The sequence below is a fragment of the Capra hircus genome, chromosome 1 (genome assembly GCF_001704415.2).
Source record: "Capra hircus breed San Clemente chromosome 1, ASM170441v1, whole genome shotgun sequence".
Taxonomy (NCBI): domain Eukaryota; kingdom Metazoa; phylum Chordata; class Mammalia; order Artiodactyla; family Bovidae; genus Capra; species Capra hircus.
In genome coordinates, this window is record NC_030808.1 from 142,469,299 (window position 1) to 142,703,239 (window position 233,941).

Consider the following 233,941-nt stretch of genomic DNA (forward strand, 5'->3'; position numbering starts at 1 on the left):
AGGGAGGCGAGGAGCCGCCATAAAGACCAGACCACAGCCTTGGTCCCCGGGCAGAGGTCTGAGCAAGAACCGCCCAAGGTCCCAGTGGGCCAGGCTTGTCCTCCTGGCTGGGCTGCCAGCTGCCTCTCCTGGGGATGTTCCTTGCTGCCCAGAGAGCCTCTTTCTCATGCCCGTCTGCCCACCAATGCCTCCACTTACTTTTCCTTGTTCCCGTGTCTCAGGTCCTCTGCTCCCTGCCTTAGCTCTGCTCAGCTGGCCCATTCCTTCCCCATCACCCATAAATTCCAGCCCCTGCTCACCTTGAGGGTGCTTCTCCGTCCACACAGAACAGAGGACCAGGTGGGTTCAAAGCTCTACCATGGAGAGAATTTTCCCTCTTCACTCTCTTTATTTTTTATTTTTACTTTTTCTGTTTTCCGGCCACATGTGGAATGGGAGATCTTAGTTCCCTGACCAAGAATCAAACCTGTGACCTCTGCAGAGGAAGTGCACTGTCTTAAACACTGGACCACCAGGGAAATCCCCTTCCTCACTCTCTTAAAGCAACCTGAGTGAGGCTGTAGGGTTGTGGCTGTGCCATCTGGGCTGGAGTGAACCCATCCCTGAATCAGAAAGGCCTTCCCCTCCTGCATGGGCCCACCGAGAGGGAACCTCCCTACAGCTGAGGGTGTAAGCTGGGCCTAGGGGTGCTGGGTGACACGCCACCTGCAGGCCCTCTGCCCAGTTCTGCTGGTCTCAGATGCTCGTTTCCATCTGAGATGGGTGATTTCTGAGCCCCACAACCTTATGATTTGTGGGGGTGACAGGGCCCAGCTCACCCCGGATGAGTGGCCAGATATCCCATCTCCGCTGGCCCTCTTAGCACATCAGCATTTGTGTCTCAAAGGCACGGGATCCTTTGCTGCAGATGGCGCATCTTTCCTCCAGAGTCTCTGGGACCGGAGCTGTGGCTCTGCCATGAGGCTGGCCGCAAAGGCCACGTAGCATTGTCCCACCGGTGACTTCTCTGATGGCACACAGTGGGCCTGGTTGTATGGCTGGAGTCTCAGGGCTGCTCGCTCTCAGCCCAGCCGGGCTGCAGAGCCCTTTCCTGCTCTGGGCTGACTCGCAGCTGGTGCCGTCTTCCCAGGGGTGGAACATGCTGCCTCCAGAGTCCACAGGGGCCTGGCCAAGCATCGTCTGGGGGCTGATGCAAGATGCAGGAACTGGTGGGAGGTCCAGGTCAGTTCCTGGTTAGGGGCTCCTAACCAGGATTAGAATTGTATTCGGGCTTCCCTGTTGGCTCAGCTGTTAAGAATCCGTCTGCCAATGCAGGAGACTCAAGTTCGATCCCTGGGTCGGGAAGATCCCCAGAAGGAATAAATGGCAACCCACTCCAGTATTCTTGCCTGGAGAATCCCATGGACATAGGAGCCTTGTGGGCTCTAGTCCGTGGAGTTACAAAGAGTCGAGCAAGACCTAGCAACTAACCAACAGTAACAAGAATTGTATTGCTGTGGTGGTTCTGAGTCTCCTTAGAGTTTCTCTTCCACCTACCAGAGCTCAAGTACCTCCCCGAGACTCCCAGGGTGCAAACCTCTTCTTGTTGCTTATCACCCAGGTAGCATGACGTCATCAGTGTAGTAGAGCAAGGTGATGTCCTTTGTGATGTCCAGTCACCTGGTTCTCTTGGGACATAGAGGGCATGAAGTGACAAGGACATAGACCTCAGACTGTTTCCTCACCAGCAAAGAAAAGCCAACTTCGGGGGTAACCACATACCTGAGGCTATGCTCACCCCTTTGGCAAAGAGCCACACCTGGAGGGAAGCTGCCACTGAGGCTGCTTCCTGGTCACTTCAGGATTATCCTGCTTCTGCAGGGGCCAGATTGGCCAATCAAATGTAAGCTACGTGGAGCTGAGATGGAGCCCTCTACCCCTGCGTCCCTCAGATCCTTGGGTGTAGAACTAATCCCAGCCCCACCCCCATCTGGGGTGGAAGAGTGGTTTTTTTTTTTTTTAATGTACTGTCTTGACCAGGGTTGGGGGCATTTCCAAAGACTTCTACCTGTCATGTCCCATTTGTTCCTACCCCACAGACTGAAGACCCAAAGCCAGATTGCATCAAGTTTATCTCTCCTAATTATAATCTGGGGTCTGGGGACATGACCATAGTGGGTCAGGGTCCCAGTGTACCTACTGTAAGCCAGTCCTTGGCTACAACGACCTGGAAGACTACCTGGCTGTATCTATACCCACCTCAAGAGGGGGCTGCCGTGAAGCTTGGGATCCTCAGTTGCCAACATAAACTCTTAACTTATATCTGAAAGTAAAGATGAAAGTGTTAGCCGCTCAGTCATGTCTGACTCTTTGTGACATCATGGACTGGAGCCCACTAGGCTCCTCTGTCCATGGGATTCTCCAGGCACGAATACTGGAGTGGGCAGCCATTCCCTTCTCCAGAGGCTCTTCCCAACCCAGGGATCGGACCTGACTCTCCTACATTGCTTATGTCTAGTGATCATTAAAATGTTTGGATCCTCCCGCAGTGTATCACCACCCAAGGGAGTGGCTCAAGTCATTGTAAGAAGCTCACGTGTGGCACGTTCAGTTTCCAGGGGACCCAGGCTTCTCAGATCCAGAAAGAGGACAAAGCGTTGTGACTCTCGAATGGGGCAGCTGTCTTCACCCTTCAGATGTCCATCCTTGCTTCCGTCTCATGATCTGCATCCTTGTCGGCTGCAGGTACATTTTGCTCCTGAGGATGCTACGCTGTATTAACCATGGAGCCCTGCAAGTTGCCACATTGACCTTTCTGTTCGCCGCAGTGAGAAAGGAAACGCTGCAAAGAAATGCTGCAAAGGACAGCTGCAATGAAACACTGTCTGCATGCGTTCTGACTGGTCTGCACCCACACCGGCCCCTGTGGTTTTTATGTCTTCGTCTCTGTTGCTCTCGATGATTCTGTTTTCCGTGGTCCCTCTTACAGTGAGTCTTGTCCACAGATGAGGCCGCCACTGACTTCTTCCTGAAGTGCTCACCTCATCACTGCATTTCATGTGCCTTTGGTCAGCGGCAAGACCTGTAGCACTCCCCATGCAATAGAGCCATCTCGTGGGTTTGGAGCTTACACGGTTCATCCATTCCAGCAAGCTATGTTGCATCGCCCACCAAGGTATCCCATTGTATTCGTAGACCTTTCTACTTATTTTCATTCCATCCATTTTTAAAATATGTTTTGGGATTATGTTACCTGATGCTGGGAAAGATTGAGGGCAGGAGGAGAAGAGGGAGACAGAGGATGAGATGGTTGGGTGACATCATCGACTCAATGAACACAAGTTTGAGCAAACTCCAAGAGATGGTGAAGGACAGGGAAGCCTGACGTGCTGCAATCCACGGGGTCACAAAGAGTCAGGCACGACTGAGTGACTGAGCGACAACAATTATGTTATTAAGTGCATATGAATTTAGAATTGTTATAACTTCCTGGTGCATCATGGCACCAAATGGCAATCCTCTCCAGTATTCTTGCCTGGAGAATCCCATGGACAGAGGAGTCTGGCCAGCTGCAGTCAATGGGGACACAAAGAGTCGGACATGACTGAGCGACTAACATTCCTGGTGAATCAAAGTATCCCTCACTCTCATTAATAAATGTGCTTCTAGTGATTTGAAGCTTGAAGTCAATTTTGTCTGTTAGTATATGTACACTAGGTTTCTTTTCTGTGAGTATTTGCATGGCATGTTTTCTTTGTCCATTATTTTATTTTAAGCTGTTTTTATCCTTTGTTATTTAGTCGCTAAGTCATGTCTGACTCTTTTGTGACAAAATCGACTGTAGCCCGCCAGGCTCCTCCGTCCATGGGCTTTCCCAGGCAAGGATACTAAAGTGGGTTGCCATTTCCTTCTCCAGAGGATCTTCCCAACCCAAGGACTGATCCTGGGTCTCTAAGATTGGTAGGCAGATTCTTTACCATTGATCCAGTTGGGAAATACCTTTCCGATACTGTGGGATGCAACAAAGCTGTGTCTAGAGAAACATCTTGGGTCTTAAATGCTTTTCTTCAATGAAAAGAATTCTTAGCCAATTTTTTTCAAATATTGCTCCTGCCAAGTCTTTTGTTCCCTTTTCCTTTTCAGACTCCTATAATTATTTATGAAATCTTCTCACAGTAACCTTTGTGTATTTATGCCCTATTTTGTATGTTCAGTTCGTGCTTTATTCTGGGTGTTTGCTTTGAACCTGTTTCAAATTCATTCTTTTTCTCATCAGCTAATCTCACATTCTGTTAAACGAATCCACTGAGTTTTCATTTCAATAATTGTATATTGTAATTCTCAAATTTGTATGTGGATATTTTCATTTGTATTATGTCATTTTTATAGTTTTTAATTCTCACTGATTTTAGCATTTTGCCTGGCTCATTCCAGTATCTAGAGTTCCTGAGGGTCTGTCTGATTTTATTGCCCTTTGTTTCTGCTGGTTCTTACTAACACTGTCCTTTCTCTTAGAGAGTTCAGTTGTTTTAGATGGTGTGCTAGACACTGCACCTGGGGAAAATATTTTGTAGAAATAACTGATGCTAACGTTTTTCTCTGAGAATTTTTGTGACTGCCAGGCACCTGGCTGGCTATATTAGCAAGCTGGAATCATTTTCATCTAATTGTATAAATTGAGATTCTCTGAGACACCATAATGTCTGAAAACTGGATTGAAATTTTTATGATGGTTTCTTTATTTTCAGTTCACTTTTTTCCTTGGGGACTTCCCTGGTGGCTCAGATGGTGAAGAATCCACCTGCAATGTGGGAAACCTGGGTTGGGAAGAGCCCCTGGAGGAGGGCATGGCAACCCATTCAAATATTTTTGTCTAGAGAACTCCATGGGCAGGCAAAGGAGCTTGGTGGGCTAGAGTTCATAGGATCACATTTCCTTAGATGCAACACTTTGGGGTCCTAACCCAAGGAAGAAGGCTTGCTAAGACCCCCAAACTTGGAGGCTCTTGATCTCCAGATGTTGTCCCCTTTTGCTGTGGGATGGCAAAGGCACTTCCGTGCTGAGATGGCAAAGGCCTCTCAGCGGCCTCTTCGGTGATCAGCAAGCTCTCTTAGTGGAACTGTTGCCCCAGATGCTGGGCTCATCTTTCCAAATTTTGATCTCTCTTTGTTGGCCTTGTGGATCAGTATTTAAGAATACTCTTTTTCAGATATTTTGTTAAAATATATCTTGTCCTCAGAAGGAGGGTTGATTCAAATTGCTTAGGTCACTCTTACTGGAAGCAGAAGTATTTATGCTGTTCTCACCGTAAATTTAGCAATTCTTTCTTTTGACACCAAGAGATCAAAGCTTCAAACGAGCTCACTTTGGCAGCCTGACTTCGTCATTCTATATTCTGAATACAAATGGGAAAAAACACAGTCAAACTTTCTGCAAAGTTCAGAAGCCTGAGTACAAGCTGACCCAGAACCCTGAATAGGTTGCTTTTCAAACTCGTCTGTCAGTGGGTTGTCTAGAGGTCAGAGAGTGTGTTCCCACAAGGACAGCCCACCCACAAGAGCCCCGTCACGGGGATGGATGAGCCACTGAGACCACGTGAATTCTGTGTCACAGGCTCAGAGGTGGGGATGGGAGGAAAATGACAGGAGGCAGAGACAGGACTCCATCCCTCTGCTGAGCACGAGGAGGGCCCAGGAGAACATGTGTAATGCAGAGCTTCTCCATGTTCGGAGCACTCCGCTTCCAAGCACCCTGTGCCTTCCCAGGTCCCCAGTGCCCTGCATCTTCCCAGGGGCCCCAGTGCCCCACGTCTCCTGGGTCCCAGTATCCTGCGTCTCCCTGGGTCCCAAGTGCCCTGTACCTTCCCAGGTGCCCAATGCCCTCTGTCTTCCTGGGTGCCCAGTGCCCAGTACCTTCCTGCGTCCCCATCACCTTGTGCCTTCCTGGGGTCCCCTGCCCACTGGAGAACCTCACCCACCCTGTCACCCACCCAATCTGCTCCATCTTCCCACTTCATCTCATCGTTGTCCCTCAAACTCCTCCTCTGTAGGCTATCTCAGCTCATAGCTGACGGAGGGAGGAATCTGCTCAGACTAATTTCATGTTTTTAAAGAGGCACCTGTTGGAACAGGCAGCTTTATCATTTCGGGGAGCGGAGGTAACAGAGCAGACAGAACGCTTGCCGAGAAATTTGGTGACGGAATCCCGGGGGGAGGGCACAACGGGAGAGACCATCTCCGAGGCGCCTCCACTGTAACTAGTGTGTGTGCATGCCTGCAGAGTTGCTTCCCTCGATAGACTTTGTGACTGCTGGACTGCAGCCCGCCAGGCTTCTCTGTCCATGGGATTCTCCAGGCAAGGGTACTGGAGCGAGTTGCCATGCCCTCCTCCAGAGGATCTTCCAGACGGGGACTGAACTTGCATCCCTTGCATCTCCTGCCTTGCAGGCAGATTCTTTACTGCTGAGCCACTGAGGAAGCCCACGGTAACTATTTCATTCCCTTAATTAGGTCCTGCTTCTCCAGCTCTTTCTCTCCCTCCTGTTCTGAACCCTGGGATCTCTCAAAGTTCCAGGTCTCGGTATTTTTTCAGTGGCTCCGGGCAGAATGGTGTCTGTGTTGTATCAAGGGGACGAGTGACAGACGAGGGAGGGGAGAGGGCAGGGCCAGCCCCGAGGCTTCTAGACCTTCTTGTCCTAATAAACCAGGGCATCCATCAGGCTGGGATTATTTACAGTCACATTTTTTAGGTTTGTGTCTTGACTGAATCAAATTTGGTTTACATGCTACAGTGTTGTCACTCTATTTTTTTTGTTTGGTTTTTGCTTTTATTATCAGTTTAAAAACAAATCAAAGTCAAGCTTCCATTCCTGGGCAGGTCTCAGTTGCCTGTGCTTTACTTTAATGGACAGTTTGGTTGTGCTCAATTTTTCTAGAAACAGAAAACCTTCCTAGTTTTGTTGAAGCCACAAGAGGAGCCCACACTGTGAGCCGGTGGAAGGTCATTGGAGGACCCGAGAGTTTTATAGTCCTTGGTCTGTTGGCCAAGCTTGGTCCCCCACCCCGCATATCAGCTTGGCCTTTCCTATTTACAGGTGAAGGAGTGAGGCTACCTGAAGGTCATCCCTGCCGCTCACGGCCGCCCCAGGCCTCCACCAACGGCTGTATGACACTGTGCATTTCTCTGCAAACCCCGTTCTCATGGTCTGTGGGGGTCTGATCAAACTGCCTGTGGTAGAAAACCACTTCACCAAGGGGCTATTTTTGGACCACAAAACTTTGAAATTTTTTTTCCCTCGAGGGACCTCTCTGGGCTTCTCAGGAATGAAAGGACATTTGACACCCATGACCCACTGCAGGTCTGGCAGTTTACTCCCTGACGGTGTGGTTTTTTAATACAACCTGCCAAACTCCAGGGGAGAGGACAATGTCTTGTGGACAGAGGCCATATTCCCAGTGACCGTTCCTGCGTTTCCTGATGGGCATGGCCTCAGGCCTGGGCCTCGTCTGAGGTCTGCCCGGCCAGCATGAGCTACAGGGTCCCACAAGGGGGCAGGCTCTGTAGGTACCCCGGCTCCGTATGTATCAGCCCTTCCATAGCAAAGCTTGTCCCAGCACTGACCCATCCCTGAGGGTCACAGAACCTAAGACCTGAACTGAAGAGGATTTTAAGGGCTTCAGATACAGATGCTTAAATGATCTTCCCAGGATCCCAAGGATGCTGATTTGCCCAGAACCCCAAGGACTTCCCTCTACCCATTCCTGTCTCCCCTCCAGCCCCCACAGCCACCTTGCCATCCCAAGGTGGCCCGGATCTCCCTCACGGACACACGGATACACACACTTCTGTGCGTGCACACTCAGTCCTTGGCCAAGTCCAGCTTTGCACTGGTCAGTAAAGTTCTCTCCAGCTCCACCAACAGGTGTCATTCTGACCAGGAACATCGTCTTGCGCCTCCCAGGTATGACATCCCAGTCAGCAGCATAACAGGGGGTGAAATCCTGGTCACCACGCATCGTGAGTGCACAGGTGAGATGTTTGTGAACGAGAAGCAGCAAAGCTCCTCTGATGATGCAGTTGCAGTAACAGAGGGACGACTCAGAAGTGCAGCTGGGAGAAACAGATCTGAAGCCTTCCAAGCCACACACCAACATCTTTTTTCTTTTTTTAAAGATTTATTTGGCTGCATCAGGTCTTAGTTGTGGCACGCAGGATCTTTAGTTACAGCATCTGGGATTTAGTTCCCTGACCAGGGATTGAACCCCAGCTCCCTGCATTGGGAGTAAAGAGTTTTAGCCACTAGACCATCAGGGAAGTCCCCCGACTTCTCCTTAATCCTTGAGTGTCTGATAGGTAAAGGATGGGACATGTAAAGCGGAAGGTATCTTTACATGTCCCTCAGAACCTGCATATTTCAGTGGATTCCTCCTTCCTGCCGTAACCCTCTCTGTACAGCTTGTCTGCTGATCTGCAAAGCTTTTGACATTAACTCCATTGCAATCCATAGATGGAGGAGCCTGGTGGACTGCAGTCCATGGGGTCATTAAGAGTCGGACACGACTGAGCGACTTCACTTTCACTTTTCACTTTCATGCATTGGAGAAGGAAATGGCAACCCATTCCAGTGTTCTTGCCTGGAGAATCCCAGGGACAGGGGAGCCTGGCAGGCTGCCGTCTATGGGGTCACACAGAGTCGGACACGACTGAAGCGACTTAGCAGCAGCAGCCATTGCAATCACTGATAAGCTTTGCCATAGCTGTTGGTGATTTTTTTCTAGGTATCCTAAAAATGTAACCGAGAGAGGGATACTCATGGTGAGCAGTGGCTGGCCTCTATTGGATGGGGTGGATGGTGAGTTGGGCTTTCAGCCCCAGGCTCCCTGGTGATCATAGGAAAGAAGGTCCTGGAAGAACAGGCCAGGTGGCAACAGACCAATGGGCAGAGAAACGTGTCACCATGTGGTCAGGGATAACGGACCCTGAGTGCCAGGGGCTGTAGGGCTGCTGACACGCAAGCCTGTGTCTGGCCCCCATCTGATCCCTTGGGGGTATCTTGAGTCCTCCTGTGTCCAGTTTGGTCAACAGACACACACAGCAGACAGCCTGCAAGAGTACAGTGACCTCAAAGAAGGCTCTGGCTGACTCCACGGAGCCAGTGACCTATACCCGGGCACTGAAGGGGAGAGAGGGGTGTCCAGAGGCAGCTGTGCCATCATGGCCCATGTCTGAAGGCAGCGGTGTCATAACAGACTCTCCCCAGGGAGTACACCATCGGGCTGCAGGGTCCCCACCCCCTTCCACACCATTCTTCCAGCTTCTCTTAGATTCTGTGCATGTTAGTTATTCAGGGAGGGTTGGTTTCTACTGTTTTAAAGCAAGAATCCAGGCTGGTAGCCACCATTGCAACCCCAGGCATATTCCCCGATGGCACACACCCTTTACAACCACAGTGCTCTTGCTGACGTCCTGAAGTGACTGGCTCTCTCTTTCTTTTCAGCCTGCAGCCCAACCAGAAGACCTTGGTCAATATCTTTGACCCTGCAGTGCATTTATTAAAAAGATTTTTGTCACACAGGTGCCTTCTTGTGGGGGATTATTTTTCTCATCAGAAGAAGGGAAGTTGCCACTGTCTGTTTAAAGGTGAGGCTCAGACCACCTCCCAAACTGCTTTCTACCCAGAAACCATCACTCCGCTCGTGACCCACTGCAGTACCCCACCCGCTGACTGGGGCTGAGGCTTGCATCTTTGCCATGGGCATTACCTCTTGAAAACCTTTCACGAAGGAGGCTTAAGGACTTGGTGGCTAATTTAGGTGGGTTTCACCCCTTGAGTGTCTCTGCAGGGTCCCTGAGCCGCCGACCCCTCCTGCAGGGACCCGGCTGTCCTGTGCATCTGACAGCAGCCTCCTCGTGTTTTCAGTCCCCTCCTTGTCACGGTGGGTCCATAAAAAGAAACACTTTGGGTTATTTTAAGTGGTTGCCTTCAAACAGCAAGACCACGTACCCAGACAGGATCTTGTGGAGAGCTCAGACAGGCACAGAAGCAGAAATCTTGAATAGGTCTTTTCTCTCTCAGAGTCTGAAACTAGAAAGTCCTGGCCCTTGTACACGAGGAGTGACCCTGCCTGGTCCCCATGCCAGCAGGATGCTCCGTCCACTGCTCTCTTAGCATCCCTGCTGAGACTTGACTTGTCCCGGGGCACCTATGGTGGAAATGCCCAACGTGAGTGGGATTCATGCAAAGCTGGTATTCCAGAAAGCCCCCACATTTGTCCACAGGTGCCTAAAGGTGAGGATGGACTATGCCATGCTCACTGGAGTAACTGCCAACTTGAGTTAACAAGAGTTCATTCACAACCTCCCAGGAAATGGCGCCCTAGCGCACATCTGGGCCCTGTGAGCCAAACCCTCATTTCTCATTCCAAAACTTTCATGTTCTATGTAACACTAATGAAAAATCAGATCTCCATCCCTACTTCAGAAAGATTATGAGGCACCGGTTCTGGCAGCAGAGAGCGGGTAGAAACAGCAGAGCTCAGGCATGAATGTAAACATCTGCCCCGAAGCACACCATCTTCCAGATGGTGGAGCGAAAGCACGTCCAGAAATGTAAACCAGCTCTTTTGTATCAGCATCGCGATGAACGCAATTAAAAGCTAAAAATAGGAAGACATCTACCATGAAGACACAAAGACATTGAAAAAGGAGATGCGTCAGTCCATGTGCAGGGTGGGCAGGTGGTGGGCATTAAGCTCACATATTTATTGCTCTCCAGCAATTTATTGGGAACTTCATGTAAACAAGACATAGGTTAGGAAGCAGAGATGACTAAACTGGTTGTGAAAGACCCACTAAACATCCCTAGCTTTCTCTACACTTGACCGTCAGGAACTAGGAAAGCCCACTTGTTCTTGTCACCGAAGATGAGTGACTTAGGGGCATTCTGAGTAGTTCTGTGAAAGGTACACATTTATCCTACTTCTTCATAAACTCAGAGTCCAGCACTCTCATTTGACAATTCTATGAGTCAGGGTTCTGCATAGATGCTCTAAAGCTTTACACACACACACACACACACACACACATACACACACACACACACATCACCCCAGGCCTGCTTCCCACTATCATAAAACCATGACCATTAGCCCGGAATGTTAAGTAGTCAGAAAGCTAGAGAACAGAAAGCCCTCTCGATCTTTGCCCCAGCTCCTCTGGATCAAAAGTGCAGCAGGATGTGGGTGTGCCTGTTGCAGGGGCCCCAGAGCTCCTGTGGTCCCCACCAACAGTCTCCATCCCCTGAATGGAATTAGAATTGCTCGTGGCAGATCTGTCTCCACACTGGATGGTGACTCTATGAGGGCAAGTTGTGGCCCCTCAGCCTGGGTCACTGGGGTCCAGCTCAGCATCCAGAACATCCTGATGCTCAAAACAATGCTGGAAGATGAAGGCATGGGTGCACAGATGGTGCCCTGGCCTGTTTGCCATCAGCCTTCATGAGGGTGTTGCACAGATGTCTCAGCTGCAGGATTCAGTCACCAGGATGCGCCTGCTCCTGATGAACTCAAAGAACTGACTCCCCTCCACATGCTCTCCTGTTGCCCTCCAACACCTGGACTCAGAGCGGGATGGGTCACCACCCTGCTGGAAACACCAGGGGGCATCTGTCTGTCTCCCTGTCCATCCTGAGGCAACAGGAGCCTCAGTCCCCAGTAAGATGGACCTCCCATCACCTTGTGGAGGCTGGTTTCATCTTCTACCTCCCAGACATCACTGCTTTTATCCACTCATTTCTCAAAAAAATAAAAAGAGAAATATTCCCATTGTGTGTCTGACATCACACTGGCTGCCATGGAGATGACCGAGGTGAATAAGACATCCTCCCGGCCCTGAGGGAGTGCGCAGTCCACTGGGGGTGGGACATGATCAGTCAGGCACACTGCCAAGAGAAGTCCCAAAGCTCCAAGCCACCCCCTTGGCCCCGCTGAGTCACATCCCCCCGGCTCAGCTCACTGACTCAAGGCCACGCCGACGGCGTCCCCAGTGCCAGCCCTGCCTCAGCGTAGGGGGTCTTAAAAGTGCTGCCTCTTCTATTTTGATAGAGTGTCTGTCACCTGCATTTCCATTTCGGGACAGGCTGTCAGTCTCTGCTTCCCTGCAGTGCACGTGGAGATGCGTGACTCACGCAGAAGAAGAGCTGAGGAAGGCTGGTCTGTTAGAGCAGCGGTCGAGATGGGAGTGCTGCCCTCTCACAACTCCCTGTTCACGCATCACACGACCTTTCAGGGTGCTCAGCCCCCCAGGGAACCCCAGTCACCAGGCAAAGAGGATGGGGGCTTCCCACTGAGCCAGGCTGGGAGGCTGACCCACATTTCCTCACCAGTCATGCCCACCCAGCCCCCACCACAAAACTCCTGGCACCAAAACAGTTGGATTCTGACTTTGCAGCAGTCAGGAAGCTACATAAGGCTTCCCAGCACCCACCCAGGTGCTGTTTTAGAGATACATGTGTCAGGCCTCCCCTCAGAGATTCTGATTCCTGTGGTCTTGGGGGAGTGGAGTCAGGCATCAGCATTTTTAAAACTCTCCAGGAGACATCTAGAGTTGAGAACCCCACTCTGCAGAAAGAACTTCTCTACACTGAGGACTCAAAGCCCTAACAGAGGGTCTTCTTTCTCCTGGACTCAGCTTGTACCTAGCCCGGGAGCACCTCCTGCAAAACATCTTTGTTTGAATTAAAACTGTGACTTCAGAAATTCTGAGATGACTTCAGCCTATTTCACGTGAGAAGTTTCTTTTCCAAAACTATAGAGTAAAATATCTGTTCTTCTCATCTACCAATTTACAAGGTGATATTTTGCAGGAGACAGAAACCCATGTGTGTGTGTTAAGTCACTTCAGTCATGTCCAACTGTTTGCAACCCTATGGACCAGAGCCTACCAGGCTCCTCTGTCCATGGGATTCTCCAGGCAAGAATACTGGAGTGGATTGCCATGCCCTCCTCCAGGGGATCTTCCCAACCCAGGGATGGAGCTGAGTCTCTTACATCTCCTGCATTTGCAGGTGAGTTCTTTACCACTAGTGCCACCTGGGAAGCCCAACAGACACCTGTTCTAGTTATAGGATTAGCCTGAAACTATACTCTTCCCTGGAGCTGGGGTTGAGTACATGGTCATGGTCAGACCTGCCCTCCATGACCCCTGCCACATCAGAAGGTTCTGGTTTGTCCCCACTGTGCTCTAAGCTCCCACAGACCCTACCAACATCTGGTCCAGGGATCAGGCCTCCCGGTTCTGCAAGGAGACAAGACACAGGCCAACATGGCCTCAGCCACACAGCGAAGAAAGCGTTGTGATGTTCACATCTTCTAAACACATATGCTGTGAGGCCTTCAGGAGGAAAGGAGCTGGGAGCTGAGTTCTGCTGTGTCTTCAACCTGGAAGGTTGCGGAGGCTGCCGGTAGGGCCACTTCTGGTGCTAAGACTGCGATATTCTCTTATGTCCCAGGAAAAGGCTTCCCCGAGCCCCGAACTATTTGTTTCTGTCCTTTCTTTTATTGGCTGATGCTGTTCATGTATGATGAACAGCCTTCGTGTCCATCGTGGTGGTGATCACAGACTGACCCAGAGAGAAGGGAGAAGCCAACCACGTGGCCTATGGACAGGTCCCCAGCACAGACACCCAGTGCTCCCGACCACCCAAGACCACCCACACCTCCCTTCCCCATCAGCCTCCCCAGACAGAACTTGGGGCTTCCCTGGTGGCTCAGAGGATAAAGAATCCGCCTGCAATGCAGGAGACACGGGTTTGATCCCTGGGTGGGGAAGATTCCCCGGAGAAAGGAAATGGCAACCCACTCTAGTATTCTTGCCTGGAGAATCCCACGGACAGAGGAGCCTGGTGGGCTACAGTCCACGGGGTCACAAAGAGTCGGACGCGACTGAGTGACTAACACATTGACACCGTCAGAGCACTTGGCCTGGAAGGAAGAGGGTGGACGGTGCTGTTGCCGCCGTCCCGTGGGTGGGCTGCCACCGTCCTGACGCCGGACACGGCTTCTGTCCCCTCTGGCCCCGCTTTGTGCTCTCGGACAGATATTGGGGTTCTGACAGCCCGACCTCTTCCCTTCACGGTCGAAGCTTTCTCACCTTACAAGCAGTGGAGGGAACTCCCATAACGCCTTCATCTTCCAAACGTGCCTCCTCAAGCTCCTGCTTCACACAACACACTCCAGGAGCTGCCCCAACCCACTCACACTCCCCTCGTCCGCACTAATACAACTAGATCTGCCCCATAGACCCAGGAGGCTGTACCCCCCACCACGGTGCCGCCAGAAGGCCAAGTGGGGCTAAAACCAGGCTAATCTCTGGGCAAGTCAGCCGGGAGCTCCTCCCACCCTCTCTCCCCAGAACACGGTGAAGTCTTCCTTGACCTCTGTGGATTGAAGCTGAGCCGGTTGAATAGAATCAGAGGTGGGGACTCAGCCTGACTGCGGAGCTGGGGCCTTGGTCTCCTCCTGCCCCTGGGCTGGGGTTTGCACCATCGGCTTCTCCAGTTCTCAAACCTTAGAGTTCAGACAGGAGTGCCTGCCAGCCATCCTGGGCCTCTGGTTTGCAAAACGGCAGATCCTGGGACTTCTCAGCCTCCCTCACTGTAGAAGCCAGCTCCTTAGAATAAATATTCAGGCACCTGATTCTCTGGAGAACCCTGACATATCTGGCCATCCCACCCGGATTCCAGGCAGTGGTGACAATGCCTCAAGCCTGTCCTGCACGCCCTGAGAAGACGCTCTTTAGAGACCAGCATCCAGTAGCAAAGGAGGCTGACGAGACTCTGCTCAGAACCTGGGGTCTGACGGTTCACGTGGAAGAGATGCGGGACAACCAGCAGTGAAGGATGGTCTTCCGAAAGAGACCTTTTCAGCCTCTGCAGTTGTTGTTCAGCCACTTAGTCATGCCCAGCTCTTTGTGAACCCATGGACAGCAGCACGCCAGGCTCCTCTATTCTCCACTATCTCCTGGAGCCTGCTCAAACTCATGTCCACTGAGTCAGTGATGCCATGCAACCATCTCATCCTCTGTCATCCTCTTCTATTCCTGCCTTCAATCTTTCCCAGCATCAGGATCTTTTCTAATGAGTCGGCTCTTCAAACCATGTGGCCAAAGTATTGGGGTTTCAGCTTCAGCATCAGTCCTTACAATGTTGATTTCCTTTAGGATTGACTGGTTTGATCTCCTTGCAGTCCAAGGGACTCTCGAGAGTCTTCTCCAGCACCACAGTTCAAAGCATCAATTCTTCAGCTCTCAGTCTCTACAGGGTTTGATCAAAAGTGAGTGATTTATCTTTATGTAGGTGGCAGGCCTACCTCTTGTCTTCCTGAAAGACTGACAGTCAAATTTCTCACCTTATTTAAAAGGTCCCTGCAATAAAATGTGAGCCTTGAAAGCCAAGGTCTAGAGGCAGGTGTTGCTGAGAATCTATGAAACCCAAGACTTCTTCCAAAAAGGAGACATGGGAAAAAGGGTCCCTATCAGGCCCCCATGAGTGGGTTGGAGGACATCGCTGCCATGGCCTCGGGGGGAGGGTCAGCGAGGAGTCCTCACTTGGCCCCCTCTAGCTTTCCCCTGAAGCTGATCACAGATGTGAGCCCGGCTCTTTCCAGCTCTCCTGGCTCATCTTCAGTGCCACATGATCAGACAGGTGTCAGCAGGAAGAATAGACGTGTAGATACATTTTCCGCACTGATGCTCTTCTCTTCCTAACACTCCAAGCAAAGGGCTCCACGCCCCACACCTGCCCCACTGGTATGTGGAGCCATGCTGTGTCTGCCTTACTCAGGCATTCCCCAGCTGAGTCTTGTCCAGGCTGGCCTCTGAGGGGAACTGATGCTCCCCTTCCCACCCTCCCCAGTTTGCAAAGAGGAAGGACCTACCTGAAGCTGAGGGGCAGGCTGCCTGGGAGCAGGAAGCAGAAACTCTCTTTACATTTTCATCATGCCCATAGGAGGTATCTTTTTTCCTAAGTTTTTAGACTTTATTTTTTTCGACTAATCCAACAAATTCTAATTTATCTGGGCTTGTGACAACCATCTCACTATTTGTTTTCCATGTGTCCACTATTTGTATACCATTTCATCTCCTTTATTATCTTCTTTAAGATTTTGAAAGTATTTTCTGTGAGCATTTCCTCCTCTCATTGTTGGAGTTGTAATCAAATAGGAAAGGAAAAAAACAGGGGGGAAAATCAGAATTGACTCATAATCTCTTTAAGAGGGAAAAAAGAAAGATTGTGAAAAACTGCAGGATTCTATAATGGTAAAGGTCAGTAGAAATAGAGGAAAAATGTTTAAATAGCTTTGTTGTTGTTCAGTCGATAAGTCATGCCTGACTCTGCAACCAGATGAGCTGCAGCACACCAAGCTCCTCTGTCCTCCACTATCTCTCGGTGTGTGTGCTTAGCCACCCAGGTGCATCTGACTCTTTGTGACCCCATGGCCTGTAGCCCACCAGGCTCCTCTGTCCAAGGGTATTCTCCAGGCAAGAAAACTGAAGTGGGTTGCCATGCTCTCCTCCAGGGGATCTTCCCAACCCAGGGATCAAACCCAGGTCTCCCAAATTGCAGGCAGATCCTTTACCATCTGAGTCATCAAGGGAGCCCACGACCTCTCAGTGTTTGCTCAGATTCATATCCATTGAGTCGGTGTTGCTATCATTCTCTGCCACTCCCTTCTCCTCCTGCCCTCAATCTTTCCCAACATCAGGGTCTTTTCCAATGAGTCAGTTCTTCACATCAGGTGGTCAAAGTATTGGAGCTTTAGCTTCAGCATCACTCCTTCCAATGAATATTCAAGGTTGATTTCTTTTAGGATTGATTGGTTTGATCTCCTTGAAGTCCAAGAGAGTCTTCTCCAGCACCACAGCTCAAAAGAAACAATTCTTTGGCACTCAGTCTTTTTTATGGTCCAACTCTCACATCTGTACATGACTACTGTAAAAATCATAGCCTTGACTAGACAGACCTTTGTCAGCAAAATGATGTGTCTGCTTTTTAATACACTGTGTAGGCTTGTCATAGCTTTCCTTCCTTTTAATTTCATGGCTTAAATGAATAGAAATTAAAGATGGAGACAGGAGGTTCATTGTTCTCTCTACTTTGTGCATATTTGGAAATTTTCAAAATTATAATATCCTGAGCACCAAACAGAGGCAAGTCCCTCTGAAACCTGGAGGGGGTCCAACAGCCATGGTGGAAATTGACCATTCTGTAAATGGACAGAAAACTTGGGTCATACACAGTTTCAATCTTTGGGGCGTGAAGACAAGATTTAAAAGAAGAATTTCTATTACAAAACCACCCCCTCTATAGACTAAGTAGGGTTCTACATGTCCAAATGTGCTGTCAAAATGAATTCACTTAGAGTCCTGGCCAGTGTAGACAGTGGCACACAAGTGCAGCAGGATAAGACTCTACTCTCCCAGGTGTTTGGGGGACAAATCACTGTTTCCATAGTGACCTTTATCAGTCAACATTTTACGACCTTCCAACATCAGAAATATTTGAAATTACATACCAAAATTTTAGGGCTTCCCTGGTAGCTCAGTTGGTAAAGAATCTGCCTGCAATGCAGGAGACCTGGGTTTGATCCTGGGTTGGGAAGATCCCCTGGAGGAGGGAATGGCAACCCGCTCCACTATGCTTGCCTGGAGAATCCCCGTGGAAAAACGATCCTGGTGGAGTGCAGTCCACAGAATTGCAAAGAGTCAGACACAACTGAGCAACTAAGCGCAGCACACAAAATTTTAAGAAAATCAAACTCATAACCTAAATGTTTTCAAGTTAAGGGATTAATGGACAGTTGAAGTTTTATCTATTCATAATTTGGTCCATTGCAATAAAAGTCCTGCCTGGTTTTTTCTTTCAATTAATACAGGAGTAATTTATTGGGACTTGGGAGATTAAATAGAAATTTTACTAAATTTATTATCAAAATTGAACCATGTTTAGCAAGTTAATTTCTTTGGTGATGAGATCAATGGCAAAGTTTGGTTTGTTAACTGAAAAACTGAAGCCCTTACCAAGAAAATTAGTTTTGCTAAATTTACACCCAGTTTAAAATATCCCAAAGGGTTTGACATTTCCTTCTATTGATCAAAGTCTATTAAAAGGAACTGCTTCCAGTTACCAAACTTATAAGTAAGACCTCTTATACAAGGAAGAACTAGCTATTCAGGTTCTCAACTTTTATAATATGAAGATTATTTTTTAAAACCAAAGCCAATTTCTGAGTTGTGTTTTCTGTGCCAAAGCCAACCTTGAGAGTGCCAAAACTCTCACATTTAACACAAGAGGGAAGAACGCAGACAGAAGCCAGCCGTCTACAACAGTTGTAAGTTGCGAGTGTGCTCTAACCACAGAGCTTTGTGAAGTTCCTTCTGGCCTGGAGCAGGGCTTTGCAAGGGACTCAACCTTAGAGACTGGGAACTCAGGAAGTCAACTCTGTGCATCTCTCTGCCGCCTCCTCATCCACCCCTTCCTGCCTCAGCTCCACGTGGAGCTGCCCAGCTTGCACTCAACAGTATCTGGCTGCCCTCTGTTCCTCTGCCCCTGACACCCTGCCCCCGCCATTGCTCACTCCACACTAAGCCCCCACCCCACTCCAGCCCACCACGTGCTTCTTCCTGGGGCCCCGTGAATCACACACTTTATCTCCAGTCCTCAGGATGGCCAAGCACAGAGTACGGCTGGGCCGGCTGAGGCCACCTTCCTGTTCCATTCAGCTCGCAGACACTGAACCTGCCCTTGAGCCCCACTCTCCCAGGGAGGGGGTGAGCTTGCAGGGGACATAAGTCCACCAGAAATCTAGCCTTCTCTCCAGAGTCAGGGAGCCTCAGGGGTGGGGTCCCCAGCCCCACCTGCACAATTGCATGTTCCAGCATCTTTTCATGCTGACACCTGGGGCCCAGTTTCTAAAGTCAGAACAGAGGCTCACCCAGCCTTCACAAGTCCAGCAGAGAGGCAGCTCAGAGTTGAAAACTGTTCAGGTGTCATCGCCCTGGCATGTCTTTGTGTAGAATTCCCCATGTTCCTTCCCCACCGAGGACTGTGAGGAGCTCCCTCATCTGTGTGATGCTCTAGGACCTGTGCCCAGGGAGCCCTGGCCCTTGTCTGTCTGGGAGCACAGCTGGGCCTCACCGTGTGTTCAGTGTGGGATCTGCCCGGGCATCCGTCAGGTGACTGCCCCTGTTCCTACAGCCCTGGAAGCCCTGGGCTGTGTTAAGGGCCTGACTCCATCTCCATGTTTGAGCTAGGAGTCTATCAGCTGCCCCCACTGCAGTGTAGCTGCCAACACGGTGAGGTGCCTGCACAAAAGCAGCAGGGGGGGAAGCGCTCATCTAAGTGCAGCTCTGGGGTCACGGACAGATGTGTTCCATGCCAGTCTACCCATCCGGCTATTGGCATAACTGACACCATCTTGGGTCCATTCAGACCCTCCTATCCTTCTGCCCACCCTACTCAGGACTGCACTGTGCAATAAACACCTCTCTGCCATCAAAGGCTCTGGGGTTGGGACTTTTCTGGTGATTCAGTGGCTAAGACTCAGTGCTCCAAACTGCAAGGGTTTAGTCCTTGCATCAGGGAACTAGATCCCACATGCCACAATGAAGACCCAGCACAGCCAAACAAATTAACTAATAAAAACAGATTAAAAAAAGACTCTGAAGTGAACATGTATGGTTTGATAAAGACCTTTGCTGGTGTCTTCCTGGCTCCACGAGACTAGTGACCAATCATCGTAACTTAGGAAAGCACACCCTATTTCCAAGCATATACCCCACACCTTGAGTTAACTGTAAAATTGTCACAGACCCCTCGGGGGCAGAATAGAGCGGAATGTTTCTGCTCATCGTCTGCCTGATGCCACCCTGCCAGTTGCTTTTTTTCCGTCACTAAGTGGTGTCCGACTCTTCGGGGCCCCATGGACTGCAGCACGCCAGGCTTCCCTGTCCTAGCTGAGCAAACTGTCTCCCCAGGTTTGCTCAAATTCATGTCCCTTGAGTCGGTGATGCCATCCAACCATCTGATCCTCTGCCACCCCCTTCTCCTTTTGCCTTCAGTCTTTCCCAACAACAGGGGCTTTTCCAATGAGCCAGCTCTTTGCATCAGGTGGCCAAAGTACTGGAGCTTCAGCTTCAGCATCAGTCCTTCCAATGAATATCCTGAGTTGATTTCCTTTAGGGATTGACTGTAATTTGATCTCCTTTGTGTCCCAGGGATTCTCAAGAGTCCTTCACCCTGCCAGTAAATTAGCTAATAATAAACTGATCCGCTGATTAGATGGAGCTGCCTACCTCATTTTTCATCTTAAGATGCCTTCTCAGTTGAGTGGGCACTTTTCCTCCCCTTTGTCCTCCAACACCATCTCCCTTTGCCCCCTCGGGGAATCCATCAGAGGTAGGGGGCCAGCCTGACTTTCTGCGGCCCTACCTGCATTTTGATAGCTGAGCAGTGCTGCACCAACCAAAGTGGAGCCTAAGGCAAAAGGAAAAACATACACCCCAATTCACATGTTTTATGTAGTATCATATGGTCTGTTTTTCTTTTTTTTTGCTAAAGCATTAAAATAGTTGCAAAGACAAAAAGTCAAAAGTCAATATATTAAAACTCACAACACTATTTTATTTATATCAAAACAGAATTACTCATAATTTTTTACTTCAATTTAGTTCATTTAGAATTATGGAAGATAATTACTTGGGTAAGAAAAGTTGTCAAACATGGAAAATCTCAAGTAGAAAAAAGAATAGTCTGAACCAAAGAATGGGCCACACCAAAAATGAGCTGTGGGGTAAATTACAGACTTAAGTGTGACACGTGGACCACTCAGGTAGGGGGTGTCGTTAATGAAGGGAGGGGGCTGTGCTTGTGTAGGAGTGGGGGATGCGTAAAATCTCTTTTCCCTCAATTTTGCTATGAACGTTAAACTTCTCTAGAAAAACTGTCTTAATGACAATAATATCTGAGAAAACCATAATACAAAAGATACATGCACCCCAGTGTTCACTGCAGCACTATTTACAACAGCCAAGACATGGAAGCCACCTAAATGTCCATCCACAGATGAAGATGTGGTACACTTATACAATGGAATATTTCTCAGCCATAAAGAAGAACGAAACAGAGTCATTTGTAGAGATGCGGATGGACCTAGAATCTGTCATTACAGAGTGAAGTTGTCAGAAAGAGACATACAGATATTGTATGTTAACATATACGTAGTCAAAGCTATGGTTTTTCCAGTACTCATGTGCATATGTGAGAGTTGGACCATAAAGAAGGCTGAGCACCGAAGAACTGATGCTTTTGAATTGTGGTGCTGGAGAAGATTCTTGAGAGTCCCTTGGACTGCAAGGAGATCCAACCAGTCACTCCTAAAGGAAATCAGTCCTGAATATTCACTGGAAGGACTGATGCTGAAGCTGAAGCTCCAACACTTTGGCCACCTCATGCAAAGAGCCAACTCATTGGAAAAGACTGTGATGCTGGGAAAGATTGAGGGCAAGAAGAGAAGGGGGCAACAGAGGATGAGATGGTTGGATGGCATCACTGATTCGATGCATGTGAATTTGAGCAAGCTCTGGGAGATGGTGATGGACAGGAAAGCCTGGCATGCTGCACTCCATGGGGTTGAAAAGAGTTGGACACGACTTGGCAATTGAACAACACATCTATATGGAATATAGAAAAATGGTATTGATGTACCTATTTGCAGGGCAGGAGTGGAGACGTAGAGGTAGCGAAGAGACTTGTGGACACCGAGCCGGAAGGAGAGGGTGTGATGAACTGAGAGTGTGGCACTGACATACATATACTTCCGTGTGCAAGACAGCAAGCTGGCAGGAAGCCGCTGTAGAGTGGAGGGGCTCAGCCCGCTGCTCTGTGATGACCCAGAGTGGTGGGATGGCATGGGGATGAGGCCCAAGAGGGAGCGAGTGTGTGTATGCACATAGCATACACATAGTGTGTGTATGCACGTTGTTGTACAGCAGAAACTAACACGATGTTGTAAGGCAATTACACTCCAATAAAATAAATAAGTATTTTTTTAAAAAACAGGCATAAAAGAATAATACACCTAAAAAGATAAGATTAGCGAACAAGTAGATTTTGAAAATACTATTGATAAGTCTGCCTCCAGGTGAAGCGCGTTGAATGGTGCCCCCACTCACCCGAAAGGCATGTCCATCTGGAATCCATAAATGTGACCCTGTTTAGACTAAACGCCTCTGGAGATGTAACAGACTTAAGGAGCTTAGTATGGGGACTAGGACTAGGGTGAGCCCTGAATCCAATGACAAGTGTCCTTATAAAACACCAGGGCGGGAGGAGACACTCAAGGGAAGATGATGTGAACACGGAGACAGAGACCCGAGTGATTCTGAACATCGAGCTGAGGACGCCAAGAACTGCCAGCCGCCGGCTGAAAGCTGGAAGAGACACAGACAGACCCCCTGCTGAGAGAGCCTGCAGAAGGACCAGCCCTGCGTACACCTTGACTTCAGTTTCCTGCCCTTCAGACCAGGAGACAAACGCTTTCTCTTGTTCTAAGCACTGTCCCCTAAACCCCGCCCCCGCCCACCCCCTCCCCGCAGTTTGTGGTCATTTGTTACAATAACCCAGGGCACTTGACAAACCAAGGCCTCACTTTTCCCTAGACTCAATTAGATTTGGTTCTGCACTGGGTTTCATTTTAAATTTTGATATTTTGTTGATGGTGCGTTTTTTAAAATTTAATTTTGATTTTTAGAAATGTTGCTTCTTCTATATGGCTCCAGCGAGCAGACACTGGGCTAATGGAATTAACAGGCTGGTATGAGTAAGATGGGCTGCCCTAGGTGCCTTGAAATATGCAGACACCCCCACAGCCCCAGTGGGTATGGACAGGGGCCACAAACATGTTCCCATGTGCCCAGCCACGAGATCCACTAATGCCTCCCTACGACCCACCTGGCCACCAGGTCTCCATCCGTGCTCCTTCCATGTCTCTGGCCAAAAGGCTAACCCAAAGCCTTTGACTGCGTGGATCACAATAAACTGTGGAAAATTCTGAAAGAGATGGGAATACCAGACCACCTAACCTGCTTCTTGAGAAATCTGTGTGCAGGTCAGGAAGCAACAGTTAGAACTGGACATGGAACAACAGACTGGTTCCAAATAGGAAAAGGAGTACGTCAAGGCTGTATATTGTCACCCTGCTTATTTAACTTACAGGCAGAGTACATCATGAGAAATGCTGGGCTGGAGGAAGCACAAGCTGGAATCAAGATTGCTGGGAGAAATATCAATAACCTCAGATATGCAGATGGCAGAAAGCGAAGAGGAGCTAAAAAGCCTCTTGATGAAAGTGAAAGAGGAGAGTGAAAAAGCTGGCTTAAAGCTCAACATTCAGAAAATGAAGATCATGGCATCCGGTCCCATCACTTCATGGGAAATAGATGGGGAAACAGTGGAGACAGTGTCAGACTTAATTTTTTGGGGCTCCAAAATCACTGCAGATGGTGATGGCAGCCATGAAGTTAAAAGACGTTTACTCCTTGGAAGAAAAGTATGACCAACCTAGATAGTATATTCAAAAGCAGAGACATTACTTTGCCGACTAAGGTCCGTCTAGTCAAGGCTATGGTTTTTCCTATGGTCATGTATGGATGTGAGAGTTGGACTGTGAAGAAGGCTGAGCACCAAAGAACTGATGCTTTTGAACTGTGGTGTTGGAGAAGACTCTTGAGAGTCCCTTGGACTGCAAGGAGATGCAACCAGTCCATCCTGAAGGAGATCAACCCTGGGATTTCTTTGGAAGGAATGATGCTAAAGCTGAAGCTCCAGTACTTTGGCCACCTCATGCGAAGAGTTGACTCATTGGAAAAGACTCTGATGCTGGGAGGGATTGTGGGCAGGAGGAGAAGGGGACGACAGAGGATGAGATGGCTGGATGGCATCACGGACTCGGTGGACGTGAGTCTGAGTGAACTCCGGGAGATGGTGATGGACAGGGATGCCTGGCGTGCTGCGATTCATGGGGTCGCAAAGAGTCGGACATGACTGAGCGACTGAACTGAACTGAACTTGCCTCCCACCCCAAATCACCTAAGATCAGCTCCTCAGTCAGCTGCATTCTCAGGAAGTGGATGAAGACCAGCTGCACCTCGCAGAGTCCTGGTCCCCCACCCCGCCCCCCCTGCAGGGTCCCTTCATCAGTGTCCCCCGGGCCATACTGTGAAGACAGCCCACCTACTGGGACTCCCAGCTCGCAGCAAATAGCGAGACCCTTCTCTTCACCATTAATTGCTCACAGGCGTGCTGGGGGTAGGGGAGATGCAGATGGAGTAGACAGGCCTGAAGGGTCCCTGTTCCCCACTCAGGAGGGTTTCTGGTGCCCTCCAGGCTGCTCCAGCCTGGTTATTCTATGAGAACTTCCATCTGCCATGGGATTCCACTGCAAATCTTCAGTTTCATGGTTGGGGCCACGTGGTCCTGGTGACCTCTTTCAGGAGCGGTGGCACTTCTTGTTATGAAATGTCTTGGCTGTTGGGGATGATGCAGTGTGAAGACTGTGATGATGAAGATCCTGCAAGTCCAAGAGGATGGTGCTGGCTGCAGACCGAGGGCAGGAAAGGAAGCCTGTTGTCCACACGAGGACAGCAAGCTGTGCCTCTGAGAAGGACAGTCAGTCCATTCAGTCACTCAGTCCTGTCTGACTCTTTACGACCCAATAGATTGCCGCATACCAGGCTTCCCTGTCCATCACCAACTCCCCGAGCATACTCAAACTCATGTCCATTGAGCTGATGATGCCATCCAACCATCGCATCCTCTGTCGCCCCCTTCTCCTCCCACCTTCAATCTTTCCCAGCATCAGGGTCTTTTCCATTCAGTCAGCTCTTCACATCAGGTGGCCAAACTATTGGAGCTTCAACTTCAGCATCAGTCCTTGCAATGAATATTCAGGGTTGATTTCCTTTAGGATTGACTGGTTTGATCCCCTTTGCCATCCAAGGGACTCTCAAGAGTCTTCTCCAACATCACAGTTCAAAAGCATAAATTCTTCTGTGCCGAGAGCGACAGGACTAGTGTTATTCACCAGCCATCAGGAAGTCAGCCTGTCCCCCTGGGGGACACGGGTGACGTAGCATTGGTCCAGGACTGCACCCAGCAGTGGGCGAGCCCGGCTGGCTTTAGTGGAAGGAAGACCACGTGGTTAAACGTGCAGACCCTCCACTTGTACCAGCAGACGGCTTATGCTGCTCCTTCCTGTTCAGGATGGAGAAGAGGCTTTCTCCAGGCAATGGCCACGTAGCTGTTGCCGGGGCTTACACTGACCCGCACCAGTAAGGATACAACCTCTGGACCACTGATCACGTTTGTGAAAATCCACTGTCATGCACTGGGATCCTTTGGACACCTGCACCTGCTCAACAGGTGAGTTACCTGGGCATGCCCCAACCTCTGTCTGGTCTCCACTGCTTTCTCCTGCGTGCGCTGTGGGGCTTGGCTCATTATTTCCCGGGTCTGTGGTGTGGAGGGCAGCTCCAGGTCTTCCTCAGTCCCTTCCGCTGAGTGTGTGTTTAGCCTGTTGTTCAGCACCTTCATCCCCCTCTACACCCTGCGTCTGGGAAAGAATCAGGGCCGGAGACCTCTCTGCAGGTGGAGGAGGCTCAGGGAAACTGGAAGCTCAGAATGCTCTGCTCACTTAGCCCCAGGCCTTGTCTCAGAAGCCCTCTCTTTACCTCATTCTTTGCTGTGGAGCTGCCCAGCACTGCTTCCCTGGTCTTCACCCTCTAGAATCCAGCAATACCCTTCTTGCTGTGACAACCCCGACTATCCCTGGACTGTGTCCACTGTCCCTGGGGGTGAACTGGCCCTGGCTGAGGACGCAGGCTCAGCTTCAGAGACCCGGCCACGCTCAAGAACACTCACTTGCTGGCCTCAAAGCCAGACGCCAAGTCCTGGTCCTAAGACTTCAGGAGCCACGAGGCTCCTTCACAGCTGTCCCTCTGGGTCTTCACTGTTGACCAATAATCTCAATGTCCCTTGTTTGCTGTGTAGGTGAGAGGAAGCCTAGAGATTAAACTGTCTTCAGTCACCACTAGGAAACCATAACCACCTGCAGTGCCTTGCCTGCCTGCCCACCCACCGCTGCCCCGTAATTATGGGGATCATCGAGGAGCCACCACGCCCATGTTTACCTGTGTCCTTCTTCCCCCTCCAGGGGGTTACCTTGAATCTATGACCAACCCAACCCCAGCCTCAGAAGATCTGCTTCCTGGGTCCCTCCTTGTGCTAACTACCTTATTGGTCAGGGTTGGGGGGCTGTTTGTAAAGGTGTAGGCAGGGCACAGGGAAGCCTCAGAGATGGAGATCTGTAGGTCATCATGATGGAGCAGTTCCCATCGGACCGTGGGATTGGGGGGTGACCCCTTACCAGGAAACTGAAAGAAACCCACAAACAGCAGGCTGCCATGAGAAGAGAGGTTACCTCCAATGAAGGGAGACACTGGCCAGAGGCTGTCTCCCTCTCCCCCAAGCTTCTGCCAGGGCTCCCCATTGGCTGAACCCAACCAGAAGCCAGAAGACAGGGGCCTGGTGGTGCGTCCATGTGGGTCAGCCCCAGGACAGGCAAAGAGAAGGATTGAGGGGCCCTGCAGGGGTGGGCCCCAAAGCACATAGCTGCAGCCTGCTGCAGCCCCACAGGCCCGTGTAGTGTCCTTCACAGTCATCAGACTGGTCCCTGTGCTGGAAGGCCTGGCCCCGCCTGCTCAGGGCTGGCCCCTCTTCATTCAGGCCCAGGTCAGAGCCACTTTCTCCGAAGCCTTTCTAAGTCTCTAAGATCCCAGTGGACCCTACTCCCTAGAAGGTAAGCCACTTGCAGGCAGGAATTGTGTGCTCCCAACACCCAAATCTTTATCCATGGGCATTGGAAACCCCTTGGTTTCTGCATTGAAGCCGTCCCAGTTTTGCCAATGGCACCCCACTCCAGTACTCTTGCCTGGAAAATCCCATGGACGGAGGAGCCTGGAAGGCTGCAGTCCATGGCGTCGCTAAGAGTCAGACATGACTGAGCGACTTCACTTTCACTTTTCACTTTCATGCACTGGAGAAGGAAATGGCAACCCACTCCAGTACTCTTGCCTGGAGAATCCCATGGACACAGGAGTCTGGTGGGCTGCTGTCCATGGGGTCGCTAAGGGTCGGACACGACTGAGTGTCTTCACTTTACTTTCACTTTCAACATCCAGAGCAGCGTCTGTCACAAAACAAGTACTCAACGAATGTGTGTCTACCTGCCTGCTAGACTTGTGAGTGAATGACATTTGCTCAGCCCAAATCAAACATCTTTCTTTTATTAATTCATTCGTACATACTTCTAAGCTTCCATGTGTCTATCCAATCAGTCATCCACCATATAAACATACATCTAAGCATCCATGCATATAGACAGGCACCAATCCATCCATCCATCCATAAATATATACATCTAAACATGCATGTATGCATCCGTCCATATGTACATACATCTAAGCTTCCAGTCATCCATCCCATCAGCCATTCACCAAATATACATACATCTAAGCATCCACTCATCCGTTATCTACCATCCATCCACATACACATTCATCTAAGCGTTCATTCATGCATGCATCCATCTGTATATATGCTTATATATGTAGTATTTATATATGCATATATATATATAAGCTCCCATGCACCCATTCAGTCATCCATCTATCCATCCATGTACACATTCATCTAAGCATCTGTGCATGCATGCATCATTCACACACCCATTCGTACCTATATCCCACCATCCATCCATGCACCCATCCATCCATGCACCCATCCATCCCCTCCATGCATTCATCCAAACAGCTGTGAGTCACACATACGTCCGAACATCCATCTGCCCATTCATCCATTTAAGACATGTTCTCCTATCCCTTTCAGCACCAATCTCTCTCCATCCAGTGCCTGTGGCTTAGGACAGTCACCTCATCTTAAATTCCCACCCCCGCCCCCGGGTTTCTTTTCCCCGAGATTACGTGTGGAAACACACACAGTGACCCTGAAATGTAAGTGCCACGGCAGGAGGGAGCGCTGCTTGCTAGAAGGCCGCCATAGCTCACCTCCTCGCTAACGCAGGAGGAGCGGTCACACAGAGGGAGGCTCCCAGGGGGGACATTTTCACAACCATCGGGGTGGGCAGGGAACCCTGACTGACTGCAGCCGTGTTTCTTATTTGCTCCCCATTTAAAGCAAAGAATGGAATGCGGAGAACCCTGGATTTGTTTACTCAAAGACAGTGCTTTTCCTTTCTCTGTGAGGCAGCTAAACACATGTAGCAATGATTCATTAAAGTTCTGTCACAGAACATCCGATTAGTCATGGGAGGGGTTTACATGAACTCAGATAACTGCATATTTATTCCACACCGTGATAAACCCTCAACCTGACTAACTCCTCCACAAGGCAAACGCAAGAAGCCCCGGCAGACACCATGGCTCAGCTGAGGAGCCCAAAGAGGTCTACCTGTTCCATTTTTCTGCTATTTTGTACACCATTTTGTGTTCTCTTTTTAAAGCTAGAGAGTGGCTGGAAGGCCAGTGTGGAAAGGAAAGCCTGCTGACAAGGAGGATGACAGCATTTGAGAAGCTCCTGGTTAGGAGTCGGTTTTTTTTTTTTTTTTTTAATACCACGAACACAATTACATCAAACCCACCTGCCTGAGAACAGCATCTCTTCAGGGAATCCATCCGGACTGCAGCATTAGAAAAATGATTATTTCTAGAAAATTGAAAGATGGTGTATTTTCATTGGCTGCTATGAAAAGGGTTTCATGGAATTGGCCTTGGAGGCTGTTTGTGTCTTGTGGGGAGGGTTAGATTAACCAGCACACACCTGAGAGGGATTTGTGTGGACTTCGCACTGGTGCTTAATGGCTGGAATAGGATTTTACAGAGCATACGCTCACACACGCAGGCAGACACACACACACCCAGGCAAGACACACACACACCCAAGGAAAGCTGCCTCTGGCAGCCCACACCTGCTTCCCACAGCCAGCAAGCTCTGAGCTCTGTGACCTCGCTGGCAAATTCTGAGGAGAGGCAGCGTCTCAGAGGTGGAGAGAGGAACACGTGAAACTGAAGTGATGCAAGGTCCTGGCTACATCTGGGCTGGGGTAGGGGGACACAGAAGATGGAATCTTCTTCATTTTCTTGGAAACCTACAAGTGTCCACAGAAAACCCATCCTATGGGGGCCGGGTTATAGGGGACTTCTTGTGTCTACTACCAGTGTTGAACTACTGTAAACATTTTGTTTTAATAAATTTTAATTTTAGAACAGTTTTAAATCCACAGAATTACTTCAAGTTAATACAGAAATTCCCATATACCCAACATCTCGTTCTCCCCTTTTTTTTTTTTTTTGGCCATGCTGCATAGCTGGCAGGATCTTAGTTCCCTGACCAGGGATCAAACCCATGGCCCCTACAGTGGAAGTGCAGAGTCTTAACCACTGGACCACCAGGAAGACCTGAGTGTTGAGCTATTCTTGAGAAAAATATTCAAGCCAGCTCTGCTGATCCACAAAACACAGACACAGGGGCTCGTGGCTGTAGTGTGGGATGACCAAAGCCAGCAGGTAGCCTGCCCCAAACTCAGATTCCCTCCAGGAAGGGCAAAGTGACAAGAGGGCTTCAACCCTGGCTACCGGGAGCCCTGTACCAGGGGCAGATTCCAGGCTGAACACGTAAGAAGCCACTGGTCTCATCAGCTAGGGTCCTGGGGGCCCTGCCCACGCTACCAGGGTCTGGCTGGGGGACTTTCCAAAGGGGAAGTCACTTTGGATGAAGATCAAGACAAGGGCTACCTTTCAACATTTTTCAGTCACTGGTTCAACCTCAGGCTGCTCATCAAGAGATTCAGTGCTTAGTTTGAAATTAACTCCTTCCTCTTCTAGCACGTGGACAGTTTTTTTTAATTTATTTTTATGTTTTGAAGCATGGTTGATTCACAACGTCACATTAGTTTCAAGTTTGCAGCACAGTGATTCACTTATAGGTATATATAAATCTATTCTTTTTCAGAATCTTTCCCCTTACAGGGTTTCACAAAGCATTGACTACAGTTCCACATGCTATACGGTAGGCCTTTTTTTCTGAGACTCTTTATTCCTTATACATCCTTCCTGGTTTAAGATGGTCTCCGGCTGGTCTGATACAGGTCCCTTCCTGCATCTTTATTTACTCTCTCCAGCCTTGGATGGTTTGCCAAGCTGTGCATGTCTCCTGCCTCCGCACGCAACGTCTCATCAAAACTTTCTTCTTATCACTTCGCTTTTTCGGCAGCCACCACATTCTGCTCGGGCAGGAGGAAGAAATGAGCATCTGTCCAGGTCTCTTATCAAGCTCTCTGCAGAGAAGCAGCTCCATCGTCTGCGAATCCACAGCAGACGATAAACTCCTCCAACATTGCTGGGCCTCAGCCTCCAGGTTGGGGAGCCTGGATTGCTCGGCAGCCGCAGTCCTGGAATGGGCGGCTCACAGAGTCTACTGGTTGCCCGGCCAAACTGCCCAGCTGGAAGCCCCCTCTGGCCCTTCCTCACCTCTGAATCCAGATGGCTAGGCTCTGAGAGCAGCCCCCCAACCCTGATCGACCCTCCAAACAGGGTACACATGGATTCTGGAGTGGAGCAAGCAGTGGGTGGTGGGTGGTGGCTTTCTCACTGGGGGAGTAAAAGGTAACAGACAAGCAAGAGGCAGGAAAGGTCCAAGCGGAAAGGACCAGAGCTGGAGATATAAACATGGACACACGTGCCTTCACAAGGATACCAAGGTTGTATGAAATATTTACAGATATCTGTACATAGATGGTTCATCACCGACTCAATGGACGTGAATCTAAGCAAACTCTGGGAAATAGCGGGGGACAGAGGAGCCTGGCGTGCTGCAGTCCATGGTGTCGCAAAGAGTCGGACTCAGCTTAGTGACTGAACAACAACATATAGGAGTCAGTATATCACATGTACTTCCTCACTTGGTCAGCTTCGAGGAGGGCCTAGAAGCCACGCCCCCACTAGCAATGAGCACACTCAGTACCAGATACAGGTTCTTAATACCATTCTCCTGTAAAAGGAACCAGGGCCCCTAGGAGAGACGGCTGATTAGGAACAGAGTGAGAAATACACGAGGTGAGCTGGAGCACCTTCTGGCTTCAGAAAGTAAAGAAGTGCTTACAAGAAAGAAAGAAAATCACGCGGGGGAACATGGACGGCACACAGGAGCTCACTGAAGGAGCTCTCAGTGGTGAAAGTGGGAACACTCCGAGCAAAAAAAAAAAAGAGGGGGGAGTATTGGACTATAACCCAAAGACTAAAATAAATATCCATGAGTCCGTACAGGTAGAAATGAATGGCTGAATGAACACATACCCAGGATAAGAAGATTTCCCTGCAGCAGAACTCAGAAGGATTTATGCGGATCCTCTGCCCCGGAGGAAGGAGCCCACCTCCCCTCTCCTCAGGGACGGGCTGCGCACGGCCGCGTCCTCCAGAAGACGACAGTGCGGGGAGGAGGAAACAGAATAACTTCCCAGGTAGCGCAGCGGTAAAGGATCTGCCTGCCAGCGCAGGAGGCACAAGAGACAGGCTTGATCCCTGAGTCAGGAAGATCCCCTGGAGGAGGAAACGGCAGCCCACTCCAGTATTTTTGCTTGGAGAATCCCCATGGACAGAGGAGCCCGGCGGGCTACAATCCATGGGGTCACAAAGAGTCAGACACAACTGATCACACATGCATACATATCCATACGCACACACTCAACGGAGGCACCCCACAGACCCGCCTCCACCAGGGTCACAGTCAATACCCGCAGTGACGCACTAAGTGGACGCGTGGATGCTGGGTAGGAGGTGATGCACACGGCCTTTCACCTCTGCGGTCTCCCTCCCGGAATGCACGCCCAGTCCAATTATGAGAAACACATTACACAGACCCCAAGGGGGGGATATTCTGCAAAATAGCTGACCGGTCCTCCTCAAAACTCTCAAGGGCATCAAAACCCGGGAAAGTCTGAGAAGCTCTCACAGCAAAAGGATCCCCAGGAGACAGGATGACTGGCGTTATGCAGTTTCCTGGTTGGGATCTTCAAAGGGGAAAAAAGAAAACATGAAAATCGGAATAAAGTATGATCTTTTGGTGAGAATATGTATCAATAACTACTGGTGGGGGTGTCAACTGGCACAGTCACTATGGAAAACCGTCTGGAGGTTCCTCAAAAAACCAAAGCTAGAACTGCCTTGTGCTGTGCTAAGTCACGTCAGTAGCGTCTGACTCTTTGCAACCCTATGGACTGTAGCCAACCTGGCTCCTCTGTCCATGGGATTCTCCAGGCAAGAATACTGGAGTGGGTTGCCCTGGCCTCCTCCAGGGGATCCTCTCAACCCAGGGATCATACCTCATGTCTTATTTCTCCTGTATTGGCAGGCAAGTTCTTTACCACTAGCACCCCCTGCATAGCCCCAGAACTACCATATGACCCAGCAATCCCACTCCTGAGCATATACCCAGACAAAACTGCAATTTGAAGAGATATATACACCCCTATGTTCATTGCAGCGCTATTTACAATAGCCAAGACATGGAAGCAACTTAGATGTCCATTGGCAGAGGAACAAATAACGAAGACATGGTACATTTGTACAATGGAATAGTACTCAGCCATAAAAAAGAATGAAGTAACGCCATTTGCAGCAACACAGATGGGTCTAGAGATTGTCATACTAAGCAAAGTAAGTCAGAAAGAAAAAGACAAATACCATATGATATCACTTATACATGATACAGGATACAACACAATACGACACAAAGGAACAGATCTATGAAATACAGAGCCACAGACATAGTGAGCGAATAGACGTGTAGTTGCCAAGGGTAGAGGGGAGGAAAGGATTGTGAGTTCAGGGTTAGCAGAAGCAAACTATTATACATAGGATGGATAGGCAACCAGATCCTACTGTATAGCCCAGGGAAGTGTATTCAAAATCCTGTGATAAACCATAATGGAAAAGAAAATGAGAAAGAATGTATATATATGGATAATTGAGTCACTTTGCTGCATAGGGGACATTAAACGCAACATTGTAAATGAACTATACTTCAATAAAAATTTTTCTAAAAACAAGAATGTGTTCACATCTGTTCGTTAATTGTGACAAGTGTAACCCGTCCCTTGGACTGCAAGGAGATCCAACCAGTCCATCCTAAAGGAGATCAGTCCTGGGTGTTCTTTGGAAGGACTAATGCTAAAGCTGAAACTCCAGTACTTTGGCCACCTCATGCAAAGAGTTGACTCATTGGAAAAGACTGATGCTGGGAGGGATTGGGGGCAGGAGGAGAAGGGGACGACAGAGGATGAGATGGCTGGATGGCATCACCGACTTGATGGACGTGAGTTTGAGTGAACTCTGGGAGTTGGTGATGAACAGGGAGGCCTGGCATGCTGCAATTCAAGGGGTCACAAAGAGTTGGACACGACTGAACAACTGAACTGAGCTGAACTGAACCCACTAATGTAGGATGGTGATCACAGGGGAAATCAGTGCTGGGTCCATAAGAACTCTGTGTACTACGCCTGTCATCTCTCTGTAAATCTAAAACAGATCTAAAGTAAAATTTTATTTAAGAACATATAATGAGCATATTAAGCCTGTGACTCATAGATGTTATGAAGCTACCAGGGTACCGCAATCAAAGCACCGGGCTCCTGCTGAAATGACTCATGATGGACCCAGGGTGGCCCCATGGGGTTCTCTCTCCAGCTCATTTCCCACCAAGATCTCGTTCTACGTGGGTGACAGGACTGGTAGGATATGAGCTCTTGGCTGCCAGGCAACCACAACACCAGCCACATGGGAAAAGGCCACTGGAGAAGGGGACTGGCAGAGACAGACAGACAGACGTGTATGGAGACCCTGGATCCGCGGGTGCCTCTAACGCCATAACAGCTCCCAGAAGTTTTATTTATGATTAAAGCAACACCTTGGCTTATATTCGAGTTGAGATTCTGTCACTTGCAAATGAAGCATCTAATGAGCCCTGGACAGGACCCATATTTTGCTGGTCTTATGTTTTAGAAAGAAAAGAAATTTGGGGAACCATGTCTTTGCTCTTGTTCAGTCGTTCAGTCATTTCCAACTCTTTGCGACCCCATGGACTGCGGCACACCAGGCTTCCCTGTCCTTCATCATCCCCCAGAGCTTGCTCAAACTCATGTCCATCAAGTCAGTGAGGTGATCCAACCATCTCGTCCTCTGTCATCCCCTTCTCCTCCTGCCTTCAATCTTTCCCAGCATCAGGGTCTTTTCTAAGGAGTTGACTCTTAGCATCAGGTCACCAAAGTATTGGAGCTTCAGCTTCATCATCAGTCCTTGCAATGAATATTCAGGTTGATTTCCTTTAGGATTGACTGGTTTGATCTCCTTGCAGTCCAAGGGACTCTTAAAGAGTCTTCTCCAACACCACAGTTCAAAAGCATCAATTCTTTTGTGCTCAGCCTTCTTTATGGTTGAACTCTCGCATCCATACATGACTACTGGAAAAACTATAGCTTAGAGTATACGGACCTTTGTCAGGAACCACATCTTACGTCATCAAAAAATTAACATTTTTATGGGACACCTCACAGATCAAAAGCTCAAATCTATTTTCTTCTGAAGCAGCAAAGTTCCCGTACACAAGGGCTCAGCACCTGTGTTCCCTCACCCTGTTTAGGATGTGGGGAGCAGCAGCTTGCCTAAGATGAAGACAATTTGAAATTTGGCTGGCAGGCTGTTAGGCTCTCTTCTACCTTTGCGCTTAAAAGAAGGGGGGGCAGCAAATTTATGTTGAAAGAGCAATAGCAGTGACACCCTGGGCGTGTTTCATCACCCAGTGCAGAGCTGCTGCTGTACAAATGTCGCGTGAATGTGGACGGCTGGTCGCCAAGGAGATAGCCTTGAAGCGGATGGCTCTGGGCACACACAGAGTCCCACACGTGCTCTGGCTGATGGTCAGCAGGACCGGCTCCTTGCTGGAAGGCAGGAAGGAGAGATACAGGGGAGGTCAGGTGACTCCCATGAGAGATGGAAGCTGGCCCGGACCCCCAGCCCCAAAGCTGGATGATGTGACCATCTCAGGGAGGAAAAGCATTGCCAACCACCCCAACACAGGAGCGGAAATTTTCTTGAGAGTATTCAATGCTCTGAAGGGGCTTCTTCAGCAGTTCTTAAATCTACACTCCCAAAGGGGAAGAAAAACTGACAACTGCCATAGCAACAGTGATCTAATGCTTGTTTTATAGAAAGCAGAACAGAGAGGTAAGAAGAAGAAGGCATGGATGAAGTCATGCTACGCGGGGCCGAGGGCTTCTCACGTATTACACCTCTGATACCTGCAAATGCCCTACACGCCCATTTCACAGAGAAGAAAACTAAGGCTCAGGAAGGGTGAGTAATCTATCCAAGGTTGCCCAGCAAGAAAGAGCTGGACTCTAACCCCAGCTGACCACATCCAGCTGACCCAGCCTTCTCACACACATGTCTCCTGCATCTAAGTCAGCTCAGGTCACTTCACAGCTGTCTATCCTTCCGTGGCTCTGGTTACACCTAGATTAAACCCCAAACCCTGCAAGGCCATCTATTCTGATCTCCGTCTGTCCGTCTGTCCTTCTGTCCCTGCTCCACCAACTCTCCCCCGCAGCTGCCTCCAGCCTTTCCTCCCTCCTCCTGTACAGTCTCCCTTCGAACCAGTCTTCTCCTTCATTTGATTTATGTCTCTGCTGAAAGGTCATCTCCTCCGTGGTGCCTTCCCTGCTCACAACATCTAAACTATCAGCCTAAGGAATCCTCTATCCTCCTTCTTGGTTTTATTTTTTCCTTTATAGGTCTTATCTTTGTCCATAATATATTTATTATTCACTTATTGTCTATCTCCCCACCAGAATATAAGTCCCAGGTAAGTGTTTGTTGTCTGTCTTCCCACTAGAATTAAAGTCCCAGATCGATAGAATTTTGCCTGTCTTATACACTGATAGATATTTTGGCAAACATCTACTAGAAATGGCATTTATCATACTGTTTGTATGTCCAGGGTAGGAATGAGGGGAGATGTGTACTAGCTCTTGCTTACGAATCTTCCTTTTCTGTCTTCCTGTGAGTTTGTCAGAGAGCAGGACGCAGCCACACATATCTTTGCCCCGATCCCTGCTCCCGGCTCCCAGAGCCTCGCTCCTGGCCCGGTGTTTCAGCCTGATCTGTGCTCAGTGAGCATCTGTTTGCAACCATCTAAATTTGGGTCAGGTTCAGAGGTAGGGAGACCTGACGAGTCCTGCCCGTCCACCCGCTTCAAGGTTGGCCTTCACAAAGTTCTGATCAGAAACAGGCCACTGTAGTTTCCAGTCTCTGGCAAATTCTTTTTTCTTCGCAGTTTCTTTTCAAAACTCCAGCCTCTTCTGTCGTTAAGAAAAGCATTTTCCCTCATATAAGGGTGTCACGGTGGTACGAACAGGCTCACCCTGAGGGCCAGGGCACTGGAGCTCTGGGTCTGAATCCACAGCCTTTCCCTGGGGCAGCAGGCAGGGCAGGGGCACAAAAGGTGAAGCCCCGGGTTAGATGGAGTTTACAGAACTGAATCAAAAGAGAGCAGAGGGTAAGACGGGTGGAGTCATAGAGCTGTGGGCTGAAGGATGCATAGACAAGGAACCCCTACGGAGGGGACATGGCTGACAGCTGGTCTCCCAGAAGCTGCCATCAGGAAGATGCTCAGAGGATCATCCACGTGGCATGGCTCTCAGACCCAAAATATTTAAATGAGAAAATGTCAGTCACGGCTCAACTGCTAAGAAAGAAAAACCACCACCACCAACAGGAATTCTCTACTGTTAAGGTCTCTGTCTACCATTCTGTAACTTTCCAAATCTAACCTCTCTCACGTGCTAGAGGAGGGGCACTCTTGGTCTGTTCGCTGGCTTCAGCAGGAGGCAACAGAAGAAGTGGGTTGATGACGCCCTGCCCTCTCCCTTAGGGAAAGACAGAGGCCCTTCCCTTCGACCTTGGTAAACCCTTGAGGTTTGGGACACTGGGGAGGGAGAAGGACACTCTCGGGACACAGGACAGGGACTTCCTGCTGATTGGACAGGTGGCTGCTTAGGAAATTAGTCACAGATTTACAAGAGGCATGGCCCCCATCCAACTCTGAGTTTACAGAAAAGTCTCTTCCCCTGAAGGATACACCAGCTCTGGCCCCTAAACTAGCATTTTGAATAATTTTAAAGCTTTCCTAGGCACTCTGGAAGCCACCCAAAATAAATGGGAGTGTCCTCCTTGCAAAGGGCTTGCAATGAAGTCAGAACAGTGGGATCTACATGTGTTTGCTGCTACAGGTCTGCATACGAATTAGGCTGTTGTGTCCTATTTCTGGAACTGAGATCATCAGTTTGCAGGGGAATCTACTCACAAAGGCAGACTTACTACTGAGTCAAGCCAAGCCAGGAGGTCATTTGAGTGCATAAATCAGCTCAGTATTGACTTAGGTTCCCGATGTTACCAGGGCAGTCACCTTGAGACCCCTGGATGAGAACACACTCTGATACCCACCCAGAGGCCCACACAAAAAGAAACCAACTGGCGGGCAGCCATACCCATTCACCAAAGAACTGGGGTGATGATAGAATGAGATTCTCACAGGAGTGAGGTGGTAAGCAGCCTCTCCCAGTGGCAGGTCTTAGCATCGTCACGAGTGAAAGTGAAAGTCGGTCAGTTTCTCCAACTTTTTGCAACCCCATGGACCATACAGTTCATGGAATTCTCCAGGCCAGAACACTGGAGTGGGTAGTCTTTCCCTTCTCCAGGGGATCTTCCTGACCCAGGAATCAAACCAGGGTCTGCTGCATTGCAGGCGGATTCTTTCCCAGCCAAGCTACATGGGAAGCCCCATCATCGCAGGTGGCTGGACCTAAAGCACGCAAACCCCCACCTCACCCCGCACTGTCCTACTCAGAGCATCCTCAGCTCTGATGACATCACTCCATTCCTCTTCCAACTGGGCCTGTGCACCAGGACGAGCTCTGAGAACGAGGAACGCGTGGTCTAGACAGAGCCAGGGTCCTGGTGCAGCAAAAGGGCCCGAGTCCCCCAGGGCACGTGTCAGTCACTGGGAGCCCTTACCAGGTGAGTGACCTTGAGGGGCCAGCCCGGGTCACTCAAAACCTTGTAAGTGGAAGATGGGTTAGAGGACAGGAAGTTTGACAGCAGCCACGGTCCTGCAGGAGAGACAGGTTAGAGGTGGCAAGAGGTCTGTCCCCTTGAGAGGGGACAGGAAGGGCCCAGCCTCAGAGCCCCGGTCGCTCCAGTTCCTGGGGTGGGTCTGGCCTCCAGCGCTGAGCCAGATCCCCAGGGCTGCAGAGCCGACTGCTGGGGTCACCCCCTGCCCACATGGGCTGCATGGGGCAGAGGCCTCCTAGGGTCAGCCAGAGGCAGCCCTTGCCTCAGCAAAACCGTTTCAGCAGCCTGGCAGGACTCTTAGTACCTCTTTTCATGCTAATTAAGCCAAGGTCAAAATTTCAATACAGGCCACCAGCTTTTTAAAGGAGAATGGGACTGCCAGGTCACAGAAAAGCATTCACCCCCTAAAGACTGTTGAATGTCCTCTCGGCTCCAGGGGGAGGGGCACCCTGCTGAAGGTCCCCACAATCCCCTCTTTCCCCCAAAACGGCATCATATAGTGGGCAGACGGCAGCAGCAACAGGGCACAGGGGAGCGAGGGTCACAGCAGCGCTGCTGCTCCTCAGGGAACAACGAGACAGCCCCGAGCTCTGACGATGGGCCAGACCCCGGAGGACTCGCCAGGCCTGGGCTAACCGCTGCTCTCGCGTTCTCATATGCTCCCGTCAGTCTTCAGAATGTCTCGGACCAGGGGTTGCCACTCTTTTTGATCAACAAGGAGGCAGGCTCGGGAGGACATGCAAATCACCCAGGTCTGCTCAGCAGGAATCACAGAGGATCCGGGGGTTCCAGGACTCTGGGGAGGAGCTCCCCACCCCTGGTCCAGAGATCCAGGGATTCAGGAAGAAGCTGTAAGTGACACCTGAATGGATGGGATGTAAGAGCTGATCTGGGGAGGACAGAGGGAGGGACGTTCTTGGCTGAAACGAGGAGCAAAGTCACAGCAGAGTGTCTGGTGTCTTTGGGGGATGTGGGTGGAGAAGGACAGGCCAGATGGTAGATGCCCGGTGTGCCACCCTGGAGGTGGCGGGAAGTCCCCAAGGAGGCCAGCCAGGGAACAGATGGGGGCAGATGGGCCTGATAGAAAGATCCAGAAACCCACACTCAGGAAGGATCGGGAAGAGAAGGGAGGCAGGGGACCAAGTAGGAGGCCACTAAAATGGACAAGAGAGGACGGAAGAACAGCTTGACCCACCAAGGCAGTCAGTGTCCATGAGAAGGTGACAGGGGAGGCCAGCTGAGGACCCTGGAGAGCAGGGTGACTCCGCACCACCGAGGAAGCAGACCTGAGTGTCTGTCTGGGCCCCGAGGGCACCCGGCACCACACCCAGGAGGAAGACCCGCTCCTCCCCATCCAGCCACTTCGAAAGCAGGAGAATTGCTGTCCCTTGCACACGACTTACCATTTAACTCTTCCTCTGTTCCCCATTTTATGGCAAAAATACCATCACAGCATTTGAAAAACACTTTTAAAAAAATGCTTAGAACCCTACCACCCTAAGCAAACCATTTCGCCTTCTCTTCCTGAATCGGTTCAACCCTCTGCTAGGTTTCACAGAGCTTAACATGGCATGTAAACCCTGCAGAGCAGGAGCCGGTTCCGTCCACAGCCAGGCCTGCAGCACTGGGTATGCGATTCATGCCGACAAACAGGTCGGGCCTGGAACGAAGGGCCAGTGTGTCCTGACCCACCGCCTCTGCAGATCCTGCTCTGACACTGGTGGGCTCGTAACTTCCCTCGGCCTCTACAAACTCGTCATCACTGTCGGCCTGGATATTCCCTCTGGCAAATGTGCCACAATCTAATTAGCTGTCCCGATCTTTGGAAATTCAGGTCACATCTTTATTTCTTTTTTTAATCTTTCTATTATAATACATACCTCCTTTCTAAGCCGACAAGAAATCCAGACAGCTGGCGGGAAAAGCAGAAGAGTTTTGATTACTTAAACGTGTAAAACCACATTAGGAAGATATTACAAATGAAGAGAAAAGCTTGTAGAAAATATCTGTAAAATATACGATAGTCAAAGGGTTACTATCCTTTGTATATAAGGAGCCAGTGGAAATCGATGATGAGGAAAATCTCAGCGCCCAGCTCGTAGGCAACAAGATAACAGGTAAGAGCAGATGAGCGCACCTGTGTCTCCACAACCCCCCTGGGATGGCCATTGCGAAGGGGTGGATCTCCACCTTCTGACCTGGTGGGGCTGCGCCTTCTCTCCTGTGCCACTTGAAATATTGACAACTAGTAATAATTTTGTAATTAACAAAACCATAAAAAGAAGTAAGTCAATATGTGCATAAATCAAATATTGTACCACCAAAACTGACACTGCCTGTGCATGAAAGCTTCAGACAGGCTAAAGGGCATATCCTTTCTCTCACTCTAGGTGCCTCCTGGCAGATGGCTTTCCCAGAAGGTGAGAGCAATTATGGGGGGGGGGTCCATTTGTTATACAGGCAGAAAGCAGGCTGATTCCTCCAAGAGCATCCTCTGTGTGTGTGTGTGTGTGTGTGTGTGTGTGTGTGTGTGTGTGTGCACTTGCTCAGTTGTGTTTGACTCTTTGTGATCCCCTGGACTGTAACCTGCCAAGCTCCTCTGTTCATGGAATTCTCCAGGCAAGAATACTGGAGTGGGTTGCCATTTCCTTCTCCAAGGGATCTTCCCAACCCAGGGATCGAAACCGAGTCTCCTTCGTCTCGTGCATTGGGAGGTGGATTCTTTACCATGGCGCCACCTGGGAAGTAAAGCATCTTACCCTTGACCTGTTGGTTGATGTTAGTCCTCTGCCATAGTGCTTCCAGACCCCTTTTAACATGCTCCAATCCCTTGAACAAGGCCTGCCCGATGCCTTGTATGCAGTAATCACTAATGCATGTTGCTTGTTTGACAAATTCACTTTGTGGTCCCTACACGCCCGGATCAGAAGAATCAGCACAGGAAGTGGTTGGATTATTTTCAGAATAGTCATTAAAAACACCAGTTAGAGCCAAGAGAGAACAGGCAGAGGCTGCCCTTGGAGCTTGTTCCAGCAACAGCCCGCTGACCCACCCAGTCCGGGGGCACTGCTTGATCTGGCCTGGCCACACTAGACAGACGCCTCCTCCCACTGACATCTACCCGCTCTGGACTTTTCCTGAGGATTCCGAATTTCCTTCTCCATCTGTCCATCCTTCTTGAAGGTCACCTTCCCTGGGGGGACAGGGCAGGCCCTCCACTTTCTCCTCACTGTGGCTCAGCTCCCTCTCACCAGGGATGAAGGGCTGGTGTGGGACCCCGAGACCAGCATTCAGCTCCTCAGGCCACAGTCTTGGCCCTTCTAATCTGTAGTGAGTCTCTGATACCTTAACTTGAAGTTCTTTTTTTTGATGAGGTTCTTATGACAATTAGGGGTGAGCTCTGCATACAATGACAACCCACTCCAGTATTCTTGCCTAGGAAATCCTACGGACAGAGGAGCCTGGCAGGCCACAGTCCATGGGGTCACAAAGAGTTGGACATGACTGAGTGACTAATACTTTCTGCATACAAGGATGGGTCCTGTGCAAGCTGGATGACACTACAAGATGTTTCAGCACACTTGGGGGCCAGAGATGGAGGCTAGACCTCCCGAGGGGCTGGCTTTTCACCTGCATGAGCTCCCTGACTTCTGCGCCGTCCCTGGGAGATTCAGGCATAATCTGACACTGCAGACAGTTGGAAATGTCCCTCCCTGTGGCTCCCCCAGGACTCTGAACTCAGTGGCCAAGTTCCCACAAGACCCCCCAGGCCTCCAGCTCCACCCCGGCTCCTCATCCCAGCCCCCGGACCACCTGGCAGAAGCAGACGCTTCCTTGGGCTCTACCTTGATTCTGGGAACTTTCATTTACTACAATTTTGGTGGCCACGCCAGGATCAGGAATAGAGGTCAAGAATACCCCGGGACAGATGTGGTGCATGCAGAGGGGAGGGCTAGCTCCTGGACCCTTACACCAGGGGCCATGCAGGGTGAAAGAGTATGAATTTAGGTAGAATCCCATTTTTACCGAAGGAAAGGGAGACAAAACACAGATATAATGTCACTGTAAGCACTGATCCTTAATGAAAGAGTGAAAAGATCTCCAAACTGAATGCAGAACCCAACCACTTCTTGGGACTTCTCTGGTGGCTCAGCAGATTAAAATCCAGCTGCCAGTGCAGGGGACATGAGTGCAATTCCTGGTCCGGAAAGATTGTACATGCTGTGGAGCAACTAAGCTCGTGTACCACAACTATTGAGCCTACACCCCCGAGCTGGGCTTCACAACAAGGGAAGCCACTGCAATGAAAACCCCACACACGGCAAAAGGAGTGGCCCCAGCTAGCTGCAACTAGAGGAAAACTAGAGGAAGCCTGTGTGCAGCAATGAAGACCCAGTACAACCAAAAATAAATAAATAAAAATAAATAAATATCCAACCACTTTTCATCCCCGTGGCCCAAACCACTGCCACTCTTCCAAAGATTATGGTCTACCCTTGGTCCTTCCCATCAGGGCATCTCCACCCAGCAGCGGCTAAACCCAAGAGGACCACCTCCCTCCTCTGCTCAGCCTCCTGCACGGCTCTGTCCAAGAGAGTGGAACCACGCCCCTGGTATGGCCCAGCCAGAGGCCTGCCACTTCCTGGCTCTCTGACCCCACACCCCCTGCGGGCCCCACTCCACCACCCCCACCCTTCACTCCTACGGGACAGGCCTCTGCCTGGGTCTGCTCCCTTTGCTGAAAGCCTCTTTCCTCTGGTGGAAATGGACCCCCTGCTCCCTCTCTAAGCCTGTGTGCTCCTGCCCAGCCACCCTCCCAGTGTCAGCTCTGCACACCCCACAGCACACCCCTTCCCCACGTGACGTTCCCCTTTGTACTAGTTATTATCCAACATGCTACATGTTGCATTTATTTACACTGTCTCCTCTGTTTCCCACTAAGACGCCAGCTACTCCAGGCCTGGGATTTCTGTTTATTCTCCACTGAATGCCCAGGGCCTCAATCAGCGCCCACACACAGCAAGGGCACCACTGATAGATGAAGGAACCTTGGTTCCCAGGGGGCTCAGGGATGGAGTAACTGGACACAGCCTAGTCAGTCAGATACTTATGGGGCAATTACTATTCTGAATATAGAATCAGCCAGGCAGTATAAGGACCCCACCACCACCAGTGGTGTCACAGGACCTCAATCTCTGATCAGTGCTTGTGACCCTACAGAGCTGTATCCAGCCTTTGGGCTCTAGAATAATATTGTCTGGGTGAGCAAGGTCAGATGACAGTAAGACATGGAGGATAGATAAGTACCGGGCTAATGAGCCATCTGCCGGGCGATAAGGTTTCCATGCCAGGCAGCACAATAGCTCTGCAGATCAGTCTCCAGATAAACCCAGAGAACATCAGAACGTTTGACAACAAAACTAAGCTGTAATAACAGCACTCACTCCAATCTTTGGGGATGCTCATGTGTATGCTAAGTCACTCAGTCGTGTCTGACTTTGTGCGACTCCATGGACTGCAGCCCACCAGGCTCCTCTGTCCAGGGGATTCTCCAGGCAAGAACACTGGACAGGGTTACCGTACCATCCTCCAGGGGATCTGATACATTTCATAACTGTGAGTCAAGTGGCCAGCTGTGACCACCCAGGGGGTTTGATCCTCCAACTTAAAGTCCTCCTAGTTCCTCCTCTCGGCCTCAGCCACGTCTAAAGCAAACCATGTGGTGCCCAGGCTCTGACATGGTCCCGTCACTGCACTGGAGACAAGAGCAAAACCATCATCATTCCTTGAGAGCCAATCGGCCCTCCCACCTCACCCCAGAGCAGGCAGGGGACATGAAGTGACATATGCTGGACCATCCAAATCTGAAGATGATGATCCCCACGCTGCTCAGGGCTCCAGTCTGGCCAACTCCCCAGACCGCCAGGAGGAGTCTGGAAAGCCAGTGACCATCCACTAGGTGAGGGCCAAATGGTCAGGAAAGGAAAAGCAAAGGCCACTGGTTGTGGCCATGGTCAGCCTAGCCCAGGCAGACAGGCAGGGAGGAAGGAGACCATGTGCCCCAGACACTCTCTCAGTAAGCAAACCCCAGACATTCAACAGATGGAAAGCAGTGGCTTGGAATTCTCTTAAAATGAAACAATAATTGCATTCTCTGTCTGGTTTTTACACTGGCTTCCAAAAGCAACAGGCGCTGAAAGCCCTTCAGCATCACCGCCCTCCCCCAAACTTGTTCCCACCCCCAAGAGAACTGGGGAGCCGCAGAGGCAGTCCGCACTGGGATCTGCAGGTCAAGAGCTGCCTGTAATCCCTCCCTTTTTCCCCCCACACTCCCTGTAGCAATTAACAAGGGGGGGTGGGGACCAGAACAGTGCTGAAGCCAGCAAATAGCGGGTGGCTACAGGAGGACAGAAATAAAATTGCCATTTCAGCTCTGGGTGCAGCTGGAAGAGGCGATCACTCTCGAGGGTGTACACAAACTTAGGGGAAGGAGGTACCTGAAGGAGAAGGAACTTTTCCCATCTCCTACTGAAATTAAATAAGGATGGCTCTCACAGCAGAGAAAGATGGACCCAGGGGATTCCCCCAGGCTTAAGTGGTCCTTGGGTCACAAATAGCTTAGGGACCCATGCCAGCCAGGTGCCTGCTGATGGATGATGGAGCATCCACTGGCAGCAAAAGGGTCCTAATGCAGCACTGTCTTTGCAGGGAGGTGACCAGCCCTGCAGCCAGAGGGGGTCGCTATGGGAATCTGGTCACCTGAGAGGTGACCAGCCCTGCAGCCAGAGGGGGTCGCTATGGGAATCTGGTCACGTGGGCAAGCGACTAGCTTTGCAGTCAGAGGGAGTCACTCACTATGAACACCTGTCCAGAGGGCAGTCGGAGACTGGCTACCCACTTGGCCCTGATTCCCAAGGCGGCTGGAGTCAAAGGGACGATGAGGGGGCGTACCTTAAAGTGGGAGGAGAGGAGAACGGAGTGTAAACCCGGGAGAGAGGAGAGAGGGGGCGGGAAGGAAAAGGAGGGGAGGCGGAGGAGGAGGAGCCGAGCCCGCGGCCCCGCCCGGCGGCGCGCTGGTTGGCTGGCCCCCGCGTCCGCCCGCCGCCCGCCCCCTCCTCCCACGCCCCGCCCTCCCCGCGGCGGCTGGCGTCGAGAAAGTACAGTAAAAAGTCCAAGTGCAGCGCTAGGCAAGATGGGAACCGGCTCCTCCAGCTACCGGCCCAAGGCCATCTACTTGGACATCGATGGACGCATTCAGAAGGTAGCCCCCTCCCCAGCCTCCCGCGCCGGGCTGCGAGCGCCCTCCCCGCGCGCCCCTCGCCGTGCCCGCCCGCAGGCAGCTCCTCCCCGGTGACCGCGCGGGGTCGCGGTGGCGGGTGGGGGCCGGCCAGGGGGCGCCGGCGGGGGAGGGGTCCGCGGTCCAGCGCCCGCGCATCCGCGGAGGCGGCTGCGGCCTCCGACAACTTGGGCGGGGGGCGGCGGGGCTCCGCGGGGCAGGTGTCCCCACGCGCGGCCCGGTGGAAAGGGGCGACCGCAAGGGAAGTATTTTTTCCTTTCCTTGGGCAGAGCTTTCTTTGTAACAAATCTGATTAGGCTGAGTTCCGACGTTCCGAGGCTGGCCCATTAAGCCTTTCATTTCCGGTGGAAGGACCCTGGAACAGTCGCCCCAGGAGCCGGTGGGCAGACCCGCGGGACCGACACCCCGGACGGGGGGGCGGGTGGTGCCTGGAGCTCGAAGCCCCTGCGGGGGCCGGGCACCGCTTCCTGCCTAGCGGGGAGCAGGTTGGGGCGGGTGTCGCTGGAGGCTGGCACGGCAGGGGCTGTCATCTCCCACCCCTTCGGTTCCCCATCCCAGCAGGTGGGCAGCCCTGAGCCTGGAGGGGGTGACCCGGGCTGCTTCACCTCCTGGGGACTGCGGAGAGACCTGATGACCCTCCGGATGAGCTCTGCATTCAGACCATCTCCTGCTTCTGATTGGCAGAGAGGGACAAAAAGAGAGCTGGCTTGGAGGACGCTTCCCTAAGCCCCCTCTGAGGTCCTGGGGGGTGGGGGAGAGGAAGGCCACAGTGAGGGAAATGCTCCAGCTGGACGCCAGGGAAGCCGTGCATCCGCCACGGCTCACTTTGCTCTTCTCAAGGTGCACCCAGAGCCGGGAACCAGGAGGAGATGCCCCAGCCGGGCACAGAGCAGGCGCCAGGGCTTGGGTGTCTGGGGTTCTCAGACACCCTCTGCCAGCAGCCTCGCTCTCGCCCCATCCCCTGCTTGATCCCAAGAAAGGAGAAGTATGGGCTCCCCTTCCCCCCCGTAGCCCGCTTCATTGGAACCAGATAATGGGGAGCAGGGGCTCTGAAGCGAGGGCAAGTGGTCACCAGGCGCAGGACTCCCCCAGGTCCCCTGGCTTCCAGGACTGGACATCTGTGACTGCACAGGCATTTAACAGCCTCCCCAGAGGGAGAAAGGGCCCTCTGCTGAGTACTCCCATGCTCCAGCATGGGCACGTATGCACAGACATGCACATGTGGACACACACGTGTGCACATGCATCCACACAGTGTGCACATAAAATGTGTCCACACACGTACACACAGGCGCACACATGTGCACACACCACATATAGACACACAAGCGCACACAGGCAAACATACACACATGCACACACGCACACACAGGCGTGCACCACATATAGACACACACATACACACAGACACACACACAGGCACACACACGAGCACAAACACGCACGCATGCACACACAGGCAAAGATGCACACATACACACAAGCACACACATGCACACACCACATATAGACACACATACATATACACACAGGCAAATATACACACAAGCGCACACACAAGCACAAACACGCACGCATGCACACACACAGGCAAAGATGCACACATACACACACACTCATGTACACACACAGGCAAAGACACACACATACACACAAGCACACACAATTTTTCTATCCCAAGAGGAAAATTATCAAAGCTCGACCCCTTTTATCTTTTGAAAGAGGTGAGATGAGATGCTGTCAGCATCAGAAGTGACAGTTCCCTCCCAAGAATGTCCTGAAGGTTTCCTGGAGAAGTCCAATGGGATGTGGGTGCCAAGTGGAAGACAGGCTCCTGAGGGAGGGGAGCGCTGAGTGGTGGGCTTGACTCGGCTGTCCTTGGGGACATTTTGCTGCTGAGATACTCGAGGTTCTGGTGATCTCCACAAAAGCAGCTGGGCAGGCAGTCCTGGGAGACAGTGAGCACCTGTGTTCAGGAGCGGCCAGATCTGATATGGAGTGCCAACTCTACCGCTTTCTGTTATCCTGGACACCTAACCCTGAGCTCTCCTGAGCTGGCCTCCAGGCCAGTAAGGTGGGACAAGAGCATTGTCTTTGTAGACTGTTGTGAACAGTGAAGGAGGCCATGTAGACTGAGTGCCTGGAACCCTCTGGAACACAGCAGGTGTGATGTTCTCTGTGGTTGGTCCATGCCCTTTGATTCAAACGAGAGGAGGCAGACTGTGGTCCTCAGACCTCAGCCATCACTTTCACTGCTTCTTGACCTTGCTCTGTGTCCTCTGCCTTTGCTGCTGGTGCTAGGGGCCTGGGGTGGGGAGGGCTCCTGGCTGCACCTTTAGCCCTGGGGAGAGCTGGATCATCTGGGGTTCCAAGGGTGTGCTAGAAGTCCTAACCCACAGCCTACCTCACACTGACACCCAGCAGCTCAGTTGGGACTTTAAATCCTGGGCTGAGAGCTCCTACAGAAACGTTTTCAGTGGCCGCGGTTTCTTAAAGTCCCCGGTGCTGGATTAATTCCCAAAGTTCCCGGCATGCCATCATTCTCTGTCTTCCTTTCATCCATCCCTTCTCCTCTCTGAGGAAGTCACTCTTGAGGGGAGAGCCTGGGGAGGCGGGGCGGGGGAACCGTCGGCCCTCGGCGGCTCCCACGTTGTTTCTGCACTCCGTCCCTCCAGTTCTCCCGCTCCTGGTCCTTCCTGTTCCCCCCAGGGAGGGCCCCAAAGGGGAGGAAGAAGGTAACATTCAGAGCAGCGGCTTCTCAGACAGTATCTGCTCCAGTATCTGCCTGGGGGGCAGATCTAAAGTTGTCGGAAGGGATGGCCTGCCAGCGTCCCCTCTGAGGATGTACCCTAGGGATAATGCTGTAGGTGTTCCAGATTCTTAGAGAAACTGGTGGCTCCCCGGTGACTGGCTCCCTGCTTCCTTGGTATGAAGGAGACTCGAGCACACATGTCGCATCACCCGCCCAGGTACCCAGTGTGGGGCCGCCACAGGGGTCTGGGGTTCCCTAGAAGGATCCATATTCCATCTGCGGGCTTTTCCTGCAGAGATTGTGCATAGGTGGCTTGGGGGCGGGGTGGGCAGATGGGGCTAATCTTCCTGGGTCTGGGTCCTTCCTGGGTATACCCGAAAGTGGCCTCCAAGGGGACGGAGAGGCATGCAGGGAGCCAGTCCCTCCTCGGGGCCTCCACTTCCAGCCCCTCAGATCTGGATTAGTTCCCTAACCTCCCTCAGTCACGTTTCTCCACTGCCGCGTGGGGGTGCTCCTCGTCCTGCTTGTTGCAGGAATCAGAGTGGACAGGGCAAATCACTCAGTTATCCCAAGTGTTCACTGAGCAGCTGCTCCTTGCTGAGGGCTGGGGTCCAGGGTGAATGGGGCATTCATGGCGCTCAGTGAGACCCACCAAGCCATGGCCCCTTTGCATACCCTCCCCCATCCTGCTCCCCCCGGGAGGGACAGACTGAACTGCTGCTGTTGCAGGGCGCCCGGTGAGGGACGGGACACAGCAGGACCCAGCTGGTGGAATGGGCTGATGCTGGCTATGTGTGGGTTTCCATGAAGAGGCTTCCTTCCTTAGGGAAGACCAGCCTGGTTGGGAAGGGGCCCTTTTCCCAGGCCAGGCAGCCTCAGGAGGACCCGGCCTGCGACTGCCGAAAGGCCAGGGCGGCAACCTCGCGCAGCCAGCTGCATCTCCGCACGCCCGTCCACGTCTCCTGGTCCACCACTTGTTGGGGGCACGGGTGGGACCTGGTACCGCTCGGCACCAGCTGAAGGAGGAGGGAGTGGGAGCCGGGAACCCTCCTGTCAGGACTCCCCTCTGGAGCTGATGCATCTTACCCCCACCCAGAGGGCTTGCTGTTTCTCTCCAAGGTTTCCCCCACCTCAGAATCTGCTCCTTTCTCCCACCCGCCTCCGGAGGAGGGCTGGGCTTGGCCGGGTGGCCTGGGGCAAGACAGATGATGCCACTGGCATCAGGGAGCTTGAGGGACTCCTGCCTGGTGGCACGTCTGGGTGTGGGTTTGCCCACCTTCTGAGGGAGGCCGAGTGAGGCCTTTGTGGGATCCCTGGCCCTGGGCTTGGGCTTAGTGAGAAGCCTTGTCTGGGCAAGAGCAGTCATTCTGGGGACCATCATAAGTGGCGCTGAAAGGGACCTGTTGGTGCATTGCCTGTCTAGCGATGGCCCCCCACCCCACCGCCGCCGCGGGAGAGCCCCTCACCAGGCACTCTCGGCCGCTCTGAGCTGCATCCCTGCCTCGCTCTGTAGCTGGAATCCAGGTCTCAATGGGCATCGGCCGCTTGAGTTCTGCTTGGTTGTTTCTGCCCTGAAACATGGAACAAATGAGAAAAACCCGGAAGGAAGAGCTGACAGATCCCTGGGAAGTTGTTGAAATGTCAGCAGAAGGCTGTTCCCAGTTCCCAACGGTTGGTTGTGGTTGGGTCCCCCCACCTCCGTACTGGGACTGCTCCCCCTCTTGCCCCTGGAGCTAAGCCCTCCTCTGCCGAGGCTCCTCCCCACGTGGTGCCTTCCTCTCAACCTGGCTCTGTTGCCACTTGGGGCCCCGGGCCCTGCCCTGGATTCCGCGGGAGCCAGCGGTTAGCCCCTGTGGGCCTTCAGGGCCAGGCCGCCGTCCCCTCCCCAGCGGCTTCCCTGGGGCTCAGGCCCTCCTCCCTGCTCTGGGGGGCCTGGCTCTGCCTGCCCTGCTACAGGCTCCCCATGTACCCCGTCCTACTCCAGCCCTGCTCCCTCCAAGGACGTCAGCCTCGCCGGCCTTTGGCACAGACACAGGCTTTGGCCTTTCAGGCTGGCTGCTCATCTTCAGGGCAGTCCTGTCCTCTGTTTGTTGAAGGGTGCCCCTGCCACAGTCTTGTCCAGTGTGGTCAGCGTGGCGAGGCCTGGAGTCCTTCCCTGGCTCATGAAATGTCTCCCCTCCTGGGATGTCTGTCCAGCCACCTGGCCAAGCCCAGTGGAGGGTCCCTTTCAACCTCAGATGTGTGCTTGGCTCGCCTCTCACTCAGACCCTCCCTTCCCTGCCTATCGTCAGGGTCTTGGCTCATCTGTGCAGGGATCGTCCAAAAAACCCTCCATAGTTCTCTGGGCTTTGCTGCTGTCTGGGTCCTCACATAACCACCAGGTGGACGGCGGCTCCCCTTGGTCGCCCTCCAAAGGAAGTCCCAGCAAAGTCATTTCAGTTCAGTTCAGTTCAGTCGCTCAGTCGTGTCCAACTCTGCAACCCCATGCAGCACACCAGGCCTCCCTGTCCATCACCAGCTCCCGGAGTTCACTCAGACTCACGTCCATCGAGTCAGTGATGCCATCCAGCCATCTCATCCTCTGTCGTCCCCTTCTCCTCCTGCCCACAATCCCTCCCAGCATCAGAGTCTTTTCCAATGAGTCAACTCTTCGCATGAGGTGGCCAAAGTACTGGAGTTTCAGCTTTAGCATCATTCCTTCCAAAGAAATCTCAGGGCTGATCTCCTTCAGAATGGATTGGTTGGATCTCCTTGCAGTCCAAGGACTCTCAAGAGTCTTCTCCAACAGCACAGTTCAAAAGCATCAATTCTTCGGTGCTCTGCCTTCTTCACAGTCCAACTCTCACATCCATACATGACCACAGGAAAAACCATAGCCTTGACTAGATGGACCTTTGTTGACAAAGTCATTTATCTTCTTTTAAATGTTCATAATGTAAGAGCTTTAAAAGGATATTTTGAAATGGTAACACAAGCTATGGAGAAGGCAATGGCACTCCACTCCAGTACTCTTGCCTGGAAAATCCCATGGATGGAGGAGCCTGGTAGGCTGCAGTCCATGGGGTCGCTGAGAGTTGGACACGACTCAGTGACTTCACTTTCACTTTTCACTTTTGTGCATTGGAGAAGGAAATGGCAACCCACTCCAGTGTTCTTGCCTGGAGAATCCCAGGGACAGCAGAGCCTGGTGGGCTGCCGTCTATGGGGTCGCACAGAGTCGGACACGACTGAAGCGACTTAGCAGCAGCAGCAGCAACAGCAGCAACACAAGCTAGTTGCAGCCAAGGAAGCTGGAGAAAGGGGGTCATTCCACACCGTCTGGGGGTTTCAGTGTAAATGGAGGCGGCCCCAGTCATCATGGGGCAGAGACCTTGCCCCTCGCCCGCGATGACCCTGTCTCCAGCTGGGCTGTGAACATTGACACGTCTCCATTTTCAGTCTCTCTTCACCACATAGATCAGCCGCTAGAGTGCAGCCACCTGACTCCAGAGGGAACATACCAGTGCTCCCCAATATGGCCTCTCAGGCCCAGGGTCTCACGCGTTCTAGCCCGAGGCCACAGGGAACCCAGGAGGCTGCAGATCTCCCTCCTTCCCATGGGCTATGGTTGGAGGCCTCTTAAGCCAGACACTTCCTGACACCTGGAGGCCCTGGGAGGGGGTTGGCTGGGGGCCCGAACCCCACTAATGCCATTGGGGTTGACGGATAATGATGTGGAGACCTTGTAGGCCGAGTGCAGGGGGCAGGGCTGCTGTCTGCAGTCACCTACGTGGTGGGCGGAGGCCCTGGTGCTGGACACAGCATCTCAGTGCCCGGCTCTGCCAGGGGAAGCCCCCAGGGAAGTCACCTTCTCCTTGATGAGGTGGGTGTGATGCTGGAGCCCCGCCCCTCATGAGGTGATGCAGATGGCTCTGAACACCACCCACATGGAGCCCAGGGCAGAGCTGGTCCCCTGCAGAGGCTCAGTGAGTGCATCTTGTCCCCTGGCCCCCCTCCCTGTGCCCGGGACCTATCCCCTCGCAGACTGGAAGGAGCCTGTCAGTGCCTCGGTGTCAGTTCTGTATCTGTGAGCCCACTACGACAGATAATCTCAAAGAGGGGGCAGTGCCAAGGCCCTGAGGCCCCGGGGCCCACTGCCCAGGCAGCTCCTTCTCCAGCAGGGCTACCTCATGCCCTGAGTGAAGGCACCAGTGGTCTCGCGAGAGCCCTTATGGGCTGAGGGGCTGCTTGGCCTCAGAAACATGCAGAATACAGCCCCGGGCATCAGGGAAGAGGAGCACGGGCAGAGCGCCCCGTCAGAACCAACGTGCAGATAAGGGGTGAAAGGGATGCCTCCAGGATGCTGAGCCCTGTGCCAGCCATAGGGGCCCAGACACCAGCCCGGCTGTGGGCAGTGGGAGCTGAGTGGACAGGTAGCCTCGAGTCACTACAGGCTGGGACCCTGCACCTCTGTCTTGGGTTTACTGTCTATGATTGACAGGCTGCACTCCTGGGGTCTGGGGGGGGCAGACTTTGGCAAAAAGGTCTACGAGGGTCCCCAGAGGACTCAGAGGGACCTCAGATCTCCTTGTGACAAGTAGCCCAGTCCACCCCACTGAAGGATTTCTCCATGCTCCATCTCCACCCCTCCCCACTCGGGACAGACAGGCCATGAGATGGAAGAGGGGCCCCACAGCCCTTGCCTGGGTGGGACAGAGGCCTGGGCTCCAAGTGGGGATGGCTCACAGCCAATGGAAGGGGCACGTCAGTGGCCCAGCTCGAAAGGCGTTGACATGGAGCCTCTTGCTCGGCTCACCGGGCTGTTTCCTCATGCTTTTGTGGCTATTTGCATTTCCAGGGTTGTGAATCTTTCTGAAAAAAGTGTATTCTAAGACCATGCACACCTGAAGATACAGCTGCAGGAGTCTAAAAAGTGCGTGCACGTCTCCCTGGGCACCGGTTTACAGCTGCGCTGTGGGTCACTGCACAGTGCGTTCAGCTGCCTTGGAGATGGCACCGAGCATTTTCAGTCTCAGAAAAGTAATGTCTGCAGTCGATGGTGTGGTCGCGTGCCTTGGCCCTGCTCCTGCCTGCCTGTCCCCTGCACCGGCTCCATCACCTCCACCAGGTGCCACATCTCCTTCTTGATTCCCAGAGCTCTTCACCCAGTGGGAACTTTTGCCCAAACAGAAACTTTCAGCACCTGACTCTGTCTGTTGGTGCTCAGTTGCCAAGTCCTGCCTGACTCTTTGTGACCCCATGGATTGCAGCACGCCAGGCTTCCCTGTGCATCCCCAACTCGCAGAGCTTGCTCAAACTCATGTCCATTGAGTTGGTGATGCCATCCAACCATCTCATCCCCTGTCACCCTCTTCTCCTGCCCTCAATCTTTCCCAGCATCGGGGTCTTTTCCGGTGAGTCAGCTCTTAGCATCAGGTGGCCAAAGTATTGGAGCTTCACCTTCAGCAGCCGACCTTCCAATGAATGTTCACAGTTGATTTCCTTTAGGATTGACTGGTTTGATCTCCTTGCAGTCCAAGGGCCTCTCAAGAGTCTTCTCCAACACCAGAGTTTGAAAGCATCAGTTCTTCAGCGCTCAGCCCTCTTTATGGTCCAACTCTCACATCCATATATGACTATTGGAAAAACCATAGCTTTGACTGTATAGACCTTTGTCGGAAGAGTGATGTGTCTGCTTTTTAACTCAGTCTAGACACGATTAAAGAAGACCCTGAATGTTCTGTTCATTTGGGTTCAGATTCCCTGCCTAATTTTTTTTTTTTAATTTTTAAAAATTGTAGTAAAATACGCATAACATACAATGTTACCATCTTCACCATTTGTGTACAGTTCAGAGGCGTTAATTCATTCACACTGTTGTGCAACCATCCCCACCATCCATCTCCAGAACTTCCGCATTTCCCCAAATGAAACTCTGTCCCCACTAAACACTGCCTTTCTGTCCCCATCCACAGACCCTGGCACCAGTGACTCTGTCTACTGTCTCTGTAAATCTGACTTCTCTGGGGACCCGCTGTAGAGGGGGGGTGTCATATAGTATTTGTCCTTTTATGGCTGGCTTCTTTCCCTGCGCATCACATCCTTAAGGCTAATCCAAGTTGTGGCAGGTGTCAGAATGCCCTTCCTCTTTAAGGCTGAGTCAGATTGCCCTGTGTGGATGGACCACATCTTGCTGACCCATTTATTCATCAGTGAATCTGCCTGCTATCTTGTAAACCTGAATCATTTCCCCTCTTCTCTCCTCAGTTTGCAAAGAGTAGGTCTGTTGCAGTGGTGCATTATTGTGTCTTCTGGAAAACATTGTGTTCCCAGAGTCCTCCCGTTTTCCAGACCTGGTTGTGTTCATCTCGGGCGGGTGTTTGCAGCGTGGTCCATGAAGTGTGACGTATTGCAGGCGGGGATGAGAGTAAACTGTTCAGGGAAGACAGATGCTTTTCCGATTGCAATTACACTCAGTCCGTTTACCGGCAGCATGACGTCAGCGTCAAGAGCATCAATTCAGGGAGGGGTGCAGTTTGTGTGCGTTTGTACCCGTGAGTGTGCAGGCAGGTTACGTGCCTCAGTGTCTTCATCTGTGTGCTGGGGGGAAGCAAGTGTCCACCTTGCAGGGTGGCTGTGATGAAATTCAAGTGTGTATGCCCTGTGCTGAAATGGGGTGGCGCATGGTGTGTGCTCTGTAAGGTCATGTTGTTTTTATTTTTATTCATCTGTGTCACGGATTTGAGTTGCCAGATCTCTGTGTCTTGTTGGGGGGGCCTTCCCGAGACCCCTGGCCTTGTGCGTCTCCCCATCATTCCAGGCCCAGGGCCGTGTCCAGGCATGCCCTGTGGAATGAAGGGCCGGGCCAGCCCCACGGGTGCGTCCTGCTCAATGACACTGGTGACTGTGTTCCCCAGATTGGCCCCCAGGCCACACTCCTTCCCCCATTCTTTCCAGGAAAGACGAGACCGGGAATGCCTTTCATTTATCCTCCGACTGTTTGAGGCGGCGCTCTGTGGGGACTGCAGTGAGGAGAGAGGGTGGGAAGAGGGGACATGACCCCCCAGTGCAGGCTCTCGGCTTGGATACACCGGGACCACCAGTCCGGGTAGTGACGCGGGGCAGCCTGCGTGTCTGCACACGCTCCAGCTGCATTAGCGTTTCTAGGCCTCTGGTTCATTTATTCTGCTGGAAGGAGTTGTAGAGATACTCACAAACACTTAACAGTAATTTTATAGGCGGAAGAAGCCTTTTTGTGGAAGTGAGCCGTGTGTGGAGCATGCTTGGCCAGTCACTGGCCCCTGTAGCCTGGGGGGACTCGCTGTCTTCCTTTGTCCACTGACTATACCCCCCAAACCCAGGCCCTCTGCCCCTCGAGTGCAGCCTGGGAGAGCTGCCTGGTCCTATGGGGGTTCGGGGTAGGGGAGCTTCAGGGAGACAAAGTCAGAGCCCGCCCGTGGATGGTGGGAGTTAGGACCGTTTGTCACAGGCAGATCCTCCTCAGTTTAGCCCAGAGAGAACACAGCCGCAAGGCAAGCGGCCACCATCCTCCCATCACCACGCCCAGCCCTGCAGGCTCCGGGTACCCGGCTGCTGTCCAGGGGACTCAGGCATCCCTGAGGCCGGCTGCACATCATATTGATTCATTCTGTAAGCAGAACAGTTAGCGGAACCCAGTGACTCAGGCTGCCTTTATCCTCACAGCTTCTGCCTTGGGGATTTTTTGTTGTTGTTTTTAGTTTCACAGCGTTACAAATCACAGAAAAAGAGGCCATGCATTTGACATGATCATCTAGAGATCTTCAACAATCTCTCCACCTGCAGTTGACATTTGCAAAAGCAGCTCACGCTGAGCACCGTTCCTTGTTACGTAAAGGCTGACTGTCAGCCGCAGCAGCCGGGTGTGGCTGGTGGCTTGTCTGGAGCCTGTCTGTTGCACGCCCCAGTTCCAGAGTGCTTTGGGGAGCAGCCCCCAAGATGTTTTTGCTCAGAGTTGTGTTATGTAAGCTTCACAGGGGGAAAAGTTGAGATATGGACAGTGCTTAAAGACTCAAAATTAATGGTCATACATACTCTAAAAAAAAATCTCTCAATGAAGCTTCTTATGTAAGCCTCAAATGTCTTACCGTCGCTGTTAATAACAGAAAAATCGAAAGCTGGGAGCAAATACAAGGAGCACTGAAACGCGTGACTCCAGGGATGGCCCAGGACGCCCCCTGGAGCCGCCAGGATGTGCAGCCGTGGCCCAGCATGCATGGGAGGCCGATTCTGCGTGTGGTGTTTTGAAGGCTGAGCCACAAAGAGCAGAGATGAGAGATGGCATCTGTGCCCTCTGGGCAGAGACGCACAGAATGTTCCAAGGAATGAGGGTGTGGAGGGCACTTCTGGTGGCCAAGTTATAATGCGGAAACGTGTAGAAGCAGTGAATTCCCTCCAGGAATGTTTCTTGAAGCAGTGCTGGTGGCACTGATGGAAAAGGTGGATGAGACGGGTCACAGCCTCGGGGAGTGGAGAGCACACACCTGTGCGGGTGACGCCTGGGTGGCGGAGGAGCAGCAGCCTTGTGGGTGGGTGGAGGCCGAGGGCGGCCCTTCTCAGCGCGAGACTCAGGTGCCCATCCCAGGCGCCTAGGGTGTTAAGCTCTGATCATTGGGATCCGAGTCTGTGGGCTTCGGTAAACAAGTCTGGAGGGTGTGGGCTTCATGAACTGCCAGACGCAGCTGATGTTCTGAAGTACGGACATGTCGAGACCTCCTTCCACCTGACTCCTGCTCCCTGCGCCCCCATATTTCCCCCCCGGAACGTGACGGAGTGTGGAGCTCCACACCCTGGTTTTCCCGACTCATCTTATGCCCAGTCGCTCTCCTTCCAGTCCCTTCCCCGAAGCCCAGGGCCTCTCTTGGGATGGAGGACCCTGGGTCTCTCGTGTTGGTGCTGTAGCCGGGGCCCTCTCTGGGTCTGGGGTCTCTGACTCCGTCTCCAGCCCTGCGGTGACCCCTCCAGCTCCCACCCTCCTCTGCAACACCAGGCTTGGCTTCTGGAAGAAGGAGCCATGGGGGTATCAGCTTTCAACCAAGTGCCGTGAGCCCCAGGCATTAGACTTTAGGAGCAGTGTACCCGAGAGGAACTGTTTGGCTTGGTGCAGAGGCTCCTCGGGTCACACGGCCTCCACATGCTGGTTGACATGGGTGCCGTGCAACCTGGGACAATGTGGGTCTCAGTGTGGCCCGGGAGACACTGCCCAGCCGATGTTACCTCGAGGACAAGCACCCCTGAAAGTCCAGCAGCACCGAGCAGAAACCCTGATCTTTGGAGGCACTTATAGCACCTGTAGGGGGGCCCTTTGGGGTTTTCTCTGGGTGGTGGACACTGGCCTCTGGCTGGGTAAGAAGCTGGACAGTGGGGTTGGAGGCTACCATTGCCCATGCCCAGAGACGTTTGTTTTCTCGCACGAAAACTATTTTTTCTTTTCCTTTCTTTTTATTTTGTATTGGAGGCTAGCTGATTAACAATGTTGTGATAGTTTCAGATGAACAGCCAAGGGACTCAGTCATGCACATACGTGTATCCATTCTCCTCCCCACTCCCGTCCCATCCAGGCGGCACATATCGTTGCATGCTCAATTTTTCTAATGAAATTTCAAACAATAAAAAGAAAAGGAAATACAGCAGGGGATGGAGGGAAGAAGGAAGGCCTCTCTCCACTGCACTTGGAAGCTTGTCGGCTCCCCCATGCCCCACGGCCAGCTCTGTTCAGCAGCCTTCCTTCCCCGCCTCCCATCTCGATGTGATCACCATTACTCACCAGGGTGTCTGTGTGATGGCCCAGGTTCCTCTGGCCAGTTCCTGTCCACCCACGTTGTCACCTCATCTTGCCTTGTTCCTGGGGGTTCCCAATGTTTTGGTGAATTGTGTCAAAAGATCGGCCATGTTCTGACTGCACCCGCCCCCCCAACAACCAGTGAATGGACTGTGTTTGGAAATAGGTTATTTGCTGATGTAAGCAAGATGAGATGAGATGGGGCTGGACTTGACTGTCCTTGAAGAAGAGGGAGGTGTGCCTGTTCAGAGAACAGATGGTGGAGGCAAAGCCTGGGCTGATGCGTCCACAAGCCAAGGAGCCCCGGGGGTGCTGGCCACTGTCCAAACTGCAGAGAGACAGCATGGATCCTCCCTGAGAGTTTTCAGAAGGACCCAAACCCACCGCCACCTCTACTGCAGACTTCAGCCTCCAGAGCTGAGGATGAACTTCTGTGGGTTTAAGCTGCCCTTTTGTGGTATCTTGTTATTGGGTTGACCAAAGATTTCCTCCTGGTTTTTCACATCATTGTACAAAAAACCCCAAAAGATCTTGGCCAATGAATACAGCAGTCCCAGGAAACTCATACAGTTGCCTAATTTTAACTTAATTACCTCCTTAAAGACTTTTCTCCAAATACAGCCCGGAAAGCCTGGACCCTTCTCTGGAAAAGGCTGAAAGGCACAGCTTCCCTAGACACCCCAGATCCCCGGATCCCCGATTCATTCCTGCCAGGAAGTGATGATGGAACCGGATGCCTGCTTCCCAGGTCTGCTGAGGTCTGACCTGAGCTGGAGGGAGGGGTCCTTCCCGCCTTCCGGTCCTAGGTCTCACTTTCACGTGGTTTCTTCTTGTCTTTTGCCCTTGCCCAACCCCCGCCTTCTTCATCTGCTTTGAGACAGGGTGAGAGAGGCTGCGTGTTGGGACCAGGCTCCCCGTGGATGGTCCCCAGGGCCCCAGGTCCTCCCCGGCACCTTCCCTTTTGCACTCTTCCCTGCCCTGGGACACCCAGGAGCCCTGAGCCTGGAGTGGACCCCCGGGACCACATTCAGAGTTCTGCTGCAGCAGAGCACTGGGCTCTGGGTCACGAGCTGCCTCTCACTGGGGTTAGGGCTCGAGAAGGAGAGCAGATTCGAAACCCTGGGAAACGTCCTCACCTCCAGCCCTGTCTCAGCACATTTCTTATTCTTTTAGTTCGTCGCTTTCTGCATTTTCAGTCGCCTGTGATCCATTATTTATAACAATGAAGACACCAGAAGTGAAAAAAAAAACACAGAGTAACCCAGAGAGATGGCAAGAGTGCTGAGTGGCTCAGCCGTGACAAATGGGTTTCGTGGGGAGAAGGCGGCTGCCGACTGGGTGGGAAATGGGCCCTGAGATCCCACTGAGCCCGAGGAGGCGGGGGTTTATAGCGTCTGGGTGGCTGAGTCCTGCTGGTGAACATCCCTAACCAGGACGGAATTCCTCCAACTGGGCACTGTTCCCTCCAGCCTCTCCACCTCCCTGCCCCACACCCACAGCAGCTCTTACGGAAGGTGGGGAAATCGCAGCCTTTGACCCTCCAAGCCATCAGTGTCTCCTCTCTTCAACCTGTCCTTCCCTGGTCCAGTCCTGAAGCTTTATCCCAGTCCTGTATGCACTCCACATTTCACATAGCATCAAGGACTCCTCACTGTTGTTCAATCGCTCAGTCGTGTCCCACTCTTTGCAACCCCATGGACTACAGCACACCAGCGTTCCCTGTCCTTCACCATCTCCTGGAGTTTGCTCAGACTCATATCCATTGAGTCGATGATGCCATCCAGCCACCTCATCCTCTTGCCTTCAGTCTTTCCCAGCATCAGGATCTTTTCCATTGAGTCAGCTCTTTGCATCAGGTGGCCAAAGTATTGGAGCTTCGGCTTCAGCATCAGTCCTTCCAATGAACACTCAGGGTTGATTTCCTTTAGGATTGACTGACTTGATCTCCTTGCAGTCCAAGGGACTCTCAAGAGGCATCAGTTCGGCACTCAGCCTTCTTTATGGTCCAGCTCTCTAAAGAACTCCTATCACCTGCAAAAGAGATTCCAGCCATCCCAGAATGAAGGTCAGGGGTGCCAGATCCCTGAGGCGTCTGTAGCAAATCGCCACAAACAGAATAACCAAGAAGAACAGAAATGTATTCTTTCTCAGTGCTAGAGGCTGAAAGTCCTAAATGAGCTTCACTGGGGTCAGAGTCAAGGTGTTGGCAGAGGCCCTGGGGGAGCATCCGTTCCCTGCCTCTTCCCGCATCTGGGGCTGCCGGCAGATCTCCGCTTGTGGCCATAGCCCTCCAGTCTTCAAGGCCAGTATTCTCCAGGTCGTGTCTGCCTCACACTCTTCACATCACCGTCTCCTCTGTGTGTTGTTAGCTCTCACCCCGCCTCCCTGGTGACTGTGATTTCACTTAGGCCCACCGACATCATCCAGCGGAGAAGGCAGTGGCACCCCACTCCAGTACTCTTGCCTGGAAAATCCCATGGACGGAGGAGCCTGGTAGGCTGCGGTCCGTGGGGTCGCCAAGAGTCGGACACGACTGAGCGACTTCACTTTCACTTTTCACTTTCATGCATTGGAGAAGGAGATGGCAACCCACTCCAGTGTTCTTGCCTGGAGAATCCCAGGGACGGTGGAGCCTGGTGGGCTGCTGTCTATGGGGTCGCACAGAGTTGGACACGACTGAAGCGACTTAGCAACAGCAGCAGCACGTCATCCAGGATTGTCTCAGGAGCCTTGATCTAAGCACACCTGCAGAGACTATAGGGCAGTATTCACAGGTTCCCGGGGTTGGGGGGAGGGTAACTCTCAGGGGCATGGGCTTCCCAGGTGGCTCAGCAATAAAGACTCCGCCTGCCAATGTCGTAAAGTCAGCTTTGATCCCTGGGTCAGGAAGATCTCCTGGAGAAGGAAATGGCTACCCATTCCGGCGTTCTTGCCTGGAGAATCCCATGGATAGAGGAGCCTGGCAGGCCACAGTCCACGGGATGATAAAGACTCGACTTAGCAACTAAACAACAACAATCTGTGGGGTGTGTTCAGTTGCTCAGTCATGTCCGATTCTTTGCGACCCTATGGACTATAGCCTGCCAGGCTCCTCTGTCCATGGGATTCTCTAGGCAGAAATACTGGAGGGAGTGGGCCATTATTCAGGGACTGCAGGGATGTCAGCTACATGGTTGTAAACACATTCCAGCTTCAGCTGGCCCCACGTTTCCTGGGCTCCGCAGGCTCTCTGCATGTGGTCGCTGTGCCCTAAACCCCACGGGATCGCTGGTTTGGAGTGTGCATGGGGCAGAGCGAGGGGGTCGCATCTTCCCTGCAGCCCCAGCCCGTGCCCGTGCTCCTGTGGTCCACCCGACCCTCCCGGCCGACCCTCTTTCACAGACATGTCCTGTCTGCCCTTAGTTTCATGTGTGATGTGAACATCACCGCATCCCCTGCCCCCGGCAACAGGTGACAGGAGGGGCTTAGATGTCTCTCTGCTTCCCCAGCAGATCTTGCTCTGCATTTGATTGTATTAACTCATGCCATGCGAGACCAATGTGCCTCTCAAATGCTCTTGCCTAACAGACGTTTATTGAAGGCCTCCTGTGTGTTGGACCCCAGAGAAGGGGATGCTAGAGAGGTGATGTGCTTCAGAACATCAGCCTCAAGTCACCCTCCCACCCCCTGGGTTGCTTTTCCCATGGCCCAGGTTTCAGCAGAATGGAGTTTGCCTCCACCAGTGTCCCATGCTGCTTGTATGATCTTGGGCCTCAATTTTCACATCTGTAAATGGGGCTGGTACCTGCCCGGCACACGTTTGGATCACGCTTAACACATCCCAGAAGTCTTGGGAAGTGTTCTATAGAGGCTGTGTATCTTCCCTACATAGCAGATGAGGAAGGTATGCATTGAAGAGGGTAAGGCGTTTGCCCATGACCCTAGAGTCCATGAGAAGCAGAGCCGGTAAACCAGGAGGGCTGGCTTCAGGCCCGTGTGGCGACTGTGCCTCTCGGGGAGAAGGAATCTCACCCGTGGGGTGAGGTGGTCATCCCAGCATGTGGGGCTTGGGGCAGAAGCTGCCAAAGGGGGCCCCCCAACACCCTGAAGCAGGTGGAGCTGGTGTTGTCCACTCTGAGGATGAGATGTCGGAGACTAGAGATGTTGGGAGACTTGCCTGCAGTACACAGTTTATTCGAGAAGGAACAGAGTCAGGTCCCGATGCCCAGCCTGGAGGCTTTTCCTCGGCGGGTTCCTCCCGGCCTTGCAGGCTCTGCAGCGAGATTGGGGTTTGGGGCCTATCTCTGCATTCACCCCAGGCTCACCCTGTCACAGCTCCAGGAGGCTTTGCACGGCGTATGCTGCCTCCCAAGCGCATCCATGATTCCTGGCCTCACCCACCGCTGGTCTCCGTCATCTGAGATGGTTTATCACACTGAGCCGCCAGCTCCTCCCCACTCCCTCGCTCTGACCATCACCTGCCGCTGGACTGGCAGCCGCCCTTCCTTTTCAACCCTGCTTACTTGCTATGTGACCTCGGAAGAAGGGCTCCTCCCCTCTCTGAACCTTAGTATCTGCAAGATAGGAATAACAGTCCCCACCATTAAAGCTTGCTTTATGAATTGAAGACAAATAAGTGGCAAGAAAAGGGGACCATTCTCTCTTTCTTACACACACACACACACACGTATATACACACACTTGTTTTCAAGTCAGGATCCACAGGGTGCATTTACTTGCCGTCACCCTTGGCCTCTTTCTATCCATTTTTTTCATCCCCTTTGCGTTCCTTGTCATTTATTTGTCAGGGAAGACATATTACTTATGGTCCTCAAAACATGCCCTAAAGATAGATCTCTGACATCTGAGAAATAATAAGGGAAATTGTTGTCAGTTTTCTTTGCATCTGACAGTAGTACTGTGGCTTATCTTAAATCCTAAGAAAGAGATCTTATATTTTAGAGACCCACGCTGAAACACGAGCACGAAATAATATGTCTAAAATGAGCTTTCAGATAACCCTGATGGAGGGAGAAGCTGGGGGACAGAGGAGGCAGGATGGATCTCGTGTTGCTAATTGTGGAAGTTGGGAGGTGGGCACTGAGGTTCCGCTATGCCAGGCCTTTGGCTTTTGTAGTAACAGAGCATTTCCATTATGAATAAAAGTTCTCTTTTTTTTTTTCTTTTCAGGGAACGTACGTAATGTGTCTGGTTCATAGTAATAAACAGTAGTTTTTTGTTTTTATTTGATATGTTTTCAAATGACAGGGCCGGAAAAATACCTCTTAAATTGGAAAGAGAAATGAGGCCTAATTCAGATTTTATCTTAGACAAAGAAGCTGTGATTGCCTGCCTGGCGGTTAGCAGTGATCCATTCTGAATGTGACACTATTGTAACATGTTCTAGAAACAAGGGGCAGGATGGAATGAACATTATATTCACCTTTATGTATGTAATTTATAATTTGAGGTAGACGGCAGAGGAATCGCAGATATACATGGATGGATGGGGAGATAGCCTACAGTCTTTCCTCTGGTGAAAATGTGTATTTCTTGAGGGAAGGTAAAAAGAAAGTTAAATGTGGGATTTGGATCTTGGTCTCTTTGTAGCTTGTTTTATATATTAAACACTCATAATTCCCAGGTGCTGAAAAAGCAATAGAAATTCAGCTTTCAATTCCCCCAAAGATAGCAAAACCACCACTGAGTTGGCGTTCAGCTCTCCTGACAGCTGGCTTGGTGAGTTCTAACTCGTGGAGCTGGAGCATGGGCATCGGGGCCAGACTGAAATACTCTGGTTTGCTTTGAGGGAAGACGGAGCCCTATAAAAGCTTAATAGTTTATAAAAGCTATAAAAATGAATCATGGTCTGATAGACAAAGGAAAGGAGTTTGGATTGGTTTGTCTTCTTCCAAGAGTGGGGTCCAAATCAGTATTCACTCCAAGTAGGTGATTAGAAATATCAGTAATTTAAGAACAAGGAAGACAGAATATAGACACCGCTAAGGGGGAGTGACAGCAGAAAAGAGGCCAAGTGACCACCTCTACTTCCCATTAGGACCAACGTTAAAGTCTCATTTCAGCACTGCACGCGTCTCTGGACTTGGAGCCAGGTGGCCAAGTTTATATCCAGGACCACACAGGCCTGGCCAGGCCAGGTTCTCTCTGTGTCAGAGCTCTCATGTGAGAGCTGAGGGGATGGTGATGCTCCAAGCTTAGGAGGTCCCTCCAAGGACCCAGGGTCACAGGATGTAAGACGCTTGGCTCAGGTTTTGGCCAGAGCGTGAACTCAACCACGTTAGATGTTGTTGTTGGTGTTGGTGGTGATGATGATGGAATACGGGATGGTGGTGGTGATGGTGGAGGCAGAGGAGGAGGTGGTGGCGATGACGATGGAGTAAGGGATGGTGGTGGTCACGGTGGGGAAGGTGGTGGTCACAGTGGAGGCAGAGGAGGAGGTGGTGGTGATGACGACGGAGTAAGTGATGGTGATGGTCACGGTGGGGATGGTGGTGGTGACGGTGGAGGCAGAGGAGGAGGTGGTGGTGATGATGATGGAGTAAGGGATGGTAGTGGTCACGGTGGGGATGGTCTTGGTGACATGGAGGCAGAGGAGGAGGTGTTGGTGGTGATGATGATGGAGTACAGGATGGTGGTGGTGACGGTGGAGGCAGAGGAGGAGGTGGTGGTGATGATGATGGAGTAAGTGATGGTGATGGTCACAGTGGGGATGGTGGTGGTAACGGTGGAGGTGGGGGTTGGTGATGATTCAGGTGATTGCAGTGGTGGTGTTTAACCTAAAACCAGCAGGTGCAGAGTTTGTTCTCAGCATGTTGACACAGGCAGATGCTTGGGCACCGATATCCCGACATAGGAAACCACCCAGAGATGCTGACATGTTGACGTGAAGGCTGTGTGTCCTCGGCGCCTCTTGCTTGGGAAAGTGGCCTTGGCACGGTCAAGGGGGTGCCTCTCCATCTCCAGGGAAGATATCTGTGAATTTCAAGGGGCCCTCCTGTAATCACAGCTGCCACTTAGCTGAGCACTTACTGTGTACCGGGCCCTCTGTATGTCATGATGAAGCCTTCACCCTGGTATGACAATGCTCACTCTGCAGGGGAAGAGTCAGAGCCTCAAGGTTAAGAATCCTGCCCTGGGCCAAGCTGGAAAAGGAGAAGCTGGGCCTGTAGTCACTCCTCTGACTCCTCCCCATCCACCCCTCTGCTCTGCATGTGTCTGGAGCAGTACGCGACCCTGGCACCAGCTCAGGGTCATCCTGGGATGTGAGACTCTGGGAAACTCAGGGGCTGCAGCCAATCCAGGGCCTACTCCGTCAGAGGGAGCCAGCTAAGGGCAGTCGCTCACTTACTGTCCTCGCTCTCAGGTGCCCCCTCTGCCCTGAGGGCCAACAGTCAGTGCAGTGATTTGTATAACTTTAGCAACAGAACTGTTTTTTTTCTCAAAAACTTTACATATAGTCCTAAATATAAAGCTTATACAAACAGTTAACTGACTGTATTCAGTTCAGTTCAGTCGCTCAGTCGTGTCCGACTCTGCGACCCCATGTATCGCAGCACACCAGGCCTCCCTGTCCATCACCAACTCCCAGAGTTCACTCAGACTCGCGTCCATCGAGTCAGTGATGCCATCCAGCCATCTCATCCTCTGTTGTCCCCTTCTCCTCCTGCCCAAACCCTCCCAGCATCAGAGTCTTTTCCAATGAGTCAACTCTTCGCATGAGGTGGCCAAAGTACTGGAGTTTCAGCTTTAGCATCATTCCTTCCAAAGAAATCCCAGGGCTGATCTCCTTCAGAATGGACTGGTTGGATCTCCTTGCAGTCCAAGGGACTCTCAAGAGTCTTCTCCAACACCACAGTTCAAAAGCATCAATTCTTCGGCGCTCAGCCTTCTTCACAGTCCAACTCTCACATCCATACATGACTACTGGAGAAACCATAGCCTTGACTAGACGGACCTTAGTCAGCAAAGTAATGTCTCTGCTTTTGAATATACCATCTAGGTGGTCATAACTTTTCTTCCAAGGAGTAAGCGTCTTTTAACTTCATGGCTGCAGTCACCATCTGCGGTGATTTTGGAGCCCCAAAAAATAAAGTCTGACACTGTTTCCACTGTTTCCCCATCTATTTCCCATGAAGTGATGGGACCGGATGCCATGATCTTCGTTTTCTGAATGTTGAGCTCTAAGCCAACTTTTTCACTCTCCTCTTTCACTTTCATCAAGAGGCTTTTTAGTTCCTCTTCACTCTCTGCCATAAGGGTGGTGTCATCTGTATATCTGAGGTGATTGATATTTCTCCCGGCAGTCTTGATTCCAGCTTGTGCTTCTTCCAGTCCAGCGTTTCTCATGATGTACTCTGCATAGAAGTTAAATAAGCAGGGTGACAATATACAGCCTTGACGTACTCCTTTTCCTATTTGGAACCAGTCTGTTGTTCCATGTCCAGTTCTAACTGTTGCTTCCTGGCCTGCATACAGATTTCTCAAGAGGCAGGTCAGGTGGTCTGGTATTCCCATCTCTTTCAGAATTTTCCACAGTTTATTGTGATCCACACAGTCAAAGGCTTTGACATAGTCAATAAAGCCGAAATAGATGTTTTTCTGGAACTGTAAAAAGCAGAAATAGATGTTTTTCTGGAACTGTATTAGTACTCATTTATTCTATAAATTCAAATGTATAGCCCCCACTGGTGAATTACTGGGAACAGAAAGGTTCCTTGTGTGAGCACTGAGTTTGGAATTGGGGTTTAGGCTGGCAGCCACAGGCTTACATTGGCATCAGCACCAGTGAGCTTCACCTCATTTCACTGACCCCCAGAAGTCTGCATGAGGAGGGCCCTGGCCTGACCATCCTGCAGCCATGGACAGGCCTGAAAACCCCAGCAGGGCGGCCCTACAACTCTCTGGCCAGGAGGCATGTAGATCCGAGCCACTAGGGTCTCAGGACAGCAGTCGTGGGCAGCCTCGTGGGTGCTGACTGTGTGGACCTGACACCTAGGGTGACATCTCCCTCCCCAGATGTGTTGTTATTTAAGTTATTACAGCTGCGTAACTTGCTTTAGAGGGGCTTCCCTAATGGCTCAAATGGTAAAGAATCCATCACAATGCAGGAGACCAGGGTCCCTGGGCAGGAAGATCTGCTGCAGAAGGGAATGGCAATCCATTCCAGTATTCTTGCCTACAAAATCCCGTGGACAGAGGAGGATGTGGGCTACATCCATGGGATTGCAAAGAGCTGAGCATGACTGAGTGACTAATACACACGCGCGCACACACACACGCACACACGCGCACACGCGCACACACGCACATACACACACAGTTCAGTTCAGTTCAGTTCAGTTCAGTCTCTCAGTCATGTCTGACTCTTTGCAACCCCATGGACTGCAGCACACCAGGGTTCCCTGTCCATCACCAACTCCAGGAGCTTGCTCAAACTCATGTCCATTGCGTCGGTGATGCCATCCAACCATCTCATTCTCTGTCGTCCCCTTCTCCTCCCACCTTCAATCTATCCCAGCATCAGGGTCTTTTCCAATGAGTCAGTTCTTCACATCAGGTGGCCAAAGTATTGGAGCTTCAGCTTCAGCATCAGTCCTTCCTATGAGTATTCAGGACTGATTTCCTTTAGGATTGATTGGTTGGATCTCCTTGCAGTTCAAGGGACTCTCAAGAGTCTTCTCCAACACCACAATTCAAAAGCATCAATTCTTCAGTGCTCAGCTTTCTTTATGGTCCAACTCTCACATCCATACGTGACTACTGGAAAAACCATAGCTTTGACTAGATGGACCTTTGTTGGTAAAGTAATGTCTCTGCTTTTTAATATGCTGTCTAGGTTGGTCATAGCTTTTCTTCCAAGGAGCAAGCGTCTTTTAATTTCGTGGCTGCAGTCACCATCTGCAGTGATTTTGGAGCCCAAAAAATAGTCTGTCACTGTTTCCATCGCTTCCCCATCTATTTGCCATGAAGTGATGGGACCAGATGCCATGATCTTACTTTTCTGAATGTTGAGTTTTAAGCCAACTTTTTCACTCTCCTCTCTCTCTTTCATCAAGAGGCTTTTTAGTTCCTCCTCACTTTCTGTCTTCAGGGTGGTGTCATCTGCATATCTGAGGTTATTGACATTTCTCCCGGCAATCTTGATTCCAGCTTGTGCTTCATCCAGCCCAGCGTTTTGCGTGATGTTCTCTGCATATAAGGCTTCCCTTGTGGCTCAGCTGGTACAGAATCTGCCTGCAATGCTGGAGACCTGAGTTCAATCCCTGGGTTGGGAAGATTCCCTGGAGAAGGGAAAGGCTACCCACTCCAGTATTCTGGCCTGGAGAATTTCATGAACTGCACAGTCCATGGGGTCGCAAAGAGTCAGACACGACTGCGCGACTTTCACTTTCGCTCACTCTGCATATAAGTTAAGTAAGCAGGGTGACACTCTACAGCCTTGACATACTCCTTTCCCTTTTTGGAACCAGTCTGTTGTTCCATGTCCAGTTCTAACTGTTGCTTCTTGATCTGCATACAGATAGGTCAGGTGGTCTGGGATTCCCATCTCTTAAAGAATTTTACACAGTTTGTTGTGATCCACACCATCGAAGGCTTTGGCGTAGTCAATAAAGCAAAAGTAGATGTTTTTCTGGAACTCCGTTGCTTTTTCGATGATCCAGCGGATGTTGGCAATTTGATCTCTGGTTCCTCTGCCTTTTCGAAATCCAGCCTGAACATCTGGAAGTTCACGGTTCACACACACACAGTTGCTTTATAATTAGTGTCTAAAGGAGTTTACATAGACCTACTTAAAGAAAGGAAACCTGTCACAGCGCTGGCAGACCAACGCCCCCTGTCCTCACTCCAGAGCAGTGCTGCTCAATCAGCCCCCTTCCCAAATTTGGGACATAGCTCCCGGGAGATGGTCTTGCCCCACCTGCTGATCTGGACCCCTGGGGGACCCGCCCAGGCTCCCTGCAACCCCCTAGGAGGACTCTACCTACACCCATCCTGGTCACTGAAAACCTCACTTGGGTGGGGTCTGGAAGATGCATGGGTGTGACGGGCATTAGGTTAGGGTCTGACGCTGTAGAGATTCTTCACCAGGAAGTCCCGCTGTGTGGGCGGTGAGTCTTAACTGGAACTGGTGGGGAGTGGTGGTGAGGGTGGTGGGAACCACCTTCTCTGCAGCCCCTTCTGTCTGCATGGCCTCGGGTCCCCCAGGGGCCATGGCCAGTCCCTCCAGCCCCATCTCAGCCTGAGTCCCTGCAGCTGGCGCAGAACCCTGGGACCTGCTTCTTTGTCCATCCCGGGAGGTGCCCGGCTTCATCCTCCCCACCCTGTCCCGCCCCCCCCCCCCCCCCCCCCCCCCCGCACAGGGTCCCTGCCTCTCCCTCCCTTCTGGTTTTCTCCGGTGCTTCCGGCTCACACAGCAGCTCCCCCCATTCCTCTCCAAATGCTATTTAAATTCTGAATTTTGTCCTCTGGCTAACTGTCATTTAATTTTCTCATCCTCTTGGCTTAAAGCCAGAGTATTCTTTCCAAATAAAAATGGTAAAGACCTTTTTTTTCCCCTCTCCCAAGATTCTTATGTAAATGCAGCGCAGCCTGCTGTTAGGAGGGAATATTCATAAGTCAGGTCTGTCATTGATTATTAACGTCAGCTTCTAGATGTAGGTCCCTTTTGGTTACAAAAACCCCACGTATTCATTGTAGAGTATTTGAGAACTACAGAGCAGTATAAAAAAGAAAAGAGAAGAACCCTTTCGCTCACCAGAGAGGAGAAACTGCTGCGAACATTTCAGGACCTCTCCTGCTGGTGTTGTCAGCAAGATGGAGAGGGACAGGGTCATCTTCTTTAACATAATTTTTTCTTTTGATCATTGTCACTCAGCATGACAGAAGCAGCAGTGTTCAAAATCATGATTTTAATGTCTGTATAATGTTCCATCGTGGAGACTTAGTTAAGATGCAATTGTTTTGTTGTTTCGAGACATTTAGCTTAATTCCATTTCTTAGCAGTAGTGAACACGAAAGGAACACCTCCACTAGCTCTTCGCTTGTGAAGGGCCCGTGCAAGGCAGTGGTTTGGACCCAAGCCTGGGAAGTGACTAGAACACTGTCTAGCACTTCATAAATGTGTGGATTTTTTTTTTTTTTTTTTTTGGCCACACAGCACAGCATGTGGGATCTTAGTTCCCTGACTAGGGATCGAACCCATGGCCCCAGCATTGGAAGTGTGGAGTCTTAACTACCAGACCACCAGGGATGTCCCCATAAATGCTCTTATTATTATTAAAGTTTGCTGTTAGTTTTAGTTTTAGATTAAAATTAAAATTTAGATTAAAATCTGTTTCTGGAAACGAGATTCTGGGTCAGAGGGCACACATGTGGCCACAGTTCTTCCCAGCAGGGCCACCTGGGCACGTATTCCTCAAAGGGTGTCCCTCTCTCCACTCCCAGCCAGAGCTGGTGTCTTCACTTTATTCGGATAAGCCCTTGGGGAAATGTGGAGATTAGCGTGTAGCTGTAAGCGATACCACGGAGGGATCTGTGTGCCCTTCGCCCCGTTTCCCCCCAGTGTGACATCCTGCACAGTTACAGTCTGGCGTCATGGCCAGGATATTACAGTGGGACAGTCCCCCGCCTTATTCAGACTTCCTCATTTCCTTGTGCTCATTTGAGGGCGTCTATGGAGTTGTACAATTTAATCACATGCGTAGGGTCTGGTATCCTCCACCAAAGTTATGGCAGAAGACAGTCCAGCCCTTGCACGACCACACCCACCTCCTTCCTCCACCCCGACCCCTACCCAACCCCAGCGCTGTCTGTTCTCTCTAACTTTGTCATAGCAGAAATGTCATATGAGTGGAGCCATCCAGTATGTAAGCTTTGGGGGTTAACTTTTATTCACATAGCGTACATCCCTTGGGATCCATCTCAGCCGTCTAGATCAATAATTCATCCACGGTGCGGATGGACCAGAGTTTGTTTAACATTCACCCGTTGAAGGGCATCTAGGTTGCTTCCAGATTTGGGCTCTCCGTCCCTTTGTCGTTCTTGCCAGTGTGATGATTTTCCTTCCATTTCTTGGAGGCCAGTGTGGCTATTTTTAGAAGTCAGTACCCTCCTTTGGTTGGGTGGAGATTTCTGATGTCAGTGGGACATGCATAATTCGTCTTCATCAAGATACAAGAGTAAATACAGCTGTGGTGAAGTGTTAAATTTAAGATGCTGGGGGCTGAGATCCATAGTCCACGTGGATGGAGCAAGGAGGGGACCAGAGCCTCCAGGTCTGATCAACAGAGGAGGAAACAGAGCTGGGAACCACCTGGAGCAGCAGAGCTCGCCATGTGCCCTCGGGAAGGACAACCTGCCTTTCCCCCCTCCCTCCTTCAGGACCTCACATCCTGGTGTCTGCAGACTCCCCACCCCAACCACTCTCTTCTTCAGCTGTAGCCGTTTAAAATCACTTCAGAAAAAAAAAAAAACTGCACAAGAATTATAATTAGGAAGATTTTGCTCAAGATTCGTTACTCCAAGTTCAAAGATGCTCTGTGAAATTTGTTGCTAAGGCAGTTGATAAAAAATTTCACATTCAGCATGAGCATCACAGCAAGACAATGAACGTAATTGCATGTTTTACAACCAACCCCAAAAGCACAACTTACCTGACACAGATAATGTTTAATGACTTTGAAAGGGAAGTAATGCCATCCTAGTTTATGAGCCCTGTGAGATGTCTCTCTCAAGAAAAAAACTGTAGCCGGCCTCGCAGAGAGAATTCCCAGGGACACACTACTCTCTCGGGAGGTCTCCGACCAGCCCTCGTCCTGCCTGGTGCCTGGTCCCTGCCCAGCATCCACACACTGAACTTCTCTTTAGTGATTGCAGTGGGTTTTGGCTTTCCCAGACTGCAAAACTCAGCCCAAACCTAAATTGCCACTTGGTTATCTCATTTGTCCAGGACTGGGAGCATTTCATAGCATGGAGCCACAAATGTCGAGTGAGAAACCCACAGCTTCCAGTGGTCACTGACTTTAAGCCAACCCAAACTAGAGTTTGACAAACCCAGCAAGAAATGTTCTCAGCAGCTGCAAGAAAGTGTCTCAGATAGAGTTAGGAAACTGAGCTCAGGGCACCAGGATGTGGAAGGGTGATCATCGCAGCCCCTGAGGGTGCTCAGAGGTTGTCTTAGCTCTCTCTCAGCTTTCTAAGTTGCTCTGCTCTCTTAACCACTGCCCCTCGCATGTGGGCTCCCAGTTACTCAGCAGGGAAATAGTGTCCTCGGCAGCCACATTTGGGCCGAGTAGATGCTGAAATGGCCAGAGTAAATGGGGCATGGACCATGACAAGTCATTTTCACCTGTGGAGCCCAAAGGGAAGGATGCTTTCTTGTGTTTGAACGCCCCAGCCACTGCCTCCAGGCTCGTTCTGTGCCTGGACTGCCGGGAGCCAGCCCTGGACTCCTCCATCCGCCACCTTAAAGAGGGGGAAGCAAAAAGACAGAGGAGAGCAGGTAATGGACATTAATACTAGCATTTTGGGAAACTTTCTTTTTTTTTTTTTTGAAGAAAATGCATTTTTTTTAAATAATTTTTTTTAAATATTCACAATAGTCATTTTATTTTATTTTATTTTATTTTTTAAATCTTTAATTCTTACATGCGTTCCCAAACATGAACCCCCCTCCCACCTCCCTCCCCACAACATCTCTCTGGGTCATCCCCATGCACCAGCCCCAAGCAAGCTGCACCCTGGGAAACTTTCTTTTAAGAAGTTCCCCTGTGTGAGTTTCACATGTGGGTTTCAGGTTGTGTGTGTCAGGGCCATAACCCTCAAGTGCGTACTGCAAAAATCAGAGCTGACACTGGTGAAGACGGAACACAGCATCTTTTCACAGCAGCCAAGACTGTCATGGGGCTGGCCAGCCATGTACCGACAGACAGGGGCAGGGAGTGGAGTCGGAGACCCAGCGGACAGCGTCTGAGCTGCATAAAACCCTCTGTGTCACAGTCCAGGAGGCTTCCCCACAGCAGAGTCCATTGCTGAACTGATGACCTGGTCACTGCACCAGCCACTCCAAACTGGAAGATAGGACTGCTGCTGCCGCTGCTGTTTAGTCACTCAGTCACGTCTGACTCTTTGTGGCCCCATGGACTGTAGCCCACCAGGCTCTTCTGTTCATGGGATTCCCCAGGCAAGAATACTGGAGTGGGTGGCCGTTCCTTTCTCTGGGAGATCTTCCTGATCCAGGGGTCGAACCCAGGTCTCCTATGTCTCCTGCACTGACAGGCAGATTCTTTACCACTGAGCCACCAGGGGAACCCGAAAAATAGTACACTTTGGGCTTAATTCTGCACCCTTCAGATTCATACACATGTACGCACACGCACGCACACGCACGCACACGCACACACACACGCAAACACGGCAGGTGAGCCAGATCACAGCCTGAATGGAGAGGCAGACTCAGGGGAGCCCTGGAGGGGTCCATAAGCCAAGGTGGGGAAGTGGACGCAGGGCCCTCTCAGGAGGTGGAAGACCCTCCCTGTTGGGACAGGTCCAGCACGCATGGGTGGGGCTGCCCCCGTCTGTGGGTGAACCTCAGGGCCTGTGCAGCTCCCTCTGAGGCCTAGAGTCCCACCCCTCCCCATTGCTGGGTGACCTGTGTCCTGCTTCCTGCCCACCCCATCAGAATCGGTTTCCACTCCGGGTCATCTCAGCCACTTTGTATTCACGCAGGTCCCCTCTCCCGTACAGTGTCCCAGTGCTGAAACACGTAGCGGTGTCTCCTGGCAAGAAGTCCTGGTTGGAACCTCTCCCGAGGAACGTGAAACCCCTCCTTTCTGGCTTGTTTGCAGGAAGACCACAGAGTGCCCGCCAGGAGCTCCGCTGGGCAATGATCAAATCTCCATCCTCCTAACCTCGAAACCAGAAACTCGATTATCTAAGCTTCCTGGGGGCTTGGACACCATCCGTCCACCTGCTTTTCAACACACGGACAGCAATGTGTGGCTGGAACATGGGAACTTGGGGGCTGCTTTCTGCATCCTCCCCTCCATGAACCTCTGAAGGGGGTCTCCCAGGGGACAGAGAGGAAAACACAATAGGATCCCATCCCTGAAGGAGACCTCCAGACTCAGAATGAACAAAAAGTCACCCCCAAGCCTTTAGAAACTGCCGTCCTGTCTCTCTAGCCCCGAGGCCACCTGGACACGGTTTGGCAGCGCTCTGACCATCTGTCGCACAGTTGCCAGTGCTGGTTTCTAAGTGTGTTGGTGAAGGTGCTGTCGGTACCAAGAAACAGAGCCGTGCTGGTGCCAACTCGAGACACTGGGCTCTCCGGCCGCTCCCCCTGCCCCCTGTGATCTGGCCTCCCTCCCCTCTCTTCTCCAGGGCCATTCCCGCAGTGATCTCATGGGTGGCCGGTGTGGTCGGCCTGGGTCCCTTACCCTGGGACTCACCCCAATTGCCACCAGCTCCAAATTGCTTAGTAAAGTCGGAAAGATCCCCTGGAGGAGGCAATGGTAACCCACTCCAGTATTCTTGCCTGGAGAATCCCATGGACAGAGGAGCCTGGCGGGCTACAGTCTGTGAGTTGCAAAGAGTTGAATACGACTGAGCAACTAAACACACACACACACACACAAAGAGCCTGTGTTTGGGTCACATGTGTGCACTGACCAGAGGGAGGCCTGGGCTGTGGTCCTGGCTCCCTGACCGCTTGCCGGCTGGACCCAAGAGACCCTTGTCCACCTCTGTGTGTTGCTTCCCATGGGGATCCCTTGGAATGGGGCTTGGCAGGTGGTTGGCGCTCCCTGAGTGCCCATTTCGTGACTCTGCAGGCAACCAGTAGGTTCCAGCACCAGAGTTCCCTGTGACCTTCACAGGTCCCAGCTGAATACACAGAACGATCAGCGTTCTGCAGACAAGAGGCCTCTGGGTTCTCATTTGTTTCTCTTGTCTTGTGTTCATATTGCGGAGCTGCCAGTCAAACCCCATGGAAGGGTTGGGGTGATCCGTTGTGCTTACTGATGAACGGCAGCCGGTTCTGCCTCTAGTCGGATGGCAATATAAAATCTTTATTCCTCTGTTAATCTTGCTGTCTCCACATCTCACTTACAAGTTTCATTTCACCAACACTTTTTTTTTTTTAACTGCTGTTTATTTCTGGATCGAGGATAAAGGATTTGCAGTATGATTCAGCGTGGGAACAGAGAGCCTTGTGCCCCGCTGACCAGGCTGCCTGGGGGATCTTCCCACGACAACCACTCATTTGTGGGGCACGGGCTGCTTTCCCACGCCAGGAACAATCCTTCTAGGCCAGAAGCTTCTCCTGGCACCTGGCAAAGAGTTGGGCTGTCCGGGCGTGTCCCACGTTAGATTCGCCTGATGCTGATGTTAGGGTTCATGTGATGTTCCACCCCTAGCTTCTTACCGGTGTTGTCCCCACTAAAGGCTTCTCAACTCTTAATAATAAGGTGAAAGCCTGATCAAACAATGTAAAGTGGCCACACATCAAAGAATTTTACCCTAACAATGTCTTAGCTGAAGGAGGAAACTGGTAAGATGTCACAACTGGTTCAAAAGAGAAATCAAAGAACCGGGCGTTTCTGTACAGTAGAGGCATGCTGAAATGGATTTACAAGTGGACATAGCATGGTTTCCCACTGCAGTGGAAGACACCCAATGCAGTCTTTTCTGCTTATTCCTGATTTCCTTCCAGCCCCCCACCCCCCATCCCGGTGTAAAAAATAATCTCTAAGCCTGTTCTGGACACAGGAGAAGGCTGGTCTCCTCCCTGAGTTGAGCTGAATTGGTCACAAGGGGCAGCAAGAAAGGCAGTGTGCCCTGTGGGCGCTCCTGGACCTGTTTTGCTGGAAGCCTTCATAATTGGGCTTTTTACAGCTTCTATTATTTGCTATCCCGAGGCTAGGAAACCATCACAAGACTCTCGCCTCTAGATTTCAACAACGGTGCTTATAAAGTTGGGCAAACTCACTTCTTGCCGAGGTCCCCCGGATAGTCCAGGCTCTGGGTCTGTCTTCCCTGGGGAGGGCCTGCTCAGCCATGACTTCCTGGAGCCACACTACACTCCTGACCAGCAGCTGGTCATGACCTGCAAGCCGCCTCGCCCCTTTCTGGAATCTTTGAGCAAATCGGATGTTCACAGGCAAAGCTGCCCTACCCTCCACCCCTGCCCACCCCTGCCCTTTACTGGGGTCTGGAGAAAACCCACAAAGTCAGTCTGCACCAGACGGACATGAACTTCAGAAAGGTTCAAACGGGAAAGTCAGAAATGGCCCCTTGTCAGTAGTGGGGTGGCCGGACTCCATACCTCACCCAGCACGGGCGCAGCCCTAAAGCCAAGGCGTGAATGAAAGCCTGTGCCGGGGGCCCTGGAGGTGTGCTGTCCTGAGAACACGGTGGATGAGGCAAGACCCTGCTGGCAGTGGAGCTGGGAGGCCCCATGGAGAAGCTGCGCCAAGTCCTGATGGCAGGGAGGAAGAGAGGGGAGGAGAGCCGCCGGGAAGCGGGCCCCTGGAACCAGAGAGGGCGGTGGGGTGGGGGGGGTGCCCGTGGACTAGAGTGAAGCGGGGCTGAGAGCTTGGCCAGGACACAGGCTCCAGGGACCCACTCCAGAACCTCAGGAGCCCAGCGGGGAGGTGGACCTTCCTTCTACCGTGGATGCACAGGGCAGCAAAGGCTTCTGCCCAGAAAGGCAGCACCACCAGGCCTGAGATCTAGAAACTGAGGCAGGGTGCTGGGGCGGGAGCCTGCAGGGCCAATGCAGGGGTGCTGCGGGGGTCCTGGTGGACCTGCTCTGAGCCAGGACAGTGGCCGCTGGGTGGACAGTGCCCATCAGTGGCCCCGTCACTGGGGAGTGCAAACACCGCCTGGGGTGGGGGGTGGAGTGGGCAGCCTGGATGGCGGTGCTGGCTGTGTCTCAGCGTTGCCAGGCCAGTGGCACACAGGAGCTGTGGTAGTCAGGGAACGGCCACGTTTGTGGGGAAAATATCTGCTTGCTCTATTTCACTCTTTCCAATTAAAAAAAGATGCAGGCTGATCTGGCTAAAAAAAAAAAAAAAAAAAAAAAAAAAAAAAACCGGTGCTCTGGGCACTGAAAAATCCCCACTCTGTTCAGCGTGGCTCTGCCCACGTTCAGTGGAGTGGCTCTGCCCGCTCCTTTTGGTGAGCAGAGGGGCCTTACAGCCATTCCCAGGGAGAACACTGAAGGAAAACAGCTATTGTGATGAAAACAGGAGCTTTGGCAGGGACTGTCCGTGCACCATCCAGCCTTGGAGAGCAACTGCAGACTGTACTTGAAGCCCCCTCTCCCAGGGAGCGATTCTGGAGCCCACACTCACAGTCGAGACCCCTCGGACAAAAGGTGCAGGTGTGAACGTGTTTCTCTCCTGTCCAGCGGGGACTGGACACCCAGGCCGGGCACAGATTTAATTGAATTGCGTGAAATTTGTTCCCTGTGTGGACCCACAGTTCCAACCACATCCTTTCTCGTTGTGATTCCCTGTCTGATTTAGTCCTGCAGCCCCAGTCCCCAAATCCTAAAAGGCAATCTTTTATTTTTAAGCTAATGACCTTAAAATTGTTTTTTAACATGATGGCCCCAGAGGTCATTGGAGCTCCCCGCACCCACCCTGCAAGATGGGGTATCATTAAGCCGAGGTTGTGATGGTCCATCAAACGTCACCAGTGGGGCGCAGGGCAGCATGTCACCTGCAAGTGAGTTTACCTGGGTGACAGCATTGTTTCTCACAGTTCTGCAACGACCAAGAGAGTCATGTTTTTCTCAACTTGTATAAGTCAACTCAATGAGATGTGCATGTAGCATTCCAGAGCCCACGGTGATTCTGGTTTTTCTTTGTAAGATTAACCTGCAGGTCGGGAGCAGAGAGGACCCCCTGGAATCTAACATCACTGTGGAAACCAGCTGCCCACTCTGCCCACCCCTCACAGCCGTGTGCTTCTGTTTTTGCAGGTGGTCTTTAGCAAGTATTGCAACTCCAGTGATATTATGGACCTGTTCTGCATCGCTACCGGCCTGCCTCGGTGAGTGACTCAGAGTCACCCCACCAGAGGGTTGCCTTTAAATTCACCTGGAGGGGCAGGTACCTGGGAGGCCGAGTGGCCGAGTGTAGGGGATGGGAGGCCTGGAAAGGTTGATGGACTCACCTTGCACCTTGCACATGGGACCTTTCAAATCAATGGATGAGTCCCTGGAGGTTTCGGCCACCGCTGCTGGCTGCCCACCAGCAACCATAGCTGTGTTAGCGGAGTGAACCATTGGGCAGGATTAGGCAGAAACTGCTATTTTAAAAGTTTCTTTTTTTCTTTCTTTCGTTTATTCTTTTGTTTTGGGAGAAAGGATAAAGAAGAGTGGTAGTGTTTAGGCTGTGGTCCCCCAGATCAACGTTTAAGAAAAAAGCTGATGTCAGAAATAAGTTGAAAAGACCAGAAACCTACCCTTGAGAACCACAGTCAGCTATTTGTTCTAGCAAGTGAATTTTCTGTCCTAACTTCTTGACTATAGAAAGTAATCAGGAACAACTTTGGCCTGCAATTAACTTTAAAGTTACGACTCAGGTCAAGGAGGGTGAGAAGGAAGGACAGTCAGGACCTTTCAGAGTCAGGTGAGAAAAGAAGAGTCAGGTGATAGGTTACATGCCTGAAATTACAGCAAGTGGCAGCTTGGAGCAGCAAGAAATGGCCCACAGTTTGGGGCATCTTTTGATAAGCAGTGTGCTAAGAAATAAATATATATTTCTTTTTAGAACAATCCTGGGATTCAGGGGTCACTGCCACAGCACAAATTTTAAAAATACACAACTGAAAACCAGAGTTAAGTCATGTGATTAAGCCAACACCTTGGGTGAGAGGCCCCCCAGAGATGGAGGTTAGAGGAAGATTCAACTTATCCTCTTAAAACTGTTTAGTAGGAGAGCTTTTTGCCTGTTTAGATGGACTCCCCCAGGAAAGAAAAGGGAAAAGGAAACCCTGAATTCATCACCAGCTGATATAAATGTTCATTTCTACTTTACCACAGTTTTATTGAGCCTCCTAACTCAACAAATTAGACTCTCTCCAATTCCCATTTCAAATGACTTACACATCTGCTGAGCACTTAAAACTGCACGCGCAAACCATAATTCTGTTACCCAGCTGAGGGCCAGAGTCTTGGGGCTGAGCACTCAGAGTGCCTTGGGCAGGACCGCCTGGTGCTCAGGTTCCTACCTCAAGGGAAGCCCAGATTCAAGTGTGCACCTAGGAGACAACATTGGGGTGAAGACAACGGCTTCTCCTGTCTTCCAGGAACACCACCATCTCCCTCCTGACCACGGATGATGCCATGGTCTCCATTGACCCCACCATGCCCGCCAATTCAGAACGGTAAGTGGCTGGCAGGCTTCATCAGCTCTTTCTCGCCATGACTGACAGCTCTCTGCAGGCACGGCAGGGTCTCCAGGGTTGTTTTCTTAATGTGCGGATGCAGGGAAATCCACGTTTAAACCGAAGATGGGAGAGTCTGGGTAGGAGACTTCTGGTTACTGAGCAGAACTTGTCACTTTCCAGGAAAGCAGCAGCTCTAAGCGTGGCCAGGGACCTTGCTGAGGGTCCACAGGCGCCCTCTGAGGGGGTAGCTACACGTGGGGAAGCCGAGAACTAAGTGACAGTGTCAGAGCTGGCCCCTGTCCACCAGAGCAGGAGATTCCCTGACCAGAGCTCCTGGTGACACTGGCATTGACCCCTTGAGCAAGTCCTGGAGTTGTCAAGTGCTGCCCACCGACTACTCTGCCCAGTGAGGGGAGGAAGCCTGGGCGCTGGAGGAACAGAACCAGGAGACGCTGGAGAGGTAGAGGCTCGGGCAGTAAACACATCTGTGAACATCAGTAGAACAGCCTGGCCGCTTGTGGCCAGAGGGAAGATGAGGACTGAGCAGGGCCACCCACTCGCGCCCCGCCCTCTGCCCAGCAACCGGAGTCCCCGGTGGTCCCCACTTTATATTTTCAGTGGGGCCAGGCAGAATCCAAACTGTGTTCCATGCGAGGCTGGGAGCGGGAGCGAGATTGGCCATGGGATACCCCTGGGGACCCCTGCCTGTTGCTCCTGCTGCTCACTGCATCCCCCTCTGAGCGACACAGGTCAACCGAGCCATCTGGGTGGACTGATACAGCTGCTCCAGCCTGCAGGAGGGGGCGTACCCAGGCAGACCTTCTCACGTCCCAGCCACCGGAGGGCCCCTGGCTGCCTAATGGCAGTCTGGAAATATTTAGGCTCCAGGGATACAGTCCCTGGGACCTCGGATGTAAGTGCCCTAAAGTTTCCCCCGACCCAAGGTGTGTGCACATCTGAGCTAAGCCAACGTCAGTTATCATCATTCAGGCCTGGGTGCAGGGCGCCCAGTGGCCGGCAAGGACTGCCAGTGAGAACTGCCAGGCTTTGGTGCAGAAAGCCGAGGCAGGAACAAACCCCGGGAAGTACAAAGTCCTGTAACGTTCGAACCACCTCCACTGTCCTTTGAGCTCAGGGGTGGGCGGCCAATACTGTCCTGCCCTGAGCACTGGGTGCTTCTGCCAGGCCTCCCCTCCCCGTCCTGCTGTGTCCATCAGTCTCCTGAATTTTTAATTGCATCATCAGGAGTTTCTGCTCCCACGTGCTCTGGCGCTGATTACGCTCTGATTATCGGCTCCGGGCTCCCCAGAAGGAAGAATGCTAATTGAATCCCCAAAGACTCCAAGGACATTGTTGTAAATTGCAGCACCAGCTCCAGCCTGACCCAGATCTGTATTCATGAGGAAAGGCACGAGTGATCTGTCACCCCGACGTCCACAAGATAAAATGATGTCATCAGAGGGGAAGTGTCCTGTCCGTGCGCTCTGGTCTCTGATGGAGCAAAACTGCATGTTTCCTGAGTTAGTTAAAGCAGTTTGTAGGTTGTCTATTCTGTTTTGTCACTTCATCGTATCTTGTTTGGCACTTTATTCTGTGCCAGCCCTTGTCAACGGGGTGCAGTTTTGTTCCCCAGGAGACGCTGGGGGAAGTCTAATGTTTTGGCTGCCACAGCGGGGACAGGTGTCTAGTACCCAGAGGGCAGAGACCAGGGCTGCTGCTCCATGTCCCCGAGCCCAGGGCCAGGCCCACCCCCCACCCCAGACTCACCTGCCTGAAGGTTAATGGCGCAGAGCCTGGGAACTGGTATTAGTGGTCCCCACAGCTTACTCTTTGCAGACCTATGCATTGCCCCCAGGCCACCCGCCTCATGTGCATCCCCAGGAGCTGGTTGAAGCAGAGCCCCTTCCCTCCTGCTCCCCAACCCCTCCATCTGGTTCCCCAGGTCTGGGGTGGGGCCCCAGAGCTGGCATTTCCGCAGGTTCCCAGGTGGTGGTGATGTTGGCCGGGACCCCTTTGATCACCATTCTGACCACTGAGCATCTCTGTCTACTGCCTTCACCCACTCCCTGCAAGTGGGGTTGTGGACCTTTTCCATTTTTGGAGCTTCCCCCTCGAGCTTTTCCCTGTCTGTGCTTGTTTTCTTGCTCTCAGCCCTGAAGAGGCAGTATTCCCAAGGTTTCACACCCGAGCCCCTACCCAGGCCTCCCATCTGCTCCTTTGCCTCCTGCTCTCCAGTCCCACCGTTCCAGCTGCCCCTGGGCTGTCCTGCCCATTTTATATATGCGTAGTGTGATCTAGCCCAACAGAACAGTGACCATCAGCCCTGCCTAAAGGTTTAAACCACCAGGGATCTTCAAAAAGGTGCTGATGACCAGTCCCCTACTAGGACCTAGTGAATTCAGATTTGTGAGGGATTTATTTTTAAAGCTCACCTGGTGATTCCAGGGTTTCCCCGGTGGCTCAGTGGTCAAGAATCCACCTACAGTGTAGGAGGCCCAGGTTCGATCCCTTTGGGAAGACCTTCTGGAGAAGGAAATGGCAACCCACTCCCGTATTCTTGCTTGGAGAATCCCATGGACAGAGGAGCCTGGCGGGGTACAGTCCCTGGGGTCGCAAAGAGTCAGACAGGACTGAGGGACTAAACCACAACCACAAAGGTGATTCGAACATGCAACACCAGAATCATGGATGTACAGTGTGGGAAACCTAAGGAACTACCCTTGACCCCAGGCAGGGGCTTAGTCCAGCAGTGACCAGAAGGTCATGTCCAGACACAGGGTTTCCCTTTTTGGAAAGTGCTGGATGAATTTTGCTCCTTCCCAGAAGATAGTCACATCAGGTTGTGTCCCTCCAGCTTCCTCCATCTCTGAAGACCCTGCAGCCCCTCGGCCTTGCCAGCCTGGTCAGTGCCTGTCCACCCCCCACCCCCACCCCCGCCAGCCTCAAGACTCAGGAACCATCTTGCAAGAGGGGCTCGCTGGGGGCACCAGATGACCCACCTCACCTGCCTTCTGTCCAGTTCATGCTCTCATGGGGCGCTTTCACAGCCTTTTCTCCGAATTCCAAGGACTCTTGACGGTGATCAGCTGGAACCAATCAGGAATCAGGGTCCCAGTTGCCCCGTCTCTTATACTAATCTTTTCAGCTCGTTTCAAGCCAAATTTCATGACCTTCTGACTCTCTCTTCAAAATACTTCTGGCCTTAATGATCAGCAAATGTTCCAGACTAGCAATTTAAATAATCTGGCATATATTCACCTAAGTCTGAGGGGCTCGTATCAAATAGTGGGCTGAGTGGCTTCCTCTTTCTTTCAGAAATGGTAAGAAAGCTGATTGCTAACCACCCGATTCCTGAAAACCAGCAAACGCAAGTAGACACGTCCCAACTTTGCTCAGATCCTGCTGAGAGGGACCAAGCATCTGGTCCTTGCTGGACTGGGGACATTCTGGGTCCCATGATGTCCCACTGACAGGCACGTTGCCTCCTGAGAACACCTTCTGTTTCTGCCACTAATGCTTCAAGACCCTCATCAAAGGAGAGAAACAGGCGCTTAAATAGTTCAGGGAAAGATGGGGTGCAGGGCAGGGCATGTGGAGGAGGGCACAGCACGCGTGTGACACAATCGCTCCTTTAGGTCCAGTTTTAGCCAAGCTGTGATGCGCAAGGCGTCCACTGCATGGAATGGCTGAGCACTTGCATGGGTGGCGTGTGTGACCACCTACGCCAGCTGGGAAAACGCCTCCTGGATTCCATCCTGGCTCCCACTAAACGTGTTTGAAAAGATACAGTTACATTTCAGAAAAAGACAAATAGAAGTTCAAGGCAAGTGGAAAGTGGTTTATGTTGAGGGAGAAATAATGAAGCTGCAACTCATTTTCGGGCCGAGGCAGGAGTTTATTCAGTTGTGGAAGCGCCGTGACTGGTTCTGAGAACATCCTGCCATTGAGAATCAAGAGGATTAAGGATGGAGGAGCCAAGTGTCACTTTGCAAGGCCCAGCTGTGGTCAGCGTGTGCTGGGATGCACAGCTCTGCCTCTCCCCCTCACCCACCTCCCTCACCTGTTCTGCTGGTTCACCACCACTTCCTGCACCCGCATCAGGCCTGTGGGGAGGAAGGGAGGAGAGACAGTCTTGTGGCCACAGAGGAGGGGGAGAAAAGAGAAACCAGGATGAGGGGGAGGGAGGGAAAGTGCCAGGCTCCCTCTGTCCCCACGGCCCAGCGTCAGTGCTGCTTATTGGGGAGGGATGCAGAGGGAGGAGGAGAGGGGGGTGGTGACAGTCACCTCACCATGGCTCTCCAGCCTCTCACTTGGTTACCCAGACCCCAGACCCTCACTCCTCTCCTGGATGGGGCCAACACATGGCCCGGAGCACGCCACAACTGGTTCACAGTCAGCTCCATGCACATCCGTGGGGTTTCAGCGAGCCCCCCTCCTGGAGCTCCGTCTCCCAGAGTCTGCAAGCTGATGAAGCTGATGCCTGCTAGGGTGGGGGGAACCAGGGAAGATGGAGTCACCCTGTTCAGCCTGTCGGTGTGAGGACCAAGACTGCTGGTACTACCTTGGCCAGCCCCTCCCCACCACGGGCTCAGCAGGTGGGACCACACTTCACACTGCACGGGTTCTGAGGAGGGTGCTCTGTGATCTGCCAGGACCCAGATGCCATTACTGTGAAGCCTCTGTAGTGAAGGTATCCACATCCCAAATAACCAGCTTCCAGGGGTCTTTGGAAGAGGCCCTTTCTCTAGGCAAGGTGCTTCCATGAGGAGGTCTGGGGGCCTTGCCCCTCCATACGCTTTTCCAGGAGGAATCCCTCATTGGGAGGCCAAGATTTGAGACCCTCGTGGAGATGTCTGTCCATCAGCCATAGTGCCACGCAGCTGTTATTTTTGTACTTTATCGGCATTTTACATTGCAGACAATTTTTTTCTGTGGCCTGGAAACTGTTAAACCACAGGTATGACCCCAATTAACGCTGGTGGCAAAGGACCCACCTGCCAATGCAGGTTAGACGTAAGAGATGTGGATTCAATCCCTTGGTCAGAAAGATCCCCTGGAGGAGGGCACGGCAACCCACTCCAGTATTCCTGCCTGGAGAATCCCGTGGACACAGGAGCCTGGTGGGCTGAAGTCCGTGGGGCCACACAGAGCCAGGCGTGCCTGAACGGGCTTAGCTCACACCCAGGCTCGGTGTTTGGTGCGCATCCTCCCAGCACCTGCCCTTTCTTCCTCCAGGGCTTAGCTGGCTGTCTGCCTGTGACCCTGTCTCTTGCTTCATCTCCCTAATGAGGTGTCGTGGGCATCCCTCCACCTCGGTACTTGTACACTGTCTCCATCTTTTTAACAACCTTGTGACCTTCCACAGTTCAGCTGATGCATCTTCCACCCCCAGTGGAGAGGGGCCTGAGTATTTCTTATTCATTCGAAAGGCAGCAGCCATGTCCTTTCAAGGTGTACTCGACCGTGGAACGTCGGGTCCGTGAGGGCAAAGCCTTTTTGTCTGGTTCGCTGTTATGTCACCAGAACCCAACCACACTGAGCACTCAGTGAAAACCTGTGCTGAATGAATGAACAATTGGCATATGAAGATACCTTGGTAGGATAGGGGTGCCCAGACTCCAGGGCCTAATACCTGGTGATCTGAGGTGGAGCAGATGTAATAATACTAGAAGTAAAGTGCACAATAAGTGTCATGCACTTGAATCATCCCAGAGTCCCCCCCTCACCTCCCCCGTCCGTGGAAAACTGTCTTCCATGAAACCAGTCCCTGGTGCCAAAAGGTTGGGGGCCGCTGCCATAAGAATCAAAAGAGTCAATGCTTTGATTCCTAGATTCACCTGATGAGACAGTGGATTTTAAACTTGACTCCATGCAGCTCAGTTGCTCTCCCCAGGGTGCTGGTGGTCCATACTCCCACCAGCAATACCTGTTGGAATCTGATTCCCTATGCCCTGTAGCACTCTTGGCATCAGGTTCTAGAATTTTGCTAAACCGCTGGGTAAATAGCCTCTTTGTTGAGGTGCCTCTCTTTATTTTTGTTAACTGTTGTCAACCATTGCCTGTTCCTATTCTTTGCCTGTTTCCCATTGACTTAATCATCTCCCCCCACCCCCTGGGGGGTCCTTGTATGTCAGAGACCATGACGTTCAATCTGTGGTAACATCACCAGTATTCTCTCCCCACCCCCGTGGGTCTCTTGATTACTGGTGATGACATCACCAAGGTGCCAGTGCATTTTCGCCTGAGTTATTGACACCATCCTCTCTTGTGTGCATGGGGGATGCCGTCACCAGGAGCTCAAACCAAGCCAAAGTGGGAGAGCCTCCTGCATCAGCCAGGTGTCAAGGCAGACCAAGGCATCTCTGCCACCCCCGCTGCATTCAAAGTGCTTGTTTTATTAGCCAAAGATGAACATAACAGAGGGGGTCCATTGTTGAAATAATATATTTAAAGTGTTGAGAATTTCTCTGAATGAAGAAGCTCAGAACCACCAAAGAAGCTCATTTTTTTAAAGGACGTAATTCACTGATGAATTCTAATTCAGCCCAAGTGCTTATCTTTTGGGCCAGATGCGCGTGGACATCTTTGACGGCGTCTTACAGTGGAACTGCCTTCTCTCTTGCAGAACTCCCTACAAAGTGAGACCCGTGGCCATCAAGCAACTCTCTGGTAAGGACTTGCTATCATTTTTTAAATTAAAAAGACATAGGAAGCTGTAGGCTGCCCCTGGATTGAATATGTATGAGTTAAGTGTTGAATTGAAGCCCGGTGCCATCACAGAATGTAAAGTCACATACTGCTGTTAAGGCAGCCATGCTGAGTCCCCCCCAGGTGCCCAGCCCCCCAGAATGCCCTGTCCTGACAACCTAGCAGACACAGTTGACACCCCACTCCTGTCTTCCTGGGCCCAATACCTGTGCTGTCCATTCAGACTGTAACGCGAGAAGTCCTGCCCTCAGGATGCCTCATAGACTCAGTGGTGTTGGTTTGTTAAAGTCCCATTGCCTTCTGGATCTTGGATCACTCCTATTTATGTATGACATGTGTAATAATATGCTCCTATTTAAGTGTATCTTTTGATAAGGCTTTGAAAGTTTTATCCATCCTTGTCAACTGTCACCAAAACCAAGACCAGGAATGTTTTCATCACCTAAAAATGTTCTCTTGTGCCTCTTCCTGCTTAACCCCAGTGCCTCTGTTACAGGTCTGTGTCAGCCACACCCTCTCACTGAGACCACAGGTTAGATGTGTCTTTCTGAGACTTTCATAGAGAAGAAATTACGCAAAATGTACCCTTTTTTGACCCAAAGTTGTTTTTGAGGCTTGTATGTATCCTTCTTTCCTTTTTATTGGCGAGTACCATTCCAGGTGTGGCTGGTCCACAGTTTATTTATCCATTCACCTGTTGAAGGACATCTGGGTTATTTCAGGTTGGGAGCTTTTATGAATAAGGTGACTATGAGTATCAGAGAACAAGCATTTACAGGGACATAACATTTTTATTCCCCTTGGAGTCAGTGGGACTGAATGGATTACCGGGTCATGTGGTTTAGTACACTTTTCATTTTATTAAAAAAATTATATATATATGCTTCCATGTAGTTCCTTTCCTTCTGATGATCCAGATCTAATGTGCTCTCCTTCTTCTAGCTACTGAAGGAGGAAGCTTGGCTCATTGATTTTAGATCTTTCTTTTTTTATATGATAACATAAAGCTAGAGATTTCCCTCAGAGCATGCGTTAGCTATATCTCACAAATTTTGATGGGTTTCATTTTCTTTTTATTCAGCTTAAAATATTTTCTAATTTACCTTGTAGTTCTTTTTCTGATCCGTTTGTTATTTAGAAGTATATTATTTAATTTTCAAATATTTGGGTATTTTCCAGTCATCTTTCTGGTACTGATTTCTTTTTTTAAAATTTCTCTTTGGTGGTGCTGGGTCTTCGTTGCTGCGTGAGGGCTATTCTCTAGTTGCAGCATGGACTTAAGGCAGTGCCTTCTCTTGTTGCAGAGCGGGGGTTCTAGGTGCACGGTCTTCAGTAGTTGCAGCTTGTGGACTTAGTTGTCCTGTGGCATGTTGAATCCTCCTGGACCAGTGATGGAACTCATTGCCCCTGCATTGGCAGACAGATTCTTAACCACTGGACCACCAGGAAAGTCCCTGGTATTGATTTCTGGTCAATCCTTTATGACCGTATAGCTTCAGTCTTTTTTTATTTACTGAGATTCATGGTGTATCTTGGGACTTCCCTGTAGCTCAGATGGTAAAGAATCTGCCTGCAAAGCAGGAGACCTGGGTTTGATCCCTGGGTTGGGAAGATCCTCTGGAGAAGGGAATGGCAACCCACTCCAGTATTCTTGCCTGGAGAATCCCAAGGACAGAGGAGCCTGGCAGGCTACAGTCCATGGCATCGCAGAGTCAGACACGACTGAACAGCTAATGCCACCACCTTGGTGACTGTTCCATGTCCGCTTAAAAAACAGTGTGTACTGTTGTTACTGGGTGAAAGATTCTATAAATGTCAGTTCAAGTTGGTTGATAGCGTGTAGTTCAAATTTTCTGCATCTTTACTTAGTTTCTGTCTACTTGGCCTGTCCATTACTGAAGGATAAGAATTGCAACATCCAACCCTGTTGTGGATATGTGGTTTCATTTCTTAGTTCTCTTGGGTTTTGCTTCATGCTTTTTCTGTTTCTATTATTGGGTACATCCTTGGGATTGTTGTGTCTTCTTGATGAATCAACCCTTTTATTCTTATAAAAATGTGTGCTTTATCTCTGGTGCTTTTTGGTGACGTCTTCTTTACCTCATGTTACTATCACCACTCTAGCTTTCCTATACTGAGTGCTCCTAGTTATGTCCCGTTCCCTCTTTTTGACTTTTAACATGTTTATATTTGAAGTGGATTTCTTATTAGTTCTGGCAATTTCAGCTTTTTGGTTACGTTTTTGAGCCCTTTACAGTAAATGTAATTATCCATATGTGTGTGTGTGTGTTAGTGGCTTAGTCGTGTCCAACTCTTTGTGACCACATGGACTGTAGCCCTCCAGGCTCCTCTTCCTCTGTCCATGGAATTCTCCAAGCAAGAATACATGCCCTCCTCCAGGGGTCAAACCCGGGTCTCCCACATTGCAGGCAGATTGTTTACCGATCGAGCTACCCAGGAAGCCCAGTTATCCATATAGTTGGGTTTAAATCTACTGAAAGTTTTTAAGCTTTACATTTATATTATATTACATTTACATTAAATGTGATTATCCATATAGTTGGTTTAAATCTACTTTCTTGTTGTTCATTTTCTATTGGTCTCATTTTTCTTTTTTTTATATTTTCCTCTCTTTCTACGCTTTTTGATGCTGAACATTTCTTAATTCCATTTTTTTTTTTCTTCCACTCTTATGAGCTGTGCTTCTTTGTTTTATCCCTTTGTGGCTGTTCTTGGTGTTCAATATGTAGCATCAGCTCATCACAGTCTGCCTTTAATTATATTACTCCACTCCACAGAATACAAGGTTCTCAAAACAGTGAGCGTCCGTTTCTCCTGCCTCATTCTTTGTGCTTTATGTCATACTTTTTACTCCTACTCATGTTCTAAACCCCATAATACATGGTTATCATTTTTTGCTTTCAATAGTCAATTATATTTTCTTTCATGTCTTTGTATATCCATGTTTGCATTTTTTGTTTTGTTGTGGGTCAGCTGGATTTTGTTTTGTCCCATTAGAGAGCATGGGCTTTGTCATGGCAGATAGTTGAGTTACTTACAAGTGGGTTTGATGCCTTTGAGACTTGTCTTTTAGCTTTGCCAGGTCAGTTCTGGAGAACCCTTGCTCCAGAGAGAGTTCCATCTGGTGGCTGAGGTGCCATCCCTGTGGGGTCTCCACTGACCTCCTCTGACCACCGCACATTCTGCATTCCAGCTCCTTGGAGCTCAGATATTTGGAGATGAGGCTGGGGACACTGGATGAAGGTCATGGGGGCCTTGGAGGCCCATGAGGAGTTGCTGCCCTGATTCCTGTGTTGGGAGGGCAACAGAGGTGGTGAGGAGTGACCAGACTCTGACATGTCCTGAGGGAAGAGTCATGCTTATCTCCTGGCTGGGTGGAAGTGGGATACAAAAGAACGAATTGTCAGAGAAGCCTTGAGTTCTGGCCTGAGCCATGGAGAGGGTGGCACTGTGGTGCTGGAGGAGACGCCTGAGAGTCCCTTGGACAGCAAGGAGATCAAACCAATAAATCCTAAAGGAAATCACCCCTGAATATTCATTGGAAAGATTGATGCTGAAGCAGAAGCTCAACTACTCTGGCCACCAAATGTGAAGAGTCGACTTATTGGAAAAGACCCCGATGCTGGGAAAGATTGAGGGCAAGAGGAAAAGAGGGTGGCAGAGGATGAGATGGTTAGATAGCATCACTGACTCTATGAACATGAGTTTGTGCTAACTCCAGGAGCTAGTGAAGGACAAGGAAGCCTGGCATGCTGCAGTCCACGGGGGTCACAAGGAACTGGATACGACTTAGCAACTGAACAGCAACAACATGGTGAGGGTGGAACGGCAGCCTCATTCTGGGCAGGGGGAACATGGTTTAGCCTCTTGGACCTCAGTGTCTGGTAGACAGGCCTGGAAGAGCTGGCACATCTGAGCTGGGTGTGATGCCACGGCACTGGACCTTCAGCGTGGCGGGTGTTCTGCAGCCACGGGCCCAATGAGCTCCTCCGTGGGTGGCGCTCCGCAGCCACGGGCCCAATGAGCTCCCTTGGGAGGAGAGGACTGCGAACTGAGCCCTGAGGCCCCACCCTGGGGACTGGATTCCCTGGGAAGGATACTCGCGACTTGACACCACCAGAAGAGGGGCCTTTTAAGAAAAAAGAGGAGAAAAAAAACAAGAGCAGGTGGATGAGATAGGGATGAGCTTCAGGAAGGGAAGACAGGGCCTGACAGTGTAATCAGGTATTTGCAGGACTATCTCTAGGGGAAGAAGGCAGAAGGATTTCTGTGTGACTCTCTGCCCTTTGGAGCTTGCTTGTGGGAGTTTTGACTCTGTGGCTCTCTTGTGCAAACAGCCTCCACCTCCCATCCAGTACCACCCAAACCGGCTGCCCATGGCCTCCAGCCTTCACCCTGGCTCGGTGACTGGTCCTGGCCACACAGCCCTGAGTCAGGACCTGTCAGGAGTCTCACTTGCCCTTTAGTCATCAGGCCACATACACAATGGTGGGAAAAAGAACCCCGGGAGAGGACATGGGAGCCTTGTGCCCAGACTCACAGGCAGCTACCAGGCCTCTGGGCCTGTCCTGTCCAGAGACCCCCGCCATCTTTGCTGAGTCACATGTTTCCATAAATGCTCCTGACAGTCCTGGTGGGGCAAGCAGTGTAAAAATGCCCCCCAAGTCTTGCTGCCCTGCGATCCATGGAATTCTCCAGGCAAGAATCCTGGGGTACACAGCCATTTTCTTCTCCAAGGGCTCTTTCTGACCCAGGGATCGAACCTGGGTCTCCTGCACTGAAAGCAGATTCTTTACCATCTAAGCCACCAGGGAAGCCCATTTGGATATTAGGAAACAGTGCAGAGAAGAGTATTGTGCAAAACATGGCTTTTCATAAAAGAGACAGGGGCTGCAGGGCCTGTCTTAGGAGCAGGAAACAGCCCCCACCCCACGAGGAAGGGCCGTGGAACAGCCACGTCCTCCAAAACAGAGGACCCACACGACCCGCTCCCCCGCCACCACCGTACACTGGGAAGGTCTGTGTTTACCAAACTCCGTTTCAGAAAAATGTTCCCTTTGCCGCATCCTGGGAGACAGTCACACAGAGGGACTGTTTTTCCCTTTTATGAGTAAAATAAAAGCTAACGGCAGCTACAAAACTTCCATGCATCTTTTTTTATGATGACAGCACTGTTTCTTTTGAAAACCGTCAGATTATTTGTCATTTTTATATGATGTGAGCAGATTAAACAGTGGGCTTCTCCTAATTCTGGAATACATGACTTTAGCCTCCAACCCGTGCACCGCACCCACTGTGTACCCCCACCTGCTGGTGGGGAGCGAAGAGGGCAGATAACCGTCGGAGTAGGGCCACTGCATTCTAAACCCCGTGATCAGAGCTCCCATGGGGAGGAAGGGTCCCTGGAGAGGAGGGACCTCTTCCCTTGTTGACTGAAGGCTGCCAGAGCCCCTTGCCGAAGTCAGGACTGAACGGGAAGCTGAAAGGGTTTCAGGGAGGGGCCCCGGTGCTGCCCCTAGGATGCATGGGCCGCGGGGAGAGGAACGCACATATCAGAAGGCGAGCCACCAACCAGAGGCGGATGTGCTGTAAAGGCAAAATACACAGAATTTCGCAGGCCCAGTATGGAGAAAAGGGATATAAAATGTGTCGTGGATGATGTTTATGTTTCATGTTTTCTTATCAAGATGTAATTCACGTAGCATGAAGTCCTCCATTTTCAAGTGCACAAATTCTGTAGTTTGTAGCGGTTTCACTCTTGTCCCAGAATCACTGCCCACTGATGCCAGAATGTTTCCATCGCCCCCAGCAGAAGCCCCATAGCCAGCAGAAGCCCCATAGCCTCCAGCAGCTCCTCCTGTCCCCTCACCCTGGCAACCGCTCGTCTGCCTGCCATCTCCACAGACAGGCCTGTTGTGGACGCGTCATATCATGAAGTATGGGGTCCTTCCTGCCTTCTTTCACTTGGCCTGATGTTGGCAGGGTTTTTCTGTGTTGCAGTGAAGGTCAGCGTTCATCCCATCTTGTGGAAGGGCCACGGGGTATTTATTACTCACCAGCTCATGGATGTTGGGATGCTTCCACTTTTTGGCTACCGTGAATGATGCAACTGTGAACTTTTGTGGGCAAACTTTCCAGGGGATGGTACATGTTGAAATGAGATATTTTTGAGATAAGTTGTGTTACGTAAAGTATATCAATTAAAAAAGCAAAAGAGCCTAGCCACCTTGGAGGAAGGGTCTGAGATAAGAGCGTGTGTGAACTAAGAACTCCCTTCTCCGAGTTGAGCCCCCTAACTTCAGACTTTCTCTGCAAAGGGGGCAGGCTATAGTCTCTGAGGACTGACACCCCAAGAAGGGTCCTCCTGGTAAGAGAGGGAGTGATGGACCGCCCCTCGGGGGGACGGATACCCACCGAATACACAGTTGCCCAAAGGGATGCAAAGCGATGAGCTCAGCGCTCTCCTGTACCTGCTCCTCCACTCACATTTCCCAGCTTAGCCTTTGCTCCTCACTTCCCCCTCCCCCAGCTTTCCTGGGATCACCTCCAAGTGCCCTGCTGGCGCCCGAGTCTGTCTCCAAGTCAGCTTTGGAGGATCCCAGTCTAAGAAACAGGGACTGCCCACCTACCCTCGTTCAGTGGTCAGTTGGGTGAAGTGGCCTCAGGAAAAGCGAGCCGACCACACTGCACTGCCGTTTCCCTGCAAAGCAGATGTCAGGATGCACAGTTCTGAGGATAAATGAAGTAATTCACGCAAACTGCTCAGCACGCTGCCTGCCACTCGGGGAGCACTTGCTAAATGGTGCTATCATTTAAAATGCCCTAAAGGGCATGTTTGCATGGCTGACTGCATCTCTCTGGAATTGTTGAATTTTAATAGAGCAGGAGTGCTTCCTAAGGCCTGAAACTACACACGGAGGTCTGGCTCGCTTTTCCCTTGCCAGTCAAGTTAACGCTTGACATTTGAGCACAAGCATGTTGCTTAGAAGCAATAATAATGGTTCTTAATAATATTTTCTATTTTCAGTGCAATTTCATGGCCCACAGCTCGGTCATCCTAGCCTTAGTCATCTTTACTTGCATTCTTTTGAAAACAAAAAGGGTTCAGCGTATGAAATGAAATGCTCCCACTCTCCTGTGAGGTTTCTGAGCTTAGTCCACTTCTGTTTTCCGCTAACTTTATGGAATCGCATGTTCACGCAATCTGTGGGGTGGTCTAGCCAGCTTCAGGAACACTGAGGACATCACTGTCAGCAGTGTGGCAGCAAACAGGGATACTGAACACAGAATCCGCACGTGATGGCAACAGAATCTGGTCCAGTTGGCGGGTGGTGTCCACGGGCTCCACATCCACAGATGCTGAGGACTGACTCAGGATACCAAAATCTTTGGTATCCTTTGGTATCCTTGTGGGGCGGGGTCTTGGAACCCATCCCCTGCGAATACCGAGGAACCACTGTGTAGTACCTCCGGGAGGCAAACCGTTCTCTCTGCCTCCAGGCGTCTGTGACAGCCACACACCCCACGCATACGTCCGTGTCTCCCTAACTGTGCGCTGAGATGCACACATGTGAAGGGTCCTCTGTGATGAACTTTGATGAAAGTGCATAGCCACCAACCCAGCCAAGATAAAGAATGTTTCCATCGCCCCAGAAAAGATTCCTTTGTGCTTCTTTTCAAGTCAGTTCCCACACACCGTGAGAAGCCTCTGTGTGACTTCTTTCACCACCGGCAGATTGCTCTTTCCTGTTCTTAAATTTCACGAGAATGTGCTCTTTTATGCCTGCATTCTCTCCTTCAGGATTGTGTTTTTAAGATTCACACATGTAATTTATTTACTTTGTATCTCTGTTGTTGTTCAGTCCCTAAGTCAATGTCCATCTCTTTGCAACCCTATGGACTGCAGTATGCCAGGCTTCCCTGTCCTTCACTGTCTCCCAGAGTTGGCTCAAACTCATGTCCATTGATGATATCCAAGCCTCTCATCCTCTGTCACAACCTTCTCCCCTGCCTTCAGTCTTTCCCAGCATCAGGGTCTTTTCCAGTGAGTCGGTTCTTCGAATCTGGTGGCCAAAATATTGGAGCTTCAGCCTCAGTCCTTCCAGTGAGTATTCAGGGTTGATTTCCTTTAGGATGGACTGGTTTGATCTCCTCGTGTCGCTGAGTAGTATTCTATTTCATGAGCGTGCCATAGCTGGTCAGTAATTCTCCTGTGGATGGACATTTCCAGCCTGGGGTTTAGCTGTGGTGAGCATTGTAATGTCTTCTTATACACACATTCCTCAGTTACCTTGGGTAATACCTAGAAGTGATGCTAGTCCATATGGCTAACTGTTTTCCCAGGTGGCAGTACTATTTCATGTTCCCACCAGTAGTGTATGTGTGATCCGGCTGTCATATCCAACCTAACACCAGGCATTCTGAGTGTTTTTAATTTTAGACATTCAAGTAGGCGTAAAATCTTATTTCTTTATGGTTTAAATTTATATTTCTCAGATGAGTTAATAATTGCTGAGCATGTTTTCCTGTGCTTGTTGAGTACTTGAATATCTTACTTTGTGAAGTGTCTATTCCAGGCATTTTGTGCATTTTTTAGGCTGTTGTACTAGTTTTTATCACTTGTTGTTTAGTCGCACAGTAGTGTCTGACTCTTTTGGGACCCTGTGGACTGTAACCCACAAGGCTGCTCTGTCCATGAGATTTCCCAGGCAAGATTACTGGAGTGGGTTGCCATGTCCTTCTCCAGGGGATTTTCCCAACCCAGGGATCGAACTTGGATCTCCTGCATTGCAGGCATTCTTTACCACTGAGCCACCTGGGAAGCCCCAGTGTTTACCACTGGTTTATGGAAAACCATATATTCTGGATGCATTCATTTGTGAGATGTATATAGCAAATATCTTTTCCCAATTTGTGACTTACCTTTTTCATTTTCTTGAAGAGGTCATTTGATGAGCAGAAGTTTCTAAGGTGATGAAGTCAATCACGCAAGTTTTCTTGATATATAGTACTTTCTGTGTCTTCTTTAAGAATCCTTTCTCTACCCCAAGTCATGAAGATACATTTTCTGGAAATTTAGGGTTATAGTTGGTATATTTTAATTTGTGACCCCTTTCAAATTAATCTTGTGTATGGTGTGAAGTAAGGGGTTGACAGTATTTTTTTTTTCCATACATGTATCCAGTTGTCATAGCACCCCGTTTTAAAAAAGAGTTTCCTTTTCCTTTGAACCACTTTGGCATGTTTGTTGAAAATTAATCGAGTCATGTGTGGGTCCCTTTCTGGGCTCTGTTCTGTTTCGCGCATCTGTTTGTCCTGACACCAAGACGACACAGCTTCAATTGCTAGAGCTTGGAATCCAGTAATCTTCCACATCTGTACTTCTTTGGGGATTATTTTGGTTCTCTGGGTCATTTTCTTTTCCCTACAAATTTTAGAATAAAGAATCAACTTGTCAGTTTCTTTCAAAAAGTCTTCTCTGAGTTAGACTTGGATTGCATTCAATATATAGATTAATTTGGGAACAATAACATCTAAGCAATATTAAATCTTCCAGCCATGAGCATGGTACATCCCTCCACTCAGCAAGACTTAGAGTTTTCAGGATGAAGGTCCTGCATACTTCTTGTTAAATCTGTTTCTCAGCATTCTCTGTTTTCTAGCATAAGTGAGATCTTATTTAATTTCCCATTTGTTTGTTTCTCTTTTATAAAAACTACAGGAGATATTTGTATATTTTTAAAATGTATATTTTAGTGGAGTATACTTGCTTTACAATGTTGTGTGTGTTAGTTCCTAGTGCACAGCAAAGGGAACCAGCTCTATGTACACATATATCCCCTCTTTTTTGGATTCTTTCCCATTTAGGTCACCACAGAGCACTGAGTAGAGTTCCTGGAGCTACATAGTAGGTTCTCATTAGTTATCTATTTTGTGTATAGTATCAAAGGGAAAAGGGGAAAGATATACCCAACTGAATGCTAAGTTCCAGAGGACAGCAAGGAAAGATAAGAAGGCCTCCTTAAATGAACAGTGCAAAGACATAGAGAAAAACAATAGAATGGGAAAGACTAGAGATCTCTTCAAGAAAACTGAAGCTGTCAAAGGAACATTCCATGAAGGGATGGGCACAATGAAGGACAGAAACAGAAGCAGGTAAGGACCTAACAGAAGCAGAAGAGACTGAGAAGAGGCAGCAAGGATACCCAGAAGAACTATGCCAAAAAAGGTATGACCTTTTGACCTGGATAACAATAATGCGGTCACCTAGAGCTGGACATCCTGGACTGTGAAGTCAAGTGGGCCTTAAGAAGCATTACTACTAACAAAGCTAGTGGAGGTGATGGAATTCCAGCTGAGCCATTTAAAGCCCTAAAACATGATGCTGTTCAAGTGCTACTCTCAGTGTGCGAAGGAATTTGAAAACTCAGCAGTGGCCACTGAACTAGAAAGGGTCAGTTTTCATTCCAACCCCAAAGAAGGGCAATGCCAAGGAATGTTCAAGCTACTGCACAATTGCACTCCTTTCACATTCCAGCAAGGTGATGCTCTAAATCCTTCAAGTTAGGCTTCAACAATATGTGAACCTAGAACTTCCAGATGTACAAGCTGGATTTAGAAAAGGCAAGGAACCAGAGATCAAGGTGCAAAAATTTGTTGGATCATGGAGAAAGCAAAGGAGTTCCAGAAAAACACCTGCTTCTGCTTCATTGACTACACTAAAGTCTTTGACTGTGTGGATCACAACAAACTGTGGAAAATTCTTAAAGAGATGGGAATACCAGACCACCTTATCTGTCTCCTGAGAAACCTGTGTGCAGGTCAAGGAGCAACACTTAGAATTGGACATGGAACAACTGACTGGTTCACAATTGGGAAAGGAATACACAAGGCTATGTATTGTCCCCTTGCTTATTTAACTTCTATGCAGAGTACATCATGCGAAATGCTAAGCTGGATGAATCACAAGCTGGAATCAAGGTTGCTGAGAGAAGTACCAACAACCTCAGATATGCAGATGATACCACTCCAGTGGCAGAAAGTGAGAGGAACTAAAGACCCTCTTGATGAAGGTGAAAGAGGAGAGTGAAAGGTTGACTTTAAACTCAGCTTTCAAGAAACGAAGGTCATGGCATCTGTCCCATCACTTCATGGCAAATAGATGGGGAAAAAATTGATACAGTGACAGACTTTATTTTCTCGGGCTCCACAATCACTGTGGATGGTGACTGCAGCCATGGAATTAAAAGATGCCTGTTCCTTAGAAGGAATGCTATGACAAACCTAGACAGCATACTGAAAAGCAGAGACATCACTTTGCCAACAAAGGTCCATCTAGTCAAAGCTATGGTTTTTCAGTAGTCATGTACGGATGTGAGAGTTGGATCATAAAGAAGGCTGAGCACCAAAGAATTGATGCTTTTGAACTGTGGTGCTAGAGAAGACTTTTGAGAGTTCCTTGGACTGCATGGAGATCAAGCCAGTCAATCCTGAAGGAAATCAACCTTGAATATTCATTGGAATGACTGATGCTGAGGCTCCAATATTTGGCCACCTCATTTGAAGAGCCAACTCATTGGAAAAGACCTTGATGCTAGGAAAGATTGAAGGCCAAAGGATAGGGGTCAGCAGAGGATGAGATGATTAGATAGCATCATCAACTCAATGGACATGAATTTGAACAAACTCCGGGAGACAGTGGAGAACAAAGGAGCATGGTGTGCTGCAATTCATAGGGTTGCAAAGAGTCGGACACAACTTAGAGACTGAACAGCAACGATCAATACTGTGTATGTGTCAGTTCCAGTCTCCCAATTCATCCCCCACACACACCCCTTCCTCCTCGGTAGATATTTGTGTATCGACATAGGATCTTGTGACATTGCTTATTAGTTCATGTTTTATTTCTGGTTATTTTACAGAATGGTAGGATTTTTCCATAGAAACAATCATATCTTCTAATAATAAAGACAGTGTTACTTCCTACATTCCAGTCTTTTGGGGTTTTCTTTCTTTTACTTGTCTTATTGCATTGGTTGAAACTGCAATACAAGAGAGGAGACATCCTTATCTCATTCCAACCATAAGGAATATGCATCCACTTTTTTACCATTGGGTGTGACGTGAGATATAGATTTTTCGTAGATGTCCTTTATCAGATTGAGGATGTCCTGTTCTAGTTTGCCAAGAGTGTTTTTTGTCAAATGGTCTTTGACAAAATTCTCTGTTAAATTTTGCCAGATGTTCTTTGTGTACCTACTGAGATGGGTTGAGGAAGTTTCTTTTTATTCTTAGTTTTCTAAAGGTTGTTTTCTCAATATAAAGTGAAAAGTGAAAGTGAAGTCACTCAATCATGTCCGATTCTTTGCGACCCCATGGACAGTAGCCTGCACCAGGCTCCTCCGTCCATGGGATTTTCTAGGCAAGAGTACTGGAGTGGGTTACCATTTCCTTCTCCATATATAAACAGGTGTTAAGTTTTGTTACGTGTTCTTTCTGCATCTACTGGGATGACATGATTTTTTTTTTCTCCTTTATTCTGTTAAGATAGTGAATTATAGTGACTGATTTTCAAATGCTAAAACAGCTTTGCTTTTCTGGGATAATTCCACTTTTATTCTCAGGAAGTATTCCTAGGAAAATATTTGGGAAGAAATTTAACAAGAGGTATACAGATCCTCTACTCTGATATAAGATGTATTCTCCTTTTATATATTGCTCTATTTTATTTGTAATCATATGTCAAGGAGTTTTTGTATCCATGCTTATATGGGATGTTGGCTTATGCCATTTTTCTTGTGATGTCTTTGTCAAGTTTTTATAAAATATATTGGGAGGTTTGCTTTTTTCTCTATTTTCTAAAAGGTTTTATGTAATTTGGGTATTGCTACTGCTGCTGCTAAGTCACTTCAGTCATGTCTGACCCTGTGCGACCCCATAGACAGCAGCCCACCAGGCTCCTCTGTCCCTGGGATTCTCCAGGCAAGAGTACCTATATTCATTTGTGTGTAATGTATTTCTTGATATGCTCAAGGTTAAGTTTACCATGTTACCTTTTTTCTTGATCTTGGGTTTGGTTTCCTGTTCCTTCTCTTGGATTTATTGGATAAATTTTGTATTCTATTTTATTTTTTCTATTGACTCTTTACCTCTACTTTTTAGCATAACTTTTAGTTGTTTGTTATATTTCACTATGTATCCTTAACCTTTTTTTTTTTTAATTACAAGCTTTCTTTTTTTGGAGATCCAATAAAAAAGCAAAGTTGTGTGAAAAGCACCAAGAGTTCCCCCATATTCCCTCCCTATACACTCACACAGCCTCCCCCACCATCAACATCCTGCCTTAGAGCTTTACATACATTGTAATCAGTGAGCAACATTGACGCGTCATTGTCAACCAAAGTCCATAGTTAATATCAGGGTTCAATCTTTGTGGTGTACAGTCTGGGTTTTCAGATGCATAATGACCTGCATCCACCACTACAGAGTCATACAGAGTAGTTTCTCTGCCCTAAAAGTTCTCTGTGCTTCACCTGTTCATCTGTCCCTTCCCCTGGACCCCTGGCAACTACGAATCTTTTTAATGTCTTCATGGTGTTCTTGCCTGGAGAATCCAAGGGACAGGGGAGCCTGGTGGGTTGCCCTCCATGGGGTCGCACAGAGTCGGACATGACTGAAGTGACTTAGCAGTGGTGCCTTTTCCAGAATATCTGTAGTTGGTATCATACAGTCTGCAGCCTTTTCAGATTGATTTCCTTCACTGAGGAAGTTTCCTTTATACCTTGTCATAGCGTCATAGCTCATGTCTTCTTAGTGTTGATTAACGTTCCATGAATATCCTGTAGTTTGTTTATTCCTTCACCTACTGAAGGATGTCTTGAGTGAGTCAAAGTTTGGGCCACAATGAACAGAGCTGCTGTAAACATTTGGGTGAATGTTGCCATTGGTTTTCTCCTGTATTTATTTCCTTCTTGGGTGCACTGGCTCTTCTTTGCTGTGTGAGTGAGAGAGGGCTGCTCTCTGGCTGTGGTGTGTGGGCTTCTTATTGCAGTGACTTCTCTTCTTGCAGAGCCACAGGCTCTGGGGTGCTCTGGCTTCGGTAGTTGGGGTGCATGGGCTTAGTTGCATCAAGGCATGTGGAATCATCCCAGGGATTGAACCTGTGTTCCCTGTACTGGCGGGTGGATTCTTAATCACTGGACCACCAGGGAAGCCCAGTCATTTGTCTTTTATTGATCTTGGATCCAGGATTCTTCTTCTTCTGCCTTCTCGTGGGTTTCAATTGTTTGGGGTAAATACCCAGGAGTGCAGTTGCTCAATCGTGCGTTTAATTTTTTAAGAAACCACCAAACTACCTTCCAAAGTGACTGTACTATTTTGCATTTCCACCAGCAATGAATGAGAGTTCCTGTTGCCCCGCATCCTCACTAGTATTTGGTGGTGTTGGTGTTTTTGATGTGGTTTTTTTTTTTGCTATTTTTCAATTCTAATAGGTGTGAGTGGTATCTCATTATGGTTTCAATTTGCACTTCCCTGATGCTATTGAGCATCTTTTCATATGTTTACTTGCGACATGGATATCTTTTGCTCTCAAACTGTCTTTTCAGATCTTTGCCCATTTTTAAATCATCCTTCACTTTTTAGTCTATTTAAAATTAACGTTGTACCACTTCACATAAAAAGTAAGGACTTTGCAACATAGAATTCCTCCCCACAACCTTTGAGCTATTGCCACAGTTCACTTTCAGTTCAGTTCAGTTCAGTTCAGTTCAGTCGCTCAGTCGTGTCCAACTCTGCGACGCCATGAATCGCAGCACACCAGGCCTCCCTGTCATCACCAACTCCCGGAGTTCACTCAGACTCACGTCCATCGAGTCAGTGATGCCGTCCAGCCATCTCATCCTCTGTCGTCCTCTTCTCCTCCTGCCCCCAATCCCTCCCAGCATCAGAGTCTTTTCCAATGAGTCAACTCTTTGCATGAGGTGGCCAAAGTACTGGAGTTTCAGCTTTAGCATCATTCCCTCCAAAGAAATCCCAGGGCTGATCTCCTTCAGAATGGACTGGTTGGATCTCCTTGCAGTGCAAGGGACTCTCAGGAGTCTTCTCCAATGCCACAGTTCAAAAGCATCAATTCTTCGGTGCTCAGCTTTCTTCACAGTCCAACTCTCACATCCGTACATGACATCTATGCTATACACTGAATGCTTGTGTCCCCCCAAAATTCACACGTTGAGATCCTAACCACCAGTGTGATAGCATTTGGGGGGGGCGCCTTTGGATGCTGGGTAGGTCATGAGAGTGGAGCCCTTATGAATAGGATTCAGTTCGGTTCAGTTCAGTCACTCAGTCGTGTCCGACTCTTTGCGACCCCATGAATCGCAGCACGCCAGGCCTCCCTGTCCATCACCAACTCCTGGAGTTCACTCAGACTCACGTCCATCAAGTCAGTGATGCCATCCAGCCATCCTCTGTCGTCCCCTTTTCCTCCTGCCCCCAATCCCTCCCAGCATCAGAGTCTTTTCCAATGAGTCAACTCTTCGCATGAGGTGGCCCAAGTACTGGAGTTTCAATGAACAGGATTAGTGCCCTTATAAAGGAGATCCAGTATTCTTGCCTGGGAAATCCCATGGACAGAGGATCCTGGTGGGCTGCAGTCCACGGGGCCACAAAAAGTCTGACATGACTTAGCGACTAAACAACGAAAGAGACCTCAGAGAGCTCCCTCGTCCCTTCTGCCCTGTGAGGACAGTGGAGCAGTGGCCATCTCTGTGCCTGGCAGTGGGCCCTCCCCAGACACTGACTCTACTGATGCCGTGATCTTGGACTTCAGCCCCAACACTGTGAGAAGCAAATGTCTGTTGTTTACAACCCACTGAGTCTCTGGGCGTCTGTTCCAGCAGACGGAGCAACTAAGACAATTTACATCCATTATAAACTCCATAATACAGTATTGAGATTTTTAAACAGCCAGCTGTCTTTTGAAGAAATGATTAAAAGAAACTTAAAGATAATTTTTTTGCCAATTCTGCTGCTTTTTTCCTTTTCCTGTAGATTTCAACTCCTGAGTAGTGTTACAGCCCTTCAGCCTGAAATCTTTCTTTTTTCTTTTAACATTTCCTGAAGTACAAACTGCTAGTGACTAATTCTCTCAGCTTTTGCCTCTCTGAATTTGCCTCTGTTTTGCCCTCATTTTGAAATCTTTTTCAGGGTATAGGTTGCTGCAATCAGGGTTTTGTTTTGTTTTTCTATTTAGAAGGAATCTAAAGATGTCCATTTTTTTTTTTTTCTGGCTTCCTCTGTTTCTGATGAGAAGTCAGCTTTTATTGTTTCATTTTGTTGTTATTGTTCAGTTGCTCAGTTGTGTTCAGCTCTTTGCGATCCCAGGGACTGCAGCATGCTTCCATGGGGGCAGGACAGCCAGCTTCCCTGTCCTTCACCGTCTCCCTGAGTTTGCTCAGACTCGTGTCCATTGAATCCATGATGCCATCCGGCCGTCTCATCTTCCGTCATTGTTCCCCTGCAAAGGTGTCCCGTTTCTCTGGACACTTTGAAGGTGTTTTTCCTTTATCCGTGGGCTTCAGCACTTAGACCCTGCTTTGCCCTCATTTTCTTCTGGCTTATCCTGCTTGGTGTTCTTTGTTGAGCTTCCATGGTGTGTAAATTTGTTTTCATTAAATTTGTAAACATTGCCACAATTATTTCATTAAGCGTATTTTATGCTCCATTCTCTCCCCTTTCTTTCTGAGACTAGTTACATGTAGTTAGAACATTTGTTCTTATCCCTCAAGTGACTGGCTCTGTTATTTTTTTAATGTTCTTTTCTTTCCGCTCTTCAGATTGGAGAGTTCCTGATGATGGATCCTCAATTTCCCTGACTGTTCTTCTTCAAACTGCTATAAGCCCATCCATGATTTTTTAATGTCAGATATATTTTTAAATTCAACAATGTCATGTTCTCGTTTGTAGATTCTCCTCTTAAGATCCCCTATCTGTTTACCACTCACTAGCATCTTTGCGTTTAGTTTTTGGGTGTACTGCATGCTCAGTCACGCAGTCCTGTCTGACTCTTTGTGACCGCATGGACTTAGCCCACCAGAGTCCTCTGTCCATGGAATTTTTCAGGCAAGAATATTGGAGCTGATTTCCATTTTCTCCTCCTGGGGATCTTCCCAACCCAAGGATCAAACCCCCACCTCCCATGTTGGCACGCAAATTCTTTACCACTGAGCCACCTAGTTGGCCAAAAAGTTCTTTTGGATTTTCCCATAAGATGTTATGGAAAAACCTCCATGAACTTTCTGACTAACCCAAATGAAAGGCAATTATAAGTACACGTTCATTTCAACCTCTGTGTCATCTGGGGTTTTTTTATTTTTAATTTATCTTGTGCAGCCTCTACAATTATGCAGCAGATGGGGGAGAACCTTTGGTTCTGCTCAGTTTCTGATAGAGTTTTGCAAGAGTCCTCCTGTCAGTCCTCCTGTCAGATGAGGCCTCCATCATCCATCACCTTCTTCGATCAGAGTTGACCCTAAGAGACTTCTTACTGACACCCATCTTCTGGGGTCATTTTGCACACCGTCAAAGCCCGGACACAGTGGTCCAGGGTGGACTCCCTGTGGCCTCACCGTAATGCTACTTTCCCACAGGGTGTCCTATCACCAAGACACATGAGGTTATCACATAATGGACAAAGTCCCGCCAGCGTGTACCGTCAGTCAGCGGCTACTTCTCAGCTTCAGATTCCTCTGAGGGTGTCCTTCTCCCTCAAAAGTCCACCCCCCTCATCACACCATGGTGGCAGAGGGCGGGGGTCTGTTCTCAGAGAGGAGGTCAGTATGCAGAATGTCTTTACCCTCATGGGTCAGCGAGACACTGCCCATCTTCATTTTTTTTATGTTGATGCCTTTTAATTTTTATTGTTCATTTATTTTATTGGCGTATAGTTGCTTTACAGTGCTGTGCTAGTTTCTTCTGTATATCAAAGTGAATCAGTCACGTGTGTACGTATATCCCCGTTTTTTGGATTTCCTTCCTATTTAGGTCACCGCAGAGCACTGAGTAAAGTTCCCTGTGCTCTACAGTAGGCTCTCATTAGTTACGTTTTTTCTGCATAGTAGTGTGTATATGCCAATCTCAGTCTCCCGCTTCATCCCACACCACCTTCCACCCTCGCTGCGTTGCAAATAAGTTCATCTATTTTTATAGATTCCACACATATGCATTAATAGACAATATTTGTTTTTCTCTTTTTGAATTTTTTAAAATGAAACAGATGAACATTTTTAATGACAAAAGGTACAATTCACAAAGAAGATAGACATCATAAACCATTAGACACCTGACAACAGAGAAACAAAGATACATAAAGCAAAAATCAGAAGCAATATAAGGGAAAAGAAAAAGATATATAATCACAGGCGACACTGCCCGTCTTTGCAGCCCATGTGGGAACATGCCTGGGGTGCACCAGGGGGTCTGGCCGAGTCACACCGAGGCTTTCTCGCGACATCAGCAGCCGCTTCAGGCTCTTAGGAGCCTTGCATGATCAGCATGTACAAACCATTCAGAACAGTGCCTGGAATCTAGGAAGTGCTCCATAAAGACTGCCGTGGTTGTTGCAATCATGAAACAATAAAGTTGCATTGCTGTCTGTCCCAGGAGCTACTCCCTCTGAGACATTTTTCTCAAAAACTGAGCCTAAAGGGAGAGGAGGGCAAAGGGAGGAATTGTGCCCAGACATCTGAGGTCAGACTCAGCTATGCAGAGCTCAAATCCCAGCTCCAGAACGGAAGGGGACACAGTCCAGTTCCTGCCGCCGAGGGCTGGCGGGTCTGCAGCGAGCCTGCAAGGGCTCAGCCAAGACAGCTATGTAGGAGACACTCTCCCCACATCAGATACGGTCGCCAGGGCCCCAGGGTCCCCTTTGCTTTCTTTGTCTCATCAGAACGGCTACCAGGAAGTGAAAGCATCTAGTTGAAGCCACACTGAGCATCGCCTGGAACATCCCTTTGGCCGCCAATAGCCGAGGGTGATTTCTTGGCAGGACAGACAGAGGAAACGGTGCTTGTCCCTTTAAGGAGGGAGGCCAGGCCACTGTTCATCATCCCACTTTATTGTGCTCCTGGGCTGTAAAGGAAGCGCCCTCCTTCTGCTCTTTGTTTTATGACCTCCATAAACAGCGAATTGCCATGACTGTGCCCGGGGCTAGAATGGCCTCGCTGGCTGGAGGGGCCAGGAGAGCAAAAGTGGAGCAGAGGTGAGTCCCCCCCTTCTTCCCTGGAGAGGGGCAATGCCACCCTCAGAAGGAGGGGTGGGAGGGGACAGACAGGAAGTCCCCTCCCAGCCCTACCTATGCACAGCTCTGGAAATAAATGCACCCCCAATATTCAGGGTCTCAGATGGGGGTGATTTTCTCTAATGCAAAAGCAAGACATGCCCTTATGAAGGAATATCCATGTTTTTAGAAAAAGCTTTGGGAGGGAGTCAGTTAAGTATATTTTTTGAAGGGTGCTCAGGGCTTTGGGTGAGACGGATAAAGTCAGACAGTTTGTGCATCATACTGGCAGCATGGAGACACAGTAAAAATATTGTGCAACACTTATACAGACATATCAGGAGAGACTGGGACTCACGGTGGACTCCAGGCAGCACACACGTGCCCACAGGTGTTACTCATGACGCTGTTGGGGGTTGAGTTTCCAGAACCCGTGCCGATGTCCCCAGGCTGCCTCCCTGCAGACACAGGTGTGGGGCCAGAGTGTTATTAGGGCTGTGGTTGTCTCCCATTTGCCCTCAGGTAGGATGGTACATGTGCCAACCAGCCTGGGTGTGCGGAGGATGGAGGAATGGCCGTGGACAGTCCAGCATTCTGTCCACTGTTCTGTGCCGCCCAGCACGGCATGGAGAGAGCAGTACCTGTCCGCTGACTGGCCTAGCTGGCCAGGGCATCGCCTTCAGCTGACCTCTGAAGTAGGAATTGGAGGGTTTGGCTGTCTTGTCAATCAGTTAAACCTGACTTTTATGTCACTCTGCGCTGCAGATTTGTCTGAAACAACAAACAATTCCTGGAAGGGCTGGGAGAGGCGGAGGCGGGTTCCTTGAAGCGTGCACAGCAGCAGAGTCGGGCAGCAGCCTCTGGCACCGGGGGCAGGCAGGCATGGATGCTGTTCTGGCCACTCACGGGGGCAGCTGAAGAAACACCATGGGGAAGGGTACCCATCCTGCCAGCCCACAGGCAGAGTCCTGCCCACAACCCCTGCTGGGCAACTCTGCACCAGTCTCCAGGGGGTGGGCTGCTCCTGATCCCTTAGTTCTGGCCCAAGTCAAGTTGAGGGCCACCCTGATAGAAGCCACAGTCCAGAAATATCCATAAAACCCAGTTCAGATGCTGCCAGACTGCAAGATGGTTCTGGAACTAAACGCAACTGTTCCGTAATAGGTGGGAGACTCTGGTAGCCCCAGCATCTACCCAGCAGGGCCAGTTACCCAGGAGGTCAGCGGACGAGGCCACCAACATATTTAAGCCAGTCCTGTCTAGGTGTGAGCAGGGAGAGAGCAGCCCAGACCTGCAGAGGCTGGTGACGAGACCTCTGTGCTGACGGCTGACCGTTTGGCCTTCATTAAATCTTTGCCTTAGTTAAAGCCGTGGGCACTCATTAAATCGGGGTGAGCTTGGAGTAGCATCCTTGACATTCAGTAGCATGTCCTAGACCTGGGGACACTTCTGATGATACGTCAGCTGTTCTCACGGAGCAGAGTCTTCTCTGGAGAACACATGGGTCACCCGTGGCCGTGGGCCGCCTCCGCCGCAGCCTCCATTCTGTGAACCAGCAGGCATTCTGCTGACTCCTGTTCTCTCAGTCTTACTTTCTCTCTCGGTTATCTCAGAAACTTCCAAAGGCTTTTCAACAGTCCAGTAGGACACCAGCATGACCCCTCGCAAAGACCCCCAGTCATGTCCAATCTTGAACTGCCAGCATCCCTGGTGTGGATGGTTATTTTATTATTATTATTTTGACAACAATGACATTTTGTGTTGGGGCATAGCCAGTTAACAATGTTGTGATAGTTTCAGGTGAACAGTGAAGGGATCCGCCATATATATACATGCTTCCATTCTCCCCCACCTCCCATCCAGGCTGGCACATGCTGTTGAGAAGAGTTCCACGTGCTATACAGCAGGTCTTGTTGGTTATCCATTGTAAATATAGCAGTGTGCACATGGTCTTCCCAGAGTCCTCAACTATCCCTTCCCCCACCCCGGCAACCATGAGTTCATTTTCTAAGTCTGTGAGTCTCTTTCTCCTTGGTAAGTTAAGTTCGTTTGTATCATTTCTTTTTAGAGTCTCCATATGCGGGATACCATGTGACATTTCTCCTTTCTGTCTGGCTCACTTCACTCAGTATGACACTCTCTAGGTCCACCCATGTGGCTGCAAATGGCCTTATTTCATTCTTTTTAATGGCTGAGTAGTCTTCCACTGTGTATATATATATATACACCCCACCTTCTTTATCCATTCCTTTGTTGATGGACATTTAGGTGGTTTTAATGTCTTGGCCGTTGTAAACAGTGCTTCAGTGAACATTGTGGAGAATGTATCTTTTCGGGCCATATTTTTCTCTGGATATATGCCCAGGAGTGGGATTGCAGGGTCTTATATTAGCTCTGTTTTTAGTTTTTTTAAGAACCTCCATACTGTTCTCCATAGTGGCTATACCAATTACATTCTGTGGCTGCTTATTCTTAAAGCTATCTAAAACTCTCAAAGCAGAAGCACTTGAATATACTTTAATTTTTAAAATTCTGTATATGCCACGCAGTATCTAGCAAAGAGTGGGTTTCCTACAAGTGGCGCTAGTGGTAAAGAACCCGCCTGCCAATGCAGAAGAGATGGGGGTTCGATCCCTGGGTTGAGAAGAGCCCCTGGGGAGGGAAATCGCAACCCACTCCAGTATTCTTGCCTGGAGAATTCCATGGACAGAGGAGCCTGGCGGGCTACAGTCCATGGGGCCACCAAGAGTCAGACATGACTGAGGTGACTTAGCACGCACATACATACTGTCAACTTTTCCTGATACAGTGTGGTTTGGCCACCAAAGTTGGGACTGACTCATATATGCAATTGAAAACTGCTTGTTGCCCCTAAATCCAGGAATTTAGGGCTACCCGAGGCTTCCAGAGGCCCTGGGGAGCTGAAAAGCACCTTCAGGACACTATAGGAAGGATGCTGCTGCTTCTCAGCCTGGACATGGTTCCCTGCCCCTCCAGAGTTCAGCCTGTCACCCCAGGGACCCTGAACACACCAGGGAAGGCACTCAAAGCAAGAGAAGGTATCAGAGAGCCCGTAGCTGCCAGCAACCCTCAGTGATAGAACAGCTGCTCAGTGACCATTAGTGATGGAACAACACCTGTGGATGCCAGGGTCCCTTAGTCATGTAACAACACCTATGCCTGCTGCTGCTTGGAAGAAAAGCTGTGACAAACCTAGACAGCATATTACAAAGCAGAGACATCACTTTGCCGGAAAAGGTCCATAGAGTCAAAGCTGTGGTTTTTCTAGCAGTCATGTATGGATGTGAGAGTTGGACCATAAAGAAGGCTGAGCATCAGAGAATTGATGCTTTTGGATTGTGATGCTGGAGAAGACTCTTGAGAGTCCCTTGAACTGCAAGATTAAACCAGTCAATCCTAAAGGACATCAATGCTGAATATTCATTGGAAGGACTAATGCTAAACCTGAAGCGCCGGTACTTTGGCCACCTGATGCAGAGCTGACTCACTGGAAAAGACTGATGCTGGGAAAGGTTGAAGGCAAAAGGAGAAGGGGGTGGCAGAGGATGAGATGGTTAGATAGCATCATCGACTTAATAGACATGAATCTGAGCAAACTCTGGGAGATAGTGGAGGATAGAGAAGCCTGGCGTGCTACAGTCCATGGGTAGCAAAGAGTCAGACACAACTTAGCAGCTGAACAACAATGGCTATTGGTGACCCTTGTGACATAACAGCACCTGTGGCTGTCAGGGACCCTTCGTGACAGAATGACAGCACCTGTGGATGCTGGCAACCTTTAATGACATAGTATAGCAGTGATGACAGCTAAGGCAGGAGTGCGCACCCCCGGCCAGGCTCTGCCCAGAGTATTCTACACACAATTTAAGTTCAGAACTCCCCTGGGAGGAAGCAGTGGCCTGCGGCAGGAATTCCAGTGCACTGGGGTGGGGCGGGGGAGGCACCCACTTCCTGAACAGGCTGTGTTTATGGATGTGTGGGTGTGGTTGGCCTTTTGCACAGAGGCATTTTTTTTCTTTGCCCTTTCCCCTTGCCCAGGAATGTAGATTGTGCAGGATCTGAAGAAGCAGCTCAGGGCGAAATTACAGAGATGGCAGCAGAATTAGTGCCATGACCTGGGCACCGGCACCCTGGGGCTCTCTCCCTGCCAGCTTCCCTTTGTGCCTGTGCCCTTTCTGAAGACATCAGATTTGTTGACATGGGTGGCACATGGGCTGAGGTGTAGCTGTTACATGGACCGGCATGTGAATATCTGACCCTCGAATCCAGCCCGGAAAAGGAAGGTATGGGATGAAGTGCTTGAAGTAGAAATTAAATTTCAGCATCAAAATCCTGTGGTTAAGACTTCCAGTGCAGGAGGTGCAGTTAGAGCCCTGGTCGGAGAGCTAAGATCCCACACACCGCTCAGCCAAAGAATCGAAATGTAACACAGAAGCAATACTATAACAGATTCAATAAAGACTTAAAAAATAGTCCACATCAAAAAAAAAAAAAATCTTAAAAAAATCCTGTAATGTTCAAAGGAGCCCACCTCAAAAGACAAGGGAAAATTCCCCCTTAACTTTTTCTTTCCATTCTATCTACTAAAGTTTTTGTTAAACTTTTTTTAAGTCATTATACAGTCACATGCAGTTGTAAGAAAAAATGCGGAGACCCAGGCACCCTGTACCCTTTATGCTGGTACAGTAACATCCTTCAGACGGCAGTAAGATCTCACCCCAGACACTGCTGCAGTCCAGGCACAGAGCATCTCGTCCCCCAAGGGGCCCTCATGCTGTCCTTCCATGTGGTTCAGTGGTTAAGTTGTCGCCAACTGTTTGTGACCCCACAGACTGCAGCATGCCAGGCTTCACTGTCCTTGACTGTCTCCTGGAGTCTGCTCAGATTCATGTCCATTGAGTCGGTGATGCCATCCAACCATCTCATCCTCTGTCACCCCCTTCCCTTCCTGCCTTCAGTCTTTCCCAGCATCAGGGTCTTTTCCAATGAGTCGGCTCTTTGCATCAGGCGACTAAAGTATTGGAGCTTCAGCTTCAGCATCAGTCCTCCAGTGAGTATTCAGGACTGATTTCCTTTAGGATTCACTGATTTGATCTTGCTGTCCAAGGGATTCTCAAGAGTCTTCTGTAGCACCACAGTTTGAAAGCATCAGTTCTTTGGCACTCAAATTTCTTCTTGATCCAACTCTCACAGACATACCTGACTACTAGAAAAACTGTAGCATTGACTGCACAGACTTTTGTCAGCAAAGTGATGTCTCTGCTTTCTAATAGGCTGTCTAGGTTGGTCATAGCCTTCCTTCCAAGGAGCAAGTGTCTTTTCTATAGTGTCTTCCAGATCCCTTTATCCACCGCCCCTTAACCCTTGACACTTACTAATCTGTTCTCCATCTCTATAGTTTTGTCATTTCAAGAATGTTCTATAAATGAGTGAGTTTGGGGATTGACTCAGCATAATTTTTTCACTCAGCATAATTCTCTAGAAATGCATCCAGGCTATTATGTGTATCACAAGTTCAATCTTTTTTATTACTGAGTAATATTTCATGGTGTGGCCGGAACACAGTTTGTTTATTCATTCATCTGCTGAAGGGCATCTGGGTTGTTTCTGGTTTAGGGCAATGAAAAATAAAAAACTGTTCTGAACGTTGTGTACCGACTTCTGTGTAAACATAACCTGTCACTTCTCTGTCCCAGAGGGCAGGTGCAGGTCGTACAGTAGTTATATATTTAGTTTTGTTAAGAAACTGCCAAACCCTTTTCCAGAATAGCTGTTCTGGTTTACATTCCCACCAGCAGTGTATGAGTAAGCTAGTTTCTCCACATCTTTTCCAGCATTTGGGGTTGTCACTTTTTTTATTTTTTATTTTTTTAGCTTTTTTGATAAGTGTGCAGTGATATTTCAGTGTGGTTTCCTTTGCATTCCCCGATGACTCATGTAGCTCAGCATCTTTTCATGTGCTTGTCATCCATCTGTATATTCTCTTCAGTAAAATGTCTGCTCATGGCAATCCCTGGTGGTCCAGTGGTTAGGACTCAGGGCGTTCACTGTGGGGGCTGGGATTCAATCCCTGATCAGGAACCAAGATCCCACAAGCCAAAACAAGCAGATGAATAAATGTCTGTGCCCTGCCCGTTTTCAAACTGAATTGTTCTGTTTCTTTTTTACTGTCGAGTTCTTCCTATTCTTTTCACCGTCTGTTTTCAAGTCTTTGTCAGATACATGATTTGCAAATATTTTTCCCCCAGACTATATACCTTTTTATCTCTTAGCAGAATTTTTCCCAAAGGAAAAGTTCTACCTTTGATAAAGTCCAGTTTATCAATTTTCCCTCTTATGGATTGTTTTTGTTGTCAAGTCTGAGAACCCTCTGCCTAGCCCACGAATCTGAAGATTTTCCTCCATTTCTTTCTAAGTTTTAGAGTTTCCTATTTTACATCCAGAGTCCCCTTTGCCTTTGTCATTGTTACCCAGTCACTAAGTCATGTCTGACTCTGTGACCCCATGGACTGCAGCATACCAGGCTTCCCTGTCCTTCACTCTTTCCCGGAGCTTGCTCAAACTCATGTCCATTGAGTCCGTGATGCTATCCAGCCATCTCATTGTCTGTCAGCCCCTTCTCTTCCTGGCCTCAATCTTTCCCAGCATCAGGGTTATTTCCAATGAGTTGACTCTTTGCATCAGGTGGCCGAAGTAGTAGCTTCAGCATCAGTCCTTCCAATGAATATTCAGGGTTGATTTCCTTTAGGATTGACTGCTTTAATCTCCTTGCAGTCCAAGGGACTCTCAAGAGTCTCCTCCAGGACCACAGTTCAAAAGCATCAATTCTTCAGTGCTCATGTTCTTTATGGTTCAACTCTCACATCCATACATAATTACTGGGCAAACCATAGCTTTAACTCTACAGACCTTTGTCAGCAAAATGATATCTCTGTTTTTTAATATGCTGTCTAGGTTTGTCATAGCTTTCCTTCCAAGGAGCAAGTGTCTTTTAACTCCACAGATGCCTGCAGTCACCATCCACAGTGATTTTGGGGTCCAAGAAAATAAAATCTGTCACTGCTTCCACTTTTTCCCCGTCTATTTGCCATGAAGTGATGGGACCAGATACCATGATCTTAGTCTGAATGTTGAGTTTTAAGCCAGTGATTTCACTCTCCGCTTTCACCCTCACAAGACTCTTATGAAAATGGTAGGTCTCACCATTTATATCTTTCTTTTACCAGAGTTTTGTAGTTTTCAACACACGACTTCATCATATGTTTTATTTACACTTAAGTTTTATTTGAGTTTTTTAAAGTGTTTATAAATGGTGCTGTGATTTTAATTTCAGTGTCTACATGGTCATTGCTAATGTATGTAAATACAGTCAATTTGTATATTTATCTTGTATACTGTGACCATATTGAACTCACTTATTCTATTTTTATATTTTGCTGAATTCTAGTTGCTGATATTTTGTTAAGAATCTTTGCATTCATATTAATGGCGGATATTGCCTTGCAGTTTTCTTTTTTTGTTGTCTTTGTTAGATTTGGTATCAGGTTAATACTAGCTTCATAAAGTGAATCCAAAAACGTACCCTTCTCTTCTGTTGTCTAGAAGACATTGTTGAATTCTTGAAGGACTGATTCATTCTTCTCTAAATGTTTGGTAAATTTCTCCAGTGAAACCATTTGCCCCTGGAAATTACTTTGGAGGGATTTTTTTTAAATAAGGACAGTTTCCTTACGAGTTGCAGACTGTTCACATTGTGTGCTTCATGTTGGAGGAGTGCAGGGGGTCACACTTTTCTCGGATCTGGTCCGTTTTTGTCCAGGATATCAAGATTCTGTGTTTAGAGTCGTGTCTCGTGTTTCCTTGTTGCCCCTTTTGAGGTCTGCAAGGTCCGTAGTGCTGTCTCCCCTTTCATCCCAGACACTGGTGATCTGTGTCTTCTCTCCGTGTTTCTTAGTCTTGCCAGAGATTTGTCAATGTGTCGACATCTTTTAAATAACCAGTCCTTTGTTTCATTGATTTCCTGTGTTGCTTTTCTGTTTTCTGTTTCACTGATTTCTGCTTTCTATTACATCCTTCCTTCTGCTGTCCTTGGGGGTTTATTTTTGCTTTTCTTTTTCGAGGCTCTTAGATTATGGCGTTAAGAGTTTTCCTCTCTGAGAACGCAAGCATACAGTGCTATAAACATTCCTCTCCGCACTGCTTTAGCTGTGTCCCACCGCTAAATTTTCATGTGTTGTATTTTCCTTCTCATTCTACTTGGCAGAAAACAACAAAATTCTGTAACGCAATTATCATTCAGTGTCTAGTTTTGTATCCCTAAGATTTCCTCTTTGACCCATGTATTACTTAGAAGTGTGTCCTTTAGTTTCAAAGTGTTTGAAGATCTTTCTGTTACCGATTTCTAGTTTGATTCTCTTAAAGGTCACAAACCATAATCTGTTTGGTTGTGGTTCTTTTAAATTTGTTGTGGGTTTTGCGTGTGTGTGTGGGCCAACCTATGGTCTATTTTGGTATATGCTTCATAGGCACAGGGCTTCCCTTGTGGCTCAGCTGGTAAAGAATCTGCCTGCAGTGCAGGAGACCTGGGTTTGATCCCTGGGTTGGGAAGATCCCCTGGAAAAGGGAAAGGCTACCCACTCCAGTATTCTGGCCTAGAGAATTTCATGGACTGTAGAGTCCATGGAGTCGCAAAGAGTCAGACACACCTGAGCAACTTTGACCTCACTTCAGAGGCACCTGAAAAGAATGTGCGTTCTGCAACTGTTGATGGACTTTTAAATATATCTCAAGACTGAGACAGACCACTAACTCTTCAAGGTTATGTGATACACTTTTGCCCAAGATTTCAGAGTAAGTGATCTAAAATACTACTAAGTTCACCAAGGAGGCCTGTGAAGCCTTCTCACTGGTGGGTCTTGTCAATGGAGCCACCATTTTTCTTCCCTGGGGGGTCTGGTCCTCTCTGAAGGATAGAACTTTGATCAGCTCAACATGTGGCTCAATAAAGTTTCCTGGCTGACATTTTTACCTTTGCATTTCCCAGAGATATGATGGGACATCGTTTTTCTTCTTCTCATCAAGTCATAGGATGCTAAAGCCGGAGGAAACCATGGGTCATCTGGCCTACTCTTTCCTTTGGCAGGTCCTAGAGGTTATTTTAGATTATTTTTTTAAATACTTCTGTGAAATTAACATAAGTTATTATAGAAGTATATTAGATATAGAGAAACAAAAATAAGGAAAAAAGCTTATATATAATCTTACAACCAAAAAGTAACTACTATTATTATTTTGGAGTATACTCTCCCAAGTTTTAAGAAATGGAATCACACTGTATTATGACTTTCTTAGTTTTATAATAGGCATGAACATTTTTCTAAGATATTATTCCTAGTAGCAGAATATGTTTCCACAGTACAGATACACCATACCACATTTAAATGGTATAAGTGATGTCCATTTGATGGACATATAGGCCATTACAGTTTTCACCGTGTTAAATAACGTCATGATGAACATCTTTTATGTCCATATATGTGGTTTTTCCTAGAATTGGAAACAATAAATCAGAGCACGTGAACATTTTTAGCTTTTGAGCCCTGTTGCCAAATTGGATTATTGGGGATTTTGTTTGTCTGGACAGACTTGGCTTGGTTTTGATTTGTGTCGGTTTTAGAAGCTATATGGAAGCTTACATGAGTTCAGGAGGAAGCCTTGTTTAGGTCCCCAGAGTTTTAGGGTGTGAACTAAACTGTCACCTGGAACCAAGGGGAGAGCCCACCCTTCCCAAGAGCATAGAGTGGCTGGAATGGTGCCATGCATTCCGCACCTTTCTATGAGGCATCCTGAACTGGGCCCGGTCAGGAAACAGGAAAATGGGCAGCTATATACAGCCTGGGGTCTGAACCTTGTAAACCCAACCGCCCAGCCCAGTTTTATGTGCCAGGCAACAGAGGGACAAACTCGCTCACCCCAGCTGCTTCCTCTCTCTGGGACCTACCGTGAGAACAGTGTGTGTTGCACTCAAAATATGCCTTGAACTTTCCGTCATAGTAATTGCCCCCATAAAATGGACCAGGTCACCGCATGAAAGTGTCCCGTATTTAAAGACCAGTCCTGCCTGCTTTTATGGCTGGTGCTGACTGCAGGAGGTTCACAGCCCCGGCCACTCTGCTGAGGCACCACTGAGAGCTGTCCCAGGGGAAAGGGCATCTGAAGCTGGACGGGAAACCTGAGGCCCAGGAGAGGCCCTGCTGCTGACCAGTGGCCAGAGCACCCCTCCTCCCAGGTACCCAGGCAGCTCCTGGGCACGGTGTTGGGGTTCAGCCCATGGTCCACAGAGTGCACCCTTTTCCATCAGTCTTTCTTTTCTCATCTGCAGAGAAAGAAGAACTGATCCAGAACGTGCTGACCCAGGTGGCAGAGCAGTTCTCAAGGTACAGAATCTGGATGCATCCTTTCCAGGGCTGGGTACTCTTTCTCTTCTTGGTGGGTGGGCCCTTTGCCTTGAGGCTATCTCAGCCGGTGGGCTCTCAGCCATCACTTCCCCGGAGAAGCTACCTGCCTGGTGGGGTCCTTTGGGGAATTCTGTGACTAAGCCAGCATGCATGGGGTCCAGGAGATGCCCTCCTGCTGGTGCTTTCAGAGTAAGAACCCGTGTTGCTGAGAATGTCCTCAGCTGGCTCTTCTGGGGCGAGGACTTCAGCCTACAGGAACTGACAGCAGAGATCCTGTGTGGATCTCTGGCTTACTCTTCATTCTGAGTTATTCTGCCGTTCTGGAGTCAATGCTTTGCGTTTTCTCAGTTACCTCCTATGGCACCTTACTGCCCCCTGGGTAGTTGAAATGGGGAGAAGGCACAGGGTATTTTCTTAAAGCCCAAGAGTTGTTGAACTGAATGGGTTGGATCCCAGAGAAGGGCACACCAGCTGCCTAAGGTGTTCTCTGCCCAGTGGGACAGGGTGTGTGTTGGCGAGGTTGAGGGGTGGGGCAGGGGTGAGTGCTGGTCCATGCCAGGGGTGAGCAGAGAACCCAGGTCCTCCCCAGAGAGCATCTGCTCACTAGCCAGGAATGGGGAGTAATCATGCCCACTCTGTGTTCCGGTCTTGAAAAATACACCTTCAAGATAATTCCAGAGTGTGTCCTCTTCCTCCTGCCCGCCCGTCTCCAACTCCCAGGAGTTCCTTAAAAGCAACTCCTCTGTTTGGGCCCCTCACCAGCCCACCTGTGGGCCTCACCATGGCAAGGAGCCGGCAGATGTTGACTGAACCCACTTTAGCTTGGAGAATTTGAGGAGTTATGTTGTTTTGTTTTTTTCCTTCCCAGAGCTTTTAAAATCAACGAGCTGAAAGCTGAAGTTGCAAATCACTTGGCGGTGCTAGAGAAACGCGTCGAATGTGAGTGGCATGTTGATGCCTTTTCGCTGATGTGTCTTTTAACCCTAGTTTAAATTAAGCCACTTAAGCCATGGTGCGTGATGATGGCAGGGGAGGTGAGGCTCAGAACGAATGTCTTGTCTTTGTGAAATGCTCAGTACTTACCTTTGAAGTTAACAAAGGTTAGAAGAATGATGAATCTTAAGCGTTTTATTCTGTTTTAAAAGTAACCCAGTAACTCGCAACATGTTAGAAGTACACGGTAATTTGCAATAACAGCGCAGAGGAAACCACGGGGCTTCCTAGACCGGGCCCGCCCGGAGAGGAACCTCTGCAGAAGAGCTTGTGTGTGTCCCTTTCTACATAAATGAGAACACAGCAACCAGTACTCTGTGGTTTCACAGTTTTAGGGGAAGATGTCTACTGAATGACCACCAAGGCCTGACTCAGTGATCAAGCAGCTAAAACTCCGGAAGCTAACAGCTTCCAGGCAGTCACCCTTTGTGTCCCATCCGTAAAATAAGAGGCAGTGCTTGAATTCCTTGTGGTCCACAATTCCCCGCCCAGGGCACAAAGAGATGGCTCTTTGTCAGTGTCAAGGCTAATGTCAAGGTTAATGGCTCCTGGGCACTGCATTTACTGACTTGCGGTGTGAGTAAACAGACTCCAGACATGAGGCTATCAGGATGCCATCACAGCCTCTACCTGGCTAACTCATTGAAGGTCCGCTTTTCATACCTTGTATGAACTGCTTGGTTTTTTCCAAGAAAAAAAAAAAATCACGATTGTGTCCAAAACCAATTCGCCTAAAGAACTTGAATCGTGATTTACAGTCACCCTTTTCAAAGTGCAGCAGCGTTTTTTAATGCATTTGGTCATTAGAGCTGCAAAAACAGTTCTACCTTCCCCATTGACAGTGAAAGAGCCAAAGAGATTAAGCGACCTGCTTGAGTTCATTCAGCAAATTGGAAAAGTAAATACCGTAAAGAAGGCTGAGCATTGAAGAATTGATGCTTTTGAACTGTGGTGTTAGAAAAGACTCTTGAGAGTCCCTTGGACTGCAAGGAGATCAAACCAGTCAATCCTAAAGGAAATCAGTCCTGAATATTCATTGGAAGGACTGATGTTGAAGCTGAAGCTCCAGTATTTTGGCCACCTGATAGGAAAAACTGACTCACTGGAAAAGACTGATGCTGGGAAAGATTGAGGGAAAGAGGGGAAGGAGTCAACAGAGGATGAGATGGCTGGATGGCATCATCAATTCAATGGACATTAGTTTGAGCAAACTCTGGGAGATAGTGAAGGACAGGAAAGCCTGGCATTGTGCAGTCCATGGGGTTGCAAAGAGTTGAACAAGACTTAGTGACTGAACAACAAGCCCTGACGTCCTAGGGCTTTCACCAGCACCTTTCACCATGAGAAGGTGGGGATTTGAGGGGAAGCTCGAGGAAGAGCAGTTTAGAAAGCTGCTGTAGCAGCTGGCCTTGTAGCCACTGCCACAGACACCAGTCGTGGCCACATTGAGCAGAAAAGAGGTTTTGCCTCTGAGGAATTTGGCAGGGGTTGGGGGGAGGGTCCCCTGGGTGCTGAGAGTGTCAGGACGAGGCTCCTCAGTAGCTGTACAGCAGGAGCAATGCCCCATACCCCACATAGAGCTGATGCTGTGAGGACTTGGATCTGGCGGATCTGAGCCCCAGATGTACAGTATCCCCAGCACCCCAAGATCAGTGTCGGGACACCCCACAGCTCATGGCCACTGCTGCAAACATCAGGCTTCTTCTCTGTTCACCAGCTGCAGGTCCAGAGTCTGGACAGAGTGGACCCCATGCCCACACACACACACACACACACACACACACACACACACCCCGTGCCCTACCCCTGCCCACTGAAGGGAAGGCCAGAGAAACTGCGTATGTTAGTTTCCTGTGGCTGTCATGTCAAAGCACCCAAACTAAGGGGTTGGAACAACAGAAATGAATTCTCCCGCAGTCTGGAGGCCAGATGCGAGGTCAAGGTGCTGCAGGGCCAGTTCCTCCTGGAGGGACCCTGTCCCAAGCCTGCTATGGCTCCCAGGCTGCCCACGGGCTTGGCGTGTGGCCGTCACTGCACTCAGCCTCCCCCTGCCCTCCTTTGCACTCAGGTCTCCCCTACCTTCCCGCATCAGGCACCTCTCTCTGGATTTTGAGCCCACCCTCACCCAGGACGATCCGCTCTCAGGATCCATCTCCTAAACAAGTCACACTTGCGTTCTGGGGATCAGGATGTGAGCCTCTCCCTTTTTCAGTTGCTCAGTCATGTCCGACTCTTTGCAGCCCATGGACTGCTGAATGCCAGGTTCCTCTGCCCTTCACCATCTCCTGGAGTTTGTTCAAACTCATGTCCATTTAGTCGGTGATGCCATCCAGCCATCACGTCCTCTGTCGTCCCCTTCTCCTCCTGCCTTCAATCTTTGCCAGCATCAGGATCTTTTCCAATGAGTTGGCTCTTCACATCAGGTGGCCAAAGGATTGGAGAAGCAGCTTCAGCATCAGTCTTTCCAATGAATATTCAGAGTTGATTTCCTTTAAGATTGACTGGTTTGATCTCCTTGCAGTCCAAGGGACCTTGAAGAGTCTCCTCCAGCACCACAGTTCAAAAGCATCGGTCTTCAGCACTCAGCCTTCTTTATGGTCCAGCTCTCACATCCGTACACGACTACTGGAAAACCATAGCTTTGACTCTATAGACCTTTGTTGGCAAAGTGATGTCTCTGCTTTTAATTACACTCTCTAGATTCATCATAGCTTTTCCCCATGTCATTGCGTGTCTCTTACGGGGGCACAATTCAACCCACTGCTGTGAGCGTTTGCTGTTTCATCTTCTGCAGTGGGAGGCAAGCCCCACTTCCCACCAAGCCCCATGGGGTAGAACTGTCCACACGTAGGAAGTGGTTCAGGCAGAGATCACAAAAAGCGTTCACTGCTGAGTCACTGCCTACACTTAAGAGAAGAGCCGTCTTCCAGTCACCACCTGGGGAGCAGATGCCTGGCGGGTGGAGGGGGGCGGCAGGTGCCTCCTGCTTCATCCTCCTCTCCTCCAGCTCCACTGGCCCCTCCCTGTACAGAAGCCAGCCCCAGGCCTTCCATTCTTTGTACACAGGCGGGTTAAAGAAGCCGTTAATTAATTTTCAGAACTCCTGCCGAGAGCTGTGAGACCGAGGGCTTCCGGTCTCTGGCCGTGAGAGCAGCAATCAGGCAGAGAAGTGTCTGTATTTTGCCTTCAAGTGGCTCGTGGATTGAGGACCGTTAAAGGACAGAGCCCCATTAACCGTCTCCCCGGCCTGTCCTTGCCCCAAATCCTCCAGAACTAGCTCGATTCTCCTCCTAGGGCTCTTGTGTGAATCACAGAAGTCACACCCATGCACATAGGTTACCTGGAAGACTCGGTCCAGGCTCTCGAGATCACAGTTACTCGTGTTTTTACTAGTTGTGTTCATTCTAGCACCGGAGACCTGGGCCCTGAATGGGAGGGATGGAGGGGGCTTGCATTTCTCAGGGGGAGGAGAGGGTCAGGGTCAGGGTTCCAGGCGCTTTGGTCAGCTGGATCGCTGGGGTTGGGGGGCCCTCTGGGCAGCGGGTTACCCCCAGCCCCATTTTAGTACCTCTGCCCATGTCAGCCCCCAGCACCCCCACCTCCTCCTGGCTGCCCACCATGCACAGGAATGTGGGGGCTCACACACCGCAGGAGGTGGGTCTTGTGCCCCTTGAACTCCGCTTGGCTTTAGACCTGTCCTCTCCTGGAGCTTGTGGCTGACCGCTCCCTGGCTCCCCAGGCTCCACCGTTAACACGGAAATGACCACAGTTGCCTCACCTGAGCCGAGCCCCTGGGGCAGGAGGGTATGAGTTCCAAAGAGCTGCCCAGACGTAGCATCTGTGCCTCCCCCAAAGACATCCCAGGGACCCTGGAAGCGGACAGGGGAGGCCCTCTGGACAGGGGTCTGGCCGTCAGACCTCTGCCATCAGTCACTTGGGGAACTAGTCACCCCAGCCTCTCAGAAGGTCAGTTCCGACCCTGCACTGCTGCCAGAATCAAGCCAGCCTGTGAAGGCTGCCAGGCTGCTCCACTAGGCCCGGCCACACGTGGACACACACACACACACACAGACACACAGAGGCACACACACAGAGGCACACAGAGAGACACGCACACAGACACAGACACACACACACAGAGGCATGCACACAGACACACAGAGACACGCACACAGACACACACACACAGAGGCACATACACACCCATACATGTAGACACACACAGAAACATGGGCACATATACTCAAAAATACACAAACCCTTACATACATACACATATGAACAGACATGCGGGCCATGCTCACACGCATACGTGCTGTGTCTGTTGTGTCTGAGCTGCTACTGACTGTTCTCTGCTTCTGAGGTCCACAGAGGCACCAGCTAGAACTGCCCATCTGTAAACCACGTTACATTGGTTTGACTTGTGTTTGAATGGAATTTCCTGCTTTTTTTTTTTAACCTTCTCAAGTGTTTAATTTTTTGGAATCAAATATAAATTTTTCTGTGGCTCTTAATTCACCTTAAAGGCTTTCCTTCCTTTTCTACAGAATGTTTTCCTTCTTCGGGAGGCTGGGGTCTCACTTAGATGGAAGGCTGTTTTAAACACAGGACACCCCGGGCCTCCTCTAGCTTCCCGGCTGGAGGTGAACCGTCCAGGGCACCCCCACCTCCCTCCTTCCCTTTCTTCTTGTTTGCAGGACAGGCCTGGGCACCCTGCAGGCACGGGGCAGCCCTGCTCCCATCCAGCCTTTGTCCTTGCCCATGCGTGCCACCTGCTTAGTCTCTCAGTCATGTCTGACTCTTTGCGACCTCATGGGCTGTAGCCCACCAGGCTCCTCTCTCCGTGGGATTCTCCAGGCAAGAATACTGGCATAGGTAACAGTTACCTTCTCCAGGGGATTTCCTGACCCCGGATCAAACCTGTGTCTCTTAAGTCTCCTGCATCGACAGCTGGATTCTTTACCACTAGCGCCACCTGAACCTGAGTTCCATCCCTGGATCAGAAAGATCCCCTGGAAAAAGGCATGGCAACCCACTCCAGTATTCTTGCCCTGAAAACCCCATGGACAGAGGAGCCTGGCGGTCTACAGTCCCTGCCCAGGCCTGGCCCAAAACCTAAAGACTGGAGAGCTGGCCCCAGGGGCCTGAGTTCACAGCCAGGTCGAGCAAACGACCCCGAAGACTGAAACCAAACCTTGCTTTTCTTTTTGTCGCTCGGGAAATGTGCTTTATGCAGATTCCTTAGCAGAGTTCTTGGCAGAAATGCTGAAACACGGCTCTATTCCTACGTGTCTGTAAACCATTTCCAAAGCTCTGCAGCCCCACCAGGGCCTGGCCTGCCCACAGTAGCCTCTCAGAAGAGCCCAATGGGGCTGGTGGGGGGAGAGAACAGGACAGAGCTGCCTCCGTGACCACCCTCTTGCTCCTGCCCACTGAGGCCCCATTCCTGAAGCCAGCGTCACTCTTAGCGAATCATTCCTGAACATTCTCCTCCAGGGCGACTGTGACCTGCAGAGGCCCATGGAACCGCTTCTAAAGTCCGAGAGAGGCCAGCAGAGTCCATGTGATGCTCAGGCCGCTAGTCTGGGGCTCTGGTCTGTGCCCAGCTGTGTTTAAAGTTTGGGACTGACGAGTGGGCCGAGATGTGGGCAGCTGACATCCGTCCCCACCATGGGGCCTCACTGTGTCGCCACAGGACTTAGGGGAGGGCCAGCACAGTCGGCCTTCTCGCTCCCCCAGGATTTTCCAAAAGGGAGCCTGGTGTCCAGCAAGGCCTGGGAGGGACTGCCCCAGGTCTGTGCATGCCTGCATCCGCCCAGTGCCTCCCGGCTTCCTCCCTGCGCTCTGGCGCTTTAATCCCATGACATGTTTTCTCATCCATTGATGAATGCACTTTTTGCCACCTCATTGCTCACCGTCAATTTCCTTGGCAACCAGGCTCCATTTCATAAACATTTTTGCCGTAAATTCTGGATCTCTGAGATTCAGATAAGTGATATCATACCATGCAGCCCAAAAGACTGAATCTTAACATCACCCCCAATAAATGGCCAAGGAATCTGATCTACATCAATTCCAATACCCACTCGATCAAACATCAGGCAGCCACCAAGAGCCGTGAGCTAGTGGGCAGCTGCTAACAGGAGCATCCTTGACCTTGATGATGGAAAAAAGCAAATGAGAAAACAGAGCGGCATGATCCCCAAATTTTTTTTAAGACATTTTTTTTTATATGGATCATTTTTAAAGTCTTTATCTAATTTGTTACAGTATTGTTTCTGTCTTATGTTTTGGTTTTTTGGCTTCGAGGTATATTGGATCTTAGCTCCCCGACCAGGTATTGAACCCTGGGTCCCCTGCATTGAAAGACGAAGCCTTAACCACTGGATTGACAGGAAAATCTTCTGTCTTTTTAAAAATAAGAGTAAATAGATAGATATTAAGAATGCACGGGGGTGGGAGAGAAATGCCTGGAGGGATACACACACACATATATATAATATATTGTTGTTCAGTCGCTCAGTCGTGTCTGACTCTTTGCAACCCCATGGACTGCAGCGCGCCAGGCTTCCCTGCGCTTCACCACCTCCTGGAGCTTGCTCAAACTCATCTCCATCGAGCTGGTGACACCGTCCAACCATCTTATCCTCTGTCATCCCCTTCTCCTCATGCCTTCAGTCTTTCCCAGCATCAGGGTCTTTTCCATTGAGTTTGCTCTTGGCATCAGGTGGCCAAAGTATTGGAGCTTCAGCCTCAGCATCAGTTCCTCCAATGAATATTCAGGATTAATTTCCTAAGATTGACTGGTTTGATCTCCTTGCAGTCCGAGGAACTTTCAAGAGTCTTCTCCAACACCATATAATAATAAATGAATTCTCTTCTGGCCCAAAGGGCTCATGGATACATTTTTAAATACTCTTCTTTGATAGGCCCTGTATTTGCTCCATTTTCTGTAGTAGTCATAGGTTATTTTGTATTCAGAAAAGTGATGCTGGAAACATAATGAGTGTAACTGTGGACCCTGCCTGGCAGGGCACCGCTGCCCGGTTTGGACTGTACAGCATGGTCTGTCTCTTCCCCACATGGATTCCCTTTTTGGATCCACCTCTGTGCCGCATGCCAGGTCCCTTCTCCAGCTGTATTCCCCTTTGTGAAATGTTCTGCCCTTCACGTGTTAGCAGCCCTTTCCTGGGCCCCTTCCTGCCACTTTCTTTACGATGTGTGCTGCTGCACTCCTTCTTGGGAGTGGACCCAAGCTTCCGTCCACCTCATAACAGGGTGGTGCAAGAGAAGGCTGAGAGCCTCCGACCCAGAGGAGGATGTGGGGTCCCAGCAGGAGCTCGGAGTACCGATGTCATTTCCTCCACCCCTCCAGCTCACTGCCCTGCATCCTGGTACAGAAGGGAGGAGGTGGTTTTTGAGCCTCTGCCTTGGCATCCCACATGGCAGAGAAGCAGGTCACCAGGACCAGATTCAAAGATCAGATCCTCCAGATTCCTGCCACATAGACGGAAGGATGCCATGGTTTCACAAAGCCTGGCCCCCGCTCGGCCCCTGACCCTGAAATGTTTAGAAAACCCGCCCAGGGAGGTTCTAGTTCCTGCCTGTCTGCCCAGAGCCCAGGGCGGTGCTGGGAAAATTTCCACCGCCATGAGCTCCAGAGCTGCTGACAGCTCCTCCCGGCGGGAGGGGATTAATGGAAACCAGCGGAAGTCACCGAGCTGCTCTGCTTTGTTTTTCTTTTAGAAATCATCTGCATTTTATTTTTAGCCATATTCAGAGCCACGCTGGATGAAAAGGGGGATGCGTGGCATCGTGGGTAGTATCTTTTTGCATAAAAATCGAGGTGTGATTACAAAGTAACAAAGCTCATCTTTTTTATTTCTTATGAACTGACTCTAGTCAAAAAGCCTTTCCAAAGCTGGCAGCATTTCTGGGCTAAATATGCACCTGCCAAGTGTGTACGTCTTGAAGTTGAATACTCGCTTGTGGGTGTAAGCGCCAGTTCATCCTCTGATGGAAAACAAAATAGTAGTGTGCTGACTTAAGGGACCCCCCCCATGCCCCAGCACCCCGGAAGTATGACCAAGCCTGGGGCCCTTCTCCTGGCCTGTTCATTTCTCACAATTTCAGGTCTGGACTTCTCCTGGTTAACTGCTCTACAGGATCTTAAAGTGCAGAGCTCCTTATCTTAATGAAATTTCCATTCTTGCTGGGAAGCTGTGATTTTGCCCCCTGAAACTTCCGTTGCATTTTAATACCCTAGGAACACTTAACCCCCCTTTTCTTTGGGGGATAAAAGACGCTCTGTCCCAGATCCTCAGCTGGTGCTTAGGGGTATGGAGAGAAAGCAAGAAGTGGGTGAGGGCAGAGTGGAGATTCATGGAGTGGGGCGGGGGAGGGGCTTCCATCCTAGAGGGACAATGGGCCTGAATGTGATGAACAGGCATGTGTTTGGGGGCAGCTGTGTTTCAGCTGAGTGAGTGGGAGGCCAGAGAACCAGCAGGGTGGGCGGGAGTGGGAACCAGTGTCTGAGCCAGCCTCCCCTCCTTCCCACCCTGTAGTGGACATGGGAGCCGTGGTAACCCCCAGTTACCAGCCTCCCCATCCTTCGCGTGTATCCATGGTAACCTCCTTGTTTCTCTTGGTCCCCAGTGGAAGGACTAAAAGTGGTGGAGATTGAGAAATGCAAGAGTGACATTAAAAAGATGAGGGAGGAGCTGGCAGCCAGAAGCAACAGGTAAGGTGTGCGCCAGGGGAGGCGCGGGCAGACGACTCGGGGAGAGCACTGCGTAGCCAGATGGGGCGGAGGGGGCCCTGGGCTTTTTTTTCCCCAGAAGCGAGGCTGAAGAATCTGGTTCAGCTGGGCTTGAGTGGGCACTGTCTGGGATCTGCTTTTTAGTTACACAGCTTTCTTCTCATAAAAGAGAGGATATGGCTGTGGGAGGCGGGGAGGATGATGTCACACAAGAAGAGAGGAAGCGTCCTACAGAAAATGGTTAAGATTCACACCCTCGGCTTGAACAAAGTCGACATCGATTATTTTGAAAAAGGGATCAATTAAAGGAGAAGGACCTTTGGCTTCCAGAGGACGCGTGTCCTGGGGCCTCAGAGGCCCCGCTTCCATATGGACGTCCTCACAGTGCAGAGTCAGAGAAGGCAATGGCAACCCACTTCAGTACTCTTGCCTGGAAAATCCCATGGACAGACGAGCCTGGTAGGCTGCAGTCCATGGGGTCGCGAAGAGTCGGACATGACTGAGCGACTTCACTTTCACTTTTCATTTTCATGCATTGGAGAAGGAAATGGCAACCCACTCCAGTGTTCTTGCCTGGAGAATCCCAGGGACAGGAGAGCCTGGTAGGCTGACGTCTAGGGCGTTGCACAGAGTTGGACACGACTGAAGTGACTTAGCAACAGCGCAGAATGGCCAGTTGGGGGAGCAATACCACAATCTAGACACAGAAGTCACTTGTCCCTCGGAACGAGCGAGCGTCCCTCCATGAGTGCCCCTGGGGAGCAAGGGTGAGGTGCCCAGGCTGCCGAAATCCATGAAATAGACACCCCAAGCACTTCTTGGAGAGTGGGGTTTCGGGTGCAGCTGGAACCCTGGCCTAACTGGGGTCAAAGCAAAGGTTCAGGTTGGGGGTGGAGATGCCCCGTTGGCTGAGATGACGTGGGACATGGTGCACGTGTGGGGCACTGACTGTGTGCAGGGCTGTGATGGGTGCTCTCTGACGTGACCAGCTCCACCTATCTGCCCTCTGGGGTTGCTTCATGCCCACGGTCAGCCAGCCAGAGCCCGCGTGGTGACAATGTGGCCTGTCACCCCCAGAACCCCATGCCACTAAGGTGGCTGAGGTTACGCTGGGCCTAATGGGACTTAGCAGGACTCCTGGGCCCACTCACAGCCCTGTGCAAACACACTGGATCATCTTACAAGGCCGCCTCACACCCTGAAGGTCATTCCCGGAATTTTCAAAATCGAGGGCAACCTGCTTAGTGGGGAGGGTGGCTGAGTGCGGGGCCTTTGGGCCAGGAGGGGACAGGGAAGCTGGTGGTCCTGCCAGAGAGTGAGGCTGGCAGCCTTGGGGTGGGCTCGGGACTAGCCTGATGGGCTCAGAGCCGCGTTGGCAAGTCTTCCCAGGACCATGCCATGTTCGTGTCATACTTGTCATCTAGTTTGGATTCTCTGAGACCAGCCTGGGACTGGCTGCCTGTGGCCCAGTGCTATGTCTGCTGCAGCGAGAGGGGACAGGGGTGCACTCTGGGCCCCATCCCGCACCTTCGGTCTGTGGAATCGCCTCACCCACAAACACGTTGCATCCATGGAGCCCACAGAGCACTTGTGGGAGACAGGTTGGCTTTTGTGAGGTATAGTTGGTTCCCAGGTGGCACGGTGGTAAAGAGTCTGCCTGCACCGCAGGAGATGCAGGTTTTATCCCTGGGTTGGGAAGATCCAAACTAGATCCCCTGGAAAAGGAACTGACAACCGGCTCCAGCATCCTTGCCTGGGAAACCCCATCGACAGAGGAGCCTGGCGGGCTGCAGTCCGTGAGGTTGCGGAGTCAGACATGATGTAGCAACTGGGCACACAGGTTAGCGGAAGGTGCGAGTAGTAGGAAGGGGTTTATAATGCAGCCTCTCAGCCCTTCTCAAATAACTGACTCCTGCCACCTTCCTGGAACAGCCAGGGTGAGTCACGAGCCCCCACCAGCCAGGCCTGCCCCTGCCAGGCTGCAGGCGCCCTCGTCTGTACAGAGCCCGCTGCGTGAGGCAGTGCTTCCGGTATGGTCTCTGGCACTGGCCGTTCGGGTCGCAAGAGAAAAATCAGAATTTCACCCAGGTTGTGTTAGTTTCCTGCGGCTACTATAACGAAGTACCACTAACGGAGGGCTGAAAACAGTAGTTTATTTCCCACAGTTGTGAGGGTTAGAAGTCTGAAACAAAGGTGTCGGGAAGGCCGGGCTCCCCAGGAAGGCTCTCAGGGGACCGGTTCCAGGCCTCTCTTCCAGCTTCTGGGGGTGTTGGTGATTCCTCGGGCTCCTTGGCTTGCAGGGCGTCACTCCAGGGTCTGCCTCTGTCTCCACATGGCCTCTCTCTGTGTGTCTATCTCTGCGTCCAAGTGTCCCCTGTTGCCAGTCAACTCACACGGATGTGAGAGCTGGACAGTAAAGAAGGCTGAGTCCCAAAGAATGGATGCTTTTAAACTGTGGTGTTGGAGAAGACTCTTGAGCGTCCCTTGGACTGCAAGGAGATCAAACCAGTAAATCCTAAAGGAGATCAACCCTGAATATTCACTGGAAGGACTGATGCTGAAGCTGAAGCTCCAATACCTGATGCGCAACCTGATGCAAAGAGCTGACTGATTGGAAAGGACCCTGATGCTGGGAAAGATTGAGTGCAAGAGGAGAAGGGGAGGACAGAGGATGAGTTGGTTGGATGGCATCACCAATTCAGAGGACGTGAACTTGGGCAAACTCCATGAGATAATGAAGGACAGGGAACCCTGGTGTGCCTCAGTCGGTGCGGAGGTTAGGGCTGAGGGTGGGGGCAAAGAATCAGATATGACTTGGCAACTGAACAGCAGCAGTCATACTGGGTGAGGGGTCACCTTCCTCCAGCATGGCCGATCTGAACTCATTACATCTGTGACAGCCCTGTTCCAAATGAGGTCACAGTCAGAGGTGCTGTTAGGACCTCAGGGTATGAGGACACATAGGGGACATAACACACCGCGTGGAGAAGACCTGCCTGATCTCAGAGCACAGGGGAGATGAGATATCCCCTGCAGGTGCCCCTCTGGGGCAGAGACAGCTGGGCTCATCCAAGTGTTGAGGCCCCTTCCATATGCCGCCCCCTGCCAGAAGTGCATTCTTGGAGCTCACAGTGCCGCGGTAATCCAAAGAGGCACCCTCCCTGTGTCGTAACCAAGTCTAGAGCGATGTCATCTCAGCCAGCAGTTTTCACAGCAGCCATGTAGGTGAGAGACGAGTAATTGTAACTGTTCGTTCAAAAATAGAGTAGCGTGAAGTCTCAAACATTGCCGACACAATCGAAAAAAGGAAATCTAGCCTCCTGGGCATAGGTCTGATCCGCAGCAGCATCACCCACCTGGGACCCTGGCCCAGGAGCCTGGCGGCCCCCTGTGCCCTGTACAAGCAGCCCTGCCCTTTTCTATATGGAGAAATGGACTCAGACGGAGGGTAAGTCTCTGTTGATGTCAGGGTTCCATCCTAACTAATCACTCAGATGGTCAGGCCATTCAGCATCCCGGGACCTGGCTTGTTACCTGGGACCAGCTTTGTTACTTGGGATCACACGGCTGAGCAGCTGTTTCTGACGATGTCAGCCCAGCTGGGCAGTAGTCCTGCCTGTGGTGGGGCTGAGAGAGGAACAAAGGTCCCAATCTGGGTGAGCCCAGCTCTGTACCCACTCAGGTGGTCAGTGAGTCTGAAGTGATGACCACCTTCACCCACCCATGAGCACACCACAGTGTGGCCTTGAAGCCAGGGGTCAGCATGGACCAAAACCATCTTCCCCCAGGGAATAACAGGATAGTGGTTGGGTTGGATCAGACTCAGACCCACAGACACCCTCAGAGCGGGCAAGAGTCCCCTGAGACTCAGGCCTTGAGTTTCTCTTGGCTTTTCCCCAAGAGGAAAGAAGGAAAATTGCCCACCCAGCTGTAGGGCAAGGTCCGACCCCGCTGAGCACTTGTCCACAGAGTGGAGCCGGTTCATCCCAACGGGGCTCTGCGAGAACCCTCAGGGCAGCATCCAAGGACCCTGGAGCCCACCATCTCTGCTTCTGTCCCAAACACTGGCCTTGACCACTGGGCTGAGCCCCAGGAGAGGGAAGGCTGGGAGCGCAGAACACAAAAGCAAAAGCCAGCCCCAAATAGAAAAGGAGAGACACCATGCCAGAGGCTCTGTCAGCTGGAGGATGCTGGTTCCCGTGGCAACGGGCACAGATGGAGCCGGCAGGGGCACCTGGACAACGTGGGCAGGCCCTGGCAGGACCTCCCAACGCTGGGGTTTTCGAGCAAGCAGAGAGATCCCAGCAGTCAAACCATCCTGGATGGCAGAAGCTCACGCAGCCCTCCTGGGAAAGGTGCACAACCAGCCTGCCCAGCATGTGTGCGGATGTTGGTTCAGAAGAGGTTAAAAGTACGGGAAGAATAATGACAATGCTGCATGTGATCTTCAGAGCATAGACAAGTTCTCACTGCTCAGATGTGTGTCAATGGAAGCTCTCATGTACAAGGGCGACCCCGGACATCATCTGGTTGGCGCATTTTCCTGGTTTGCTTTGTTCCTCTTTTGCTCAGGCTGTCTTAAAATCTCCCTCCACACGCGAAGCTGTCCCAAGCACCTTGGATGAGTCTCCCAGGCATCGGGTGGAGGGAAGACGTGGCACACTGAGAAGATCACACTGAGCTCCTTTTTCCAAAAAGGAGCAGGCGTGTTATTCTGAGTTTGCACGTGGTATAGCCTCCTCCTCTAACCTGCAGACGATACTGGTGGTGGGGAAGAGTCGGTAATAACTGCAGCAACCACAGTGCTCCCAGCTGAAATCCAGTCCAGAGCTTCCCAGATGTTCTTCTGTGTACAGAGACCCAGTTTTGAAAAACAAGTATGAAATACCGTGTTGTAACCTTTTTTACACTTACAGAATTGTAAACAATCAATAGATCAAAATGCAGCCTCACACATTCTGAAGGCTGTGGTCCAACACTCATTCTCACTCACCAAATGAATGGGTTATTTTCTTGGTAAATTGTTCTCTATTACTTTTCAGGATATGCTGTAGGCAACGTTTCTTTTTCCCTTTTCACCCCACATTTCCTAGCTACATATAATACTTGCAATTAGAGATGATATAACAGACCTCCCTGTCACGGTCATAATGATTTAAATTATTTCCCACTGGGGGACATTCAGGTAGCTTCTACTCTGGTTTTTGCAGCAGTAGATAACGCTGTGGTAAATACTTCTGAGCCGTTTGCTTGCATCTAATTCTTTTCTTAAGGTAAATTCCCCAGCGGAGGCTTGCGGCTTAAAGGATATGAGTTTCTTTATGGCTTTTACAATACGATATGAATTGCTTTCCCAGGAGATGAAACGTTATTTACAGACCTGCACGGGCTTCTGTGTTGGCCCCGTCCCCTATCTGGGAATCTCACACAAGGCAGGAGGGGGCAGAGTTTAGACACCCCCGGGGTTCCCTGTTTTGGGGGGACTGGGAGTTCCTTCAGAAGGGGTTAAGGTGCCCAGACTCCTGGAGCAGCCCCCAGATGTGTCCCCACAGGCCAGCACTCGGCCCTGACGTTAGAAGGGGGCTTCCCTCCAAAACCAGCGGGCTCCGTTTGTTCCGTTCTTGTTGCCTCGATGTTAAATGATGAAACGAAGTCAGACAGCAAATTCAGCGTGTGTGTAAGGTGGGGTGTCCTCAGAGTCCGTCACAGGAGGGGGTTGATGGCCTGTGGTCCACCGCACCCTGGCACCCAAGGAGGATGTGCTTTTGGAAGAGGTTGAGCTCTCTGAAGCATCAGTATTGCGTTTGTGACACGTTAGTGGAAAAGGCAAGCTGCCAGAGAGCGAGCTCCGTACAATTCCATCCTTGTTAAGAAGGACTGGGGGCTGCCCATGTGTGTCCATGCCGAGGAAGGTTCTGGAAGGATGCCCCGAACTTAACAGAAGGCATTTCCAGGCGTGAGATTTAGAGGAAAGAAGTGGGTAAAATGGGACTTACTAGTTTTTTAACTTCTATGGTTTTTTAACTTTTTAGAGTAAACGTGTCTTACCCACATCATGAGAAAAAGATTTTTAGAAGCCTCTCTAAAGTGAAGATGATGTATTTTCTGAGAGCTCAGTATCATCTCAGGAGGTCCAGCAGGGGTCCTTGGGTTTTAGTAGTGAGACGTCTCTGGCTCCGTGGCTTATCTTTCTGGAACAAATAAGACGAAAGGCGTTTGTGGGGTTCAGGTTGGATTGAGTTTGGGGTGTTTTTTAGCAGTGTCAATTATATTATTTATTATCTACTACATGCAGGCAGGGTGCTAGGTTTTCTTCAGGGACTAACTCTTTTTTTATGTATTTTAAACTTCTTGTTTTGTGTTGGGGTAGAGCTGATTAACAGTGTTGTGATGGTTTCAGGTGAACAGCGAATGGACTCAGCCATACATATACATATCCATTCTCCCTCCCTCTCCCATCCAGGCTGCCATGTAACGTTGAGCAGAGTCCCCTGTGCTATACAGTAGGACCTTGTTCCTTACTCATTTTAAATATAGCAGTGTGTACATGCCGATCAACTCTGGGGCTTGTTGTTTGGGCTCCAATGAGGTCCCCACAGTTAGCTGCCCAGACTACACTAAGCCCAAGGTGGCGGTGCCAGAAGTAATCTTTGCTTTTCTCTTCAGGACCAGCTGTCCCTGCAAGTACAGTTTTTTGGATAACAACAAGAAGTTGACGCCTCGACGCGATGTGCCCTCTTACCCCAAGGTAAGATGACAGCCTGCCTGTGAAGAAACCACCATCTGTGTCCACAGCCTCAGGGCACACACCCCCACCCACCTCTGGCCCCACCCAGGGCCTCCCTGGCCTCCCAGCCCCACTGCAGTCTGCGTGTTTGCAAAGCCAGCTCTCGCCAGGGCCCTGGCCGTGGCATGCTTCTGTTGTTCTTAGGCAGAATATATTTTCTCGTTGACATTTGTTTAGCAGAAGTGGTCCCAGACCACAGCTTACTGCCAGGAGATCATAGCTCCTCGCTGGTATCCACTCAACCCCCATCGCCAACTCGGTGAACAAACGGTTCTGACACTCAAATGTTACTTGAAAGAACTTTCATTTTTAACTAAATTATTTATAATCTGCTTCATTGCATCTCCCGTCCCTGAAGAATAGGTAATTATTATGAGAAGTTTTAGTTTTGGGTCACAGAGGATGTATCAGTTACAGGAGAGAGGCCCTTGTTAGAGCAGGCAATGCCCTGGGAATTGGGAGGGTCTTCAAACAGCTACAAAAGACGAGTCCCATGACTGTGGTCCTCCATCTCACAATGCCTTCAGCTGGAGACTGAGCGGGATGCTGGCCCAACTGAGTTTTATATATTTGCCCACTAAGGTCTGGGCTTTGCCAAGACCAAGATCCTCCAGACGGGGGCAGGGGGCTGGGGTTGCTGGCCATGCACAAGGCCGAACCCCCAACTCGCCACCGTTCCCACAGCAGCAGAGAGCCTTCCAGAGCTGCAAGGGGTCTCCCTGACTTGGATATGAAAGACACACTGAATATTGTCCAAGGTCATCACGTGGACCCAAGTGCCCTTTCCCATAGGAATACATGGCACACACCTTGGACCCTGCCCTGGGAGTCACAAGGCCCAGCCTGGGTCCCGAACAGAAGGCACCCATCTTCCAAAGAAGTTCCTTCTAAAAACACAGACAGAAAGACCTAGGAGATGACTGGATTTAATTCCAAACACTGTGACTGTCTTGTGTCCACAGTCTTCTGTTTCCTCTGACAGCATAACCTAAACTCCGGTGTTACATAGAACCCGGAAGCTGTGCTGTTAGCCCACGGCTGAACTAGTGACAGGTTCCGAACACAAACCTCAAAATGGCTTCTTAGCCAGCATTTGAATGTATGCCAGATTCTTTCCCCTCGATTTCCCTTTATTGTATTTTTTAAAGTCAGTTTTCTCGTGGTGTCACTAGCACACAGTAAGGGTCACCCTCCGCAGGTGTGGGGCACTGTCAAGCGTGACAGGCTTACACAGCCACATGCCCTCCACCACGATCAGGGGTGAACACCCTGTCTCCCCAGACGCCCCCTCGGCCCCTGCTCAGTTCTGAAGCGCTCCCCCAGCCCCAGCCCCCACCGGTGGGGGTCCGTCCCTCTAGCGTTGCCCCCTCCAGAACTCGTGGGTGTGGCCTTGAGAATGGACTTTGAGGTGTCCTGAGAGTGGTCGGGACAACGTGGAGAAGGCGTGGCAGGCCTTTGTGCAGCACAGAGGCCGGAGCCAGCTCACACTACTGCCCGTCCCTCCAGTACCTGCTGTCCCCTGAGACCATAGACGCCCTGCGGAAGCCCACCTTCGACGTCTGGCTCTGGGAGCCCAATGAGGTGAGTGAGTCATTGGAATGGGCGCCAGCCTCGGGGACCGGACGGGAGGCATCCCCATCCCTCTTCTCCTTTCTCTTCTCTTCCTTTTAACTTGCTTCCCCAGTTTTGCAGCCAGGTGCCCCTTGGGCTCGGGAAGGCCCTGAGCCAGAACCAAGGAGCAGCGGAGCCTCACACCAGGATCTGGCTGCTCAGAAATGCCCCCACACCCCACCACCAGGCCACATCCTGATCCCCCAGGGCAGCTGCCGAGCCCCCGTGGGAGTGAGCCTCCAGGCTTCGGGATTATTTCAGGAGGGGGCTTCCACTTGAGGTCCCGCTGAGAGTGGTCAGCCTGGGGAGCCGTGAGGACTTGAGGACCCATGCTCTGTCGCTCGGTCGTGTCTGACTCTGTGACCCATGGACTGCAGCCTGCCAGGCTCCTCTGACCAGGGTATTGCCCAAGCCAGGGATCGAACCTGGGTCTCCTGAATTGGCAGGTGGATTCTTTACTGTGTGAGGCACCAGGGAAACCTTCAAGGACTCAGAGCAACGTCTTACAGTACGACAGTTCTTTTAAATTTTCCTTTTGCTGAGAAAACACAAGCATGGTGACGGTTGTTTAGTCTATTACATGATAATGTCAGATACACCCTCTTCTCTCTGAACCCCAAGAAATCACAAAGCCGCATAGACCTCAGGCCACCGAAAGCAGCGGATTCTCGCCAGCTTTTCGGTCACGCAGGAGCGCAGAAAGGCTCACGCTCTTGGACGAGAGCAGCAGAGCGACTTCCCTGCAGGTCCGGGAAATGGATCGTGTACCCCAGACTCTCCTGCGTGAACCACCGTCACTCGTGTGGTCTCCTGGGGTAAGAAAAGCCCCAGCAAGAGGGGCGGGGAAGCACAGATCTCGCCTCCACCCCATCCGGTCCACCCTGAGAAGAGCAGCTGGATGGCACGGGTGCTCCAAAACGTCCAACCAACCAGCACACAGGACTGGAGCTGGGAGGTCAGTGAGGAGGGGCTGTTCTAAGTGTCACCTGCCGGATCAGTGCTTGATCGAAGATGGACGTGGTGAAGGGGAGCAGGGCAGGAAGAAAAGAGTCAGGTGTTCCAGGAGAAGCATGACGACCTCTTATCCCAGTAGCTTCTGCTGAACAGGGGACCCTGCTGGCCTGTCCATGAGCAAGTGGGCCCATGGGAGCTTAGAACACGCACCCCTGTTTTCAGCAAGTGGGCAAGTGCACTTTGAGCATATCTCACGCTCCCCATAGTCATTTTGACCTCAGCCCACAGGGAGAAAGAGCAAAGCTGGGGCCCTGATGGCAGAACCCTGCCATTCCTGTCTCCACAGAACACAGGCTGCTTGTGGCCAGAGAGGGAACGCTCCACCTTTATGTCAGAGGTGGAAGGATCCCCACATCCACCAAGGGGAGGCAGCCTCTCTGCCCTTGTCACTCCACCTGTGGGATGTATGAGCAGGTGCTGGCAAGGCAGGGCTAAGGGGAGGGAGGCAGCCCCCCTGCAGGTGTGCTTGGCCTGAGTGGCCGTTGTCTAGCCCCAGGGTTTCACCAGCACACCTCCACAACCCCAGGGAGCCTGGGGAGGGTTCCATTGCTTCTGTTAAGTGTCTCCCAGCCCAAAGTGGCAAACCAGAAGTGCTCACAGACAGGAGCCCTGGCCTCTGGGGGTGCCATGAATTTTGGAGTATGAGCAGCAAAGATGAACAGGTACAAGGACACATCTCAAAGCTTCAGCAGCCCGAGTGGCCCCCAGCACTGCCTCTGGCCACCCCCCGAGAAATCAGAGCTCCCAGGTGGCAGTGGTTCACTTCCTCCCCTCTATGCAGGGGTGATGCGCCCTGCATCACCCAGGGCCCAGCCCAGCGTCCTCTGATCACAGACCAGACTGGGAGATGACCCCATGCTGCTCCACTTTCGAGAGGACCAGCCTCTGAGCGCTCCCCACAGCGCTGCATCTGCCCAGCCCCACCTTGAAGGCGGGACCTCGCAGTCATCTCATGCGTCCTCCACGCTCACCATCACCCAGCTGCCAGCCCAGGACCCGCCACAGCGTCCACAGCTGCCGTCATGGGAGCAGATGTACAGATGCGTCCCTCCTGCTCTGAAGCCACCACATAAGTGGCGCCAGATGGTTTTGTCTGCCGATCACCTCCGCCTCTTGACTCTGATTTCACAGCAAACATTTCAGCTCTGCAGGGTTGCCTGCAGCCGCGAGTGGGCCAGTGTGGCAGGGAGCAGGGGTGTGAGAGCCGCAGCCCCTCTGGTCCAGGACGGTGGGGGCATGAGCAGCTCTGGATGGCTAGACCCTGACTAGGTGCTCATGCTGCCAGCCAAGCTGGGGTGACCCAACCACCAGCCTGGACACCAGCCCTCATGCTAAGACCCTGCACTCCCCATGCCCTGTCAAGGGCTCCTTCAAAGCCCCGGTTTCCAAACCTTGGCACCCAGTCTGTGTCTGGGCTGTCCCCTCAAGGAAGACCAGTGTGTGGCCCCTTCAAGGACTTTCCATCTGGACATCCTCCCAGGCCCCCACTGCAGGGCTAGGGTGTTTTCCAGTTTCCCAAGTGGGTTCTTTGTGATGCCACGCAAGTCTTTGCTCCCAGAGGTGTTCCTTCCACGGCCAGCTCATTGACCCTTCATTGTAGGACTGGCTTTGCAAAACTTCCCCTGAATTGCAGTGTTTGTAGTTCTCATATATTTTGTAACAAGAAAAAGTGTTTTTTCAGCTGCACTCCCTGAATAGGTCTGCTGGGGCTGCCATAGCAAATGCCACAGACTCGGGGGTTAAATAGAAAGCTATTTTCTCACGGTCTGGAAGCTCGACCTCTGAGATCCAGGTGTGGGCAGGATGGTCCCTCCCGAGGCCTTTCTCCTCCGCGTGTCGAGAGCTGTCTCATCCTATGTCCTCATAGGGACATCCCTCAGTGCGTGTCTGTGTCCTGATCTCTTCTCATAAAGACACCTGTCCTAGCAGATTAGCGCCTGCCCTGGTGACCTTGCATAACCTTAATTACATCCCTAATGGTCCTCTCTCCAAACACAGTCACGGGGGGACTTAGGGCCTCGACAGCTTGATTGGAGGGTCACGATTCAGTCCTTAACACACCCTTTTTGGGAAGAGAAGGTTGCCTGGTGAACAGAGCAGATGGGAAGTCTGTGCAGACACCAGGGCAAGGCAGGCACTGGGGCTGAGGGGCACAGGTGTGGGTCCCAGGGTGGGGAGCTGGGGGACAGGGGCTGGTGTCCTGCTAAGATGATCCTAAGTCAGCCCCACTCTGAGACCTCCCGTCTCCCTGGGCTCTTTTCTCAGAAAGCAGAGCCCGCTTTGTCAAGCTCTCACTTTTTAAAGATCATTTAATCTTCTTCTTGGCTTGATTAAGCTTCAAAGTTCTGAGTGGCATTTAAATAGATTGCAACAGTGACAGTGAATCCTCTCTGGGCCTGGAAGCAAAATCAACATCAGGTTGAACGGGGATTTCTGTAGAAGGTGGCTCAGTGAAACGAGGTTTGGGAAGGAGTGCTCCCCAGAAGGAAGCTCGCCTTCCAGACACTTCAGTTCATGCATAAAAAAGTGCATCGTCCCAGCGGGGCCCCTGGGGGCCCACAGAGACGGGTTTGGGATGGATGAGTATCTGTCAACACTGCTCCCCAGCTCCTCAGCTCCCAGCCTCTGGCTCGTGCAGGGTCTGCGGGAATTGGAGGTGTCTCTCAGAACCTCAGGCCAGGATTCTGACCCACCAAGTTGGGTGCTTGTGTATATAAATAAGTCGAGTCACTTCCAATGTGGTCATTTGGAGATAGCGTCATTTCATCTGGTCACTGTCCCTTCTGTAGAGAATGCCATTGACTTCTAACACCGACTGCTCTTTCAAAGCCCCCACACCCCTTCTGGGGGTCCTGAAACTGCCTAGTCAACAAGCCTTGGTCCTGGGGCCCTCCGGGAGGGGAGGACTCCCCTGGGGCCCAGCCTGCCATGCTGCTGACCGTCCTTCTCCTCCTGTGCCCGCAGATGCTGAGCTGCCTGGAGCACATGTACCACGATCTGGGCCTGGTCAGGGACTTCAGCATCAACCCCATCACGCTCAAGAGGTGGCTGGTGAGTGTGGGCCCCTGCTGGCCCCTGAATACAGTTTCATCGAGTTTCCCGGGAATGGACCGTGGGGACCTTCCTTTGGGCCTGGGCTTCCTACAGACAAAGGCCACACTCCTGTGAGAATCCTGCAGGGACCCATCCCCCACAAGACACTCTCTGCTCCTAAGCTTCTGTCTGTGAGCGAGAAAATAGTAGGAACCAGGGAGAGTCAGGTGAAGAGTGTGTTCTAAGCAGCATGTGTGTGGGGGGAGGGGGTGCTATGCAGGTGTATACATGTGTGTGCCAGTGTGTGTGGAGTACGTGTGTATGTGCTCGTGTGTGAGTGCTGGTGCCTGCATCATGGGGGGCTGTGCGTGTGTCCATGTGTAAGTGTGTGTGTGCGTGTGTGTGTGAGGTGTGCATGTGGGGGAGGGGTGTGCATGTGCAACTGAGTGTGTGTTTATCAGCAGATCTTTCCTTTTAATAAAATGCTGCTCAGAGCCAAATGTTAGAAGACTGTGGAAAGGGACTTCCCTGTGGTCCAGTGGCTGTGACCCTGCTCCCAGTGCTAAGGAGACCTGGGTTCCATACCTGGTCGGGGAACTAGATCCTGTGTGCTACAACTACCGACACAGACAAACAAATAGGTTTTTTAAAAACCTGTGGAAGGTTTGAGGTGGCTGGGGACCTGGCACCCCACACGCAGCCCCCTTGCCCTCCCCCCAGCTTCACACCCCACTGTGGGTGCCCTGGGGACACCTTCCCCTTGGACACCCCTGGGCCCCTCACCCTCACCCCCAGGAAGCGGGAATGCAGTTGGATGAGGACCAGGTGGGAGTCGAGAGTGGGCATTGGGAAGAAGGTGCGGGGAGCTTGGGGAGGGTGGGCGGTGGGCACAGGGTGGACCGTCTCGTCCCGCAGCTGTGCGTGCACGACAACTACCGGAACAACCCTTTCCACAACTTCCGGCACTGCTTCTGCGTCGCCCAGATGATGTACAGCATGATCTGGTGCTGCGGGCTGCAGGTGGGTCTGCGGGCGTCCCTCCTGGAGGGAGCTTAGGGCGGGTCGGGGAGCATCCCTTCTGGTGGGGAGCTTAGGGCCAGTCTGGGGGCATCCCCCCTGGAGGGAGCTTAGGGCGGGTCGGGGGCATCCCTCCTGGTGGGGAGCTTAGGGCGGGTCGGGGGGCGTCCCTCCTGGAGGGAGCTTAGGGTGGGTCTGGGGACATCCCTCCTGGTGGGGAGCTTAGGGCGGGTCTGGGGCGCATCCCACCTGGAGGAGAGGTTAGGGCAGTTCTGGGGAGCATCCCTGCTGGTGGGTAGCTTAGGGCAGTTCTGTGGGGCATCCCTGCTGGTGGGGAGCTTAGGGTAGGTCTGGGGGGCATCCCTGCTGGTGGGAGCTTAGGGCGGGTCTGGGGGGCATCCCTCCTGGCGGGGAGCTTAGGGCGGGTCTGGGGGGCATCCCTCCTGGTGGGGAGCTTAGGGCAGGTCTGGGGGGCATCCCTCCTGGTGGGGAGCTTAGGGCGGGTCTGGGGGGCATCCCTTCTGGTGGGGAGCTTAGAGCGGGTCTGGGGGGCATCCCTCCTAGTGGGGAGCTTAGGGTAGGTCTGGGGGCATCCCACCTGGAGGGGAGCTTGGGGCAGCAGCTCCTTCAACACCTGAGGAAGCACTGCCCCTCCAGTTTGTCAATGAACAAGTGGGTGCCCACCCTCCACCCCAGGGAGAGGCGCGTTCTCCACCACCAGGCCAGAGCTGGGGGAGCTTCATCTCCCTGCGTCATTGCCCCACCCCCTGCCAGCCCCTCCTCACCCGCCAAATCCTCTCTCCGATCCAGGAGAAGTTTTCGCAAATGGACATCCTGGTCCTGATGACCGCGGCCATCTGCCACGACTTGGATCATCCAGGCTACAATAACACGTATGTACATGGTCCTTTTCTTTTATCAAGGCACTCTGGGTGTCAGAGTTGAGCTTTTCAGCTCAGCCCCCTGCCAGTTCCCAGCAGGAGCTGTCAGTGAAGCAATCCTGAGCCCACAGCTCCACTCCACCACTGTAGGACTCGGCCTTCCTGCCGAGGACTTTGTCCAGAGCCGGGCCTTCCCGGAAAGATGCCCAGAGATCCCCAGACCCCAGGAGGCTGCCTCAGCCCATTGTGGTCCTGGCTGCAGGTCTGCGTCTACACAGCAGGGCCTGGCAGCAGCAGAGCTCCCCGCCCCCTGCAGCAGGGAAGGACGTTCACACACCCGTGGCCCGGGAAGGGCAGACCCCCACCCAGTCTCTGGATCTCACTCCCCTGAGGGCAGCCTCACCAGCCTGCTCCCAGCAGGAATGAGACAGAACAAGGGCAGTGACAGCAAGAACAGGGTATGGATGCGAGGAGGCAGGGAGGGTCCAGGGCAGGCCATGGGGCCAGGCAGATGGGCCAGGCTTTGCTGGAACATTGATCCACTCCTGCCTCGGGGTGAAGGCAGAGTCCCCCCCCATGTCCCTGCCAGAATCCAGGCCGGGTGCTGCCGGTTTGTGTGCACAGTGATACATTGGTTGTTCTATGGAGTTTGTGTGTTTGTGTGTCGAATTTTACCATGTGGGCAATGATGCCCAACATGTCTGGGAAGCATGCTATTGCTACTCAGGACCAGAGCGGATTCCAGGATACGGACGTCCATGCCCGGAGGAGGAGGAGGTGTCCCCATGGGCATCCACTCCCTCAGTTCACACTCAGATGCTATGCTAAGCACAAGCCAGCCACAGGCCTTGCCCACAACATCTAGCCTTCCTGCCACACCCTACGGTGTCTGCAGGGTGCCTTGGCAAAGGCCTGACCACCTCGAGGGCACCTCCTCAGGGAGGACCTGAGGCTCATTGGTGGTGTCCACCATTAGACTGTAACAACTTGGGAGTATCTAGTCAAAGGGGCAGCTGAGACCCAGGAGAGCCGGGAGGAGTAAGTTCCCGGCACAAGCAAAGTGGGATCCTCTCCAGCAGCCCCATCGCCTCCAGCCTCTGCACCAGCACGCACGCCCCTGCACCACTGCACCCACTCACATGTGAATGCAAGTACCCGAAGGTTCTTTCGCTCTCCAACCCCAGGTACCAGATCAACGCCCGCACGGAGCTGGCTGTCCGCTACAACGACATCTCGCCCCTAGAGAACCATCACTGCGCCGTGGCCTTCCAGATTCTCAACCAACCCGAATGCAACATCTTCTCCAACGTGTCGCCAGAGGGCTTCAAGCAAATCAGGCAGGTGTGTGGGGTGATGCTGCACCCACTGGGGAGTGGGGGTCCCTGGGAGACAGTGAGCCCCACCAGAGAGGAGATGCCCTCTCTCCCTGTGCCTGAGGCTCCCAGGAGCTCCCAGTCTCCTACAAGGATCCTGGGGGGCCGGCCCTGCTTTCACGCCTTCTCCAAGGCCAAGTGACAATGCCCCAGGAAGAGGTGTGTGCTTGGCCTGCATGGGCAGTGTTTCATGGACCTTCAAGTCATGACTACCATTTAATTTAACCCTTTGAGATACGTCCTTTCTCATCTCGCAGCCCAGGAAACTGAGGCTGACACAGACAAGGTCACTCGCCCAAGAAAGCAGGTCCCGGACGGACACGTCTGGGACATCCAGCCTGGCAGAACCCCAACCACTGCCCCTAGGCCCTGCCCTTGTCCCCCACTGCCCCTGACCAACCAGCCTCACATCGCACTTCAGAGAAGAGACCTTTCTGCTCCTGGGTGCACATGGGGTGGGGAATGGTGGCGGCCACCTGTCCAGAGACAGAGGCTTCCAAGTCACCAAAGTCACACATACACTGCCCACGCACACACACAGCAGGTCTCACTGAGCACAGCCCTGTGCCCCACCCTCTGGCATGTTCAAAGGAGGGGCAATGTCAGAGCGATCCTGGAGGGATGAGGTGGGTTGAATGATAGCCACCCCCAACTAAAAAATTAGTCAAGTCCACCTCCTGACCCCTGAGGAGCTGCGAATGTGACCTTATTTGAATAAATCTATGTAGCTATAATTAAACTAGGATCTTTAGAGGTTAGCTCAGATTATCCACATGGACCCTAAATCCAATGGCAAGTGTCCGTGTAAGGGACACACGGAGAGACTCAGAGGCCGTGTGACAGCAGAGGCGGAGACGGGAGGGTGTAGACACAAACCGTGGAGCCCAGGGGCTGCCGGAAGCAAGAGGCAGGGAGTGGACCATCCCCGGAGCCTTCAGAGGGGGCACCTTGGTTCCTAGACTTGTGGCCTCCAGAGTCATGAAGAGATGCCTCCTTGCTGCTCTGTCCCCCGCGTGTAGCACTTTGCACGGCAGCCCAGGGACTCAGACAGGTGGGAGCCACGTCCTCCTTGTGGGAGTCCACACAGTGTCTCAGTGGCCTGGCTTCCAGACGCACTTGATAAAGACACACTAGAGCCCAGGGCAGGACACGCTCCCTCCTCCTGGAGACCGACAGTCTCGCCTTAACAGACAGCTGCAGGCCTGTTCCCATCCTTTCGCTTCCAGGAAATTGGTGCTCAGCCAGGGCTTAACGACAGGCCTTGCTGAGTCACCGATTCCTGGTGCAGGGCCCTCCTGTGTGCCGCCCCTGATGACTGCCAGGTGAGGAGCCCTGCCAGGAACTCAGCCCAGGGCATCCAGGCAGCTGGCCCCCTCCCCTCGTGTGAGGAGCAGTCAGAGCAGGAGGGGACACGCCCCCAAGGACGTGCCCTGCTTCCTGCCGCCCACACAGGGACACACTGCTGCTCCTGCCCCGGACACCTTACTGACTTTAATGCTTTCTGGGGGTAAAATCCATTGTCCCAGTTTTCAGTAATGTTTTGTCCTTGAGTATCTTGAGGGATAACTCATCGCAAGAGTAGATCCTTCACTAATAACAATTAAATCCTTACCAAGAAATGGCACAATTCAGAAAGCCAGTGATGGCCCCTCCCCAAGTACACTGTTTATCTGTACTGACTGATTTAAGTTCTGTATTTGATGTTTCTGGTGGTGTTTTCTTGGAGAAGTAGATCATACCCAGCACAGAGGTGTGCTCTGTGAATATCTGTGGGATGGATGGATGAATGGATGGATGGACAAGTGGGCAAATGGATGGATGGACGGATAGATGAGTGAATGGATGGATGGTGGATGAACAAGTGGGTGGACGGATGGATAAGTGAACGAGTGAATAAGTGGATGGATGAGTGGACAAGTGGAGGGATGGATGGAGAGACGGACGGATGGATGGACACTTGGATGGATAGATGGATGGATAAATAAGTGAACAAATGAATGGATGTTGGATGAGTGAACAAGTGGATGGATGGGTAGACAGATAAATTAATGGGTGGATTAGTAGGTTGATGGATGGTCATGGTTTCAAATTACTTCTACGAAACTAACATTTGGTTAACAAGATCATAAAATATTTGTATTAAAAACATTTCACTTTTGCTTACAAACTTGTTAATAGGAGAATGCTATTGTTTATCATCAGACTGTTCCCAAGCAAGATATGCACATACAGTCACATACAGATTAGATAATAAGGAAAAAATACTCACGGAAAATGGGTCATTGACCTCCAGCAACAAGTTCTAGGAGAAACAAACCGTATATCTAGATTAGTGAACTGGCAGGAAACATTTGTCCTTGGCTAAAACCGTCTGGACTTCACAAGGAGACACGCTGAGCCTCTTCTCTGCAGCTGAATGCTCCTAGTGGGCCTGGACTAGCAGCCTTCTCTGGGGACGCAGCCTGCATCAGGCACCCTTGGGCTCAAACCCCAGCCTTCCACTCACCAGCTGTGACCTGGGCAAGCTCCTTAGCCTCTCCAGGTCTTAGTTTCTTTATAAAAACGAGGACAGTACCCGCCCCTGGCACCGGCATGAGGTCTGAATGAAGTGACGTGAGCAGAGGGCTCCGCATACAGTGGGTGCTCACTAATTATTGCGATCATGCCCCGTGTTAACTCTTTGCTTCCACTTCTCAGGGAATGATCACGTTAATCTTGGCCACTGACATGGCGAGGCATGCAGAAATCATGGACTCTTTCAAAGAAAAAATGGAGAATTTTGACTACAGCAACAAGGAGCACATGACCCTTGTGAGTGGGCTTTTCTTCCTTCTCTGGGGGCTGATGGGTGAGCCCCACCCCCCAGCTCAGACTGGGGACCAAGAAACCAAAGGAAAATGCATACCCTCACCTGGAGTGAGGTATCAGCAACACCAATTTTCAAAGTCCCAGTGCTTAACAGGGAAAGCCCCCGAACCCCCAGTAGGACCCCCTCTCCTGGTTAAAGGAATTCCTTTCCCATCCTTCCATCTCCTTCGGATTTGAATGTGATAAGTGGGCGAAGGCAGCCCCAAATGCAGAGGCCCAGCCAACACGGAGTGCCAGGCTTGGGAACAGAGGGCAGAATCTAGGGCCACCCTGACTTTTGTGTGACTGTGCTCTCACAGGCCCACCACACCCCCTTTAACCAGCAGGGCTGTGGTTCCCACCCCTGCCTCCCCTGTGGTGTTCAGACCATGGGGTGCCGATGAAACCCCCCGGTGGTGTTTCTAGGGGCTCCAAGTAGCCTTGGTCCTTTATGTCTCAGCATAGAAAGAATTCAATGAGAGGCAAAGTTATAGATGAGAGATTAGAACAAGATGCTTGTGAGGCTTACAAGTGGGTGGGTGAGAGGGTGCCACACTCTGAGAACTTGGTGGGCTCGGTTCTATAGTCAAAGGAAACGTAGGGAGAGCAGAAAAGACCACCTTCTTCGTCGTTCTGGAGTGGACATCATGCTTCCATCATCAGCTCCTCCTCCACGTCAGGTGGGGTGGGGGAGTTTTCTTGTCCCTACACGCTTAAGCCAGGACTGTCATGCAGCACAGAAGAATGATCTCAGGTCACAGTACGGTGAGGGCCTTTCACTTTGAGATGTCACCTTTCCATAAATTATTGTATTTTATGTGTGCAGAGTATGTCCTAGGAGGCATTAACTTACTCAGCTCACTCGGCAGGATGTGGGTCGCACGCCGCCGTTGTTTTTTGTTTGAGGGTATGTCCCCAAGCTTCTATAGCATGGTTTTCTTGCTAAGCAAGCCTGCTTGGTTTTGTGGTTAAGAAAACTCACTTTCTTGGGTGATCATTAACTTACAGGGGTCTCGCATATTTTTTTCTCTACGTATAATCCATTAGAGCGTGTGTGTGTGCCTATGTGTGTGTGTGTGTGTGTGCACACGCATGTCTATGTTCAGTCATATCCGACGCTGCGACCCCATGGACCGTAGCCCGCCAGGTTCCTCTGTCCATGGGATTCTCCAGGCATACTGGAGTGGGTTGTCATTTCCTTCTCCAGGGGATCTTCCCGACCCAGTACTCAAACCCCTGTCTCTTGCATCTCCTGCATTGGCAGATGGATTCTTTAGCTCTTGAGCCCCCTGGGAATTAACTATTTAATCACAACTTTTCCCTTTACTCTGTCCCTGTCACCGAGGCCTGTGGGCACGCTCCCTGCTGCTGTGTGAGGGTCCCCTTCACCCCATGTTTCTAACGTACTTCTTCAGTGCTCAGGAGGCCCACTGGGTTTCTTCTCATTCCTGACAGCACTATCTGTCTGTATTTTTTATGTATCATCAAGATCAAAGAGATACTTGTGAGCTTTGCAGTATATGGTTCATAAGACAAAATGTCCGTGTGTTAAAGGCGCTTTCCTGCTACTCAAGCCCCTCCAGGAAAGAGTCTGATCCGTGGGGGTGTGGTGATGCCCCGTTCTCCTCCCCTTACAGTGGGAAGTGTGCCCTTGCAGGGGAAAGGGGGCACAGCAAAGCTCAGTTCCTCTCCACCTGCATTGCCCACCTTCCTCCCTGCCGGCCTGTGATGACAAGCCCAGACCCAGAGCCAAGCAACGTGTGTCCCATGCTGCACAGCTGAGTCCAGGTCTCTTCTTTCAGCTGAAGATGATACTGATCAAATGCTGCGACATCTCTAACGAGGTCCGCCCCATGGAGGTGGCAGAACCGTGGGTGGACTGTTTGTTGGAGGAATATTTCATGCAGGTAAGAGTGTCGCACTGGCCACACCTCCCGGGGCTCTTTAGCCCCAGGGTTCCTGTTTGAAATGTGACAGAGGCACCGAGGTGGCCAGTGTCAGTGCTTCTGGAAGCCTTCACAGCAGGGGCACGCCAGAAACGCGTGGGGTTGTAATCTGAAACACACAGACAGGGATGAGCAGGAAAAGCTGGTGTCAAATTGTCACCATGTTAGCAGCCCTGTTACCACTGATTAACTCCCCCCACCCGATGGGGGCCTCCTGCAGGGACTGGAGCCCCTGGGTGCATGAGACCAAACAGTTATGGCTGGGGACACTCTGGGACAGGAAGCAAAGCCAGCCTAAGACGGAAAATGTCAGAAGGGACAATAAGCCTCTCTCTAGAGCAGCTTGATGAGCCTGGGGCCAGGATGAGGGGGTCGCAGGTTGGGGGGTGCTGGTCTACAAGCTGCTCTGCTGCTGAACAGCCAGCAGGGCCTGGAGCCGTTCTCCCCTCCCCTGGACACACCAGGCAGGCTCAGGGGCCCCTGGATGGCACTTAGAGCCTCCTCATCTTCCACGTAGTCACTACCTTCTGTGATGCGGGTGATTCTGCTGGCATCTTAGCTGTTTTTCTCTTCCTCTGAGAGCAGTGATCCCTGAAGCTCCCAGATTCCACGAGTGTTTCTTTCCTTAACATCATGTTCGGTACCTTCCCTGCAGAGTGACCGTGAGAAGTCAGAGGGCCTCCCCGTGGCCCCATTCATGGACCGGGACAAAGTGACCAAAGCCACAGCCCAGATCGGCTTCATCAAGTTCGTCCTGATCCCGATGTTTGAGACAGTGACCAAGGTGAATGACCACCTCCACGAGCTGCTGGCCCAGCAGGGAAAAATACACGTGTGCATTCACATGGACACACACACACACGGACACACTCACAGACATGCACTCACATGGACACACACAAAGGGACACACACAGACACACGACATATGCTCACACAACACACACACACATATACTCCCATGGACACACACTCCCATGGACACACACTCACACAGGCACATGGACACACACAGACACACTCCCATGGAGACACACTCACACAGACACACACTCACACAGGCACATGGACACACTCACACAGACACACACTCAAACACACACACATATGCAGTAGCCGCCTACCTGACACTCACCTGAAGCCCACCACACCTAACACCCGCCAAGTTCAAACAGACCACCCGCCACCCCTCCTGGCCTCCGTGCCCAACCCCCAGCCCAAGCCGCAAAACCACAGAGCCTCTCGCTGCCCCTTCCTGGGCCAGGCGGCCCTCCTCCACCATGTCTATGGAGCCACCCTGACCCCCCTGCCCAGGGCACCAGCAGGGCCTTGTCAGCGCCTCTCATCTCTGCCTTCAGAAGGACTTTCTGACCTGCCCGCCCCCGTCTGCCCCACCCCCACAGCGATCGCCACATTAATCCTCAGTAAGGAAGCAGTCTCTGCCCCTCTCCTGAATCTTCCATGGGTCCCCGGTGCCCCCCACCCCAGGGCACCAGCAAGGCCTTGTCAGCGCCTCTCATCTCTGCCTTCAGAAGGACTTTCTGACCTGCCCGCCCCTGTCTGCCCCATGCCCACAGCGATCACCACTTTAATCCTCAGTAAGGAGACAGTCTCTGCCCCTCTCCTGAATCTTCCATGGGTCCCCAGTGCCCCCAGCACAGGGCAAACCACCCGCCTTGTTGGGCAGTCGCCCATCCTCTTGGGCACTTCGGCCTTTCCGGAGAGTCCCGTGGCTCCTGGTCCCACCTTCTTCAAGCCTCCACCTCTGAGCCCAGCCTGCCTTGGCCTGGACCCCCCGTGCTGTTCTCAGCAACCTTCCAGAACTACCTCAGCGCACCCTTCCTCAAGCCCCACAACACCCTTACCCCGCAGGCGGCAGGTGCTGGCCAGCAGTGGCAATGGTGGGCCTGCCCTCCTCCCTTGCAGGAGCAGGCTGGGGCTGGGGGCTGTGTGCACAGGGCCCCGGGGGGCAGGGAGGCGGGGATGTGCCTCCTGGCACTGAGGAGGTGGCTCCTCAGAGGGAGAGGCAGCCCCCTCAGAGCTGAGTCTCCAAGACAAAGCATGCTCACCAGGTGGACCCGGGGCCATGGGCACTGCAGGCAGGAGGCAGAGCTGCAGGTGGGGCCAGGCCCCAGCGTGGTGCGGGCAGAGGGGGTCCCGGGCCACGTGCAGGGTGCCTTCACTCCACCCACCCATGGCTGCCCGGAGTCTGGTGGGTGAGGTTGGCGAGGTTGGCGTTTGGGAGAAGAGAGTCCGCGGTGGGATCTCGGGGTTCTGGGAGGCAGAAGGAGGGAGCGGCTTCTGCCGGTCCTCTTGGAAAGTGTGAGAACAGGACACAGTGGGACTCAGAACAGGCAGGTGGGGTGCTCTGTCCCCGACAGCTCTGTCCCCGCAGGCTCCCAGGAGCCATTGGGCAGCCAGCCTCGAGCACCTTGGATTCTGCCCCCGCCGTGACCCTAATGGAAGCTCGTCTCCCAGGTGGCTGGTTTCCTGCGATGCACTTCCCGCGAGGATGACGGCCTGTTGACAGCCATCTTTTCTCTCACAGCTCTTCCCCGTGGTTGAGGAGCTCATGCTGCAGCCGCTGTGGGAGTCCCGAGATCGCTACGAGGAGCTGAAGCAGATGGACGATGCCGTTAGGGAGGTGAGTCGCCTCTGTGAGGGCCTGGGCTCCACGGGCCCCACCCCGCTCGGCCACACCACCCAGGGGGCCTCCAGTGGAGCGCATCTGTCCCACATAGACGCCAGGCCCGATGCAGAGGTGTTCTGTCCTCAGGGAGCTCACAGCATGGGAGACACAGAGCCTTGGGAGGAGTCTGTGGTGGTCCACGGGGGTTCGAGGACATCACGGCCTCTGCCACCTGCGTCCCCTCAGAGCGGGTTTCTGGCCCCCATGCAGTCCCTCCCCTCCTCCCAGGGCCGACTTTGTTCAGAAGCAAGGCCATGGAAGAGACTCCCTGTCTCTGGAAAAGCCACCACCACACCCAGCCATGGACTCTGCTAGCACCTTGAGGATCGAAAGACCCAGTGTGGCTCTAGTTGGCTACTGGGGTTGGTCCTGTGTTTCAGGGAGGCTCAGAGCTGGGGTGGAGGCTTTCAGAGAAGCTGCGAGAGCTGGTCTGGCCCCAGCAGGACCCCAGAGGGTGCAGACCTGCTTCAGGGCCCCCTCCCACTTGGGACCCCTGGGACCTGCCCCTGTGATATCCAGTCACTCAAGTCTGGCCTCCCCTCCATCCACCCTCCCTCCCCCTCTCTCTCGGGTGCCCAGTGCAGTGGGATCCACCTCCCTGCTGCTGCGGGCTTGGTCCCCACTGGGCCTTGCCTGGCACACCCCACCCACACCGAGGGCCCCCTCCCACGCCATTTGTTCTTCATACTCGCTGCAGGCAGGGCCCCCACCCTGCCTTTCAGCCAGGAACTGCCACAGTGCCTTGCTGAGCCTCCAGGTGGCTCTCCTCTCAACCTCCTTTGTGTACAATGCCAGACGCACCTTGGTGCTTTCGGGTCGATGGGCAATCCCAGCCGGCAACCAATTTCTCTAGTCGGATTTTCCTCCCAGGAAGTCACAAAACCCCAAAAGCCCAAGAGTATATGATGCAGAGAACAGATGTAAGAGGAGACGTCCCCCAGCCGTGGCCTCTGACAGGAGGACTGACGGGCCTGGTCCCCCTGGTCCAGCCTCGAGCCGTCACTGCAAACGCCTCAGCCTCCAGGTCCCAGGCTGGCTGCCCAGAAGGCCACTAGGACCCTCCACGGCCCCTTCCTGCCCCCAGAAAGAGCTGACCCACCAAAGAAGTAACAGGGCCATGGACTCAACATCCAGCCAGTGCTCTGGGGCTGCCCCTGCAGCCGGCGAGAGCTCACTGTCCAAGACTGGACAGAGGCCACGTGGTGAGGCTCCACGGCCGGGAAGGGGGACCGTGCAGAGCTGTGTCTGGGAAGCGCCCCCAGGGCACGTCTGCTCACATGTCTTAGCACCTCCTGTCCCAGGAAGCTTTTGAGCAGACAGGCAGTCACTCACTCACTGTCCGTCACCTCCTGTGTGCTCTGTCCTGGTCATAGCAGAAGGCTGAGAGCCTGACGTCTGGGAGCGCCACGTCAAGAGAGAAAAGCAGAGACCTCGGGAGACAGAGCGAAGGTAACGCTGTTCTGAATGATGTCTCGGTGGCTGTTCAGTCACTCAGTTGTGTCCAGGTCCACGCGACCTCATGGGCTGCAGCAGGCCTGGTTTCCCTGTCCTTTACTCTCTCCCGGAGCTCGCTCAAACGCGTGTCCGTGGAGTCGGTGATGCCATCCAGCCACCTCGTCCTCTGTCATCCCCTTCTCCTCCTGCCTTCAGTCTTACCCAGCATCAGAGTTTTCCAGTGAGTTGGCTCTTCACATCAGGTGGCCAAAGTATTGGCGCTTCAGCTTCAGCATGAATAGCTAAATCTCAGTCCTTCCCATGAATATTCAGGGTTGATTCCCTTTAGGATTGACTAGTTTTCAGACTGAAACAGGGACAGCGTGAAAAGCTGGGAAGGACGGAGAAAGGGAAGGAAGGGAAGAAATCTGTATGTACAAATATTTTTAAATGGAACGTCTCGTCCTAGCATATAATCGTTACAATTAGGCTCTGAACGAAGGAGTCATGCCTTAGTTAATGGAAAATGATCAATGATTAGCATCAGTCAGTTTAGTCGCTCGGTCATGTCTGACTCTTTGCAACCCCGTGGACTGCAGCACACCAGGCTTCCCTGTCCATCACCAGCTCCTGGAGCTTGCTCAAACTCATGTCCATCAAGTCGGTGATGCCATCCAACCATCTCATCCGATTAGCATAGGTACCACTTATAAGAGAAAACATTTTTCAAAGCTTCTCAGAAATAAAGTCTTTGCTTATGTCACTACAAGCACATCCTCTGCACTTGTGGGTCCTGGCTATTCATTCAGTCCAGGCAGAAGGCAAACCACTTCATTCAGTTGCCATGGGGTCTGGTCACACCACATGAGTCCAGGCTTTGCTCATTACCAGCTGAGTGACACCCACAGGTGTCTCAACCTCTCTGAGCCGCAGAGCCCCAATCTCTAAACTAGAGGTAATAATCCCATTCTTCTTGTTTTAGCTGTTCAACGAGCAGAGAATCTGATACAGAAAAATTGCTCACTGTGTGTGATGCTGTGAGATTTGTGGTGTTGCCAGAGCATTTTTGATCCCACCAACACAAACCAGCATCTTTTCCCTTTTCCAAGCAGACCGTGCCTGAAGAAAGCAGAGGGCTGCAGACTACTGCTCTGGACCCAGCCGGCCGAGCTTCGCAGGATCGTCCGTGCAGGAAAAAGTGGTCCTGAGTGCCTGCCACCACGAGATCGTTTTCTAAGAACATTTTGTTCACTGATACAAAAAAAAAAAACAGGACTTCACAAGCTGTACAGAATTTTTATTTTTAAACTGTCTTTTAAATAATATATTCTTATACAGAAATGGGTCTGATTTTTTCTTTGGTGGAGTTGGGTATCCTGGGCTGCTTCAGGAATCTCCCTAGTGCCCACGTGAGACAAGGACACTGTGCTCTCCTCACCTGTGTGTCTTAGAGCGATGGCCTGAGTGACTTGCTGAGTGCCTCCATGTAATTCAGCATTAGATGTTAGCTCAGTGCCCGGAGCATTGGGGACATGCCTGTCCTTATGAGTTGCTAGGGGGACGTTGGAGGCTGTGCTCGGGGACACGGGACTGGAGGTGGCTTGGTCAGGCTGCAGGCAGTGTGAGCCAAGAAATCCATGTGGGACACAGACAACCACAGGCTTGAGCCTGTTTCCAGGGGTGGGGATTCCACATCAAAATGGGCAGGTAGGACAAGGAGCCTATTTACTCAGCGCATTTCAGGATCCCTGTCTCAGGGAACGATGGGCCCCATCTCAGGTCCTTCTGCTGCTGCTTCTGTTTTAGGGACAAGCACTGAGGATGTTCTGGGTGGACTGGCGCCCACAAGGGGAGACCCAGCCCCATCTAGTTCACAGCCCACCCCCTCCCCTTGTGCATTTAGACCCCTCAGTTCTCCCCAGAGGTGTGGGTTCCATCTCTGTCCCCTGATAACATCTGCTCTAAAAACTGACTTTAGGGGCCATTGGCATAGTCTGAGCTCTGTGAACATTTCATTTGTGTGTTGGTTCAGTTTCCTTGGAGCATCTGTTCCCTCTGGTGAACTCCAGAATATTACTTATTTGAATAATTCATTTTGGGGCTGTGAAATGTTCCATCTCTTCTTGAGTTCAGTTCTGTACCAGAGAGGGACCTTGGGTTCCACATCTCTTCTTAGTTTTGTTTATCATTTTAATGTTGCTGAAGCCACCACAGCTTAGGTTAAACTACAACCCAAACTTAGCAGGTGTTTAGATAAGATGCCTTCAGCCTGCGTGTCCTCGGGTACCGGCATTTTATCATCTGCTGTCCCCATCAGTGAGGCTGTGCTCTGAACAGCACCTTCTGTCTGCTGCGTGCTAAATACCTGGCTCACCAAACTCTGCCTCAATCAAGTTTCCCACGGTGATTACTGAATTTAACACTTGTGCACACACATGCACATATGCACACAATCACACATGGGTCCACACACGGCTACATAAGCATACACGTGCTTGCATACATGTATACATGTGTCCACATATGGACACTGAGGCCCCATATACATGTTTACATATACATGCAGCATACATACATTGCTTACATATACATGTAGGATATGTGCAACATACATACACGTTTACATATGCACTGACGCCCCATACACATATGCTTACATGTACACTGAGGCCTCATACATATGTGCTTACATACATGTGTAGCATATACACAACACAATACACATGCTTACATATCCATCCAATCACATGTATGATCCATGCATACATACATAAACATGCATGTACAGTCACACATGCACAGGTGCTCACACACATACTGCTTAGGTGTGCAATGTAAACATGATCACTTGTGCATACGTGGACATGTGATCATATTAAGGCATATGTCCACATGCATGTGCATATACATAATCACATGTCCATGGACACATGGTCATACATGTTGTACACGTGTGTATATACACACATATACACATATTCATACAATCGCATGTGCACTTGCGTGTATACACACTCTAACACACTTCCTCTGCCTTACTGGGTGTAGGTTACACCAAGTCCTGGAACAGGGAAATCAAGAAAGAAGAGGAGAGACTCCTGGCAGCGCCTGCGACAGTCCAGGTGTTTGTGTCAACAGCCTGGCTTCCTTAATGGGATGCCTTAACGGCTGCCCCAACCCCCAGGCCAGGGGGCCAGGCTGCACAGCAGAAGGCGAGTGGTGGGTGGATGGAACCATCGTCCTTGCCTTCCCCAGTCCGGGGAAAAATCGTCTTTCATGAAACCCATCCTGGTGCCAAAAGGGTTGGGGACCACTGCCTTAGGGCATCAGGGGCCCACTGGATGCTGTTGCCAGCCTTCTGCTTCAGAAGTGCTTCCACACTGCAGGTAGATCCTACACCATGAGCTGAGCCATGGGATTGCTGAGGCCCCTTCCTGAGTCGCCTCTCACACGGAGACGTCCCCCCTTTAAATTGCAGAGAAGCTGCCAGCCAGCGCCCCACTGCACAGACCAGCCCCAGAGCCCACGAGCCTTGTCCACCCAGGTCAGCCTGCATACCGGGACCCGGAAGGCCTCCTGCCCAGGGACACCCCACATGCTGGCCGAGAGACCACGTACCAAGTACAGGGTGAGAGGAGGAGGTGGCCTCCCTCTGATCTCAGTGGAGGATAAAGCTGAGCCTCACAGGGAGCAGGTGGCGGAGACACAGCAGTGTCCTGACCTGCACGCAGCACGTACAGCAAGACAACCGGCCCGCCCTGCTCCCCAGTCACAGCTCCGCCACAGTGTGTTCATACAAGGGGACAACACAGCGCTATTTTCTACGGTATCTCTCCCCAAGAACTTCCCCGAGCATGGGTCAAACACTGGGTCTTGGTTCTGAGAGCGCTCTGCCCTGAGAACCCAGCTCATGCCATCAGAAAGGCCATGCAGCTGCTTGTGAGTTCAGCTGTGACCTTGCCACCAAGAAGGGAGAAAGGAGAGGTGTCTGTCTGCATGGTGTCCCTGTGGCTGAATACCCCCGCCCCATCTCTCAGACCACGACATCTCCTGTGGGCTCACCCATCCGTGGGCTCCTCCATCTGTGGGTTCACCCATCCGTGGGCTCCTCCACCCATGATATCTGAAGCCAGAATGACGTCTTTAGCTAAATCACATGGGAACATCCATTCAGCGTGAGGGTTGAATGAACACTAAACACACACAGTACTTCATCCTGAAGAAACAGCCATTAGAGGAAGATAAACAGCCACCGGTGGGAACTGTGGGCTCACAGGTTTCCTCTGGCGAGAAGAGCGGCTGCTCTACGGGGCCAGGCATCACGGAACTGCCCCGCCCGGTGGGTCAGTGGCCACAGGAATTGCTGCATCCTTCCTCACCCCAGGGCAGCGGAGGCACCGGTTCCCCACCACCACTCAGGAGAGGGCCCCAGACATGAAACTTCACTCTTATTGCTCCTCCAGTGTTACCGTGAGGGGAGTTTTTACAATTCAAACCAAAAGAATTTAACTGTAATTTGTCTAGAGGGCAGGTGAAACCGTCGCTCTGGATTTTGAGGGGACATTCTCCATTAGGAAAGGAGGGTCTAGCAAGGGTGCTAGGGATTTGGGGTCCCCTGTGTCTTCAGGCAGTTTTTCCCAGAGGCAGGCTGGGTTTCCCACCCACCTCGGGGAAGACAGAGGGCCAGTGGGTCCCACAGAGTCTCGGGAGCTCGGGGGGTGGGTGTCTCCGGTAGGAGACAGCTTCTGGTGGAGGGTGGGGGGTGAGTCCCCTTGTCATAGGCTGAGTTATGTCCCATGAAATTTATCATCTGAAACCCTCACTCCCCAGCACCTCAGAAAGTGGCTGCATTTGGAGGTAGGATGGATAAAAAGGTAAATATGTTAAAATGAGGTCATTGGCGTATATCCTAATCCACGACAGCTGTGTCTGTATAAGAGGCAGGGATCACCACACCAACGCGCACAGAGGGACATGGATGGACAGATGGACATGTGGGGACGCAGGAGGAGATGGTCTCCACATGCCCAGGAGAGAGGCCTTGGGGGATCAGCTCCGCCCACGCCTTGACCTTGTAACCTTCCCAGACAGCTCCCATCACTGTGTCCTGGCGGCCAGCATGGGGCCAGCACACTGGAGAACTCAAGACAGAGTGAAACGGGGACGCTGGGAAGCCCCAGAATGTGCTGCAGCCCTGCAGGCGCCCCTCCTCTCTCCGGATCACTGCTTGTCCATCGAGAGGCCTGTCCAGCACCGGTGGTCTCCACAGAGGTGTCTGCTTGGGCAGAGGCATCAGCTGCACCCCCCAGAGACACCTGGCCAGGCTTCCCCAGCCACGAGGGGCCCTGAGAGCCGGGAGACAGGACTGAGGGCATCAGGACAAGAGTGGACGTGCTGAGATGAAGGAGGCCCTTTGGAGATGCCCAGGAGTCAAGGCCATATCCACCCTGCTGGGCCTCCTTGCTCAGGGGCCCCTGACTCGTCCTCAGCCAAGGAGCCCAAACCGAATCCCCGCCTCGGAGCCTCTGCTGCAGAAGCCGATTTAGGTTCCAGCTGAAACGGGCAGACGGGTAGACGTCTTATTTTTCCTGTAGTTTCCAAATTTTCTACAGTGATTGGTTTTACTATTCTAAATAAATAAATTTTATTTATTAAATGAGGCATGGAAAAGGCAGGACTCTCCATGGGGGAAATTTTGGTGCCCGAGGTGGGAGGTATAAGGGGCAGAGGGACTTTCCCATCTCAATCTCTGCACACATGCCCAGTGCCTCACAACCCGGGACTCTCAGTGACCCCAAAGCCAAATAGTGGCCCCGGGTTCTCGGTGACAGACGTGCCCAGGGTTTGGGGACCACACTGTATTTTCCAAACCTTCGCATACACAGGTAGGAAGAAATTCCTTCCCCTGATTATGTTCTGGCTCTTCCTTTTGAAAAAAACAGGACCCCCTCATGGCAGCACCAGCAGGACAGGCTTGGCCCCCGCTGCAGGCACCACCCTGCCCTTCTCTCGCTCCCCCACCCTTCACGTGCGCTGAGGCCCCTTGGTGTCTACCCCTCGGCGCTCTGGGCCAGCAGAGAAACCAGAGAGGAGCCATGTCCAGCAGCCCCGGGGTCCATACACGGCTTGTGGCACACAGGGTGGCTGGAACCCATGGTCCTGCTGCCCCCAGTGATTTGGGGTGACTCATGTTGTGTGCAATGACCTTTAATCATTGTTCTAAAATGGTTTGCCAAGACCCCACACACTCTGGGGCGACTCTGGTGACCACTAACAGATTACGGTCTCAGACACTTACCAATCGAAGGAATGAATTTTGAGATTGTGGTCGTTAACCTAGACAATCACTAAGAGGAATAGTGCTTCGAGGTGTGTGTGTGTGAGTGGTGGGGGGAAGCGCACTCTTGCAGGCATGTATGTTTGTGTAAGCATGTGTGTGACTGTGTGTGTGTGTGAGCATGAGGGGGCAAGGTACACTTACAGGCACATGTTGGGGGGCGGTTAGCATGTGTGTGTGCGCACATCTGTGAGCATATGTTGAACCCACTTCCAGCTGAGAAGAACAGTGCCCCAAAGATGGAACAATGGCACACATCCACTCTTGGCACAGTTTTCAGACCTGGCAGTGAACGGGGCAAAAACAGGAACATCTGGGTTTCATTCAGGAACAAAGGGACAGGTGTGAAGAGAGGCAGTAGAGGGGGACATGGTCCCTCCCGGGCAGTGTCCTGCAATGATTTGTGGTCATGAGAACTCTCAACTAATTTCTACTGTTTTCCTTAATAGTGTTAATAATTCTACGAAAGCTTCAAGATGTACTGCTGCTGCTGCTGCTAAGTCGCTTCAGTCGTGTCCGACTCTGTGCGACCCCATAGACGGCAGCCCACCAGGCTCCCCTGTCCCTGGGATTCTCCAGGCAAGAACACTGGAATGGGTTGAAATTTCCTTCTCCAATGCATGAAAGTGAAAAGTGAAAGTGAAGTCGCTCAGTCATGTCCGACTGTTCGCGACCCCATGGACTGCAGCCTACCAGGCCGTCCATGGGATTTTCCAGGCAAAAGGACTGAAGTGGGGTGCCATTGCCTTCTCCTCCAGCACTGCCCAAAAAAAGAAGGAAAAAAAAAAAAAAAGAGTTGATTCTCTCACAGTTGAGGCAGCCATAAGTCCAAAATCAAGCTGTGGTCAGTTGATCTGCAGACTGTAGGGGAGAACCCTCCGTCAGCTCTTCCCAGGTCAGCAGCTGCCAGCAGTCCTCGCTAGTCCCTGGCTCATGGGGCGACAAACACCCCAGTATCTGTCTCCCCGTCACATGGCCTTCTCCTCTGGTCTCCACACCCAACTTTCCTTCTCCTTCTGAGGACACCAGCCATTGGATGAGGGCCCAGCCCAACCCAGGTTGACCTCACCTTCACTTATGGCATCTGTGAAGATATTTCCAAATCAGGTCACACTCACAGGTATAAGCGGTTTGGATCTTTGAGGGGAGACACAATTCCACCCCCTATGCCCTCACAGTCTGAGCTTTCCCATCTGTCCATTTCCACCTCTCTGGCTTGTTGTGAGAATTAACTCAACAGCCTGTGCCAAGCGCTCTGCAGAGGGTGATATCCAGCTCTCCTTGAGCTTCAGGTACCCTCAGGAGCTGCCTGCCCTGCCTCTCTCATGGCTTAAGGCATCACTGCAGAAGGCCATCAGTGATGTTACCCCCTAGCAGAGGGTAGCTCTGTTACTCGGGGCAATCTTCTCTTGATCAGGCTCCCTCAAAAGAGCTAGGATCCAAAGAAGGTAAAAGGCAAGTGCCTGTAAGGAAAGGAGACCAGCAGATCCAGGGCAGAAGCAGGGGTGAGCCAGTGAGTCTCTCTGAGAGGACTAGGCACTGAGTAAAGCGTGACTCAAAAGAGGAGAACTGATTGAAACAGGTCAGAATGAAAAAAATGGATGGGACATAAAAATCCAGGAAAATAAATAATGACCCTCTGCTAGATCAAACTCAAACCTGAAATGTCACCTTCAACCATCTGGATACAAACGGGAAGTGTGTCAGTTAGATCTAGCTGTGTAACAAACGCCCTTAAATTTGATGACTTGAAACAATGTTCGGATTTCCCTGGTGGTCCAGTGGCTAAGACTCCATGCTCCCAATGCAGGGGTCTCAGATCTGGGAACTAAGGTCTCACATACAGCAGGGAAGACCCCTCATGCTGCACCTGGTGCAGCCAAATACATAAATAAATAGTTTATAAAAGGAGAAAAGGAGAAACAACAGCATTTATTATTAATATTTCTCAGGGCTTCGTGGGCTGACCAGCCAGGATGGTTGGTCTGTCCCAGCTCAGCTGGAGCTGGCTGGGTGTACATGGCCTTGCTCACACATCTGGCAGTGCTTGGCATCAACTGAAGTTGCAGCCACACGTGTCTGTCATGGTGTTGCAGGTTAACAAAGTGTGGTTTGTTGATATGGCAGCAATGTGGTCCCAGCAGTGAGAGAGCGTGAACCCCAGGACCCAAGTACTTTCCAAGTCTGATCAAGCCTCACAGTCACCCTGTCCCCTTAGCCACAGCAAGTCACTTGGCCATGCCTGGATTTAAGGGGTGGAAAACTAGATTTTTCTTCATGACAGAGCTGCCAAGAACACAAGGCCTTTTGCCGTCCACCAGAGCGGGGACGACTGCGGTGTAGAACACAGCTGGCCTTATTCTCCAGGCTCCTCTGGACACCTGTTTCCTCCTCGACCACCAAGCTCCCCACCCCATCAGTTTTACTAACCCTCCCACAAGTTACTTGATTTCAGGTGTGAAGGCACAAGACCAGTCCTGTGCAGAGCAGCTGAGAAGTTATCGTCACATCCCAGGGCTGTGATTCTAGATTGTCCATTGTGGAGATTCAACTAATAAAGCTCTTCAAAGCTTCCCTGTGGTCCTTGGAGTGACTGCCCCAGGCCCACTGTGGGCTCTGCTATCAGTGTGCCCCCAGTAATGATGGGTCTGTTTGTCCCAACTATGAGAATCAGGTAAGCCTTACACCCAGCTGGCCAAGCCTGTGAGCAGGCTACAACTGGTACTATTTTGTGTGTGTGTTAGTTGCTCATTCGTGTCCGATTTTTGCAACCCCATAGACCTTAGCCTGCCAGGCCCCTCTCTGTCCATGGGATTTCCCAAGCAAGAGTACTTGAAGTGGGTTGCCATTTCCTCCTCCAGGAGATCTTCCTGACCCAGGGATTGAACACAGGTCTCCTCCATTGCAGGCTGATTCTTTACTGTCTGAGCCATCAGGGAAGCCTAGTACTATTTCATCTCACCAGAATTTATACATGTTTGTTTATTCCACTGAGCCACCAGGGGTACTTAATAAAAGTGTAAAGGATTTTAAGACATTATCCTGCAACAAAAGCCTGTAATCAAGGGATTCTTAAAAATGAATGTAAGGTTTTATATTGAACCCCTAAAGGCTCACAAAAAGTGCCATATTTGGCCTTTCAAATGGTGGGAGGGCAAGGTGACTGGGAAGTTCAAAAATTTAGAGTTTTCAGGCGGCCATAAGACAAGCAGATAATAGCATCTTAAGAGAGGGAGAAACTTCAAGTAAACCAGGAAACATCTACAGGCTTTGACATGCTGCAGCCGAACAATTGTGTCTCCAGGGCATTTCGTTTTACTGGAAAGTGTTTATTAGAGAGTGTTAGATTGGGCAAGGCAGATACAAATGGTTTGTACATTCCAATCCCTATTTTGTTGAAGAAAAATGTTAAAAGGTATTTCACACCTTACTTCTGGGTGAAATGACAAGCGATATTTTTCTAGCGCACTTTCCTCATTTTCTACAATGAACGTGTATCACTTTTTCATCAGCAGATAGCCATGAACAATACTATATGTTGATGGGGTAACTTGGCCAAGACTCAGGGGCTGGGCAGATGGTAGGTAAGAAGCTGGCAAGACTGGATCACAGCCCCTGTACATGGAACCCAGAGCCCGAGCTGTCAGCAGGGGCATCTCCAAGCCTCTAAGTAGGTGGTAATGGTTTTCTTTATTGTCTGAGAAACCCAGCCCCATAAAGGTAAAAGAGGCCCCACTCTCGGGTCAGGAGCCCCACCCTGGACACCCTGCAGGCCATGGAGTCCGAACTCCCCACTGGGACTGCAGACAAGGGGTGTCCCCAGGACTCCCCAAATGAGAGCGTGATTATGGAGCGGGTGTTGAGGGCTTAATTCTACTGAGAATCGCTGGTGCATAGTTAGAGGTTTAACTGCCCAGAATCAGTCATGCAAACTTGAAATGAGTGAGGTAAGTGTGAAGTTTGTGGGAATAAACATGAGGATTGAGTCTGCTTCTTAAATAACTGCCTCGTATTTATTTTTATTCTCTTGGGCACATTAGAAGTCTAACCTTACTCATGACCTTCTGCGCCTACGTGGCACCTGCCTGATACGAGCAGGTGGTCAGACCCCTCATTCCACCAGGACCTTCTGGGTCAGGTCAGGTCAGCCCTTTTATTAGAATTGCAAGAAAAAATCCAGTAAGCGTTAGGAACCTTTTTTAGAAATCTCATTCTCCGAAGCTAATCTCTGACGAGTGAGCTGTCCTCACTGGTATCTCAAGAAAACACCTGAGTTCTGGGGCAGGGGTGAGGACCGGCACCAGGAAATGCAAGGGAGGCAAATTCTCTGCTCCTTGATGGTACCCAGCCTGGGCAGGTGAGATGTGCCAGGATGTTTGATGAACACGAGTGAGGGAGTGAATGATGAACAATTGAGAGGCAGATTCTAGGGATGTTGTTTATGCAGCTAAGCTAGTGGAATCATCAGGTCTACTGGTCAAGCTTTCCTCTGAAACTGTTACTAGCACAGCATTAAAATTGGCTTAAAGAAAGCTTGGAAGGGCAAGTGAGAATAGAGATGTGTGGATCTCCCTGAAGATGAGACACTCATTTCTGATAGGACTTCACAAAACCCCCTGGAAAAAACTCATGGAGTTTTCTTGATCTGCTGTGATGGGCTATCTGCTGCTCCAGCTGAACAGATTCTCCACGTGTTTGTCTTTAGGAAAAACACGTCTGCTTTTGTTCAGAAATGAAGGGGTATAAAGAAAGCACACATGACTGCAGAAAGACCAAAAAGCGTGTTTCCCCCTGTTCATAAAGGTTTCTCTCAGTGGCAAAAGCTGCTCTCACTGCTGCAGGCGGTTGCAACAGAAATGGACCTTCCTCTGCCTCCGCTCAGGCCACTGCATCCCAAACCTGGCTGCTGACAACCGAGGGGACAACTCTGCTGCCACAGAGTCAAGCAGCCCCCAGGGAGAGGGGCGAGATGATGTAAACCCATGAGGTCTGAGCTTCTGTCTTTATCAGGGTATCATCCTTTCTGACTGAAGCTGGCCTGTGAGTCATCGTCCATCACTGCCTGCATCCACAGGCTTATGGGGGAAGACCCCTTGCTGCCGGGGCAGTTGGTCACTTTCACCGAGTGCTGCTTCCTGGGGAAGGAAGCCCCCCAATTCCTGGAGGGAGCCCTCCCACTCAAGGTGAGGCAGCTGGGTCTGGTCTTTCTGGGGTCCAGTTAAGGCTATGGACACAGCACCGTAGCTCTTGGGGCCTTCATGTGGGCCTGGTCCCCACCAGCCCCTCCAGCTGAGTCTCCTGTGTGTGTGTTCTAAGTTGCTTCAGTCTTGTCCGACTCTTTGCAACCCTATGGACTGTAGCCCACCAGGCTCCTCTGTCCATGGGATTCTCTAGGCAAGAATACTGGAGTGGGTTGCCATGCCCTCTTCCAGGGGATCTTCCCCGCCTGGGATCGAACCTGCCTCTCTTATGTCTCCTGCATCGGCAGGCTGGTTCTTTGCCACTGAGCCACCTGGGAAGCCCAGGATCTCCTGCGGTCCCTTTGAATGCCACACCAGTGGAGTCCGTGCTGACCAGAGCGGGAGGCCCTTGTCATCACGGCCGAGGGTTCAGTGACCAGTCAGTACATAGGCTATGTCCAAAGTCCCCAAGACGCTTTCCAGCTCGAGGCCTGTCCTCACCCTGGGACACCCTCCCAGCCCGCGGGCTGCCCCCAGAAGCAGCATTCACAGCCAACAGGTGAAAGATTTTCTCTGCAGGGAGCCTTGCTGGGCTCACATGTTCATACCCCAGGCTGATCCAGCCTGAATTGCTGAGGGCCTAGAGGGAGAGAGCAAATTAGCCAAGATGGCAGTGGTCAGGCTCTCTTGCCCCACGTTTTGTAAATAGTGATGTAACAGCTGAGATCATTTACAGCGCTACTCAAGTGCATGGTGGTGTGGCCCCATATAAGCGCCATCTGGGACGCTCTAGTAGGAGAGACGAGCCTAGTGCTATGTTAGCCAGTAGAGAGTAAAGTGTGCCCGAGTTACAGCTGCATCTGCTCTGCCAGCCAGGAGAGAATCAACACATCTGCAAGTTCCTGAGGTTCCTTGCGTTTTCTTCCAGCTTCCCCACCTGTGCCTTGTCTACCCTGGGTTCAGCCAAGTGTCAACAGAGAGACAGGACCTGACTGGGTCAGCCGGTGCCCCCGCGAGGTCAAAGGGATGCAGAATTGTTCTGCCTCACTGAGAGTTCTCCCATTTCTGGGACGCTGAGGAACCATGTGCACTCCATGAGATTAGCTTCTCTCTGATGTTACAACCAAGAAAAATTACTATTTTTTTTTTTTTTTACCACACCACACAGCTTGTGGAACCTAAGTTCCCCGACCAGGGATTGAACCTGTGCCCTTGGCAGTGAGAGCAGAATCCCAACCACTGGATCGCCCCAAAAGGACGTCCCCAAAAGAACTTTTTTTTAATTAAACTTTTTATTTTGAGGCAATTGTGAGTTCCGCTGCAGCTGTAAGAAAGAACACAGAGGGCTGCCATGTGGCCTTTACCCAGATCCCCCTGATGTGGTAACATCTTACAGAAATCTGTACCGAATCACCATCCAGCTATCGACATGTTGACCAACACAGTCCAGACAAGTAGCATTCCACCCCCATGAGGAGCCTTCTGCTGCCTTTTCATAGCCTCACCCTCTTTCCTTCCACCTCGCCCCCACCCCCTGACAACCCATAGTCCATTCTCCATCTCTATTAATTGCATCATGAGTGTTCTATAAATGAAGTCACACAGTACGTGGTCTTTGGGGATTGACTTAGTTAACTCGGCATCATTTCCTGCAGGTTAATCCAGGTGCTTGTGTGCAACAGGGATTTCTTCCTCTTTAAGAGATTTTTGTGTACCTACTTTTGTCTGTGCTGGTCTTTGTTGCTGCGTGTGGACTTCCTCTAGTTGCAGGGAGCAGGGGCTATTCTCTAGCTGCAGAGTGTGGGCTTCTCATTGCAGTGGCTTCTCTTGTTGTGGAGGACGGGCTCTAGGACACACGGGCCTCAGAAGCTGTGGCTCCCAAGATCTAGACATTCGGCCCAATAGTTGTGGTGCCCAGGCTTAGTTGCTCTACAGCATGTGGGATCTCATTAGAGCAGGGATCGAACCCGTGTCTCCTGCATTAGCAGGTAGATTCTTTACCGCTGAGCCACCAGGGAAGCCCAGGAATTTGTTCCTTTTTATGGCTGAGTCGTGCTCCACAAACTGAGTACATCACAGTTTAACTGTTCGCCTGTTGAAGGGCATCTGGGCTGATTCCAGTTTTTGGCTGTTATGAATAAAGCTGCCTCAGATATTCACCAACATACTATGAGTGAATATGATATTTCATCTCTCTAGGATGAATGCCCAGGAGTGTATTTATTAGATCATGTGCCAAGTGTATGTTTGCTTTTATAAGAAGTGGTCAAATCATTTTCCACAACGGTTATACCTACACCTTTCCACTAGCAATGGCCAAGTGGCCCAGTATGTTTGCTTTTATAAGTGGTCAAATCATTTTCCAGAACGGTTATACCTACACCTTTCCACTAGCAATGGCCAAGTGGCCCAGTTCCTCCACATTTTCTTTAGTAACTGGTGTTGTCACTGTTCAGTTTTGCTTTGGTAAGAGGCCACTGTGGCTCTAGTCTGCATGCCCATAATGGCTAAGCACATCTGCAAAGATGTGCTCCGTGTACGCTCATTAGCAAAATGCGTGTTGTGTCTTTGGCTCACTTTCAAAGCTGTTTGGGTATTGTTCTGGCTTTACTGTTTCTATTGTTGAGTTTTGGGAGTTCTCTGTATATTCTAGATTCTGTCAGATATGCAGTTTACAAATACTCTCTCCCATCTGCAGCCAATCTTTTCATCTTCCTGACAGCATCTTTCACAGAGCAAATATTTTTAATTTTTTTTTAATTTATTTGGCTGTACAGGTCTTAGTTGCAGCATGCAGGATCTCTCATTCCAGTATGCAAACACTTAGTTGTGGCACGTGGGATCTAGTTCCCCAACCAGTGATTGAATCTGGGCCCTGCACTGGGAGTGTAGTCTTAGCCACTGGACCAAGGGAAGTCCCCAAATATTTTTAATTTTGATTAAGTCCAAATTATCCATTTTTCCTATCGCCAATGTTACTTTTGATATAAAGTCTAAGAACTCTCTGCCTATCCCCAGATGCTGAAAGTTTTCTTTTTTTATTTTTTTCCTGAAAATCATATGGCTTTACATTTTAATCTGGTCCATTTGGGGTTCCCTTTCCCATGAAGTGTGAGGCTTAGTCTGAGGCTTGCTTTTCTCCCCCACAGATGTCCAATTGCTCTAGCACCATTTGTTGACCAGGTTATTGTTCCTCCAAGGAATTGCTTTTACTCTTTGTCATAAGTCAGTTGGGCATATTCGTGTGGGTCTATCTCTGGGTTTTCTGTTCCATTCCATTGATCTCTGCATCTATGCCTTCACCAATATCACAATCTCAATTACTGTAACTAAAAGTCTTAAAATCAGATGGACTGATTCCTCTCATCTTACATTCTTTTTCAAAAATATTTAGCTATTTAGCTTTTTGAAGTACTTCCCAGATGGGGCAATGGTAAAGAATCTGCCTGCCAACGCAGGAGATGCAAGATACACAGGTTCAATCCCTGGGTTGGGAATATCCCCTGGAAGAGTAAATGGCAACCCACTCCCGTACTTTTGCCTGGGAAATTCCAAGGACAGAGGAGCTTGCTGGGCTAGAGGCCACAGGGTCACTCAGACACAGATGAGTGTCTGAGCACGCACACCCACATATGTTAGTTTTCTTGCTGTTTCTTGGTGGCTAAGTCATGGCCAACTCTTTGCGACCCCATGGGCTGCAGCATGCCGGGCTCCTCTGTCCTCCTAGAGTTTACTCAAACTCATGTCCATTGAGTCGGTGATGCCATCCAACCAACTCATCTTCTGTTGCCCCCTTTTCTTCCTGCCCTCAATCTTTTCCAGCATCAGGGTCTTTTCCAGTGAGTTGGCTCTTCTCGGTTTTTTACCTTTCTATATAAATTTTAGAATCATAGTTTCTGTATCTATAAAATACTGTCCGTATTTTGATAAGAATTGTATTAAACATATACTTCAACGTGGGGAAACCTGACATCCTTACCATACCACCTCCTGCAGACCTTGGTGTGGGGCATGGGCCATCTGGCCAGGAGCCTGGATGGTTGGGGTGCGTTGTTGCCATGGTTACCTCAGAGCCTTGTAATTTCCAGGCCTAGGAAGTTCTGTCTACTTATTCTGTTGGTTACTCAGCAAGAGGCGCAGAAATCTCTAGCTGTAATTGTGGTTTATTTCAAGGTTCAGTTCTTTCAGGCTTTTCTTCATGTGTTTTGAAGCTCTGATGTTAGGACTGACACATTTAAGAATGTGATATCTTCTTGATAGCTTGACCCCTTCATATTTGTGTAATGTTTCTCTTTATCTCTAGTAATAGTCCTTGTACTGAAATCAACACTGTCTGATGTTAACACTCCAGGCCACGCTTGACCTCTGCAACAGTCCATACTCTGTCTGTGGAGTGTTTTTCTCTCTAAATAAATCCACCTCTTACCTATCACTGTGTCTCTGAATTCTTTCTGCAATGAGACATCAAGAACCTGAGTTTCATTAGGTCCTGAAATCAGCTACGCTAACTCCTGCTCATCATCAACACCACTGGGGATGTCTTCTGTGCCATTTCTTTGTGACAGTTTTTTTTTTTGGTACTAACAGGAGAAATCGATGGCACCCCACTCCAGTACTCTTGCCTGGAAAATCCCATGGACAGAGGAGCCTGGTGGGCTGCAGTCCATGGGATCGCAGAGAGTCGGACACGACTGAGTGACTTCACTTTCACGTTTTACTTTCATGCATTGGAGAAGGAAATGGCAACCCACTCCAGTGTTCTTGCCTGGAGAATCCCAGGGATGGGGGAGCCTGGTGAGCTGCCATCGATGGGGTCGCACAGACTCAGACATGACTGAAGTGACTTAGCAGCAGCAGCAACACTTCGTTGGGAAACAACCTTGGAAGTGATAGCATCTAAAATTGAACTAAGGCCTCTACCCAGGTGGAGGACGGTGACTGCAGGTTGAGCGCAAGCGTGTGAATAACATGGTTGGATGGCATCACCAACTCAATGGACATGAGTCTGAGCAAACTCCAGGAGATGGTGAAGGAGGGGGAAGCTTGGCATGCTGCAGTCCATGGGGTCACAAAGAGTTGGGCACAACCAAGTGACTCAACAAGTGTGTAGACACCAGACTGGTTGGAACCAGAAGCCTGATGATTGAGGTGCATGGAACACCACCCTGTTCCCTCCCCACCAACCAGGCAGAGGAAGGTCACACACACTGCAGCCCTTCCTCCAACTGTTCATAAAAACTCTTCCCTGAAATGCTTCATGGAGTCTGGGCTTCCTGAGCACAAGCTACCTGTTCTCCTTGGTTGGTCCTGCAATAAACCTTTCTCAGGGTCAAAAAACAAAAAGCACTCCAGCTTTTTTTTTGTTTTTTAATCTACACTGTATATCTTGTTCTGTCCTTAGAGCTTCCCTGGTGGTTCAGACGGTAGAATCTGCCTGCAGTGCAGGAGACCGAGGCTCGATCCCTGGGTCGGGAAGATCCCCTGGAGAAGGGCATGGCAACCCACTCCAGTATTCCTGCCTGGAGAATCCCATGGACAGGGGAGCCTGGTGGGCAACAGTCCATGGGGTTGCAAAGAGTCAGATATAACGGAGCAACTAACACTTTCTTTTTTCAATCTGTCCTTATACTTAAAATGACTTCTTCTAGATAGCGTATAGAGAATAGCACTCACAACACATGAAACCGGATATTTTTTAAAGAAGCAGACTTTTAAAAGCTAACAGAAATTTTAGATCTATTTGTTATGATTTATTGAAATAAAAAATTAACACAACGATTATACAACAAACCAGACACAGCTGAAGAGAGAATTAATGAACTGGAGGCTAGATCTATAACACAGGCAGATAACGGTTGAAAATTATTAAAGAAAACTTTAGACAAGGCAGATACAATGAGAGGCTCTAACACATTTTCTAAGAGGGTAAGGAAGAGGCAATATTCAAAGACAAGAGAATTTTTTAGACTTGGAAAAACTACAAAACTGCGCTTTTGTTGGATATTGCATTACAAGCTGGTTATAGGAGTGGATTCAAGGTAATAGAGGCTTGTTTTCTGTCATGTTAAGAAATCTGGGGACTTCCCTGGTGGTCCAATGGCTAAGACTCTACACTTCCAATGCAGGGGACCCAGGTTCAATCCCTGACCAGGGAACTAAGACCCCACATGCCTCAATGAGGATCTTGCATGCCACAATTAAGATCCAGTACAGGCAAATACAAACAAATCTCTTAAAAGAAGAAGTCTACAGATTGGCAGTTGTGGGTCAGACATGAGATAAGCCTCTTGCCAGTCTCACAACTCCTCAAGGCCCCAGTGGTGACTCTTTGAAATGCAGTCATCATCAAGGAGGATAATATACCATCTTACAGTTTCCTAGGAGGAGAGACACCCAAGCCTCAGTTGGCACCCAGCTCCACATCACAAATCCTACCTCCAGTCACCAAGGTAGAAGCAACTGAGCAGCTTCATTCTAGAAACATGACTATAATGGGTTACTAGAGATATCAGTCTGAGTCACTACCTGTCTGACTTAAAGCAGGCCGGTTGTAGGATAAAAGGATTGGTTCCTATAGTTTGTGGGTCAGAGTTCTTTTCTATATATGATCTGGCCGTTGTCCGTTTATATATTTAGTCTCTTAGCATTCATTATCAAGGTCATCTCATGGTCCCAATATGGGGACAGTAGATCCAGCCATTGTGACACATTCTAGGCAGAAAGAAAATAAGCTGAAGGTCAAAGAGCATGTCTCCTGGGTGAGTCTCTTTGCAGGACTTTTCATCATGAGGTTCCTCCCAGACACATTTGCTTAGATTTTTCCAGTATTCCCCACCATCAGGGAGGCAGGGAAATGGGGTTGTTTACTTGGCCCAAGAGTGCTCCCCCAAAATGAGACCTGCTGAAGGAAATAAAATGAGAATGGATACAGGACAGGCAAATGGCAACCTCTTTTATACCGTCAGATTGAAAAAATGGAAGAATAAATCTGTCTTTAAAAGTGTATTTATGAAAAAATGCATCACTGAACAGAGTCTTGAATGTATTCTTCAGTATAAACTGTTTTACAACAATTATGTTAATAAAGAGCTGGTTGATCATAACTCTTCTTAGTCAAGGTCACGGGCTATAAACACTCCCCAGGGTCTCCTCCAAAGCCCTCCATCTCTTAAATCCTTCTATCCCCAGGGCACTGAGGCAAAGATAGAACAATCTGAGTATACTGATATGAACACAAATTGAAAACTGCTCAGCTAAAACAGAATAGTTCAAAGAAACCATAAATTCAGGGATTTGGTCATTTGGCAAATTGACTCTTCAGAGAACTGGCTTTTAGCAATTGCCCAAGAGCAAGAAGTGAGTTCAAGCAGAAGAGAACATCATGGTGGTTGGGGGTGGGCAGAGGAGGGGGCGGGGTCTGTCCGAGACTTCCAGGGGCTTCCCTGCAGCTCAGAGGGTCCTGCCCGCACTCAGGGGGAGTCCCAGGGCTGGAAGGTTGGCTCCACTGAACAGCGATCGCTCTCTTTGAGGTGGGCAATTTACGTCCTTCTGAAAACAAGGAAATGAAATTCAAGCTGAAAAACCTGAGTTCAGGAGAGACAGCAAATTCTGAAGAAATGCAAGAAAATGTGTCCTTTGCACTTTTGAGACCGAGTGTGCTTTTAAATGGGGCCCCTTGGCAGCCAGGAAAGCAGGATGAACTTCACTGGGGAAAACACTTACAGGAGGAAAGAGGCCGGGGAAGGGTGTCACAGCCTTCTCGGCAGCCCCTCTGCCCCGGCCTCTGGGGCAGGCAGCTTTCTGTCCATTGCAACCACCGTCTTAGGAAGTGAGAGCACCCACTGCATGTACTTCCCTCCCCTGTGAGGGGGCCAGATGCTACATGCACACGTGCACTTGTGCACCCACCCAGTCGCACGTGTGCCACATGTGCGTGCACACACACACGTGCGTCCCACTCGCCTTCCTTCCCTGGGGCTTTCCATTTTCTCACCTGGATTAGGAGGTGCTCTCTGGTTCTGCTTGGTGTGATCTGTTCTGCACTTTCCTCAGTGCAGCCCCATCTGCAGAGCCCGCTCCTTCCATGTAAGATGCAGGTTCCCACCCGACTCAGGGAATACTTGGGGTCCTCCTGCCACCAAGTCTCCCACAGAAAAAAAATTGTTCGCAGTCCTCCATCAGAAACTTATTTTTCCCATTAAGGAAGCGTCCATCATTAAAATGCAAAATGGAAAGGAGGGTGCAAGCAGTAATTTCCAATCAAGAAAAAAATCAAAAGTGCCTCTGATCCTGGGAGAAGGGAAAATGGAAAACCTCAGGGCAGAAAGAAGTCTTGCCTGGTCCTGATTTGATGCAAGAGTTGGAGGCATGAATATTAAGAAGGCAGAATAGGAGAGTATTGGATTGGAAGCTTTTTAACGGAAAAAAAAAAAAAAGTTGGTGAGTTGATGCATCATTGACAGCTCACTGGGAATTAGTCTTCTAATCACACCAGACCTGGCTTCAATCCCTGGGTTGGGAAGATCCCCTGGAGAAGGGCAGGGCAACCCCCTCCAGTATTCTTGCCTGGAGAATCCCATGGATAGAGGAGCCTGGTGCACTACAGTCTCTGGGGTCACAAAGAGTCGGACACAACTAGCCACACAGCACAGTACCTGACGAGAGAGCTTTGGGAGGAAGAGATCGAGTCCCAGTGTAGGCTGGAGAGAGCCACAAAGTACATCTCTCTTGCACGACCTCGTGGTGATGTCCTTGGGAAACCGCTGACTTGGAGAAAAAGAGGCCTCAAGGGGGTGGAAGGAAGGCGCTGGGGAGGGAGGCAGTCAAGATGGGCTCCCAGGGCACCAGCCATAGGGCAGTGATTTCTGCTGAGATTATGGGTTTTGCCTGGGAAGCCAAATAGCCAGGTCCAAATTCAGGATCGATTATTGCTTCCCACGTGGCGCTTCCCACCTGCCTGCCAATGCAGGAGACATGAGATACAGGTTCGATCCCTGGGTGGGGAAGATCCCCTGGAAGAGGACATGGCGACCCACTCCAGTATTCTTGCCTGGAGAACCCCGTGGACAGAGGACTACAGTCCATAGGGTCGCACAGAGTCAGACGTGACTGAAGCGACTTAGCCTGCATTGCTAACCTCCAGGGCCTCAGCTGCCCTGCTTTAAAGGAGGGAACAGAATTGCATCCATCTGGTCATCAGAATTGAGCAAGTGAATCTCCAACGGCCAATGATTTAGTCAATCATGCTTCAGTGATGAAGCCAGACTAAAAAAACCCACGGAAGGAGTTGGAGATCTTCCAGGTCGACCTGACCAAACAGCGGGAAGGTGACGTAACTCACCTCCACAGGGGAAGAGATTCCGGCGCTCAGGACCCCTCTGGACCTCACCGTGGGAACCTCCTCCCCTGGCAGTTCATCTGTAGCCCTTATGAAAAACTGGCAGATGTGAGTAAAGTGCTTCCTGAGTTCTGTGAACTGTTCTAGGAAATGATCAAACCCAAGGAGGGGGTGGTAGGACCCCCTGATTTATAGCCAGGTCAAAGTGTGGGCCCCTGGGGACCCACTCCTTGGGGTTGGCATCCACAGTGGGGCTCGTCTCTTGAGGCTGAGCCATTAATCTGTGGGGTCTTAGCTAACGCTGTGTGCTGTCAGACCTGAGTTGAACTGTGGCACAGCTCATGTCAGAGCTGGAGAATTGGTTGAAATGGGGAAAAACCCACGTGTTTGGCATCAGAGTGAAGAGTAGGGAGTCAAAAACGGAAGCTTCGTTTTACGTAGAGACTGGAAGCAGCCTGGTGACGGGCTAGGGCCGGGGGACAGGGAGTGACTCTTCGTGGGTGTGGGGGTCCCTTCTGGGCAGTGAGACGTTTGGAACTAGAGGAGGTGGTATTTGCTCAACACTGAATGGACTAAATGTGACTGTACTCGTTCCCGTGGTTAATTGCTATGTATATTTTCAGTGAGTTGTGGTCTCTGCTCTCAAGACTCAATCTATTTGAGAAGAAAAAGCATTGACTCAGTGCACAGTCTGTTCCTGCGGGAAGCAATGAAGAGAACAACCCCAGCCCATCCTCAGCTGCAGCCTCGGTCCCTCCGTTTGGCCCGACCTTTCCAGTCACTTCAGTTCTAAGACTGGCTGAGGACAGCCCGCAGAGGTGCCCACCCTGACCCAGCTCTTTCCCAGGGCCTGCATGCAGGTATGTGCTGTTCCTTATTCTCTGGGTTTAGGTTTTTTGCCCCATTTCTTTTTCCTCTACTCTTTGAGAGGTACATACTTGACCCTGCTCTAGTTTCTCAGTGGTGCCATTGTGTTTTCAACTGTACACTCAGATTAACAAAATCTCAAATTACTAACTCTGCCCTCCTGCAAAATGTGAACACCTCGGGGTCTTTTGCTCCAGTTGTCACCTTTCATTTGTGTGTTATTTTTGCCCAGTGTCTTGGAATCTACTCTGGCGTTTTAACAGCCCAAAGTCGACTGTGACCATTGTTACTTTTCACAGTCATTACTGTGTACATACACCACTCCTCTCGTCTCTCTCTGCATCTGAGCGTTCTTCCTCTGGCTGTCTAGCTCCTTCGATGGTTAACTCCCTTTGTTTTCATTTGAAAATGTCCTTTTTCCCCTGCAAACTTGTGAAATAATTTGGGCTTCCCTGGTGGCTCCGATGGTAAAGAATCTGCCTGCAATGTAGGAGACGAAGGTTCCATCCCTGGGTCAGGAAGATGCCCTGGAGAAGGGAATGGCTACCCACTCCACTCTTCTTGCCTGGAGAATTCTGTGAACAGAGGAGCCTGGCGGGCTATTGTCCATGGGGTTGCAATGAGTCGGACACGACTGAGTGACTAACACAAAAACCTTTGCTGTTGAGATGTCGACTGTTAGTCCATCATTACCATCAGGGTCATTTAGCTTTTCTCTCTGTGTGCTTTAAAATGAGTACCTGAGCATGGTGGGAAAGCCACAGAGAGGAATGAGGCAGGGATCAGGCAAGAGGAGTTTAAAATGAACCCAAGTATAAAATAAACTTAATTTTCACATCTGAAGATGGGCTGGAGCAAGAAAAAATTTAAAAAGAGGTGATATGGGAGGAATATGATGAATAGAAAGCCAGTGGGGAATGAATTGTTCATTGGTTTTTCTTGCTCTGTTCCTCTTATCTGCAGCTTGCTGAGTTACTCCGGGGCTGGGGCAAGTGGACCTAAGAACAGTAGACCTTGTGTGGTTGCTATGAGGACAAAATGAGTTAATATTTGTAAAACATTTAGAACAAGGTTTGACATATAATTTTTTATATGTTTATTAAATAAGCATCTTCATGCTCTGTTATCCTTGGTGCAGTGCCTCATGGGCCAAAATGGCTGCTGGAGCACCAGCCATCACGACTGCATGCCAGAAAGGAAGCTAGGACACAACATTTCCTCTCACTTTTGGGAAATGCAGTCCTCTGGCTAGGCAGCCACATGCCCAGCTAAATCAGGATTCTATCGCGGAGGAGAGACAGTCATTTTTATCATATGCTGCTGAGTATTCATCACACTAAATAATGTCATTTTTCTTTAATGACGAATCCCCATCTTCATTTTAATAGGATCTTTCTACCTGAGTCATTTGTTCCTTCTCCCCTTAGGAGATTATGCCAGAGAAACAATCAAGTGTGTTCATCCACATCCCACACACTACCTCAGGCTCCCTGGAAAAGCCCACCCCACCCACTGTAGCTCAGTTTCCATGAATGACTTTAGGGGAAGCAGAAGAAACACACCCCCAGCCCCCAGCCCACTCGGAGGGGGCACACCTGGTGGGAGAGGCTGGACCGATGCTGAGCCTGACCACTCCTGTCCTTCCCACCTTCATGACTGAGTGATTCATTGCGAGGAAGAGGTAGTTATTCCACCGTGGTTTTCCTTCTGTAACAAATATCCTGTGTTTTATCAAACTGTGGTACTAAAAGAAGAGAAATAGAATATTGGAAAGAGGGAAATTGTGTGTCTGTATGGGAGAGGAGAGATGGGTAAAAAGCCAATCAATCTAAAGGAAAGGGACGGGGGGGAGGGGCGCGAAAGGAGACACCAGTGAAAATGGATGCATTAGACAGAAAACACCAAACAAGAGGGACAGCCTTAGTGCTAAGGTTCCAGTAATTACACTTCTTGTAAATATAGTGGGCTTGTCAGCTATAAGACAGGTTTCTTAGAGTAGAAAAAATACCGCCATCTGCTGTTTGCAAGAGACTTACCTAAAATATAATGAAGGAAAGGATTAAGGGAAGAGTTGGAAATAGACCAAGAAAGAAAGAAAGCTGATACCGCAGTGTTGATACCAAGTGGCTTTGCAGCAAAGACACTTACTAACTAGAGATAATGAAGGTCCTTGTTTGGTAGTGAAAGGAACAATTCCTTAGGGAAGACAAACTTTGTGAGCTGCTGGGTAAATGTTTTCAAAGTATAAAAAGCCCAAATACATGGATGAAATTAATAGGTCCTCAGCTACTTCCCCTTCCTCACTTAATAATTAAGTCTGAAAGCCAGACTGGGCAAGGCAGTGGTGGAGCCCAGAGTGTGGGTGGGGGGCTGCATGAAGGGCAACACTGAGGGGCACAGGAGGGCACCTAGGGACCAGCCGGGGAGAGGAGGGGTCTGTGCTGGTGAGCCCATGGTGTCAGCAACCTGGCACAGGATTTTGGAGTCCAGCAAAATGAGGATGCAGCCATGGGGTGTGGTCCTTGTAGGGCCCTGATGCAGAGTTCCAACATGCAGCATGTACTTACATAGAAATGCACCCACGTAGAATGGTGTGTATTCAGGCACCTATCACCTTGCTCTGTCCCAAGAGGCCTCTATAGCAATGAGCACATCCAGCGCCCAGATCTTGGTTTCCAAATACCACTCTCCAGTATGTGGAACCAGCACCCCTTGGAGAAATAGCTGATGCTAGGACTTAGGAGAAAGGAGCAGGATGAGCCTGAAATCTTTTTGTATCAGAAAGAGAGAGCCAAAGAATGATGGAACACAGCCAAAGAGATACAGGAGGTGGGTCGAAGCCACTCTCACTGGCCAAATCAGGCACAGTTTCAGCTTCTCCACATCTCACCAACACTTGTTTTGTTTGCTCATTTTGGTTATAACGACCATCCTAATGGGTGTGAGGTGGTATCTTACTGCAGTTTTGATGTGCATTTCCTTAATGATCAGCGATGTTGAGCATCTTTTCATGTACTTATCAGCCATTACATATCCTTAGAGAAATGTCTACTCGAGTCCTTCATCTATTTATGAATCACGTTGTTTTATATTAATCCCTTACCAGATATGATGTGCAAATATTTTCTTCCATTCTGTAATTGCCTTTTTACTCTGAGAGTGTCATTTGCACAATTTTTTTTCAGGTTTTTATTTAAAACTTATTGTAATGGGGTCCATGCAAAAGGAGAGGGTGAAGGGAGGGGAACTTGCAGGGGACACAGGAATACAATGCCAAGGCTAGGGCCACGGCTTCTGTTGGGAGGAGAGGGATGAGAAGAAAAGGCCAGGATTGGAGCTGGGGGCAGGGGTGGGGGAAAAAAGGGGGAGACACTGTGGCTGCATTCCCCCACCCCCAGGAAGCACCTCTAGTCCCCAGAACCGCCCCTCACCTACCCTCTAAGAGTCCACCTCCTGGCCTACCTCTGGCCCTAGTGGCTCCTCCTTTTGATCCCTTTGACTTGTTTTCCCTGACAGATGCTCAAGAAGGATGATGTTCAGGGCCTGACCCCAAACAACCCCACCTGATGCAGGCACAACCTTGGCCTTCCCTGTTTCTGCCCTTTCTCAGTCCTCACCTTTCCCCTCTGTGGGACAATCTCTGATTTTCCTCCTTCCTCTCCCCCTCCCCCTGGCGGGGGGCGGTGGAAAAAAAGCACTGCTCTCCAGGGAGGGGCAGCAGACTTCAAGGGAGAAGTCTCTCAAACTCCTGGAAGGACAGGGCAGGGGTGACAGGGAGGGGAGGGGTGAGGCCAGTGGCCACTGCTGTCTTCTGATGCCCCTGCCCACTGTCCAGGGAGAAGGTATGGGGACAGGTATGTTGGGGGTCAGGTCTAATAGGGAGGAGAGAGGGGCAGGAGAAACCCATTGTTAAAACCTAGCGAATTCCACTAAGAAAACGTTTCTTCCTCCTTTCCCTTCTGGAGGCTCCTTGCTTGGTGGGGGAAGTAGTGAGGAGCTGCTATGAAGAGGAGATGGTGCCCAGAGACCCTTATCCCCTCTCCCCCACCCCACCCTCCCCAACCTGGAGCTCACCAGGGCTGGGAGGGAAGTGGCCGAGAGCTCACAGGCACCCCGAGAGGGAGCCCACAGCTGTGGGCAGGGGGGCTGCCGCTGCCGTTGGACAGGCCTCACCTGCACCTCTGGTGCAGAGCTCTCAGACATGGCGAGGGCCCTGGCTGTGCACCTTCATGCGGCCCGAAACAGAAGCTGAGCTCGCATCTCGCCACACACACGACACGGCACCATCTCCACATGTCACGTGTGTGCCCGTAGTCCATCCTTCATAGCAAAACCTGCTTCACATTTCTCTCCTTTGAAGGGCTGTTTATGCACAAAATTTTCACAAAGTCAAATTTGTCTATTTTGTTGACCGTGTCTTTTCTCTTATTGCTGGTATCATATCCAAGAAATCATTGCCAAATCTAAAGTCACGAAATTTTACCCCTGTGCTTCCTTCTAAGATTTTTATTGTTTTAGGTCTTAATGTAGATCTTTGCTTCATGGTGAGTTAGTTTTTATATATGGTTTAGGCAAGGATCCAACTTAATTCATTTGCATGTGGGTATCTAGTTTTCCGAATCCACGTGTTAAGAAAAAACTGTCCTTCCCTCATTGAATGCTCTTGGCACCCTTATCAGAATCATTTGACCATATGTGCAAGTGTTTATTTCTGGGCTATTCTATTCCATTAATCCATATGTCTGTCATTATGCCTCTACCACAATATTTTGATTTCTGTAGCTTCGAAATAAAGAAGTGTGAGTCCTCTGGCTCTGTTCTTTGAGATTATTTCAGCTAATTGGGCTTCCCTGAGATTCCATGTGAATTTCACAATGAGTTTTTCTATTTCTGCAAGAAGCACAGATTTCTTGGAATTTTGACAGTTATTGCATCTATCACTTTGGGTAATATTGACATGCTGGCAATACTCAACATTCCAGTCCATGAACATGGACTGTGTTTCCATTTATTTATGTCTTCTTTAATTTCTTTCAGAAATGTCTTATAGTTTTCACTGTGTAATGCTCTCACTTTCTGGGTTAATTCCTGAGGATTTTTTTCTTATGCTATTATGAATGGAATTGTTCTGTAATTTTCTTTTCAGATTGTTAGTTGTTAGTGTATAGAAATGCAACGGATTTTTGTGTGCTGACTTTTTATCCTGCTACTTTGTTGAGTTCATTTATTAATTCCAACAGTTGTTTGGGGAGTTTGGGATTTTTTTGTGGAATCCTTAGGGATTTCAGCATATAATACCATACATCTGCAAATAGAGACAATTTTACTTCTTCCTTTCCATTTCCAATACCTTTTTCTTGCCTAATTGCTTTGTTTAGAACTTCTAGCACTAGTTGAATAACAGTGGCAAAAGTACCCTTGCCTGTTTCTGATCTTAGAGGAAAAGATTTCATTCTCTCACCGTTGAATGTGGTTTTCACCATAGGTTTTTCATACATGGCTTTTATTATGTTGAAGTAGCTTCCCTCTAGTTTGTTGAGTGTTTTATCATGGAAGGCTATTTAATTAAATTTTTTCCTGCATTGAGATTATTATGGCGGGGGAGGTTCCTTCATTCTGTTAATGTAGTGTAGTACATTGATCAATTTTCATATGTTAAACTATCTTGCTCTCCAGGAATAAAGCCAACTTGGTCATGGTGTGCAATCCTTTTAACAGGCTGCTGAATGCAGTCTGCTAGTATTTTGTGAAGGATTTTTACATCAATTTTCAAAAGGGATATTGCTCTGTAGCTTTCTCTTACAGCTTCTTTTTTTCTGACTTTCGTATCAGGGTAATGCTGGTCTTATTCTATAAGTTAGGAAGTTAGGAAGTGTTCCCTCCTCTTCAACTTTTTGGGAAAAGGTTGAGGACTGATATTACTTCTTTGAATATTTAGTTGAAATTACCAGTTAAGCCAATAGGTCCAGGGTTTTCCATTGTTGGGAATTTTTTGATTATTGATTCAATCTCCTTACTAGTTATAGGTCTACTCAGATTTTCTATTTCTTTGTGATGTAGTCTTGGTAGGTTTTGTGTTTCTAGGAATTATCTACTTCATCTAAGTTATCCAATTTGCTGGCATACAATTATTCACAATATTCTCTTAAAATCTTTTTCATTTCTGTAGAATTGTAGTCAAGTTCACACTTTCATTTCTGATTTTAGTAATTCGAATCCTCCCTCTCTTTTTCTTAGTCTATCAAACTGAAGGTTTGTCAATTTTTGTTGATCTTTTTGAAGAACTAACTCTTGGTGTAATGAATTTTCTGTTTTTCTATTCTCTATTTTAGTTTATCCCTGTTCTAATTTTTTTTATTACTTTCTTCTTTCTGGCAGCTTTGGATTTAGTTTGTTCTTCTTCCTAGTTCCTTAAGTTAGAAAGGTTGTTGACTTGATATCTTTCTTGTTAAATGTAAGCGTTTTATAGCTATTAATTTCCCTCTTGGCTTTTCGCTGCATCCCATAAATTTTAGTACGTGGTGGTTTCATTTTCATTTGTCTCTAGTTATATTCTAATCTCCCTCGTGACTACTTTGATCCATTAATTAAGAGTGAGCTGTTTAATTTCCACAATTTCATGAACTTCCCAGTTTTTTCTTCTGTTACTAATTTCTAACATTATCCCACTGTAGTCAGGGACAGTCTTGTTGTATTATATCTATCTTTTCATATCTATTGAGACTAAATCTGTGACCTGGAGACTTTCCCATGTGCACCTGAATGTATGTTCTGCTGTGTGTTGTGTATATGTATGCAACATCTAGCTGGTTTTTTGCATTGAGTCCCCTATTTCCTTACTTATCTTCTATCTAGTTGTTTTATCCACTATTGAGAGTGGGGGTTTGAAGTCTATTACCATAGAACTGTCTATCTTATCATGTGAAAGTGAAGTCGCTCAGTCGTGTCCGACTCTTTGAGGCTCTGTGGACTGTAGCCCACCAGGCTCCTCCGTCCATGGGATTCTCCAGGCAAGAATACTGGAGTGGGTTGCCATTTCCTTTTCCAGGGGATCTTCCCGACCCAGGGATCAAACCCAGGTCTCCCGCATTGCAGGCATATGATTTAACCTCTGAGCCACCAAGGAATCCCATGGTGAGATAGTTATAGTAAGATAGTTATTTTTAGATAGTAAGATAATAAGACAGTTATCTTACCATATAGCTATCCTTAATTCTGTCAGTTTTTGCTTCATACCTTTTGCTGATCTATTATTAGGTATACAAATGTTTATAACTGTTAGAGCTTCTTGCTGTATTGAACATTTTGCTAATATATAATGTCCTTTTCCTCTTGCAGTCTTTTTTAGTTTTTTTTTTTTTTAATTAGTACAGCCTGTAGTATTTTGGTTACTGTTTGCATGGAGTATCTTCTTCCCTTTTACTTTCAATCTATTTGTATCTTTGAATCTAAAGTAAGTCTCCTGTAGACAGCGTATAGCTATTTTCATCTGCTCTGCCATGCTCTCTTTTGACTGCAGAATTTAATGCAGGCACCTTGAAAGTAATTATTGACGGAACTCCCCTGGTGGTCCAGTGCATAAAAGTCCACTTGCCAGTGTGGGAGACACGGGTCTGATCCCTGTTCTGGGAATATTCCATGTGCCGCAGGGCAATTAGGTCCATGTGCCGCAACCACTGAGTCTGGGCTCCAGTGCCTGGAGCCGCAACTACTGAGGCCCGCCTGCTCTAGAGCCTGTGTTCTGCAACAAGAGAAGCTGCTTTTGCAATGAGAAGCCCCCATACCACAAAGAGAGGAGCCCGTGCTCGCTGCAACTAGAAAAAGCCCATGAGCAGCAACAGAGACCCAGCTCAGCCAAAAGCAATTTGTTTAAGTAATTACTGGTAAGGAGGGTCCTCTGCCACTTTTATGTTTTCTATATGCTATATGGACTTCCCTGGTGGCTCAGATGGTAAAGCGTCTGCCTACAATGTGGGAGACCCGGGTTCAATCCCTGGGTCGGGAAGATCCCCTGGAGAAGGAAATGGCAACCACTCTTGGGCTTCCCTTTCATCCCTGATTTCAGGCATTACTGTCTTCTTTTGTGCTTAGTTGATTTCTCATCAGGAAATATTTAATGCCTGGGTCATCTCCTTTTGCATATATCCTGTAGCTATTTTCTTTGCAATTACCATGAGGATTACAGGTAGCATCCTAAAGTTATAGCACTCTAAATTTAATTTCCAGCAGCTTGACTTCAGTAACATAGAAGACCTCTGTTCCCTGACAGCTCCACTCCCACTCCTTCTCCTTGGCAATTTCAAGGAATTACATCTTTATACATTGTGTCCCACAGGGCCCTCTGGCTCTCTTCACTTTTTTCTTCAATCTTTTTTTCTTTCTGTTACTCAAACTTGGTAACTTCAACTGTCTTATCCAAAATAGCACTGATTCTTCTGCCCACTCAAATCTGCCTCTGCATTCATCAAGCAAACTTTTCATTTCAGTTGTAAGCTCCAGAATTTCTTTTTGGCTTCTTTTTAGGTTTTCTTTATTGGTCTTTATTTAGGTCTGTTTTGATATTTCCATTTTGTTCTCATATCATTTTCTTGACTCTCTCTACATCCTCCTCTAGTCCTTTTCATCTTTAAGGCAGTTGATTTAAAGTCTTTGCCTAGTAGATCTGCCCTGAGTGTCAGGGACAGTTTCTATTGTTTTTTGTTTTTTGTTTTTTTTCCCTTTGAATGGACCATACATACCTGTTTCTTTGAATGCCTTGTGATTTTTTTTTTTTTTTGAAAACTGGACATTTGAATCTAATGTCCTAGCTCTGAAAATTATATTCTCCCCTCTTTCCCTTCAGATTTTCCCCTCTTTTCCAACGTTTTGCTGTTGATTGTTTTATTGATTTTGTTTTTTTAATTATTGTAGGCTGTTTCTGTGCTATGCTTGTGGCATGAACTTAGTCTTCTAAGGTCCTTTCTGAGCATTTCCCTGGATATATAGTTACTTTCTAGTTTTCCCCATATGTGTAGTTGTTTCTGGATGTTCTAATCTCTAATCTTTAAGAAAAGGAAAAAGTGAAAAACGAAGGAGGATATAAAGGGGATGTCAGCCCTTTAAGTCCCCAGCAGTCGCTTCAGCCTGACGGGGAGGGACTTGCAGCGATGGGAAAGGTGCACCTCTGTGACTGGAGCAGCAACCTGCCATCAGAACACAGATCCCCCAAATCTGCAGGACAGGGTCCTACTCCGCATATCAAATCCCAGGGTCTTTGCAGGAGGCTGGGCATAGCCGCCTGCTCTGGGCTAGAGATGGGGGTTCGGTAGATGCTACTGTGCAAGAGCTTAATTTTACCAAAATTAACCGCTCTTTACCACCTAGCCCTTCCCCCTTGAAATTGTAAGGCTTCATCTGACTCGATTTCAAAAGCAGTTGCATTATTCAGGGCCACTCTGTGGTCCACGGAGAAGGCAATGGCAACCCACTCCAGTACTCTTGCCTGGAAAATCCCATGGAGCCTGGTGGGCTGCAGTCCATGGGGTCATGAAGAGTCAGACAAGACTCAAGCGACTTAGCAGCAGCAGCAGCTGTGGTCCAAGTGGGGAGACGGATTCTGCAGCTTCCTACTCTGGCCTCTTCCCAGAATCCTCCCTCATAACTCTGAGCACCTCCTGCATGTGGGAATGGATGAAGTTCAGGGACATCAAGACGAAAGGAAACAGCATCTTGTCTCAAGAAGACAACCAATGACATGGGAGAGATTGGACATTGGAGCCAGAAAAACTGATGCAACCCCTGGCTCTGGTGCCTACAGCTGTATAACCCTGGAGTCCACAGCTCTGTTTGTCCCGAGTATCAGGCTCCTGACCCAGAAAGCATGATGATAGTAACTGCTGTGAAAATTCAGCAGAATGGCCCATGAGAGCACCTCCTATGGTGGTCAGCACTCAGGAAATCATTTTCTTCCTATCTCCATGGAAACAGTCCTCAAAGTCATCAGACTCACTCTGCCCCAAAGCTGAAAATCTCAGAGGGGAAACCATTTTCAAAATCAAAAGAGTGACCTCTCAGAACAGATTGCTCTAGCCTGCTGTGATCCTGGGCAGAGGTGTGCCCCATGCCTGCCAGGGGGCAAGCCAGACATGCCCAAGGTTACATAAGACTTAGGAACTAAAGTGGAGACCCAAAACATTGAAACCTGAAATTCTAAACCCAGGTCTACATTCATTCATTCATTCATTCATTCAGTGGTCCATTCACTCATTCAATCGTCCATTCATCCTTTCAGTCATCCATTTGCCCATTCAATCAATCATCCACTTGATCATTCAATTGTCCATTCATCATTCAATCAATCGTCCACTCAATCATTGATTCTTTCAATCATCCATGCCTGCAGTGGACACACTTGCATGCTGGGAAGGACACACATAGGTGTGCATCAGGCAGGACACACACAAGGACAGTCACAGAGACTCAGATGCAGTGGCCCAGTGCTCCAGCCAGCACAGCTGTAAGGCAAGGCACCCTCCCAACAACATGATGAATTGCATGCCGTGATGCAAAATGAAAAAGACAGACACAACTGAGAACATAAGAAAGGATTCCATGCACATCAAGTTCAAAACAGGCAAAGCAATCCATGGTATTAGAAATCAGGGTTGTGGATGGGGGAGTGGAAGGGAGACTGCAAGAAGACTCGGGGGCAAGGGGCTCCCCCTGCTGCGAGCGTGCTGTCTTCTGGCTTTGGAGTGGGCCACATGGGTGGCCGGGATGGTGAGAAGTCTAGCTTGCTGTGACAGACTGGCCTTCAGGTTAAAACTAAGAGTAGAAAGAGCTGGTGAGCAGGATTTGACGGGCACAGGCTGTTCTGGACTTGAAGCCGAGAGCGTTTAGGCCAGTGTGAAGGGCTGAATCCCAGCACTGCACTCCTGGTGAACACCTGCTGGTGAACCTTGCTGCCAGCGGGGTCCAGGAGAGACACAGATGCTCACTGGCTCCGCAATTAGAGGGTACAGGCAGACGGTGCATGGATCTGGATGGTGCAAGGGCTCAGGCAGACATGGTCAGCTTTACAACAGATGTAGACCAGACAGCCAGCCCTCATGTGAGCATCCTCCTCCATTCTAGACTGCTGCAGTCTCAGAAAAATGACATCTGAGCTCTAGACCACCACAATCCCTACCCCTCTGCAGGTCACCTCTGATTATCTGGGCATCCCCCACGTGGGTTCCCGTTTTGATGTTCAGCAACAGAAGATCAGAGAAAGGGTCAGGGTGAGGATGGAGGGTGGTCTGTCCAGATGGGGTTCCATTGCTGCAGGTCTGTGGTACCTCTCCAGGATTTGCTGTGACCCATACTTCCTTTCTCTCAATGCATTTAGACTGAGAGCTGGTATGGAATTGCAGCAATGATATAAAAGCTTGTATGCCTGACCAGCTTTGTATCCTCAGAGCCTGGCACACAGTGGGGGCTCAGTACTTTTTCAGTGACTTAATATAGCTTTCTCCAGCTTACAATTTTAACTATAGCAATATATACAACGCAAGGCTTCCTAGGTGGCGCAGTGGTAAAGAATCCACCTGCCAAGGCAGGAGACACGGGTTCAATACCTGGGTCAAGAAGATGCCCTGGAGAAGGAAATGACAACCCACTCCAGTATTCCTGCCTGGAAAATTCCATGGATAGAGGATCCTGGCAGGCTACAATCCATGGAGTCGCAGAGACAGACACGACAGAGCGCACGCACATACACACACATTAACGCACATTTCTTACTCTATCTGAGCTAGTACTTGTAAGATAAAAGTCACTTTTTGAAATATTTATTTGGCCGTGCCAGGTGGTAGCTGCAGCACACGGGATCTTCTCTCTTTCTCGCAGCGTGCAGGAGTTTCAGCATGCAAACTCTTAGCTGTGGCAAGTGGAGTCTGATTCCCTGACCAGGGATCAAACCTGGGTGTCCTGCTTTGGAAGCTTGGAGTCTTATCTACTGGACCGCCAGAGAAGTCCATATTTACTAAGGGCTTATTATATGACAAGCCCTGCTGTAAGCAAGACACAGATGAATACAAGTAGTTTCTCCTGCATGTAATTTTCGCAGCTCTGACCAGTGGTGTTGCCACTACCCTCCTTGCATGGATGACACAGTGGCAGAGGAGAGCTATGTACCACCCTCGATCACAACCGGTCATCTCATCGAAGCCTCCTGTTATGGCCTGAATGTCTGAATCTCCCTGCAATCCACACGTTGCCCTCTTAATGCCTGGTGTGATGGTATGAGGAAGCGAGGCCCTCGTGAGTGGTGTCAATGCCCTCACTGTGCACAGTGCAGTGGCTCTTGGGAACCTGTTTCCTTGGAAACGGTCTAGATCTTCCTGCTTCCCTAAGGCCATCATGCTGGTCCCCCATCTCTCGGGACGCTGTAGCACCCATCACACTGCCGTGAACACTGGCATCCAAGGGCTCGATGCTCAGCTGATGTGACCAGGGAGAAAATCAGAATGACAGCTCACTGGCTGGCTGGGTTGGATTTACCGCTGGGAATTTCATGTAGGACAAGGCATCTTCCAGGCTTGTCTCCAGCTGGCCTCCCCAGCTGTGGTCACTCTGCTCCCAGAATGTCCTCAGTGTTGCCACACATGTGCCCTCCACACCACCTTCAGTGCAAGGCCAGGAGAGACAGCCTCTTGGCACAAGGCAGGCCCATGCTTTTTACCACGGGGTGAGCCTAACGTCTTCACGGGTCAGAGGCCGAAAAGGACAAAGGTCATTGGTGGTGCGGGAGCAAGGATATATCTATTCTCTTTCATTTCTTGTTTTGTTTACTTGGGTCCTCTCTCTTTTCTTCTTGGTGAACCTTATTAGAGGTTTGTCAGTTTCATCTTTAAAGAAAAAACAGCTCTTTATTTTTTATTTTTATATTGTTTTTATTTCTATCATTTCCTCTCTGATCTTTATTATTTCTTTCCCTCTGCTGACTTTTGGTTTTGTTTGTTCTTTTTTTTTTAGGTGGTAGATTAGGTTGCTTATTTGACATTTTTCTTATTTCTGGAGGAAGGCCTATATTGCTATGAACTTTCCTCTTAAAACTTTTTGCAGCATGATATTGGATTTGTAAATCTGTGTTTTCATTTTCCTTTGTCTCAAGGTCTTTATTGACACAGAGCAATTTCAGTATTACTAACCCATGTTCCTGGTAGAAACAAATTTACTATCTAAAGGTCAATATTTTGTCCAGTCCCTTTGTCTTTGACTTAACAGTTGTTGCCATTGAGTCACTAAGTCATATCCAACTCTTTTGCAACCCTGTGATTATAGCCCTCCAAGCTTCTCTGTCCATGGAAATCTCCAGGCAAGAATACTGGAGTGGGTTGCCATTTCCTGCTCCAGGGGATCTTCCGGACTCAGGGGTCAAACTCGAGTCTCCTGCATTGCAGGCAGATTCTTTACCACTGAGCTACAGGGAAGCCAGACTTAACAGTATCCAGTTAAACCACTGTTCTCCAAAATAACTGATGTTGATTGTTGGTTCTTTCCCTTCCCACCTCCTTCACAGGGGTTCAGTACTCATTGTAAGAGTTAGGTTCATTTGTTACTGTTTGTTTTTATTTCCCCACACATCATGGTTGCTTTTAATTGTTTATTTGAGGGTGCACCACTCTGGTTCTTGGGTGGACCTACACGGCATGGCTTGTAAGAATAGAAATATAAGAAAGCGGTGGTACATATACACAATGGAGTATTACTCAGCCATTAAAAAGATTACATTTGAATCAGTTCTAATGAGGTGAATGAAACTGGAGCCAATTATACACAGTGAAGTAAGCCAGAAAGAAAAACACCAATAAACAGTATACTAACACATATATATGGAATTTAGAACGATGGTAATGATAACCCTTTATGCGAGACAGCAAGAGAGACACAGATGTATAGAACAGACTTTTGGACTCTGTGGGAGAGGGAGAGGGTAGGATGATTTGGGAGAATGGCATTGAAACATGTATACTATCATGTAAGAAACGAATTGCCAGTCTAGGTTCAATACAGGATACAGGATGCTTGGGGCTGGTGCACTGGGATGACCCAGAGAGATGATATGGGGAGGGAGGTGGGAGGGGGGTTCAGGATTGGGAACTCATGTACACCCATGGCAGATTCATGTCAATGTATGGCAAAACCAATACAGTATTGTAAAGTAAAATGAAAAATAAATAAATATATATATATAAAGAAATAGAGGAAAACTATAGAATGGGAAAGACTAGAGATCTCTTCAAGGAAATTAGATACCAAGGGAACATTTCAGGAAAAGATGGGCACAATAACGGACAGAAATGGTAGGGACCTAACAGAAGCAGAAGATATTAAGAAGAGGTGGCAAAAATACACAAAACTATACAAAACAGGTCATGACCCAGATAACTGCAATGGTGTGATCACTCACCTAGAGCCAGACATTCTGGAGTGTGAAGTCAAGTGGGCCTTAGGAAGTATCACTACAAACAAAGCTAGTGGAGGTAATGGAATTCCAGCTGAGCTATTTCAAATCCTAAAAGATGATGCTGTGAAAGTGCTGCACTCAATATGCCAGCAAATTTGGAAAACTCAGCAGTGGCATAGGACTGGAAAAGGCCAGTTTTTATTCCAATCCCAAAGAAGGGCAATGCCAAAGAATGTTCATACACAATTGCACTCATCTCACACACTAGCAAAATAATGCTCAAAATTCTCCAAGCCAAGCTTCAACAGTATTTGAACAGAGAATTTCCAGATGTTCAAACTGGATTTAGAAAAGGCAGAGGAACCAGAGATCAAATTGCCAACATCCACTGGATCATCAAAAAAGCAAGAGAGTTCCAGAAAAGCATCCACTTCTGCTTCATTGACTACGCCAAAGCCTTTGTGTGGATCACAACAGACTGGGGAAAATTCTTCAAGAGATGGAAATACCAGACCACCTTACCTGCCTCCTGAGAAATCTGCATACAAATCAAGAAGCAACAGTTAGAACCAGACATGGGACAATGGACTGGTTCCAAATTGGGAAAGGAGTACGTCAAGGGTGTATATTGTCACCCTGCTTATTTAACTTATATGCAGAGTGAAAGTGAATGAAGTTGTTCAGTCGTGTCTGACTCTTTGTGACCCCATGGACTGTAGCCTACCAGGCTCCTCCGTCCATGGGATTCTCCAGGCAAGAGTACTAGAGTGGGTTGCCATTTCTTTCTCCAATATGCCATTTCCTTCTCCAATATGCAGAGTACATGATGCAAAATGCCAGAGTAGATGAAGCACAAGCTGGAATCAAGATTGCTGGCAGAAATATCAATAACCTCAGATATGCAGATAACACCACCCTTATGCCAGAAAATGAAGAGGAACTAAAGAGCCTCTTGATGATAGTGAAAAAGGAAAGTGAAAAGGCTGGCTTAAAATTCAACATTCAAAAAACTAAGATCATGGTATCTGGTCCCATCATGGAAACAATGGAAACGTTGACAGACTTTATTTTCTTGGGCTCCAAAATCACTGCAGATGGTGACTGCAGCCATGAAATTAAAAGACGCTTACTCCTTGAAAGGAAAGTTATGACCAATCTAGATGACATATTAAAAAGCAGAGACATTACTTTGCCAACAAAGGTCCGTCTAGTCAAGGCTATGGTTTTTCCAGTAGTCATGTATGGATGTGAGAGTTGGACCATAAAGAAAGCTGAGCACCAAAGAATTGATGCTTTTGAACTGTGGTGTTGGAGAAGACTCTTGAGAGTCCCTTGGACTGCAAGCAGATCAAACCAGTCCATCCTAAAGGAAATGAGTCCTGAATATTCATTGGAAGGACTGAGGCTGAAGCTGAAGCTCCAATACTTTGACCACCTGATGCGAAGAACTGACTTAATGGAAAAGACCCTGATGCTGGGAAAGATTGAAGGCAGGAAGAGAAGGGGACAACAGGGGATGAGATGGTTGGATGGCATCACCAACTTAATGGACATGAGTTTGGGCAACCTCCAGGAGTTGGTGATGGACAGGGAGGCCTGGCGTGCTGGAGTGCACGGGGTGGCAAAGAGTCGGACACAACTGAGCAACTGAGCTGATTATCGTTCTAAGAATGGGAGATTTACCCAAAGTGGTTCAGGGTTAGGACCCTGTACTTCCACCACAAAGGACATACATCTATCCCTGGAAGGGGAACTAAGATCCTGCTGTGAGGTGAGGCCAAAATCAAAGTACCCTTGGACGAACTCTGCTCCCACTCCCGCCCACCCCCACAGGTAAGCAAACACCCTCTGCAGTCACTAGTTGATCCTGTATTTCTCTGCACAAGTGAGGAGGTGTCTGTGTCTCTTCTTCGATCCCCATCTTACTTACAGGAATGGACCATGCTACAGATGTTCTCGTGCACGCAGTCCTTACATGCATCGGCATGTCCTGGTAATCACTCTGCTTCTGTTCATAGAAGTCATCTTCATTCATGGGTACAGCTGCACCGTGTGGATACACCCTGTTTATTTAACCCTCCCTGTGTGGGCGTTTGCACTGGTTCCAACATTTTGCAGTGGCACATCATGCTCAATAAATAACCCTGCGGCTATGTATTTTCATATTGTTTGACAAGTATCCTCAGGGTGGGTCCCAAGAAGTGGGAGGAGAAGGACATGAGTGCATGCGTGGTTTTGCTGGTTATTGCCACATTTCCCTCCAGAAGGGTTGGGCAGGTCTGCATTCCTTCTAGCAACCTATAAGAGGGCGTTTCCCCAGAGCCTCCCCATCCTCCTGTGCAGTTATTTAAGGTTTTGGTAGTACGGTAAGTGAGAAATAGTAACTCATTATTGTTTCAATTTGCATTTCTCTAGTTATGAGTAAGGTTGAATATATTTTTTCATGTTTGAGTCTTTTTCAATCTTTTTGCAAACTATTTGGGTGTTTTTCCCATCTGTTTTTTAGTCTTTTGTCAATTTTTTAAAGAGCTCTTGATACATTAAGTGTACTACAAAGGGACAGAGACAACTCTTCGTTGTCTATGTTGTAAACATTTTCTCTGAGTTTTTCAGTTCACTTTTTATCTGGTTGATGGTGTTTTCTGTCATGCAAATATTTCTTATTTGTATGTAGTCAAATATATCTTTTCCTTTATTGCCCCTGGATTTTGAGTCATAGTGAGGCCCTCCCTACACCATAGTTAACAACAAATCCACCTTTCTTTTCTTCCATTCCTTGTGTGGCCACATTTTTTACTTCCTAATCTACTTGGATTTTATTATTGAGTTATGCTGTTGTTCAGTCATGTCTGGCTCTTTGCGACACCATGGACTGCAGTATGCCAGGCTCCTGCATACCAAACTCTCCCGTAGTTTGCTCAAACTCATGTCCATTGAGTCGGTGATGCCATCCAACCATCTTGTCCTCTGTCCACCTCCTTCTCCCCATGCCCTCAGTCTTTCCCAGTATCAGGGTCTTTTCCAATGAGTCGGCTCTTCGCATCAGGTGGCCAAAGGATTGGAGCTTCAGCATTAATCCTTCTGGTGAATATTCACGGTTGATATCCTTTAGGTCCTAGGTCCTAGGTCCTAGGTCGGGGGCAGCGGCCTAGAGTGCCAGGCTGCGATGGCGCAGGAACAGCCGAGAGGAACTACCCCGCATCCGAGGTCAAGGGCGATGGCCGAGAGGAGCCACCCCAAGTCTGAGGCCAGGGGTGGCGGCCGGGAGGAGCAACCCCACACCCGAGGCCAGGGTGGCAACTGGGAGGAGCAACCCCATGCCCAAGGAGTGGTGGCTGGGCGGGTGCAGGAGGGCCTAGAGGAGCCATCCCACATTGAAGGTCAGGAAGGGCGGTGGGAGGAGATACCCCTCATCCAAGGTAAGGAGCAGCGGCTGTGCTTTGCTGGAGCAACTGTGAAGAGATACCCCACGCCCAAGGTAAGAGAAACCCAAGTAAGATGGTAGGTGTTGCAAGAGGGCATCAGAGGGCAGACACACTGAAACCATACTCACAGAAAACTAGTCAATCTAATCACACTAGGACCACAGCCTCGTCTAACTCAATGAAACTAAGCCATGCCTGCGAGACAACCCAAGATGGGCGGGTCATGGTGGAGGGGTCTAACAGAATGTGGTCCACTGGAGAAGGGAATGGCAAACCACTTCAGTATTCTTACCTTGAAAACCCCATGAACAGCATGAAAAGGCAAAATGATAGGATACTGAAAGAGGTACTCCCCAGGCCAGTAGGTACCCAATATGCTACTGGAGGTCAGTGGGGAAATAATTCCAGAAAGAATGAAGGGATGGAGCCAAAGCAAAAACAATACTCAGCTGTGGATGTGACTGGTGATAGAAGCAAGGTCCGATGCTATAAAGAGCAATATTGCATAGGAACCTGGAATGTCAGGTCCATGAATCAAGGCAAATTGGAAGTGGTCAAACAGGAGATAGCAAGAGTGAACGTCGACATTCTAGGAATCAGCGAACTAAAATGGACTGGAATGGGTGACTTTAACTCAGATGAACATTATATCTACCACTGAGGGCAGGAACCCCTCAGAAGAAATGGAGTAGCCATCATGGTCAACAAGAGTCCAAAATGCAGTACTTGTATGCAATCTCAAAAACGACAGAATGATCTCTTGCTCGTTTCCAAGGCAAACCATTTAATATCACAGTAATCCAAGTCTATGCCCCAACCAGTAACGCTGAAGAAGCTGAAGTTGAACGGTTTTATGAAGACCTACAAGACCTTTTAGAACACCCCAAAAAGATGTCCTTTTCATTATAGGGGACTGGAATGCAAAAGGAGGAAGTCAAGAAACACCTGGAGTAACAGGCAAATTTGGCCTTGGAATGCGGAATGAAGCAGGGCAAAGACTACTAGAGTTTTGCCAAGAAAATGTACTGGTCATAGCAAACACCCTCTTCCAACAACACAAGAGAAGACTCTACACATGGACATCACCAGATGGTCAACACCAAAATCAGACTGATTATATTCTCTGCAGCAAAAGATGGAGAAGCTCTATACAGTCAACAAAAACAAGACCAGGAGCTGACTATGGCTCAGATCATGAACTCCTTATTATCAAATTCAGATTGAAATTGAAGAAAGCAGGGAAAACCTCTAGACCATTCAGGTATGACCTAAATCAAATCCCTTATGATTATATAGTGGAAGTGAGAAATAGATTTAAGGGCCTAGATCTGATAGATAGAGTGCCTGATGAACTATGGAATTAGGTTCGTGACATTGTACAGGAGACAGGGATCAAGACCATCCCCGTGGAAAAGAAATGCAAAAAAGCAAAATGGCTGTCTGGGGAGGCCTTACAAATAGCTGTGAAAAGAAGAGAGGCGAAAAGCAAAGGAGAAAAGGAAAGATATAAGCCTGAATGCAGAGTTCCAGAGAATAGCAAGAAGAGATAAGAAAGCCTTCAGCGATCAATGCAAAGAAATAGAGGAAAAGAACAGAAAGGGAAAGACTAGAGATCTCTTTAAGAAAATTAGAGATACCAAGGGATCATTTCATGCAAACATGGGCTATTGATAAAGGACAGAAATGGTATGGACCTAACAGAAGCAGAAGATATTAAGAAGAGGTGGCAAAAATACACAGAAGAACTGTACAAAAAAGATCTTCATGACCAAGATAATCACGATGGTGTGTTCACTCACCTAGTGCCAGACATCCTGGAATGTGAAGTCAAGTGGGCCTTAGAAAGCATCACTACGAACAAAGCTAGTGGAGGTGATGGAATTCCAGTAGAGCTGTTTCAAATCCTGAAAGATGATGCTGTGAAAGTGCTGCACTCAATATGCCAGCAAGTTTGGAAAACTCAGCAGTGGCCACAGGACTGGAAAAGGTCAGTTTTCATTCCAATCCCAAAGAAAGGCAATGCCAAAGAATGCTCAAACTACTGCACAATTGCACTCATCTCACATGCTAGTAAAGTAATGCTCAAAATTCTCCAAGCCAGGCTTCAGCAATACGTGAACCGTGAACTCCCTGATGTTCAAGCTGGTTTTAGAAAAGGCAGAGGAACCAGAAATCAAATTGCCAACATCCGCTGGATCATGGAAAATGCAAGAGAGTTCCAGAAAAACATCTATTTCTGCTTTATTGACTATGCCAAAGCCTTTGACTGTGTGGATCACAATCAACTGTGGAAAATTCTGAAAGAGATGGGAATACCAGACCACCTGACCTGCCTCTTGAGAAATCTGTATGCAGGCCAGGAAGCAACAGTTAGAACTGGACATGGAACAACAGACTGGTTCCAAATAGGAAAAGGAGTATGTCAAGGCTGTATATTGTCACCCAGCTTATTTAACTTCTATGCAGAGTACATCATGAGAAACTCTGGACTGGAAGAAACACAAGCTGGAATCAAGATTGCCAGGAGAAATATCAGTAACCTCAGATATGCAGATAACACCACCCTCGTGGCAGAAAGTGAAGAGGAACTAAAAAGCCTCTTGATGAAAGTGAAAGAGGAGAGCGAAAAAGTTGGCTTAAAGCTCAACATTCAGCCAACGAAGATCATGGCATCTGGTCCCATCACTTTATGGGAAATAGATGGGGAAACAGTGGAAACAGTAGCAGACTTTATTTTGGGGGCTCCAAAATCACTGCAGATGGTGACTGCAGCCATGAAATGAAAAGACGCTTACTCCTTGGAAGAAAAGTTATGACCAACCTAGATAACATATTAAAAAGCAGAGACATTACTTTGCCGACTAAGGTCCGTCTAGTCAAGGCTATGGTTTTTCCAGTAGTCATGTATGGATGTGAGAGTTGGACTGTGAAGAAGGCTGAGCGCTGAAGAATTGATGCTTCTGAACTGTGGTGTTGGAGAAGACTCTTGAGAGTCCCTTGGACTGCAAGGAGATTCAACCAGTCCATTCTGAAGGAGATCAGCCCTGGGATTTCTTTGGAAGGAATGATGCTAAAGCTGAAACTCCAGTACTTTGGCCACCTCATGCGAAGAGTTGACTCATTGGAAAAGACTTTGATGCTGGGAGGGATTGAGGGCAGGAGAAGAAGGGGGCGATAGAGGATGAGATGGCTGGATGGCATCACTGACTCGATGAACAGGAGTCTGGGTGAACTCCGGGAATTGGCGATGGACAGGGAGGCCTGGTGTGCTGCGATACATGGGGTCGCAGAGTCGGACACGACTGAGCAACTGAACTGAACTGAACTTGAATCCTTTAGGACTGGCTGGTTTGATCTCCTTGCAGTATGGAAATAATTTTATCTTCTTCCAAATGACAATCCAATTGTCCCAGCAGGTTTTCTAAAAGACTCACCTTTACACCATAATTGGAGTCATTCCCTTGCACACACACAGCTTCCACAGACTTGGGACTGATTCTGCATTTTCTTCCCTATTCTGCCATGTGCCAGCCCGTTTTCTCTCTAGAGGCTTGATGGTGAGCATTAATACTGGATGGGTCAGTCTCCCTCATAGTTTTTCCATGGCTTCCCGGCTATTTTTGTTTTTCCACATCAATTTCAGGATCAACTTGCCTGACTCCATGAAACAGCTAATATTTTTACTGGAATTGCTTTCAATTTGTCAAGTTGTGAAACATCTTTGTAAAGCTGAGTCTTTCCATCCAAAGAGATGTCTTTACATCTGTTCAAGTCCACTTCTGCAACTTTCAAGACTGCTTTAAAATGGTCATTGTGGAGGTTTGTACATTGCTGGCTAAATTTATTCCTGAGTAGTTTGCTCCAACTGGAAATGAAATTTTTCTCGACTGTCTCATGTTAATTGTTCATATCTAGGAAGGCTACTGACTCTTTAATGTTAGCTTGGGGTAAAGCTACCTCACTGCCTTTTCTTTAAATCATGGATCCCCTAGGATTTTCCAGATACACTGTCATGTCATCTGCAAATAGAGATGGCTTTGCTTTTTACCAATTGTTATACCTCTTGTCTGAGACATGCAGATGGTAGGGGAGGTGGTGGGCATGTGTGCCTTGTTCGTGATCTTGGAGCAAATGCCTCTAGCCACTCTATAACGTAACCGACCGGCTTCAGGACCGAGGTGCATCATGTCAGATGCCTGTAAACAGCGTGGATGTGCTCACTGCCACTGAACTGTGCACCTAAAAATGGCTAAAATGGCTTACTGCATGTTTACCATTTTTTTAAAAAAGTTTTCTCAATTAATATTCTATCGTGATATTGAATTTTATACAAGACCTGCTGCTGCTGCTGCTGCTGCTAAGTCACTTCAGTCGTGTCCAACTCTGTGCGACCCCACAGACGGCAGCCCACCAGGCTCCTCTGCCCCTGGGATTCTCCAGGCAAGAATACTGGAGTGGGTTGCCATTTCCTTCTCTAATGCATGAAAGTGAAAAGTGAAAGTGAAGTTGCTCAGTCGTGCCCGAATCTGTGCAACCCCATGGACTGTGGCCTACCAGGCTCCTCCGTCCATGGGAGTTTCCAGGCAGGAGTACTGGAGTGGGGTGCCATTGCCTTCTCCCATACAAGACCTATCCATGGAGAAAACTATGAATTTTTTACTTAGAGTTGTTAATGCAATATATGATAGTAATGGATTCCCTAATAATGAACAAACTTTACATTCTTAAAATAAACCCCAGTTATGATGTATTATTTTTGTGCTAGATGCCAGCTACTGCTGACACTTAGTACTTCTGCGCTGTCATGAGTGATGCTAGTATGCAACTTTCCCCCTATATATTGTCTTTACCTGGTTTAAGTCCCTGATAGTATCGTATTGATAGTGTCATAAAAGGAACTAGGAAGCTTCCTTCTCTACTCTCTGAATACTTTATGGTGTTCTGGGACTATCTGGTCTTTGAAGCTTGGTACAATTCCCCTGTGAATGTCTGGGCCTAAGAAAGACTTTTCTGGGGTTGTTTGCTAGTAACTTTGTTATGAACATTGTTGTTATTCAGTTGCTAAGTAGTGCTCGACTCTGTGACCCCATGGAGTGCAGCACACCAGGCCTCCCTGTCCTTCAATAGCTCCCAGAGTTTGCTGAAACTCATGCCCATTGAGTAAATGATGCCATCCAACCGTCTCATCCTCTGTCACCCCCTTCTCCTCCTGCCTTCAACCTTTCCCAGCATCATGGTCTTTTCCAATGAGTCAGCTGTTCGCATCAGGTGGCCAAAGTATTGGAGCTTCAGGTTCAGAATCAGTCCTTCCAATGAATATTTAGCATTGATCGCCTTTAGACTGACTGGTTTGATCTCCTTGCTGCCCAAGGAATTCTCAAGAGTCTTATGAACATCCTGTTCGCATTTAACCACATATGAAGAGCTGTCCAACGAGCACCCACTAAACAAGCCTGCTCCCACCTGTGCCACTGGCTTCAGGGTCTTTTGAATACTGAACTCTGTTAAGGCTCAGCGCAAGCTTCACACCAAGGCTCAGCTGCAGAGGGGCCCTGACCACACGGCACAGCACAGCCAGACTCGACCTGGCTGGATTCATGGGTGCAGGGCCTGCTAAGTCTGCTCTTGGGGTTAGAGAGAGAAAACTTGAGAGGTGAGGTAAATTGTCACGTAAAACTAGGTCAAGGGGACTGTCTACTGTGTCTGCTGTGCGAACAAGCCACTCGTGGCAAAAAAGCATGAGGAAGCACGTTTGCAGTGGTCCCAGAACCACTTCACTGGAAAACTCACCGTCACTGGAAGATTTTATAAGCGAAGCGGACATTGCAAGCCAGAATGCTGTAACATGTCTTGCAGCCTTTTGACTTCTCTGGCTGACGGTCTGAGCTCGTAACCTCAAAGAACACCGACCTGAGAGACGCTGAGTCAGGAACCACAGCTTCCAGGAGCCCTGACTTCCTCTGTCGCTGCCCCTGCCCACCCTGGCCACTCACAAGCTCTTCTCCCTCCAGACACCTCCCACCGCGTCAGGCCAGCAAAAATCAGAAAACAAAACACCCCGAGGAGCCATCAACACAGCTTTATTATTTCAGCTCTTTCATGTCTTTGTCATGGAATTGGAACCAGCAAAACAGAACATCAAATGTCAAGCTGGTGATTTTCTGCTTCAAAAACTGGCAAATCCCACTGTGAATCTTAGCACCACTTTGCTTCCGTTTCACAGGTAAAAAAGCCAGGCTTGAGGGGAAAAAAACTAAAAGGCTTTTCACGGGGAGTCACAGTCTTCCCGCACCTCCCTCCCCACATCAGGTGAGCTGGGCGTGTCCTTGGTCCCATGCTTCTGCCTCTTCCTTCTAAACCAGCCATGTCAAAGGTACATAGGGTGGAGAAGGGCTTCCCTGGTGGCTCAGTGCTAAAGAAGCTACCCACAACGCAGGAGACACAGGTTCAGTCACTGGGTCACAAAGAACCCCAGGAGAAGGAAATGGCAACCCAAATCCAGTATTCCTGTCTGGAGAATCCCATGGAGAGAGGAGCCTGGTGGGCTACAGTCCATGGGGTCCCCAAAGAGTCGGACAGGACTCGGTAACTAAACAACAAACCAAATACAGTATGATACCCAGAAATCTTAAAAAGATTGATAAATCTGACTACCAAAAAAAGGCCATATTAAAAAGAAAGCATCTAGAAAGCTGGAAGTCAAACTGGAAAACATGCACAATTCACATAACAGAGAAAAGGCTAGAAAGATGTCTTTCAGATCATCTCCCTCCCCCAGGAAACACTGCCTCTCAACTGGGCACAGGACCTTCATGGGCAGGTCAGAGATGAGAGGCCTCGCTCATCACAAGATAAATGTGACCCTACTGCAGACCCCGAGGAGCACGAAGGTCCAGATATCCTCCCTCAGGACTGACCAGGAGCCTGGTCCTGGTGGCCTGAGGCCCTGGAGGCCTGGAGACTTCGTGCCCAAAGTAATTCTCCAGCCACAGCAGCAAAGGGAGGGGAGGGCAGATTCAGGTGGAGGGGAATTCAGAGGCGGGGCAGCTGAGCTGGGGGCAGGGTGCTGCAGAAGAGGAGATGCCCAGGGGAGAGAAAATTTGCCAGGGGTGGGAGGGGTGTCCCTCTGGTGTCTGTGCTCCAACACCAACCTGCTCACACGTGGGTGATGTCCTTGAGGCTCACATAAGCACTTCTGAGGACAGAACAATTCGCAGACCCAGAGTCAGTTGAGGCCCCTCCGGCCAGCCCGGCGTGGAGAAACTTCATGAACACAGCGTTAAACAGGGATGCCCAGGAGGGTAGACCTCAGAAGAGGCGGGACACTCTCCCTCTAAAGGCTGCTCCAGACCCTCCCCAGTGGGCTCAGAAACAGACCCCAAAAGGATCAGCTTCATCCACAGGACCTTAATTGATGTCCTGGAGAGAAACATCCTTTAAAGGAAGACGATAAAGCTCAGCATCCAACCATGAAAACACGACAGTATCAGGCGCCCAATGAACAACTTCCTGCACATGCGCAGTAGCAGGGAAACAGACGCCATGAACAGGAATTCAGTCAGCAGGAAGACGGGGGATGACAGACAAGATGGAATCAAAAGACAGTCGTTCTAACTATGCACTGCATGTCTGAGGATATTTTTTTAGACTATGATAAGAGAAATGGAAGATATTTTTTAAAAGCATTCAATCAAGATTACAGAGATGAAGAATACAAAATCTGATACGGAAACCACTCAGTTCAGGTGGACAGCAGCTTAGACGCCACAGAAGAGATCAGGTAACTGAAGGTGAGAAACAGAAACCATCCACAATGAAGCACACACGGAGAAAGGCGGAAGGGAGATCACACGGCCTCGCTGACCTGGCGCCCACGTCAAAGGTCTGAAATACCGTTACTGGAGTTGCAGGAGGCAAGGAGAGCAGAGGAAGGGAAAAAAGATACTTGAAGAAACAATACTTGGGAACTTCCTAATTTGATTTTAAAAAATGATAAATCCACAGATCTAAGAAACTCAACAAACACTCAACAGGGTAAACATACACCTCCCCTGCCAAGCACATCATGTTCAAGTTACAGAAAACCAGTGATGAAGAGAACTTCAGAAGCTAGGAAAGAAGTTGCATTGCATCCAGTGGGGGAAAGAAGGGGTATCAGTCAAGAAATAGAAACCACACAGAACAGGAGGAAAATCCAATATAAGGAATCACACACAGTTACAGAAGACTGCCCATTAAGGACTTTAGTACACGTGCTGCCTAAGCAGGCACTGAAGTGTAATGAACTTTAAAAAATGGGGGAACGGGAGGCCTGAGGCAGAAGGTCCAAAAAGGAACGAGCTGGGAGAAGCGTGGCATCATGGTCCTTGGGGGATGGCAACATCCTGCAAGGAGGCAGCGGGGCAGAGGAATTCAGACCTCGTTTGCAGGGGCTCAGCTGTGATGCGCCTGCTGATGGAGCTGCCAAGGTTCTGGAGGCCAGGGCTGGTGAGCAGACAGCCCCTGCCAGGGTTTCAGCACCTCACTCGGGCAGGGGGAGAAAGACTCCCTGGGAGCTGGGCATGGTACTGGGCACACTCCAGGACGCTTCCAGCTTGGGTGCTGTGGACGCTCACTGGCAACTACAATGGGGTGTCAGAGCAACATGTGCTTCTGGCAGGCACATCAGAGCCCAGGAAGGACGGACTCTGGGCTCCAGCAGCCCCATCCTCCTGCAGTGCCCCCACCCCCCAGCACCCTCCAGTGACCACACCTGCTGCCACGGCATGAAGCCAGGCACAAACTTTGTACATGGACACCAAGGCCACCAGCACAGAGGAAAACAGGTACCACAGAGCTGAGGCAGGGCCATCTCCAAAGAAACAAAAAGGACTAAGATGTCCACCCAGAACTATGTCCCATGAAAACACCCTTCCACAGTGAAGGTCACACAGCAGTTCACCAGAGGAGTTCATGGCTTTTCCAACAAGGGGTGCTGGGGCAGGTGCATGTTCAGTCAGAGACCATGACCTCACACCTTACATACAAAGTCACTCACAATGGACCATAGGCTGAAGTGTAAAACATCAAACTATGAAACTTCTATAAACATGATAGGAGAAAATCCTTAGGCGCTGGGGCCAGGGAAAAGGGTTCTGGACACCAAAAGTCCATCAAAGGAAAAACCTGATAAACTGGATCCCATCATAGGAACTGTGTTTGCTGTGCGACACACCCCATGTTCAAAGGATGAAAAGAGGAATCGAACGCTAGGAGAATATGTCTGCAGATCGTATCTACAAGGAACAATAAAGAGCTCTCAAGACTCACTCAAGATAAAACTGTGACAACACCAAATGCTGACGAGGATGCAGAAACCAGGTCAACCGTGCACTCACAGGATGTAAAATGACACAGCCACTCCGGAACGTGGTATGGAGCTTGCTTACATAACTGCACGCATGCTTCATATAACCCGAATTACTCAGACCAACTCCCAGACCCCCACCAGGGCCAATGCTGTGGCTGGACCAGCCCTTCTGGTTTCTGCGGTCCCTGGATGCACTTCAGCAAAAGCCATCAGAGAGGGAATTCCCCTGTGGGCCAGTGGTTAGGAGTCCAAGTTTTCACTGCCCAGGGCCCAGGTTCAATACCTGGTCTAGGAACTAAGATCCCACAGGCCACACAGCATGGCCAAAGAAAATTAAAAACAATGGGGAATTCTGAGGAACAAGGTTTGTTATTCGCAGTCCTGGAGCACACATGTGGGCCACCAAACGAGGCCAAAAGGAGACCAGCATGCAAACACATAGGCCTGGGGTGCTGCCTTTATTGGGGTTGAAGGTGCCTAGGGTTTCGAGGGTTCACTCTTGACTGTCTAACCTGAGGCTTAAGAGAGGGAACTGGGGTGTGGGAAGGGCAGAGCAAGTCATTCACGCAGTTTATCTGGGCTACCTAAGGCTTTCTGAAACAGAAGCCCTATGTAATGTACCCATTAGGTTTTTAACAATTAGGATTAAAAGTAGAATGTATAATTGCTCATAAATAGGTTTTTTATAAAGAGTATATGTGGAAACACTATTTCTGCTGAATTTGATTAAATGGACTCTATTCTCAAAATTAATTTTATCTGTGTTTAAACAGATAAACTTCTAAATCACAAATGTGGCTCAGTTGGACTTGCACTGAAATTCAGTATTTGGAGGATAAGAAGACATTGTCTACCAAAAAAAACAAAACAAAACAAAACACTTTAAATACAAAGGTATGTGTGTACAGCTCTGATAAGAACATAAAGTAACTTTACAACAGTCCTGGGAAACTCAAGTTTCCGCAGCCCCTCCCACCCGTGCCCTGCTCTCCCAACAGGCTGCTGGCGCACATCTGAGCCTCCCTGCAAGAGACCAGCCTCAGACACCTCCGGGGCTGGGGCACCCGGGTTTCAGAGAGGCCCACGCCACCACCTATCGGTCCTCAGGGACCACAAGGAACATGGTGAACTCAACCAGCTCACCGATAACACAGCACAAATTTAACAGGGACCTTAATGGGACAGACAACCTCTCTGTGAAGGGCCGGAACCTAAGTATTTCAGACTGTGCAGGCAACCTCCCAACTCGGCTGCTGCAGCCCTGGAGCCGGCGCTGAGCACCCCCAATTGAGCAGGCATGGTTGTGGCCCAATAAGATTTTACTGATGGACGCCCACAGATTGAAACATTTTTCTTTTGATTTTTTTCAACCATTTAAAAACCTAACAACTATGCTTACCTCCCAGACCCCAGGAAACTGGGCAGCAGGCAGGGTGTGGCCTGCAGGCCAGTCTGCTGGCCCCGTCTTAGCCCAAGACAGCAAGAGAGACTTGCCAGCAGCCCAGCGGTTAGGACCCTGAGCTTCACTGCTGAGGTCTCAGGTTCAATCCCTGGTCAGGGAACGAAGATCCCAAAAGCAGCATGGTCAAAAATAAAGACACCAACAAGAACAAACAAATTTCTCCTAAAACCAAGAATTCAGAGCATATTAGGAATGAACACTCCGTATCAGGACCACAGCCATGGCACCCCACCACCCCTGCAGGTACACCCTCTCTCTGCCAACCGACTACCCTGCCCAAGTCAGATGGGGGACTGGGGGGTACAGATTGAGTGAGTGAGTGAGTGTGTGCACGTGTGCGTGCATGCACTGCGGGGCAGGGCAGGGGGCGGTCCCTGATGTCCCCTGTGGGAAGCAACCCTGAGAGGTTTACAAACAGTATTGTTTCCAGATCAGCATTTAAATTAAAACAAGGTACTAAGGAACAATCTGATGCCTTTCAGGTTTTGATACATGAAACCACCTGTGTCCAACACCTATGAAACACCCCCCACACCACAAAAACGTCTTTCTTCAAACCAAAAGGTAAACGCTTCAATCACAAAGAGCACACTCATCGTACACGGTTCTGCTCGATATATTTTGAAATCAGTTCCAGGTGTTGCTGCTCAATTTTCCAGAAGCTGTAGAAAAACTCATCTTTATTGATCAGGAATTAGCACACAGCTGGCTTTCCTGCTCTGCTGCACGTGCACAAAGTGCAGATCAAAATCAAACATACACGTCACCAGTCACCTCCCTGCGGAGTGAGTGAGTGTCCAGCCGGGGCTCCCCAGTTCTTACACGCCCGTGAACGGGCCTGTCTCCACCAACGCTGGCGACGAGCTCTCCTCGCTCCACGGAGCCTAAGCACTGGGAGCCAGTATTTACTCCTCTTGGGCTAACAGCCTATGGGGCACATGGCCGCCTGCTGGACAGCACGGCAGACCATCCAGAAGGGCAAGCAGAGAACAGCGTGGGTATCCACCGCGCTGCTGCAAAGACGTCAGCCTCCAGGCTCCCGATAGGAAGCCCGCTGCGCTGCGGGACGAGCAGGAAGGAAGAGCACCAGGCCCACAGGTGATCACCCTCCAAGGGGAAGGGAGGTGAAGAGTATACTTACTACTCTCGTGCAGCGTCTCCAGCGACGCTGACCTGTGGCACAGCTTTGAGGACAGAAAGTTCTAGAGCCCATGGTCCCGTCCAGCTGCCCGGCACGGCCCCAGGGGTCCGCTGAGCCGGGATGGACCTCGCCACCACCCAGCCCAAGTCAGGGAGCTGTGGGAGCGAGGGGAGAGGGCAGCACCGTGCCTCCCCAAGGGGCACCCCGAGCGCTAGGACGAGCAGCCCTGTGCCGACTCCCCTGCCCTCATCTTCTTCGTTGGCCCATTGGGCCCGGACGGCGGGGCCTGGCGCCGCTTCTTCTCCAGCTGCTGCTGCAGCCGCTCCTCCTTCTTCTTCAGGTAAGTGGTCATGTTGTCACAGGTGGCCTTGTAGAGGCTGCTGAAGCCACTGTCCATGCCAGCACAGCCTGCGCGGGAGGGATGAAACCGGGTGCCAGGGGCGACGCCAGGCGTGAGTGCAGACGGGGACTCAGGGCTCTGCCTCTAAGGGGGACCTGGTGGACCCTCCTGTAGCAAGGAATGAACTCGGCGACCACCCAGGTCTCATGGACCTTGGGGCGTCCTCGGGCACTGCCCTCAGAACGCCCACCTCCTGACAGCCACGCCTGGCTGCACCGAGGACTCGCTTCTCACAGGACACGGGGTCCCTGGGAGACCAGGTGCAGGGGCTGTGGCTGCATCTTGTTGGCAGCCGACCTGGGATGTCCTCTGGCCAAAGGAAAAGGGAGACACGCGGCCCCCGTTCAGCAGCCTGCAGGGACCTGAACCCTGCCAACCAAGTGGCCCGGATGTAGGCCCCACTGAGGTTAACCTGAGACCACAGCAGCGTGTCTCTAAGGGGACTGATCAGCCCTGCCTCACAGTGCTCACCTGCCCTGCAAGGGACACACCTCCCACACGCCTCTCGTCCTCATCCCAAGAAGAGGACCCCTGCTGGGTACTGTGCTCTTGGACCTGCTGTGGTCACAGCAGAACGTGACCCTGGAAAAGCAGGCCGAGGATGACTGCTCACCTTCCAACATGGCCCAGTTCACGCGAACATGAGCACAGACCCTCTTCAACTCGGCACTTTCAGGAACAGACTGAGGAGATGAACAGAAAACTTTTATCAGAGAGAGGACAGAAACCCCCAGGCTGCTGCACAGGCACGGGAAAGCCCTGCCCTCCACACCCCCAGGAGGCAGCAAGGCCGTCCAGCCAGCCCGTCCAGCACAGCAGTGACCGCAGCTTGTCACACAGAGCCGGGGACGCGCACTGCCGGCTCATCACCGGTGACTCTAAAGGTGCCTGGAACCGGGCAGGCACAGGCCAGGGGTACTAGCTCACCCCTACTGTTCAGATAAAAACACCTAAACGAGCTGCTGGGTGGCCCTGAGCATTCGACAAGGACAGGCAAGTGTGCAGAGAGCTCTGCAAGCGTCCCCTGCCCCTTACCATGGCGCCTGGTGAGCCACAGGCCAGGCGGGAGGTGACACACAGGCCCACCCAGGACACCTGCGAGGACAGGGCCCCTCAGCATCCAGTGGACCCAAGGTGCAAGACTGTGCTAAGGCTGCAAGAGTGAGAGGTACCCACCCAGGACCCCCCGGCTGTGGGCTCTTCTCCTAAAGAGACATGTGACCAGGACAGTCACAGGGAAAGGGTACCAACAGCCCCCAAAACACCAGTGTAGACACGGGACACTGGAGAACCCAGCAGGCACCCCAGCTCCCTGCCCCCACCCTGGGACATGGCCTCTGGAATGGACGTGATCAGGCTGAAAGGGGTTGCAGCCATCTCCCCTCTTCCAGCTTGGGGCATAGCAGGGTCCAGCCCTCTTACCTGCCACTGGCCACCCACGGGCCTGTAGAGCACAAGAGGATCCTCCCGGCAGTCTTGCAGGACCCACAGCCCGTTGCCCTCCTCGAAGGCGGCATCCCACACCCGGTGCTGGAAAGTCAGCAACTGCCTTGGAACCAGCTGTCGCTGGGCAGCATCCAGCTGGAAGATGTAGACCACGGGCAGCCTGCCAGGAGAGAGGGGACGGTGAGGACAGTGCCCGTGGCCCAAGGGGCGTTCGGCCCACCAATGTCTCAGCTGCCACCTCATGACTCCCCAAGCACCCAGCTACTCCTGCGTCCCTGCCCCCAGGAGCTGTGACCTCACCAAGGTTCCCGTCCCTAAGTCCTGGAACAGCTAATTACACAGCCAGGACGAAACCACGCGGAGGAGACAGACGCTCCACCCACTGAGCAATGCATGGACCCCGGGCGGTGAGCTCAGCCCCCCACCCCCAGCCCAGGCAGCATTTCGCCCTCTAATCCTGCATCTTCCTTCCTAACATGAGCTCAGATGCTGATCCCAGGGTGCTCATCAGGACAGGTGAAAATGTGGGAGGCCCCCCAACCCCCTTCCCAGCACATGGACGATGCTCAGGAGGACACAGCTGGGCGATCGTGCTCCCCACGGCCACCTTGTCTGCACTGCAGCCCCTGGGGTCTCCTGTGCTGAGCTGGGTCCGACTGGGGTGGATGCTACCACAGCTGACCGTTAGCCAGGGTTCCACCTGCACAACAGGCCAGGGCTGCCTTCACATTGGCGGGTACCAGCAGTGAGTGAGATGCTGGCATACAGGAAGGAACCTGCCCCTGCTACAGCAGCAGGGCTCAGACAGTCGAGGTCACTGCAGGGCGAGGCCGAACCAGAGACCCCTTTCTCGTCCCCCAGCCTCCTCCCACCCTCATGGGCCTGCAGGAACCAGGAGCAACCCCATGTCCACATGGGCTCACCCATCACACGAGAGCGCCACACAGTCCTCCTGGCTCCAGTAAGTGATCCTGGACACGGCAAACCTCTGGAAGGAAAAGCAGCAGCCTCAGTGACATCAGCTGGCCAGGACTGGACTCCAGCTGCCCTGCTCTAACTTCGGGCATCACTGCAGGACAGACAGTCCCCGTGTGTGGTCCACCACAGCAAGAGAAGACCCTGCAGGACTCTCCAGACCCCAGGGAGGGCACAATTCACAGGCAACTCTGACACAAGGGCCTCACGGAGCCTGTGCAGCATCTCCAAGGTCAAAGGAATTGGTCAAAAAGGAGGGCAGAGAGCACACACGGAAGAAAAGAGAGGACTATAACCACGGACAGTATGTATATGAGCATCCACAGGTCCTGGCAGAGGAAGCACCTGGGGTCAGAGCCAGGAGGAGTGGAAGGGACGTGGTAGGGCCACACACAGCTCTCAGAGCAGGGTGGGGGGCGGCCCTGGGCTCACGCAGGTGCAGCCAGGCCCAGCATCAGGAACCGCTCGCTCCAGTCCCCTCTGTGCCCTGCCTCTCCTCACCATCCGGGGGTTGAGGAGGGCACAGATGTGAAGAGGGCAGCAGAACACACAGGCCTCTGTTTGCCACGGCTCCAATGGGGGCACCGTGGCAGCAGAAACCCAAGGGGGAGTCTGCACTGGCAGCAAGAAACTTCTCCAACGTAAAAGGAATTTTTCCCACAGGATCCCAGCAGCTGGAGAGGCCCCAAGACAAACGTTACCTTGTCACTCCAGGGCTCCGTGGGATCCTGCAGGCTGGTCAGGGGACAACAGTGTAACTCGCGGCCACTTCGGTACTCCCAGAGCCTCAGGGTGCGGTCCTGCAGACACCAGGGACGGTTAGCGCCCCGTGGGGCATCCAGGCTTCACCAGGTCATGGGGATGATAACATGGAGGCAGCGGCCAGCACACCTCTCCCCGTTAAAGGCTTTTTGCTTACTGACAACTGTGCAAAGCATCACACAGACCAGTAAGAACACGGGGGGGCCCCACACAGCTAAATGGGCAAGGACACAAGACACCCTGTCGTGCTGGGGGTCGCAGACAAGGCCTGCTGTGCTCGGGCTGGGACTGAGGTGCACACACACGCATGCACACACGCGTGCACACACATGGTTCCATCAATGAGCATGCATCCGCACAGGGAGAAACACGTGAGGCTCACAAGCACCGAGAACTGTCCACGTTACTGCTCAGGAATGGGTGCAAAGAGGGCGTCCATTTGTTACCCATGAGACTGTCAACTGGTACAGCCTGATGTGAGCTCCAAAAATAACATAAATGCAAAAAAAAGGTTTACCAGGAACAAGACAAGCATGCCCATTTCTAGTCACCACAGTACTGGAAGCCCTAGCCAGAGCAATCAGACAAGAAAAAAAAAGGAATCCAACTGGAAAGGACGAACCCTAAAGACTCCAGCAAAAAACCACCAGAAATAATAAACGAATAAAGTTTCAGGGCACAAAATCAATGCTCAAAACTCTGTTGAGTTTCTATATAGAAACAACAAAGTAAAAGAAAAATTAAGAAAACAACCCCACACACAATTGTATCACGAATAAAACACCCAGGAATAAATTTAACCAGGGAGGTATAAGGCCTGTACTCAGAAAAGTGTAAGACATTGCTGAAAGAAAGCAAAGACAGGAATAAATGGAAAGATATTTGTGCTCATGGACTGGAAGAGTTAACATTGTCAAAATGTCCATCATTAACTAAAACAACTGAAGATTTAATCCAACCCCTATCAAAATGCCAATGACATTTCCCACAGACATTAAACAACAACAAATCCTAAAATGTGTGTGAAAATCACAAAAGACCTGATGAGCCAAAGTAATCTTGAGGAAGAATAATAAAGGGGAAGGGTGTCACACTCCCTGATTTTGAGCTACACTGTAAAACTACAATGATCAAAACAGTATGGTAACGGCAGAAAGGCAGGCACACATATCAATGGGACAGAACTGAAAGCCCAGAAAACAAACCCAGGCACATATGAACAAAGAAGCGAAGAACAAACAGAGAAAGGACAGTCTCTTCAGTAAACAGTGTGGAGAAAACAGGCGTGCACAAAAGGATAAAGCCACACCACAATCTCACACCGTGCAGAAAAACGAACATAAGATGGATTAAAGGCGAGTGTAAGACCCGCAGCCATAAGAAAACACAGGCAGTATGCTCGCTGACACTGGTCTCAGCAAGATCTTTCCAAATAAAATTCCTCAGGTAAAGGAGATAGAAGCAAAAATAAATGAAACGACGTCAAAAAAGCTTCTGCACAGCGAAAGAAACGACCAACAGAACCACCACCAAACAAACAAGAGGAGATTTTTGCAAATCATTCATCTGGTGAGTGGTTTATGTCCAAAGTCGACCAGGAACTCATACAACTCAACAACAACCTTTCAACCTTTAAAGATGGGAAGAGGACACAAACAGACATTTTTCTAAATAAAGACATACGAATGGCCAACATGCACAGGAAAAGACACCCAACATCCCCAGTCATAAGGGAAATGCCCATCAAAGCATGCCATGTCTGCCAGAAAGGCTGCTGTCGAAAAGACAACAAATGTCAAATGTTGGTGAAGATGTAGAGAGCAGGGACCCCCGTACACCGATGGCAGGAACGTAAACTGGGGCAGCCACTGTGGAAAACACTATGGAGGTCTCTCGAGAAATCAGAGCTACCAAATGACCCAGCAACTTCACTCCTGAGGAGAAAACAAACACTCCTTTGAAAAGATATATGCACCCTTATGTTCACTGCTGCGTTATTCACAACAGCCAAGGCACGGAAGCTCAGAGCCCGTCAACAGACCAAAGTGGCGCACACACGCACACACGCACGAACATCACCCAGCCATAGAAAAGGAATGAAATCTTGCCATTTGCAACAAAACCACGGAGAGACCTAGAGGGCATCGTGTCAAGTAAAATAAGTCTGGTGGAGAAAGACAAATGCCATATGATTTCACTCATTCAGTGGGATATAAAAAATAAACCAAACACACACACACACACACACGGATACAACCAACAGAGCAGTGGTGACCAGAGGGGACGGCACGGCGAGTGAAGGGGGTCGACTGGATTGTACTGCAACGCGTGGAAACTAAACTGCTGGTGTGAGCACGCTGTAGAGCGTGCAGAAGTCAAAGTACAACGTTGTGCGCATGAAACTTAGGTGTTATAAACTATTACCTCACTAAAGTAAAAAAGAGAGGGTAATGTTAAGAATTATCTGCTACAACACTCATCATCAGATGGCAGGACACCGAGTCAGCCCTCTACGGAGAAGGGCCAGATGGTGAGTGAGATGGAGCCAGGTGCACGGTGGCCACCAGCGAGGCCTGGTGCCCAACTCTGACACCCAGGCACCAGGTATCGAGGAAAAACACACCGGTGGGGGGGTTGGGGGACACACACAGGAAAATCCCTTAAAAACCCCACACGTCACACCACCTCAGGGAGTGCAAAGGTCTGCACGCAGGATGCAAGAATGGGGCTGTGAAGAAAGAATGTTCCAAGGACGAGAGCAGAAACTAACACTCCCACAGGAAGACAGAGTAGAACCGGGAGCAGGAACACACGAAAAGCAACGTAAAAGGAAAGAGAGGATGAGACGACAGGGCCAGCACCCGCCTGATACAGGTTCCAGGAAAAGGGGTGAGGACGCCTCCAGAGGCAAGAACCCAAAACCCTCAGATGTGCAGACCTGAGATTCCGAAGGAAAAGGGCCACGGACTGTGCAGCCATTTTCAGGGGCCCCTGTGAGACCCCCTCACCCCACTCCTTCGTTCTTCACACTATGGGGTGAGAAGGCCCCCAAACGCGTCCAGAGAGAAGGGTGATCAGACCCCACAAAGGGGACCCAGACTCAATGGCCTCGGACTTCAGAAAACAAGCAGCTGGGCGAAAACCAAGCAAACTGGACACTGGAGAGAGAGAACCCTGGAGCTCGACCACCTGACATGCAGGCAAACACTGGGCGGAGATCCATCCACCCGCCCGACCACTGAGAGCGCGCAGAGGGCACCTCCCGCCAGCCAGGCTCCTGCCCTCCCCACACCTTCAGAAACCTGCCCCACGACGTGCGCTTGTTTCCTGTGCGTCCGGGAAGCACCGGCCCAAAGGGCACAGCTGAGGCCCCCCGGGGCTGGCCCCGGCGGGGGAAGAGGAGGTCAGTGTTGGCTTCCATTCTAAGCCTGAGAGCACTGTCTGGCTTTTCACATAAACAGAGCAACTGCAGTTCACGGCATGCAGGGCACACACCACACACACCACTCCTGGGCCGTGGTGCCCAGTGGGGAGGTGCGGCGGGCCCCCGGGAGGGCCAGTGCCAGAACTCCGCGTTTCTCTGCAAAGCAGAAGCACGATGCTGGACGTGGTAAAGCTGAGCAGCCAGACCAAAGGCGGTCAGTACACTTCTCTGTGCCTGTGAGCACTTTCCTTTATTATAAGAGGTTTACAGCAAAACCCCCAGAAGCTGGCTACCACTGGGAACTCCAGCTCCTTTATTTTCCTCTTTACTCTCACAGGACCATGCATAGCTTTCAAGAACAGGACAAGAGAACAGAAAAGTAAAAACCGAGAGGAACCACGTGCGGAGAAGGAAACAGGAGGTGGTCGCCGCCCAGAAGGCCTGCCCGTCGGGGGTCCATGAGGCCCCCCAGTTCTCCCCAGGCCCCCGAGGTGCAGAAAACGCTAAAGGGGTGGAGAGGCAAAGAGGAAAGGCTGTGGCAGAGCTTCTGAAGAGAAAGGAAGACTCAGACCTGCACCCCAGCCAAGCGCTGCTTAGCAATCCCGAGAGGAAGGTGCCCTCTGTCACCCAACAGTTAAGCCTTCAGGCCCCAGCTCCCAGGACCGGGCAGCCGTCCTCACTGACCACACTTCCCCCACGGCCAAGTGCACGGCCTTCTCCACGCGCTCACACGCCACAGAAGGGTCAGGGAGAAGGGCCAAGTGCCCTGGCACTGGGGGAGAACCAGGTCCTTCTAGGACTCAGAAAGGACCATCAACCAAACCCTTTAACTGAGATCATGGAGCTGTAAGGCCCCCTCAGACCTGAATCCACGCACTGCTGTTCCAGCGCAGCGCACACACACGTGCACACGCGCACACAGCCTGAAGCAGGGAGCGAGCCAGTCAGCTCTGCAGGGAGCCACAAGCGCCATCTAGTGGACGGCCACTCAAGAAAAGCACACACCAACCTCACACCACAGCCGGGAGCCAAAGACAGGTTGCTCACAGCGGGCCCACCCCACCCGGGGCACCCACGCCCCCACCCAGCCACCGGGGGTACACGGCGGGGAGTGGAGCACTTACCCCGGAGGACGACAAGAGCAGCTCGGGGTGGTTGGGCACCACGAAGATGCGGCTCACGAACCTACAGGGGAGAAGCAGAGGGTGAGCTGGGCTGCTGTGACCGTCCAGCCTGTATCCTTGGACCCGGAGCCCAGGAGAAACCACGAGGAGCAACATGACTGTGTGCGGAGCATGCGTATCACTCCAGTCGCACTCGCTAGGAAGGCCCGGAGGGCCCGCCCTGCGCAGAAGCTGCCCCAGGGCACACACTTCGGTGGGGTCCGAGACGCCAGGGTGACGTGCCAGCAGGGTGGAGGGGGAGAGGTGCCGCTGACCACCAGCCAGTCACACCCACTGTGCCGCACGCGAGCAGCCCACTCCCCCCAAGACCAGCCCCCGGCCCGGGAGGGGCCGAGCTGCCTGCTGTGTTCCCATCTCTAGCGTGATCGAGCACTCGGGCGCCCAGGGACCCCCGGACAAGGAGGGACCCCCGTGGCTCCCTACATCCACCAGTCCCCCTCCCAGCCACCTGGAGCCTCACCCTGGCCTGGGCCAGTCCTCCTCCCCAGGACCGCCTTCCCCAAAGGCCCTCCAAATGGAACAAAAGTACATGCTGAACTTGGCCTGTGTTTATCGCAACAGCAGGACCATGACATCGGGTATGGGCCGCCTCAACATCTCAACAGGAAACGAGTGGAAACTGCGGTTTCCAGGGCCTTGACCAAGAGTGACAACTGGTCATTTACTCACTGAAACACCCACATACTGCGTGCCAGGCACCGTGCCAAGGGCTGCAGACAGCAAGGCGTGACCTGACGAAGACCCCACCCCCAGGAGGCATGGGGCTGGGTGGGCTGGGGAGAGACAGGCCCAGGCCAGAAGGAGCCCCTGGGGGTCAGCACCGGCTCGGAACGGCCCATCCAGCCCCAACATGAGCCACCAAGGGCAGCTTACCTTTGCCAGTAATCCCACTTTTAATAAACAGACTCAGGTTAAGATTAATTCTAACACTAGGTTTTTGCCTTAACTCAGCATTCCCAAAGTGTTATCATCTCCACCTACACCAATGTAACAAATTAATGACAAGCTGTTTTTACACTGTTCTTTCATGCTGCCTTTGGAATCCCATGTTCACACGAATGGCACACCTCACCTCACACTTGGGTGGCTCACGGCTCTGAACGTGACCGCAAAGGCTGAGAAGAAAGAACAGTGGGGGAGAGGGGGAGGGGGGGCGTTCACGTGGGGGTCCTGAGAGAGCAGAGGAATGAAGGAGGGGTCCAGCCACAGGAAGAACATGCCGAGAGGCGAGAAGACCAAGGATAAAGGCCCTGAGGCAGAGTGTGCCTGCTGGGGCAGGCGGGCCACAGCAGAGACTGGAGGCAGGGGAGGGGGGTGGGGGTGGCAGGTCGTAGGAGTGACTCCGCTCTGAGGATGGCTACAGGACAGAATACACTCACAAACCCAGCAAGCAGCAACTTTCTTCAAGGCCAACATTTACACTCCATTCAAGACAAAGGAGACAGGAGCAAACTCAGAACCGAAACACCCCATCAGTCCCTCCTCCACCTCGTTACAACGCTTGGGCCACTCTACTGCTGTTCCTGCCCGCAGACTGCCATCAGCCATGTGCCCGAGAAGGTCGACAGTCTGCAGAAATGCCTCCCACAGGTTGACATCAAAGCCCACTCCCTGAACAGGCGCTCGGGGGCCAGAAGACACCTGCCTGGGTGAGGGAAATGACTGACGCGTGTTCCTCGCCCCAACACCCACCCCAACTGACCATGGGCCACTGCCTGGGGCTGCCGGGCCATCAACCCTGAGGAAGGATGTGCCTTCCAGAAACAAGCCCCAAGCTGTGTGGAAACCACGGGTGACCCTAACTGACCAGAGTGGCTATCAGGGGAAGGGCCTCCTGCATGCAGCAAGGTCAGACAGCCTGCAGTGACGGCGAGCTGGGGACCGAGACCTGGATGCTACCCAGAAAAGCTCCAGCAAACAGGTTCTGAATGGGCAAGGAGGTTCTGAAAGTTCCAAAGGCCCTGGTACCAGGGGGTGAGCTGGACTAGGGTCTCGTCAGGTGGCAGGCCAGGTGCTAAGGCCAGTCGCCTCCTCCCGGGGTGGGTGCCTCCTGCTTCCCACCAGCCTCCCCAGCCAAGAACCAGAGCCTCCCTCTGCAGGGTGCAGGGGGCGGGGTGGGGGACTCACTCGGTGTGTCCCAGGCAGAAGGACTCAATGCTGTGTGGAGCTGCGGCCCAGCTCACCCGGATCTTCTCGTCCCGGTCAGCGGTGAGGACAAAGCGGTCGTCGGGACTCACAGCCTGTGCACGAGGTGAGAAAGGGCAGACCCAGTGGTCAGCACGCCGGCTCCTGCCCTACTTCCCCAGGCCTCAGCTCAGGTGTCCCCCAAGGGCCTCTGCTGTATCTGGATGCCCGGCCTCGCCCACTCCTGCCTTCCCACCCGGTCACTTTTCTCTCCTTCGTGTGTCCCCATGTCTAGCCAGTCACCAGGTCTGCTCTCCGCCCTCCCCTTACAGGGCCCCACGCCAGCCCAGCCGCCACCCCGTTGCAGCCCAGCCCTCACGGGCCTCCCCGTGCCTGGGGGGCGGGGGGCAGCTCCTGGCTGGGGGACTGGAGGACATCTGCTCTCCCCACACCCCTGCTCCTCGACTAGACCACCCAGCCGCCCCCTAACTCGACTGCCCTCCTTCACCCCGCTTCACCTTCCGAAACCTCGCCCCCGCAGCCCCTACGCCCAGCTCTGCAGGGCCGCCCCTGCCACGGCAGAGCCCACACCCACCCGCTCCTCACCCTCATCCCAACTGTAGCCAGTGAACCCACTGTGCACGCACCACATCCAGCAGCATCGACAGGTGTCCGAGTTCAAGCCTGCCGCCCCCGTGCGGCTCCAGCACCGAGAAGGAGTACACATCGCCAGACTTGTCCGCCACCAGGATCTTCTCCTCAGAGGCCGTGAAGGTCAGGGCCGTGCACCTCCTCACCACAGTCCTACAAGGCCAGAGACGCCCGCGGTCGGCCTACAAGGGCCGGCACGAGGGCCAGCGGTGACCTGCAAGCCACCTGACCAGCGGCTCCTGCCACGTGGCAGTTACCAAAAACGGTGCCCAAACCATACAGCAACTGTGAGGACAGAAACAGAGCCAGGGCCTCAGACAAATCTACTTTTATGATGCTGTTTCTTCTCAAAATGTACTAATGGTAAGATCTGGGTGGTGAGTATCCAAGTGTCCAACCCTCTCACTTGGCCTCGTGTTTAAAGACTGTCCTGATAGAATGCTCCCTGGCCTCTTTGTACATGTGGGAGGTGACAAGGCCAGTTTCCTAAATGCTAAGCGTGCCCTGGGCCGCAATCCAAACCACAGAGGATGCCCCTGCCCTCTGGCTTCCCACCCACCCACTGCTGGCGTTGCCGCCTGGACCAGGATCCTTCAAGTACTGCTTGTGCACAGCACCTGAGGACAGGAGGGTCCAACCCCAAGAACTGGAGGGGGAATCGCCACCAGCAACCCTCCACTGGGGGCGCATCACAGATCTAAACCCCCGATCCGTGAAGGATGAGGTGTGTCATGCCCACGAGCTGGTTCAGCAACACGAGGAGCAAAGCCAGAGCTGTGCGGACACAGGCCGACCGCCCACTGCTCGTCCTGGGCCGGGGGTCATGGCATTTCTTCCTGCTGTCATTTTCTATTGTTTCTACTGAGAGGTATCTTACCTTAGACAGGAGCCATGCCACCGCTTCACACAGAAACACCTGCCATCTATCTACACGTGAGGCTTCATCACAGAAGAGCCGGGCCCGGCTCTGTCATCACCGAGGGCTGCCAAGGACCCACTCTCCCCATAAAGTGCTGACATTCGGGCTTCCCTGGTGGTCCACTGGTTAAGAATCTGCCTTGCAACCCAAGGGACATGGGTTCTATCCCCGATCCAGGAAGATCCCACATGTCTCAGAACAACTGAGCCTGAGCACCACCAATTGGCTGAAGCCCACATGCCTCTGGAGCTCATGCTCTGCGGCAATAAACGCCCCTGCAGTGAGAAGCTCACACACTGAAAGGAGAGTAGCCCCCGCTCACCAAAACTAGAGAAAGCCCGCATGCAGCAATGAAGACCCAGCACAGCCAAGTAAATTTTTTTTTTAATAAAAGAAAAACAGCTGGCATCTATCCTGGCTCACAGCAGCTAGGACACCAAGTGTCAGCTTGAGACAGAAATTGAAGCTTAAAAGAACTACATTCCCCCCACAGGGACCATCAGACCCCTGCCTGCCTCTTGGGAGAAGGAGGAGGGGACTGAGAATTGAGCAGGAGGCCCCACCTGGCCCGGGGTGCTGCCAGGGGCTCGGCAGTCGCTGGACCACCTCTGCTCCTCGGTGCCAGCGCAGCCCCTCGAGGAGGCATAATGGAATCAACTCGGGGAAAACAATGACAGAAAAAAGTAATTAGACTCCAGGCAGGATTAATCAGAATCCGCAAAGCTGATAAGCAGCTTCAAGAAGCCCGGGCACAGCCCCAGCAGGGGTTGGAGGGAGACGCATGACACACCACCCTAGGGGGCACCGGCCCAGGACAGCCTCCAGCAATAACGGGCTTGGATCCCAAGAAGCTCGTCGGCCCAGGGAGGAAGTGACCCCTCCAAAGCGGGTCCACTCCCCACGGCAGCCCCACATCCGCACAGCCACGGGACGCCATACCTCCTCCGGGTCCTTCGCCAGTCAGGGGCTTCCAGCTTTTCAGGCTAAACACATCCTGACACCAATTCCAGGATGCAGCTGAGCTGCACGGAGGGGGTTTGGAAGTTAAGGTTCAAGGGCATCAGCTCGCAGGTTGGGGACAGGTCATCAGACAGGACTGTGGGCGGGCTGGCCATGCCACCCCGACAGGAGGAATCTTGGGGGCACCATTTTCAGTCTCTGGGGGGGCTGCAGTCTCAGCGCTTCTCTTGCCTCCAGAGTCACCGGGTTCACAGCACAGGACCCTCTTCTCAGGCCCCCCCAGACAACCTGGGCCCCTCTTCCTTGCCAGGGCCAGAGAAAAGGCCCACTGGAGCCAGCTCTGAGCTGCAAAGGCCCTGGCTGGTCAAACGTGGATGAACTGGATGTCAGATGTACCAAGGGTGGGTGCTGTTCTGAGGGGCCCATCAGATCCCAAAGGGGCTTATGCCCCAAAGGTAAAGCGCCCCCTCCAGGATGATGTCTGCTGGACATGGAGGGGTGGGGGACTGTCCTCGCCATGGTGTTAAAACTAACCCTGCTCCCCTTCTCCAAAAGCTTCTTCACCAGTAACAAAGGGAAGGCGCTGAGCTCCAGGGAAATGCATGGAAAGAACTGAAGTTCACCCTGGCCCTGCCCCTGACCCCACCCCTTACCCAGCAATCAATAGGACAGAGGCCCTGGAGTTTGTAATCTGGTTCCTTAACATCATAAAGTTACATCACCTGTCTTCTCAACCACCTACTGCAAGCACCTCCTACATAAACTTACTCTGCTGATATCAACTTCAAAGCCAGAAGCAAACAAACAAGAAAAGCACCAGGTACCAACACCACTAAGGCCTACAGCCCATGTTACTCAGGTCTCCCATGGAGAGCACCCGAGACATGGGACTTCCCCTCAGCCCACACCCTCGGGGAGAGCCCTGGGCGTGCTCACGGGGACCAAGAACCCCCACCCTGCCCTGCACTCAAGGAGTCTCACCTAAACTCCCTCATTAACAAGCCCAGTGCCAAACGCACCTCTCCTCCCTCCCTCCTCAGACTCTTGTAGAACAGCCAGGGCACCCATGAGCCTGGACGCTCACCCTCTCGAGGGGTAGGAGCTCCGGTATCAGGACCCAGGACTGTGGCAGGTCGCGTGGACGTTCCTGGGCCCACATCTAGAGTGAGTCGCTATCGCGGACGCACACAGAAGGGACAGTTCCCTCATGTGTTAGCCTTCTAGCAAGTCCAGAACTGCTGCCTATAGAGCAAGCACAAGCTCGCCTCCAACTTGCACTCGAGAAGCAGGCCCTGTGCATGGCCCCACACCTCCCCAAGTGGTCAGTGTTCCACAGAGGGACCCAAGGGTCAAGAGCCCAAAGAGTGGGCACAGCCCCTGTGGTGAAGACTCATCCTCATCCATAGAGAGGCTGGGCCTGTAGCCTCACGGATTCAGAGGAGGTGATATCTAGGGGGCCTCCAAGTTCCAGGGGCAGAAACAGATGGTGAGGAAATTGTTGCCAGGGAAAGGTAGGTGACATCCTCTCCCATTAACACTGAGCCCCAGCCTTTCAGAGACTCAAGGAAGTGCACCGTCTTAAAAAACTCACCAGGTTAAAACTGTGGCCCAGGTGCCTTACCTTACACAAAGCACCCAACACTCTCAAGGGCTGGAGAAACAACACTGTTTGGAAGTAGGATGGCCAAGTGGCCAGGAGCACAAACTCTATAGTTAGACCAGGACAGGGCCCAGCTGAGCTGAGTGACTGTTGGCCAGGGAGGGTGGGTGAGAGCAATGCCCCCACCCCACTCACCGGCCTGCTATGAGACTTAAATCACCTGATACCAGCCCAGCACTCCAAACAGCGCCTGCCACAGGGCTGGTACGGCGTGTTAACTACTGACACTATGGCTGCTATCACGACTGTTACTGGCATGCAAGTGTAAGTTGTGTGTTCAACATCATTAACAGTTCAACGTTAGCATTTCATACCTGACACTCAGACATTGCCATGGGTTTGTACGGAAAAGAATCAGACGCTTACTGTCATCAGTTAAAACAAAATAGCTGCCAGACTTGGAGAAGGTGGACGCCAGAACGGTGTCACTCCCCTGATCCACGGGCTGTCCGTCCTCCCTGAGAAAGAGAGGAGACAGGTCAGGCCTTACCTGAGCAACTGAAGCTGTGCCATTCAGGCTGGTCCTGTGTGATTATAACGTGATCAGATGTAGGAAGTGCAAAGAGGTTCGTGTAGTCTGGATACAAGACATACGGGGGACATGGAGAAGATCAAGACGACTCTAATTTTAAGGAGTAGAGCTCCAGTGTTCTTGCCTGGAGAATCCCAGGGACGGGGGAGCCTGGGGGGCTACCGTCTGTGGGGTCGCACAGAGTCGGACACGACTGGAACGACTTAGCAGTAGCAGAGCTAATACACCAAAGTCTCCCAGCATACACACGAGAATCCCAAGGGCTGAGCTGGAAAGACCCTCAGAGATCCTATGGACCATTCCCTCAAGGACATGAATTAATCCACAACTAGAGGCAGAGATCAAATCATATTTTTTTTAAAAAGTGGGTCCCAAGTCCAATTTTTCTAAAGAAAACCACCATACAGAATGACCAAACAAACCTATGGTTACCAGAGGGGAAAAGGGGTGAGAAAGAGACATACTGGGAGATTGGGACTGACATATATACACTACTAGAAGAGATCAGCCCTGGGTGTTCATTGGAAGGACTGATGCTGAAGCTGAAACTCCAATACTTTGGCCACCTCATGCGAAGAGCTAACTCACTGGAAAAGACCCTGATGCTAGGAGGGACTGGGGGCAGGAGGAGAAGAGGATGACAGAGGATGAGATGGCTGGATGGCATCACCGACTCGATGGACATGACTCTGGGTAAACTCCAGGAGTTGGTGATGGACAGGGAGGCCTGGTGTGCTGCAGTCCATGGAGTCGCAAAGAGTCAGACATGACTGAGCGACTGAACTGAACTGATATATAAAACAGATAACTAATAAGGACCTATTATATAGCATAGAGAACGCTACTCAATACTCTGTGATGACCTATATGAGAAAAGAATCTAAAAACGAGTGGAGAATTTATATATATATATATATATACACACATATATATATGTGCATAACTGATTCACTTTGTTGTACACTCGAAACACAACGTTATAAATCAACTGTGCTCCAATTAAAAAAAATTTTTAAAGACTATACTTTTCTTTTCTCAATTAGCTAATTTCATACACCTGCTTTCAATGCATTTGAAACTGCCTATTATTTCAAAGTACCAATACAATAGTTAATTACTGACAAACTAATTTAAAGTATTTTTTAAAATTCTCATATTCTTAATGCCTAGTTTGAAGGTCTCTGGAGGTGGTCTCTGGTTTATCCACACAGCTGGGTAACAGAAATGAAAAATTCAGCAAATGAAACAACAATTTACTTCTTAGACTAAACAGTCCCATTATTCGAACTATCAGCCCGATGAGGCTTCCCCACCATCTCACCCTTTATGCTCTTGTGACTTCTTTTCTGCAGCACTGCAATCATACATGAAGAGGCTGTCATCATCACTAAAGAAAAATAACAGCAATATTTTAAATGAAGCACTTTGTTCATTACAATGCTCACTTAAAAAAAAAAAAAACCTGAATCAAAAAAATATTTGCATCCTCAGTAAGGATTTTCTCCACAAGAATTTGTCTCCATTAGATGTTTCAGGGAACAGCTAAGGAGCTTTAATTTGCTGAGTTTATTTGTATCTACTACACATAACTGTCATGGTCTGTCCATAAAAATCAGTTAAGTGAAATAAATGAGGACAAAAACCCAACAGGAATATACTATTCTTTAACAAATAGGAAATCAGCGCATGATGGCTATGTTACTCAGTTTTCAGTGAGCCTTATGCACCCAAGTTTAAAACTTGGGGTACTTGTTTAGAAAAATGTCTTATCTGTCCTCAGAAAAGCTCCAGTGCCTGCCAAGAGCTTACCAGTATAGAAGCCACCTACTTTCCCTGCCAGGCCCTAAGCCCCCCTGCTCCAATGCCTGGCACAAAGACATCCCAAACAAATTTACAGCCTTTAAAGTGACTGCAGCCAGACTCTTTTCTCATATGGAGCACTGCAGTGTAGGATGAGCAGCAGTCGTCCAAGTCAGAAACTTTGCCAGCCAGCCACTAGTTTCCCTCAAAAGGTGTGAACTGAATCAACCAGATGGAGTCTAATTTTCCCTCTCACTGTGTCATGTGCTAGATTTCATAAGGCTCTGAAATAAAGTAACCTGAGACAAACAACAGGTTTGTGAATAAATTTGTGAAATCCAGACTTAACATCTTTTTAAATCTCTGAAACCAAACTCTGAACAAAGAACACAGCGCACATTTACATTTAACACACTGTCTGTCTCAAGTTTGGGAGAATCAAAACTACCCTGGGAAAGGAAATACGGGGCCGAAACTGGCGACTCCTAATATTCAAGAGGTTCCTCGATCGAGACTAGCCGACCAACAAACATAAAAATTCCGGGACGATAAGGAGCGTGAAATTAGAGAAAGCAAAAGGACGACCTTATAAAGGGCCACTAGGGAGAAAGCGGCTGTGGTTCTGGGGATACTCTCCAGCAAGGAGATGTCAGGTAAGACCCTCGCCCCGAAAGGCAAGCAAAGCGGAGTCAAGGGATGTGGGCGGGGATGAGGAAGCAGGCAGCGACGCAAAGAGGGAAGCGAGTGCAGGAGCACGATAAACGTGGTCCCCGGGAGTAAACTCCTCTCCCCAAGAGAGGCCAAGAGCTGTCTTCCTCCCCCGCCCCAGAGAACTGCGTCCCCCGGACCCCGCAGAGCCCGGAAGTGTCTGGCGCTGAACCGGCAAAGAATGCCGCAGGCCAGCCACTGAGGGCGCGGGGCCGTGGGCAGGTGTTGGGAGAAGGGCAGGGAGAGTGGACATTCCGCGGCGCAGGCACGCAGCCGGGCTCAAGTGGCACCGGAGAGCTCACAGGCAGCAGCGGGGCTCCCTAGGGTCACCCCAAGGCAGGTGCAACCCTGGCGGGTCGGGAGAACAGTAATCTCAAGGCCCTGGCGCACGTCCGCAACCTGGTCTTCTGTTCCAGAACGACCCCTCACCTGCTCGAAGTGGAGGTAGCCAGCAACCGGCTGCCGCCCCGAACCACCAGCGCATGCCCGCACAGAGCCAACCCCGCAGAACTCGCCATGTGCCCGCCCAACGCGCCTCCACCCACGTGCGCCGTCCAGCGCCTCTTCCGGCCGGCGCTAGAGAGTGACGTCAGGCGTAGACGCCGCGAGGTGATGTCGTCCGGAATCGCCCCCGCGCGCGAGGCGGCGGTGGGCATGCGCAGAAGGTGTTGTCTCCCTTCATTCGGCAATTGGGCGTTCGCGCCTCTTGGGGTCAGTTGCTGATTAATTTTGTCCGAAGGGAATCCGCTTGCTTGTTTAGTGTTCGTTTCTTCCTCCAGGCTGCAGAGAGTCAGTTCTGGATCTTTCTCGCGCTGTGGCTAGGCGACCTGGCCGGTCTGGTACCTACTTGGTCCTTCAAGAACTGAGAGGGTCTGAGTTTGCATCTAGGTCCCCAACGTGGTGTCTGAGGAGGGCGCAGAGCTGAAGCCGCCGGATGGGAGCTGAGCCAGACACCCCCGAAGAGCAAAACTGCTGAACTGCTATTTTTCAACACAAGATAGGGATCTTTTCCAATGTTTTTAATGCTCACGGAGTGGCACCACCAGCACCAGTTTGCTGGATGCTTTCTTGGGACTCTCCACCCCCATCTTCCACATGGGTCATCTGATCGTGGAATCCCCCTGGACGCCCCTCCTCCCTGTGTCCATCGCCTCCGCCGCGACACAGACCAGAGCAACCCCTCTGCTCTCTGTTCTCACGTCCGCGCTTGCCCCCACCCCCATCCCCGCAGATCCACATTGCTTACTAAAGCTAAAGAGAGACGTTTCAGAGCACAGTTTCAATCACCTCATCCTCCTGCTTAAAATCAACAAGTGGCTTCTCATTGTTCTCGGTACAGAGAACAAATCCTGATCTTGCACTAGGAGACTGCATGTTGTCTGGCTCCTACCTACCTTGCAGGCTCATTCCCTACCAGGTCGGCTTCATTCTCAGTGCTCTAGACAGGACTGTCGTTCAGGTTCGCTGGCACAGGGATAATAGCAACCACAGGACCTTAGCACACGCTAGTCTTTTCGCCTGAAACATTCTCTCCACACCCCATCTCTATGCTCCTAGTCAATCCCAGTTTCACTCCAGTGGAAGTGAAGTGAAGTGGCTCAGTCGTGTCCGACTCTTTGCGACCCTGTGAACTGTAGCCTGCAAGGCTCCTCTGGAGCCTTGAATACAGGCAAGAATACTGGAGTGGGTTACTATTTCCTTCTCCAGGGGATCTTCCCGACCCAGGGATCAAACCCGGGTCTCCCGCACTGAAGGCAGATGCTTTAACTTCTGAGCCATCAGGGAAACACACTTAATCAAGGAAGCTTTTCATTGTTTCTATGCACTACACCTGTGATAATCTGCTTAATATCTTGTCTCTAGACTACAAATGCCACGAAGGCAGGGACTGAGGCTGACTCAATTGGCAGGTTGCCAGTGCACCAGCTTGAACCACAAAATCTGGCATGAAGTCAGTGCTCGATCAATATTTGCTAAGTAAATAAATGGAACAACTAATTGTCTTCCGTGTGCTAAGTTGCCAAGTTGTGTCTCTTTCTGATGCCATGGACTGAAGCCAGAGAGGTTCCTCTGTCCATGAGACTTCCCAGGCAAGAATACTGGAGCGGGTTGCCATTTCCTTGTCCAGAGATCTTTCCGACCCAGGGATTGAACCCACATCTCCTTCGTTACAGGCAGATTCTTTACCACTGAGCCACCAGGGAAGCCCAGTTGTCTTAAAGGATCAGCTATTTCTGCATTAAGTGAATGAATTATGATAGGCACAAGGCATAGAAACCTATGACTGATTCAAATTCAAATCTGGATTGATTCAAGTTTGAATTGACACCCAGACTTAAAGGTGGCTGTTGACAAAGCAAAACACTTGAGGAAAGCCAGTCTTCCTGAAAGGCAGTAAGGTAAAAGGAGCTTGTACCCTTTTGGACCATGTGTTTCTCTGGTTATATGTACAAGAGTAGGATTGCAGGATGATATGGCAGCTCTGTTTCTAGTTTTTTAAGGAACCTCTGTATTGTTCTCACACCCCAGTGTTCACTGCAGCGATGTTTACAATAGCCAAGACATGGAAGCAGCTTAAATGTCCATCAAGAGAAGAATGATAGACAAGATGTGGTACATACACACAGTGGAATATTGTTAAGCCATTAAAAAGAACAAAATAATGTCATTTGAAGCAACATGGATGGATCCAGAGAGGAGTGAAGTAAGTCAGAGAAAGATAATATCTTATGATATCACTTATATGTGGAATCTTTAAAAAATAATACAAATGAATTTATACAAAACAAAACCAAACTTCTAGACTTAGAGAATGAACTTATGGTTACCAGCCGGGGAGGGTGGGGAGAGGGAAAGTTAGGGAGTTTGGGGTTGATGTGTACGCACTGCTACATTTAAAATGGATAACCAACAAGAATCTATTGTATACCACTGGGAACTCTGCTCAATATTATATAACAACCTAAATGGGAAAGGAATTTGACAAAGAATACATACAGGTATATGTATAACAGAATCACTTTGCTGTACACCTGAAACTAAAACAACATTGTTAAGCAACTATACTTCAATATAAAATTAAAAGTTTTACAAAATAAAATATTTTATAAAAGGGGAGGGGGCTTTCGTGGAGGCAGAAGATGGCAGAGAGTCTGTGTATCACAGAACAGAGAACACAAGGGCTGGAGGAAGGGAAGAAATGGAGAGGCAGGAACAAACCAGAGAGCAATAAAGAGACCATTGCAAGGCCGTTTCAGTGAGGAGTTGACACTGGGCAGTAACCACAGGGAGCAAGAGACTTCACAGTGTTTCTGAAAATGAATCTGCTATAAACATCCTTTATATTCAGCTAACCTGGGCTTCACAGTGAAAGTCCATGGCCTGGGGTATTTTTCAGGCATGCAGGTGAATTTACAGTTTCTCTTCTGGGTGGGATAACAATACCAAGACCAGAGACAGCCAGCCAGTCATCACCAGGCTCACAAGCAAATTAAACTTTTCTTACAAACTTGGCTTACATCTTCCTAAATGTTCTATGACACATATTAAATACAATTAAATGTCATTTGCATACTTAACCTGATAGTGAAGCTTCATTATCTTCAAGTTATAGGTTACAACCATTAGAAATAATTACAGTTTTATGGAGCTACAGTATAATTGGAGACCAAACTTTAAGAGGAGTCCTGCATTATATCAGAAGACTCAGAGAATGTATAAATGAAAACTTAAAGATCTGTGCTTGACCATCAGATGTGAACAAAACTTAATCATTATGATCTTTTTGAGATGATAAATCACTTACATCACACTTTGAATTTGAATAGTATCAATACTTGTGCCAATAAGACTTATTTTTCTCATAATTTTCTAAGTCAAATTTTATAAACTATACCCTACTTTTTCATTTTTAGTTCAGTTCAGTTGCTCAGTCATGTACAACACTTTGCGACCCCATGGACTGCAGCATGCCAGGCTTCCCTGTCCATCCACTCCCAGGGCTTGCTTAAACTCATGTCCATTGAGGCGGTGATGCCATCCAACCATCTCATCCTCTGTTGTCCCCTTCTCCTCCTGCCTTCAGTCTTTCCCAGCATCAAGGTCTTTTCTAATGAGTCAGTTATTTGCATCACCTGGCCAAAGGATTGAAGCTTCAGCTTCAGCATCAGTCCTTCCAATGAATATAAAGGACAGATTTCCTTTAGGATTGATTGGTTTGGTCTTCTTGATGTTCAAGGGACAAGCAAGAGTCCTCTTCAACACCACAGTTCAAAAGCATCAATTCTTCAGTGCTCAGCATTTTTTATGGTCCAATTCCCACATCCACACATGACTACTGGAAAAACCATAGCTTTGACTATATGGACCTTTGTCAGCAAAGTAATGTCTGCTTTCTAATATGCTGTCTAGGTTTGTCATAGCTTTTCTTCCAAGGAGCAAGTGTCTATTAATTTCATGGCTGCAGTGATTTTGGAGCCCAAGAAAATAAAGTCTCACTGTTTCCCCACCTATTTGCCATGAAGTGATGGGACCCGATGACATGATCTTAGTTTCTTGAATGTAGTTTTAAGCCAGTTTTTTCACTCTCCTCTTTCACTTTCATCAAGAGGCTCTTCAGTTCCTCGTTCCTCTTCGCTTTCTGCTGTAAGGGTGGTGTCATCTGTGTATCTGAGGTTATTGATATTTCTCCTGGCAATCTTGATTCCAGCTTGTGCTTCATCCACTCTGGCATTTTTCATGATGTCCTCTATATATAAGTTAAATAAGCAAGGTGACAATATACAGCCTTGACGTACTCCTTTCCCAATTTGGAAACAGTCTGTTGTTCCAGTTCTGCTTCTAACTGTTGCTTCTTGACCTACATACAGGTTTCTCAGGAGGCAGCTAAGGTGGTCAGGTATTCCCATCTCTTGAAGCATTTTCCACAGTTTGTTGTGATCCACACAGTCAAAAGCTTTGGCATAGTCAGTGAAGCAGAGGTAGATATTTTTCTGGAATTCTCTGGCTTTTTCGATGATCCAGCAGATGTTGGCAATTTGATCTCTCATTCCTCTGCCTTTTCTAAATCCAGAACATCTGAAAGTTGAAGCCTCTTGGAGAATTTTGAGCATGACTTTACTAATGTGTGAGATGAATGCAATTGTGCAGTAGTTTGAATATTCTTCAGCATTGCCTTTCTTTGGGATTGGAATGAAAACTGACCTTCCCCAGTCCTGTGGCCACTGCTGAGTTTTTCCAAATTTGCTGGCATACTGAGTGCAACAGTTTCACATCATCATCTTTTAGGATTTGAAATAGCTCCACTGGAATTCCATCCCCTCCAATAGCTTTGTTCATAATGATGCTTCCTAAGGCCCACTTGACTTTGCACTCCAGGATGTCTGGCTCTAGGTGACGGATCACATCATCTTGGTTATGTGGGTTATTAAGATCTTTCTTGTATAGTTCTTCTGTGCATTCTTGCCACTTCTTCTTAATATCTTCTGCTTCTGTTAGGTCCATACTTTTAATCAAGTCTAAATTGAAATGTTTTTCAGCTTATTTTTATTTTCACACTCTTTTCTTTTTCATCTCTTATGATGCTACTTATATTTATTTTGTTGTATGCTATCTGATGTTAATGTGTGTCTATAAGGGTACTGTTTTAAGTGGCTTTTATCATTATTGCTATTATATATAAATAAACTATAATTTTCAGCATTAATATGATGCCTGGATATTTTACTATCTAATTTTTCTAGGATATTACCCAAAATTCACTACTCAAATTTCACTTCTGGATAATTTGGCTTTTAAAAAAAATGATTTCTTAATGTGGCTAAATTATAACCAAGTTTTACTTCTCGGAAATTTATAAAACAATGAGGGCATGTTAATCATTTACCATATGGATAAAAATGGAGTGTCATTTAGTTTTCTACCACCTCTTGTGGTAATTCTGTCCAAGCAGTTAGCAGTGTTGTTAGTAACTGTACTCAAACTGTGATGCTGGAGATAACTCTTGAGTGTCCCTTGCACTCAAGGCGATCCTAAAGGAAATCAGTCCTGAATATTCATTGGAAGGACTGATGCTGAAGCTGAAGCTCCAAGCCTTTGGCCACCTGATGCAAAGAGCTGACTCACTGAAAAAGACCCTGATGCTGAGAAAGATTGAGGGCAGGAGAAGAGGGCAGCAGAGGATGAGATGGTTAGATAGCATCACTGACTCTATAGACAAGAATTTCAGCAAACTCTGGGAGACAGTGAAGGACAGGAGACCCTGGCGTGCTGTAGTTCATGGGGTTGCAAAGAGTCAGACACAACTTAGCAACTGAACAACCACAACAAATCCATTATCCGTTACCATAATACATAACAAACACAAAATTGGACAGCCTAAAACAATAAGCATTTATTTAGGTCATGCTTCTGTAGGTTCGCCATTTGGGCTGGCCTTTGTTGGGAGAGTCTTCTGGTGTTTGCACCTTGGTTCATGTGTCGTGGCCTGCCTCCTGGTCGGAAGACAGAACTGGGCGGTCTAGGATGACCTGGGTGGCTCATCTCTACTCTACCTGGCCTCTCATCCACCAGAAGAATGCTGGGGCTTTCTACGTGGCAGGTACAACGGAGAAAAGGCCCACAAAGCCTCATAAGGCCCAGAACTGAAGCTGCCACACTGTTACTTCTGATATTCTGCTGGACAAAGCAAGTCATAAGGGCAGCAAGATCCAAGGGGTGGGAGGGATGAATCCCCCTCCTAATGAGTGGGGCTGCAAAGTCACATCACAAGAGCCTGGATAGAGGGAAGAGTGGAGAACCAAGGCCGGTTTTCAATCAAATCTGCCACAGTCCACTCTATGGCCTCAATTGTTCACATCCCTACAACTGAAGAAGTCTCATCTCCTCCCAAGATCCCCCAAGGTCTCATCTGGGTCTCATCACTAGGTTTAAAGTCCAGGGTATCGTGATCTATACTAGGTCGGATGCTGGTCCTTAGGTGTGGCTCCTCTTGGTCCAGAGACCTGCAGACTACAAACAGGAGTGCTCTGTCCCACATGCCCAACATATAGCAGCAAAAGGAGGAAGGCTAACCAGGATAAATGCTTCCATTTGACAAGGGGAGGAATGGGATGCACAGAGCAATTGCTGGTCCACAGCAATTCTGAAATCACCAGGAAAATGACCACAGGGCACACAGAGACAGGAGTGTTCCTTGAGTCAGCAAGTTCTACTTGCTGGGAGGGTTCCCCAAGCTGTAACCCAATAAGACTTTCGTATCTGCCCTCCTGGAAATCCCTCCTTTTCCAGCATCTTTTTGGTCACTTTGGAAAATGTGCCCTTTGAGCAGCTGTCTTAAACTATGCCTGCCCTTAGCAAGTTGGGAGTCCAGAGGCCTTTTTCCCCTTTAAACTGTCTTCTTCCCTTAGGCCAGCAGGTGGTGCTTTGTTCCAGTGAAAGTGAAAGTTGCTCAGTCGTGTTCCACTCTTTGCGATCCCATGTACTGTACAGTCCATGGAATTCTCCAGGCCTGAATACTGGAGTGGATAGCCTTTCCCTCTCCAGGGGATCTTCCCAACCCAGGGATCGAACCCAGGTCTCCCACATCACAGGCAGATTCTTTACCAGCTGAGCCACAAGAGAAGCCCAAGAATACTGGAGTGGGTAGCAGATCTTCCCATCCCAGGAATTGAACCAGGGTCTCCTGCATTGCAGGCAGATTCTTTACCAACTGAGCTATTCCATCTTCTTCAGTTGCTCAATTGTGTCCAACTCTTTGCAACCTTATGGACTGTAACCCACCAGGCTCTGTCCGTGGGATTCTCCAGGCAAGAATACAGGAGTGGGTTGCCATTTCCACTCCCTAAAAAGTTTGTGGGGATGTCAGCAATGGGGCTGAATAAAGTATCTTTCACCATGTCCCCCAACTCAACAATAGAAATTTAGTATCCATTCAGAGACAAAAGTGCTGTTGTAAAAACTGGGATCCAGTACTATATGCCATGGAACCAGGCAAGTCTTGTCCACCCAGGTCTCAGGTAATAGACATTCAGACCTCAGTCCCAGCTGTGGGGTCTGCAGTAGCCTGTGGCCTCTTGACCGTGGTCTGGGAGCCATGGAAAACACTGTCTTAAACAACAACCCAGGAAAAACAGCTTTTGTAGGACTCCAGGTTTCCAGTGGATGAGTTCTGGCACATAATTAGAGTGAATAAATGTATGTTTTGAAGACATGGACAAGGTAACAGAAGCAGTTTGACATGACCTGCATCACTCCTGCCCTAAGGCAGCATAGCTGAGAGAACCTCTCAGCCCACAAGGTCACAAAGGAAAGTTACAAGATACAAAGGAAATCATTACATGATTATAAAGGGGTCAGTTCATCAAGAAGATACAACACAAACACATGTTATAGATATAGGTAGAAATAAAGATATCATTTGGATCCATCCAGTATTGGAGCATCTAAGTATGCCACTGCTGCTGCTAAGTCGCTTCAGTCGTGTCCGACTCTGTGCGACCCCATAGACGGCAGCCCACCAGGCTCCCCCGTCCCTGAGATTCTCCAGGCAAGAACACTGGAGTGGGTTGCCATTTCCTTCTCCAGTGAATGAAAGTAAAAAGTGAAAGTGAAGTCGCTTAGTTCTGTCTGACTCTTCACAGCCCCATAGACTGCAGCCCACCAGACTCCTCCGTCCATGGGATTTTTCCAGGCAAGAGTACTGGAGTGGGTTGCCATTGCCTTCTCCTACATCTAAGTCTACTAAGCAAAGATTGACAGATCTGAAGGGAGAAGTGAACAGCAATACAATAACAATAGAGAACTTCAATACCCCATTTCAACAGTGGATAGGTGATCCAGACAGAAAATGAATAAATAAACATAGGTCTTGAAATATACTTTAGACCAGATGAACCTAATACATATACACAGAACATTCCATCCAAGGAAGACGCTCCTTGACATTGGTCTGGGAAGGGATTAACTGGCTCTCACCAAAAGCACAGGCAATTAAAAAAAAAAAAAAGGCAAGTCAAACCACATCAAACTAAAACTCGTCTCCACAGCAAAGAAATAATCAATAAAAGGAAAAGGTAACTGGCTGAATGGGACAAAATATTTGCAAATCATATATCTGATAAGGGGTTAATATCTAAAATATATAAAGAACTCATACAACTCCATAGCGGGGGAAAAAAATCCAGTTAAAAGATAGTCAAAAGACCTGAAAAGACATTTTTCCAAGGAAAATATTCAAAAGGCCAACAGGTACACCAAAAGGTGCTCAGCGTCACTAATCGCCAGGGAAATGCAAATCAAAACCACAATGAGACAGCACCTCACACCTGTTAAAATGGCCAATATCAAGAAGAAAAGAAAGAACAAACGCTGTTGACGATGTGGGCGAAAGGGAACCCCTGTACCCTGTTGGTGGGAACATAATAAACTGGCACAGTTCCTCAAAGAATAAAAAGTAGAACTGTCACAGGACCCAGCCATCCCGCTTCTGCAAATAAACCCAAAGGAAATGAAATCACTGTGTTGAAGAAATGACTGCATCCTCCTACTCAATGCAGCATTATTTACAATATTCTTCCCTTGTGGCTCAAATGGAAATGAATCTGCCTGCAATGTGGGAGACCCGGGTTCAATTCCTGGGTCAGGAAGGTCCCCTGGAGGAGGCAATGGCAACCCACTCAAGTATTCTTGCCTGGAGAATCCCATGGACAGAGGAGCCTGGTGGGCTACAGTCCATGGGGTCGCAAAGAGTCGGACACAACTGAGCAACTAACACACAAAGACTTGGAAATAACCTTAGAGTCCATCAACAGATACATGGCTGAAGATGTGGTCTATGCAATAACAGATGGACCTTGAGGATATTATGCCAAGTGAAAGGTCAGAGGAAGACAAAGACTGGACGATTTCATTTATATGTGGAATCTAAAAAACAAACACAAAAGTACCTTTGCTAAAGATAAATTTTAATTTCAATGTAATTAAACAGCTTAGAATGTCCTGAACCAAGGGACGTATGCATGTCTTCTAATCCCAGACTCAAGAGGGTATAGACCTTAAGACATTCTTCCTCACCTGAGAGAAAGACACATTTCCTGTGGCCTTTGCTAGAATTTTTTTTGCTCGTGGGTGGCTTTGCCCAGGTTCACCCTGTCACTGAGGGTCAGTTCTGCAAGGCTTCCTCTGATTCTCTCCAGGTCACTCCCAAGTGTTCACAGGGCCAAAGTCTTGTCTCCTCTTCCCCTGATGTCAGTTAAACCAAGGCTTTACTGACTTACTGAGATCAGCAAATGCTCCCAGGGCAGTGCTGCCTTCTTGTGCCTTCAGGCTTCTCTGGTTTTGTTTTTTGGGTTTTTTTGGCCCCTGGAGACACATACTTCCTGTTGTTCAGGACACTCCAAGCTATGAAAAAAGTGATCTCACTTGGGAAAGATAAGCAACACTCAGAAGAGTTGGGAGGCAAACCTCAAGTCCACTTGGAGGAACGCACATTCACCCCAGGACTTGGGGATTCCCTGGGAGAAGAGTCCAGAAACACGAGCTTCCAGTACATCCCTGCAAAGCAAGTATGAAGAGGAAGCCACAGAAGCCACAGGAAACAGAACTGGAATGAGAACAGAGCTGGTTATTTGATAGTATGCTGGTGACGTTGTACCCAGCATCGCTACCGGTTCTGTAACCCAGGGTTTTCCATCATGTCTGGTGACCACTTTCTGCCAGAAACAGAAGTCATTACATATGTTTTAAAACATGGTTTCAGTTACATGCAATATAACTTCAGGGCTTCCCAGGCGGTTCAGTGGTAAAGAATCTGCCTGCCATTTCAGGAAACGTGGGAGACAGGCGTGTTTGATCCCTGGGTTCAGAAGATCCCCTGGAGGAAGAAATGGCAACCCACTCCAGTATTCTTGCCTGGAGAATCCCATGGACAGAGGAGCCCGGCATTGCAAAACCTGGGGTTGCAAAGAGTCGGACTCTGAGCTCGCACGCACTTTAACTTCAACTTTTCTTATTTTATTTTCTCCTTATATAAAAGCTTTTCAATTTACTTTTCCTGTTTGCTGAGCAACCTGCTTTTTAAAAATTCTTTTATTAAAAAGAAGATTATCGGACTTCCCCGGTGGTAACAGTGGATAAGAATACGCCTGCCAGTGCAGACGACACAGGATCGATCCCTGGTACAGGAGGACTCCGCATGCTGCAGAGCAGCCAAGCCCATGCGCCCTTACTCCTGAGCCTGCACTCTAGAGCCCACGCGCCACAGCTGTGAGCCCGCACGCCACAGCCGCTGAAGCCTGCGTGCCTCGAGCCTGTGTTCCGCAACACGAGAAACCACTGCAGAGAGAAGCCCCCCACACAACTAGAGAGTGACCCCCACTTTCTACAAGAGAAAGCCCACGCGCAGCAACGAAGACCCAACAGAACCAAAAAATAAAAAAAATTAGAAAATGATCTTACTAAGTAAGGCATATTATGTGTGATCATTGTAAACAATAGTTTAAAATGACAGTTATTATAACACACTACTATATATAAAACAGATAAGCAACAAGGACCTACTGTATAACACAGGGAACTATACTCAATATTTTGTATTAACCTATATGGGAAAAGCATCTGCAAAAGAATATACCTATATTATTATAATATACGTACATATAAAGTTGAATCACTTTGCTGCATACCTGAAGCTAACACAACACTGTAAATCAACTCTACTCCAATCAAAATAAATAAATAAGAAAAACTACACAGCTACTTGGAGAAGGCAATGGCACCCCATTCCAGTACTCTTGCCTAGAAAATCTCATGGATGGAGGAGCCTGGAAGGCTGCAGTCCATGGGGTCACTGAGGGTCGGAAACGACTGAGCGACTTCACTTTCACTTTTCACTTTGAGGCATTGGAGAAGGAAATGGCAACCCACTCCAGTGTTCTTGCCTGGAGAATCCCAGGGATGGGGTCGCACAGAGTCAGACATGACTGAAGTGACTTAGCAGCACACAGCTACTGAAAGCTTTTTCAAAATAATCTTCATCTAAGACACATAATTAAATTGTATTTATTTACATAGGATAATGCATTATATATTTCCTTTGCCATAATGGAAAAGAATATTTTTAAAAGAATATGTATATATATATATATATGAAACACTTTGCTGTATAATGGGAATTTACACCATTGTAAATCAACTGTACTTCAATTAAAAAAATTACATTTCCTTTGGGGCTTACCAAGCATGTATGTCTAAACTCAGAATGCAGAGTGAGGTCATGCATGTGGAAGGTGTGATAGCTGAGTGTTGTTATTTTCCTCTTTGGCCCAAACACCTTTTTGAGTTCAGGACCCATCACTGGTCCAAGTGATGTTCCAGTTATTTAGTTTATCTTAAAAAGTTTTAAAACAAAGCTGCTGTTGATGAGTTGGGGTCATCAGCCAAAGTGGAGGTACACTGAGGGTAACCATGGGAGGAAGTGACCCAGTGATTAGGGGGTGGGGTGGGCATGTTGATGGTTTTTAAGATGGATGGGTGGGATTTCCAGTAGTCTAGAAATAAATATATGTGATTAATTAAGGAATATTGACAAACACAATTTTTGAGGTTTTGCCTAAAAATGCTAGGTCACCACTTGCTAGTTTCAGGCAGAGGTGACTGGTGCCTGCAGAAAGCCTCTGGCCAGAGAATTAACAATTGAGCAACAGTCCCCACTGTCAGCGAAATCTAGTCTACAGTTTTCCAGCTGACCATTAAATAGGATACAATCCCGTCTTCACAAATCCCTGTGAAACCACCGGTCCTTTCTCTGGCTTCCAATTCATTTTTCTATTTGCCTCTTGCACTCGATCCTGCGGTTTCTGCTCCTTTTGGCCAAATGTAGCAGCCTCCTCACCTGACTGCAGCAGCTTCCAACGAGGCCCTGCTGCCCCCAGGCTTAGGAACTGGTGCCCACTACAAATCGTCACTTGACACCTACCTCTACACGGATGAAGTCACGGGCCACAATACCCCTGAAAGTAGTTCAGGGTGCAGATCAGGAACAAGGCACTCTGTGCTCCAGGAAAAACTGGCAGAACAGGCCTTCGGGTAGGTAGATATTTTCAGGAGAAGAATTTATGAGCCCAATTCTTCCATCTCCTTGTATCTAGAAAAGTGCTAGAATCATTAACGGTGACATCTGCCCCTAGCAGTGAGCCTCTGCTGAAATGTGTGCTTGAACTCTGTTCACTGAAATCATATATAATGCTGACCTCCCCCACCTCTTCGGAGCACCTCCTCAGTTATCTGAGAGGCTGTCTCCCAGGCTACACTCATTTTCCCCAAATAAAGTTTAACTCCCAACTCTCACATTGTACATTTTTATTTTCCAGTCGGCACTGATCTTATACACAGTTGCCATAGTCACCTTCACACCCATAATCATAATCGCTTCTTTGAAAAACCATCAAGATGCACCCCCCCAACTCACTGGGTCACTTCCTCCCGTGGTTATCCTCAAAGTACCACCTCCTCAACCCACTCTGGCTGATGACCCCCCTCGTTAACTGCAGGAGGTCTTTTTGCTTTCTTTGTTACTGAGTCTAAGGACTCTAACAAGATGCCTGTTGCTGTCCTGTTTAACTCTTTTGCAACCCCATGGACTGTAGCCAGCCAGGCCCTCTGTCATGGGATTCTCCAGGCAAGAATACTGGACTAGGTTGCCATTTCCTCCTCCAGGGGATCTTCCCAACCCAGGGACTGAACCCAGGTCTTCTGAGTCTCCTGCATTGGCAGGTGGATTCTTTACCACTAAGCCACTTGAAAACCAAGCCAGATGTCTACCCTAATGCTGGTGAGAGAGAACCGAGGTCTCCGGATCCCAAGAATGAGTGTGATGTGGACTTTCCAATTTCAGACCCTGTGGTTTATCACCTTCAATATTCTTAATCACCTACAAAACAGGCAAAATTCACAAAGACAAGCCTGAACTGTTGCCCTTGGAGGCAACAGTTAATGAGGTTTGAGCAAAGGATGATTCTTCCATCCGCATGTTTTCTTCCTTTTCTCTGCAGTGACAAGGACACCTTCCTTATTATTACCCTAAGGCTTGAGTCCTTGTCCTTGCCTCCCAGTGTGGATGGTGGCAGGTCCCATTGCATGCACTTGACTCGAGTCCCCTTTGACAAGGGTCTGAGTGTTATTGAACCAGGGTCATCTGTGATGTGTAGGAGGCCAAACGCTGAGACTGTGTGTGCAGTCTCAGCACGAAGAGAATGTGTGCAGCAGAGAAACAGCTCATTCACAAGGCAGCCAAGTAAGGAGATGAGAGAGCAAATCTTAAATGCACCTGCCCTATGTTGAGGGACTTAAGGTATTAATGAGATAAGGAAGCAGGTGATCTTAGGCATGGGGAAAGGAGATTGGAATCAGGGAACGGTTGAGGCTCTGGTGTCTCTGACTTGCATGCTTTTTCATAAGAGGCATGGTCAGAAATGG

General features: G+C 50.1%; 2 protein-coding genes across 9 annotated transcripts; one reads left to right on the forward strand and one right to left on the reverse strand.

Annotated features, from left to right (window-relative positions):
- Nucleotides 45,434–151,739, forward strand: PDE9A (phosphodiesterase 9A). 3 transcript variants are annotated; one of them, XM_018051719.1, is made up of 19 exons: nt 45,434–45,550; nt 78,122–78,192; nt 79,453–79,530; nt 86,159–86,202; nt 115,941–115,995; nt 116,885–116,955; nt 125,665–125,749; nt 132,434–132,515; nt 134,061–134,135; nt 138,144–138,230; nt 139,128–139,232; nt 140,040–140,122; nt 141,295–141,451; nt 144,181–144,294; nt 146,133–146,237; nt 146,932–147,060; nt 148,824–148,919; nt 150,338–150,413; nt 151,511–151,739. In XM_018051719.1, the coding sequence occupies exons 1-19, from the start codon at nt 45,482–45,484 to the stop codon at nt 151,519–151,521; spliced, it is 1,593 nt and encodes a 530-aa protein (XP_017907208.1). In that variant the 5' UTR covers nt 45,434–45,481; the 3' UTR covers nt 151,522–151,739. The 3 variants fall into 3 exon arrangements, with proteins under 3 accessions (XP_017907208.1, XP_017907210.1, XP_017907211.1); XM_018051721.1 differs by having other exon boundaries at nt 150,341–150,413; XM_018051722.1 differs by lacking the exons at nt 45,434–45,550; nt 78,122–78,192; nt 79,453–79,530; nt 86,159–86,202 and adding an exon at nt 105,367–105,520.
- WDR4 (WD repeat domain 4) lies at nt 201,376–220,035 on the reverse strand. Of its 6 annotated transcripts, none has more exons than XM_018051726.1 (11): nt 219,899–220,035; nt 218,283–218,348; nt 216,744–216,887; nt 212,887–213,043; nt 212,243–212,355; nt 210,056–210,116; nt 205,447–205,545; nt 204,694–204,758; nt 203,747–203,930; nt 202,938–203,007; nt 201,376–202,332 (listed from the first exon to the last, which is right to left on the reverse strand). In XM_018051726.1, exons 1-11 carry the CDS (start codon nt 219,985–219,987, stop codon nt 202,136–202,138), a joined length of 1,245 nt encoding a protein of 414 aa, XP_017907215.1. In that variant the 5' UTR covers nt 219,988–220,035; the 3' UTR covers nt 201,376–202,135. The 6 variants fall into 6 exon arrangements, with proteins under 6 accessions (XP_017907215.1, XP_017907216.1, XP_017907220.1 ...); XM_018051727.1 differs by having other exon boundaries at nt 216,796–216,887; nt 219,899–220,000; XM_018051731.1 differs by lacking the exons at nt 218,283–218,348; nt 219,899–220,035 and having other exon boundaries at nt 212,887–214,831; nt 216,796–216,887.

Coding starts and splice junctions, on each gene's coding strand:
- PDE9A (XM_018051719.1), top strand. CDS start 45,482: ATGGGAACCGGCTCCTCCAGCTACCGGCCCAAGGCCATCTACTTGGAC. Junction 45,551..78,121: donor TCGATGGACGCATTCAGAAG/GTAGCCCCCTCC, acceptor CTGTTTTTGCAG/GTGGTCTTTAGCAAGTATTG. Junction 86,203..115,940: donor GGCCATCAAGCAACTCTCTG/GTAAGGACTTGC, acceptor TCTCATCTGCAG/AGAAAGAAGAACTGATCCAG.
- WDR4 (XM_018051726.1), bottom strand. CDS start 219,987: ATGGCGAGTTCTGCGGGGTTGGCTCTGTGCGGGCATGCGCTGGTGGTT. Junction 204,759..205,446: donor CGGAGCCCTGGAGTGACAAG/GTAACGTTTGTC, acceptor TTTTCCTTCCAG/AGGTTTGCCGTGTCCAGGAT. Junction 203,008..203,746: donor CCGTGGGTGGCCAGTGGCAG/GTAAGAGGGCTG, acceptor TCATCTCCTCAG/TCTGTTCCTGAAAGTGCCGA.